The sequence below is a fragment of the Pangasianodon hypophthalmus genome, chromosome 10 (genome assembly GCF_027358585.1).
Source record: "Pangasianodon hypophthalmus isolate fPanHyp1 chromosome 10, fPanHyp1.pri, whole genome shotgun sequence".
Taxonomy (NCBI): Eukaryota; Metazoa; Chordata; class Actinopteri; order Siluriformes; family Pangasiidae; genus Pangasianodon; species Pangasianodon hypophthalmus.
Window position 1 is genome coordinate 12367199 of NC_069719.1, and position 281034 is coordinate 12648232.

Here is a 281034-nt window from a genome sequence, read left to right on the forward strand (position 1 = left end):
ACAACATCGAAAGGTTTGGAAGACCACAGAAGACAACTAAAGCGGATGATCGCAGAATGCTTTCCTTGGTGAAGAAAAACCCTTTCACAACATCAACAGAAGTCAAGAATGCTCTGGAGAAGCAAGATTGTCAAAATCTACAATCAAGAGACGCCTTCATGAATGTAAATACAGAGGGTTTACAACAAGGTGCAAACCACTGGTAACATTCAAGAACAGGAAAGCCAGTTTAGACTTTGCCAGAAAACATCTAAAAAAGCCTCCCATGTTCTGGAATAAGATTCTTTGGACTGATGAAACCAAGATTAACTTGTACCAGAATGATGGAAAGAGAAAAGTATGGCAAAAGAAGGGAACAGCTCATGATCCAAAGTATACCACATCATATGTCAGACATGGTGGAGGAAGTGTTATGGCATGGGCATGTATGGCTGCCAATGGAACGGGCTCACTGGTGTTTATTGATGATGTGACTGCTGACAGAAGTAGCAAGATGAATTCTGAGGTGTATAGGGCTAAACTTTCTGCTCACATTCAGCCAAATGCTACAAAACTGATAGGACGCCGCTTCACTGTGCAGGTGGATAATGACCCTAAACATACTGCGAAAGCAACTCAAGACTTTGTGAAGGCAAACAAATGGAATATTCTTCAATGGCCAAGTCAGTCACCTGATCTCAACCCAATAGAGCACTTCTCACTTACCGAAGACAAGACTGAAGGCAGAAAGACCCACAAACAAGCAGCAACTGAAGGTGGCTGCAGTGAAGGCGTGGCAAAACATCTCCAGGGAGGAAACTCAGAATTTCAGTTTTGAGAACATGAGCTCCAGACTTCAGGCAGTCATTGACTGCAAAGGCTTTTCATCCAGGTATTAAAATTATGGTTATATTTACAATAATGTCTCTTTGTCCAAATATCTTTGAGCCCCTGAAAATGGAGGTACTTTGTTGAAAATATCTGTAATACCTAAATGGTAAATGCCATATTTTTGTGGAACCTCTTAAAATAAAGCTGAAAGTCTACACTTTCAATCAAATCACATCTTGATTGTTTTATTTCAAATCCACTGTGGTGGTGTATAAAGGCAAAATCACAAAAAACTCTGTCATTGTCCAAATACTTCCAGACCTGACTGTATATGTGCACAGAAAATGCACATATATGCAACTCTCCAAGGAAGGTCATGAGTTTATAACATGCCATAGTGACTTGGGGATTGGCAAAATGCTAAAGGTATTTCATGTCAAAAAGGAATTGACAGCTGACAGTTCTCTCTGGAGACATGAACAATAGATAGATCAAACTTTTCACAGACTGTCATGTATCTACCACAGGGAATCAGCTTAGAACATAGTGCTTGGAGGGCTTGGAGACACCAGTTTTTTGAAGTTATTGATTAGTAGTTGACAGGGCATAACAAAACCCCACTGCTAAGTTGAAACGTTGCTTGCTCCCTCTCCCCATGCCACAGATGAAAAGGCAGCTGGTGATCTGCCTCACTCACACACACACACTCACACACACACACACACACACTCACACACACAAACCGTGGGCCTACACATGGTCCACACAGCAGGTGGAGTACGACCTGAGAACTCGCCTCCTCCAGCAATGTCACCTCTCTTCAAGGCCAGGCTTTTCAGCTGGGATAGTGCCCATGTCTCATGTGCCCCATCGTTTAAGTTCCTGCGAGCTTGGCAGGGCAGGGAAGCAGCTATGCACATTTAGCACATTATCCAAATCTCTGGCATGCCATTCAAGGCCTACTGTGGTCTTCCCTGAATGTTTGATGACAGTTGTGAAGGCATTTGTTTTAAAAATCGCATGCATGTGCTTTGTGCATCTGTTGTGAGATGAGAAAATGCATGAAATATTGTATATTTTATACATATTCTATAAATATAAGTATACAAATAGCTAATGTAAGGTCAGTCATCGGAACCACCATGAATATTTAACCTAATCAATATGAAACCCTAAAGCAGATTAATGCAAAACAAAACAGTCACTGAATGTAGAAAGTGTCAAAAAGTCTTCTGTCTCAGAGAACAAGTGAAGTGAAGAATTTGTCAGTTTGTGAGTCTATGTCAATAAAATCTATGTTAATAAAATTCAATTTTATTTGTATAATGCTTTTAACAATGGACATTGTCACAAAGCAGCTTTACAGAAATCTGGATATAATTATTTTTTTTTTATCCCTAATGAGCAAGTCAGTGGTGACGGTGGCAAGGTGTGTTAAAAGGAACTTGAGTATGAGCATCATTAGAGTTTTAAGTTTCTTGTATCAAACTGAAGTTATCAACTCTACAGTGATGGAGACAGCACACTTTCTTTGAGCAGACAATCTCACAGTTATATGATTAACAGCTGATACTGCTAAGCAAGCCCATGGATTTTTGCAACAACTTCAGGATGTTAGGCAACAAACTGCATATCGCCCCATTGTGTTCTACATTTCTGTCTTCTTTATCTTAGCCTGCATACCCACCATCAAAGCTTACCCACCCTCGCTTTGTAGGCTGTTCACAGCAGGGTGAGGTCTACAGAATATTCCTACAAAAAATAATGCTTGCTACAATACCAAATACACAATCATCTTTAAGAAGTGATTGCTGCGTTTTGATATTGTCTGTTCATTATTAGGTCACCACGTGAGTCACCAATTCAGAGAGAACTTGTAAGTGTTTCATTTCATCTTATCTTCTAGAAGCCTTGTGGATGATTTGCATAGTGGGCTTTGCCCACATGAATTCAACAAACAGATGTTTCCTGATGAAATGAGAAGTTTAAGCAGAGAAGAAGAGAACGTGGTACATAACTTGGGGCAATGGTTTCACATGCTCTGGCTTAGCTGCTATTCTCATGACCTTAGTCAGGCAAATGTCTAGACGATCTATGTTTTCATAATTTTCTGCATTATGTTAAACTCTCGCAAATTAATATATACCACCAATATTTCAGCCTTTCCTCATTGCAGCAGCCCACCAAAAACATCTAAGTTAAGGCACAGTGTACTCAATGATGCATTCAAGAAACAACAGTTTAAGGTCATTAAGCCGTAGTTCCTGAGTGTGCTTCTTAAGAAACTATATAGTATTATTTGGTGTATGCTTTAAAAATGTGTTATTACATCCAGGATTCACATGAGCGATCACTGATGTTCAGTGGTTGACGGTGAGTAGTGGGAAACACCCTTTTTGACAGATAAGTGCTCTCCTTTATGCTTCAGTACCTGAGGGCACCACAAAAGTGCTTCTCTTCATCAGTAGCATTTGCCTCCGTAAAGAAATCAACCTCTTCAATGGGTCTGGTAAGCTACATTTTCAATATTAATGTAACTGTGGTTCCAATTTCCTGAAAAGTGTCTCTAAATATGCATGATAAGATGCATAATAAGATGTGTATTTGATTTAATCAAAAAGAATATAATGATTGGCAGGTTTGATTCTTGTAAAGGTATATACATATATACGAAAATTTACTTCTTATTTATCCTAATACATTTCTCAAATTTATTTATACAATCTCGCTATGAGATGATTTAACTGAAAGTTAAAGGTTCATGGTTCTTTATTTGTCACGTACATATTACATACATGTGATGTAGTGAAATGTTTTTCCTCAGTGCCTCATCCCACAGTGCCACAATGAACAGAACAACAATGAACTAGATACACACATACATAATAAAAACAGAATATAATAAAATCTAGTAGAGTATATGATAAAGAAAGTTTAGCAGCCTTTAGAGGAATGTAATGTAGAAACAAATAGAATATGTTTTTAAAAAAAAAACAGATATACAGAGCTGTAGTGTGCAAAAAAATAAAAATTTCTCATAGTGCACCTGCTTCTGTATAGAAATATACAGAGCTGTACAGTGTAAGAGTTTTTATGTAGTGTGCAAAAGATAAAAGAGAGTGCAAACTGTTTGTGTATGTCTATCTGTACTAAATAAAACTTAATTAAATAATACTTAATTCAATCCAGTAAGTCAGTTTAACTAATACTGAGGAAAGTGTTAAAGACATACATCGTGTGTACTGTAGGATGTAAAAGAGTGGTGGGTATAATTGCTGTGTGAAGTTGATCAGTTCATTGGTTTTCAGCATAATTCACATCCAAAGCCCTACCCTGGAGATATTCTTGAATTCCCTCGAAACAAGTATTTCTCCCAGTTTGGAATTTACTATGGAGAAAGAGATGGTGTCCCCTATGTGGCACATTTAACATGCAGGGGTAAGTTGTGATTAATATTTATACATATGTTGATAATTGGTTTATACAGTATTCTTAAAAAGAACTTTTCCATTTTAGACTCTGAGACAAAGTTCCTCCTCTTTGGTCGGGCTTTGAATGCCGCTGTAAAGCTGGAACCAGTTGATGTAGTTGGGAAAAAATACAAAGTGAATAATTACCTGGATGATAAGCACCCACCTCGAGACTTCTATTCCCACATCAAACCAGAGATTGAAGATGCCATGACTAAAACTTTCACCTATGATATCCTGTTCCACAACAGTGAACACCAGGCAACACTATTACGTTATGGAATCAAAAAGTCAGAGCAAGTGAGAAATCCATTTTTCACTAATTGTACAATGAATTAATCAGGCACATTGTTTTATACTGTAATAATTTTGACAGTGTTAGTGTTTGCTTCTATGTTAAAAAAAAACAAAAAAAACAAGCATGAATGCAAAATCTAAAAAATTAAACATGCAAAACAATACTCTTAAATATCTCATAGTTACTATGCAAGTACTAAACAGGAACAAATGAGTAGTATTAAGAATGTTGGGGAATTACTAAGTAAGTAATAATGGAACTCACCTGGAACTGATGAACTGATTAATTACATCAGCTCCTATAATCACATCAGCTCTTCAAATGCTGTCTTTCCTGTCTTTCTCCTTGGCCTACAAATGAGACTTTAGCTAAAACACAAGTGTCTTGTGAAATAGTTCATTCTTTTCTGCACGAGTATGTGCACAGCTCACATAAATATATCAGTGTACATCAAATTTGCCTTACTTCCATAGTCTTTGAGATATCTTTTCCAAATATTACCAAATGAGTAGTGACTAGTTAGCTAGTAGTTCTCCACGAGCTATATGATACTTGGTAATTATTGCTTAGTTCATAATGAACTACCAAACAATTACTTTATTATTACTTAGAGAGCAATTACCCAATTAATCAATAGGTTAATGTGGGTGTTAATATAGGACTACCTATGAGTTAGTGAACAGTATTGTAAAGGGTTACCCAAATCTCTACCAATTGCAGTTTAGCTGGTTAGATTTCTTACAGTAAAACTACAGCTTTTTATAAGGACATATTGCTATATACTTAGAAATAAAGGAGGCTTTTCTTGTCTAATTCTGTGTCATTTGGTTTCCAGATTGACAAAGCCTACACAATGATCGTTAAAACCTGGCGTGAACCATTTGAGAAGAAGAAATTTTGATTCAAGATCTCCAAATCTCCACTTGGGGGCAGAAAAGAGACATTCAAGATTGCTCAGTTGAAGTACAGCATGAAGTCAAAGTCCAAAAGTTAAAGTGATTCATTCTGTGTTGTGAGTTTGGAGAAATCGTCCATGTTGTAGTGCTGGAGAAGAGTGAAGACTCTGGCATTGTGAAAATGAATGTCAGCTTTCATAAAATGTCTAAAAGGGAAAAACAGTACTTTAGATTTCATATTTTTGTTTTTACTTGGAATAGTATTTCTATCCTAAGCCACCAGGTTAATTTCACTATATTGTTTTTCCATCTTCTCAATGTAACATTTCCCTTGCTCCAAACTCTCTTCACAGAAAGCTGTCATACACTGAGTTATTGGTTTGACATGGAAAATATTTTTAAAGAAATATTTCAGATACGTTTCATCATTAACAAGACCAAATTTTTTTCAGCCCTTCTCGTTTGACATACCAGTTATAACAGACATTACACAATTTGTACCCTCAATACTGGAAACCTCCACTTCTTCTATAATCTGAAATTTTCCATAATCTGAAAAGCCCTTGACATATTTTCTTTTTTATGTCTTTAAATGTTTTTATGTCTTTGCATAAGGTTCTTTACGCAATTATTTACATAAGCTATGTGTATATTAGAATACAGTTTGTACTCCACAGCGCCACTATAATATTCTTTTGGGATGTAATATGTCTAATGACTGTTTTTGCTTTGTTTTCTGCAATTCATATTGGGCAGACATTGTAAATATTTTAATATGAGCAAAAGTTGGAATTGGAATGTTATAATAATGCAACATTTGAAATATTCACATTATCAGCAGTAAGAGAGATTTGCAGTAAGAGTTAGGGAATTGGCAGTAAGAGAGATTTGCAAAATTGATTATGTCCTGATTAAACTGTTGTTCATGGCACATAACTGAATAACTGTCTTGTCGTAATGTGCATGTGTGGAAAAATAATGAAAACCCCATATAAGGAGAAGAAGAGAAGAACTATGCACTTCAGTTTGCTACTGATGTTAACATTACCATTCCATCTCACACATTAATGTCTTACACTTTATTCATCTAAATTCCAAAGTGATGCAAACTATTTAAGAAATGGTTAAAGAAGTCTAATAGTTGAGCATAAAATAGTTAGCTAACATCAAATCATTATTTCAAATATATACAATTTTTCCACAAGTAATAAATGTGTAGTTAAACTGTCAGCATGTGACTCGTTTTACAATACTACAATACATGTATTTCACTAGTATTTTCAAGATGACCAAGAAGGTATTCTGAAGAAAACGCTAGCCCAACACCTTACTGCTGTCATCAATATATTGATTGTTGTGTCCCTCATTTAAACCAGTTTGTGTTTTTCACATCAAGTTTTAGGTAAAGGACTTTTAGAGGTGGAATCAAGAGCTGTGTAATTTAGACCCTGAATTCCAAACAGCAGGAAACAGACACTAGGTTTAAAGCAGTGACATTCAGAGACTGAGTGATTATTGATCTCTCTGGTTTGTGATGTGGCCTCCCTTAGAGCTGCATAAGTCAAAGGAGCTTTGAGGTGATGTATGGCCTGATTATTTCATGTCATTAACATTTCATGTTTGCCTTTGTATTGCTTCCAGGCTACTTCCTGGTTTCTCCAGTTCCAGCCTGAGCTCCATCTTGTCCACGTCCACTAATTGTTGTTTGCACCTGTGTCTGATTTGTTAACACCTTTTCTTTACTTGTAATCTTGTTATGGCTTGTTAACTATGTATTTCATCCCAGCTCTACATTTTCTTGTAAAGTATTGTACCTTTTTCAGCCTCTAATCCAGCTCCTGTCATGGCCTCTGTTTCTACCTCTGTTGATGCCTTACAGTTTTTCTCTGTAGCTGTCTCGGCCTGACACCACAAACCAGAATGATCAATAATCTCTGAATTTCTACTCTAACTCCTGGCGCTACCTTTCCCTGCCTCAGGTCTTCCCAAATGATCCTGTGGTGTGGTATGTTTAAAATCCAATCTTAATCCCACCAGTTTACACCGATCAGCCATAACATTAAAACCACCTTCCTAATATTGTGTATGTCCCCCTTGTGTGGCCAAAACAGCTCTGACCTGTTGAGGGATGGACTCCACAAGACCTCCACAATGTGTGCTGTGGTATCTGCCACCAAGACGTTAGCAGCAGATCCATTAACTCCTCCATTAAGCTGGGTCCTCCATGGATCGGATCTGTTTGTCCAGCATGTCCCAGATGCTGGATCAGATTGAGGTCTGGGGAAATTGGAGGCCAAGTCAACACCTTGAACTCTTTGTCATGTTCCTCAAACCATTCCTGAACAATTTTTGCAGTGTGGCAGGGAGCATTATCCTGCTGAAAGAGGCCACTGCCATTAGGGAACACTGTTGCCATGAAGGGGTGTACTTTGACTGCCGCAATGTTTAGGTAGGTGGTACAAGTCAAAATAATATCCACATGAATGTCAGGACCGAAGGTTCCCCAATAGAACATTGCCCAGAGCATCACACTGCCTCCGCCGGCTACGGTAGCTCTTCTGTGGGAGTGGAGCAGATGGACTAGCCTTCACTCCATACGTGCATCAGTGAACAATGGTTGCCTATGACCCTGTCTCCGCTTCATCTGTTGTCCTTTCTTGGACCATTTTTGGTAGGTTCTAACCACTGCATACCAGGACACACCCCACAGGACCTGCCATTTTGGAGATGCTCTGACCCAGTCATCTAGCCATCACAATTTGGCCCTTGTCAAAGTCACTCAGATCCTTATGCCTGCCCATTTTTCCTGCTTCCAAACATATTAACTTTGAGAACTGACTGTTCACTTGCTGCCTGATATAACCCACCCCTTGACAGATGCCTTTATAACGAGATAGTCAATGTTATTCACCCCACCTGTCAGTGGTTTTAATGTTATGGGTGATTGGTGTATTCTCACATCCAAATGTAAAGCTCTGATCCTTCCACTTTTTCAGCCTCAGATCCTGCCCCAGTGTCAGGTTGCGCTGCTGTCCCAGGATCAGTCAGGAGACCTGTTTCTTCTGTCAAGGTCAATCATAGGGCCTGTTCCATTTCTGGTACCTCATCTCTGCCTTTCTTCCACCCCTAGTGTTAGTCACAGTATCTAGGCCAGTTTATCTCAGCAGCAATTATTGCTAACATTAGCAAAATGTATAAAGACAAAGACTTTTCTCTCCTCCTGTTGAAAGCCCTGGCCTAGGGTCCTCACATGGATGTGAAGAGCCCATAGGCTTCTGCACACTTCAATGCTTTGAGGCATTCTGCAGAATAGGGAGTGGGGATGTGTAAAAGATAAACATATACACCAGGAAAACATAAATTTGCTAAGTTTTCTGCCACACATCACAGCCTTTTATAGACTTTGTTGATATATTGTTTATTCTCCTCTGAAGTAAGGAGAGTAATTTTCATTCACATCATTCACTTCTAAGTACATTGTGCAACAAAGCCAGAAATCTGGTCCCAAATATGGTGATCACAACAGCAAAATCATGTGACTGAAACGCTAGAATACACAGAACCCCTTGAAGAACCATAAGAGTGTACAAAGCTCTGAGAGGTCTTACTACATATTATCTGAGTAAACTTAGTCTACTATCATCTGCCATATCTGTTTCTAGATCAAAATTCTTTATCAGTGCATAGAATGATGAAAATTATAGCAGAGGACTGAGCTTTTTTTTTCCTACAAAGACCCCCAGCTTTGAACTAACCTTCCTGTCTGTCTCTGAGAAGTCTATGCTGAAAACCAGCTTGTTTAATCTGGCCTTTTGTTAACAGTTTTTACCTAAATAAAGTGCAGATTAGGGATGTTAATGCTAACCCTGGCACTCTTGCATATTCAGTCAGGGTAACAGTTGTGGGAATGGTGCCCTCATGCCTGCACTACCTCCAGGTTTTCTTTTTTTAGTTATGCTGTCATAACTACACCTGCTGGAGACCCTACTTGCACTGTGAGTATTATACACCATGTTGTGTATGCTTCCATCATCTGTAACAATCTGTTAACCCTGTCATTTGAACTGTGTGTGTCTTAGTGTAATGCTGCGGTAGGATATTGATGCACTCCCCCTGTTGTGACTGCTCCTGCTTCTTTGTCTGCAGTTGTTTCCACATACAGTTCAACTGTCCAATGTATATATTTTAAAGTACTGTTAGAAGTTAGAAGGTGAACTATTAAAGTTCACCTTTCCTCTGTATGACCCAAGTACTGTTGTACTGTAATTCATAATTCAACACAAGCTAAATAGCTTAAAATCTTACTGCATGGTAAGGATTCTGAGTCTGGCCTCTCTTGAGGCTTGATCTTAATACCAGAATTGTTTCCTTGTTCACTGCCTCCTTTGGCTTGTTCATTAGGGATCTAGATCTAGACCCAGATTTCTGCAAAGCTTTTTTGTTACCATGTTTGTTGTTAAAAGAGCTGTATAAATAAATTAACTGAACTAAACTGAATTTGTCATTAGTCTTGCCAGGTCTCATTTGTCTATATATTTATTCCCATTTGTTCCACATGCTTTATTGCATGTTGCATGTGCTATGTTTCTTAGTTTCCTTGTCTGGTTCCTTGTTCCTTATTATTCTTGTTGTGTTGTTACTTGGTTTGACCTCTGCCCTTCAATATGGATTTGCCCAATCTAACCCTGTCTCTGAGCCTTGAACCGCTGCAGTGGATATTGATATTGATTTTTGGAAAGTCCCTAATAAAAGACTACACACTTACATACAACCACCTCTGTCTCCCATTGCTTCCCAGTTTTCTGAAGAAGTGGATACACACACAATAATTAGCAACTTTTAGAAATAAAAACTACAACTGGATTGCTTACAGAATTCTGATTGCCTGTTACTGACATATACAGTATAGAAATATTCGTTAAAAATAGACATAACTCATAAGCAAACCACTATATTTTGACATGCTACTTAACCTGCGTTTGTTAGCAATAAATAACATTAGCATACAATTCCCTAACAGTGCTGTTTAACTGAGGTTGCTGGCTTGAGATGGTTCAGCAGCTTATTCCATTTCAAAAGTTGCTCCAACTAAATAGGCACTTTATCATCATTTGCATAATATGCTTAACTATGCTAAATCTCATTGCCATGTTGCAATTTAGGAAAGTTAATTGGTTTAGACACAGTCACCGTGCCAGTATATTTATAAGCTATGTTCTCTAATGAGTCTTCAGTAATGCAGCTGTCCTACTGTATTAAGTGTGACACTTCACAAAGCAGTAATTTTAGACCTGTATAAAGACAAGTCTTCTCATCAACCCGCTTTATCATTTTATGCCTTGACCTGATCATCACTGAAGGCAACAGAGGAAACAATAAAACCCTCAGTCAATCAGAGACACAAACCAGGTGATCAGCCTAGCTCATCTACCTTGTTTGTGTAAAAGCTAGGACTAGATTGCAGATCTGTGTACCTTTTAAAAGTAAATCTTATGTAACATATATATTAAATTATTTCCAACAAAGAGAGAGGGAAAAATCATCTATATCAAATCAACAATAAGAATTTAATTGTATGTAATTCAGTGCTTTTTTATTTGTCTGTTGGTATATATATGGATATATATCTTTGTGTGTGTGTGTGTGTGTGTGTGTGTATATATATATATATATATATATATATATATATATATGAGAATTGTTTGCAGAGTCAACAGCACATTAAATTGCACAATGAATTCATTAAAGGAGCACTCAGTACGCATACATCGTCTCAACGGATTGTCTAATGAGATTTTTATTACATGAACACCAATGGAAAGATGTGTGAAAATGAAATTCTTATAGTAACCCATTCTAGATATGCACTTGTATTTCTTCATGTTTAAATAATAATGTGTTTTTTCACTGTCATTGCAAAAAAGTCATTATATTCAGTCATATAGTGCATACAGCTCAAAGGCATATAGCAATTGGTAGTCATGAAGGGAGATGTGAAATATTGAGTAGAGGCTACCAGAGATATCCAATAATGCAAAACAAATAAACAATTATTTTCTTGCCAGAGAACATAATTTAGTCCTTGGTGAAAAATCAGTTCCATGTTCAGTGTTTGGCAGGATTGTTGGAGTGTCTGCTCTCTGATCCTGACACTGACAACGCTAACTTTATTTATTTATTATAAAAATAGCAATAACTATTGAATTTCAGCTTCAATGAAAGCACTGGATTTAATTTTAATCAGATGTTTACTTAGCATGACCTACCAGCCGTGGCAATGTGGAAAAATGATACATATTAAGTCTCAACTAATGGTTTATAGACATACATATTATTTTGTCACCAAAATGTTGCTGTTTGATTTCTATAATTATCTATGACTAATAAAAGATAGTACAGGGATGTCAGATCACAATGGAGTTGTCACTCTGTCCCAAGAAGCTGACTCACACAATTCGTTTCATTTAACTTATATCCTTCTTCCAAAAAGGAGCAATTGTTTCTCTCAAAGCACATTTACACATAAAACATAAAGAGGGAACATATCAAGAGAATGCTGATGATATTGCTTTTTATCTATGGCTGAGTGAGTAACTAAGTATCATGCACCTCTCTGTGTGGAAGCAGTAGGACATGGATTTCTTGTGTACATGTCTCGGTACATGATATGGTAAATATCAGGAAATGAAAGCTGAAATTCTGCTCTATCGTCTCATATTCATCTTTTGATCTCAACCTCAGATGTCGTCAGTGTATAGCAAAAACAAAAGAATTGGCCTTGTCGTTCCAATACTTTTGGAGGGGACTGTACAGCTACAGTGCAAAATTGGGGAACAAATGGGAATACATACATGAACGATGACAATACTTTTCATATTATACAAACTTAGTGAGGTGAGTACCATTATTTTAATTCTTAAACCACATAACTGCATTTTCTGTCCATTTGCAGTTAAAGACCAACTCAACATTAGAAAATACATCAGTAACTTTACTGAAAGTAACCATGATTGTGCTAAAATTAAGTAAATCTTCAATCCCAAGCTATTTCCTTTAATATGTTAAACTGTGTCTATTTTTCAAGAGAGACTACTGCTTTCTTTGGCCCTTTTCTAATTCTCCTCACTTGATTAAAAGGGGCAGGCTCAGGTCACACTAATCAACGTCCCTTAACAAAGGGACCTGCACTCTGTTCTTAGGGGCTGGTTTCCATGACTGTCTAATCAAAGCTACGCCGAAGGAAATGACAGCTAGTGTCTCATTTCCAATCCTGATAACAGTGGAAGCTTTAAATGGGTTGATTACTGGCCATAAAGCTGGAACAGGACTAATACTTTCGAGTTTATCAGGAATGTGATATGTGCGTCTCCCCGGAGTAGTTCGGTGTACACAATGGTCAAGATGCTGTTTATTACAAATACAGTTGTTTATTGTTTTGTTATGTATAAAGCTTTTAATAAAGAATGTTTTGTAGAGCACTAATGCAAATTTTAGAAATATAATGTGATAACAAATATGCAAGGCAAAGTATAGTTAAAAAACATTTTAAAAAATTCCCAGTTGTAGGTGTCCAGCCTCTAAGCTTGCAGTCTTGACCAATGATTTTATAATAATCTTATAGCTTTGAAAAGAAAGGAATGGAGTTTTCCTGGTGTATCTCTTTCAGCCAAGAGATCAGAATTTTGTTGGTCTCAGCTGGTCTGATGACAAAAACAACGACAGGAATAATAATAATAATAATAATAATAACAACAACAACAACAACAACAATAATAATAATAATAATAATAATAATAATAATATCCATCACAGGTAAAATGACGTAAGCCAGATTTGCTAATTGTGATCATTCCAAGTGGGATAATCTTGTTTTTGAACACAGATTTGAGCTACGGACTTGTCTTGGTAACAAGTCTGACAACAGTTTCAAATATCAGACAAAAGTATCATGTTAAATTGTCAACAATCCAGGGCCTGGGTCATTCTCAGGAACCCTCTACCAGCTAGCACAAAACACCCTGTATTGACAAAAATGCAGCAAATTTGGTAGGATACCTCAAAATCATGTAACGTGTACTCTTATAAAATTTGGTGTCAATACACAAATGCTTTGCAAAAATATGCTCTCACATCCTGACTGGTGTCTGTTCATTCAGTTACAGATTACAATACCCTGTAAAGTGATTTGTAAATCAACATGTTTTGAATATTGTGCTAATTAACTCAGAAGTGGTGGAGCTTACAGGTTCTTAGGGTTTTTTTTTTTTTGGTTGGTTGGTTGGTTGGTTTGAGCCAAACAATCTGTAGAAGCAAGAATTTTGTCTCTATGCCTCACAGTGCAGAAGAACCAAAACAATAAAGACTGCACTCTGGTGCCCCATTGAGGCTGATTTGGCCCATCTTGCTTGCCTGGGTAACAGGTCATGGTACTACCTACATACCAAGTTTCAAGTCTTTTAAAAAAAAAAAAAAAAGGACCTTCTGTGATTGGACCCATAAGAATAATTAAAATATAAAAAATATATCAACTAACTAGAAACAATCCTTTAATCACCTACTGCTTAGTACCACCCAGATAATGACATGTTTTAATTACATTCAGCTGCCTAAATTAAGACAAAAAAACCTTTTTTTTTAACAATAATACAAATTCCAAAAATACACATGAAGCTACTTTAAAAATAGCTTTTAACATTTTTAGTTGTACTTGATCTCTTCTAAGCTTATGATGTAGCTAGTTACGCATTATGATTCTATGAACAATGCAATGACTTTTGACACAGTCACTGCAAAAAATACTGCTGTCACACAGCCAACGTTTCCTGGAACCTTCTTGCTTATTCAGTGCACGGCTTACGGTTGCACAGCTTGTGCTAAATCTGACATCGTCAGCATACAAAAAGAGATGGTCTTTAAGAACTGATTAAACCCTCTCAAGTCTAGGGTAAGCTCTGTGCTGTATAGGATTGCTTTTCTCTGGTTTATTGATTTGTCATCATGTGGAATGCTCTTGCACTTTATTGTTCTTGCAGAGCTGTTATCCTATAGATTTGCCCAGGTTTTCTTACTTTAGCTTGGAATTTGTAAATTAATATACTGAGTTGATTTTTCATGTATTTGGTGTTTTTAACATATTTATTATTCCTCTCTCTTTATCTTTTGTGTCCAGTTATCTGGTGATTGCCTCACGTACAAAAGAATTATACAAAAACTGCAGTCGCTTCTTCTGAAAAAGGAAGTAAGTGTGTAACACCCCTTGTTTTGAACTGTAGAGTCTACCTTCACATCTCTGTCCTCTGTTTTTGAGTCAGAACAAATTTGCTATTATCTGATATCAACAAGCTTGCAGGGCCCAACCCATACCCTTCTTCAGACTGGTTGGTCATTATCAGCCTGAAAGAATCTCCCTGATCTGGCTGCAGACACAGCATCCTTGCATTTTCTGATAAGAAATGTGGAGGATGACTGGTCATTGTAATATTATGGGGGTTCTGTTGAAGGACCTGAGCCTCTGACATGTACAGTCTCCACTTATGAATCATTGATTTTAGCTGAGTTGTGTCGTTACTTGTCACTGGACATAGGCACTTGCAGCAAGTGAGCTGCTTAAGCTGCAAGGCTTGGGTCAGATTTATCTCTGAATTAGGTTCTAAATTTGTCAGTCAGTGCAGAGGATGTCCTAATCAGACACCATGTTCTGAGAAATACTGTGAAGACAAAGGCTCAGTAGCACTGTCTTGAGAAATTACTTTCTTCACATATTGAATTATCCACAGCTACATTTTTAACCTTGGTAATTGTGGCCTCTGTCATCGACCCAGTGCTATTATTTATGAGCCAATCTAACTGTAGAGACAGCAGAAGGAATTTTAATTACACTTAGATCAGTCTTAAGTGAGTTCACAGAAACCCCCAGGGAAGAACTCTAACATTCTACGCTTGTCATAATCATACACGTTCCTTTAAAAATCAAAGATACAAACCCATTTTAGACAAATTTATGAATATTAATATTATTCCACTTTCATATAATTTTAGTTAAAATATGCAGACCTAAAATAACATTAAGCAATGCTATAACAAAGAGAAAACTGAAGCAAGTATAAGGTAAAAAGTTGCAATCACTGTGTGAAACTTAAATAAAATTCCAGTCAAAATAAGCTTGTGAAGAAGCACCAAAAAATACTGGAGCAGGATACATAACAACAATGAGAAACAATTTACCTCTCCATCTGGGTCCAGTGTCCACAGTTCTCAATATTAGCCCTTGATAATTTGGGAATCTTCAAATTCAACATAAAAATATTTAAGACACTGAATTAGCTCTGAATAATGATGCACTGTGTTCAACTATGTTTGTTGTGTTGTATATAAAAGGTTAAAGGTTATATTAAAAAAAAGGGTGGCAGGCTTACTGTTTTCTCCATGCCAGTGGAAAACATGGGCAGAAGCACCTTGTCCTTCCCTGCAGTCACCATCAAAGCTGGCATCAGGATCTATATGCCAGAAAACAACTTTGTGATGTACTGTATACTAAACATCATCACTAAGCAAAAATAGTAACAATTGTTTTTTATTCCAGAAAAATCATCAGAATGGTCAATGCACAGCAAAATCTCAAGCGAGGACAGCCTCTACATGAAGAGATATGTTTATCAGAAAGGTAGCCTGTGCAGCAGAGCACTTCATCCCAGCCCTCTCAGGAGCAGATTTTAGGGAATAGACAGCGCAGGCCATCTGCTATGTCCAGTGTACATGGCTGTACTTGATGCCATATGAGTTTGCAGAGGAGCAGAAGAGTGGGATGTTTTTGACAGTGTGGTGTTAGAGCCACAATTTTCTGGCATGAAGCTGAAACACAGCTACAGGAACTGGCACACACTTGCCTTGCCCCTTGGCCTCGAACACATCCAGCGCCAGTTCCTCTCTACGTTTCGATACAAATTCAGAGGCCCCCTAGGACACAAAGTACAAAAGTGGAAACTTGATTGATGAACTGTATGTATGCATAATCAGTGAAACTGGCAATTACAAGTTTATAAAAAAATGTAAGTTTATAAGAAAATTTCCCTTTTTAATGTAATAGTAAAACATATGAGTAAAATTCTGTTTTTAGTATAAAGGCAATGAGTAATATTCTGCAGGTTAAGTGATCAATAATAGGTGAAACCATTCTTATGGAATGTAATCCTGAACATAGTGTCTACACGCTGTCTCTGTGTACCTGAAGCCACCCTTCCTGTACTGCTGGATGTAGTACTGCAGCTCGGCCTCACTCAGAATAGCACTTCTGGGAACTTCTTCTGGCATTCCAACAAACAGACCACCTAAGAGGAAACAAAAGTTAAAAAAAAAACTTAATACTTAATTAGTAATTAATTAACCTACCCTAGGACATAATATTCCAAAATAACCAGTGCTGAGAATCCATTTTAAACATTTAATAATCACTTAGATATGTTTCCTGAAGCACTAAAATTATTCTCAAAACTCTAAATTGTACTCGCCCTGCAAATTCATGCCTATGGCTGAATCACATCGGTGCTGATATTCAGTATAACTGCACTCTTGCTTGTGCAATATTGCTTAAGTATCAGTCTGTAATAAACAAGTACTGCGTCATAATCATACCTGATATTTTGCACTGTACGTGAAGAGAGAAAGAGGAAGAAACCTTCTTGCACATTACAGACACCATTAACATTCCTCAGCTATGTTGGCTACACAACTATTGCCTCCAGTAACGACATCTGGTTATGGAGTTGGCAATTCTGGCATACAAAATTAGGTCAGGAAATGATTCAGGTGGTGGTAAGAATTCGATTGATATTGGTTAGTGGGTAGCAAACCATTCAAATGACTAAATATCCAAGGTCGGTAATAATTTTCTATTCCCATACATCCATAATAAATCTGTATTACTGATGCCTCAGAAGACCAGTTCAGGGGCCAGCAGGTGTGCAGCAGATGTGAAATTTCAATTTTAAGAAACTTGCTGGAAGTTTTTGCATTTTTGTACTCATACACAATATTGCCAAAACTATGTGGACATTAATATGGATTTGGTCCCCCTTTGCTGCAGTAACAACCTCCACTCTTCTGGGAAGGCTTTGCACTAGAGTTTGAAACATGGCTGTGGGGATTTCTGCCGATTCAGTCAGAAGAACATTACTGATGTTGGGCGAGGAGGTCTGGCATGCAGTCTGAGTTTCAATTCTGACCCAAAGTGCTCAGTGGGTTGAGGTCAGGGTTCTGTGTAGGACACTTGAGTTTGTCCACACAGACTTTGGCAAACCATGTCTTTATGGAGCTCACTTTGTGCACAGGATCACTGTCATGGTGGAACAGGTTTGGGTCCCTTATTTCCACTAATTGGAAATCTTAATGCTACAGCATACCAAAACATTCTAGGCAATTGTGTGCTTCCAACTTTGTGGCAACAGTTTGGGGAAGGTCCACATATGGGTGTGATGGTCAGGTGTCCACATACTTTTGGCTATATACTGTACATCATGCACCAGCTCATATACTCCAAAAGTACAAGAACACAAAAGAAGTCCAACTACACAGTGACAGACACAGCCAACAGCCAATTAGGGGAGTGGGACAGTAATAGTAAGAGCATTAACAAAACAGGAGTGAGACAGTAAAGTAATTCGGTATAATGTAAGAGAGAAAGGATTCAGGAGCAATGTAAGGTAACAGGTAAGGCATTTATTTTTCTCAAATTTTCTCTAATTTGCCAGGAAGCAAGTGAATGATACTGAGCCGATTTATCCTTGTTGTGGAGTTTATATCGTTACTCAGTTGAGAAGCTGTTGAGCTGGAGAACTCACGATAGCTAGTTAGCCCCTATATTCAGCATGAGCTTAGATGTGCCCAGAGTGTTGTGAGATTACAGCAGAGCAACCTTTTCCCGTGATCCACAAGTTATAGCTAACTAATGTTAGATGATTAGTTCATTCTGTAAGATATGTGCTGGTTATGTAAGTTATGTAAGATATGTGCCGGTTATATGAGGTCGCTGATTCATAGGCACTGCTGCCTTATCAGGCAGTCACAGTCATAGAGAACAGGCTAATGATAGCTAAACAACAAGCTCTTGTAGAGAGATTTTGCTCTTTCCTGGTACTCAGTAACACACTGATGTAAGGTATTTTATTTATTGAGGTATTTCATTCTCAAAACACTTCTGTACTACTGAGCATTTGAGAGATTTGTATACCTGGACAATGTCCCATACGGCATACTACCATATTAAATATGACATCACTACACCACTGGTGTTATTGCTATTTAGGCATACTACTTACTTTGAAGTTTGAGACACCGCCTTGGCTACTAAGTTAAAGTGTACTGACTTGCTACTCATGAAATTGTAAAATTCCAAATTCTACATCCTGTAGCTTTAAGTGTTTTGTTTTTTGCAACTTGAGCTTTAACATGTGCCTTTTCTATGAAAACAATGGGAAATACCACTATGTGGAGATTTGAATCAATATATTGAGAATGATGTTAATGTTTTGAGAAATGCATCTACAAAATTAAGAAGAAGTAAAAAAAGTGTAAGATTATTCATGTACAGAAAACAGATACAGTGTTTTCAACATTTTTTTTGTTGCTGTTACTGTTTTACCTCTTTTAATGACCCCAGTCAACTCCACTTGAGGAAGTGTATCCTGTAACACATATCACACATTACACAGTTAAAGGGGGAGAATATGCTGAGGGATCCATGAGCAGCAGTTTGTGATGATGCATTAGCTTCACATGTCTTGGAGGTAGAATGTGATACCCTTCACCCTCCCTGGTTGGTAACTGTCATGAGATAGCAGAGGGCTAGTAGGCTGGAATTGGAAAATAACCAAACTGGGAGAAAATTTGTGTTAGAATGGATTGCAACCCACCCTTAAATGTAATCCACTCAGCTATACTGCGCAAACATTGCACATCCATGCCTTAATTAAATGTAATTACTATACAGTGTAGTTCTCTCTTTTTTTCACTGTGCAATTACAGTCCTCACAGATCAATTGGGAGCTGATGGTATAGAATTTCACAGAAGGTTTTTGTTGTTTTTTGGTTTTTTTTTTTTTTGTTCAAATGCAAGATTTGCTTGGATAATAAGAGAAAAGCTTGTCAATTTCTTCACTAACTTGTATGGCTTTGCTTGGCAACCACCAACAGACAGGCTACCTTGTACCCATGTTCACTGCAGACTAATTATTCAACCACATCCCCTAATTGTATAGAGGACTGTGATTAGACAGTGATTCTATTATGGTTTTGGATGACCACACTGCTGACTGAAATGCACATCATTGTGTCATTTGGACAAATGCAGTGAAGTTTACACTTTGTACAAATTGAGCACAAATTCCTTATTAAAAATAAATACCTGAATAGTTTGACATCTCATTATGGTTTATGTTACATAGAAAATAATGTCACTGTAGACTGTGTAAAAAATTGTAATGTCACATGCTTTGGATTTCACATTTTACCTCTGTGATGATTGTATTTAAATGTGCTATAGATTCCTTACCATACCAAATTGTTTTTTTTGTCAATTCCTAACATTAAGCATTGAGAGACCTATCTACCTGTTACTACTGTGACTTCTCATAACACTATGTTTTTATTTAACATTTCGGTTTACTGATGAGCTTTAACCTTATGATATTACTTATGTTTGAAATGTTCGAAGAAAAATATGCGTAGCTTTTCAGCTTCACCTTTTGCTCTAATGAATATTTAATGAATATAATGAAGCGCACATAGAATATTAATTGAGAAATATGTGACTGATCAGGCAGATATCTGGATTTAATTGTTCCTAACAGATCTGATCTCTAAAGTCCCTATATTAGTATTTCTCAAATTATTCAGAGAGAGGATACAAAATAAATAAATAGATCCATTGTGGAATTTCTGAACTAGTAATAACATCAATCTACCGCATTGTGGAGTAAATGACATTTATGGATGCAGCGTGTGTGTGGAAGGATGAGTGGACACTACTGCAATTAATGCAGGGTATTCCTCTGAGGTCTCCCTTCTCTGTGAGCGCATGATTTTCTCTATTTGACAGGAGCAAGTGTGGGCATAAAAAGCAGCCATCAGAGCAGGGTCCATGCCCACGCCAAATACTCCTGGTCCACACAGCCATTAGGATGTGCTATGGCTGTCTTAGCTGGGCTGAGTGATGAGCTGGCTGGCCAGGAATGACTCATTAGTCCACGAGCAGAGGCTCAGGTGAAGGGCCTTTAACCAGCCCTCATTACGATCCCGAGTCACTCAGCCACAGCAGCATAACTCATTGATCTCCATTGGTGTGGCTTTCTGATAGTCACAATAAACCTTGGAAATCTATGGAAAACCTGAAACACCTTTTACTCTTCTTCATACTACTCATCACTTTCAGATGCTATTCTGAGATACAAGTAAGATGAAGACTCTGTTGCATTTCTGTATATTGTTGAATAAGTAAGAGTGATTGGATAGCAAAATCCTCATTTGAGCTCAGAATTTGAGTGATCATTCTTCCCAGGAGCCTAATGACTTAAGAGCTGACCTTTGCAAAGTATTTGTCCTCTGATACATAGTAATGTCTGGGTGAGAAGTGCGTGCAGCTGGCTGATAACAGAAGGTGACTTGGCAATCAAATGTCAACACAGACTGTCATAATATGCAGACAAAGGTCAAAGCTTCAGCAGGTTATTTGAAAATACAGCACAGCGCACGAGTCACCTGTTGTTTCTCTAAAGCAACGATACAGTATTTAGACCCAGCTCTCAGCCACTGCACGGTTTTAACTCCCACAGATGTTAGGAGCATATATGCTAATGTGTTAAATAAACTATATTCACATACTGGCATCCATTTTAGGTGAAAAGTACATTGTTTGTGCTCACCCAATAGATCTGGGCACACACTATCAGTATGCCAAGCCGAAGCTTGCCACGTCATGCCCTTATAGATTTTTAGCACTGGATCGTACACTCTTGGATGTGAACTGACAACTGCAATTAATTTTTTATCCTCATCTTCCTCAACTTCAACCTTGAAGAATGAAGCTTTTTTTACCTTGACTTTAAAATCTCACCTTCTCTTTGAAATCAATGCCTACAGACTTTTTTTGATGAATACCAAAAAGTCCTTGTGAATGTGACCTTAGATCAGGGAAAACATTATAAAGCATGGAAATGGGTAGGACTGTGATCAATGAATATCAGTTAATAGCTCAAAAAAAGGCATGGAGAAGCACGATACCAGAAACCTTCCTTTTTCTACAATATAATTATATAAATGTACTGATGTTAGGTACTAAGCCTGTTCAAAATAAGGTTGGGGATTTCAACCAGGACCTTGATATTCAGCAAATGCAGAAAGCTCTCTGGTGCAAGCTTTGATTTTTTTTATCAGAAGTGTATTTACATGAGTATATTAACACAATTAAAAATCTCTAAAACTACATAATATCCTATAAGAAACACATCAAAAATATAACATATGTTAACCCTGTATGATGCAGAGAAACTAGTATATGTTTTCAGTTTTCATACCGTCTAGGCTAGACTAATGTATGCTATTCATTAGCAGCATCAGTAAGCTTCAGCCACTTCAGAATGCAGCAGACTCCCAGGAAATATATTGTCTCATATACATTTCCTGCTTAGTTCCTCATTGACTACTGATGAAAAACTTGATTAGGACATTTAGTGCTCTAAATCAAGCAGCCCTACTGCCAGTGGAAGAAACTCTAGAATCGTGTTCCAGAGAACATTATCATTGCTTCTTGTATTCATCTAGCTTATTCATAATTGCTGTTTTTTCCATTGTCTCTACATAAATTATATAGATTTTTATATTTTTCTATAACGGCACAGGTAGTTTCGGCTGTGACATGAATGAAAGGTTAGTATTAATGTGCTTGTTCTAATACATTATTGTTTCTATAGTAACAGCTCATACACAGGGACTTGTACGGTGGAAGCGCCACATAATCTAAGACCAATAATAAACGGATTTTAAAAAGGGTTGTTGTTTAACAAAGTATTTCTTATAATCGTTGATGTTGTGAAGTTACTTTGTTAGGAGACGTTTATTTAACATTTATGGAAGGAGGCTTTCCATTTTCTGCATTTTCACGGTAAAATAACAAGCTGTGCATGTGTGTTTGTGTGTGTGAGTGTGTGTGAGAGAGAGAGTGAGAGAGAGAGCAGATCAACCGAGACTGGTGACAAAACGGCTGTTTATCACAGCTGTAACATAGGTGAAGTGGAACTAACAGGAACTTGTCTCTCAGACATTCCACAATATTAAATCTAACATTAATAACTGAAACATTTTTAAGTATGACAGCACAGTCTGTCAGTGGTTATTCCTTATATAATTATTCTAAATGGTGTCCCAAAAGTCTCCATACATAAAGCTAATTAACATTTTTTAGCAAAACATCTTCCCAAATTTTTAATACTTTGCTTTTATTATATATATTTTTTTCAGATAGCTTTTAAGAATGCTTTTGACAAAAGAAGAATGTATTGAAATCATTCATGGCTGGATCAGCAAGCTGTCAAGCAGAGTTCATCATGAGTGTGTTTACAAAGAAATGGAAATCATGTAGAAGATGTTTTGAAAAGTTACATTTAGTATTAATCTCCCCTATTTATGGAGACTTTTGGGACATGCTGTATTAATGACTGACTTATGAGATTTAATCAACTAATTAATTAATTAATCATTAAAGCATTATTTTAATGTTTTCTTCTAAAAGTACCTTCTATTGATTCAAAACATAAAACTGTTATATAAAAATGATGATTAAAATAACAACAACACCACCACCAATAACAACACCAACAACAACAACAACAATAATAATAATAATAATAAACCTTGAAAACCTTAAACTTTCTGTGGTAATTTATCATTGGCAGTGTTTTTCAGCAGCAAATTTTGATGCTCCGTCACTTACTTTCTCATAACTAGCAGTGAACAGCAGTTTGAAAGTTCTCTCCAGGTTCTTCTCCAGCTCAGCCTCTGCTACACCCTAGATAAACAGGCACATGTCAGTCTCTCATTAACAACTAAGCGTTATTCAGTCAACAGAACGCTTGCAAAAATATTCAAAACCAGAAGTAATTTTAAATGTTGCTTTATCATAAATGATTCTTTGACATTTCGTAATCAACAAAATGTGTTGTACATGAAAACAAGCATGCAAGCAAGGTAACAGTCCTACTTTATCATACAAAAAAATAATAGTCAAATTAGTTTCCAAGATCAGTTATGCTTTACTTGTGTATTACTTATTACTGGTGGCACACTCAAGTTTTCAGGCCCACAGACTATTAAGTTAATGTATGAGAGGAAAGGCTTCAATACAGTGTACTTTGCATTGAATAAAAACATGTTATGACTTAAACCCCACCTTTAAATCCCAAAATGCTTATCTGTCCCATATAATCACACAATTTGGTGTAGTTGTCATAACACCAATGGACTGCTAATGCTCTTCATAATATGGACCAAAAATTTCACTCTGACAAGAAAATTGTACTTCTTAGAAGAACAGTCTGCCCAAACACAAACCAATACTCAGGATGCCTAATGATAACTCAATTAATAATTCAATTCATGCCTAATGACTAGATTCAAGTTTGTCAGAGCTGGAAATTGTTGGGCATAAGCTATGTATAATAACCTACAGAAATCTCTGAACAGGAATTTACAATGCCACATCCAACCAGAATGAAAAGATTAAAACCTCCTTTCTTCTGAAGGGCCTGAAAACATGTGTTACTGATATTTTCTAGTTTCAGTTTTGTGATAAATTTTAACCAACAAATACCTAACAAGTAAAAATAAGTTTGCTGTAGTTTTGCTTCAACTCAGCAGTGTTTGCATGAATGTATTGCATATTTCAGAATATTTTATACAATTTATATACAATACAATTTGATTAAGACAAATTTCTGGACCCTGAATAATTTAGCAAGAGAGAATATATCACTCACAGGCTCCTGGAAGTAGATTTGATATTCAAAGACTGGTATAGACTGAAGTGTCTGCATTGGGTTTTTGTTTGGATCCACAGGGAAAAGAGGAGTGTTGAGAGAAGCCACAGCCCTTGAGTGAGAAAGAACTATTGTTAGATATTTTTCCACAAACAGTTAAGCTATGGAGTGATATCAGAGTCAGCAGAACCTAAATTTGTAATGCTTGAAAGAAAAACACATGTAATGTGATATGAATCTTAAGATATTTGTAAAGGGGTAGTACTAGATACCTTGTGATACCTCTGTGATAAGAAAGTAATCTGTTGTAGGGTTCTACATAGAACCTTAAAGACCTTCCCCCAGTGGGACAACTGAAGAACATTCTTTTTTAAATCCTGTATCTCCAAATAAAAAGCTTATTTATACTGGTGAGCTCATGACCTTCCCAGAACTTGCTGAATATATAACATGTTATCTACACTGGGACAAGTCATGGTGTAAGAGTTGTGTACTTGGCGGTACATACCTCAGTCTCTCTGGGTAATACAGAGCCATGTTCCATGCAAACACACCACCCCAGTCATGACCCACCAGAGTAACCTGAGTAAGGCCCTGAGTTTGAGAACAAAGATGGCATTTAAACCTCCTTAGACAACCATTTCCTGCTGCAAGATGCTCTGCTTGTTTTTCGCTAATCAGCCCAGCATTAACCTTGAATTTTTTTCAACCTCTTTCATAATCACGCACATTATCATTAAGAAATAATCTGTAGTTTTGAAAAATGTGTTCAAATTAATTCCAATCATTTTAAAATAGAGAAACCTATTCCAATTCAGTGCCCTGTTCATCTTACAGGGTTCATCTCTGCCACAGTGTCGCTCCCCTGTTGTTTATCCGTCATAGGTAGTGCAGGAGTATCCATGTCCAGTAGTCAGTCATTGTCCAAGTTAAAAAACAATCCCTCCAACCGCCAGCTTAATTAACTTTATTTCGGACAATATTTATTTGATTAAACTGGCAACTGCAGTGCATAATGAGAGGATAATTAGCATCTTCAGACTAGACAGTCTTGCGACACCCCCAGGCACCTTAATCACATCACCTCAATATTGACTTCACCACTGAATCTCATCTATTCAGTCTGAAATATATTTCTGAATTCTATTTCAAAAATCTATTTCTATTTCCAACAAGACCTGTATAATGTTACTGTGGTACAAATCAAGCAAAAAAAAAAGTCTCTGGCATTGGATAGTGTGGTTCTATTCTTTATGTGGCTAACCTCTTATTAAGCTACAAAAAGCTTTAAAAAACTACCTGTGAGCTTTTTCATAAAAACAGGATGTGTGGATGAGATGATAATAGCACAAATCATGCAAGAAAATAACTGCATGCAAACCAGGCAAATCACATCTAGATTCAGTATTAGTGTGCAAATAAAAGACAATAGCAAAAGGCCATGTCAGGTGGAAGTGGAAAAAATTGGTTCATTTTGCATTGTGCTAATGGAAGGATCAGAATATGGTGGAAACCATAGGTGTCAATAGAACAGGCTAGAAGAGGCAGTGTAATGTATTGGGAAATTTCCTGGCACACATTACGGTTCTCTCAAGAATATCTGAAAAGCACATATCTAAGCCTTGTTTCTTACCAGGTTCCTCCCTTTATGGCTATGGTTTTATCTCAACAAGACGGACATGACAAAAAAAACCTTCTCAGATAGCACAGTGGCTACAAATGTTGCACTGAGCCAAGCCATTACGCTATTCTACATAGAGATAACTTAACTGAAACCAAAGTCTTCTGTCAGATCAGACTGAAAAAGAGTTTCTAACACACCAGCTGATTTGGCATATGAGAGGTAGTTATGCAGGAAAGGATATTGCTAAAGCAATGTGATAAGAGCCATAACATGCTGGTAGATACTTCATGTTTTAGGGTTATTTTTTCACAAATATATAGAAAGCTTTACATGATATGCTCTGTAAAGAAATTAACAGGGCAAGAAAATACTGAGAGTTAGCATCTCATAAACTATCCATATATTCACCCAGCAAAAAAGCACTGTGTGCTTCGGAGTGTTAAAAGAAATATTTAAATTACTTAAATCATCATGCCTTGGAAAAAGTATATTTAAATTGATTTTGAAAGGACTGCAGCTGGGTTTGACAGGTCTAATTTGCATCTTCTACTCTGCCTAGGGATCTGCTCTAAGTATATTTCACAAATTTAAATTTGTAGAACAGAATTTCTGCTGGCTCGCGCAACATGAAGTGTCACGTGGGTCTAGTTCAGTTTGTAGGCACCAGGGAGGAGGCTAGTAAGGCGGAAAAAATTCTATACCTACCAACTTATCCAGAAAGGTCACCAGCTCCTATAAACAGCCAGAGAGATAAACATTGTCCAATTATTTTTCCGACATCTCTGTGTGTATTCAGTAGGGGCTGTGTGCTTTTGCTTACCTGTAAAATATTTTCTTGAGAATACTCCTCAATATCTATATCAATATAGAGAGTTGGGAGCAAGATCAGAGTTGTGTGGCTTAACTCTTCATATTTCAATGTTAAGAAATCCACAAAGAAACCAATCTAAATCCAGAAACTACCCAATAGACAATTTCCAGGTGAACATTTCTCAGGATCCCATAAGGGAGTACACAGCATATAAGCGATAAAAAGGGCACAGTTCTCATTTTCATTCTCAGCATGATGCCTAAATCATACAACAAGAATAGAGTACGAATACATTAAGGTAGGTGTTGCACTTACTCAGACATCCACACTCGATGTTTAAATTGAATGTGTGTCACAGGAGAAAATCATAAATAAAGAGCAGCCACAATATTTGAAAGACATGTATTATTACATATCTCATTTTCTAAAAACATTCAAGAAATCTTCAATAAATGAAAAGAGCATCATATAATGTAGTATCAGTGAAGCAAATAACATTAAAGTGTACTCATTTTAACACGTGTCATGTAACAACTTATGTGCTTGTCACACACTAAGAACTGTAAGTATAAGAATTAAACTACTGCAACATTACAACTCATAGATGTTGGTATGTTGCTAAATCGATTTTATCATTAACAATGAAGAATATGCTTCACATCAGTCATCTAATTTCATATTTATAATGGTTACTTAGAGGCAGTGATATTTGCACCATGATGATTTGGCTTTACTCTTTTGCAAGATTTACAATGGTTTGAAAAACTTTTTTTAAAAAAACATGTGCTTTTCAAACTTGATAAGATATGTTTTAAAAACTTTCAAAAGAAAAGGAACATCATATCACCTTGTAAGCATTAGGCCAGAAATAAAATATTACTACATATGCACTTGCTCACATCAAAGGTCTCACCGAATAGGAATTCAGTGAGAACCAGAAAAAAAATGAAAGCGGGTGGCATTTATGAGGTTTTCATTCTCACCATGAACTTTTATAGCTTCATAGAAAACCCTGATATTTTTATTCTAATCTCACTCATAAGCATGCTCTGAGACCCTAAGCCAATGTGTTCATATATTACAGTATAATTAAATACTGAAATATGTTAAGATATATTAAGAATTATCCACTAGGGAAGAGAGGTAGAGATGGTAGAGAAGAGACATTAAAAATCAGACCGACAGACTGTGAGATAATATCCAAACAGCGAAGTGTATTATAATACGCACTGACCTGCTGGAGCAGTCGAGTCACCAAAACCTTTTATGTCTATAGCAATAGCCCTGAATCCAGCATTAGCCAAGGCAGGAATCTGAAAAAAGTATAATGTCATTAATGGCTCTGGAATGTGCTGGAATTAAGCTTTCAGTCTCACATGCTCAGCATTAACAGGATACTTCTCTCAGCTTTCAGAGTAACGTCCATTCTCTGAATTGGTTCGCTTTAGATCATTGGTTCTCAACTTGAATTTTCATTTTCTCTTTTCATTTTTTTTTTTTAAATTTCTTACTTGGTATCTCCAGGAAAACCAGCTTTCTGGGAATCCATGGCAGAGCAGGACTGGAGGCCCATCCCCCATCTCCACAAAATGAATCTTCACCCCTGGCTAAAGGAGACAGGGACACTATGACTTACTCACCTGCTAAGCAACAGTGTCACCCCTGCTCCGGTAACCTTTATCTGCATTCAGTGTACAGCTCTTACCACAATGACATAGCAAATAAAGCTTGTAAATAGATAGGTGCATGCAGACGCATATTCATGACTAGGTTGAACATCTACCAGCTGCCTTTACCTTAACAGTGACATATCCATGGCTGATCTCTTCAGGATTACAGCAGAGAGGCTGTTGCTCATTGGTAACCTGTGGATTCCACAAAAATTATTGTATAGACATCTGGTTAAACTATCAATGCTCTGACCCTTATATTTCTAAATGAATATAAATATATATTTAACACTATGCATTAAGGACTGCACTTTTAAAAAGTCTTTTAAAAACCTGTTCTTCAACTTGATAAGCATAATAAATATGAATGATGGAGATGGCACTTTATTACTTCATATTGATTAGCATACCCATTGGGCTTAGAACAATATACATAAATACCTTTATGGCATTATGAATTATAGATTTAAAAAGCCTATTTGGTAATAAAACCTAATGTTTTTATGACACTCATTTAGTGTTCCAATGATTTTCTTTTTAATAATTTACAAATGTCATTTATGGGACTTGCAAGTCACTATGACAGTGGGGTTATTTATTTATTTATTTATTTATCTATCTATCTATCTATCTATCTATCTATCTATCTATCTATCTATCTTATGTCGCCCTTTGGTATACTAATGGTTGGCCAAGATCTGAATCTTGCAGAGAGTCAATAATTTTGATGAAGATGTGTTGGATTCTATTAAAAATGTCACGTGTTTCTGGCAACAGATTGACAAAAAGAAAATACACTCCATGATTCTGGTATCATGTCTGTAAATACATGTGGCTGCTGCGTTTTTATTTTATTTATTTACTTTGATGTATCTGATGTGAACTTTGTCATTTATGAACAATTTTGAGAATAAAACCTGCTACACAACAGATGTTATTACATTTCTGAATATGCTCCACTGAAATAACTGCAACTCTGTTACAACAACTATTACAAAGCCTCACTTCATGTCCTATAAGGTTATTCATATTTATTTTAGTGAAAAATTACTAATAAGGGCTCCATGACTCATTCAGATCATTCTGCCTTTTACTCTATACTATTTTTTCCTAATCCCAGTCCTGGAATAACCCTTCATTACATCATTTTATTACGTAAGAGCAGAAAACCACATTCACAGAACAAAACAATTACAATCTGACAAAGAATCAAATCTGATATGGCACTTACCGGATGAAACCATGTTTGAAACCAACAAAACATAATTTTCATTTAAGATCTAATACAGCATTGAAATGATGGTATAGGGAAATACCATCTATATAGGATAAATGTTCATTACCTTTATCCCTGTAAATTTCTCTATTTCCATCAGTGCTTCACTGATGTCAGTAATTTTAACAGCTGTCATGCCCAAGCTTTCAGCTGCCTGAACACTCTCCTCATTAACGTCCAACCAGATAGCCTGAAACAAGAATACAGAATAAAATCATCAAATTCTTATTACAAATGCAGTGGCGGCTGGTGATGATATTAAATGGGGGGAGGGTTAAATCTAATATTTATCTATGGATATATTCTTAAGGAAGATAGGGAGCTGCATTAGTGATTATAATTTTTCGTAGAGGTTCAAGCCCATAATGCTCTACTGAGTTCATGCGGTGCTTCTTCTGAATAGCAAACAGCTATTAGCATGCAACATTTAACCAACTAGTTGAACACAAAGACATGCAAGTAAAATGTAGTAGCAAGCTGGACAGATATGTCTCATTTGTGTTACATTAGACACATTATAATTGTACAGTACAATATAAGCCCTCATGAGATTTTTCATTAGATCTGAGTTTCACGAAATTACCACAGCTCAAAAATCATACTTGCGTCAGGGAGAGAGCATTACTTTGAACACTCCACCAGTCAAGATAAGCCTAACTCTACAATCATATTCAAAAACAGGGCCCCAGTTGGCTATACATGCCTGGTGGGGTTTAACATTCAATACTTCCAAGGCAGTGTGGAATATCTCAGGTTCAGGAAGCCTTGATCCAGTGTGGCAAGAGCGTACTACCACATCGAAACAGCTTTCCAGCACTGAGAGAATCTTAGCAACACTGTCCCTCTGAGGAGAGTCATCAACCCAGATGTTGGCCACGACACCAGTTTTTATGCCTTGAGGAAAAAAACAGAGACAAAATATCTAGTGTAAATCCATACAGGACATTGTATAATTCTCAGACTTTATGAAAAACTTTGATATGCACCAGTTACCTACACAAAATTACATACCATTTCTCTGGAGTGTGGCAGCAGTATCAAGCACACTCCTGTTAATTTCCACCTTCCTTATGTCATCATAGAGTTTCTGGGCTGAGGACTGACTGCCTGCCTCTTTTTCACACTCAGTTTCCAGCTCTGCAAACATCTTTAAGTAACAGAGACATAAAGGTACAAAGATCATAACGGTGTAACTAATGCAGTGGTCAACCATCCTCCTGGAGATCTACGTTCAAACCATAATCTGCTGCATCAAATCCAACTACTGGATTTCAAAAGAAGGCCTTGATCAACCAGATTCAGTTGTGCATGTGTTAATGTCCATTAAACTAACAAACAATGCACAGAGAAGGCATTTAGAACATTTCCAAATTCTAACCTCAGTCTTATAAGTTTCTATCTGGCATTTTGGTTGAAAATTAGTTAACCAAATAAACTTTATAAATGTCATCATTTATGGATATTTTATACTTTTTATTTTGCCAAGCTTTTGGTGGAATCTCCAAACTCACAGATATATATAATTATAGGATTTTGTAAATGTAATTGTTTGTAAATACATAATTAGTCAAGATGTGGTGTCATAACTAAAGATGTCTTCTAAGTAATAATCTATTATTTTCTATTCTGATAAAACTCTGTTCTATTCCACTCTATTCTATTCTATTCCATTCGATTCCACTCCTATTCTATTCTATTCCGTTCTATTCTATTCCGTTCTATTCTACTCCACTCTATTCTATTCTATTCCATTCGATTCCACTCCTATTCTATTCTATTCTATTCTATTCCATTCTATTCCACTCCTATTCTATTCTATTCTATTCCATTCGATTCCACTCCTATTCCATTCTATTCCACTCCTATTCTATTCTATTCTACTCCACTCTATTCTATTCTATTCCGTTCTATTCTATTCCGTTCTATTCTACTCCACTCTATTCTATTCTATTCCATTCTATTCCACTCCTATTCTATTCTATTCCATTCCATTCTATTCCACTCCTATTCTATTCTATTCTATTCCATTCGATTCCACTCCTATTCCATTCTATTCCACTCCTATTCTATTCTATTCTACTCCACTCTATTCTATTCTATTCCATTCGATTCCACTCCACTCCTATTCTATTCTATTCCACTCCTATTCTATTCTATTCTATTCCACTCCTATTCTATTCTACTCCGTTCTATTCTACTCCACTCTATTCTATTCTATTCTATTCTGTTCTATTCTATTCTATTCTATTCTATGGGTTCAGGAAATCTTGCTTCGTCGTGTAACATGTTTTGATATGCAAATGCTGGTGACTATTCAGTGAATATGTATCTTTGCCTATTACGTAATCTGGCGACTTCTGGCGGCTTTTTAAGCATGCTTTGAGCTATTGTCCCCTGAAATCAGTAGGCTACACTCGTCCCAACTCTCCTTGAACTGAATATGATAATGAGCTGAACTTTGTATTGTGCACAGGGATAGAGAAAGTCATGTTTTTACCTGAGAAAGGGTGATTATCCCCCGTTCAGCACGAACCAGAGCATTCTCACTGCCTCCTTTGTCACTCCTGTTCGATATAAAATCCCTAAAGTAAATTCAGGCTGCTGAAAACTAAAGACTTTATTAATAATCTGAAAGGAGATGTAAAACACACCTACCTCGGAATGTTTGAACATGTCTCGGTTTTTTGAAAAGGCTGGAGTGGGTGAGGAGTTATAACACCACCCCACAAACTGAACAGCACAGCTTTCCTCATTGGAAAAAGAAAACTTCTCGACAATGACCGTACAACAGCACCAGGATATTTCTGAGCACTTGTGCAGAAGTATTAGCGACTCTACTCAGTACATGGGAGAGCAGTCCCACTGTCACACACTAACTGCCAACCAGGTCAGAGATGAGGAACTGTACTAGCCAATGAGAAGTTAGATCAACCAAGAGGCGTGGCTAACATGTAAAACAATACCAGACTCCTGTCAGGCTGTGTCAAAAGTTCAAAAGAAGAAAAACTGTAGCTGTAAAATATTAGGAAAACAATATAAAAATACAAATGTATAACCTTATTTTAAAAACATGTTCTTATGAAATATTATCCAGCTAACTTGTTCTTAGTGGCATTTTGCAGACACCCTTATCCAGAGTGACAGAACATCTCGTTCTACATTTACACAACTGAGCCCTTGAGGGTCAGTGGCCTTACTCAAGGGCCCGAAAGCAGCAGCTTGGTGGTGCTGGGATTTGAAGTCATGACTTTCCAATAAGCAGGCCATAAAGCCTTAACCACTTGAGCCACCACTGATGATGGCAGATGGCAGCGCTAATAGCCTAGCCTGACCAGACTGAGGCCTACCTTGTTAACTGATTAGCTATTTACAGCCTAGTTAATTAATCAAAGTGTGTGCCATTTGGTTATTAATAAATAATATTGGAAACAGAATGCACAGAAAAACTGTTTTTGAATGGAAAAAAATTCCTTGGTGTGCTGCTAAAGCCAACAGAAAACACCCAGCTGAATACATGGTTTGTTCACAAATAGAACATAACTCATGCAGTGTCTAGACTTTGGGTGTAACATTTGTCTTAAACATTTTATTGGTCTTAATTTCAGTCATTCGGTGTGTGCGTGTGTGTGTGTGTGTGTGTGCACATGTGTGTCAGGGCCCACGGTGACACTGAAGTGAATAACGGTCACTGGACACTGAATAAATTTCAGTCACACATTTTCGGGAACCCTGAAAAACCCAGCCCAATTGTGTCAAGGAGAAGCACCAATGTGTCAACACTCTGAGCAACAAGAAGTCTCACATCTCCTCACAATTTTGGGATGGTGTTATATATAATGTTGTCAGGAGAGAAAAATTTAACTTGATAAATTTCATATTAGTACTTTTAAGGCTTATGCTTTGCACAGTCAGACTTTCTGTCTCCAACCCTACACTCTGTATCTTCAGTCGTATGGGAGCTATGCTTGGCAGCTACAACAGATGAATAAATTGACAACGTTACACATTCACACTAGCCGTATTTCCTCAACCACTAGTGAAAAGAAGGTTTAAAAAAACAAGTAAGTGGATGTTTCTCACTGTGGTGTGAAACAGTAGATAAGAAGCTTCAGTCTTGCACTATGAACAATGTGTTTTGCAGTCAGCTAGAAGTATTTCTTTCTGGCTCTACCCCAAAGATGTTTGTGACTTCAAATGTCACGCTGTGGTTGAATTCGTTTTTTCTGCCAAACGCACCTTCCTTCGAATGTTTAAACATGTTTCGAATTGGAGAAACGGCTGGAGTTCTTGACGAGTTACACCACCAGCCATTTCGTTATTAATATATGATACTGACACTGAATAAACTTCAGTCACACATTTTTGGGAGCCCTGAAAAACCCAGCCCAGTTGTATTAAGGAAAAGCACCAATGTGTCAACACCTCCCCACAATTTTGGGATGATGTTATACAGTATATAATATTGTCTGGAGGGAAAAATTTAACTTAATAAATTTCATATTAGTACTTTTAAGGCTTATGCTTTGCACAGTCAAACTTTTTGCCTCCAACCTTACACTCTGTATCTTCAGTTGTATGGGATCTATGCTTGGCAGCTACAACAGATGAATAAATTGACAGCTTCACACATTCACACTAGGCTTATTTCCTCAACCACTAATGAAAAGAAGGTTAAAAATATGAAGCTTAATTTCAGCAAAGCAACATCATCAAAATGAAAACTGCGTGGCTTGTGCTACAACATTTGAAGGAAAAGTCACAGGCGGTAGTCTTACATCAACTGCCTAGAGGGCACAAGCAAGGTGAGCAAACAAACTCTGGAAGTGGTGAGAGGCACATTGTCTGTCTTAAGAGATGCCTATCTTGGGCTGATGCAATCAGATAGTGCACATGCTGTCTTGCAGTTGCAGTGTTTACAGTTTAGCAAATTAAGGAGGTACTCAGCTAATGGAAACGTTCCTCACTAGATATGATATTCCAATCTTGCACCATGAACAATGTTTTTTTTTTTTTTGCAGTCAGCTAGAAGCATCACTTTCTGGCTCTTCCCTAAAGATGTTTGTGACAGCATTGACTGCAGGGTTCTGGTTGACAGTTTGTCTGTGGGTGCATAAACTAAATTATAGCTTCCTCAAAGGCTGTGCAAAGTCAAAGTAAAGTGCTTTCACATTTCTGTATCTACAGTATGAAAAAGTCAAAACATTTCTAATGCAAGGGGCTAGACATATGTTTACATGTCTGATGTATTTATGCAACATTCACATAATACTCTGTGTTATGAAATGGCCACACCTGCCAGGCAAGGTTCTAAACAGGACTACTGAACACATACAGTATATTTACATTAATAAAAACAGGTCTTTGTTACAGCCGTAGAGAGGAGAAGGATTAGACAGAGAGGGAGGAAGTGTAGACTATAGAGTTAAAGGTAAAAACTGATAAAGCTAAATCAACAGACCAACAAACAATTGATAGAAAGAGGATCTGGTAGGTTTAAAATACAGATAGTGTTCAAATACTAAAAATGAAAATGGGATTATGGCACATTCAGTAACTTAGGCACAGCAGGCATCAATATATTATCTCAGCAGGCGGATGGTACTGAGATGCCAACTTTAAGCCCAGCAGGCAGCTGAATGAGCGGGGCCTTGGGGGAATTACAGAGGCAACTATTTCTGTGCTTTCTTGTCTATAAAGATGCATCTTCAAAAATATTTCTTTTTTCTTTTGTATGAACATTGAAAGGATACAATGCAACAGGTAATAATTACATACATATCACTTTTTTGCATGTATCACTTTTTGATACATGTTTGGCATGTTTGGCATGTTTGTTTCCCTGGACCTTTTCATGCTGTTTACACTGAGGTATGCTGTGTAGGAGGAAGGTGCAGGAGAAGCATTGTTTGGACTTCGTAAACACTGGTGCAGGTGGAAACCTGCTGGAGGAGAGTCATTTACTTCTTAAAGGTGTGATTAGATAATATCCAATTAGATTAACCACCCTCTAACCCTTTACAGACTGAGTGTGCAATGACAGAACGTACAACATGTGTATTTCTGTCTTGTTTCTCGGCCAGTCTCACTGCAGAATCAGTGTATGCCTATAATTTTTTACCTAGAATAGGTAAATATAACCGCGCCAGCAGATTTCCAGTGTCACCGGTTGTGCTGCTCTATTCCTGTTAGTGCAGATGCATTCAGATGTGACCACGAAAACAGCAACTGGGTGAAACCAGGAAAAACTGCCTGACTTGAGGGGAAAATAGCAATAGACTACCACTAAGGCACTTGTGTCCTGCTATTAGTACCTTGGTCCATAATTTTATTCTCGATTTTATTATTATTATTATTATTCTAACAATAAATCACAAAGTGTAGTCCACAAAAATCTCACTTAACTGTGCCCTAGACCTCTTTTAAGATTTAAACTCTTTTCACTGCTAGGACACTCTTCAGTTCTATTTATACACAGCAGGGAATCCCATAGAAAGCATAACTCCTCCCCTTAATTAGAATATGGAAACGCATTCGTAGCCCATTGGCTGAATTTTCCCTCTCAGAGAGAGCTGCGAGCCAAACTGGGGAGTAGTGTTGCCAGGTGCATGTTTTTCCCTTATAATTGCGCTCAAATTTGATCTGCCAGTACAAGTTCCTTTTCATTCATTCTCTTATATTAATATATGCATGCTTTTTTTTTTTTTGAGAAAAATATAACAATACAACCCCATTTTAGGACCCTGGTGAAGTTAAGGGAAACCATGTGTTCTAATGCTGCTTGTCAAGTGTGATGCTTTTGTCATGAATATCTGGCAACCCTAGCGGCGCTTGCACTTAAACTGAAGAGCGCAACTAAGGACATCATGTAAATGACATCTGGACATCATTTAAACCTTTCCACCGAACATATTGTCATTTGTCGGAGATAAGGACATGGGGCGAGATCTTTTACTATTCTTGGCGCCGTTGCTCTGCTGTGTCTGTGAGGCTGGTAATGCGAGTTAGATATTATATACATATATATATATATATATATATATATATATATATATATATATATATATATATATATACACACACATATATATATATATATATATATATATATATATATATATATACACACACACACACACACACACACACACATATATATATATATATATATATATGTGTGTGTGTGTGTGTGTGTGTGTTACATATATACATATGTGTGTGTACTTAAATGCTTATTTATGTGCACATTGTTTAGATTCAAGTTTTAAAAATCACTGATCTATCATTTGCAGATGACTGGACCCATGCTCATGCCGAGGACAAGCTGTTCAAAAAACTCTTCAGTACCTACAATAAGTGGTCCAGACCTGTGCGGAATATTACTGATGTAGTAATTGTCAAGTTTGGTCTCTCAATTGCTCAGCTGATTGATGTGGTATGTCTTTTCTTTCTTTCCCCCACACTGTTACACCAGGACATTTTGCTGTTACAGAATAAATTCAGTTCAACCTGTGTTTACACTTTAAGTGCATGTTCAATAGATTGCTGGTCTCAAAAAGATTAATGTTTATATAAAGAGTTTAATACCGATTATTAAGCCTCTTTCTTTGCCTTTTTCAAATGTAATTACTCAGATACTGTTGTTTCCTTGCAGGATGAGAAAAATCAGATGATGACGACAAATGTATGGCTGAAACAGGTGGTGCACCTCATATTTTACTGTGCAATATAAAAGGTTTTTGTTTGTTTGTTTGTTTGTTTTTAGACAAACTACAAATGTAAAATACAGAAACTGTGGTGGCAAGAATCCTCATAATGAAATCGAAGTAATTCTTTTCAAATTTGATTGCTATGAGAACTAATTAATGAGATGTTTTATATACATACATTAATATCACACCTTTTATATATGTATTACGTCAGTTAGAAAGGTAATTGTCTCTTTAACTGCAGGAATGGAATGACTATAAACTGCGTTGGAAACCCTCAGATTATGACAATGTAACATCCATCAGGGTGCCATCAGAGCTGATTTGGGTACCAGACATTGTCCTGTATAATAAGTGAGTCTTATTTGCTCTCCAAATGTGCTGCAAAATGAAACATACAGTGTAGGAAGCATGTCAGAGTAAAATGATTTTTCCCAAAAAATTTCTGTAAATATTTTAATATAATATGTTTCACATATATCTAACATAGTTAAAATGACAAGTGATGATGATAAAATGAGTCCTATCTTAGTTCTAGTTAGTATGGGTCTTGAAATATAGCTTTATGTCAGCACTCATATGTCTTTTCTCCTCTGGAACATTAGTGTGTGAAATTAAACAGACAAGGCGTGGAATAACACTTTTGTAGTTATTAAAGCAACTAATGAAACATTAAATGACATGCCTATTTGTGGAACCACAGGCTTTATCTGTGAAGCAGATCTGCTGTCTTATTAAAAATAGAAGAATTAATGTCCCGTTACATCAGATACCAGAAGCAACTTCTGCTGCCACCACAGCACATATTGCTTAGCGTACTATCTAATTAGAACCACACAGATGAAAGAGGCACAAATAAATAAAAGAGACATGAAATATTTAATTCATTTTGTGTTAAGGAGTTTTTAATATTAATTGTGACATGTGAATTAAATTTTATTTTTGCATATTTATCATTTTTGTTAGAATTTTCTAAATGCATAAATTTGCAAACCTACTGCCTAATTGCTATTGATGCTGATTTTTCTCTCATAGTGCAGATGGTGAGTTTGCTGTGACTCACATGACCAAAGCCCACCTGTTTTACACAGGGGAAGTGCGTTGGGTGCCTCCAGCCATCTACAAGAGCTCATGCAGCATCGATGTCACGTTCTTCCCCTTTGATCAGCAAAACTGCAAAATGAAGTTTGGCTCTTGGACATATGACAAAGCTAAAATTGACCTGGAGCGCATAGAGAAAACAGTGGATCTGAAGGATTATTGGGAGAGTGGGGAGTGGGCCATTGTGAATGCTGTGGGTACATACAACACCAAAAAATATGACTGCTGTCATGAAATCTACCCAGATATCACCTATTTCTTCATCATTCGTCGCCTTCCTCTTTTCTACACCATCAACCTCATCATCCCCTGCCTGCTCATCTCCTGCCTGACTGTGCTGGTCTTCTACCTGCCCTCAGACTGCGGGGAGAAAATCACACTGTGTATATCTGTCCTCCTTTCCCTGACTGTCTTCCTCCTGCTCATCACTGAGATCATTCCGTCCACCTCTCTGGTCATCCCACTCATTGGAGAGTATCTACTCTTCACCATGATTTTTGTAACTCTCTCCATAGTCATCACCGTATTTGTACTGAACGTCCACCACCGCTCCCCTAGTACTCACAAGATGCCACGCTGGGTGAGGTCTGTGTTCTTGGACTTCATCCCTCGTTTTCTCTTTATGAAGCGTCCAGAGCCTGGGCAGACTCGCCACCAGCAACAAGAGAAGAGACATGCTATGAGTCAGTGCTCCAATCTCAGCACCTCTAAAAGCTGGCTGCAGCAGGAGACAGATGTGGATGTAGGTGTACACTGGAATAAGGAAGGCAATGCAGCCACCTGTTCATTCTGTCCTGCTACATCTTTAAACTTGTCTGACTCTGAGACCTCACTGAAAAAGTGTGACATGCAACAGCAAGGACAAAGGATAACCCTCATTCAAAGACCTGTCAACCTGAGCCATCTGGAGTCTGAGCCGAGACTGCAGTGCTCCCCAGGTCTACTTCAGGCCTTGGAGGGAGTGCAATACATTGCTGATTACCTGCGTGCCGAGGACACAGACTTCTCTGTGAGTAAATGTTGAATGTTCACCCCTGTCATGTTTTTGGATGAGCCCTTTGGGATTCCTTTGGGTTGGAGTGAAACTTCTTCCGAAAATGAAAACTTTTGGTTTCCCTGCACAACTCAGGTAATCTATTGATGTGGGGTGGCACAGTGTTGCATTGTTAGTAGACATGGGGTGGCACACTGTTGCATTGTTAGTAGACATGGGGTGGCACACTGTTGCAGCAGGTATTGTTGCTGCCTCACAGCTCCAGGTCCAGGGTTCAATCCTGAGTTCCTGGTTACTATCTATGTGGAGTTTTGCATGTTCTTCTGGTGTGGGGTTCCTCTAGGTCCTCCTGTTTCCTCCCACCTCCCAAAAACATGCTGGTAGGTGAATTGATGACTCTAAATTGCCCCTAAAAGTGTAAGTGTGTGTGTGTGTGTGTGTGAGAGAGAGAGAGAGAGAGAGAGAGAGAGAAAATATGTGTGCATGGTGCCCTCACATCCCATTCAGGAATGTCCCTACCTTGTGCCTGGAATAGGCTCTGTATCTACCACGACCGTGACCAGGATAAAACAATTACTAAACATGAATGAATGAATGAATGAATGTTAGATGTGTTAGAGTAGGAAAACACACAAAATATGTTGTACATGGGGAAACTGCAAAAAAGGAATAATGAGAACAGATTTACAGATTTCTGTTTTACACCAAAGTGACAAAAACAAAATTAAATGTAAACTAAAAATGTGCATATGACCATATACAGAACCTTTTCTGTCTGTTCAGACTATCCTTTTTTCATTCATGATATTTAATCTAATATATTTAATTGATGGTTCATAAAATTCAGCCATTTTTTCTATAAATAAATTTTAAATTATTTAATTTATCTGTATCTAGAGCAATGACATCCTTCATAAGAATTTACATCCCCTTCCATACTCAATGCCTCTCTGAAAGCCTCTTCTTATCATTCATGGCCTTTCACATCTTACCAAGTGGGATTCAGCTTTGTGTCTTGTGTCCTGTCACAGGTCAAGGAGGACTGGAAATATGTAGCAATGGTGATTGACCGCATCTTTCTCTGGATGTTCATCATTGTGTGCCTGCTGGGGACAGTTGGCCTCTTCTTGCCTCCCTGGCTCTCGGGGATGATCTAGCTGCTTGCCATGGGCTTACTGATAATGACATCAGGTCTCTGAGCAATGTTCAACCTGTACAACCGGGCCAAGACCTGCCCTAGAGACAACTGCATTTTTCAAAGGAGAGAACAAGTCATTTTTTCGTGCTTTTGACTTTGGATTCGGTTGTTGCCTCCACTGCTTTAAAAAAGAATTTTAACAACCCGACTTTGCAGACCTTTTCAGCACTGAGGATATTTGGGTGCAATGTCAGTGATGTAATGAGTGTGGGTCAGAGCGTATCAGTTCATTCAGGTATTACCTGAGGTCACATTCAATTGTTGTAATAATTCAGATCCTCTCAGCCGTGACTTCACCCATCGCTCCTGTGCAAGCAGCACTCCTCACCTCTCATTGAATGAACTGACATTTCCTCATATAATACAGTTTCCAAGCCCTGTCACTTCCACACGCATAGAAAGAACAACCTTCAACGTAATATGCAAAATTAACCTTTATGAAAGAGGCGAGGGATATGTGACCCTGAATGTCTGTGGTGTCTTTTTACTCTCAACAGCAAACACCTGACAGGTCAAAAGGCATTCTTCATTCATGGACACAGATCTTTAAAGAGCCAGTGAAAAATCTGTGTCATGTTTGATATCTGAGTTGAGTAATTAAATTGCAGTCATGGACCACATGGAAAAATTAAATGTTTTTAGTAATGGAACAATTCTATCCTTGAGGGTAAATCATATTATGGCTGCCACAGTAATTATTAAAGAACACGCTTTGTTTTACTTTACATAACTCATAAGTCTGAATGTGTACCTGTCTTTCTTCCCCTACTCAATCAGACTGTAATGGCATTTAAACATTCTGTGAATAAATCTACTGTTAACAATAATAAATATTATGGTGTCCAAAACTGAGAGATTTCTTTTGAGCTGTTTGAATTGTTTGAATGACTAATGCTCCCCCTGCTGGTGTGTTAGTGACTCTTTGTTGCAGTGACCTTTTCTGTAAAAGTTTAAAGTTCAGTGATTTCGGACTGTTTTTTTTTTACAGTTTTGTTACACAAGGAAATATTAATTGATTACTGATTTGCAAAGGTGGCAAAACATTTCAGAAATATTTCTTGTATTTTCAGAATTTTATTACTTTTATTAACTATTAACAAGACTGCAGAACAGAAATGCTAATTTTTATTTCCAAAAATCTGATGTCCTGACAACTGAGGTTGTTCCATTTCATGTAAAAACTCCAGATAATGCATCTGTTGTTTTATTTCAAAATACCATAATCTCTGATTTGAAAAAGTACTTCTCAAATGAAAATAACTATAAGCAATTTGTATAAGCAATACAAATAAAAAGATCATATTTAAAATATTCTTTAAAGAAAGGCCAGCTTTCATTCTAGTCTGTAACCATAAATAAACAAATAAGGTAATGCCGTACCACTATATCATAAAAGGCTATATTGATGAGGCTAAAATCTCTTGTTTCTCCTTCCCATTTACTTTCAAGCAAGGTAACTTAAACAAGGTTAGTGGGAAGTTTACAGCTACATCTCTTTGGCAAATGTAAATCTACTCCCAGGCTAGAGCACATCAGCAAGGTTTAGGTTTGGCAATATTGGCTCGTACACGGGCCTGGTCCACAGCATCCAAAAGGTTCTTAGAGTCCATAGCCAATGTGTGAGCTGCTGTTAGCATTTGCTTCTTACACTCCTCCTTTAAAGAGGTGATGGCATTCTGCTGAGCCAACCGCATCTTACTGATCAGCTCTGCCAGGTCCTTATTCAGCAGCTTCTGAGTGCCTTCAATCTAACACACCAAAAGTGAGACATCAAAGTGTATATTTCAGTGATATTCATTCAGGGTAATGTAAGCATAACCTGACAATCTGGCCTTTTTTCATGCAAACCTGATTCAAAATTAATGCTTCAGTTCTCTGTTTTATGTTACCTCAGTCCTGACTGACTCATGCAGGCTTGGCAGGACCTCATCCACACTCTGGATTAGGTTGCGCAAAGTCAGTCCCACACCCTGACAAAAAATGACGTGGTTACTTAATAAAATCCAGACAGGCATTTAAACCATACTTTGGTGCAATATTCTTAACTACCAGTGACAATATACCATGGCATTGTCAATGCTTGAGTTCATGCTAAAGAAAAATTGACCTACCTTCACAACACCAACATACTCAGTAGCTGGTAGTGTGTTGACATCATTCTTGAGTTTCATCACCATTTTGACCATTTCCATTACGTTTTGGTAGACCTTATCCTCAGAGCGATCCAGTTCTGCTGTGGGAGCTGGCTGTTAGCGACAGGAAACCTCAGCATTAACACAAGTGACAACATGAGTGGAAACAGTTTGGAAAGTCCAATGACAGTACCTATATCAACAAACTACACAACAGGCCTAGCAGTAAGGTTTATAACTCAACATAAACAGTAAACACTTTAGAATTATTGCCAAGAAGCAGATTTCTGGCTTCAGACTGATCAAGTGGTTGTTCTATGAGGTCTATGTAAAAGCCTGCTTGTTTGATTGTTGCCAGCTGCTCGTTTGGAAAGGTACAAAGCATGGCTTCAAAGAGCTCAGCAGACGATACTGCCATCCACCTTGCTAGCCGGATTAACAGTGCAATTACCTGCACGCTCCGCCTGGGAGGCTTTTCCGGGGGACTTTGAGACTGAGCTGTGAGAGAGAGAGGGGTTGTGCTGTGATTCCCGGTAAAAAAGCAATTCAACAGTTTTTGGAAAGTTTTTTGAACAACTGAAAAGTAACTAGTGGATAAATGATTAATGAAATAGGAAATTACTATATGCTGCTAGAACGCATAGGCAAACTTATATTACACCAACATTTAAATGGAACCATGCCTCCTATAACACATATAGCCAAATGGCAAAAACCTTAACGTACACTTACCATAGCCTGTCGCTGTTTCTGGTGGCTGAAACACAATATGTATTCATACATTAAAAAGTAGACAAAAAAAACAGAAAATGGACATTATAAGAAACTACAATCAGATCATTAAAAACCTGCTATTTATAAGAGGAGGAATTTGAAAAGATTTTAAATAAATGAGCAATGGTTTAACAAAGTTATTAATACATTACCGTTTTTATTTGTGCATCATCATGGACTGCTGGATCCTAAAAGGAAAGTACACTGGAATTAAATTACTGAAATTGGAACATGACACATCTAGCAGTTTGTAAAAATAGTACCAGCCTACTTCTGAAGCTGCTGTTATAGCCAGCAATAACAAAATATGATGCATGAATATCTTCATTACTTCCTATAGCATATTGACCAATCAGTATGAGGAGTCATGATGTCATATTTGGGTGCTTCCTATTTCTGGTTATTTTCCCGCTAATTAATGTAATACTTTTCAATATCGCTCGTGATCATTTTTGAAGGATTATGCATGAAAACATTGCAGTCATTTAGTTTTGCTTTTTTCACTCACCAGCAGTTTCTCCTTTTTCTCAAGCCATTGGCTATCTGCCAGCATCTCCAGTTTCTGTCTCCGAAGAGTGTCCTCCATATGCTGCTTGTCCAGCTCCCACAGCCGTTGTGCATCCTCTACACTGGATGGCTCAAATCCAAAGCCCCTTTCCTTGTAAATGTAGGGATACAGACATGTAATGTAGGATCATTAAAGCAGAGAATGTGAGTCGTTCCACCTGAGGCATGTATTAAAGGTGGCACCACTCTGGGCGTTTGGTGGTGCTGGCAACCACCGGAAGAACAAAAGCATAAAAGAGCCGGCTTAAAAGCGATATTTCGCTCTGACAAAACATCATTTCAGCTTTCCTATAATAAGTGTCAGTATCTCATTTTAGACACAGAAGTTTGTGTGTGTGGTCCATGCACTCAGGTTGAGGCTTTCCAAACATGACTCTTACCCCCACGCTGCAGCGCCGCGGGGACATAGGCAGGGTCATTGTGCTGCTGCAGATGTGTGTTGATCGGAAGCCTGGTGGGCGAGCGAGCGCAGGTAAACTAGCACACAGATAGTCAGGGAGCTGGAAAGTTGGCCGCAAAAGAATGAACATACATGTGCAAACAAACAAACAAAACCACATCACCCGCACATCAAGAGAGCCACACTCACACATACGCACACACACAAATGCACGAACAGATGGACAGAGAGCTACATACACTGAAAGACTGAAGCACAAATGCAATGGCATGAAGTTGTCTAACAGGAAATGCTGAAAGAGTAACTTGCCTAATAACAAGATAACTGCCAAACATTGCATATTTTTAGACAGCTATAGGACACATTTTTAATTCTGTACTAAAGTATTATCCAACAGTGACAAATAGAATGCAAGAAAATTGCATACCTGAGTGTGTAGTCTCGGGTTAATAGTGTTAAAGTCTGTGGTTCGCTGTCTTGATGGCTATCACAGACAAGGGAGCAGAAAGACAAAGCATTCACCACATCGTTCCCTCTGAAGCAAAGTAATTGACAGTGTGGACTGAGACAATGCGAGTGTCCAAAATGTTAACAATTCTGCATTCTCTGGGTCATTTTAAGAGTTCAGTTAAGTGCACACAGTGAGGATTTAATAGTGAAATTGCGCACATCCGTATTCAGACTTCAGATGAAACTACAGACCTAAGCTCTATTCTGAAGACAATTACATGCATGTGGCAGTGACATGTGATTTTGACCTTGGATTTAAGCACATTCTTCTCACATGATGCAAACTTAAGTGAGGGGCAGTATTATGCCCAGCACCACTGTCTGACAGTTTAATGTAACCACAATATATCATACTGAAATTTATGTTTCAGAGTTTAAATATGCATAAAAAAAACTATGCATTGTGATTTGAGGTGAAGATTAAATATATAATTATGACATGAATAGTATCATCCCTTTAAAGTTTACAAAACATTTTTTTTTGCACAGAAGACACTGGAGGAGACAGCATCTTAGTCAGTACCTCTAGGAGCAAATCTTTTTATGAATAATGTTCTAAACAATAAAACAAATAAACAAAGGTGAGCTGTAAGTGTAGCAAATGAGTGCTCAGTCAGCTTATCCTTGAACCAGTGGGCACATTTTACAGTAACGTGCAGTAAATTAATAAAAACCTTATTTTACTAAAATGACAAATCAATATAGTGAATTAAAAGTGTGCTGAAATTTATTATATCCTGCAAACACATTACGATGTCATGACCTCGATTTAGTATCTCATGGCTTCATTAATTTGTGTACACAAGTAACTGTTGATGTTGGTTTTTGAATAATGAGGGTGGAAGCCATATTGTTAAATTTGCAGTGATTAATGTGATCATTACTACAAGGACTATTCATGCAGCAATATATTTGCAATATCCTAGGCTCCTATTAGCTGCTCATTTCAATGCCTGTCATTTTCTCATTCATAATTCATCAAATAATTATGAATTATAAGTGTTTACATATGCTGCCTTCTGAGGTGTCTACATCTGTCTGATTTCTGAAGAAAGCATATATGTATCCATCGCTGTCCTACATATCCCATAAACCTTATTCTTACAGGTACCATCATAGATATCGAAGCACTACTTATAAGACAACTGACATATGAGACTGCATAGACAGCAAGGTATCAAGGCAGCTATCTTCTGTTTTGAACACCAAATATAACTAAAAAAGACACAACAATAGAGAAAGGTACCTTAGGTGGAGCCTCAGCACTGGCCATCCTTGTGAGACGTGTTCTGTTCCTTCGCTCTTCCACAGCCTGCTCCTGCTCCATCTTGTAGACATCACTACCAAACACAAGGAAAAATGTAGGCTTATCATGCAAGTTTTCTCGTACAAGTGTACAACCATCATGTCAGCAAGTGATACCTGAGTTTACAGACGAGCTCAGTGAAAGAGGGTCTCTCTTTGGGGTCATAGGTCCAGCAGCATGTCATGAGCGAGTAAAGGGCAGGAGGGCACAGTTCAGGCTTGGGCAGCCGCATGCCCTGTTCCAGCTGTATGATGACGTCCTTGTTCTCCAGCCAGAAGAAAGGCTGCTGACCCCGACTCATGATCTCCCACACACACACGGCTGAAAGCCAAAGTAGCATACTGATTAGTGCTATTAAAGTTGGGTTAAGCGCTACATGCTGTCATATAAAACAGTGCATATTCATATATTATTTCTATTTCCATACTTTATAGTAAAGGTTGCAAATGGTCATCATGAAACCAGGTTGAGTAATGAGTCAGCTTCAACATGCTTACTTTTGGGGTTTCTCTATAAATAAACCCATCAGTCAGCAATAAAAAAAACAGATTTGACTGACGTGGGCTGAGTTTGAGTTTGTTCAGTGATATGTTTTAGCAATAACAGAACTTGCTTACCAAACATCCAGACATCACTAGCCGAGGTAAATCGCCTAAAATTAATAGACTCAGGAGCCATCCATTTGATAGGTAATCGACTCACAGAGGCTTCACACAGAGAACAAGTATTTAGGGTTTAGTTTTTCACAGTGAAAATAAGTAAATTACAATGCTCCGCAAATCTTCTCTCAATTTCAGATGTCTAAAACAGTTAACAATGTATAAAGGAAATGTACTTGATCGCAGAAATGCCAGTTATATTTCACTTACCTTTGTAGTACTCTTCTTCTTCTTCTATGTACCTGGATAAACCAAAATCACCCAGCTTCACGCAATCTGGTTTAGCAACCAGAATGTTTCTTACAGCAATATCTCTAAAACCACAAAAACAGAAGAAAGTTGTGTAAATACCCTCTGCCATATAATAAGTTTTTGTTTAAGCTACATGATTATGTTAAAAAAAACAGTAAAATGTATATTTTATATATATATTACATATTATATATAAAATATATTTACAGTATATATTTTATATACTGTTTTTTTTACATAGAAACATACATAAAAATTCTGCTTTTTTATGACATTTGCATGTCCAAGTGTCTTGAACACCAGACTTAACACGTGCACACACTCACAAGAGGAAAGGCAGACAAGGCCAAACAAAAACTTTTTACTGTATACTGTATACTTCTTACTATACACTGAAATAGCACATTCAAAAGCCACAATACACAAGAGTCTAAATATTGCCTGTGTTCACGGTCTGAAAACCTTTAAACGGAAAGTACCTATCCTCCCTCTAACACATATACATAAAACAACACCATGAGCTTAACAGGAAATCCTGTGACAGAAGCATGATTACCACAGGCGCATCATGCCCATTAAAACTACCATATAACTATAACTACAACTATTTTTGAGAGGTAATTTGTTATAGCATAAATACACAATAAAAGTTTACGTTCTTGAAATACACAGCAAAAGCAATACAGAACTTAGCAAACCATCCCTCTACAAATCTATGACTACGCTTGCCTTACAAGGTTGAAATGGCCCAAATTTGAATTTTTTGCCTACATTTGACACAGATCTATTTTTCCTGCACTTTGTGTGTCAAAAAATGTATTTATTCAAATTAGAGTAGTACTTCTGTCGTATATGGTCTCCCTTAAAGGAGAATCAGTAGATGAACGAGACTCTGTGAGTTCATGAATAAATGGGACAAAATGTACGTGGGCGTTGTGTTTTGTGGGTTTTATTGACTATTGTCTTTGATAAAGTGATAAAATGAACTAGTTTGTGGGTGGCTAGCGAAAACACTGCATCTAACCAATGTGACTCAGCTGCACATGTATAGTTGGAGTCAGATATCTTTGCGCCATTAAATACACTAAATTGCATCAGAAATTCAAAGTGTCTTAGAAAAGTGTCTTGACACCTCTCCCTTTAAACAGTGTTATGAGTTATGAGTCCATACCTGTGTACCATATTCACACCTTCCAAGTAAGCCAAAGCTTTGCAGACCTGTAGGCTATACAGGATGAGGGTTACATTGGCCAGTTTGTGCTGGTTCTCGATCAGGTAATTTCCTAGCTAAAGGAAATGCATTGTGAAAAGGTAGAGTTAGGAGCAAATACCTAAATGAGTCATGAGCATGAGTCCAAATGAGTCATAAGCAAGGCTTTATTTCTCAACATATGCCACATAGTAGTTTCAAGGAAAGATTAGAAATAAATCTTTTTTTTTCTTTATTAACTGTCTCTCTCACCTCCCCATACTGGTAAAGCTCCATTACAATCCACACTGGGTCCTCCTCAATGATCCCAATCAGTCTCACAATATGGGGATGGTCAAGTTTCTTCATGATCACTGTCATAAAGCATTAGGTATTATTGACTGGTACATCAAGTATAATGTATTTATTATGTAACTTTCTTTATAATGCCAAAATCAAAAAGGCTTTACCAGCTTCGCTCATAAACTTTTCTTTGACATCCATTGTACAGTCCTTGCATGTCTTCACTGCGACACTCACCCTCTCTCCTGTCTGTATTACAATGCCATATTTATTCATTACGTTACATCCATACGTCATAATGCTCGTACTGCATTCAAAACTGTTACAATTAACGCTCATTTAATGTCAAAGGTCAATGTATCCTACAGAGTCAACCCCTTAAACTCCCTGGGGCTGTCAGCAGATCCAGACTTTACACTACTCACTTACATATCTACATGCCTTAGAAAAAAAAAACACAAGTGAAATGTAATTTTTTTTTTTTTTTTTTATATCAACACATAAATTGCTGGTTAAAAAGTTGAATTAGCACAATAGAATAAATTGCATTATTGCTTAATATAATTTAAATTTGGAGCGGAAGTAACACACAAATGAATCCCTCATTCCATCCTCTCACACTACACATAAAACTTTCTCTGTTTAGTTTTTATATTTAGATACAGTGGTCTCACTAGGCATCACAGCTACAGTGTGTTTCTCTACTCCATGGTATGATGGTTTTGGCTACTTGCTGCAAATCCCTGCTTTGAGGCACTATGAGCTGATTTGTGTCTATAAGTAGACATTTTAGGCATTTTTGGTATGTAATTTTGTGCAGTTTTCAGTGAAAAAAAAAAAATTGACCGACAAACATACCACAAGCGAACCCATGAAAAAAAATTAACAAGCCAGTTTACCCATGATCAGTGTACATGGTTTGAATGGAAAGTACAAGACCTATGCTCTGACTGAACCTTATACAGCAACTTCATGAGTTTAACAGGAAATAATGTGAGAGAAGTGTTTTACACCAGCGGTATCATGCTCATCACAATCTAGAGGAACATGCTGTCCTACAAATTTGTGTCCTTTATTTTTAATAAACTGTGCTTTAAAGTTTATTAGTAATGGCATAAAATAATAAACACAATAATAGTTTAAGTTGTTACATATGTTTTTGTTTTTAGAGCTGTGTATATGAAAAAAAAATTATTCTTATAAATCAGCACCACTTTCATATGCGGTTCTCCTGTAGATAAAAAAGCTAACAGACTATAAGTTCAGGCAGAAATAGGAGAAACTGTGCATGGGGAATGCACACTGTGGTTTTTGGGTTTTAGCAACTAGTGTTGGTAGAGTTTAAAAATGAACTTGTTTTGATGGATAGCAAAAAACTTGTCTATAAACAACCTAACCAGCATAGCTCAGCTACACGGGTGAAGTTGGGGACAGACCACTGAAGTCATCATCACTCCATTAAATGCATTATTTCTGCATCAAAAATCCAGAGTGCTCAATCCCCGCTCAAAATCGCTGCACTATACTCTATACTCAAACATTTTAGGTATTTTGGGCTGCAGTTTCAACTGAAAAAATTAACAGACAAACACATAAGAAGCATACAGCATGTTTGCAACCTCCAATGTGAAAGAATACACTATATTCAAGTCTTGAAAACCAGAATCATACCATATACCCCTCAAGAAACTAATTTGTTTAATTTCTCTACACTTGTACACCTGAAATGGAAAGCACAGTCACACTTTGATCAGTCTTAAATCTTTATTATTTGAGTGTATGAAAAGGTAAACTTGTTGTGATTAAATGTTTATTGATCCTTTATATAAAAGTGAAATGTAGTCTGTCAATTCAAGTACATGAACTACTCACCTTGCTTTTGTAAACCCCTTCATGAACCTCCCCAAAGAAACCTTCACCCAGGATCCGGCCAAGAACAATGCTGTCTCTAGAAATGCTATGCCTGTCCACTAAAGAACAAGGAGGATTACAGTTCCTCAGGTTGTTGAAAGAAGAATTCATTGGGTCTAATCTCAGCAAAGCCATAGTAAATATTAACAGGATATGTAGGATTTTCCAATATAGCACATACCTGTTTCGTGTTTTTGATCTGGTATCTCTGCGTATATGTCTAGGTCTGTAAAATTTATAAACCAGTGCTCATCATTCTTTTGTAAATAGCCAAATACTTTATTGAAAATGTTGCCAGAATGAAAGAAAGTATTGACGTACTCGTGCTTGTTGTGCAGGAAGAGGTACGTTCTTTACTTAGACTGAAAATAAACAATAAATCATTTAAAACCTTGCACGCTGAACAGCATAAATAATGTGTATATAAAAAGTTTCCAGTGAGTAGCAGCATTACTCACCTTTGAGGAATAAGAGGTAGAGAAATTCTAGCTTCTTTTTCTGGGAAATAATATTGTAACACCTTTTACATAATAACACTAACAAAATCCAATGTTTTAGCAAATTCAAGATGAGGATGGTAGTCTGTTCAGATACCACTGCTGTGACATCAAACATAAAATAGCAGCTCTCTCACTCACCTTTTTTTGATTTCACGATCAAAGATATGTCTTTTCCACTTCCTAAACGACAATAACCATCTATCAGGTCAGCCATGTTCTCAGCAATTGCTAACGAGGCCGTGTTGATGGACAAAGGCTGTAAATTTAACATAATTAATCTGGCATTATTAAAAAGCTTTAAGTTAAAATTGCTAAAAGAGCATTTTTCTTGATCAAGTCTGGTTCTTGTCTACAGTAAAACCTAAAAGAAAACCTTAAATACTGTTTCATCTTGAGACTACTTGAAACATTCTACTTCCTAAAAAGAAAAAAAAGGAATAAAGGAGTGAATAAGAAAAGTTTGGCTTTTGGGTAAAACTGACCATTTTTACATTGCCCCTAGTCTTAAAAGACAGATTTCAGAGGAATCTTCAATCAAATGCATTGATTTTTTCCTTCCAGTGGGTCACTATGCATGCACACGAATTCAGGAAAATTCTATAAACCAAGAATATCATGCCATGTTTAAAAACTACACCACTCCCTACCGTAGCTATTGTCAAAGTGAAAATGGGGAGCTTGTTTCATTTAAAAATGTGTCACATTATGAAAAAAAGCCTTATGACTTCCTGTTTTAAATCATTTAATATAGCTAGTTTTCTTGCTACTGCTGGAATATGCAAAATCTACAAAAATGAACACTACACATTGTAATTCTGTATATCTGTATATATTCTGTATTAAATGACAACTCTCCAACTCTTACCATATAAAATCTAAATTACAGAATAAAATCTTTCTTTAGAATTACAAATAATAAAAACATAAAGTGTGTATAAATTGATTATAAAAATATAAAGTTTAATCTTGAAATAACTATGCTTAATTTTAAAACATATCCAGGCATTTACTTCAGGAATACACAGTGCCATGATACTCAGTGACAGTGAATCTTACCTGTTTAACTCCCTGAATTTCTATATATAACAGAGCCTTTCCATCAGTCTGAAGTGAACATTTGATCTTTTGAATTTGTGTGAAATCAGCTAAACAGATGGGCTATGGAAAGGCAGTGAATAATAAAATTAATGTGTAACTCAGTGGAAAGAATACAATGTATGCTTACAACATCTTTGCATTGTAAAGGAACACAAAGTGCTTCGTGTAAGGTCAGAAATGTAAATAATTGTAACATAAATGCTTTGCAGTAGACCAACAGAAATATTTGTTTATGGTGGTGGTGGTGACCAGTATAATACATACCGCCGAATTCTTGTCTGTACGTTGACAAATGCCTTTAGAGCCAATTACAAGGTCTACAGCTAAACTCCATCCTTGCTGCACACATCGAACAAAGGCAATTAAACATCAATTACACTGCATCTGTTGTGCACACTGATATGTAGGATATGATTACCTAAAAGTAAGAAATGGCAACCCTGTAGTGATCTCATAAACTAATAGTAGTATGACCCATTAGACTGATCTAAAATTGGATAAGTGTTCAATAAAATATTGTATAAATTAAAAGCAATGCTTACAGGACATGGTGTATGAGGAAAATGGTTTGACATTGATGAACGAAGCCTATGGGTCAATCTTTACAATCATAGCTGCTATTTAAAAAAAAAGATGTGTGCAGAGATAAACAAGCAGTAATTAAGAGGTCTCACCACTAGCTCACAAGGGAAAACCTCCTCATCAAAGCTAGAAAACACTGAGAAAGTTTCAAAAAACTTCATAATGCATTGCTCCTCCTTTAGAGAAGAATATTGCAGGAATGTTTGCTGGATCAATTTCCTGAGTTGCTTTGGCTGTCACCCGAAAGAAAATATGAATCAGTGACTGATCAGTCCCAAACTGAGAACAATTAACCTACATGAATGAAATACCATAAAATTACACTTTACCTTCATACTGTTGATCAATTCCTGTGGAAAGAACAAGTCAAGGCCCACTTCTTTCCTGAGAAGAAGAAACGTGATGAATGCAATTTATTCCATTGCATTTTTTCATTGTTTCGTTTTGTTTTACGAGCAGTCATACAGAAAGTGACTGAAACATGAGGTGTCAAGTGTTTTCAGATCTAACTTACTCTAGCAGATCAAAATTAGATTTTTTTTCCAATCCATTGGCATTCATATCTTTGTAAAATCTCCTGTTGGGTGACATAGCATGGAAATGACATTTTTAAAAATTGTGACCTTTGAAAATGTAGAAACTGAAGTAATACAGCAGTAGTCAAAATTACAAGCATGCAGAGTGCACAATGTTTTGCAGAATGATGGTACCTGATCTCCAAGCACCCCAATTGTAAGGCCATGCCATCACTGACTTTACTGGCACAGTGCTGCATGTAGTCACTGCGGACCTGTGGGGTAGAAAAAAAAAAAGATTAATTTGTGTATTGGTGCAAAGTTTTGTTCAACACTGCACACACAGGTTTGTAATATCCCACACTAACCTGCTGGTAAAAATACAGCATGGTGGTTTTATCTTCTTTCAGCTTCTCCAAGAAATTAGAGGGGATATACCGGATTCTCAAGTCGTATCTGATCATTTATAAGAGACACAATAAGCTAAGAAGAAATCTTATGCATTGCAACAGAACTTGTGAAGGAGTTTGAAGCACATACCTCCACTCTGCCTCCACATGCTGCTGCTCATACTTCTTCTCCACCTCTTGCACTGTCAAGTTTGGATGGAGCCAGTGCACTTCATCTGATTTGAGGTGTTTAAGCCGCAAGCCATAGCAGCCAGGGAACTTGATGTTTGGACCAAGCCGTCCACTTTCTAAGATAGACTGAATAATGGCCTGCAGAGTAACAATGCCATGACAATCCATAATTATCATATAACATACTAGACAGAATTTTACTCTGAATACTTTATGAACCCTATCATATTTGGAATTCAACAATGTCCAAAAACGTAGGTTAAATCATTACCAAAGTCACTCTTACCATGCAATAATACAACATTATGTCAGTAAAAAAAAGATATCTTCAAAGAGATTCAAGAGATTTCCAAACATTCATTTTCCAAAAAATTAAATCTTACAGATAGAAAAAAAACACATTTGTATGTCATTAAAAACAGTGCCATAATAGATCACTTTTCAGATAAAGACATCATTAAGGTTGTGTCATATTTTACCTGAAGACACAGAAGCAAGTAAGATCCAAATTATGCAAAATGCTGTGACAAGTTCTCCATAACGTTTGAAACAACCAACCAGCTAATTTCTTTATAAAACGGCACAACAGTGAACCTGAGAGAACTTCTGTAGTTTTAAAGGCAAAGGCATACCACATATTGGTTGGGTTTCTTTTTTTATAGTGTACTATTATATATATTCTATTGTGATTAAAGGCCTACAAGCATCTAAGGCTTCTGCACATACTGTACGTCTATGACATTTCCTGTAAATGTCTTTACGATTCTCAACATTTTTATCTACCAAAATCACAATTTATATGGTCACATCCATACATGTTATACATTTCTATATATGTGTAATATGGACATAAATGCCCATGGCATGTAAGAAGATGTGAACTGTCTAATTGGCGCAGACAATGAGACTTTGCAAGTCGATATGAGTTTAAATGTCATATCCATAACACCAGAACTGGCCATTACAGTACTGATGATGATCATTATTAATAATAATACTGATTTGTTCCCCATCATTAGTGAATTACAAGATTTATACTGTAAAATTTATACAGAATAAGATTTAATTTGTATAATCAAACACAAAATAAAAACTCACACTCACCTTAATTTCCCAGGAACTGTCACATTTTACAAGCTTAAAGTTCTTTCCCAGATTGAAGCTGTTGCTATTGAAGCACACTTTGAGGATCTTCACCGTGGCTGCATTTTCACTGAGCACTTCAGCGTGACCTTTACACTTCTGCTGTGGTTCACCAGGCGCTGGTTTCCAGGACAGTGTTTTGCAGTCTCCAGACATCTCCACATAGGCTGTCATAATAGAGGCCTCTTCATCTCAACACCAGATCTGCAGCAAAGAGGTAACAAGAGGTTTTACAGCTTTGAAGAGATCAAGGGAGTGGTATTTCTCATCTCAAATGGTAGCAAGCCTAAAGACACAAGTGTTGCATAACAGATGGAAGTCTTGCATTACAAAATTCAGGCTCACTGACACAAATCCTGATATTCCAACACGTTAGCACATGACATAAACCCTATCTCATCATGACTCCCACAGAGAACATTTATAGTGACAGAAAATAAGGATTCAGGCACTTTTGTTTTTGTTATTTAAGATACTTCCAGTGAATATATTAAATTTACACACATAATGCTTTTTGAGTTTGTGCTCACAAATATGAATAAAAAAGTATGTATTCATAAGCATAAACAAATATATGTTTTTAAAAATGAAATTGATAGGGAAAAAAGTATTGCTGCATTGTGGTTCAGTTTTAGTATATCTGTCTTGGGGAACCATCTTCAATTTCCCACAGTTACGATTAGTCCCTCCGATCGACTCACAACTTGCAAAATCCTTTATAAATTCTCAGTGGGATTCGAGTCAACTGGCTAGGCCATGCAAAGCCTTCTTGGGTTATTTTGGCTGTATGTTTGGGGTCATTATCTTGTTGAAACATCCATATTCTCCCCAGATTCAGTTTCTTGGCTGATTAAATTCTTCTCTAATATGTCCTGGTACATGGCTCCATTTTTGCTTCCTTTGATGATGTGTAATGACCAGTACCATTTACAAAGAAGCAGCCTCATGATGCTCCCACCCATGTAAATTTTTTTGATGTGAATCTCTCTTCTTTTTAAGCAGAAGAGTTTTGCATGGGATTTAGGAACCAAGATGATTGCGGTGCAGAGTTATGTTTCCCTGAGAACTTTAGGAAGCACCTTCGCCATGATTGCTACTTGTCGCATGAAGAACATCTTTTATAATGACACCAGGTGCAATTTGCAGGATTTATATCTAGAAATTGATTTATGTTTATGTAACCCTTACATAATCTTTTTTAATCTCTGAATCTTTTTATATTTGTTTATGCTTATGACATTATATGTGTGAATTTGTGTGAAAGTGGATATACGCACTGGCGCCTTAATACTTATTTCCCCTCAATGTATATTTCTTGTCAAAAGCATATGACAATGACAACAGGAAGTGAAACAATTTTTTCACAAGGGAGCACATTTTCAGTATGAAAAGTTGTTAGGTGTCTGCTGTAGAGGATTTAATGTTACGTTTAAAATTTGTTATTTTTTTCTACAACTAGAGAAAACAAACCAAGCAAAAATAACCGTTTTGAAAAACGGCAACTATGGTATCTCACTGAAATTCAGAAATGCAGAGCTGGTTTCCTGTTCACTTCACTTAGATCTGGCGCACAGCCTGTTGGAAAAAAAAAAATAGCAAAATGTAGCAAAATCTACAAAAAATAAATGAATAACAAAAAAGCAGCTCATAGCAAATCTCTGATTAAAGACTCTCTGAACTTTAATCTCTGATTAAATTTAAAAAGAAGTTATAGGTGCAAGCAGCTGAAAACACCCTGCTGTGTGCAGAACTCCTGTGTGTTATCTTGTTACTGATTGTAGCAACAGTACAAACAGTAATGTTATGCCATTAAGCGTTTCTAGTATAGGAATTCACTGCAAGCCAGGCTTGCCAGAACCCTACGATGGATGGACTGACATACTGGACTGTGGACTCATGCACAGATGTGTGAGGTCAAAATTTATCTGTTAAGATTTCACTGTTAAGTTATGGTATTTTCCTTTTGTATGGAAACTGATCAGAGGTTGCAACCTTTTAGAGTCAGATCCATCCTGCCAGCTGCTTTAATTAGGTCCAATTCCAGCATACTGAGATTTAAGACTGATGTGGTTTACAAGGCATACAAAGTGAGCACCTAATTGGTGCCACTTCCTGTAAGTTCCCTTGTTAATGTGGCCTTTGACATTTGACACATGCAGCGTTGTTGCTGCGCACACAGTACACATGTTTCTATTTCCATTTACGCCACATGATTTTTAGCTAAGAACACTACAAAATATAATATTCATGGTTTATTTTGCAGTGTATGCACATCATATATAAAGCACATGATCTATGTACTATGATGTAGGGCTACAGCAAAACTGTAACTTCTGTAGTTGTGACACATCACAATAATGTGTGTGTATACTTATATATAAGTATATATATATATATATATATATAAGCCTGGAGCTTATCCCAGGGAAGTCGGGGCACAAGGTGGGGGAACCCTGGATGGGGTGCCAACCCTATGCAGGGCACAATCGCACACACATTCACACATTATGGACAATTCTGGACATGCTAATCAGCCTATAACGCATGTCTTTGGACTCCAGAGTGCCCGGAGGAAACCCCCAAAGCATGAGGGGAACATGCAAACTAAGGGCAGAGCTGGTAATCGAATTTAAAGACTTGAAACAGTTGTTCATTTACATACCAGTCACTTATTTATTCAAGGGTGTTTGTGTATCTATTTATAGGATTAAATAGGAGAAGTACACAGTCTCAGACACAATGTTACTTATAATAGTAGCCTACATACCTATAAGGGAAATTATGTGGGTCCCCCAAAGGTATTTAAAACTTAATTTGGCCCCTGAACCAAAAACTGTCCATCTCTGCTTTAGATTTAGATTGACTGTATTGTATAATTATATTAGATTTATGACAAACCTAGCTTATTGCGGATGGAAATCTTTATTTTTATGCATTTCTATTCATTACATTTACACTTATTTCAAACTCAAACCTGACCAAACTGTCAAAGAGCAGTTCATTTCGAGTTGAAAGGCATAGCCTCAATACACAATAGCCCAAACACAATTTGAAGTATTTTAATTACAAATGGAAAAGGCGTGCAGGTTCAACACCTAATTAAATTAGACACAAGCTACTTTGTAAGGTGATCTAAATCAAAACAAAATATTTTGCTTTATATGGTATGTGTGTGTTTGTTTGTTTGTTTGTTTTATTTAAAGTGATGAGTGGCAAAAATAAACAATATGGTCTGTAAGACTGAAACAGGCTACTTAATTACAGAAGTTGAGTATTTTTATTTTTGTAAGAGCTTTGGAGAGCTTTGACAGTATGGTCAGATTTGTAGATTAAAAACACCTGGTGAGCAGAAGTAGGAAGCAAAAACTGCTTTATTAGTTTCAGAAGTAGTTTTGGGGTTTATGTTATAGGCTATGATCTATACAGGCACCTAATGACACGTAGGTCACGTGCTTCAGTTTGCTCACCGAGCTTCAAAAGCATCATTTTGTTTTCTAATACAAATGTTTAGTTACTTTTTCTTTTTACTTTTTTTTTTTTAAACCGGTGTGAAAACCAAACGAGTACAGAGTACAGTTACATGACGAGTACATGAGGTCCTGTCTCTTAACTTCCTGTGTATTTACAAGTAGTAAGACAGGTTGTGCCTTATCTAAACAATTAACGGTAAAGCTAATTTACAAAAGAAAACAAAACAAACCGTACAACGAATGACTGACTGACCTGTTCAGAGCTGTTTTGAAGACATTTCTTCTTCGTGTTCTTTTTTTTTTTGTAAACTTGTCTATGTAAAGCTCCTCAAAGAGCAGGTTGGTGCCAACTTCTACTATTACCCAGGAAAGACTGTTAGCAGACTACTATTCCCCAGGCGCATGCTAGCGTACTAAACAGTATGAAAGAACAGTACGCCACCATACTATTCTAACTCCATACTAGTTAGTGCGAGAGTATGCGGCTGTGAACGTAGACAGAAGCCACACCCGCGGTTTCTTTATAAACTTCCTTATTTCAGTGCAGTTTCTGCCTGTTCAGCTGCTCTTTACTTCACTCTGAGGTCGTAGTTAGAGATGCCGTCTATACTTGCCTTATGGTATGTATTATTCATTGTGATTAACAGTTTAACCAGGCTACCAAGTCTATGAGCCACCTTTAATCCCTTTTATACTAAATTACTGGGCTTTCACCTAGGTTCCTCTGGCAGTGAAATAAAGTGTTTGTGTTTGGAATAAATGGGTAATGTCAGAGAGATGTTAATGTCGCAAAGTACAGGCAGGTAACTTCCTAACAATAAACCAACTCAGCTGAAAATAGCTGACAGAACCAATAGCCTGATTAACAAGATTTAGACTTATCACTGGCATATACTTATATTGTTAATTAAAAGTGTAATGATCCTCTTTGGTGCATGGATATAGATTGGCAGTTCTAACTTTGCTTTTATAAAAAAAAAAAAAAAGAGGATGGCTCTTTGTACAAAAAGGCTACAGTGCCACCATGTGGACTGATGATGTGGTGCAAACGATACTGATGAATTTCATACCAGTTTGTGAAAATTATGAACAATATTTGAAGGATCAAACCCACTCCCCAAGCAAAAAGTTGAAAGGTAACATTTTGAGAAAAGTCTATGCTACACAGGAAATTATGTTACACATTTTTATACATTTGAGCAAAACCTGATAGTAGTTTATGAAAATGATTTACATGGAACTTTTACGGAGGCTACTCAAGGTCATTGTGCATCTTTTATATATATTGAAAGAGCCTGAAAGCATCTGTCATTTCTTCTTTAGATGAATTGACAGGTGAGTCTTTCACTAACTTGGTATTTCCAAGTACCACTATACGAAAGTCTCCAGTGAAAGCAAGTTTTTAGTCTGAAGTTTAAGAAACATAAAAAACGCTAACAAAAATATGTATCATTTTAAATTATGCACTCTTTAACATGACCATCTCAGGCACAGCCTTTTAATTTCATTCAGTGTGGCTTAAATTAACTTTACACATAATATACAATCATTGAGCATAGTACAATTATATGCTGTGTCCATCTGAATAGATTTTTATTAATACAGTCAGGTGCAGTTAGCATGCGGGTTGCTTCAGCAGTACCTACTCACTAAATTACTACTCACTAAATAACCACATGAGGGAATCTATTAAAATAGATACAAATTAGCCAGGAAGGTACTATGTGAGGCATGAGTAAGAAGTTAATTATTAACATATGAATAACATGTTCAGTCACAAAAAATGCAGAATAAAGGACTGTTAATCTTACTCTTACTACTACTGTTGTGGCACAAAAAGTTACAGGAGCTAAATGTGCTTTGCTTAATGATGATTGGTCATATATAATATATGTTTTTCTCAATAATGCTCAATTATGTGACTGAACTGCAGAATGTGATGTAATTAATATTGTCTGTTTGTGTTTGTGTCTTACACGTCTGTTATTCCCCACATTTCAACCGAAGGAATCTTAATAAGGATAGTTTTATTATGTAGATTTTTTTGGTACAGTTTAATAAAAGCACATTAACACAAGTTTGTCCACAACTCTCATAATTCTGGTCTACAGGCGGGTTTTGCAATGAACTGCATAACACTTAGGTTGAGAAAATAGTTTGTGGTTATGCTCAGGAAGCCTCAGAGCATAGAAAGAAAAAGACTGCATTTCCTGAACTTCCTTAAACCCCCCTCTAAGCTGTCAGAAATAGGACTTACTATAGGAGATACATAGAATTCCTTACTCAGCAGTACATACGTTGACTTCCTCTGTTTGGCCAACATCTCGACAGCAATTTTTTGTGGTCGCTTTTCTAAGGTGATGTGTTTGTAGACAACGCTGGATGTGTTTGTCTCTGCCTTTGCTGACTTGACTTACAAAGTGGACCAAACTTATTGAAAGCGCAGAGCAAAGGTAAGACTTGTCAGTGATCGTTTTGCTTTGGTGCAGTTTAGACAGTCATTTACAAATGATGATTATTTAACACGTTTCTGATCAGCCATTGCTATTGCAATGTAAATATTAATATAATGGAGCAATATGCATATAGTAGGCATGTTTATTTTTTGGTTATAGTGGTTAGTCACTGTAATTTATGTAAATGAAGCCATTTAATTCGGAAGAGTTACATCTTTAAACTATTGTACTATGAGCTGAGATGTCTGTGGCTAGTATATACTGGTATTAATTAAATCAGCTTGACCAGAATATATATATATATATATATATACATACACACACATACATATATATTATATATTTTGCATATATATATATATATATATATATATATATATATATATATATATATATATATATATATATATATATATATATATGCATGCTAAGCAGCAGATTTGTATGCACATGCTTTTGTGTGTGTGTGTTATTATATTCAACATACAGAAGAGTGTCAGATTAATGGAAAAACAGCATAAGTGTCTCAGTAAGGTGCTGGGTCTTGCATCTTAGCATCAGTTTTAACGTTTGTTTAGGCAAAAGATGGTCACGCCAAATGTTGATTTGACATATTTTTTCTACATATTTTTTCAAATCTGGGGCTATTTATAGTCATGAATGTCACATATATAAAAGTTCCATTTCATTAGACAGATGACAAATTTAAGGACAAATTGATGACTATGTTATGTTGTAGAAGGCATTGTGCTGGAACGATTTGAGTCGGCTTGTCTTGTCGGCTTGTAGTGGGAAGGGTCACTGCAAATCTATACAAATTTCTTAACTCTCACCTTTATCCCATAATGAAATGTTTCTATCCTGATGGGAATGGTCTCTTCCAAGAAGACAGTGTCCCCATTCATAGGGTATGAGGGCTCACTGAATGGTTTGATGAGTATGGAAATCATGTAAATCAAACACTATGGCCTTCACAGTCACGAGATCCCTATGGGAGACCAATGTGTAAAGCTATTCTGGAAGCTTGCAGTGGGTCAAAACCTTACGTTTACACATTATGCTGTTTTAATTCTGTATATACTGTATATTTAGTATAGCAGTCAAAAACAGATATTTTTAATAAAAGGCATTTATGAATTGTAGTAACTGAATAGTAATTAATACAAATCATAGGTAAGCAAGAGTAGCAAATTGTTGCATCCATTGTATTAAGTATAAAGTAAATAAGTAGCCAGTTAATGCATATAAACAACTCACTGTTGATAGCTTACTACATTATAACAGTTATCAATATCAAATACTTATACCATCAGTGCATGTATATTTGATTGCATGGAAAATAGCAACTTCATACTGGCCGATTTTGACCGAACGAGAGCAAATAAGCTACTAGTGACTGGCAAGTTAGTCATGTGATTTGATACTTTTGGATTAAGGAAGTGAATGTGCCAGTATAGAATTAGAGAAGGGTGCAGAAACAGACTTTATAAAAAATATTATATGATAAATAAGCTCTTGCTAAGACAACTATCCATTTTTTTGTGCTTCATAATCAGCATTTATACTTTAAATTGGTTTAAATGACTAACTTTTCTGTCATGCATTCCTTTTAATCTTATGATATATGCCTTATATGTATCATATATGCAATCAAGGTCAAATGGAAAGGTCTTATAGTTGTTCCACTAAGTGGCTGAAGTCTTTGACGTTCACTATTCACTGAGTCACACAGCAGAGTGAAGGATGGAAACTCTCAAAACCGCAAAGCCACTCAAGCCATTTGACACTGACATGTTTGATCTGATTCGCAGATCAGCTCAGTAACACGGCTATTTACATTACTTTAATGTAATGTACTTTAAAATACATTTTGAAATACATATTTTCTCCTTTATCTGAAGTATGTCATATTACTTTGAGTACAAAGACCGCTAATGTGACAATACAGTATCCTGGGAAATTGTTGTAGTCCTGGTTATGGTAGTTAATAATAAAGTGCATACAAAAGTTTGGAAGCAACACTAAATAAGTTAGACCAATTGTGGACAACTAACCGATACTTTAAAATCCGCTTTAGCGGTATCAATAATTTTGCCACGTCTTTGTAAATACTATTATTTTAAAAACTCAGTTTGTGTAAGAAAATTTATGTTTTGAATGGAAAGTATGGATCATTGTGTGTAGTGTGTATAAAATACAATCATAATTTAATACAATCATGTTTGTCAATAATTCTAGAGTTGATTTTAGTTGAAATGGCAGGTAGTCTAGGAGATATCGGTTTATGCAGCCACAAATGTAGCCAGGCTTTCTAAAGTTTACTGGTGGTCTCTCTATCAATGCCACAATGTAACATACACACACGCCTTCTTGCTCTGCTTACAGGTATGGATGCATAAATATTTTTTAATCTACAGTACTGTGCAAAAGTCTTAGGCACATTCAAAGAAATGCTCTAAAGCAGAGATTCCTTTGAAAATAAAGAATTTAAATGTGTCTACGTAAAAAGTAAACTATAAAGAGCAGTAAATAATAATAAAATATACAAAGTCAATATTCGGTGTGACAACGCTTTGCTTTATAAAAATGTACCAGAAGTCTCAGGTACACTTTGTGCAGTTTTCTAAGGAAATTGGCTAGAAAGTTTTACTGAGCATCTTGGAGAATGGAAAACAGTTCTAATGGAGACTTTGCCTGTCACACACTTCTGTTTTTGCAGGCAAAATCCAACAGCCTTCATTATGTTTTTTGCCTGAAAAGTGATGCATTATGTAATATGTTGCTTTCTTCACTGATTAACAAACATCTAAACATTTTTGGACATCTAAAATGTTTTTGTACTGACTGAATTATGCAGAAGTCATAAAATAAACATCTAAAATAAAATTTGTATTTAAAAAAAATTAAGGTGCCTAAGACATTTGCATAGTACTGTACATATCGTAAGTAGATAAAAATCAAACTGTCATTTAACTGTTCAAACCAGTGCGTATGACAGGAAGTGATAGAATAGTACATATCTAAATTACATACATATTCTTGAGTGTGGGTGAGAGAGGAAGTCTCGGACTGAGTCACGGTGTGACTTAACTGAAGGTGCTAAAAAGACCAACATACAGAACACACACCATTCGTTTTTACATGTGGACAAATCAGATTTATCTGTGTTATAAGAATATCATTCTATGTTTTTGGAAAGACTGAAAAGTAAGATTACAATATTTCAGGTTTTTTAGTTGAGCATTTATGAAAGTATATTTTTATCCTGTTTTCATTTATTAAAATATTACCATTTTCTCAGGTAGCAGAGTAACTGACTGTCATTGCCATTGGGTCATACAACCACCCTGAGAGTTTACCTCTCATGTGCCTAGCTTTGCTTGATTAGCTTGCTAGCTCTCATCTAATGTGTTTTGGCCCACTTAGTTCGTAGCATCATCAAGAAGTTCCTGATCTAGGGATGAAAAAACAAGCAATAATCAGTCGGTGACACCAAATTTATGTTGTGGTTTGCCATATACACACGTGATCTGGAAATATTTGGAAAATATTTTCACAGCGTTAGGATGGTTACATGAGGACAGATGGATTTGCTGTATTATAAAACATTTTTGGTAAAAGTATTTGGGCAGAGATGGTGTTTGAATTAGTAACTCAGATTTGAGTTGCATGAATGTTTCTTGACTCAACTTGACCTAGAGTGAATACTCTGGAAATTTCATCCTGGAGAAACCAAATAGGTTTTTAGCCTAGACTTAAAGATTGAGACTGTGTCTGAGTCCCTAACACTAATCAGAAGGCTGTTCCATAACTGTTGGGCTTTGTAAGAAAAAGCTTTGCCTCCTGCCGTAGACTTCATTATTCTACGTACAAACAAAGGACCTGCACTTTTTGATCAAAGCAGGTGTGGCGGATCATAAGACACCAAAAGATTGCTCTGGTACTGTGGTGCGAGACCTTTCAGTGCTTTATCGGTCATTAGTAATATTTTATAATCAGTGTGATATTTTACTGGGAGGCACTACACCATTTATAGTTACATTTAATGATGTGATCTGTGAGGCAAGTTAGTTTCCTGTTAGCTCTTATGTAATGGAAGCTATAAACAGCTATTACCTCACCAGCTTCTCAGTTGTCCTCTCTTTTGAGGTGAGCTTTGCTACTTCAGGAAACCAAAACGTGCAAAGTTCTCTGTTCTGAAGGTTCTCCTGTGGCAGAAAACCTATTGACCATTACAAAGCATTGACACCCAAGATTCCTTCCATAAATGTTAAACAAACATGTCCTTACAGAACACTTCACCATGCCAACATTTGTCAAATTACAAGGTATCAAGTTGTTGTCACAAATAAAGTGTAACTTTTTTTTATTAATGTGAATACATCTGAGAGTGGACAGAGATGGTAGAATCATTTTTCTATGTTAGTTACATATAATATTTAAAGTTTAATGTTATTTTATGAGGTAGGGCTGTACCTTGTACAATGTATGTTTCAGTTGTCCTAAAGATAATATAGCAGTGTTTTACTTATGTACAATAAAATGCTTACTGCTAAGGAATTGAGTCTTAACAAAAGTTCATGTCAAAAGACTTGAGATTTGACTCAGACTTTGGACCTCAAGGAAGTGAGACTTAATTGGTCTCATGAGCATCTCTGTGTATAGAGTTCATGAGTTCTGTTTGTGTAAATTGTGAAGTTTCACTAATATTTATGCCTAGAGGATTGTTCTGCTAATTGCATGATATTCCTTACTGACATGAACCTCTTCATCATCCCAGAAATGTTTTTTTTTTTCCATAGGGAATGACCCACTCAGCTGAAGACTTTCTACATTCAGCATTAACCAACACATACCTGGAAAATGATAATGGAAATATTTGTTTTTCATCTTGTATAAATACAATTAAAATCAGTGCAATTAAATAGGTTGGCTAAATTATCTCTGTAAGGCCAGAATAAGAAGAAAATTAAGAGTAAAATCATTGACTGATTTCTATTTCCAATATGACAGAAAACCTATATGAGATTAATGACCTAACTAATTGCAGTAACAGTTTAACTGTTACAAGATCTGGTTATGGTATACATAATACAACCTCATTACAACCATCACCAGTGTCTCCACATGTTAACCAAAAGTATATGCCATCCCCTACCACTCCACAAAATGAGCTTTCTCCACTACTTGACATATCACATGAAGAAGGATCTTGGGAACGTAATCAACTTGAGAAGTCTGCATCTTCAATCTTAAATGAGACTATGAATTCCCACGTTGTCTACCCCTTCAATGTGGCTGAGGCTTTACACGGACTGGATTCCTTTTCCAAGGCCTTTCCTGTAAAAAACCCAAATACTGTTTTTGGAAACAGTGTAGGTGAAAAGAGTTCAGAAGACAATCAAGTGTCAGAGATTTTGCTGTCACCCCAGAGAGGAACACCTTCTGCTGGGTCAGATAGAGAGCCCTTTAGTCCTGTAACCATGCAGAGTAGGTCACAGCAGTGCCATAATCAGCTAATGCATCATTCCATGGACAGCCAAAATATGGCTCATAATCCCTACCAAAGCCACCAGCAATATTATGGATATCAACATCACAAACCACAGCTGAGAGAGAACAATTCAGTGCCAATATACAAGGTACCCTTCTATAAGTCTCAGAGCCAGTATCTTCTCCAGCAGCAAGGAAATCAAATCCATCAGCAGCAGCTTACATCTTATTCATTAGCCCAGCAAAAGCAGCAAATACCACTAGATGTTCAGGAAGGCCATGATTCTGTTGGATCACCAACTGATAGCTACACTGAGGACTATAAAGCATCTGAGCAAACAGATTTCCAGGCTAATTTACACACCTCCCATTTCCAGGGGTCACAGAATTTTCTCTCACTTTCCCACCAGAATGATCTCTACCAGCAGGCTAATGAGCTATCACATTCATTCCCTTTTAAGCAAAATCCTTCTTTTGAAGATCACTTGGGTTCAGTTGACATTATCCCAGGATTTTCCAATACAAAGGAGGAGGTTTATATGGATTTAAACTACCACCACAAACAGGAGGATTTCTATAGTTCCCATTACCAAAATATGGGGTCAGGGGTCAATCAAACTGCTCAGTCACCAGCTCTGAGAGGAGGAGCACTTCATCATCTTAACTCTTACAGCCCACCATGTGGACAGGTACTACATGGAAAAAAATAGTTATATAGTTCTGTTCTGTCTAAATTGTAGCACGTCTTTACCAGTGTCTCCCTGTCTTTCCTTAAGATGCGCTCTGATATCCAAGAGGACCAACTTTTACCCTACTACGGGTTGGACATACACATTATTAGAAATTTATCATGAAATAATTTCACAATGGATTTTCAGTTTTTATGTCTTGATTTTAGCTTATTTTGGTTGTATTTATGCTAGGATGGAAGCACTGAGGGCTGAAGGAGCAAAAGCAAAGCTGAAATGCATTTTATGCCACCGGGAGTTTAAGAGCCTGCCAGCTCTTAATGGCCACATGCGTTCCCATGGAGGATTCAGGACATATCCCTCAACACTCAAAACGGTAAGAACATTTATACTGGATTACTATTAAAATTAAGACATATCTCTTAAAGCAGTTCTAGAGAGTCTGGCAGATGACAAACCACAGACCTTTTCTCACAGTCCATCAGCAACATCCATAGATGCCAAAGATCACAAGAATTACTTGACTGAGTCTTTTTTTTTCGTTAATATTGGTATGTCAATTAAAACAGGTTGAGCGCATATTGTGCAGTTTAACACATCAGAAATGTGCAATTGACTCCTCCAGACCTCCCACAGTATCACTGAAATGTAATGGTTGCAATTCCTCATTGTTCCATGGTCATCATAGCTACACTATTGGCCCTAGGTCTATGACAGCATTCAAAACTATAGTATTATGTGAAGCATTCTGAGCACTGTTGTGTCTATATGTTCCCAGGATAAACCAAATATCTTCATAAATTGTTCAATGTACAATGTTTTTAAGAGAATATAATTTATATAATTTCAAGTTAATATCATTAAGTCAGACTCAATAATGTTTAGTTCTTATTGTACATTTCTTCCCCTTAGGTTTCCTTACAGACTGATGAACAAATTCAGCTATCTAAAGAAGTAATTCAAAATGAACCCATGGTGTTCCCTGTGTCTGTTCCTGTAAAGGATTACTCAGTTCCCTCCAGGCTTCCAAATAATTTTCATAACCACCTGAGGCATAATAATTTGGATGACTTAGATGAGAGTAATCCACAGCGACCAAAAGTTTTCCCTTCACGTGTAAGTTTCATTGCACCCAATTTCCCTATAAAATTCATTCATCACTCTTTCAAATAATGGGCCTCATTTATCAGTCGTTGAATAAAGTTGTGTGTAAATGTTTGCATAAGCCAAACTGAACTAAAAAATTTAAGCCGGATTTACAAAAGTTTAATAAATGCAGATTTTCTTCATATTCGTGCGTGTATGTTGATAAAAGGCGATCACCTGTAAATTACTGGGCACTTGCAGGTCACAAATGATTTGCGTTTGGTGACGCCTGTAAAACTCACAGAGCAGAACATGCAAAATGGCCACAAAACAGCCAAAATAAAATTCTGTGAATCAAAAGTTGAAGTACTTTTGTCTCACGTCTACGAGAATAAGCAGCGTATTTAGCTGATGCACACCAAAAGGCCAAAATATGGAGATGAATTGGATAGTGTCCATCCAGCACAATATAAGTGAGGTAAAAAGAAAATGGTTTGACACAAAAACTGAGTCAAAAAAGTATTGCTGTTTATCGACAGAGTTTCTCTGCTACTGGGGAAGGCCAAAACATGCCAAAGCTTTTTTAAATTGACCAGATGCCATGGTAAACAGAACCGCTTTATAAGCCAGCTTTCATCCTTTGGAAAAAAAATTAATAAATCATACTTGTCTCTAAATATCCATTGCCTCCTAAGGGCATCATTGCTAACTCTTTGAGTAATATCAGTTCTGCCATTTGCACTGCCTCAGCTTACGGTATACCATCTGCACAGACGATCAGTCGAGGTTTACATTAATTATTCTTCTTATGTGTAAATTTAAACATATGCAGGAGTAGGATACGAAAGTTTTTTTCAAAATTTATGGGATTTTCATGAATACCAATTTTTTGGTGTAAATGCTCCTATGAACAATTTGTGCATAAATCTGTTCATTTCCGGTTTGATAAATGAGGCCTAATCTCAGTATATGGGTGACCAGAGTGATCTGAAAAAAATCTCCAGTACCCGCTTAAAGGTACAGAAAATATTGTTAATTAAAGAAATTCTATGAATGCAAACATTCTAGGCAAAGAGTTCAGTAGGAGCTGGAGAATGTGCAGCAAAGCAAGAGAAAAAGCGGTATCGCCACTGCCTGGTGCCACTTGTAATTTCCCCATGTGGCACTGGTCTCGAGTCCAGAGGGCCGGTGCTTTTCCAGAGCCAGCTGCGTTCACCAAGCAGCTGCGGAGATGACGTTCCATACACTCCTCCACCAATGCTCAGCCCTGTACGTCCAGGCTCTGGCCTTTTCAGTAGTGTTAATGTGGGGCACACATGCACTGGAGCACAGACTGTTCCACGAGTTCGCCTGTGCAAGGACAGTAAGTGTCCACTTCGATATTTAGGGCATATACATTGAGACACACACATACACACAAACACAAAATGATAATATGCGTCTTTAATTTTTTTAATGTGTCACAGGTGACAAACATGACGGCAGTGTGACATTAGGTTCAGGGGATAAATCAAGTAGCATTAAACCGTAAGTAAAAACAACAATGAGGAAATAATAATAATAATAATAATAATAATAATAATAAATCTATTATTGCAAGATGGCACTACAAGTTAAAACTAAATTTATTTATTTTTGTCTACTTTGCAGTCGGATCAATATTGGTTGCGATTTTCAAGCAGACATTCCAGATATTCAGAGTCGCTCTAAAGTGGCAGAGGACATCCATAAGGCTAATCTTCTGTGGACACCCTGTTATTTGGATACTCCTGAGAAGCAGCAGAGAGGTAACCTCAGTTAAGATACTGTCAGTGTAAAGAATTTTCCACTGAGCAGTTAATTAATGTAGGAATACTGCTTATACAAAATAAACTTTAAAATGTTCTGATGGCCATTTTGCACTTCTGCCTGATCCAAGTGGATGATCTTCTGAAGATGGCATGTTCCAGTGTGCTTCCAGGAGGAGGAACAAACACAGAATATACTCTTCATTGTCTTTTTGAGTGTAGTGGTGATATTATGGTGAGAATGTCTAATTAACTTGCAAATATAAACAATATTTTCACAACTACCTTTATTAAATGTTGCTATTTTGCATGTGGTTTTTAAATCATTTTTCAGACAACCCTGGAGAAACTACTCTCACTGACAGCATTGAAACATGCATCCAGCCTTCACACAAATTACCATTATGCTGGTATTTGACTGCCTTTGTGTCTTCTGAAATATGTGGACCTGTATTGTAGTTAATTTGTAGTAGTCTAGTCAGTTAGCGTTTCTCTTTATAATGTTCTATATACATTATGAAGTATATAATGTTAATAAACAGTCACAAGTCAGAGCTAATTTCCTAAGGTCCATAGTAACATTGTACATATTTGGCTTGGTAATGGTTAATCATGGTCATTCCCTCACTCTGTCATCTAGGATCAGATAAATGGACTCTGCAGGAAAAGAGACAACTGAACAAGGCCTTATTAATTCACCACAAAGATTTTCATCTAATTCAGAAAATGGTAAATACTCTGTGATAAAAACAATACAGTCTACAAAATATTTAACCATGCATTGGCTTTCATTGTATAGACTGTGTTATAATTAGTGTAGTGATGAAAAAGATGTGCTTTAATGCTAGGTGAAGACAAAGTCAGTAGCTCAGTGTGTCGAGTATTACTACACATGGAAGGAGAAGCTTCGACTGGGCAGGAGATTTAGCACAGGTCCAGTAACTCCAGGCCAAGCGAAAGAGGTAAGATAGCAGTATCTTCTCTAGTCTTTTACAGTCCCCATGTTTCTAAGTATGTGCTTTATTCTTGGCACCTTTCTCAGTACATGGTCTTGGATGTACTAAGACAGATGTACAGATTGGATGGGATGGGATTACATGAAAATGAAACTCTCAATTCCGCAGTATTTTTATAAAAAGCAAGTATCCTGTAGAAGTATTGCTGAAAATAATGGGACAAGAATGGAATGAACAGAGTAACTAGGACAATTGTTTCATGCACTGAAGCTGTAAATGTGCCCCAATAACTTTCCTTTTGTGTTGTAAGAACTTGTGAACCTATTGAGTTATCACTTGTACTTTTATTCAGCCCCTAATTGGGGTCTTAATAATTACTACAATGTGCCATTTGCTCTTTTAGAATAGGGGTCACTTGAAGGAAGGCAACACCAGACAACCTACACATGAAACAAAGAACAAACGTGGAGCGCTGGAATTTTCTGAACTGTCTGGCAATGTCAGTGGTGCATTTGTTTGTGAAGTACCCAGATCTGGGCCTGTGAGTTAATCTGAACCGTAAACAAGATTCTAATGATAAGGTCTCATGAAGACCTGCTCTGCCTCTACAGTGAAGCTTCCGGGGCTTTGCTTTATTTCCTGTTAGAAACTGAAACATATCTGTTGATTTTGTCGCATTGGTTTTTAATTGCTCTTCTACATTATAAATTAGATCTGTATTAGTTGTATTAGTATGTAATGTATTTTTTTTTCTTTTTCAAATCAGATGTTTAATGGGAATGAATGGAACCAAAGTAATATAGGTGGACTGTGTAATTCTCCAGCTGAACATAACAGACTCAAATCAGCTCAGCACTTTGCTCCTGGCTCTATAAAAAGCTCACCTTCAAACAGTTCAACAAGTGGAGACACTGACTCAAATATCAGCTTCCCCTGTACTGAATGTGGAAAGTAAGATACAATTGAGACAAGAGAAATTGTCATAGTACATTTTTTTCACAGTTAGTTACATGGTCTGTACTATTTATATCCATCAGGCCGACACAGTCTTTAAACTAGTCATTTTTTTTAAATAAGTCTTTAAACTAGTCACTAATCATTTTTAATCTTGTTTTCACAGAGTGTTTCTTAAGGTGAAAAGCCGCAATGCTCACATGAAGACTCATCGCCAAACAGACGATCCACAGTTTTGGCAGCTTCATAGCCTTCCTGAACAGGAAAACAAGACAGTGACACCTGCCAGCCCTACTGTTAGACTACTTCATCTACCCCTAACTCATCATTCTGTAGCTTGCATCAGTAATGGAAACATAAAACCATTGTGCATTAACAGTGCAGAACCACTGCAACAACCAGACTGCCTCTTGCAGAATCAGAATCTTAAAGGGTAATATGGTGACCTCTGCTGAACTGGACCAAACTAAGCAGAACTAATGTTTAGTGAGTCAAGTGTCAAACTCCTGGCCAATATACCATGGTTCAGATACTTTGTAAAAACTGTACCTTATGAAACAAATGTTTATGAGGCTTAAAGAAAGTGAGATGCCATTTGTTGGCATAAACAATCAATTATTTTAGTCCTCAGAATATCTTTCTTAACCTAAAGAGATGCACTGTAGATAAAACTGGCCAAATGTCATTATACTAAGGCTAGAGATGTTGTGTCAAGTCTTGCTGTGTATAAAATGTGTTTTGTGACCAAAAGCACTGTACAAATAAAACAGCTAAGTTTTAAATGCTTTATGAAACAGTTTCCTGTTTCTTAGGTGCATCCACTTTGTACCGAAATATCCGGCCATCAGGTTCACCTAACTGCTGTGCTGAGAATGGTTCACCACCCAAATAATATGTGATCCAAGGTGGTCCTGTGGTAGTCGCTTTCCACTAACAGACAGGTAGAGGGGGATGGACAAAATGTGCTTAGCAACAGATGGGCTACATTCATTATTTATTTACCTACCTTATAAAGTGGCCAATGCAGGTAGATACATTCATTTCTCTTTATTAACCGCTTTATCCTGGTCACGGCTGTGGTGATCTAGAGCCACACAAGAAACACTGGGCTTGAAGCAGGAATATACACTGAATTTAGCATAGCCAGCCTACCAGCATATTTTTGGGAGGTGGTATGAAACTGTAAAACCTGGAAGAACAAATGAAACTCCACCCAGATTGCATGACCCTATACTACTTAATAGATTAGAATGCATTGGCAGTTGCAGTGTGAGGAGAGATTTGTGCAGAAAACTGAAGCATCAGCCAAGACATCCAAAAGTTGTCCAATTAAAATAATATATAGTTTGCCACTGAGACAGTACCAGTACAGTAGACAGTGCTCAAAGATTGTTAGTTTTAAATTTTAAAACTTTTGAATTTTAGATTAGATCTGATTAACTTATCTAATATAGATTACAGCTGATTAATGTATTAGTATGAAATGTAATGTTATTTTCTAACTCAGATGTTTAAAGGGGATTAATGCATTCATGGTAATATAGGCGGATATAGGTGGGCTGACACAATATTGTTAATCTATCATTCTTTGCTTTCTTTCACAAGTGGTTTAAGATGAAAATTTGCAATGCCCAAATGATGACTCACCAACCAGAAGACAACCATCTGTGTTGGCAGCTTCATTGCCTTCCTTAACAGGAAAACCAGACTGTGATGCATGAAAGCCCTACTGTTAGACCACTTAAACAACCCCAAACTCTTCATTCTTGCAACAATAAGAGAGATGTAAACCCATAACATATTAATAATCTGCTGAAAAATTATTGTTACCTAATGGTCTTTTACTGTTATTGTTGTGATTAGTATGATGGTGTTTTGCATTTTCTATATAGGTTGATATTACAAAACAATAACAGGTGGCCAGAGACAGATTTTCAAATGGGCCTCACATGTGCCTTGTAGGATCTAGTGGTCTGGTGGTGACGTTGTGGTGATAAACTGTGGTTTACTGATCAGTCACTAGGTGTAATTGACCTCTGTGATTTTTACTTCTATTGTGATCCTGCTTCAGGGAAACAAAAACCGCTGATACATAGCATTCCATTCATGGTTATCTAGATAGATAAATATGTGGCAATTATTCATAACTGAATATACCCTGTACTGGTAACAATACTGGTGGGAAAATTTGATGTAAAAAATAGGCCAGTTCCCATTAGCAATAAAAACAATATTTCTAGTTTCTGCTGGGATGCAGAAACACTTAAGCAGACTCTTGAAAAAAAGCAGAATATTAAAGGGTAGTATGGTGACCTCTGTGGAACTGACTAAAGGTGTATATATATACATATATAACTTTAATGTTAAAATGTAGGGTTTAGATAAATAATACTTAGCTTAAATAATAGATTACACAAATTACATATTAGGCCATGAGAGTGTTTCTAAATAATACAATGTGATTTAGTGGTGTATGAGTGTACAATTTGATGTATACTCCAGTAGTGATAGATAATGGAGGTAGTCCAGGCATGCTAATCATAACATACTAAAACTAATACAGAAACTTTAGTCCAAAGTAGGTGACGAAGTAAAAGAAGAAAAAAAAATGAAAAGAAACATGCTGTCAGAAGTGGGATTCGAACCCACGCCTCCAGGGGAGACTGCGACCTGAACGCAGCGCCTTAGACCGCTCGGCCATCCTGACATGTTTCAGCAGTTCCTAATGATTACTTAAATGGGTCGACAGTATAACTGTACATTAATATACACATATTAGAAATAATTAAAAATATATGTATAATGTAAACGTCGTCGTATATGAACTTAGCCAGGATATAAATCACCAGACTTTTATCGTCTGATTTTTTATGTTTAACCGTGCTAGCTAATGACTGGTGACAATTATCAGCGAGTATTTTTAGTTACACGATAGCTAGCTGGTTAACTTAGCTACTTAGCAAGCGTTACGATTATACCGTAGGGCTAGTCACTCGTATGCATGTATACAGTTCTTTGGGGTGTGCTTAACATTAAAGATGTAGTTAAATACAAACATTCTTGAAAGCGAAATTCATCTTCAGAAACTGACTGAGGTAAGTTAAGCTATCTAGCTAATTCCACGTAACTAGCTTAGCTGCTACGCACAATAACAGGATTTATTGAAAGTCCTAATGTCTGAATTATTGTGACTGAAAAGGATAGTCAAAGCAAAGAGAAGCTAGATTGCTAACTTCGTAGCTAGCAGCGGCAGTGTATTTTATAATTAACAATGTCAAGTGCAAGGTTAACAGATTAAATGGTTAAGGTCAATAATATTAAAATGTTTTTGGAGAATGTGGGTTTATCGTGCGACACAAGTAACAAGCTGGTGCCTTTAGTTACAATTATATTAGTCTAATAGCAATAATAATTAATCACAGTGTTTAATTACAAAGCACCCCTTTTATTTATTTATTTATTTATTTCTCAACCCAGTTGAAGTAGGTCTGGACTGAATGTTGGGGTGTCTGAATATTTCTGGATATTTCCAGATATTATATGATTAAATCATACCCTTGTTTGAATGTAGAAATTGCTCTGCAATAAGGAATAAGGTTTTAAATATTACTTTACAGAAGTCAGCAGGGAGAAGAGAGGAACTGATTAGAAAGTTTGCATTTTCAAAAGATGGGAAGGGGCCCACACTTACAGGATACAGAAATTTGTGGTATGGCACTGTTTCTGTCTATATATGATTGACAGCGGTGTATCAATAATGTATATATATATATATATATATCCAAGCCATAGACTTTTAAGTAATGAGTGCAGTTGGTATCACTCAGATGACAATGCATACTGTATTTAAAAGTGATTTAGGCCACAAAACACAGCATGTAATGTATGCATATTTTGGTTCTTCAGATACACACAATTTGTGATTGAAAACATGAAACATTTGATATGTATTAGTCAGATCCTGTTGACGTCAGTTTCCTCTCTATTAAAAATAATGAACATCAAAGTTACTTGGTTAAGAACTCCACCTTGTGGATTTCTGGCTGCTCATTCTGAATGAGCAAGTTGGTGAGTTAGTCAGGTGAGGTCAATGGCTATGATTACATGCACATCAAATTTCATTTATATTCGGGTTGCAACCATATTCCAAATATAATTTTTACAGTATTGTATATAGGCATCAGGATATTCCTGTATACATGGTTGTTGTAAGTATGCTTGAGTTGCCATTCCTAAATACCTAGCCTACAGCTAAGCATCTGTAAGCATGCACATATCTCTCCTTTCAGTGGATTTTCTGAATAAGGTGTTTACATGCAACAAATTTCTGATTAAAACAGGCATATTCTAGGGTGGGAATCAGATTGGGCAATCGGGCAATCGGATTGCAGCATTTACATGACTCAATACTAGTTAGACTTTTGATGTGCATGTAAACATAGCCACTGTGGTGGGGGTGCATGCTGACTTTGCCAAAGTACATAATTCAAAATGAATTACTATCTATCTTAGATGTAATGTGTTGGTTAAGTTCAAGTTACAAAATATGATGGTGATTTTATTACCATATTAATCTGGGTTTACAGGTCAGTGGAGGGCTGCTGAGAACAATGGCAGCTGCTCCACCTCCCAACTTTTCTTGGGTTGAACCACGTAAATTAGCTGGACTGGGGATGCCAAGGATGACAGCCCATTATCAATTTTTACTAAATAACGGAATCAAACACTTAATCACTTTGTCTGAAAGAAAGCCCCCTTACCACGACACTTGTCCAGAGTTGACTTTGCACCACATTAGAATACACGACTTCTGTGCTCCAACTTTTGATCAAATCAAGCGTTTCTTGTCCATAGTGGAAGAGGCCAATTCAAAAGGAGAGGTAAAAAAATCTAAATCTAATCTATAATTAAAACATTGTTTCTAGTGTAGTACTGATATTCATGTTTTCTAACTTGGATCTTGTTTATGTTAGGGGGTCGGAGTGCACTGTTTGCATGGCTTCGGAAGAACCGGAACTATGCTGGCCTGTTACTTGGTAAAGAGCAGAAAAATCAGTGGGATTGATGCCATTAATGAAATTAGGAAGATACGCCGTGGATCTATTGAAACCCGAGAACAGGAGCAAATAGTAGTGCAGTTCTATCAGCAAAATAAATGTTAATATTCATAAAAATGTGTAAAAATATAAAATATAACTACTTGAAGGAATTGTGGTGTTCATACTGTCGTCTTTTATCTTTACAGTGGCTGAGTCAATAAACTATATAAAAATGCTATGTAAAATAGTTTAGTTTTGTGTACGTTTCAGAAAGAGCTTAGCATTTCAAAAGGACTTGCTGAAACTAAGAGATATCCCAAAGTGACAAAGTGACCATTCATTGACACCTGCAGTATGCACAATCCTATACCTTCACATTTGTAATGTTAATAATCAGTGTTACAGCATTATTAAAATGCAAATTCAAAATGTATGGTGTGTGACACATTGGTTGAAAAGACACAAATTAACTGCTTGATCCCATTGACAGTAGGATTATAATTTCAAATCTACAGATTTTACACCTATCTGACAAGTTCTGTTACTTACTGTATATAATTATTCCTTATAAAATGTAATTATAAAGCATTATAAACGTTACAGACCTAGAATACAGAAAACAAATGTGGACAACAGAAAGTACTACCATTCTCCAACATTGTGTGCTATTTTCAAAGCCAAGGGGAAAAGTTTGTGCTCCGTGAAAATGTGAGCCTGAGATTCTCTGGAGCTCCTGTATAAATGGTGAAAAAATAACTGAATAAACGTTGATTTATGTTACACTGTAAACACATAGCTTGTTATAAAATTGTGACAATTTCTGACTTAGCCATATGTCAGTACTACACAGTATTGTTCCAAACTTCATCTCTGCTTCTCATGTGTCGTGCAAATACATTACATTGCACTGCTTGTTTTTTTTTTCCACTTGGTTGTGCCATTGTTCAAAACAGATTGGTGTGTCCACTAGAGGGCTTTCTCTGCAGCTGTCCTTCAAAAACCCTTAAAGGCCCAGGTGCTCAAACACATGTTCCTCTGTAAATATGGCACAGATTTCCTTAGAAGTACCTGTTTAATACATATACTGTACACATATCTTGATAGTTTTAACTCTCAAGTTTGAGGTCAGGCAAGCATATTTTACAAAATATTAATATATCTAAATACAAAATATAAATATAAAAGGTATATTTTCATAAATATGAGCCATTATCTTTACAGTGAAATCAAGTTGACATTGGCAACTCACAGCAGCAGTGTGATTGTCAGTGGTGATAAAATGTGATCATCTGCTACAGAGGGTGTGCCATATTTATACACCAAGTTGGAGTTGAGCAATACAACTTTGAATGAGTCATTTTTGGTCTTGCGTTGAACAAAAAGAGGGCATATTTCTCAGACTTACAAAGTTTGAAGGTGGAATTGCCTGTTAGAAGTGATCAGGATTATAAAGTTCCAAATTAATTTGGAGTATATTTGCTGTGACCAAAAACTACTTTATATTTATACTTTATACTTTATTCAACATAACAATCCTTTGCCTCAATAAAGATTTTTCAAGACTTTGCTCATTTATTCAAGTTTTGATCATTTATTCCTGTCAAAACCTCATGCATCACATTCCTACCATTGGCTTACCCCTGTGCTGTAAACATGCTTGTAGATAGATGACTTGGTATAGTGTCAGACCTTGGAACTACATTATGAAACTTCTGCAGTGAACATTCAGAGGCAGTAAACTGTAGCTGATCTTTCCAGCAGAGGATTATTTGCAGTAGACTAATATACAGTAGCTACAACTTATTTAGCGTGTACCGAGAAATGAAAAGTCAAAACACTTTTAGTTGTAGTCACTTGGACAACTTGTTTATTTGTTCAATTATGACAGCTTCTTTAGTATGTAATAAAAGATGAAGTTTTTTTTTTTTTTTAGTAATTTTTAGTCAAGAAGTTTAGTCAACGGTCTCCATTTCTTTGTCTCTAATCTCTTGATTTGTATCAGACAATGTTTCTGTGGATGGGGTAATCTCTTCTTCAAGGTGAAACTCCAGATCAGTGGTGCTCTCTGCAGTTTCTTGGGACACTTGTAAGCTTTCAGAGTGTTCTGAAACCTCATTAGTATCTGCAGGGAGAACTGCCTGCTCATGGATATGAGATATTGTAAACGTTGCTGGTACCTCTTCAGGTCTGGACTTTTCCACCTTCAGATTTGCTATCTCTTTAGTAAGAGGTGTTGCAGCAGCAGTGGGCTCACTAAATGCATCTTCATGGCTCTCTGCTTCCTGATGGATGCCTTTAATTTCTTCTGCTACCTCCACTTTGGTTGCTGTGTCTTCTGCAGCTCCGGATGGTTGGCTTTCCTGTAGCTTCTGATAGAGGCTCCTTCTCTCTTCCTGCAGTGCTCTGCAGAGATTCTCTAGTTTTTGTGTCTTTAAAGTGAAAAGCTCAAACTCTTTCTCCTTCACTGCTTTCTACAATGGAGAACATAAGAGAAAGTTGTTTTCAAAACTGGGCTCAATAATAGTAAACTTCTGTTATATTAGTTAATAGAGTTTCTTACATCTGCAACCATTTCAATAAGAGCTCTGTTACAGCCATCAAAGCGTGATTTCCATGAACTGGCCTCCTTCTCTAGCTTCCTCATCTTTTTTGCCATCTGAAAAAATAGATCTTAAACACTTAATAACCTCAAATATTAAACTTGCAGTGTTCAATTATTTGTGTTACATGGTAAAAGTATACTGAGTAAAGCTGAATAAGATATGTTAGTTGTTTTTATAATCAGCTTTACTCTCCCTTAATTACTAGATTTGATAAGAGGTACCTACTTTATCTATGTCTTGTTTGAAGCTGGCATAAACCCCACTGCTCTTTGACACAGCTCCTTTGAATTCATCAAACTTCTCAGAATACACAGCAAGCTATAAAAGGAAGGTGCATTGTATTAACTTAAAAAAATACAATGATATAAGATACAACTGGAAAAGTATAACATTTGATGCTGTTTACTTGGGCCTTCATGTCAGTTTCTTGCTCCTTCATAAGTGTCACTTGTAGTTTTGCTTCAGCAGTTTGCTTCAGTAACTGTCCAAAAAGAAAAACAAAAAATGGGCTGTATTAGATTAGTGCATGTGAAATGTGATCATGCATGTAAACTATCTGAAATCATGAATCTCACATGCGCTCTCTCCAGCTTGTGCCTCTCTTCAGCATCTTTCAGCAGTGCATTTGCCTGAGCAAGTTTGGTCTCCAGCAACTTCTGCTGTAGGTCTCTATGCTTGAACACTTTCTCAAGATTCTGCAACAGTCACAGACAAAAATAGAGCCAATTTGAGTCCATACAGTAGGCCTTATGTAAATTACATCATTTACATATTTAAAAAAAATGCTTTTACACTGCTCTGTGTAAAAATATAGTCTTTCCTAGATTTTAATTGGACTTAAAGTAACAAAACATTCTCTTTCCCCCCAGACATGTCCTCTTACAGCCTGGGTATAATACAGTTTCCCTGGATATTGTGGTACACATTACTCAGACTGTGGAAATAAACTCAGGCTAAAGGTCTTTCCACCCATACTGATGTATAATTTGAACTTATCAAAGCCTGAGCCCCACATTAATATAACAAACATTGTTATAAAACAAAGCTTCATTTTAACCATCCAAATCAGATTATGTGCTGTTAACAAATATTTTATGGCTGATTATTTCAGATTATTGTGGGACTAAAGTGCATCAGCACCACCAATGGTCATAAAATACACAGAATGGTATGAAGAAAAGAAACTGAGGCTGAATTCTTTCTAGCCCAGACTGTAGATTCATGACAGTCATGTCAGTTGATTAGACAGAGTGAAATGACCCCTAATTTGATTTCCATTTGGGGTGATATTTTTCAGCTGGCTTTGCTGACACCCCGGTAACATGTCATCAGAAGTGACTGCGAGGGCACACGTTAAATCCTGTCGTCAGTGTAATGAATGCAAAGGTGGATTAATTACACTATCATCCTTTTTTTCCCAAAATGCCTTTGGGATTTGTCCAACCAAAGTACAGATTACACAAAAGGGCTGCTGACACAACTATAAGTGTTTCTTGGTTTGAATAAATGCATTACCTTTTTTGTTTACAATATGTAGTATAAGGTGGAAACACAACATGAACCCATGAGAGCATTACGTACTTACATGTCTGTATCACAAATTATCAAAAAAATCATAAAACCTGAATGCAGCTGCCTTTAAGATTCTAGCCCTCCCATCTAATATCACGACCAGGCTTCACTGTTTGCTTCCCATTGTGAAGAATGTCCATCCTGTTAAATGTGAGTCAGTGAGCTACAGGACTAGGTTCCTATAAGGTTCCTTGTATCTAACACTGATACTTTTAGTCCAACAGTAACTATCACCCTGCTGTAAAGGGCTCATACCGCCTCTCGCTGGTCATATTTAGCAATGAGGCCTTTGAGTTTCTCAGCCAGGTCGCCGTTCTCCTGGCACAGTTTGTTGTTGCGGTCGCTGTGCTCCTCGATCTGGGCCTGGATGTCTGTAAGTGTGTTCTGAAAGTGTGTAGTGATCTCCTTCCTCTTCAGGTCATCCTCACGGCATCGCTGAAGGGTCTCCTCCTGACAAAGGGGCTCAGGTAAATATGCATCACTTCTTCTGCACACTCACATCATAAATACTCAATTGTACCAAAGTCTATATGATGTTTTTAGACAGTCACACCTTGAGTGTCTTGTTATGTCTCTGCAGCTCTCTGCAAAGCCCCTCAAGTTTACTCCGGGCCAACACTGCTCTACTGTGCTCACTCTGCAGCTGATCTTTCTCCTTCATCACCTGCAGCAATTTCTTCTGTAGCATCTTCAATTGCTTCTGATCTGAGCGGTACTCTTCCAGCTGTGAACAGCACACACAGGGTTTATTTATGACTAAAATCACAGGAACACAAAACAGCATGGGTTATAGGTGTCTGTGCTCACCAGCTCTGCATGCTTCTTTATAAGAGCTTCCAGTTTCTGCTCAGGATTACCAAGCTTGTTCAGGCTTTGCATAAGAAGCATAGCCTCCTTCCCTGTGGTGACATAGATGTTACATTTAATTTTATATCACAGCACTGTTGAATTCTGTAATCAGAAGAAGTTTTCTATAACAGCATGGCTATGACACTAGTTCCACCTGCAAGGTTTATATGAATTAGCTTTTTCTAATATGTTATAATTCTATAGTAACAACTTACACAGGTACTTGTATGGTTTATGCATCACATAAACTGATTTTAAGTTTTCTGTGAGGAGACTTTTATTAAGCATTTGAAAGGGTCTCTAATTTCAGCACTTTGTAACAGAAGTAAAGTCAGAAGCAACACTGTGAAGTTTTCCGATACAGTAAAGTCTACAGGACGGAGGGTTTTGTGGTTTCTCACTACCATGACAAGCTGCATTGTTTGTCTTAACATCAAAAGAGAGAGAAAAAATGGAGACTGTTAAGGAAACAACTGTTTATAGGTGTGATAACGGTAAATAGCTTGGTTCTTGTATGTTCCACAACATTAAACATAACTATAACCATAACTAAAAAAGTATGACATGTTCTTTGGGGTGATCACATTGGGCCATATCACACCACCCCATTGTTGATTATTTTCCTATAACATGATTCCCCATCATGTTTTATTCTTTACTTATACTACAATAGCACAGCCATGAAAATATGAACCTTTCAAGAAATTTGGGGCTCTCATGTAATGTTCAGCAAGGAAAAGTGCCTCACCAAGGCCTTTCAGCATTTTCTTTTCTAGCCTGGGGTCCTTGGCCTTTCCAGACTCTTTTATGTCTGTGACTGCCTCTTCCTCCTGCTCTTCATTCTCAACTGGCTTCTCGGACTCCTGATAAAAGCTGATGATGTCCTCTAATTGCTTATTCAGGTCCTCAGTGAGGTCAGGGGTAACATCCACAATGGGGATGCTGTTAAGGGTTTGTACCTCTGCAGGCTGGCTACAGCTCTCCATTCTTAGAGTCACTGAAAAGGCAAGAAAAGGTCACTTAAACTTTAGCATTCTTGTCATGAAGCAGAGGGGTCAGTCAGTCATGCAAAAGAGCAATGAAGGAAAAGCAAAATCAAAAAGGGAAGAAACAAGAGTCAAACCTGTAACAGCAAACAAAGAAAACAATGTTTCAAAATGCACACAGGAAATGGCAAAACCTGAGCAAAATAGGTAACAGGTACTGTCAGTAATCAGACGAGTGGAAACTAATGTCTGGACTGGATCCAGATGGAGTTGAGGTGGCTTCTGGAAGGGATTCGAAGGGGTTCAAACGTGACAGTTGTGTTATATGGATCATTGTTACATCAATTTGTATTTGGTTAAAAGAAACCGCAGCTAATAAAAGATAACATCCTGTGTGTCTGTTGCAGATCTTCTTCATACCGTTGGGGTCATAAGTTTACATATGCCTTGCAGAATCTGCAAAATGTAAATAATAAAAAAAAAAAAAGAACTTTTGAACAGGATGATTGGTGTAAATTGTTATTATTTTGTTTAAAGAGCTTATTTTTTTCATTTAGTACTGCCCTTCAGAAGCTACATAATGTTTCCCTGAAGACAAAATAATGACAATTTACACCAATTATCCTGTTAAAAATTTTAGATTAACTGCTCAGTTATTATTGTTTCTCGTGGACTAAAACATCTGCGGTGTGAAATAGCTTATTCAGGGCAGTACTGAATAAAAAAAAATGCAATTTTTATGATCCCTCTTATTTTTTTAAAAATTATTAACATTTTGCAGAAGGTGTATGTAAACTTATGACCCCAACTGTATTTTGAGATTGTGCCAATTTTTAAAAAATTGGTTTGGTGAGATTCGGTGAGATTTTCCTTTGAATGCTTCTTCTCATCACTGACACCAAAGCCAAGATTTTGAGATATACTTTAAATGTAAGTTTCCATAAATTATGAGGTATATAAGGCCCAGTAACAGAAGTTAGTATGATGGACACTTTCTAGTTTTACTAATAATTGGCTCTTCTGCATGTGAGAAATATTGTTTGAAAAGTCCCAGCACCCTCAAAACCCCAAGAATAGCTTTATAGAGATAGGGACGTTTAAGGACCTGCTGTTTTTTGTAAGAGGGGGAGGTGGTGGTGTTGACAACTTCTTTTGTAGCACTCAAAATTGACCTGCTAGCAGCAGCACTTTCTTTTAAGCTTAAGTTTAAAAGACATTTAGGTTACAGTTCTAAACTTTGAGGTTGTTTACCCCTGGAGTTACACTGCTTATTTTCACTGCTCATTTGGTTAAATTTAGCCCCTGTCCAGGCTGATCACCCCCTGATCACCCCCTGGCGTCACAAGCATAGCACATGGCACATGGCACCTGTTCTAGGCCAGCAGTCTATTTTAGGATCTTCTTAATATGGTCAACTTATTTATTATTCTTAAGCATATTTCTTTCTGCATCAATGATCATATCCTTGATATGTTTTGCTTTTATTATATTATTTTATATACTGTTTAGACCTAAACCTGGGTTGTAATTTTATTTAAGTGAATATTACATTTTGATTTTAAGACTAAGACTATTGGCACACATTACATTTTAAATTACACACTGACTACTTGTAGTTTTACAGGAACCATATCTCATCAAAGCACATCCTTAGTCAAACATGGCATGCACTTCTAACCCATGACATGCATTTCACATTCTTCATGTGTAACAGCTTGCTAAAACAATCTATACTATAATGACAGATGACAAAAAAGATGACTGGAAAAATGAATGCATTTATGAAATATATATAGCAAGTGGTGTTATTTGGTGTCTTGAGTTCAAAAGAGAATTCCAACAGTACTTACCAGCAGCAGCAGTGAAGTAGACAGGAGATGAGTGAAGGAAGGCTCTGAGCGCCTGCTCCTGCAAAGACAGCAGCTGTGATGGGCAGACCTCAAAATAATCTGGTAGGACGCTATTCAAACCCACTCTGGTACACACAGTTAGGGCACTCAAACAATAAGGGTCTTGTTTCATTTAAATTCATTGTACTGCATAAAATTGTTTGTTAATAAGTACTATGAAACGGGCACATAATCTACTTGCATATTGACCTAATATTTTCTGAACAAACTGATTAATTATGAAATTACAGTACTGTATTGATGGGCCTATTAGTTATGATTTAAAAAAGTTACAAAATCAACATGATTGTATCATGATTATAATTTCCATACAAGGCAAGTCATATGAAAAGTAATGAATGTATATGGTTAGTGTGAGGGGTTGCATTGTTGTTGTTTTTTTTATCTGTATGAAATCCAATAAAATCTCTCACTCATTGTGGGCAGGACCAAAGTTTTATTTAATTCTGACCACAATGCTGGCACTTATGGGTTAGGTAGCTTTTTTCTTTACATGTTTCAGATATTATTACAGTTAATGTGGCTTTTAAAAATATCCCCCAAAACATCATCCATAATCAGATCACACAACAAGATTCTTTTCCTCAGCTATTATTAATAGTCATTCAGAAACCCCAACAATATAATTAAGCAAATTAAGTTCATCATTATAAAACTAAGCAAATGAAGTTCATCATTATAAATTTGCTAACGGTTTAAAATAAGGTGTGTTTAGAAAGTTCTTTGTCTGTCATCACTACCTTTTACTTTTAATACAATAATGATGACAATTTTAACACAAAACTGTGAAATATTTGCATTTCCATATGTTAAATAGCTGCATTTGATCACCCTGATGTGTGAAACATTATAGGGCTGCCATTGTTGCCATTTTCACTGACACAGCATTAACCTCCTTGTGAAAAGAGCTTTTAATAAAGTGTCATTTGCCCCTCTCTCAGGTTGGGATGCTTTCACAGTATGAGCCTCTGCTCTGAACAGACAATACCACCACCTGGATATCTGGATATCAGATCACGGATGATCATGCCTCATGGAACCCTGAATTTTTACTGAGCAACATTGGTGCATTGGGTTAAAAGAGCACACTGGGACACTTATTTGCTCAAAAAAATTCTCAGATGGATTATGGGAATCTATAGCTGAATGGAAAGGACAAGTAACACTCCACCAGGGCTGGTATGTTCACTCCGAAACATGGACTTTAGCCATAAGAAGCTATGATATTAACAGCTTTGCTTAATCTAGCTTTATCTTTTAACAAAAGAATAATAAATAATGAAATTATTAATGTTTTATTTCAAGATAAAATCTCTGAAATTGTATTTCAATGATTTGGGGTTATAAATGTGTTAAATCTACTTTTAACATTGCTGTTTTCTAAGGAATTATTGAATCACTTAACATTTGAGCAGTTAACTGATTATGACTTTAATTTTACCTTAATGCTTCTAATACATTGTCTTTTTATTGTCTGTTATCCTCATCACACAGGGGCGTTTTTTTCTGCTGACAGAGTTAAATGGGGATTATGTGTAGACCACATGTCCAGTCTTTTTGTGTATGCCTAAAGATGAAAGGGAAATATGCACTGGCAGGGGTTTTTCCTCAATCGAAAGGTCACCCAGAGCAGCAGAGTGTTAGTTAGATCTCTACAAAAGCCGCAGGTCGGCCATGAGGGCTAAGCTCCACAGAATACCTCAACTTACAGAACATAGACAAAATCATGTCATTAAACTACATAAAGAACTTCTATGAGGGATTTGTAAGTAATCATAACCTTAGTTTATGTTTGTTTTTCTTTATTCCACATTGTTTTTTTCTTTATATATTTTATATTATTTATGACAGTTTAGGAAGGTAGTCTGTACAATATTTGTATGGTTCTTTCATCTTAATGGATGTATGATTATCAGTAGACCCTTTTAGCTGGTGTTCCTAATGGATGTCTTGGAAAACTATACACACACACACACACACACACACACACACACATACATTGGAGAAATCATTTTAGCCATTACACCCATGTATTATGTTGTTTGTGTGTTCGTGTTTTTGTATTAGCTCCGGCCACCCACTGTGATTGGTCAATTCCACACCCTGTTCTTTGGATCCGTGCGTATGTTTTTCCTGGGGGTTCTGGGATTTGCAGTCTACGGCAATGAGGCTCTTCACTTTAGCTGTCTCCCTGACCGGAGGGACCTAAATGTCTTCTGTTACAACCAGTTTCGACCAGTAACACCTCAGGTACACTTCAACATTACATGTTTTAAGCGTTTAACACGTGTGTATGTTTACATTTTTTTCCCCGTACCTCTCACAGGTATTCTGGGCCTTACAGCTTGTAACAGTCCTTGTACCAGGGGCTGTGTTCCATCTTTATGCAGCATGTAAAAATGTGGACCAGGAGGACATCCTTGAGCAACCTATCAACACAGTCTTTTATATAATCTCTGTGCTTTTGAGGATGATCCTGGAGGTGGCAGCATTTTGGTTGCAGAGCCATCTCTTTGGATTTCTAGTTCAACCCGTGTTCATGTGTGATGCCAGCTCACTGGAAAAGGCCTTTAACTTCACCAAGTGTATGGTTCCAGAGTACTTTGAAAAGACGATCTTCCTCAGTGCAATGTACGTATTCACCATCATCACTGTGCTTTTGTGTATTGCTGAGATTTTTGAAATTCTTCGCAGAAGGGTGTGTTATTTGGGCACACAATGACAGCTTTATAATTTCTTGTAAGTGTTCATGCAAAACGTCTTTGAAAAATTTGTTTTTCATATTTTAATGATTTTTAAACATCCATCCAACAGCTGTTTTATAATGTGCCTTTTAAAATATTAGGCAGTTAATCTCAGGTAGAATGGAATATGACTGAAATGTACTTAACAAGGGTCTACAATTGAAGTTACACAATACTAATACATTTTAAACTATGTTCTCATGTAGGTTTTTCTCCACATTCTCTTGTACTGACAGAATCACATAGAAGTATATCCTTGTCCTTTCTGACCTACATATAAATGTATGGAAGTATACAAGTGATTTTTATAGTTTGATAAATATTATACAATAAAGCATTTTAGCCAGCAAAGAACACAAAACAGTATGTTTACTGAAATGAGTGTAATTATCACACTTTAAGTGACTGGGAAAATTGTATAGTAGTGTATATTAACAAAGTAAAAATACACTGTTATTTTATTTATGTATGTTTTTTGGAGTATTTCTAGTGTTTTTTTGGTATAAATATTTCTGTCAAATTAGGTTTTACTTCACAACTATAACAATACTTTTACTGTGACACATTTCCGCAAACACCTTACTTACTGTAAATTTAACCATTTCATGCCAGCTCATTCTAATTTAGGAACAATCTTTTTAGGACCTTCAGCATTTTTTTACTCACTTGCCCAAAATAACACATGTTTATCTTGTTAGCTATGTTTTCGCAAATAGTTGACAAAATAATTATAAAGTTAGCTATGTTGCATGATCTGTCCACAACTGTCCCAACAGCTCAGTGACACCACTATGCCAGCAGAGGGCGCATACCCTGAGTTCTAATCACTCACTTCCTGTTCCACGATCACTTCCTGTTCCATGAACTATGAAAGATATACACACACTTTTGTCAGATTACACACCTGGAAAAGGTCTTGAATAGCTATTTGTGTTAGCAGCCTCAGTGACTTGCCACAATCTGTGCTCTCTGTAGGATCTGTGTGCCTGTTGCATTTGTCGCTGTGGGCATCACTTCCATAACAGACAGGAGGAAGTTTGCCACCAGTGTGTCATGTGTTTTGCAAACCAGAGTGTCAGAGCTCTAATATTCTGCCTATACATATTCTGGCTATCTATGTAGCTATATGTAGACAGGCAAGGCAGGCAATTGATTGGGACCCTGAGTTTTGAGGGGGCCCCCTGAAGGCCAGCACAACAAGTCCATGAAAATGGGAAATCTCAAAGTGCAGTACTCCCACAAAACCTCTGATAGGTAATGTACAACACTATACCAGTTACCTCCCTGAAAGCGGCCCCATCTCTTACTAGCATGTGGGACTTGTGCAAGTTTATTTTGAATTGTCATACTTTTATAAAATGAAAAGAAGCCAGAAAAGACAAAACAAGAAGAAGAGCGAAATAGGAAGCAGAACTGTGGTAAGTGGTTGAGATAATCTAATGAAATAATTAAGGATCACAGCTGTAGGTTAAGCCATAAGCTAGGCCATAAGCTAGGCCAACATTATTTTAGCTAGCAAGCGGCTAGCTAGAAGCTGGTGCTTGGTTTGGAGCACATAATGATAATTATTTAACTAGCGTTCTTGGTAGAATACATCATTATGCTCAAATAGTCTTGGTAACTTAGTCTTTTAAAGTATATACAGAGTATTAAAGCCAACACTTTACCAAAAGTGTTCTGTTACAGCCTATGTAATATAACAATGGTTTATCTAATTGGGAAGCTTGATCTGGCAGTACACCCAGCATGCACAATATAGTGCTAGCACTTTCAGACAGTTATCCGAACAGATAGTTAGTTGGCTTATCATACTGGTTCTTTAGAAAGGTATCTGTGTAACATAATGGCAATAAAGAGAGAAAAACTGACAGGAAGGCCCCTCTTTTTTCCTTGCTTGGGGCCCCAAAGTCCTTAGAATTGCCCCTGCACAAACCTATGCACAAGGCTACATTAGATCACAGCTTTATTGAATTCCTAATTGCACATAAATGCTCATTAATGAAATCATTACATTACAGAATAGCCCAGTCACTCACTTGGGTGGATGTACTATGACGTGGCTTAGACATTTGTTCAACCATATTGAGTCGAGGATCCAGCTTTAATTTTAAGGCAGCCTCAACACCAGGCTACAACTTATTCACTGTTTCTGCTGTGTTGTGTTCCTGCATTACACTATTATCTTCAAACTGCTCTGATGGCAGACTAGTAGCACTCACTCTTGTAGCACTCACTCTGCCCAATTCTGTTCCTGCCACAGCAATGCAGTGAAGGAGCTCACCTTTTACTTCACCAGGGTTTTTCAATCCACCAGGGTTTGGCAGAACAAACAGCACATCTTGCCCTGAAATACTAGAGGTTGGGAAAGTTATCAAAGTTCAACAATTCACAACAAGTTACGCGTTTATGGAATTGTTAGGGTTACAAGATTAGTTACTCTGTGTCTGCAGTCTGCTCATTGCCACACGCTGACTCAGACAATAGGCCACATATCTATTGTAATGACACAGTAAGCTGTGTCAAAACAATAGAATTACCATCACCCAAGGTCAACACATCTTCACACTCTCCTTTTACATTGCTGATTTAACAATAACAGTATTAGGCTTATTAGCATGAAACAAGAGTTTAGAGTGCTATGTATGCAAATGTACAGAGTGCTTTCCTCTTTGGTCTCAGCAAGGAAGTGAGCAAACAGGAATACTCCAAAGATCTGAAGGAAAACACCCTGGTGGTCTGCAGCAAAAGTAAGTACGACTGATTGTATGCATTTGTAATGCAAACTCCAGAAACAAATTAAGACTCAGTCACATATTATTGCTGCAGACATTTAGTCAAACCTTTTGTTTAATGTTAATAAATGTGTTATTGTACTTTCTCTCTTGGAAAAAGTTTCTTTTTACAAAATGATTATTGCTTCCAGATTGTTGGTCTGCACTGTAGGATTTACTTTTTCTGGACAGTGTCCTAATTGTCATAAGGTGTTTCTAGCTGTTTTAGTGAGGGGAGGAATTTGGCACTTTTTTTTGCAACAGCAAAATGGTGTTCTAAAATAAATTATAGGCTTATTTTTTATTATTTAAAGAGAGAGCGTATAGGAGAAATGAATTCCAAATATGTTACTAAAGAAAGTTGATCAGTTTTCTTTATTAAACATTTATTTGTAAGTAATTTGAGGTAAGAACATTGCTGACAAATCCTTATCATATAACTTTAATATACTTATGGACATCTTGTAATCAGAAAAGAAAAAAAAACACAGTATCATAGAGAAATCAGCTGCCTTCATGGGCAATAAATAAATATTTCTGAATACCTGTGAATGATGTTCATGTAAGATATATCAGAATTTGGTGATATATCAAATGCAATAAATACAACTGAACTAAATGAAACAAAATACACTATTAGTTATAATGTAAACATGACATAAAAAGTCTTTCATATAACTAACCTTATCATGAGCTCATTGTTTTAACACTCACTGAATATAAATTTCATCTATAGCCTATATTAAGTGAACACTAAAATGGAACATTAGATCGATCTTGTCCCAAAATATCATACTAATTTATATTTCCTCTCTATGTCTAATACAATACTTTCATGTTGAGACATTTAAAAACAATTGCACCTTAAAACTGTATACAATCAAACACAGTTCAATTCAAATCTGATGTCAAGAAAAAAACTTGTACAGACATCAATTCTTGTTCGTTTGTTCTCACACAGGACACACTAGAAAAAAATAATTACAGTACATGATTGTGTGTGTGTGTGTGTGTGTATACCTTGGCGTGAGTGCATGTGTGCTTGTGTGTATGTAGGTGCTTGTGTGTTCATGAGAATATGTGTAGTGTTGGGCAGATTACTTAGAAAATGTACTCAGGCACTGATTATAAATATGGATTTATGAAAAATACAACATAATCTGACCTTTTTTTATTATTATGTTCAGTTATTAGGCAGGTGTAGTTCAAGATTAATTAAGATATGCTTTAAGAAATATGAAAATGTTGTGCCTAAATTGCTCCATGTTAGAAAAATGTTTTGGCTAGCTACATTATACTTAATGATTTCAATGGCTTAGAATGTGAAAAAATGTAAACATACAATACTTATTTTTTGTAATCAAATATGATTATTATCAGACAGAACGTGACTACGTAATGTTTACAAAATTAGTCTGTAAATAAATAGATTTTAATGCATTCTGGGTTGATTGCCTTATTACTTTTTCATGACCTGAATGCATAATCCTGTTTATATGTAGTCCATCATTTTTGTAACCTGAATACATAATCTAGTTGATATGTAATCCTTTACTACCCAACACCATGTGTATATTTATGTGCATATAATTGACTAAACAGTGGCTGGAATGTTGTGCCATTTGATAAAATCAGTCATACAATGATTCCAAATAGCCCAAATATCAACTGCACAGCATCAGTCAATTACTTCAGTAGAAAGTGCTTTACATAGTCATCTAACTGCATAACATTTACAAATGACTTTAGGTTATCATAGCAATAATACATTGTCATATCATAAACTACATGAACAACATGTCACTGTGTTGCATAAGTGCTGAAAAGTCCAAAGATTAAACAAATGCACCAGCAAACATAAATAACAACTATATACCAAGCAATATTGTAGCACTACTGAAGTTAGTATTCAAACTGTATAATGTGAATTGAGTGCAATTTCAAAAGCATCAACAGTACTTTAGATCAGTTTAACACTATATTCACTGCTTTAACAATACATCCAATACTTCTGTCTCACTGAGGCATAGGCAAACAATTCTAAAAAGGCACAAGCTGATCAGACGGGGATGATTAAGTTATAGTCATGATTTATATATATATATATATATATATATATATATATATATATATATATATATATATATTAATGCACTAGATTTGGAAAGGGATGGTACTTTTTAGTTGCTGAAAAAATAGAAATAATTTCCAATGATTCTGAAATTTGAATAAATCTCCTGAAATACCTCTTCAATATTTATGGACTGCATATTAATATTTATATGGCCATATATGTATAGACAAAATAAGTGGTGGTTATAGGAAATGTGACTCTGATATGGCAGTTAGATTAAAATATGTGCTGTGCATCTTTATATGAAATTATGTGCATATACGCCTTATCATTTCTTTTGGCCACATATTGCACCTTACCAAAACAACAATCATCATATGAGCTTGATTTAGCTTGACTTAACAAAATGTTTTGCAACAAGCTATTTGAATCAGCTTTTTGGAGGATTACCAATAACATCCTCTGACGTGATCCTGAGGGATGCAATAGCCTCTGCACAGATGTGGACACTTTCCTCCTGCTTGTTGTCCTTGCTGGCAAGACCAGTGCAAGATGTTGGCTGCTCTTTCCTCTGGGATGATATGTTACTTACTCCAGGTCCTGGAACAGAAGCTGAGGCTTGCCTGGAATTAGCCCTTTCTGATATGTCCCCCTGTGGTAGTGACTGAGAGTGTGCCTCTACAGGAACACCAGATGGGCAGATGGAGGGCATTCTTAAACCTCCAATGGGAACCATTGGGATGGGTGTCTGTACCTGCTGTTGAGAGTGCAAAGGCAAGTGGCTGAAAATGCCTCGGCTGGGGAGGGTGGATGCGTCGGCACCACAGCGTACACCATCAGTGACATTTTGAAGAATGGCCTCTCGCTTATCCTGAATTAAACATTAGCACAATTTATTGATTTTGTGAGTGATCAAATGATCATATTGTTATGAATATGTTATTAAACGGTTATTGATATTACATGTTGAAGTAGTATGTCTACTAGAAATTTAAAGCTATTAACAATCAGAAGTTTTACATTTAAGTGACATACCATTTCTGTGTACATTGCATTGTATTGTCTTAGGGCAGAGGCTTCACATTTCATCTCCCTGCTTGAATCCACATAGGATCTGTGCTGATAGGTCCCCCTGCGTGGTGATGCAGCCCTAAGCATGCCTCTGTGTTGCCCACGTGGGGAGGATGCGCGATACCTTGATACATCTGTCATTGGCGAAATGGGTCTTACAGGTGAGAGCTGGCGAATGGGTGAGAGATCCCCTCTAATGTTCACATCTCGCCTTGGAAAAATGGGTCTCAAGGGGGAGGGAGCCCTTCCTGGAGTCAGATGACTTTGTGGACACAGATCCCCCCGTAGACAGATGTTTCTTTGATGAGGTGAGTCCCAACAAGGAGAGAGCAGTTGAGGTGTGCATGGATCAAATGAGGTGCTTGTTTGCTCAAGAGTTAGATCATCCTCATTACTGACTGATGATGCTTCAAGCCTTTCTTTAGGATCCAAGTTCTTAGTGAAACAGATGGAGGGAAATGGTTTGTTAATTGTGTAAGGCTGAGGACTTGTGCTTCTGGAGTGGGTTCTTGGTGTAGAGTCCCCATCATATTCATCATCCTCATCATCATCTGGTTCATCTCCATCTTCCTCGCCACCATCTGAGTCATCCGCATCAGAGAACTGATGTTTAATGGATGCATCCATTACTGGTCTAATCTCTGATGATTTCTGTACATCATCTTCATGTTCTGAAAATAAACAGAGAATCAAATTAATTCATTAGTTCTAAATAAGTCATTTAAATGATCATTTTCAGAAATCAGCTGTAATAACTAATTGTTTATGCTTATCCACTTTTAAAAAGTAAAACACCAGTAAAATGAGGGATATTCTGTTAGCCATAATGGACTTACCAGCAACATCTGTATTGTCCATATTCATGGGTGAAACACCAAGCTCAAGGCATTTTTTCAAGTGGGCTTTTGACTTCATATGCTTAGTCAAGTTCCCTTTATTTGAAAAAAGACATTGTTTGACCTCATCTGATGAAAATATGTTTAAGAGTAGCAAATATTGTGTGATAGAAAATATGGTAAAAAACCAACCTTTTGTTTTGAAGGCAAAGTTACAGCACTTGCATATGTAGGGCCTCACATCTGTGTGAGTGCGTATATGTTTCTTTAGCATACTAGGTTTTTTACATCGAATACCACACTCTTCACAAATATACTTCCCACGGCCACGTCCCCTGACATACACATAGTCCTCATTTGATTTGTACCTGAAAATCAGTACATATGTTAGCAAAGATTTGCATCAATAAAACAATTCTGATATTTGTACAGAAAGATACTACTCACCCTCCTTCAAAAATCTTTACCCGAGCAGGCTCTGTTTGCCTTAAAGGGGCCTCAGTTTCCTTGCTATTATCACGTGAAGGTCTACATTTTTGCTTAATATCTTTCATTTGTGCATCATATGTTATGTCTCCTACCCTAGCCTCAATGGTCCCCTGTAAAAAAAATAAGAATTAAGTAATATAATGTGGTTGAATTTATACACAAACCCCAGATAAACAACATAGGAAACAGTAAAAAAAAAAACCAACCTGTTCCTGTTTGTGACTTGACAAAGTTGAAGTAACAAGTATTCCTGGTTGATGCATTGCTGCGATTGTATATGTGGCATTTTGTTTGCACTGTTTAGATTGGAGAAGGGCAAGAGCCTTTCCAGTACTGAGACTTGGTGGATTTGGATTATGGCATCTCATAAACCAAGAGGCATACACAGAGAAATGAGGTGCTGTTTGGGTGCTGTTTGGTTTGGAACAATTGAGATAACACCAACTCACACGTGTTGTAGTGTGAAGACCTGGAAACTGAGATAGTATCCAAGTATTGGCAATATCTCTAGGTAAGGTTGTTGTAGCAATCTGCACAGGTATAGGCAAATTATTTACTAAAATTGCTTCTGGAGAAACACTGCTGGGCAATGGTAAGCCTGCTTTATTGTAGAAGTCTATATTAGAATCCTCCATTTCTATCTCTTCAACAGTCACAGATGGATTTTGTACATGTGTTGACTTACTCTCTTTCTTCTGTTTCTCTATTCCAAGATCAGGATGACCTAATTCTACAGCACTAAGTTCTTCTACAATCTGTCCATACATATTCTCATCTTTGACTCGTTTTTGCTGAGTTGCTTCAATGAAGAGCTCAATACTACTGGCAGGAGAAAGCATTCGCTTACTAGCTCCACCGCTTGGAGCCTCTGTAGTTGAAATGGTTCTAGAGGTCAAGGACAGCGGTATGCCTGTATTAAGTTTTGCAGGAGATGACTGTGGGTTGTGCAGAAGTCCTCTTGGATGTCCTGGTGTTTGACATACATCAAAACCTACTCTCTGTTGTGATGTAACACTTAAACATTGACTTTGAGAGATAACATTATTAGGTCTTATGTTTGTCGCATATTGAGAATCCAGAATATGAGATATACTAGTGTATGTGATGTTTCCATAGCATGGTACTTGCATCTGAATTCTCACTGGAACTAACAAACCACGCATGCTCTGATTGGCTAAAGCAGGCTGAGCTTGTGAAAGGACTGCTATTGTTGACAAGACATTGGTCACACTGTGCGAATGGTCTTTCGGTAGATCTGCCAGAGCGATTCTAGGATCTTCTGCTGTTTTTGAATCTTCAGGTTCTTTCTTTATTTTCTGCTTTAGCCCATGACATTGATGCATCTGTAAAGTCTGGGGAAGAAGAGGCTGTTTATGAGGGATTTGCTCTGGCATCCTAGACAAGTCCAACAAAAACTGTTTGTCTGGTGAAGACATTTTCCTGCCCATGTCAACTGCATCTGAGCTTCCCTGTGTAGCATTCATCTCCATAGATTTATCATGTGTCTCTGGATCACCACTCAAAGAAGCCTGTCTAACCAAACAGCCTCTTCTCCGTTCTTTAAATCCACATTCACTGGCACAGATGTCACTTTGGATAGGGCTGGTTGAAAAAGAAAGGTTGCTATAGTCAAAGGACTTACTTCTAAATTCTGGTAATTCAGTGGGTAAGTTGCAGGGTGCCTGTTCTGATGCAGAGCGCCTCATCTCTCTCTGTTGGCTTAGTGAGCTTCCTGGAACAGACAAGAACTCCAAGCACTTACTAAACTCATCCGATTTAGCGGGAGATGCGACATTCATACTATCCTCTCTGTCAAGTGATTGAGAAAAGCTTGAGCTGTGAGATAAATTGCTATCTTGACTTGGGCTTCTGGAGAGACTAGTACAAGCAGATTCAAAGCTTGATTCACCAGAGGAACATTCCATCTCAGCTAAACGCAAGCGTTTCTTTTTTGGTGGTAGCTTTTCAACTGGGAAGTTTGACAAAGTTTCACTCCTCTGAGGCCACTGGAATTCTTCTCTGTTTTTTTCATTTGGTCTAACCTGCACATCTCGTACTTTTTCTGGTTTGTCAGGCTCCTCAGTAACTCTAATCTCTGGAACTTGAATGCCAGACTGAAACGCTAGTTGTTTAGATAAATGAGACCAATGGTAGATCAAACTACCTCCACTGTATTGACTCTCTATTTTTCCAGAATGCATGAGTGGGTCAGTTTTGTACTTCTCCTTAATCTGCTCCTTTTCAATTAATTGGTAAAGGGTACTTTTATTGAACTGTTGTGACTCAAAATCAGTGGACTTCTCTGCAGAACCTGGCCTACTTAATGATTTTGTGTGTTGAATTACAGAGATAACATTGCTGCCAGCCCATCTCTCTGTGTCAGTATATGAAGCATCCGGAATATCTTGCTTTGTACAAAGGTCCCCTGTGAGGTCAGGCAAGCATGAAGGCTTATTTTGGGTTGGAAAATCTTCCTCTTCCATAATGTTCTTTCCTTTTCTACGTTTCCTTGTAGCATTTTCCATCATGTGGTTTTGAAACATGAGGCATGACTCCGATTCTGGACAATTCTCTATTCCAATTTTAGAATCATCAGCACTGTCAACTTTTGGCTCTGATTTCAGGCCACAAACCAAAGTGTGGTTATCCAGTTCTGCATGTCCTTCATGTGCAGAATGCTCAAAGGCAGCCTGTCTCATAAGCTTTCTCATGCCCATGGAGCTACGAAACGAGATTTCCTCATTTGTCATCCTCTCATCAAAAGAATTACTGCTTCTTAGCGCCTGTGGTGCACTTACATTGGAATCAGATGGTGTTGGAAGAGAGTTGCTCCGTAAAAGTAAACCACATTCTGGTGGTGTTTCTAATAGTTCAGTCCTGCACTGAAACATTTCTGGGATTTCCTGATATTCTTCTTCTTGAAAAGATTCTGATTCGATTTTTATTGATCTGGCCAAGTCTTTTTTGTGTCTGGGCAAATGGCATGTGGCTTCCTCAGGTGCCATTCCTTTGGTCAATTTAATCATAAAACTGGATGGAGTCTCATTTATGTCTGTCATGCAAGTCTGTACAGTGATTGATTGCCTTGGCTTGGTGCTTGGTCTATAACACTTCCCAAACATAATTTCTTGGTATGACTTTGCATTTGCGCTGGGTTGATTGAACTGCTGTTCTGCACTCTCCGAGCGTGAAAAGTAGCCAGAGTCAGTGCTGCCTTTGCTGTATGAGCTAGGGAGAGAGAGGGAATCTTGACTTCTTTTCTCTGAAAGCCTAAGGGCTAGTCTTTGCTTTATGGTAGAAGACTCAAGTTCTTGGTCCACCTGAGTGACAATAACAGGTGTCATCTTTTCTCTAAACTGCCATAAAGATACTTTTCCTGACATACTCTCATTTGATGAACTGTGTGTAAAGGTTATCCCAGGGATCGTTTGTGTATGTCTACCACACTTTTCCTGTACAATATCCCCCCTGTCCTTCATTTGGATAGACCTGCCTCTGTGCATCGGCTGCCTCTGTGCAAGAGCCGCCTCTTCTCTCACCTCCTCATCAGTGTCAGTACTCTGCTCAGCATCTGAGTGCATTTCTCCTTCTCCTACTGTCACTTCTTCGTCCATACTACTAAGCTTCCTATCTTGCTCTGAAAATGGAAACAATCCTGCTTTGACAGCATGTGTGTGAGACTTTCTGTGTTTGTACAAATTACTTTTAGTTTTAAATGAGAAACCACAAGGAACACATGGATATGGTCGCTCACCAGTGTGAGAACGTATGTGTTTTTTCAGCACACTCGGTTTAGCGCATGCTCTCCCACAGTAATGACACACATACTTTCCTGTCTTCTTCACTTTCAGCTCTTTTTTGTGCACACCCACTGACAGGAGGTTAACATTTGATTGGAAACGTTTGCCAGGGGGAGGGAACCGCTGTGTCTTCCTCCATGTGTAGATTGGATTCTCTTCACTGGCTTCTAAGGGGGGACTAGTTCCTGACCCCACTGTTTGTGTCTCAGTGCTGGGACATGACCTCAAATCATCTCTGTGGGGTCTTTCTGTTAGTGGTATTTTGTCCTTGGTGCCAGGAAAATGATCTCTTTGGGCCATTTCAGAATCAGAGTGTTTCTCTTCTTTCAAAGTGCCTCCCTGTGGGGAACATCCTACTGCAATAGCGGGTTCAGGAGTCTCCATGATGCAAATATATTTTTTAAAATATCAATACTTATGTCTGCTACATCTTTGCTACTTCATTTTGCAGGATCCAATAGTATAAAAAAATCCTAATTAATTTGGTGTAATATCTTTTTTAAGTGCCATAAGTTCCAAAAAGTACAGATGTAGTCTTCAGGCTGGTTGCTTGATTCTCAAAAAATGGTGGGTAATTTTCTTTCCACTGTTTTCATTTCTGGTTTTATTCCTTCTTCAGTGTACTTTTAGGCCTAAGTACCAGTTCCAGGTTATCTAAAGGAAAATAATAAGGATACACAAATATAATAAGACATGAAAATTGAACAGAATAAATGTCAGCTAGACTTTTCAACACTGCAGAAAGTAATTTACATCTCTATCATAATAAAACATCTTATAATAATAATAATAATAATAATAATAATAATAAAAAATTCTTGAATATTAATAAATAATTCTCTAAACTGAGTCTGTTTGATGCTATGGTGATTAAGCACAATCTAACAGCCGCATCACTTTACATGTTTGCCTATGGCTATTTATAGTGTAAATGGCCACTTTTATAGCAAGCGTGTAATGTATATGCTACATACCTTTGGAAAGGAGCAGCCTAACATTCTGACTGGAAAATAAATTTCAGCATAAACACACTCCACATTTCCTAAGTATAGGTGGTTACAGTAACTTTGTTACTTTTATTACGCAAATATGGCTGATTCTAGACAGCTAACGTGACTGCAAAGGGGTAAAACTGACAGCTAGTAGGGCTGTTGGAGGAGAGTTAAATAAGCTTTCACTTAATTAGTGTAACAGTAAACAAACACTGCTATTAATGTAGAATTTGTGCAAAAAATAAAGCACTAATAACAGCATCAAGAAAGACAACCAGGAGCAGTTCATCTCCTCACATGTAACAATGCAACTTTAATGAGGTTATATAAGATTATCTGGTGCAGACCTCTTAGCTTGTGTTAATTAGGACATCAGAAGACTTCACACTATTATATCAGAAAGGAAACCTGAACCACATACTTTAGTTTACTTTGAAACATTGCCACTGTCACAATTCACTTTGTACAAAGAGGTGGAGGTGGTATAGAGGGGTCTCTAGAGGTGATAGGATTCTCCAGCATTCCTCTCAAGGTCACTCTGATCTCATTCTTGGGTCTCCCTCTGCGCGGGGGGATGAATTAATGAGTGGACAAATGAGTGAAAGACATGAAAAAAAAAACAAATGTAACTGTGTGCTCTCATTCACGGTGATCATTTCTGAACCACAGAATGGTTGACGATATCTTCTAAATGTGGAATCATAGACTACAGGAAGGAATAAAAACAATTAAATGTATATAGGATCATGTTTTCCATCATTATTGTCATCATAGACTGTTCTGGGAGCTTATGAATGAAAAGTGTAAAGGTTTGACCAACTGTTACCACTTCCGATTTTGACAACACTCCTACACATCTGCACGAACACCACCAGCTACAACATGAAGAGTGAAAAACATTCAATAGCAAGTCACTGAAAAATATAGCCAGAGTCAGGGGAATGTCATTACGTCATGTATCAGCACCCCACTGTATCAGCAGTCACAAGAGCCAAAGCCTGGCAACTTATAAAATCAAGCAGTCTTATAAATGACATCCACAGTGGCACTTCAGGAAAGACTGGAGGACTGCATGATGGATGAATTACATGGTGAATAAGAGCAGAGCAGTCAAGGACAGACTCAAACTGGCAAGTCACCCTCTAGCAAGCACAGCTACAACAACATCAAACATATCGATTGCCATTTACAAACCTGGTGTTCAAATACAGCCTTGTCCAATATCTCCAGTCATTTCCAGCTCCCTTTAGAATTCCCATCTTCCATATTCCAGTATGTCACCCTCAAGGAAAGCAGTTTTAAAGCCAAATAAGCCAAAGATAAGCCCCATCAATGATCCACATCGTGTGTATTGAGGGTACACTATCAGACCTACTGATGTAAGCGAGTCGCCACAGAAAATACCTCACTGAGACGTGTATCCAGGAACAAAAATAGCAAAGGGGCCCTGTTAGGGGTTATGCAACAGCCCACAGTGAAGACCACTTTTGAAGGCATGGAAAGCAGTGCACAGACATCATTCATTCAGTGTGCACTGCATAGATAAGTATGTACACCATGAGTTGAGTTGTGCCTCTAAACAAAATGCTTACAAAATTATATAAAATAAAAAGTATTCAATGCAACAATATAAAAGACTTATTCAAGGGGTCTGCCATATGCTGACAAGACTCTCAACACATGATAATGCTTGACTGAAAATCACAAGTTACCTTATGACAAATTTCAATCATATATTAATTGTTACCTTTGCCAAAGATAAATCCATTATGTATCATATAAACCTTTAATCAAATGTCTTTGTCATTTAAATGCATAATATAAAACAATTTACATAATTAAAAACATTTGCCCTGCTATGAGTACCAAGTTTGGATTTCAAAAACCAACTGAGTGCTGCTATGAATGGGAGAGTTTAAATAGCATGAGATAATGCATATGTTATATGGCTTTGAATCAAATCTAGTACAGATATTAAAGAGTTTATATTATTATCAGTTTATAAAGTATTTATAAAGTGAAATTCTAACACTACAGAGTATAAAAATAATGATTGAAGCATGTAATTGACAAACCAGTTACTGAACCAAAAGAAACAATGAGCTCAAGGCAGGTATTGGAGAACATGTGGCAAACACCATATAGGAGACTTGTATCTACAGTATTGAGTATGTTGAGTTATTGCTCTAAATGGTTGATCCTCAATGAACAGTGAAGGTCAAGCCTCTCATCTCTCTCTATAAATATAATGGTCTGTCCCACTGGGTCGCCTGGCTTTTCCACTATCCCGGGCACAACTCATGGCTACTGACTATTTAGATGTGATCTGACACCCAACTTCTTTCCCTCTCAGCCATACTCTTTCTTTCTTTCACACACACACACACACATACACTGTATACTGGAGTAGGCTGGTAAACAACAAAGCCTCTTTTTCATGTGTATGCTGCTGCTGAAGATGGTAAACTGCTTTTCAATAGAAAACATTGCTATGATGAACAGTACATACCAGGGAAATTGTAAATAGACACAGTTTGAAAAACAAGTATCATATCCCTGTTAGACAACTGTATGCAGAAATTGTATGCAGAAACAGCATGGTGGTGTGGTGCAGTGGATAGTGTTGCTGGCTCACAGCTCCATGGTCCCTGGTTTGATCCTGAATTTGGGTTACTGTATGTTTAGAATTTTGCTTGTTCTCTCTGCATACTCTGCATGGGTTTCCTCCAGGTTCTCCGGTTTCCTTCGACTGTCCAAAACCATGCTGGTAAGTTTGGCTACACTAATTTGCCCCTAGTGGTGAATGAGCATGCAATGGACTGGCGTCCAATCCAGGGGGTATTGCCACCTCCTGGGATAGACTGCATCCACTGTAACCCTGACCAGAATAAATTGGTTACTGAACATGAATGAACAAATGTTTTATAAATACATTGCCAATCAAAGGTTTTTGAACACCTGGAGTGTCCTGTGTTTTATTGCAGAATATTACAACTAAACAAGAAAATAAAAGCAATATTTTATCTATAGGCTTTAAGGTTTACCCCGAGCATGCCTGCCAGTAACCCTTAAACCTATAGATAAAATATTGCTTTAAATAGATAGATAGATAGATAGATAGATAGATAGATAGATATTGTGTATATAGTGTACATTACTTTATGAGCCCTCGAGCCCTGTGGATGAGGACAGTGTCATCCTGGAAGAGACCACTCGAATCAGGATAGAAAGGTTTCATCATGGGATAAAGGTGATCAGTCAGAATAACTGTATTGATTTGCAGAGTCCCTTCCCTCAAAGTGGATAAGTGGACACAAACTATGCCAGCAAAAGTCCCCCCACTTCATAACAAAGCCACCATTTTTCCTTTAATTCATTAATCCATCTGTTTATACTGAATATTCATATACAGAGTACAATACAAATGGCTACATTACACAAAAAATAGCACCTGTTTCTAAGGGAGGGATGGTCAAAATAGGTAATGGAACAAACTGTCAAGCATATTCACTCTCACTGTGGTAAAAGGCCATTTACACTGTGTATTCAACTTTCTAATAAAGACCTGATTAAAGAGAGTTTAGACTATTGTCTCTTTACTGTTATACATTATATTCTATTTGATAGAGGTACAGTATAATTACACCTAAATATTCCAAGTAAATTGCCTCCTTATTCCCTTTTTTTAATGTAAATGCCATTTACCATATGGGGTGAAGACATGAGGAATGTTCCCATGGCAACAAAATACCTATTTTTGCTGTATTTAGTATGCGCTTATCTTATTCAGTGAGTAGCTACACACAGACCACTGAAATACTGAATGGAGCACACTCAGCCAGTGCTTTAGCTGTCAGAGGCATTATAAATGCTCTCCATTTCTATTTAGTAGGACACACTGAGAAATGTCTTCTCAATGTATGTAAGTAGGATGTGTCTGGATTGGATAATGGTATTCTTTAGTCTCTGTATGTATTCGACACCATAAAAAGATCTGGGAAATGAATGAGAATGAATGAAACGAATTTGCAAATGCCTTCAGGAGGTGGACTCCATCTGGAGCCATCATTAACTCATCGTCATGGAAACACACACACTGTTTCCTTATGATAGAACTGAAGTTCTGCATTTCACAAGCTAAACTGTATAATGAGACAAAATACTTCACTAAAGATTTTGCTGAAGACTGCATTATGAGTGAGTTCAAAGAGGAGTTCTAAAAAAAGTGTGTCTGAATATATACATCATCAAAGTTACAAAAGTAAATTTTAGGTAAAATGTGGCAGAAACACTACTCTTGACACTAGATAATAGTCACCACAGAAATGTGGTGAAAATTCAGCTCACAAGACATAACTGACACACCACTTAGCATCCTCATACTTGAATGTTTTTTTAATAAGGATATTATTCAGTGATGTGAGACTGAGGGCTCATACTGGTAATCAAAAAACAGCAACATAATACAAGACAACTCCTCCTAATGTATCTAGATCAGGTTGTTTCTAGACAAGACACACATATATACCTACCAAAGTGAATTCATGCTTATCTTCTTTCTCACCTTGACTGATCCATGGAGTTCAGCTACTTCCTCCAAAGCTAAACACTTTATTTTCCATCCTCAGAGTGCCACTACCAAGGTTCCTGTTTTTCACTTAGTGCTCTTCACTAGGCTTTGCTACTAATCCCTTAGTCTCATGCAAGAGGAGTGGGAAGGAAATGGAAAATGATCATGTTTCTTGGCATAAACACCTGGTGTGTTGATTGGCTGAGGGAGGCTGGTGGAGATGTCTATCACCGTGACAACGCAGGGTCTGGTTGGCAGCAGCCAGAAGAGAATATACAGGGACAGAAATAGATTTCAGCTTGCTCTGGAGCTGTACAATCCCACCACAGAGAAAGGGAGGGAAGGCCAGAGGAATGCAAGAAGAAGGATGAATACAGCTTTGAGAAAAGATGAGCACAGCTATGAGAAAGCAAGGACATTAGCTTAGAATATTACAGCTACATCCATGCTGCAGTCACTGCATAGAAAGTGGCTTTGTAACGATGGGTGAGCTGACATAGGTAAAGAATTGCTTTTTAGAAATTAAATGCTTAATAGCTAAACATTGCCATTCTTTGCATTGGTACTAAGGGTGCTAGGAATATTCCTGCATTTCCACTATGATTTCTATTCCTGTCTAAAAGATGAATACAGCTGTGGTTTAATAGCCAACATCAAACTCTCCATTTTCAGACAGCATCCCTGAAGCTGGCAGACCTGATAGTGGCCTAATTGGCCCTGAAAATCATTTATCATCAATTAACGTGCTTTGATGGAACTGTACGAGGGCAGCAGTGTTACTAAACTAAGCAGTTATAATGTATGTTTTTGCCCATAATTCTGTCCAAATTAATCTGTCATTTTAAAAATTACCATGGGTGGACACAGTCTCCCAAAAGGACTGTGTGATTCAGTATAATTTAAAAGTGCAATTAAATAGAATGAAAGTGACTCAGACCAATAAGTACTGGTTTATCACATTTCGGGGGTTATTTTAGTTCACATTCATGGCAGGAGTGAAATTAGTTAAGCATTGCAACATATTCAACAAGTGTTTATGGTAAACAATTTTAGCCTCCGCAGGCATTTTTTTCTTCATAGTGTCTTCACTATGTCTTCATTCATCTATGTATGCCAATATTGTGATAAAAATACTCAGTGAAAACTCTTGCTGACCCAATCTCTATCACATTTAACATCATAAAAGATAGGCATTCAGCCTGAAAAAGTCTTCCCTTCTCCCACTCATTCCATGTGCAGTTCAGATGCCACTGCTCTGCAGTGCAAAAGAAAACCTGAGAGAGAATGGGGCGATAAGGATTCAAATGCGCAAAATTTCTGCTCACAGCATCAGTGTAGAAATATAATGTAGGGAGGAACTACACCTGTTCATTTAAACACTTTAACAACACTGTAAGTTGAAAGGGCCTGTGATCTGCATAAACAGTACAGCGCTATTCCTGGCACGGCTGCCCTGAATAACTCAGATAGGGAGTTTCTGGGGGGAGGGAAGTAAGCACGTGTGTCTCAGTGTGGCATGTGATGTTCTCGGATTCCCAACACTTTCATAAGTGGACTATGGCAGGTATTTCAAATTGCCACACACAGGTCTATTCGAATGGGCTTGTTTATATCAGAGCAAAAAAATGCTGCTTGTGAGTGATAGAATGGACGTATGAAAGTATTTTAATCTCTCAGTATTAAAATGCTTACAGTCACAACAGACAGATTTAAAAAAGCAAGCTTTTCTATGCAACACTAAGATCGATTTTATTTGTGTCATTCATTGCTTTAAAATTAATTCACTCAGACATTTTGCTTTATGTTGTTGTTGTTGGTCTATCGGCTGCTCCCTTTAGGGGTCGCCACAGCGGATCTTTGGTCCACATGTTTGATTTGGCACAGGATTTTACGCTGGATGCCCTTCTTGATGCAACCCTCCCTTTTTATCCAGGCTTGGGACTGGCACCGAGAGTATACTCCCACTGGCTGGGTTGGTTCCCTGCCCAGGGTGAGAGTGCGGGATGCTTAGCCGCTAGACCACCAGGGACCAGGCATTTTGCTTTATAAAATCTCAAATGCTTTTTTTTTTTTTTTGGCATATTTCCCACTCCTGATTAATTTAAAATACATTCTTACTTTACCATATCCCAAAAAAGAAATACAAGGCTTTACACATACTTCGAATTTTGACTGGTTATAGAATGATTCAGTAGTTATTCACAGACATTCACAGTATTCCTCTATAGAAAAAAAACCTCGAAGATATTAAAACCCATAAAAAACATTGTGACAGCAGAATTAAAAGTCAAAAGTCAAATGTTAGAATGGTATAGTTTCTTTGCCATGCCCATACTATCATGTGAGTATTGTGCATAATCCTCTGAGGAATACTACTGAGGATGATTAATGTTCCTAATCTACACCAGTAAGACGAATAGTCCAGGCCCAGGAGCAGGGCATCTGACCAGGAGACAGAGCAGGAAGGTAGACCTGTAGACCTTTGGGCTTCGATGGGACCCACTTCAGTGGTTTGTAGCCCAGTAACACCGCCTGGTTTAGCACAGAAGTAGACCACAAGAAGCAGGGTAAGACAAAAAAATATTCTGTTTAAATGAACAACGATGAACAATGATGGAGAAATTCCTTAAGCACCCACCCCATGAGTGAGTGTTTATGTGTCTCTCTAGCTGTATTTTCTCATGTTATTACATGTTTTGAAATGATTCACAGCGCTGCTTGCTCATGGTTATGTGCTTTACATGGTGCCCTCTTGCAATGAAATTTTCCATCAACTTCTAACATTATTCTTTGACCTACTGGTTTTGTAATTTGTATTTGCCATGTTCTTTCTACTTCTCTCTCTCACTTATTTCTAGTTAGCTGATCCCGATTTCCATCAGTCACTTGTGTCGCTGTTGGCAACTTTAACAGCCCTATGCTTAAATTGTATTGAATCTTACTTGTAAAGTGCTTTAGATAAAAGCATGTGCCACATTAGTAAGTGTAATGTTATGTTAAACTGAATGTCAATGGATGAAATGAGCAATAAAGCTATAAACAGTTACCTGTGTTTGAGCTAGTGACACTATAGGGTCACTGAGAATAACATATCCTTCGCTTGGCCATGAAAGCAAAAATGCATAGACTGCCTTCTCTTGTGACTTCCATGTGTACCTATAGAACAATAAACAAATGCTTAAACTGAGACATTGAAAAGGGAGATATCTCAGTGCTGCTATTAATCAAAACCAGATGCAACTAAGATGACATGATAGTATTTGAATTTATGACAGAGCTAAGATTTATTCATTTGTACATAAACAAAGCATATGCTACATTATGGATTGGATCATAAATGCCATAATTTTCCAGTTAAAGCTGTATAATAATTCTAAGTGCAATCAGTAGAATTATTAACATAATACTGTTGAGCGCAGTGAGCTGCTCGCATATTTTTGTGATTATTACATGACCTATTTCCTCTACTGATTATATAAACTGTTCCTAAATTCAAGACGCACCAAACTCCAGGTGTAACGCTGTCATTCTGTACTCTCCAAGCAGTCGTATTGTAGATTCCTTCACCATTAACTTTCAGCCACTGGCCCATCTGCCTTAATCTCTCCTCAAATATGGGAATAATGCGGCCATCGTGTGTTGGACCCACATTCATTAACAAATTCCCCCCACACGACACAGTCTCCACAAAGGTCTGAAAAGCAAACAGTGAAACGTGTAACAAATGTCAAAGATGGGCAAGAACTTGAGTCAACCTAAACACCACGTTTAATCATAATCAACATAACGTAAACCACAAACACAAAACACGCGTGCATCTCTCTCTCTCCCCCTCTGCGTCTCCAGCCGCATCTTTATCCCTCTCTCACACTGATTAGCCAACGCAGTGCCAGGTATGAGTCCTCACAGCCTGGCCCCTCCCTCCTGCTCGTCACAACATGTATTACACAGATTGATCTGATTCATTTGTCTTTGGTGAATCATTCCTCCGTCCATGCCTCACGAAACATTCAAGATCTTGTCAATACTTTTAGATTTTTTAACCCAGTTTAACACTTTCCAGAGTTTCCATGATCAGATTAGTTCTCTTACTAATTTTAATTTCAGAACTGTAAAACTGTAGCACCAAATTTTACTAATTTTAATTTCAGAACTGTTAAAACTGTAGCACCAAAATGGAAATGTGAAATCACATGCATTAGTAGCAACGTCTAAAGTCAACGGATTGAGAACTTTCTTGAGTAATTTTACGTCAACATGTCTAGATATTAGTGTCTTTAAATTCCATACTTTTCCTGGTTGCGTAGTTTAAATTAGCACTGAATCCTGGTTATGTAATTTATAGACAGCTGTTTTTTTTTTATTTACTTTCCATTTTGTTACCATCGAAATCCATCTTAGTTAATCTAAATTCAAATCTAAGCAAACTTTATCATATGTGCAAGAAAACTGAAAATAAAAAGTTCTGATGGAGCCATGCCCTAAAACAACTGTACCAAAGGATTTCCCTGTGTGTTACACACATTTCATGGTGTCACTCGTGCTGCACATACCTTAATCAGCTCCTCAATGGTGAGGTAATCACTGAATTTGGCGTCTCGTCTATAGCCCCATGAGCGCTGGTCAATTGACATGCAGTTCTCCCATTTGTGCTTCAACAGATGTCCTGGGTTGTAGCGGTCAGCGCAAGTGTAATATCCACCGTGTGTACAAATACTACCCTTTCCCCATCGATCATTAGTCACAACAGTGTCCCGCACAGGGCTGTAAATACATCATTAGTCACATATGGGTATGCACTGACATCTAAGAAACCCTGTCCACAAAGCATGCAGTATTTAGAAATACTCTAGAGCAATGGTTCCCAAAGTGGGGTCCAGGGAAGCCCAAGGATGCATGAACCATAGTCATGGGGTCCGCAAATTTAGTTACACTGGTGGAAATCACACCCCACCATTATCAGTTATTTATAAATTATATATATTATCGACTTCTTATAGTTATTAGCCTGTTTTACTAGTCACTTGAATTAAAATCTCAAAAAAATTAAAAACAAGTAGGCCTGTAAATCATGTCCTCTTGAATCTAATGACAATTTTAATAAAATGTGTTCTGTGAGTGGAAAGTTCAGAAATTCAAAAGCTATATGGCTTTAATAAATAGCCAAAATATTACTGTACACATTTAAATAATTTTCCCTAATATCTGAATAGTTGAATTATGCTCATAAAATACATTAGCTCTTTTTTTTGCAGTTATAAGGTTCCCAGCTGCAAAAAGTTTCAGAAGCCCTGCTATAGAGTAATTTTACAAGTGAAAATTCTTTACCTCTCATTGTATAGCCATGCAAGGAACCCTGTGCTATTCCAATACTGGTCTGGGGCATCTCCGTCTCCATCAGACCACAGTAATTCTGGTTTGTACTTGTTTATGATCTCATAAAGCTCAGGCAGGGACTTCTCTTGAGGAAATGATGAGGTAGTAAAATTGTTGGCTGCATCTGCTCTGAAAAGAGGGTGAAACCACTCAAAGAGAGAGTGGTAGAGTCCTAGGCGCAGGTCACTGTACTTCCGTAAAGCACTGGATATTTCGTCCACCAGGTCCCGCTTTGGCCCAACATCCACCGCATTCCAGTTCCATGAGTACTTTGAACCCCACAAGGTGTAACCTGAGAAATGAAAAAAGTTTGTTCTACTTCACCCAGATCAGCCAGACACCCAGATCATCTGTTTCCCACTAACTGCGTATGCTAAAACTGACCAAGTTTTGTGAAATCACATGTTTTAACCCTTGAAACCTCAGTTCATCTCCAATCACTATAGAATTTAAATGTGCAGTTCACTTAAAAAGTAAGGCTACATAAAGCATTTATGTACATAGACAATTCTTTATAGGAAAAGATTATATGCAAACTGACACAGCCATGCTTGCTGCTGTGCTGTTTCTCTAGAGCATTCTGCATACTGTCATATATTTCATTGTTTTAGGTTTTGATGACAACAGAAAAAGCTCTATATTGTGTATTAAGCCTCTGTGGGGTTTTTTAACGTGTGTAATGGTTGCTGTGCACAGTTGTACACAGTTAAAGAAATATATTCCTTCATTTACTCACTTTCTACCAGGACATTCACACCAACCTTCATGATGTTTAGTTGTGAGGACAATATACTTTGCTCCTGATGATGCAAAGATGTCTACCCAGTCCTTGGCATTGAAGAACTCAGCGGTGAGATGCGGTGCGAAGTCTTGATACTTGAATCCAGGGGGGTAGTTTTTGGCCATAAAGTACAAATAGGATGGGATTTTCTGGCCTTGCCAATACCACCTGTGGACAAAATGTTATTTCCAGAGTCTAGCAAAAAGAAAATGGAGTAACTTAACAAAGGAAATCTTGACTCTTGATGTAAGTCACATATCACAATATTTAGTTTAAGATAAGCTGGAATGGACAAAATACACTACAAAAGTCGACATATAGAAATTTATTTCACAGTCTAATTCTAACAATTACCATCTTCCTGATGATGTACTGGTGGACCCCTGTGGTCCTCAAGCACACCACTACAGTGGGATTTTAAATACACTAACAATCAGGCTGTGTGGAAAACTCACCAGAACCATTCGCTGCCATAGCTGGGGACTGAAAACACACCCCAGTGTATAAAGATCCCAAACTTTGCTTGATCAAACCATTCAGGCACGGGTCTCGAATCAATCGACTCCCATGTAGGTTTATACTGACAATAACAACCTCCCATTAACAGGAATAAAAAACCCCAGCTCCATCTGGCCATGTTGAAGTACCTGTCTGCTCTGCTTTTAGCTCAGGACTGGACAAACCTGCATCAAACCTATCACATGATATCGTCCTACAGGAGTTCATGTGATCTCAGTGAGACTCTTTGTTTCTCTGACTGTTGATTAACCACAGTGAATCTTTCTTCCTGCTTTCACTACTGAATAAGCAGAAACATGTTGTACTTCCTTGTTTACTCCAAATCGTCATGTGATCATCAAATGTGTGTAGCGTAAAGATTTTGCAATATCAATAAATACACGTAACAATAATAAAATATCTTCAGAGGAAAAGTATCTCCTGAAGACACATGAGAAAACAGGGGACAGACTTTCTGAAGATCTTGAGATTTATGTACGTAGTTTTCTCGCTCATGTTGTGAAGCTCGGCATAAGCCTGCGCAGAACTGCGCACAGTTGAGTCGCTCTAACACACCCGGCTACGTAATGTTGCACGTATTTACCTTGCAGAGAGACTGTAGAAACTCTACACGTGTATGAGCTAAATGTTTGTTTTGGTGTCTTAAAATTCTTCATTTAATCGATTTGATCTGCGAAGGATTCATGCAAGGCTATATCGACTGTCACTGTCACATCTCTTCGAGAGATTTTGATGGTGTAAGATGCAGATCTGTGTTATTATTTTTATAGTGCAATGAGAATAACATGAGTGAGTTCTAAACTGACTTTCTCCTTTCTCTTCAATAGGACATTGATTGTGTTATTGAGCAATCAAAAAAGGTAACTTTATTTAGGGCTTGACCTTTGCATGGCATCATCAGAAGCTTGTTTTGCAGCTTTTTGCCTTGTTGTTATTCTAGGCTGGAGTGCTGGCTCTTGTTGCAGTAGCAGAGCATGCTGGGGAGTTTGAGAAGATCATACAGCTTTCACAGAGGTGAACTACATTTCCTTACCACACTGACACATCTGCAGCGTATGATCTGTGATGCAGTGAATAAAAGATGAGGTGTTTTTATTTGTTTGTTTGTTTGTTTGTTTGTTTGTTTGTTCACAGGTTTCCTGGATTTATCTTGCCTTGCCTTGGAGTTCACCCTGTTCAAGAAGATCCAGCACAACCCAGGGGGGCATTACCACAGGTCAGAGCTGTGACATGCATTATTGGTGTAATTTCACCTTAAAGCCTTGAGTTATTAATACTAATTTAAATAGTTGTATTTCACAGGATTTAGATTCTGCTGTGCCTTTAATTGAAAAATATAAAGAGCACATTGTGGCCATTGGTGAGGTAAGACATCTAGCCTATGCAGTACAGTGCATCTATTGTATATGAAGAGATTATCATATTGTGCCTCATAATTAGGATTAATATACAGACATTCTCTTTGCTTTTTGCAGGTTGGCCTTGATTTCACACCCCGGATAGTCAGTACTGATGCAGGGAAAGAGCTACAGAGACAAGTACTCATTCGTCAAGTAGAGATTGCAAAGCAACTAAATCTACCTCTGTAAGTCTGAGATAGGCCAATCTCAGGTGATTATATCACAGAATTACATAAAACTGTAAAATAATAACATGCTAGAGTGGCTTTACTGTATGTTCCTTTACTTGAGACAGCAATGTTAAAAAGCTTATTTTTCCATTAGAAATGTCCACTCAAGATCTGCTGGAAGACCAACCATCCACCTTTTAAAGGAGCTAGGTATTGTATTATGTAGCTACTCTGGTCGAGTTTTTTTTTTTTTTTTTTTTTGTTAACCTCCTGTTTTTTATGACATTGAATGATCCGTCATGTTTAAAATTAGGTGTAGAGAATGCTCTTCTTCATGCATTTGATGGAAAACCTTCAGTTGCAATGGAGGGTGTACGTGCAGGCTACTTCTTTTCTATACCACCATCGATTGTAAGAAGTGAACAGGTAATATTCTTGCTGCAGAGGTTTACTAAATGATTCAATACAATACTAAATTCATTTAAATTTTCATGCATGTGTTTCAGAATATCAGTGATGTAATACCATGCCATCTGTGAAGTCTTTTTTTTTTCCCTCTTCTGCTAAGAAGCAGAAACTTGTGAAACAGTTGCCGCTAGAAAATATGTGTCTGGAAACTGATTCACCAGCCCTTGGACCTGAAAAGCAGGTAGTCATTTTTTTTGTTTAACATTACTGGCTCTGTAATTTCCTCGTATCTGTTTTATTTTAAACTGCCTAGATTTATATCTTTGCCTTTGTTTGCATTGTCAGCATATTTCCTGACTAATCCTATGTTAAACTTAGGTGAGAAATGAACCAAAGAATATCACCATTAGTGCAGACTATATTGCCAAAACCAAAGGCATTCCTGTGGAAAAGGTCATGGAAGTCACCACTCTCAATGCTCTTCGTCTTTTCCCCAAGCTGAAGTCATTTATCAGTCATTTATGATTGTGATGAAAAGGCCTCTACGAATGATCAAGATTTATATAATACGCTGCACTGTATATAATTGGGCAATGACACAATGTTTTATTGTTTTGGCTCTTAGCTTCAGTGCATTAAATTTTAAATGAAACTTTGACAAAGAAGTTGTAGACTGTAGATTTAATTACAGGGTTTATGTGTCTCACAGCCTCGTAAAGGTTATATAATGCCATTTAACCTTAGTGAGTGTTTCAAGTTAAATAAAATGTGCTGGCATAGAGAAGCAAAACAAAAAAAATGCATACAGACTGCAATGGGTCTGTGTTAAATAAATAATGATTAATTTGTGCACAGGCAATGGGAGTATAAAGATTGATATAAGTTGTGTTGCACCAGGTTTAAACAAAAATAAAGACCTAGTGTGAGTGCAAATATAATTTATTAGAGATTAAAAGAGAGCAAACGTACACCAGGATGTGACCATGCTACATGTTTTAGATGCATACAGACTTACAGTTCCTTTCATTTGAACAATGATGCCTTTTTATTGTTTTTGCATATGTACTCCTGCACAATCACTATGAGGATAAAGAGCAGGATATAAACTTTACAACGCTGCAAATCCTACGTGATTCACCTGATTTGGACACATAAACCCTAGAGATAAGCAACATACATTTTATGAGGTTAATTAAAACCTAATGGTAAAACTTTTTGTTGTTGTTGTTGTTATTTTGTCCTCCCAAAAGAAAATATAAAATTCTGTTTGTGCCTCATCTGTCTATAAACAGTATTTGCAAAATTATGCAAAAAAAAAAAAAAAAAAAGATTTCTAAACATAATTGTATCACAAAGTTAGTACTACTTGTAATATTTCATATAGGAGTGAACATTAACTAGAGGGATTTTTGATGATTCTGAAGGTTAAAAGTATTCAGTTTATGGTGCTAATCACATCTAACATGCCGTGAGTGTTAAACCAAATGTTTATATATTTGTCGATGTCACCCTTGTGTTCTGTTTGTTATAAAATGCTTTTTCCCCAACATGAATATGTGCTTGGAACATTTCCTTTGGGGAACATGAAAAAAGGACAGATTTACTTTTTGGTGCATCTGCTATTACATTCAGATTGATATTACACAGGTTATTATTCTCTTTTGAGAATGAAGCAGATTACAAAATGTGATATATCAATTGACACCAACTGCCTTTTACAAAAATAAAACAAATAGGTGCATTAACTCAAAGTTACATTATTTCCATGTCTTATTTGCACTCATACACACTTGCTGACAGGAGCATCCCTGAGCACAAGGAGTGGTTTTGTGTGTCTTTACTGTCCCCATCCATCCATTTTCCATACTGCTTATCCTACACAGGGTTGTGGAGGAGCCTGGAGCCTATCTCAGGGAATTCAGGGCATAGGCTACCCTGGATGGGGTGCCAACCCATCACAAGGCACAAACACACAAACATAATTTGGAAATGTCAGTCAGCCTACAATGCATGTCTTTGGACTTGGGGAGGAAATCCCTGAAGCACGGGGAGAACATGCCAGCTTTGCACACAGGCAGGATTCAAACCCCCAACCCTGGAGGTGTGACGCAAACGTGCTAACCACTAAGCCACTGTTCCACAAAAAACATAAATGTATTCAAGATTGGTCATTTCATATATTATTATCTGTCTCAGCTAGTAATAAGTCAATCAGTATGACACATGAACAGTACATCCAACAGTCATCCAGGGGTTTTATTGTGCTTCTGCTTCTTCTTCTCCTCCATGTTCTTCAACACCAAATGAAATCCTGAAAGTAAGGCTGTGTGTTGCAGTATTTACCACTAGGTGGCAGTCATATTACTTCACATATATAAATGTTACTGAGTGGATGGTGCAAGGTCAATGTGCCTCCACGCCTGCTGTTATTCACACGTCTGTAGCTAAACACGACTAATGTCTTCTTGAATGGCAGTGTTTACTACTACTTTGTTTAGTTGTACTTGCTTGTCAATCAAAACCTCTGACTATGGCACTGAGGCTGCTGAGGGCTAGTCTCACGCGCTTGTGACTCCTGTATGCAGCTCAAGTTTTTCAACTGCGGAAGAGAAACGTGCCGGATTTGATGGTAAGTATTGAAGTGTCTGGATGTTGTTAATCGTCAATGCACTAAACTAATTATCCCAACAATGCCTCTGACAGAAGCTGGTGTAAATGTGTATCAGCCTTGACGCAGTGTAGCAGCTGTTGAGTGGATTTTGCACTCTGACTTTGCATTGTTTTGTGGTGTGTAGAGTTGAGGAAAGTGCAGGTTGGAAAGTTGAGATCATGGCAGCAGATATTTTGCTAATGAGAAGACTGACCACACTGAGACAAGTGACATATCAGAGTCACATTCTGAATGTGCAGAGGAGAGAACGCCACAATCCTCAGAAAGAACAGGTAAGTGTTAGTTTACCTCACTTACCACAAGGTCCTGTTTTAAAAGAAAAAGTGGTTACTTTGGCATTTAATCACTTAAACTAATACCTGCTGAATGTTAGAGCTCTTAAACACATCTCTAAATGCATGAAAGATTGAAGAAAGTCTTGCTGTTTGATTTGTCAGAATCAATTTTCCAGTTCATGGAGTGGCAAAGTTGCAATGAGCTCTTTAGGCATGAAATGATCAGTGTTGAAGTGTGTGTGTGCGTGTGTATATATATATATATATATATATATATATATATATATATATATATATATATATAAAACGTATTTAAAAAACAAAAAAGCCAATACAAATGGGTTTTGGATTGGATTTGAGTGAAATGAGAGAAGTGAGTTATCTGCCTGGAGCCAAACAAACCGTTTCTAGATAAGCCATACTGATAATCAGTTAAAGAACATATTGCAATATACAACACGCACAATATTTTCACTACCCATGCATTTCTTGTAAGTAACCTGACAAGCTAATGAGTAATTGTAAAGTTAAAACTTACTGTTTTTAATACAATAATCACAATAATACTGTAAACCATAATGAAATGTTAGGCAAGGCCATCAGCATGTTTGCTCACAAAAGACTTTTCCCAACAAATTAATTTTTTTTATTCTTATATCACACGTCTTTCATTATAGTAAAGAAATGGTGTAAGTTATGCGTTGTGTTTCTTTTGCAGGAGTATAGCTGCACTGAGAGAACTGTTTCAACAGGTGTTTTAAAATCAGTCTATAGTTTTCCTCACATTGGCACAGGACTGAATAGTGCTGAGTATGTCAGGGCTCTTAATGCTCTGAATGCTCTGAAGGCCAGTGCAGAGGGCAACAGAGCGATCAACAATTATAGCCATAAATGTTTGGGGAAACCCAGATGCAAGTTATTTCGAGGGCTCACACAACCACAACTGCCAAGCTACAGCCAGACCTGTTCATTCCATCAAGATCATTGGCGCTGGAGTGATGCGAAAAAAGAAGGACCTGACACATCCAAGAAACACAAGCAGATGGTACAGTAGAAATTAGTACATTTGTCCCAAACCCCTAATGAAAGCATAAGATTTAAACTAGATGGAGAGTACATAGGTCTCACTATTAATTTAGATAAGAGTAGGTATAATGTATAATTCCATGGAAAATGATTGGCTTTTGACATCATCCGCCTTTTTGGAGTGACTGAGGTCAAGGTACATTTTATGAGCAGAATTTCAAAGCCATGACCATGGACCAAGCTTAGTTAAAATTCTATTCCAGTTAGCAAAAACAAACATCAAATGTAAACCCTTAATGTGATCTTTTGGTCATAACTTGGGATCATTAGGATATTCCTTCACAGTTTCAGTCTTGTTAATGAATTTATTAATCAATTCATACCAGTTCATTAAAATATTTAGACAATCACAGTTTTCAAGAATAAACATCAGCCGGTAAATATTTACCTCTCACTTTTTAATACTACTACGAAACTGAACCTGATTTGGTTTAGTTATGAAGTAATATAGTTAAAAATTCCTTTGAACACAAAATGACTGGTTTCTTTCAGAAAAAGCAAAAATCCATCAATACCATTGACTTCACTTTTTGTAGCCATTCTGATGTACACTATAGACTTGTACCTTCAGCTGTGATGAAGATATAATTGATAGAAGTACATCTTGCTTTCTCTGCTAAAATTTACATAAACAATGAGGAATGTATTTTCTTGGTTTTGTCTTAGCTCAGTGAGAGCTCTCGTGAGCGCAAAGTACCAGTTACAAGGCTGGGACGTTTGGCAAATTTTGGGGGTAGGACAGTTTTCATTTGTGTAGAGTAATTATGCAACACTGTGTGGTGGACACCACAAGAAAAATATATAACTTAGAATCTGTGACCTTTAGGCTTGGCAGTTGGACTGGGATTGGGAGCTATTGCAGAAGTGGCAAAGAAGAGCCTGAGATCAGATGAGAAAAAAGGTATGCTTCTATAAACATTGGCCTTATGAGTTTTCATTTGACTGTGCCTGGTCATTTAGACTGAGGGCTTTTTTAAAAATCAAGTACTGGCATATCATGTTGAGAGCTTTTACTATTTAATTTTATTTTACAGCTCTTTAAGTGAACCATGCAGGTTAATTTCTATATTAGTGTCACTATGGCCCATGGGGCCAGCAGCGAGCCAGTAATATACAGTGGGGGAAATAAGCATTAAACACGTCAACATTTTAAAACATATTTCCAATGCCGCTATTCATAAAAAATGTGGATCAGACATTGGTATTAACTTGTAATATCGAAATATCGGAATATAGTATATAGAAATCCTATCCTATTTGTAATATTCCAACCCATAAAAAGGTTATGTGCAATAAATTGGAGTGACACAGAAAAAAATTATTGAACTCAGTAAGAAAAAGCACTAAACCAGCTGATGCCACTAATTAGTATCAGTTAAGGTAGTGTATATTGGTAAGTTAGTACTTCCACTCTTTGAAAAAGGGGTACCTACCTCTGAATGCAAGTAAACAAATCATCTGTCACCAAGCTGTCACACATGAAACATCTGATGGGTAGAGGCACAGAGCTCTCCCAAGCGTCGCAACAGGATTGCTGAGCAGCATAGCAATGGCACTGGTAATCGAAGGATTACTCAACTCCTAAATGTTCTTATAAATATCACTGGAGCCAGTATCTGCAAGTGAAGGAACATCAGTCAACCATCAACCAGCCATGTACAGGAGGTCCTCACAAAATGTCTGACCAGGCAGTCAGAAAATTAGTCAGAAGAGCCCAAGAGCCAAGGACCACTCAAAGAGCTCCAGAAAGACCTGGAAGCAGCAAGTACAGTCGTCACAGAGAAATCAATAGGCAATGCATATGACCCGAAAATACCATACATGGAGCCGTGTACCAGGAAATTCATGAGAAGAATCTGTTGCTTTCCACTAGTACAATGAGGATGAGATGCGGATGGACTTTGCAGCAGGACAATGATCTAAACATACTGTAAAGAAGACTCTTAATTGGTTCCGTAGGAAGAAAATAAAAGGGTTAGAATCACCAGACTTGAACCCAGTAGAAAAATCGTGGAATGAACTGAAAATCAAGTCACCAGTGGACCCTTGGAAAATATTTAAAAACTGTGTAGAAGAAATGGATCAAAATCCCAACTAAACACTGAGAGATTAGTTTCTTCGTTCAGGAAGCATGTTGAAGCTGTCGTTGCAAACAAAGCTTCTGCACCAAGTATTCAATTTCAGTTTAGTGCTCAATAATCTTTTTCCTGTGTCATTCCACTTTATTGCACGTAACTTTTTTATGAGTGGGAATATTATAATTTCTTTAGTTGTGTAGTTTTGAGTTAATACCAATGTCAGGTTTACATTTCATGTCAATAGCTGCATTAGAAATATGTTTAATAAAAACATTGTTGATGTGTTGAAATATTTCCCCCAGTGTAAGTGTCTAGCAAAAGACTCCTTCATATTGAACTGATTTACCCTTTTCTGCAGGGAATAAAAAAGCTGTCCTTGATTCAAACCCATTTATCTCTGAGGCTAATGCCGAGCGAGTTGTTCGGACTCTGTGTAAAGTCAGAGGAGCTGCTCTTAAACTTGGGCAAATGCTTAGCATCCAAGGTGAGAGATTACTACCCACCCTCCTTTCATTTGATTTCTTTTATGCATATTAATATCCACAGTGCATTCTTTTATGTGAACTGTATTAAGAACACATGTACACCTACTCATTCATGCAATTATCTAATCGGCCAATCATGTGGCAGCAGTGCAGTGTATAAAATCACACAGGTACGGGCCAGCAGCTTCGGGTAATGTTCACATCAACCATTTTGACTTTGACTTTGTGATTTTGACTGTGGCATGATTGTTGGTACCAGACAGGCTGGTTTAAGTATTTCTATAACTGCTGATCTCCAGGGATTTTCATGCACAACTGTCTATTCAGTTTACTCAGAATGGTGTAATAAATCAAAAACATCCAATGAGAGGCAGTTCTGTGGACGGAAACACCTTGTTGATGAGAGAGGTCAACGGAGCTGTTTGAGCTGACAGAAAGGCTACAGTAACTCAGATAACCACTCTGTACAATTGTGATGAGCAGAAAAGCATCTCAGAATGCACAACCCATAGAACTTTGAGGTGGATGGGCTACAACAGCAGAAGACCACATCAGGTTCCACTTCTGTCAGCCAATAATGGAAAGCTGAGGCTGCAGTGGGCACAGACTCAGCAAAACTTGTAAGTTGAAGATTAGAAAAATGTGGCCTGATCTGAATCTTGATTTCTGCTGAGGCACACAGATGGTAGGGTCAGAATTTGGTGGACCCAACCTGCCTTATGTCAACAGTACAGGCTGGTAGAGGTGGTGTAATGGTGTTGGGAATGTTTTCTTGGCACACTTTGGGCCTGTTAATACCAATCAATCATCACTTGAATGCCACAGCCTATTTGAGTATTGTTGCTGACCATGTGCATCAATTCATGGCCACAATTTACCTATCTTCTAATGGCTACTTCCAGCATGATAATGCGCCATATAGCAAAGCAAAAGTCCTCTCAAACTGGTTTCATGAATATGACAATGAGTTCAGTGTTCTTCACTGGCCTTCCGAGTCACCGGATCTGAATCCAGTTAGAACACCTTTGCGATGTGGTGGAACAGGAGCGTGCAATCATGTCAACATGGACCAGAATCTCAAAGGATTGTTTCCAACATCTTGCAGAATCCATGCCACGGAGGCTGTTTTGAGAGCAAAGGGAGGCCCTACCCAGTATTAGTAGTGTTCCTAATAAAGTGCTTTTTGAGTGTATTTATGGATTACACCAAGATCCTGCTCCCTACATCTTGAACGAATAGCTTATTTACTCTTAATCTACTGCTAACATTCCAGTACTGTTCAGTATGTCCCCAAGTCTGTGTTCAGTTCTGTTTGCTTTTTGTGTGTAGTGTTTGTTTTCCTTAACCACATCCCTGACCTGCTCTTGACATTGTCTATAGTGTATACTGCCCCTACTCAGTGCACACGATTGTGTTTATTTCTGTTAAGAATGTGGCAGTGTGCCTTGACACAAATGTCATCCTGCAATATCACTGCAACCTTTCTGAAGGTATTAGGGAAGCTATGTAGGAGTGTGTCTGTGTTTGCTGAGCACCTTTTCTTTTCCACCTGAGTAGTTTTCCACCTCATTTGGATCCATGTCTGGTTTCATGCCTGTGTTTGTACTGCTGCTGCTATGTAGTCTTCTTCTGCGCATGCCCACAGTTATAGGTGTCATCTATGCTGATAGCTGTAGCAGCTATGGCTGTTAATGCTTTCCTTGGCCACAAGCCACTTGGCTGAATTTAAATGACACTGAGTAAATTTGATTGTAACACTTTTTTTATGGAACTGATAAATTGATTCCTATAGCTGTATTATTTTAAGTTTAGGTTCTATGGCTGTTAGTGAAGCAGCATACTATCACTTGCCTTTCAATTTTATGCTAACTAAAGATGAAGGTCATCACTTTGTTGTTGTGAAATCACAAACTGTACCTATTAAAAGAACAATATACTGTAGACCATGCAACGTGAGTACTGCTGACACCAAAAGCAGCTGGCTTAAATTTGCAATAGCCTAAAATAAATGTCCCCAACAGCTTACCAGCAACGATAATCAGTTGAGTCATTTCTGTATCAGGCAGCTTCTTAGTTTGCAATGTACTTTGCTTTCAGTTTACAGGCAGTCGCCATCATCTGAGCCATGAGTTTATGTTTATTTTCCTAGATGATGCTTTCATCAATCCTCAGCTGGCAAAGATCTTTGACCGTGTTCGACAGAGTGCCGACTTCATGCCCACCAAGCAAATGATGGTATAGTTTCAAATGTGAGAGTTTAAAAACTGCCTTTCCATGTTTTAAAAAAAAAAAAAAAGGTAATAGCACATATGTTAGTGCAAAATGGCAGCACATTATGTCTCGCACAGGCACTTTGTAGTAAATTCTGTTGTGACTTCTGTCTATGGCAGAAAGCAGTGAGCAATGACTTGGGCCCAAACTGGCGTGATCAGTTGGAGTTCTTTGAAGAGAAGCCTTTTGCTGCTGCCTCGATTGGTCAGGTGCACCTGGCTAGGACGAAGGATGGCAGAGAGGTGGCTATGAAGATCCAGGTAAGAGAAATACATGTCAGCTGTGAAACAATAAAAATAATAATGATAACAGCTAATTATGATGAAAAATTGTGATCTTTTTTTGTATCATATATATTTACTAGTACCCTGGAGTAGCCAAAAGCATCAGCAGCGATGTCAATAACCTAATGGCTGTCCTCAGTATGAGTAATGCATTACCTGAAGGTATGAGTTTTGTGGAAATTTAAAGATGAGGGCCCTTGTTTCATTCATAGTGTAAATGCTTCCAAAATGTTGCCCTCAACTTGGTCTGTTCATACGATATTGCTGTGCAGGTCTGTTTCCAGAGCACTTGATAGAAGTTATGAGCAGGGAACTTGTTCTAGAGTGTGATTACGTGAGGGAAGCCAAATGTGCCAAAAAATTCCAGTGAGTATATATGAAACAGCAATAATTATACTGAAAATATTTTTGTTACTCATCATTATCACATGTAACTAAATCAAATGTCATTTTCACACCACTGAATGGTCTACATATTTCTCCGAGCATCATCATAGGCATGTAGTTTTCCTTTCTAAAGGGAAAAAATGCACAGAGGAATATTCTGAGGTCTGAGTCTCCTCTGAATATAACCTCTTTATTAAATTGTACCGTTATTGTTTTTCACCTGTTTCCTAGGGAAAACATGCAGCTTTTTCTTTTCTTTTCTTTTGCGGTTCAGGGCAGCTTTCTGAGAGAGAAACAGTATTTTTTTATTGGGGTCAAAATGCAAAAAATAAAAATAAAAAATCCTCAGCTGGCAATGTTCTTTGACATTTACATTTATGGCATTTGGCAGATGCCCTTATCCAGAGCGACCTACATTTATCACATTTGTTTATACAAAACAAAAATCAATTTGATAGTAAATTAGAGGCTACATTTTGTAATAGATTTTCTTGTTTAGTCTTATGCCAGAAAGCTGACAGAAATTACTATTTGCTCAAACCAGCGGGATGTGTTAAAACTTTAAGATAAAATTTTCCTGACCTGAAGTTTAGAAATGTATAAAACTATACCATGGCAGGACTTGTATAATAATTAATACTTCAGCTGATTTAATCTATCTATTTATGTTTTCCAGAGAGTTATTGAAGGATCACCCTTTCTTCTATGTGCCAAATGTAGTGGATGAACTAAGCAGCCAGCATGTCCTCACTACAGAGCTGGTGTCTGGTTTCCCTCTGGATAAAGCTGATGACCTGCCACAGGAACTCAAGAATGAGGTAAGTCCTCTACTCGGTCAAAGTGAATTTGTGAATGTCGCTCCACTCCACAGAAAACATGGAGAAAATTATTCCTGTCGCCTGTATAGTTCAGAGACTCTTATATTGATGAATTCAGGGAGTCACAAATAAAGTTAGCCCTGGTTTGTAAATTCATAAGTAAATTAATTTCATCAGGAATTTAGGATATGCTCTCATTAAAAAGCAATATCTAATGAATTTATGAACCTGATCATTATAAATTTGGTTAATAAGGAAAACTGGACAATGTGTCCTGTTTAAGAGTCTTATTGTCACTTGTATGTGGGAAATTGTGCTGCAGTGCTCACCTGAATCATCCTACAAAACACACTGTGAGCCTGTAATCTCCCATAAGATAAAATGAGATTAGTCCTTTATATTTTTTCTTCTTTTATGTTCTGTACCAGATCTGTGAGCAGATTTTGATTCTTTGCTTGAGAGAGGTTTTTGAGTTCAGATATATGCAGACTGACCCGAACTGGTCTAATTTCTTCTTTGACCCTCAAAAGCACAAGGTATGTATCTTTTATTAGTATCTTATTATTTCATTATTGTCAATACATCTTTAGTGTTTACTACGGCTAACAATGACTTTTGGTTTTGAGGTTGCACTGTTGGATTTTGGAGCCACAAGGGGTTTTGATGCAAGTTTTACAGATGTGTATATTGAGGTAATTTGTCATTCTATTAATTGGAGAAGAAGCACGTGAATTCGTCTGTTATTGGATTTTATTACATCCATACTAGACATTTTTTTCTTCCTGTTAGATCATCAAGGCTGCAGCAGACAGAAACAGAGAAGGGGTTTTACAACAATCAATTGCTATGAAATTTCTGACAGGATATGAGTCAAAGGTAAAACTCCTCAGCTGATATAGCATTGTTTGCATATTATATTCTGTTCCTTAATTTGAAGCATGGTTTATCTTTCTACAAATGTTTTGCAGGCAATGATGAATGCCCATGTGGATGCAGTGATGATCCTCGGGGAGGCGTTTGCCTCAGAAGAGCCCTTTGACTTTGGCACTCAGAGTACGACAGAGCGGATCCACAGCCTCATCCCTGTCATGCTAAAGCAGCGACTCACCCCTCCTCCAGAAGAGACCTACTCTCTGCACCGCAAGATGGGAGGTTCATTTCTTATCTGTTCCCGCCTCAAAGCCAAGCTGAGCTGTAAGAACATGTTTCAGGAGGCCTATGCCAAATATTGGCGAGAGCGACAACTACAAACTGCCCAGTAAGCAGTTTTGTAAGAAATGCATAGGGTGTGTGGAAAGCCAGACTAAAACTAGGATCTTAAAAAAAAAAAAAAAATTATGGCACTTCTAAATGCACAACTGTGCCCTTTTACTTTATCTGCAGAACAGAACAGATTTGAAGGATATTGTCTGACAAATTGACAAATTTAGAACATTTATACCTTTATGTAAAGATATGATGTATGATGTGAATATTGTAGGCTTTTCTGTAATGAAATGTTTCAAATGAGACACTATGGGAAATATTATACATGAGAACATTATGATGTAATGTGCATCTTGAGTAACTGTCTGAATGTCTTCTGAATGGCATGAAGTAAAAGGTAATGAATTTGCAGAACCTTGTTACTAAAGTTCATTTTGTGTGATGCCAAGACCTATGAGACCAATTTCAAAGGAGCCAGTACTGCTTTTGTTAGTTACCACCACATATGAAAGGCAATCTTAAATATATTAAATATATATATTAAATATATTAAATAAATATATATTATTTGGCCACTCCTAAAAGCATTCATACCCCAACACTTTTGAATTCTTGAAATCTGACACAGCACTGCTGAATTCACAAAACTGCAGGTTTATGGTATATTCTTCTAACACATTATTGTTACTATAGTAACAGGGACATGGGTTGTGAGCACTCCTTATAAACATATTGAAAAATGTGTGTAATTGTTGATATGGGTAAATGTTTAGCATTTTAGGAAGAAGTCTCCAGTGCCAGCATTTTGTAACAGAGTTAAGGTTAAGTTTTCCAACACGAAAAAAGGCTTCATGGTAAGTGGTTAAAATGACAAGCTGCATTTTTTAAATCTTATTAACTTCAAGTGACAAAAAGACAAGGAAAAAAGAGAGGCTGGTGAGGGAATAACTGTAATCTAACTACAATATAAACAAGTAAAGTATGATGCATCACATACGTCAAATATTTTTAGCATTGGATAATTGCTGTGGTATAAAGTGAATATAACACTTTTAAACACTGTTATTGGAAGATAGTCAGCTTTGGGATGATAACAACCCTCCACTTTGTGTCATGTATAAAGCTTTTACATGTTACAGTTGTTGTGGAACATAGTTCTATTTTGTCTGTTAGACACATTGTGCAGAAATAGAGAAAGTGAGTGATCACTGGTGAAAATAAGACCGCTGCCTTATTTTCACGAGTGATCACTCACTTTCTCTATTTCAGAGCTCAGCAGCTAAAACAACATTGAATAGGAGCGTCAGTGTACTGATATACACCGATCAGCTATAACATTAAAACCACCTGCCTAATATTGTGTAGGTCCCCCTTGTGCCACCAAAACAGCTCTGACCCTTCAAGGCATGGAGTCCACAAGGCCTCTGAAGGTGTGGTGTGGTATCTGGCACCAAGATATTAGCAGCAGATCCTTTAAGTCCTGTAAGTTGTGAGGTGTGGCCTCCATGGATTGGACTTGTTTGTCCAGCACATCCCACAGATGATTGATCAGATTGAGATCTGGGGAATTTGGAGGTCAAGTAAACACCTTGAACTATTTGTTATGTTCCTCAAACCATTCCTGAACAATTTTTGTAGTGTTGCAGGGCACATTATCTTGCTGAAAGAGGCCACTGCCATTAGGGAATACTGTTGCCATGAAGGGGAGTACTTGGTCTGCAATAATGTTTAGGTAGGTGGTACGTATCAAAGTAACATCCACATGAATGCCTTGACTCAAGGTTTCCCAGCAGAAGATTGCCCAGAGCATCACACTGCCTCTGCCATCTTGCCTTCTTCCAATAGTGCATCCTGGTGCCCTATCTTCCCCACATAAGCAACGCACACACACGTTCGTCCACATGATTTAAAAGAAAACACGATTCATCAGACCAGGCCACCTTCTTCCATTGCTCCATGGTCCAGTTCTGATGCGCACATGCCCACTGTAGGCGCTTTTGGCAGTGCACAGGGGTCAGCATGGGCACTCTGACGCGTCTGCGGCTACGCAGCCCCATACACAGCAAGCTGCAATGCACTGTGTTCTGACATTTTTCTTTCATAGCCATCATTAACTTTTTTCAGCAATTTGTGCTACAGTAGCTCTTCTGTGAAATTGGACCAGACAGGCTAGTACCTACTTTTTGTAGGTACTAACCACTGCATACCAGGAACACCCCACCAGGCCTGCCATTTTGGAGATCCTCTGACCCAGTCGTCTAGCCATCACAATTTGGCCCTTGTCAAAGTCGCTCAGATCCTTACGCTTGCCCGTTTTTCCTATTTCCAACACATCAAATTCAAGAACTGACTTCACTTGCTGCTAATACATCCCACCCCTTGACACATGCCACTGTAACGGGATAATCAGTGTTATTCACTTCACCTGTCATTGGTTTTAATGGAATGGCTGATCGGTGTATACCATATGCAATCTAAAGAGAACAGTTGCCCTCAAAATCCATGACCGTTATAAAAAATGTCAGACAGTGGCCCAATAGAAACATAAAAGCAGTGTTTGACATTTATGAAAATGTTGAGAAAGCTGTGCCTTCCAGGACATTCTCCTGCAATTACTCAGTCCATTGTGTCCTGGCACTCGTTGCAGTAAGCCATTTCATCAGAATATTCCTCTATCTGAATGGTGATGTTGTGGAAGCTGAATTCAGTCTGGAGCAGCTTTGTCATATCCTTAAGTGCAGTATGTGGATCAGTTTGTTCATCTAGGGTACAACATTTAATATTTATGTTAAATTAAATATTTAACATATAAACATACTGTAAAATATATTGTGAACTACTGTATATAGTAGTTTTGCTTGATATTTACTACAAGTTATAGAATATGTTATACAAAAGGAAGTATTCTTCCAGTTGTCTGTTATTTCACTTGCTAAATGCCACAATGTTACACTAATATTTTTCTTTTCTGAAGTAACTAAATATGGACTTACCTATGAGAGCATGGACAGACATCTGATGCTGACTCATGGTCAGCGCCCATATGTGAAGACTGTGTGTGTCTTTGACTCCTCTGACTGATAGCAGGGTGTCTTTCACAGAGTCATAGTCTATACCGGGTGGTATTCCTTAAAGCAAAGGCATAATGTACTGTAGTTGCCTTATGAAACATTTGATGATTGACAGCTTTGAATGCTTGATTATCTACTTACCCTCCATGAGCACTCTGAAAATGTCTTTCAGAATTGTGGATGTTGTTGCAAGAACAAGTATGGAAAACAAAAATTTAAAAATAGGATCTGCTATTTTCCATTCAGGATCTGCTATTTTCCGCATGAAGAAAAGAATATTTTATTCCCCTGATTGTTCTTTTAATAATAATAATAATAATAATAATAATAATAATAAAGATCCTCTGTGCTTCACTAACCCAAACGTAGATGATCAGGGCAGCTAGCAGAACACCCAGACTCTGCAGCAAGTCTCCTAGCACATGGATGAAAGCTGCCCTCACACTGGTGTTACTGTGATCATGGCTGTGACCATGAGACACTGGGGACTGGTGTAGAATAAATGCCATTCTAAAAATAATCCCACATGATGAAATACAATCTTAACATAACTTAAATAATCAATAAACCAAAAAAGAGTTTTATAGTTCACTACGTTATTAACTGATGCCATCAAAACACTTATAAAATATTTACCAGCACAGCACAGCCAGAGGTGATGAGCATAACATTGCTATGTATTTCATAGTCATTACTAATGATCCTTTGGATGGCAATGAACACCAGTACAACAGTCACAACCCAAATGGAGAGCACTGAGAAAAGGCCACCCAAAATCTCTATGGAAAATGCAACAGGTGTGTAAAGAATTATATTCAGCTGTACCTTTAAATGGCAACCAATAGCATGCATGTGTGCACGAATCTAAGCAGATAATGTTAGCAGGTAAAATTTATTTCTCTGAAATTAGTCAAAAAGAAAAGCTTGATAGAAGATCAGGAAGAATTAAAGATTCAAAAAATATTTTAAAAAGATCAAAAAAGATTTAACAAATGTATTAATATCTCTGTAAACAATAATAAAGCAGTGAACTTTAGTTAATGCAACTGTCCAACCTGACCAGTGCCAGCCATAAGTCAGGCTTTTGGAATGAGGTTTTTTGGAGATCCACAGCGAAAAGAGGCTTAGCAGAATGCTGCCAAAGTCAGTGAGAAGATGGGCTGCATCAGTCATTACGGCAAGACTATGAGCAACATAGCCACCTATGAGAGAAGAAATTCAAATGCTAGGTAGATATAGACAGCAAGACTAAGAATATTTTTAAATGAGGAATAGGAGTAATCTAGACTGGTATTGCACCCCAAAGATTTTGTCTGTAGAATCAACATGTAGAGATTTGTCTTATCTGATACATTTTCAGTTCTGAGATAATTGAATTATTATATTACATGTAGTCGTGACATCCCACATAGTCATTCATTAAGCTCATACAATAGTCAGAAAAGCTATTTCTAAAAAAAATATCCAAAATATTGTTACCAATGGGTTCTCCAATCACGAAGACCAAACAGATAATGCATGTGATCAGCAGCTTCCTCTGGGCTACTAATTTCTCATGGTTTTGACTGCATGCTGCTCTGCTGCTATGACTGTGAAAAGGTATCCACTGTTCATCCTCAAGATTCAGTGCTTAGGTAGTCATCCTTCAATTCATCAGAGAAACTGAAAAAAAACCCCACACATTTAGTATAGGAAAACTTTTTGACATTTCAAAACTGTACCTTACTTGGTCTGACAGTTATGCGTTAATTTAATTTCAAAATAAATTCTGTACATTCCTAGTGTGATTTTAGCAAAAGGTAGAGCTCCTAAATAATTGTGCTTTTTTCTAAGATTCTTGTCTGAAATTGTCTGGTAGTATTATCAAAAAATGTCAACCTTTCAAATACTTAAACTTGTAAAACCTTGAAAAATGAAGGCACAATCTCTTCTTTCAAACTGAAAATGACCTATACTTGAGCAACTTACCCAAGCAGAAGGGAATACTGAGTATTTTCCTGTCTTGTGAGTTGAGCCTTTACCAAATTTACCATGGAATCCATTTCTCTAAACCAAACCAAAAAAATATTAACAAATAATGCAATAAGCACAGACTCATCACAACACAAAACAGAATTCCCAATGAGCACATCAAACATTACATTTGAAAAAGTGCAGCAAGAAAAAGAAAGTAGCCATATGCTGTTTCACATGCTGTCCCTACATCATTGTGCAATGTTTAAAAAGTCTTGGGACATATCAATTCTAAAAGATAAGTAGGGCCAAAAAAAAGTCCCATTGAACCCCACTACCAAGGTTATGTTTTATACTCGCTGATAAACTGAGCTAAAGCAAAATGCACAGTTATGTGATCTTTGGAGCTATACAAAAAACAATATGTGGGACAGTCAAATACCAAAATATTAATTAAAACTGAATTCAAGGGATATACAATATGTTTTATTCAACAATTTCCAATCCATTGTACTTTGTAGAACATTGTACAATGGATTACACATTTATACATTGTACACTGTAAAACAGATACAACAGCAGCAATCAAAAATATAATTTATTCCATTTATATAATTTCATACACCTCCAATTTACAAATACAAACATTTTTTATATTACACAAACATCTGAAGTATTGTACTGTATTGATTATAGTAATATAAAAAAAAATCTGATGACTCATTAGTTATGCCATCATTCAAATTTCTCAAAAATTCAACGTAAAATAGCTTAGTGAGATCCCAGAAACGTGAAAGCATCGATCTAGCAGATACCTGAGTAACCTATGACTTGCACTTAATACAATACTCACAAAACTTTATTAAATACCAATCCAGGCATGATTTCAGATTCTTAATTCTTTTTTTGGGGGGGTGGGGGTGAGTAATGTTTTCCACTCAGAGACTGCATGCACAGCATTTATTCTAAGGCAGATAAAAATATGTACTCATATGTACATGTAGATATCAAAAACTAATATTTGCTTGGATTTTTTAATCACAGTACATTCGCAAGCAGAGTTCTGCAACTTCAAATGTTCACAACAAAGTCCAATCACTGCTGCATTTAAAGTGTTTGTAAAGTCCCATGTTAAATATTGAAAATATTTAAATACTGTCAAGATTTTTTTAATGAGAAAAGACAAGTTAAATATGAAAGTTTCAGGGCCACCGGCATTTCAACTAAAATATAGTTGCCATTTAAATTTGTTAATTAAGACAAACAAAGACAAACAAAACATACTGGTACTGGGTGCTACTAAAGATGTTATGTAATTATACTATGTTTTTTCCATCTCTTGTACAATATGAATACCGGTATATTTCTTTGGGCTAGAGAAACCCAGTCAAAGGCAAATTAGTTATTGTCAGTTTAAAAGATTTCACTGAATATAAATAACTAAATATAAGAAAGGACCTGACGCCACATTAAAAGTACAGACGGCAAAAATGCAGTAAATGTAAACGATACATTCTGAATGAAGTTGAACCACTTTCACTCCACAGAAAGCACACACTATATACAGCCCCTGACTATCAGCCAAAATTTCCTCAAGTGCTGTGCTGAATTTTAGCTTTCTCCTTACTGACAATGGGCCAGGTACAGAGACACTGCAGACTTCTTTTGACAATCTTTAAATGCCTAAGACTGATGTTCTGTAGAAAGCTGGCTGTATGTTTACGGCTGTGTCTCCACCTACAGGAAGAAAAGAAATAGAGCACTGTAATAGAGCTCATCTCATTCAGAGCAAATGAAGTATTAACAAATATGCCATATGTGCCCCCTTCAGACATTTTCAGCCAGATACTACATCCTGCATTCATTTACCAGCAGACCATCATTAATCAAAAAGTTCCTTCTTTTATCAAAGTAACCTCTTGAGCAGGTTCCTCAGGGGTGATTGTTGTGGATGCATCCATTAATGCTATTAAAGTACTCAGAACATGAATGAGGTGTTGCAGTGGAAATGAGAGGTAGCAGTGAGGTTGCCATTCATCCTTCTACTGTAAATAGAACTATAGTGTAGATGTTCTAACCTTAATGGTTTATGGTGTCTGCACTAGAAATAGGCATGCCTATGATCACCGGACCCTGTGCTGTAAAACAGAAGCAAAATAATATGATGCATTATTTATATTTACTTGTATGTTTTTAAGCCTATGGCAGTATTCAAACATGATTCATATATCAGCAGACAGTGTAGTAGAGCAAATACTCACGTGAACCTTCAGGCGCTGCAGAGGGAATTGGTTGTCCGATGATAACAGTTTGATTCCCTGCAAAGGACATAAGAGATGCAGTTGTAGGAAAATTCTCGACAGTGCCTGACACTGACTTCTAGCTACACTCTCAGGTGCTCACTCAACAGACTTAAAGAAAAAATCCCCCTGAACAACATGCAAACTACAGATTTAATGTGTTATCTTCAATGACGCAAAATATTTATTTTATGACTCACTGTTCTTTGGTTTAAACGTCTTTAAACGAGTTCATGTATTTTCACTTTGGTTAATGGTTACCTACACTACCCACAATGCCGCTCGGCTACCTGCCGATAGTGGTGCCAGTGGGAACTCATCTCTATCTAAAGCGACCAGTGCAGCAATGCTTTCATCTTTGTAGTCTGTCCAGCTCTCTCACCCGTTCATCTGTATACTGTGCCTCAAACACAAAGGGTTCCAAAGCTTCAATTTCTGTGCTAATACTGTTGTCCTCCATCATCACCATTATGTCATCTCGTAGATCGCTAACTAGCCGAGCCAAGTCTCTGGCACAACTGCTTCATAAAGCTGTGTTGCATTCTGAAACTTTTGTTGTCTCCACTACTTCCACATTAGATTCATCATTAACATAACATTTAACTAATCACTAAAAATGGTAATAGATACAATATATGGTAAGAAACATACTTCCAGTTCATGAATCCACTTCAAATTTACACATATAATGTCTTCAAACTTTATACTTATGAATATGAACAAAGAAATTTAGCATTCAAAAGCAGAAACAAAGATATGTTCAAAAACTAATCTGATAGGGAAAAAAGTATTTAGCCACTATATTTAAAAATATACATGTAAAAGTTATATACAAATAAATCAAGTTCTAGATATGAATGCTGAAAATGCTGCAAAGACCCTAAACATCCCCATCACTACAACGTGGCAGTAATTCAGCTCGAGAAAGAAGCGTTGCGCATATGATCCCAAGAACACCATACCCACAGTAAGGCACAGAGCACTGCAAACAGCACTGGGGCACTACATGTCATTGAGGGAATCATGAGTGAAGCAATGTACCAGGACGGATTAGAGAAGAATTTAATCTCATCTCACCAAGAAACTGAATCTGGGGAGAAGATGTAGTTTTAACAAGACAATGATCCCAAACATACAGCCAAAATAACTCAAAATTGGTTTCTTAAAAAAGAAGGTGAAAGTGCTTACATGGCTTACTTTTATGAAGGATTTTGAAATTGTGAGTCCATGAGAAGGACCCTTGTAGCCGTGGGGAAATGAAGACAATTTGCCAAGAGGAACAGGCCAATACTGAACCACACCTATCTATTACTTTTTTTAAAAACGTATGATTGTTTATGCGCAGAAATAAATATTTTTTTGTCCATATTTATAAGTACAAAGTCAAAACACATTGTGTGTGTATATCCTAAGTAGATATATGCACTAGAAGTTCATTAAATAACAAGAAATGTGCTTCAAGGTGCATTTTCCCTTTAAGTACAGACCATAAAATAGAGCAATTAATTCAAAGAGAACTAATGTCACCTCTTAGGTTATTACTTCACCTTTGTTTTGCTCTTCAGACATTTGGGCTTCAAGCTGCTCAGGATCCACATAGAAATATTCCTCCTCTTCCTCTTTTACTCCACACTTCCCACAGCAGAAGCAGCAGCAGCAGAAGCAACAGCAGCAAGTGAAGAACATGGTACAGAAAAAAAGTGTCTGAAAAGACAGGGGACAAAAAAAAAACAGAGATTAAAGTTGGTAACATGGTCATATAATATAAAAAACTAAACAAGGCTTTGGATTTCTACTGTCAGTGAAGAGTGACTTAAACGCTCAGCTGCCTACCTTGAACCAACACTTTGACATGAGGAAGTAATATTTAACACTATCCTCTCCGAACTGGTCAGCAACGTAAAGGCCCATGGAGCCATATTCATCATAGATCTGACGTTTGTTCTCATCATTAAGAATGGAGTTAGCATTGTTGATCTCTTTAAACCTTTCAGCAGCCTCTGGGTTGTCTGGGTTCTTGTCTGGGTGATACCGGAGTGCAAGTTTTCTGAAATCACATTAATTGTTGCATTTATTTTGATGTACATCTCGTTCAAAGGTCCGTCTACATGAATACATGCTGACATATTAGATATGCACCAATACTGCTCAACTGCAGCAACATTAGGCTATGAACATACAAAAAGACTCCTGTTTGATACAGGAATCAACTTTTTTTTCATGGTATGAGTACATATGAGTAAAAAAAATGCATATGAAGTGTTACAGTAAGCACACCATTCAATAGTTAAAACACATGAGCAAATCATCAGAGGTGTTTACTGTAATATGTGCAGCACTTCAGTATTAAAGCAAAACACAGAAGTAATTAAGTCAGACATGCAATCTGAAACGAGCAGTCCATTTTTATACTCAGTATTTGCAAATCTAAGTTTAAAAAAAAAAAAAAAAAAGTTAATGCTATCATACACGATTATTATAAATAGTCATGCAGTGGGAGGTTACCTATAAGCTTTTTTAATGTCCTCAGAGGAAGCTCCTTTTTGCAAGCCCAGTGTCTTGTATAAGCTGTCTCCTGATGTGGACAGCTTGCGCTGAGGTCTGTTTGGATCTGTCATCCTTCAATTCTGAAAATCCTATTAACACAAAACAACAACTGTATAACCTACATTTATACAGGTCTGTATGCCCTCATATAGTCATACTGAAGCACTTTTCTCAACTGCAGAGAAACTAACGGAACTGAATGAGGTGATGCAGACTATGAGTGATTAAGGAGAAGGATATGAAGTTAACACAACACAGGGAGGTGCTGTTCAGAAGTATAGCAGCAGTAGTAGTAGTAGAAAAAGAAAAAACAGTTAGTAGTGTTAGTGTATGATTTTTAAAGTTTTTAAAGCGCAAAACTTCGCTAAAATTTGACGTTAATACTCCTAGGCTAAACTGCAGGAACACCCAGACCAGTGTTAACCTGCGTGCCAAAAAAAATGGCTGAACTTTCAGTGGAACCGGCTAAAGCAGGTCAAGTGAGAAATCTCTCAGAAGCCTAACGCGAACTCATTTCATTCACCTACCTCTCCACAGTCAAATAACCGAGATTCGGAAGAGCTTTGACGGCCTGTGTGTCCAAATATCTTATGATGTACTGAATGTCATTTTTTATCAAGATAATACTCAACATTAAACCGAGTAAAATCGCGAGTTTTAAACTCTGTACCAGGAAGTGTGCTGTTCCGGAATCCACAGTCAAACCCGCGTGCGCAAAGGCGGTTAAACCAGAGTGAGCAGACTGTGCGGTGATAAGGTATGACAAGCTTATGTGGGTCACGTGCTAATAAAGCAGCTACAAGCTCGAATACTAGTCATTCAAAGCTACATTCGCACTTCCAGCATTAGTGCACATCAGTGTAAACAAAAGGAGAACAGAAGACACAAAATGTCAGAGGTGTGAAGTCATACAAGTCCTAATCTCTGACTGATAAACAAGTCAGAATGCATTTCTTACCACATTTAATGTCATTTCAAAAGGTAACAATTCTAATAATTGCAATATATTATGAATACATGTTTACTACTTTTTCAAATTACCTATTCAATCCCAGGCAATATAAAGGGTGTCCCAAAAGTCTCCATGCATAGGGGAAATTAACACTTTTTAGCAAAATGTAACTTTATTTATGTTATATATATATGCTTGCCATTTCTTTGTAAACACACACACACACACACACACACACACACAGTCGTTTCTCCAAGCTTTGGCTCCCAGTTTGGCAACAGTGTTGTGTGTGATGTGCTTGCCATGTTTCCTGTTGAAGTCCACCACAACCTTGCTAGAGCTTCCTGATCCAGCCATGAGAAGGATTTCAATACCTTCTTCTTTTGTCAAAGGCTATCTGGAAATATGAAAATTCTGGAAGGCATTTTGCTATTAAAAAAAATTCCCTTATGTATGGAGACTTAGTCTGATTTATCAACTATAGTCTGATTTATCAGTGTTAAAGGTGATATATCTTATATTTCAGATATTATTTCAGAATTTCATTTTCATTATATCTTTTTTTTTATTTCCAAAGGTGTATAAAGCACATCCCAAGTGATTATTTTACTATGAAAATAATGCCTATATATTTTAATGAATTGTAGCAAAGTGCTTGTTTTTGTCTTTCCAACTCACAGCCCATTTTCCCTAACTCCCCACTAGTTATAATTATTCATTATAAGGCACTCAGTGTCAGTGCAGGTGTCTCATGTTGGCATGCTGACAGCCTCTTCAACAAAGGGAGAAGCATTTTGCATCTCACTTCATACAAACAGCTTTGTTTGAAGTCAGTTGTTTCTAACTACAGGGTGCCCCAAAAGTCTCCATACATAGGGGAAACACTTTTTAGCAAAATGTATTCCAAAATTTTTCATACTTAGTTTATATATATATATATATATTTTTTTTTTTCAGATAGCCTTTAAGAATGCCTTTGACAAAAGAAGAATGTATTGAACTCATTCGCATTGCTGGAAGCTCTCATAAGGTTGTGACAGACTTTAACAGGAAATATGGCAAGCACATTACACACTGTTGCCAAACTTATTAACAAATTCAAAAAATCTGGAAGTGTTGCAGACCAACTGAGAACTGGAGGTCCACGAACATCCACTGATGAAGGCGCAACCGACATGGTGCTGGCATACATACATACATAGTCCTCTATGTATGGAGACCTTTGGGACACCCTGTAGTTATTGTTTAAGCCTAAACAGAAATATTTTCTTTCATTTTTTTAATATCATGAAACTGCAGGACCCATTGTGGTTGACAGTCTGACCTGTTTTTTGTCCTGCTCTGAGAGAAACGTACTGTTTTGTGAGTATAAGGGTCTGGGAGAGTTGGAAGACCAGGGGGAAAAAAAACCAACAACAATATTTACCCACTACTTTTAAAGAGTGTTGCAATGGCTCATTTGTCCAAGCTCTTTTCTCTTGATAACTTTTGTTAACTAACTAGCATGTTCACTAGAGGTCTCTCAAATTGCATAATAGTGTACTAGAGATGCCAGCTGTTATTTCACACTAGGGATGACCTAATTCATTATTCGGCAAGAACAGATACTGTGGTCTAAACAGATACAAGATACGAATAGGTACATATACAAACAAGTACAGATATGAAATTAAATTAATAAACTATCTATTAATTTGTTTAGAAAGCTTGCCAATAAGGTTCACATCTGGTTGAGACTAGAGGTGTGCAATGGGAATAGGATCCTGCAGGATGCAACAAAAAAAAGTTGTACAAATGGGAGCTATTTACTTTCATGCGGGCACAAGCAAGCAGCCAGATGTAAAGCTTGTGTAACAAAAAAAGACTATTAACTTTAACATGCAGCATTACCTGATACAGCACTTACAACATAAATAGAACCAATTAAATTTGTTAGACAATATCACAGACCAATACAAACTAAAATAATAACTTTTAATCAAGTATGATTAAAAAACTGTCCTTCGCACATCTCAAGATGAGATCAATTATGAAGTTGAGTGATGTAGCTGAGGTTGAGGAACTATCACAGCCAGAAGTCACAGACCATGCTGACAGTTCTGGCATTTCTACCACTGTTTTTTCCCCCAGTGTTTTCTAGTGTTCCCTGTGGTAGAGTGTTCCCGAGAGCCACTGCAACCCTGACCTATATAAAGAGATTACTGAAACTGAGTGAGTGTGACTTAAAGTTTAGAGAATGCACAATTGCAGTTCAAACGCAAATACAGATAAAGACATTTGGAGCACTAAATAGATACAGATATTTTCCTACTTCATACCGTGGAGTGACTTAAGCAGTTTGGGACACAATGCATACTGTCCTTGGTTGTGTGTACGCTGACTGACCGCTGCATACACACCACTGTGAGTTATACAAATGAATTTCCTAGATAAAGTTTGTGATTTTGAATGGCTTGTAAATTTTCTTTTTTAAGTTTTTGACACTACTTAACTGGAATAACCACAAATTGAAAATTTTGTCAGTGTTGAGGCAGCTGCTTATGGCTTAAAAACCTCAAAATTTCAACAGTGATTTCAACAGTATAGCCTCTTTAAAATCAAAGTTTTTTATTTTTTCAAACATGAGTCTGAAATTTGTGAAACAAATTTGTGACTGGAGTCCAAGTCACATGGCTTGAGTCCACACCTCTGTAGAATGTCAAGTATCAGCTGACTGAGATGTGAACAGTCCTGTATGAATTTGATCTTTGATCTTTATTGCATCTGTCATAAAAATACTTCTGAATGTTCTATAGATGCATGCATTTTAAAATATAAGACATGACCTAGAGATAATCAGTATGAAGAAACTGATTAAGTCTATGAAATTTTGATTATGATTTTTCCAGTATTTTTGTTGGCCTCCATGTGTCTGTGTGCCTCAGCAATGTCTTCCATGTTGAACACTGTGTCGCTTATAGGCCTCAGTGACATGGGCAGGTCTTTTGACTGAAAGTGTGGAAAAGCCTGCTCAGTGAAGCTCCTAACAAGTTCAGCTTTATACTATAAAAAGGAGAGAACACAGTAGTCATTGCAAGAGACAACACACATGTAATTTATTTGTTAGATTCATTGTATAAATTTTTTTATCCTGAGCCTTACCTGTAGACTCCGTGACCTGAGGAGACTACTGAGAATTTGGCCACGCTTAAATAAAAGTTTGCCAAGCAAGTCTCCATCCACTGCTTTCCCCCCCATAACACCATAGAGCACCCATCTTCCATCCATAGCCAAACAACTCACATTTTTCTCCCAATAAGATCCACCTATGCAGTCAAGGATGACATCAACCCCCCTGCCTGCGAGAACATTGAGAGCTTACTGTTGGGAGTGAGAACGGGCTGCAAATCGAGCACTGCAACATTTCTACTCTTTACATGATGATTACAAGCACACTGGACAAGTGTTTCATATGCTGCAGAGTACACTTTACACGACTCACCTTGAGTGAACTGCAGAATCTTATCAGAGAAATCCCCTTCTTTGTAATTGAACCCAGCAGCTGCACCCAGTTTTTCTGCAATCTTTAACTTATCAGGGCTTCCAGCAGTCACCAATGGAACGGCACAGAACAGACGAGTAAGCTGAATGGCAGCAGTGCCGACTCCGCTCGCTCCAGCATGAATTAACACTGACTCTCCCTCCTTAACTTGGGCTAAGACAAAATAAAGCACCACACTGAAAATAAAGTAGTAGTCCAAACAGCAATTTTTGTGGGTTGAAGAAATTTCAAAATGACTTTCTAAACATCAAAGATACTTGCTTAAGGAGAGAGAAGCAGAGAAGAAGAGAAGCACACCAATTAAGACTTTAAAAACTATGTATCCTTTCATGCTTTCAGTTTGCATTCAAGCACCTATTAAGTGCAGAAGTTGGTAGGCAGTCAGCCAGGCCTCTGGGATTGCTGCAGCTTCGTAGAGAGTGAGATGCGAAGGGACTGGCATGAGAAGTTCCTCAGGCACAGCTACATACTGTGCATATCCTCCTCCAGAAAGCAAAGCCATGACCTTATCGCCTAGATTAAAATTCCTCTTGAGTCCAGGGCCAAAACCAGTGACCACCCCAGCAGCCTCCAGCCCAAGGATCTCGCTTGCTCCTGGAGGAACTGGGTAAAGACCTCTCCGCTGTTACAGGAAACAACCCTTTTTAGGTACTAGCACTTGTTTAACAGTGTTTTATTTTAAATGTTATGTATATGAATGGCCTTACCTGTAACACATCAGCCCTGTTTAAAGCTGTTGCATAGACTTTAATTAGGACTTCCCCATCTTTAGGTTCAGGTTTGGGGACTCGTCCTAAATACAGCTTCTCTGGCCCACCTGGTTCTTTGAAACATATCGCCTGCATTGTCTGCCAAAAAGAGTCAACAAAAATGTTTAACTGTACAAGGTCACATTTACATTTTATAAGTAATTGTTTTATACCTACTTATTTTTATAACATGCAGAAAGACTTAACGTATATAGACTTACAGTGTCTTCATCTGCATGCTGAAGCATGACTTCTGGTATTGGTAACAGCACTGAATAAGGAAACAATATTTCAATCCGAACATAAAATCTCTGAAACATGTATTTTAATGTCACACAAAATGTGGTTATAGATATTCTGGAGACTGGAAACGACAAGAAGCCACTCATTATGCGCAATATGTCAACCCACTCATTATGCGCACATATGTGCGCATAATTGATGCTTTCAGATGCAACCGCTGCAGGTCAAAAGTCCAAAAAAATACGAAAACGTAAACGGACTTAGATCCAAAAACCGGGCTTTTATTAAGTGCACATTGTTACTATATGTTTTTTTTTTTTTTTTTAAAGATTTTTTATTAAGTGCACCTTGCCAGTGTCTGTTTGGTTACAACAGTTACCGAGGCTGTATGTTGTATAGCTACTGGATATTAGCATATAGCTTACTGCGCATCTATAAAAGAAATAATTACTACTGGATTGCTTATAAAACTTACAAATATCACGTATGCACGCCTTTGCCGAGTTTCACAGGCTAAATCCACGCTGCAGTGACTACAGTGTCCCCGCCTCCTTATGACTGAGACCCAAATGCCTACCAAAGTGCACTACATAGGGTATACAATAATGACTTCTCTGTCCTATATAGCAGAGATGCCCAGTGTAGGCCCAAATTTACATTATTTATAGGCCTGCTTTATTTTGGAGTTATTGAGGTTTGGACTGGTAATAATAAGTTGAGACCACCACTGTAACTTTTTTTTTTTTTTTTTTTGACTTTGACCCCTCGATGTCCCTGAACCCCACTTCGAGAGTCACTGCTGCTAGACAGTGTTCTGTATGCTTAGAGGCCTGGGAAACTCTTTCACATAGTAAAGTTAAATTATTGGGGGGAAAAAAGTTGCCTAGTGTTTTTCCTTTAACCATCCAGTTTTGGAGCCTGAGCCCACTGTGTTCTCAGATTCCTGATGTAGTTTTCTGCTGTTGCAGCCTATTTGTCTCAAGGTTCACAGTGTTGTGATTGTCTGATGATGATCAAATAATTGTAGGAATGAGCAGGTGTACAGGTGTTCCTGTTAAACTGGCAGGTGAGTGTAGTTCTGGAAAGAGCAGACTTTCCTGAAGTGAAATATGGATATTTTTTTTTTTGCTTATATCTCAGCCAGAAATAACTTGAGATCATTTTAAAAATCTGTCCAACAGTAAGAAGGGGAGAAATTGCATTGAGATTCCATTCTAACTCAACTGAAATACACCCTGTCTACATTTACATTTCTAACTTAATCTGATGATGGAAAAACAACATTTTAAGATCTAAAATCCACACCAGACCCCCACTGCGACGCTCCCTCCTCTGGCTTCCTGTAGCTGCCTTCATCAGATTTAAAACACTGATGCTTGTCTGTAAAGTCGGACCAGCACCTGCTTACGTCAAAGCACTTCTCATACTCTGCACTGCACCTCTAGCACTGCTCGCCTGGTCCCACCATCTTTCAGGGTACAAGGAAGGCATGCATCAAGACTCTTCTCTGTTCTGTCACCAAGGTGGTGGAATGAACTTCCCCTAGATGTCCGAACAGCTGAGTCACTGGCAGCCTTCCAACAACGTCTAAAGATCTACCTCTTCCTGAAGTACTTAAATTAGCACAAAAAATGTGTTGTCTGTGTGCTTCTCTTACTATATTACCTCCCCAACAGTTTCTAGAATGAAGGTATTCTTAGTCTGTGACCTAGTGAACCAGCATCAGGATGTATTTGTTGATAATGGATTTTAAAACTTTGTCCGCTGTCACCTGTACAGAGAGTGTAAGCACTCTTCTCTGTATTGATGATGAAGTGGCGAAGCAGAGCAATTACAGACATTTTGACAGCCTGTATCTGATAACAAACTGAATTGATTAAGATTATGTCTGTTCCATTATGGCATGTAACTATCAAAAAATTATCAAATTGAGAGAAATGCACACTCAGCTAGAAAGGCTTTAGACATTTTTAGGTAGACTGTTTTTTACACTGAAAATTATAAACTAGCTCAGCATGATTTTTGCAAGCAGACATCAAGCCAAGGTTATAAAGTAACCTAAATAAAACATTTTTACATCATTTTGATAAAATATGTTTTCTTAAAGCAGAGATGTGAGAGTACACTATTGGCAGAAAAACTGAATATTGATCAAAACCTTTTGGCTGATTAACAGAATTCAGCCACAGCGGGTCAGCCATTTGGCGGGTATTTGCGGACCATCACACATTATACACCTTAATGGAAATCATTTGGAGTTCAGCTTGTCTCTGTTATGCAGCAGGACCATACACTGTCTATGAGCAATACTTCTTTCCTGAAGTTCAAAAAGCTCTATTTTGTTCCCTGAGCCATCCCTGAATATGTTTCATTACCTTTATTATTTTATCTCAAAATATTGCATTGCAATTTTTTATGATAACCTTTTCTGCCATTAAACAGTAGTCTAACTCCATTTTATGCAACAGGCATCTCAGATGAACACCTCAGTGAAACTGGTTAGACCAAATAACAGTGTTTACTAAAGCAAGTCTCATAGCAGCAGTCACGTTCAGTCTGTCTCTGTGTATCATCAGCCTCACAAAACAAGAATTATCTGGACAACTTTTATTTAAAAAAAAAATTAAGGTACGTTAATTACATTGATTATTTAAAATTTTTATTTATTTACAAAAGAGACCTAGGCAGTCCAAACTCTGTAAGCTATAAAGTACAACATGCAATCATTTCAAGACTCTTTTCTCTATTGTGCTTCAGGATAACATATCAACAGGTATGACTGCAAAGGCAAACTTTAGAAAATCTAAGCATTTGCTGTATATCGACACAAGGCTAAAGAATCACAAAGAAGACACTGATCTTCAGCGGAAACTGGAACAAATTCACAGAAAATACAAATTAGATCTCAAATTGCTTTATCAAGACAGAGAATTTCTACTGATGGAACACAAAAAGTTACTGCATTTAAGAGTCTGTGAACCTTACGCAACTCTTAACAACACAATGAGTGCCATATCAGAGACAAGAACAACAAAAAGCGATCTTCACTATGTTTGGTATCCAAAATCAGCCCCAGCTGGCAGAAGGATGTTTTCAAGTGAAGCACTTTCAAATCAAAGTGAACAGCAGCTAGGAACAAGGCTCTCGAAATCAGCCTCGTCTGCCCTGCCACAGACTTCTGCGGCCTTTACAAGTAACACTTCTGAATCTAAACAGTTATCCATCATGTATCTAAAAGATTTGGCCTTAATCGACAGCATTTCACAAAAAGAGCTGGCAATCCAAGAAGAACAGAGGAGGCAAAAAAAGGAAAGTCTGAAACAAATGTACAGAGAAAAACTGCAACAGAAAATGCAGATTTTCTTCAGGACATTAGAAACAATTTAATCTCACATACATAAAGACTAATATAGTATATGTAGGAATTGAATGTGTTTTTTTTTTTTTGTTTTCGTTTTTTTTGCTGCCCTTTGATTGTAGATTATCTTTAGTTTAATGTGGTTATGTGAATACCTTTTATTCAAAACATGTTAGAAATCCAAATGATAGTTCTAGAAGTTCTTTCAGAATGTGGATACACACCTTTCTTTCGCTAGTCTACTGCACATTCCTCTTATCCCCAGACTTCAGCTGTAACATGACGCTACAAGTTAGGCAAGCTTTATTTGGCACGCCCTGTATTTAAAGACTGATGTCAAAGTGAATCAAAGCACTGTGTAAATGTGTATGTTTTTAGAAACTGTTACTGCTTTGTTCATGAAATGCTTCCCAATTTTCTCATGGTCAGAAGAGCACTGTGAACTGGAGTCTCCATGAGCAACACTTGGTTTTCCTTCCACTGAGGAGATTCTATAAGTGATTTATCTGTAAATAAAGAAAGAAGAGAAAAACAAAACAAAACAAACAAACAAAAAAAAAAAAAAAAAGAGTATAATGAAGGTGACTGAGTACACTCTTGTTATCATTCAAATACTAGGACACTGTACTCTATTTAGTGTAGAATTATAGTGCGTTTAAAAATTAAACTTTATGCCAGATATCACTTGCTTCACAATCAAGCATTACTGCTTATAAGAAATGATACAGACAGTCTTACTTTCACTATCAATGACAACGTGAGTAGGGAGACATCGGGTGAGGTCACCATACTCCAGTGTGCACAGAACAGCCTCATCACTCTCCGCTGGGGCTTTGCACATGAGGGCAAGAAAGTTGCACAATTGATTTTTCTCAATAATTTCTACTGTCCCAAGGAGTTCCTATAGCCAGAGAGATTCAAAATGGACAGATACAGAATTAAAGATTAAGGTCTAACATTAACGAGAGTTTATACACAGTATTTAACATGCAGTGTACTTCAGTAATAAACTTGCACAGCTGAAGAATTACATGTACTACTGTTTACTTTTCTTAACAGTAATTTTATATTTAGAAACTTTTCTTTTCATTAATTTTGGAATCCTTTCAGCTTTACACATTTTCTACACATGTCTAAGACTTGTGCACAGTCAAACTTTGTGTAAGTTAATTATGTAATCAAACTAATTTTTGTATTCACATCAAATGCATGATTTTCAGTATACACACAAACATAAAGACATTATTTGCTGCACCTCGATGAGAGAAATCTGCTGTTTGCGGCCAGCTAAAGCATTGAGGTGTAGGTTTAGTGTTTGGAGGAAGCCTTTAAAATCAGTCTGCAGATTCTCCTTGGCGAGTTTCTCCAGTGGGATACATGGAGGGATGTTATGACGACTGATCTGCACCATGCGGGTAAGGTCCACCTCCATGTTGTATGTTTCCAAGCAAACGCCCTCGAAGGCAGTGTGAAATGACACACACACACTTTTGCCTTGTTTGCTCTCTACCAAGTCGTATCCAGCTTCAAGAATCACACACACAAACAAAGTGAGTAAAACCACAGGAAACATGGACCACAAGAATAAAGTACAGAATTTAAAAATAAACTCAGTGTCCACTATATTAGGTATACCTGGCTTATACCTAACATTTATTTACCCTTTTATGTTGCAAACCTCTCACATAAGTGTGCTTCCTAGGTAAACAATTACTAACTGCAGCCAATCTGTTGTTATGCACAATTTGTCAGACCCCCTCCGCCCCGTCTAGCAGTTGAAAAGGACCGCTATAACACCACTGTGGCCCAGATATTATTATGGTGATAGAGCATTCTTAGTACAACAATGAAACTGACAGAAACTGCTAGTGTGTGTGGTACTGGTATAAGTGTACCAGATTTAGCAGTATTATTAGAGTTTTTATGTTGCGTGTATTCGGCACAGCCACCTTGTTAGTCAAGCTCTGCTGTTGTTGGTGGAAAATTTCAGTCTGGATGGACTATTTTCATCCCAGCAGTCACAGTAACATCCCATTAAAAGTGCAGGGCTCGATAACAATACTCTTAATAGTACTAGTACCAGAACCACACACTCCCATGCAAGTCACTGCTGCAGTGAGAACTGTTCACCACCCAGATAATATCTAGGCATGTGGTGGTCTCTTTCCACTGACAGACGGGGCAGAGGGGCCAAAAAAATTGTTCATAGCAACAGATGGCTACAGTCAGTAACTGTATACCTATAAGATGACCTGCAAGATAGATAAACTTGATAAGTCCCAATGATTGTAGTGTTAATCCAGGTGTACCTAATAAACTGATCACTAAGTGCATTAAGCATATGTTTTTTACCAATGAGTCTATGGGCAGTTTGAAGGTCCTTAAGCTGCATGCGCTGGGATGTCAGCAGATATTGTTCAATTTTGACAAAGTCTTCAGTTTCCTCATCATCCAATGGCAGCCCCTGGTCCAGTTTATCTTTCAGATTCTAAAATGACAGTTGTAGTGCACGGTTAAGACACACGTAACAATGCAAACACATTACATACGTTTTCGTAACTTGTAAAAATTATCACAACTATTGTAGCAGCGAAAGGTTCAGAATAAAACACAGGTCCTGCTATAGCTAGTAATGACTTTCCCCTGTTGAACTGGCCTGTCCCATATACTACATACTCATGTGATCACAATTATTTGAGCTCTTCAATATTATTTGACAAGGTTTCTCACACATCTTTACCAAAAATATTCATAACTTTTAATGAAATTTTCATGATTGACTAACTGTTTTTTTGTGAACATTTTTAATGACAACTTCCATTTGCCACAGTACTACATAAGCAATTTGCACGATTTACAGCAGACATATACGATTCATTATTCCTTGGGCTCCTGTTCAGTATATTCATCCTCTAAACTAACTGCTGTATGTTATGTGTTTTTTTTTTTTTTTTTTATTTAACTGAAATTAGATACTTTAAATATGTGTGATGATAATATTGGAGCTAATTAAAGGTTTCCTGGCTTTTCCATGCAAATGAAAGATTTGCCATTTTCCAGAATGCTTCCAGGACCTGCATTCAATTTCATTTTCATTTTCTCAAATTCCAAGACTTCCAGAACCACGATTTGAGCTTTTTGTGAATAACTTCTGAGATTTTTCATACACTGTAAATACATGCAGTCTATTTAATTTAATCAATGGGTAAGTATTATGAGTATATTTCTCAGCCAAAGGCTTTCCATTTATTAACTATTTGGAACTAGAATTTTGTTGATAACACAACATAATATTTGTGTTTTAACTTAGCCGCTATTGCTGAAAACTGTTGTAGATAACATGGAAATCATTACTGTTCCCCATGACCAATCACCCATCACTACTGTTCCCCATGACCAATCACTGGTCACCATTGTTCCCCATGACCAATCACCCATCACTACTGTTCCCCATGACCAATCACTGGTCACCATTGTTCCCCATAACCAATCACCAATCACCGATCAGTACTCTTCACCATGACCAGTCACCGATCACCATTGTTCCCCATAACCAATCACCAATCACCATTGTTCCCCATGACCAATCACCGATCAGTACTCTTCACCATGACCAATCACCGATCACCATTGTTCCCCATAACCAATCACCAATCACCATTGTTCCCCATGACCAATCACCGATCATGACTGTTCCCCATGACCAATCACCGATCATGACTGTTCCCCATGACCAATCACCAATCATGACTGTTCCCCATAACCAATCACCAATCACCATTGTTCCCCATGACCAATCACCGATCAGTACTCTTCACCATGACCAATCACCAATCACCATTGTTCCCCATGACCAATCACCAATCACCACTGTTCCCCATGACCAATCACCAATCACCACTGTTCCCCATGACCAATCACCAATCACCACTGTTCCCCATGACCAATCACCAATCACCACTGTTCCCCATGACCAATGGCCAATCACCACTGTTCCCCATGACCAATGACCAATCACCACTGTTCCCCATCACCAATCACTGGTCACCATTGTTCCCCATGACCAATCACCAATTAGTACTCTTCACCATGACCAATCACCGATCATGACTGTTCCCCATGACCAATCACCAATCACGACTGTTCCCCATGACCAATCACCACTATTCCCCATGACCAATCACCACTGTTCCCCATGACCAATCACCAATCACTACTGTTCCCCATGACCAATCACTGATCACCATTGTTCCCCATGACCAATCACTGATCACCACTGTTCCCCATGACCAATCACTGATCACCACTGTTCCCCATGACCAATCACTGATCACCATTGTTCCCCATGACCAATCACTGATCACCATTGTTCCCCATGACCAATCACTGATCACCATTGTTTGTTCCACCTGCACACTTCTGTTTTATACTCTCTTCTATATTTACAAGTAATAAAAGTGAGTTCTTCCATCCGTAACCACTTTCCTTTGTATCTATTTCTCAACTACTTATTGCCACTGATTCTTTTTTTAATCTCATTCTTTTATTCTGTAAATAGCTGGCTTGACTCTATTTCATAAAGTGCCATGACCAAAGACGACTTCTTTCTAGAATTAATTAAGCTATAGCCTATTATTTTAGTTTCTGTCATCAGAAAATCTTCCTTCTTCATGTAAAACATGTTGATATGCAAATTAAAAAAATACAACTTATGACGTCATTTGGCGACTTCTAGCGACCTTTCTGGGTTCTGCATTAGTTACTTTCCCCTGAAGAGCCGGCAGCACTAGCTAGTTGCACTTTCACGCTTTTAAGAGATTAAACCAACATTTAACAACACAAATAGATTAATTGAAACTGTTTGTAGAATAGTTCCTCACTCACCTTTATGGAGGATGTTTCCGCCCGGATTCGGTCTCTTTTTGCGCGAAGTGTTGCTGCTGTGGTACGCAGTTCCTCCACACGCTCCTTCTGGTGCCTCTGCAGTCCTGCTGCTTCTGCCCTCTCTAACATCATCAGGTGATCAAACACACCTGAGAGAGCAAATGTGATGTTACTAACTCGATGTTATTAAAACAAAGTTTCAAAAATTTTCCACCCATTTTCCTGCACAACCCGCCTCCTGCGCTAGGATTGGCTGTAAGTATAGGGTCGTCTTCAAAAACAGCCCGCTGATTGGACAGTTCACTGCCAATCCAATTCAGTATTAGTGGGAAAAGAGCACATTAGTGTAGCGAGCTAGCGGAGGTTCCGTTAGGTGCTAAGTTTTTCTAATCTTTAGCTAATCTTTTTACTTCTGCTATAAGTCATCTTAGGATGGTGGTGTAAAAACTGCTGTAGATGTACCTTTTTGTCTTAGGTTATCCATTTGCTAAAGTATTTTTTTTTCGCAGACAGGTCTTCAAATCTGGCGCCTTCCTCAATTCCAACCTGGACGTGAAGTCACGCGGAAGTAGACGTCAGAGGTAAACATACCCGAGAGCATCAGCACGGCGCACGGTTTGCGCAAACTAGAGGAGTTTAGAAGTAACGCGCTTCCCGATTCATAGTAGCCCACTGACCTCACAATCCGTCACTGAGCGTGGATTAGCGTGCTGTCAGAAATACCCATTCGCTACCCATTCGCTAAAGATAAGATGGGGACCGGAAGTGTGGGTCTTCAGTGATGGTGACACGCTCAGATTATACGAATGTAGTTAGAGTTGCATTCTGACATCTGAACAGGCAGAAAAAACCACGTGTTTAGTTACCAGTGATCGTAATGGCGTAAACCAGCTCATGATGGCGTACAGGTAAAGCACTTTAGCTGTTCGCTTCAAATGCTTTGTCTTCGCTTGTGTTTTGTAAGTTGTGATTTGTATTAAGGAAGGTCATATGGATCAGGAACGTGTTGGTTAATGGTATAAACAGAGTTTGAGTGAGATTATATTGCACTGTTGGCTGTGGCTAATAAACTGCTGGTTTTTAAATGTTAACTTTCTAATCATTTACCTTTATTTCCATGAGATTAAGGATTAAGATTAAGGATTAAGGATTTCCATGAGATTAAGAATATTTCAAGGTTAGTCTGTGCTTTATGCAGCGGTAGCTTGAATTTCTTATCACTTTTCCTGATATATATGGCTTCTAGTTCATGTTACTGAAATCTCTTTATAATAATGAATACTATATAGGTAACTTTTCTTAAAGGTACAGGTGCACCTCTCTTCCTCATGGATGGCTGCAGCAACACTGTCCTTTTCTCAGCCCCTAACTAAAACCTTCACCTTATCAGCATGGACGGCGCTGGACACAAGTACTTCACTCCCATTGACTTTGTGTTGTTTGCCCTGCTCCTGGTGGCCTCCATGGCCATAGGGCTGTATTATGCCCTCTCTGGAGGACGGCAAAAGACCACACAGGAGTTCTTGTTGGCTGACCGGAGCATGAGGTGCCTGCCCCTTTCCCTCTCTCTCGTGGCCTCATTCCAATCCGCTGTTGCTATAGTAGGGACTCCAGCGGAGATCTACACCAATGGCACGCAGTACTGGTTCATTGGCTGCGCTTATATCCTGGGGCTCCTAATCCCGGCCCACATCTTCATTCCAGTGTTCTACAGACTCCATCTCACTAGTGCTTATCAGGTAGCTTTAGCCTTACATTATTTAATAATGTCTGTTTGTCAGTACTGTTTGTTTGTCTGATGTATGTTAATGATACAGCATCATTTCCGCAAGTGTGGAAATGCCTCAAAGTGTATGGAATTTCTCTGGACAATGAAACAAACTAAACACAAGCATCTTATTCATTTTATAACATGAATTTTTTAAATTGTTGGGTATTCCAGTATCTGGAGCTGCGTTTCTCTAAAGCAGTCCGATTATGTGGGACGGTGACCTTTATTTTTCAGATGGTAAGTTCTACTTCAGAAAAAACATGTTACAATAAGCACTTTCGACACACACAATGTATTCCAGAAATGTTTAATTAAAATCTCATTTTTGTGTTATGTCAATCATTGTTTGTCCTTCTTGTACATGCAGGTTATTTATATGGGTGTCTGTGTATATACTCCAGCTCTCGCACTGAATGCAGGTGAAGCTTTTTGAATTTAGAATAAAAAAGGAAAATCATTACACAAAAAAATGAATTATCATTGCATTACATTGTGCTGGTCAAAATTATTAGAGCTGTCTAACCTTACTATCATTTACTGTATATTCATGTATGTGTGGTGATCTGGAAAACCCTTCATGTGATGAAATTTTTACTTTTACTATATATATATATATATATATATATATATATATATATATATATATATATATATATATATATATATATATATATATATATATATATTAGTCCTGAAATCTACAGGCTTTCCTGAACTGAAATGTTTCTCTTTTGCATGGCCAAAAGGTTGTGGACACCTGACCACCACAACACACATGTGGGTCTTCCCCAAACTGTTGCTGCAAAGTTGGAAGCACACAACTGTCTAAAAAGTCTCTGTATGCTGTAGCATTACAATTCCCATCACTGGAATTAATGGGCCTAGCCCAAACCTGTTCTAGCATTACAGTGCCCCTGTGCACAAAGCAAGGTCCATGTAGACATAGTTTGCCAAGGATGGTGTGGAAGAACTGTGGACTGCGCAGATCCCTGACCTCAACCCCACGGAACACCTTTGGGATTAATTGGAACACTGATGACTTGCCAGGCAGTTGAATGGGCAAACCCCACAGCCACGCTCCAGAATCTAGTGGAAAGGTCTCCCAGAGGAGAGGAGGTTATTATAACAGCAAAGAAGGGACTGAATCTGGAAAGGGATGTTCAAAAAGCACATATGGGTGTGATGGTCAGGTGTCCACATACTTTAGGCCATATAGTTAATCTCACCCACAGGTTATAGCAATTTAAAGCCTGATTACCCATAAAAAGTGAACAGGGAGAAAATTAAGTTTCCCTTCCAACTGCGGAGCAGAGGCATCACAGATATTTTGACATAACAAACTGAATTGATTTGGCTGATGTCTGTTTTGCAATGGCACGTAACCATCCAACAACTTGATGAAAGCCTAATATTTACTGTGTGAGCAAATCGTGCTCAGCTAGTAAGGTTTTTGATCTCTTTAGGCAGACTGACTTCTTTAATTGCAGAGTTTCTTAAATTGGCTTCTTACCAGACATGATGTTGGCAGGAAGATGATGTAGGGAAGATTGAAAAGGGGAGAAAAAACATTTCCACATAATTTTGGTGAAATATTTATGGTTTATTAAAGATGAGGTGTCGGAGTGTTTGCAATGTATAACAATACAATGACATCTTAGTCAAAATTATATAGTATTTCCTATTATAAGATTAAAATTAATTACATATATAATTATGAAATATGATTATTAAACTATTTCTAGACATTTCTGAAATAGTCTTGGCAGATAGGCCTAATTTTTTATTTTATTTTATGCATTTATTTCTAGAAAGATGCAATATTGTCTGGCAGTAGAATAATAACATTTACAGCTTGAAATGTATAAACAAACTGAATAATCTTATATTTGATTTAGAATAATCTTATAATAAGAACTATTAGATAAATTTGACATTCTAAAGATTATTTTACTTGCTACGATATAATTTTTTTGCAGTGTAGACAGAAAAACCCTATTTTGGTCGAAACCTGAATTTTTTGACTGTTTGAATCTTTTTTTGCTGGAATTCAGCCACAGCAACATCTGGCAGGTTTTTCCCAGAGAGCCACACATATTTATACTGAATCATTTTATTACTGATCCAGCATTCTTCACTGATCTTGTTTTGTGTCTTCTCATTCATTTAGTTACTGGTTTTCACTTGTGGGGAACAGTATTAGCAACTGGACTAGTGTGCACAATATACACAGCACTGGTAAATACTGTTTTTTTTTGTTTGTTTGTTTGTTTTTTCCCTGCTCTTATAAAAGCATGCTGATTTCCTCATGGAGTCTCTCTTGACTAATATTTGGTGTTGCACATAGGGTGGACTGAAAGCGGTCATCTGGACAGACGTGGTTCAGACGGTGGTGATGTTTGCAGGTCAGCTGGCTGTCGTCATAGTGGGTGTGCAGCAGGCTGGTGGTATTTCTGAGGTTTGGAGGAAAGTCACAGAGGGAGGCTTGATCTCTGGCATTGAGTGAGAATTTTTTCTTGAATGCAAACAAGAAATGTTATTGAGTCTTTTGGGGCTTGGGTCAGAATTTGTAGGATTGTTCTATTTAAACAAAAACAGTTTAACATCCCTTTAGATTTGCGGTTGGTCCTTTAACCGTATTTCTCTGCTTCCTTTAAGCCTAAATCCTGACCCGACTGTAAGACACACCTTCTGGACGTTGGCGTTTGGTGGTGTGTTTCTGATGCTTTCTCTATATGGTGTGAACCAGGCACAAGTGCAGAGGTACCTTAGCTCTCGCACAGAGAAAGAGGCTATAATGTAAGTATATGTAATGTAATGTAACTTTAAATTTTGCTATAACACTACAGCTTGAAAGGTGGCATGTTGAAGCTGGATGTTCGCCCTCTGTAGCTCATACTGATTGCCTATATGTTGTCTTGTAGGTCATGCTACATGGTGTTTCCCTGTCTTCAGGTTGCTTTGGGTCTAAGCTGTCTGACGGGACTTGTTATGTTTGCATGTTACGGTGGTTACAGCCCGTTAGACAAACAGTATATCAGATCTAAAGATCAGGTCAGCATTACTAAAATATCCTTTTATCCATTTACAATTGGTCCAGCTGTTTACATCTTTTATTTTTTAAACATTTATGCGATGTTACACACTAGATGGTCCTATACTTTGTCATGGACATGCTGCAGGACATTCCTGGACTGCCTGGACTGTTTGTTGCATGCTTATTCAGTGCATCCTTAAGGTATGGACAAGCTACTGCATTTGGAAGGCACAATAACAACAAATCCTGCTTCAGGACCAGATTACAGTGTAATCTGTAATCTGATTGCTTTAGGGGTTTTAGTACCATTACCTGCTGAAAATAAGCAATGCAAGCTTAAAATTTGTGCCTAAAATTGTAATAATTCTGGCATCAACTGCAGCTCAAAGTGCACCTTCACATTTCATATAAAGGAGAAACACTGAAATTTGAAAAATGTATATGGTTCATAACCAATAGGTAATAGAAATAACCCCAATGGAATGCACCTTTTGAGGAATTGTTCAGTCACCATCACACCATTAAGGTGGGTGTGTGTTTTATTCAGCACAATTTACAGCACTTGGCAGATCAGATTAAAATCTGACGTGAAAAATAGGAAACCAAAAAAGACCTTAAAAGAGCTGAAATGTTTGTTTATGATAGTCCCATTTTAAGATTGATTCCTGTGTGGAACTGGGACATTTAGTGTGCTTCCTAACTATGGAAATAGTTTTGAGCGAGGATAAACAATAGGAGGAGCCACACTGCCTCAGCATCCAAGACACGTTAATAACAAAATGACAAGTTAGACTGTTCTGTTCTGATATCTTTTGAGGTAACCTATTTGGTTTAGTTGTTGTCTAAGAGCACATAACTAGATCTTGTTTTTGCCTGGTTCTGTAACTGAAATTGAAGTATACACCCACCAGCCACTTTAATAGGAACACCTGTACACCTGCTCATTTGTCCACTTATCAGCCCATCAAGTGACAACAGTGCAGTGCATACAATCATGCAGATACAGGTCAGCACCTTTAGTTCATGTTCACATCTGACACCTTTTTCATCATTCTAATGTTTGATATGAACATTTACTGAAGCTCTTGACCTGTATCTGCTGTACTTCATCTACTGCATTTCACTGGCTCTGTACTCGTACGCTGCACAATGACAATAAAGTTGAATCTAATTTAATCTAATCTAACATGATTTTACACATTACACTGCCACATGATTGGCTGATTGGATAATTGCATGAATTACAGAAGTACAGGTATTCCTATTAACGTATGTCATAAAACATAAGTGTAAAAGGTACGATTAAGAATAGAGTGATATATTTGCATTGATTTGTGGATGTCATTCCCTTCTCTGAAGCACAATATCCTCAGCTTTCAATTCCCTGGCCACAGTAACAATGGAGGATTTCATTAAGCCTCATTATCCCTCTATATCAGAGTCTAGAGCCACCCTACTGTCCAAGATACTCGGTGAGTCTTTATGCACGGATGTCTTGTCTACTTAATGTTTGTATTGTTCTTGAGTGGATTTTTCATTACACCAAAAAAAAAAAAAAAATCTAATTTTGAAATTATTAAAAAAAACTTACTAAGTCATAAATCTAAACCTTACTTTCAGTTTGTGGTCATTTTGATTTTATTTCTAATCTAGCCTTTTCATATGGCCTTTTATGCCTTGCTATGGCCTATGCTGTCCATCTGATGAACAGTTCTGTTTTGCAGGTAAGCACAATTGAATTTCAGTCCCAATTAGATCTATCTCCAAAGCAATTAAACTATCAGCAGAAATAACAAAAGCAAACCAAACAATATATTGATACGTGTTCAATGTTACAGCTCTCACTCTGAATAAAATGTGCCTCAAATTTCTCATTTCAAGGCAGCTCTCAGTATCTTTGGGATGGTAGGAGGTCCCTTGCTGGGACTCTTCTCTCTTGGGATATTCTTCCCTTGGGCCAATAGCACTGTGAGTATTGTCAACAGAATATTTGTGAGTAGAATAGAACAGTGAGTAGTGTCACAGTGTTTGGTTTTATTTGCTGTAGGGTGCTGTAACTGGGCTGGTTGCTGGTCTCATCATGGCCTTCTGGGTTGGCATTGGTGGATTTGTGGCTCAAGCGTCAAGTGCTTCCATTTGTTGTCCACACAATGGCACTTATCCGGTATCAACAGAAAACATGACCTTGACTACAATGACTACCATATTAACTCCAGTCACTGATAAACTGAGGTAACATGCTGACATTTTCCTTCTTTAAACACTTTATCAGTGGCTTATCAATATAAGTGCTTTAATTGAATCTTCAAAAGTCATGGGTCCCTGGAGGAATAGTGGTTAGGCCACAGCACTCTCACTGCTGTGGCCCGGGTTCAACTCCCGGCCGGGGAACCAACCCCAGCCACTGGGATAAATGCAATATATTTGCATTGGCATCCCGCATAAAAACTGTGCCAAATCAAATACATGGACCAATGATCCGCAGTGGCAACCCCTAACGGGAGCAGCCGAAAGAGGAACAACAACAATCGAATATTCAAAAGTCACTGGTAATTTTTCACAAGCAGTTGGTCAGTGTTTGTGTGTGTGTGTGTGTGTGTGTGTGTGTTTTTTTTTGTTTTTTTTTGTGTGTGTGTAGGTACCTACTGATAGTGTGTCCATGTTTTATGAAAATTGGAAAGAAATCATATCCAAATATTGTCATCTCAACACTTACTGTTAAATCTTGTGGTGGAAATTCACACTAAAAGAGAGACAGAGACTCTCGTCTTCATCAAATGATTTCATTATTGCAATACTCTTACCAACCCCAATACCTCAGATCATCTCCACCAGCATGTAGGGGGAAAAAAAACAGATTCAACAGGTCAAAAAAAGGCAATTTAGTCCAACTCACTACACCTGCACTATTGTTTATTCATCCTTAAACATCCTTAACTTTATCCTAATCATATCTAATCTCAAGCATAAAACAAAATTTCTTCCATAATCTGCTTCAGAAATCTCTGTGCATAACTACCTACACACTTTAGGTAGAAGTATGATTAAAAATGCTTTATCGTGGTTCTTTGGTCTTTGGTCAATAAGCAAAAACACCTTTTCTAGACCGGCCTGCTTGGTAGTCTTTGAACACATGGAGTTTGAGCTATGTGGATCTCAGAAAGGGTGTATGAGAGTTAATGCAACTGTAATGTCTTTAAAGCCAAAAGAGGTCACTGTAATCACTGTAATCAAAAGAGGTTACTGTTCATTAAATGTGTTTAGGTTGATCAATTTAAATCACAGTATGAAAGCAGCTATAAGTGGATTTATTTTGAAAATGTAATTTTTTTTATAAATCAGATATATGTACAAAGTGCACAATATGTTTGATGCATTTTGATTGTGTTTTAATAATTTACAACATTAGAAAAACTGTTACGCTGTTTTTTTTTGTTTGTTTTGTCAGTGGTATCGGACCATACCTATGGTTACGATTGTTATAGAACAAGGCATTCAGCTTTTTCTATTAAATGTTTGGTTCAGATTTTTTTCAAAGTTGAAGAACAATAAACAAAAAAAACCTAACAGACCTATTAACTCAAGGCTATTACTTCTTAGATCAAATGTCATTGAACAGTATGCACTTTGCCCAACCTAACTGGTGGCTGTAAGCTATTCTTAATTGTTAGCTGATGTAAGAAGATGTAATTCTGATTGATACTTCGGAAGAATTGATGTAACCTCTACAAAGTATAAAAGAAAAAAGAAATTCAGAAATCTTCAGGAAAAAAAACTTGTGTGCTTGTGTCTTATGCAGTTTATGTAAATTTACCACACAAACTGTAGATTAAAGTAAGAAGTTAGTTATGAAAATGAGTTGACATGGACTAATTTCACACTACGTGGGATTATTTTATTCTCCATTTTGTTATTCTCCATTGTGAAGTTTATTTAATAGTTTGTGTATTGTTATGTACAATACACTCTCTTTGTCTCTTTGTCTCTTTGTCTTTTAGTAAACCTGTTGGGCTGCATGGCTTCTATTCCCTGTCATACATGTGGTACAGTGCTCTCAACTCCACTGTTGTGGTTGTTATTGGACTTCTTGTCAGTCTCATCACAGGTATGAGAATCATTTGTGGACCTAAACCCTGTTTAATGACAAACAATACTGGATCAGATATATATATATATATATATATATATATATATATATATATATATATATATATATATATATATATACTGTATTAGAAATCTTTTATTCTCTGGTTTACTCCCACAGTAAGTGAACTGGCTATTCTAAATTGCTCCTTGGTTTATAATGTGTGAATGTGTGTGTGTGTATGGTGCCCTGTGATGGTCTGGCGACCCGTCTGGGAATATATTCCCACCATGTGCTCGTTGCTCCCAGGATTGGCTCCTGAGGCACCGGAAGCCGGACCAGGATAAAGCACTTACTGAAGATGGATGAATGTAGAATCGTTTTATGTTCCTTACAAAAGCATAAAAATAACATTTCTGCTGTCTTTGTTCAATTAGGTCCAATGAAGAAAAGAGACTTAACAGCTGGCACGGTTTATCCTCTGCTGGATAACATACGTTTTTTCCTGCTAAAGCCCAAGCTTTGCTGTGGATCACCTCCAGAGCAGGGGGTAATATATTGAATCTTCAACTGTAATTTAACCATCTCACACATTAGCTTGCATTGTTTTCTACTGTGATTGCTGATCGCAGCCTATTTTTATATTTCCAGCAAATTGCTACACATTGTGAACAAATGAATGGTGTTGCCAAGCCAGAGAACAATACCGGAACAGAGGAAGAAAGAGAGACCTTTCTGCCACAAGGCCAAAGCTCTTATTTAGAGAAGGAAACCTCAGTGTAACACACTATCAGAAACACCATGTCTGTTGTAATTAGGAGTGCACTGGACTTTTGATAATGAAGTTACAATTAAATTACAGTGGAGTACGAGTGTTATATGATAATATACTTTATTTGTTTACAAAATCTGTTGATCATTTGAGCTGAGCCTAGGAGGAATCTCATTTTTTCCTCTCCTTTTTTGGGCTACAAGTAGTTCATCTAAAAAGCTGCTTACAAACAGGAACAGTTATGTGAATGTTAGTTGGTTGCACAAGCCAGATGGGAAGAAAATCAATTAAATATATTTTTTCTAATTGACTTGTTCAGAAAATTGGAGTTGATTGTTGTTGATTTGATGCATCCTTCGAAGCTGTTGTCAACAAAGCAAGGCAACAAGTCATAAGCTCAGACATATTTGACATACTGTAAAAACAAGGCTGCACATTTATTTTAATGCATAAGGTATATTAGTAAATATCTCATGTGATTACTAAAACAAGGTTGTTCATGTCACTGCTATTGTACGTCCCCAATTTTTAAAAAAAAAATGTTTTCCTCTAAGAAAACAGTGATTTCCAATATGGAGTTATGTCTATGAATACACTATATGTCCAAAAGAATGGACACCTGATCATCAGACCCATATGTGGACCTTCCCCAAACTGTTCAATACTGTTCACTACTCAAAATGTTGTATTGTAGTATTAAGATTAAGTTCCTTCATTGGAACTAAAAGACCCAAATCTGTTCCAGCATGACAGTGCCCCTGCGAACAAAGCGAGGTCCATAAAGACGTGGGTTGCCAAGGTTGGTGTGGAAGAATGAGTGTCCTGCACAGAGCCCTGGCTCAACCCCACTGAACACCTTTGGGATGAATTGGAATTCCGACTGCACCCCAGACCTCCTCACCCGAAATCAGTGCCTGACCTCACTGATGCTCTAGTGGCTGAATGAGAAAATCTCCACAGCCATGCTCCAGAATCTAGTGAAAAGCTTTCCCAGAAGAATGGTGGATATTATAACAGTAAACGGGGACTAAATCTGGAATGGGACGTTCAAAAAGCACATATGGGTTTGCTGTTCAGGTGTCCACATATCTTTAGCCGTATAGTTTAGAATTTGTTAGAATGAGTATATGAGATACATTGCCATTGCCACCCACAGCCTAACTGAAAGAGGACTGTTATAAATATGTTTGTTTTTCATGGGTATATTCAAAATGGATATGTTTATAAGTGTCCTTAAATTAATCAAAATTGTTCAAGAACTCAAATTAGCAAATTGAGCAGAAATAAATGAGCTAAATCTATTACAATCTGTATGAATTCCTGACTCCAGTTTAGTATAGCATAGCCACATCAAACTTTGTGCAAAAAAAAAAAAAAAGAATACTTGTGGCATCTAGTGGTCTCTACTAATGGCCTCTATAGGCTTCAGTACCATTTGCAATAGCCAATCATTGACTCAATGATATGGTTTTGATTTTCAATATATCTGTCCCTTCTAGGGAATACGGGAGTGCACAGTTATCTAAAACAACTCAATCTGGCTTAAACAACATGCTACATCTAAATATGCATATTTACAAATTTAAAGCATTACATTAACAGTTTATTTCAGATTTACAGTATAACTGATACATCATTACATCCCTAACTGTAAGTTTACTTGCAAACTGTAATACAACAATCAATACTCTTTTATTATTAAGATGTCAGATATGTGCTTTGCTTACAGTGAACTCCAAAATGACTGGAAGTGCAACAGTGAAAGTAAAGACTGATGACAACATACAAAAGAACAGAATGTTATCTGTTGCTACTTAATGTCAGATGTGGTTATTGTATCAGAACAGCCCTAGTTATGACTGGTGTTCCCTAATAACTCTGTAAAAGTAAAATAGAGTAATTAAAATCCGTAGCTCTGTATGTACATCTGCTCTTACTATACATTTTGTACATTGCTTAACTGAATGTAATATAAGATAACCCTTTTCCGCACTATGCAGCAGTCATACTTGGCCTTACTCTTTCACATTAATACACCTCATGTATTCTAGTAGTATTTACATCTAAAAACATTGTACTGTAGGCATAAAATACCACTTCTTGTTTAGATCTTTAAACAGCAGAGTTAATAGGAAAATTTTTTTCTGGTAAAGTGTAAGATGGCAATTTTGTTAATTGTCTATGATACTTTTTGGTCTTACGCATGCTGTCTAGTATCTAGTGTATATCTGGTAAGAGAACATCAGCATCAATGGAAATGTCCTAAAACAATGAGGAAAAAATCCTATGCAAATATGTTCACTATCATGTACACCCTGAAAATCTTATCTTTCTTAAATAAAACAGCATGCAAACACACCATCAGACTAATTTGTATGTTTAAATAGACAGGAATTCATGGATTTTATGCGAGCAATGTCTAAAATGTATTTACATTCACACAGGAATACACTATGAATTATATGACAAATTTATTATACATCTATTCTTGACACAAACAGAAACCTCTCAGTATGACATCAGATAAAATGCATGAAGAAAATAATAAAACTAAACACATCACTGATAAAATAGGAAAATAGGAAACACCACTAACAGAACTAAAACTTGAGCTTTTTGTAGATAGTTTTAAAGAGAAGAATTGCCACTTTATCAACACACATGTGCAAACAGCACAGTGGTGTAGCAGGTAACGTTACAGCTCACAGCTCCAGGGTCCCGGGTTTGATCCTGAGATTAGGTTACTGTCCATGTGGAATTTTGCATGCTCTCCTGAAGCCAGCTGGTGTTTCGATTATGCTAATTTGCCACTAGTTGTGAATGAGTGTGTGAATGTCTGTGTCAAAATTACTGTCCCATCCAGGGTGTATACCAGCCTCACCCATTGTACCTGGGATAGGTTCCAGATCCATTGCAACTTACTTAGGCTAAAGCGGTTACTGACGATGAATAGATGAATACACATATACATGTGTGCAGTACAACAAAATGCTTCACTCATGGATATCTCAGCTTGAAATTTGTCCTGTAGCAGTTGCAGGCATTGCTCCAGGGCTGAATGATGATCTCCAGCTATCATAAAATTTAAATTCTCAACTACGGAGCATTAAGTACTGAGCTACCTCTGCTACTTTCATGACTGCTATATGTGTCTCTGAAGCTTCAGCTCAGCAAATCCATACAATCTCTACTGCAGGCAGAAATGCAGCAGGCCAAATAGGCCTGTGTCATAAGGCCATCTGAAACATCATGAAACATATTTTACAAAATGTAAACAAGGAGCTATGAAATTTTTTTAAAGGTTTTCACGGAAGGTGAGAATGCCTGGACTGATTCTAGCAATCATCAAGGCATTTTAACCCTTTAGACCACTGTAAAGAACATTTCCGAGTTTCTCAGGTCATGGTACACATCAAATGAAGTGCAATAACTAGTAGTGAATTAACTCTGTTCCATTCGCTTATTTGGCTGATTGTTTTATCCAAAGTGATGTGCAAGTGAGGCAAGATACAATTCAACTACATAACTTAAGCGCTTAGGAGTTAAGAGTTTTGCTTAAGAACCATGTTTTTCTGTTCACTTTGTAATTTGAACTCACAAGGCTCAGACCACTAGCAAAAAAAAAAAAAAAAAAAAAAAAAAAAGCTTCCACTGCCAACATTTAGTCTTCATATGAGTTTATTTGTACCATGCAGCTTTTTTACTTGGATTCAAATGCTAACTCAACAGTGATTCTGATATTAAACTCCTATTGTTAAACACACTTTTCCATGCTAGTTTGATTCTAGTGTATCTCATTTCTCAGTCCTGAAGAACCTATTTGCTGCACACTGCTGCATTCTCCCTTTTCAGTTTAGTCAAACACATTTTCAACTTTGATTTATTCGGCTATACTAAAACGTTAGAGTGTAGAAATTCTGTTTAGTTTAGCATAAGTGGTGAAGTAATATAATATAATATATCATTTAGGTACAGTAATTTTCTTGCATGTATTAAGCATTTTACGAGTTGAAGGGCTTCTAAACTTTTTTCTCTCTCTTTTCTTCCTATTCCACAAACTAATATTGCGCTTGGTCAGGACTGAATGTTTGTTTCATCCAAGTTCTGGGATAGGTATTCATGAAAATATTACACATAAAAATGGAATGAAGGCCAGCTGCTGGTGCAGGAAAAAATGAGAGTTCCTGGATGCCGAAGTTTATTTGCATTGCAAACAAAGTTCTAGGATGATTCAGGAAATTTTTTGAAAGTCAAATTCATTTTCTCTCGGACTGAGGAATTATAAACATTAACACAAAGGTTCGATTATAAACAGACAGGATCTGATTATTATGTGATGTGTAATGCAAATAAGTTTCTGGCATGCCTGTGGACCACACTACTGACTGCCCAACTGCTTACTCATCACAGCATGTTTGTGGGATGTATTTGGCTTCCTACAGCCTCACACAGCCCACTTCGCTGATATGCAAAAAATCAAAAGAGGAATTGTATCAGCATAAAACGTCTAATACACCATCCAATGTATTAGACACACTGTAGAGCAAGGAGCATCTCACCTCACAAAGATGTAACTGTCTTTTGGTTGTGCAGAGTACTGCTGAAGAACGTGGTTCTGTTTGAAATTTTTGTGCCTAAATCAACTGTTATTTGACTGCATGTTTATGTCTGTATTTTCTTGGGGAATGCAAAGTAGCACAGAGTAAATCTTTAGCAGAAGAAAAATACTGTTCTGGAAAGGTAAGAAAATATTTTAAGGTTTTGTGATTTTTATTCTAGAACCATCAGGTAGTCACCAGTTTGCTACAGAGGTTTTTTTTTTTTAAAAAAAAAAAAAAAAAAAAAAAAAAAAAAAGAGAGAGAGAGATAGTAAATATAATTGTAATGAATTGGTAGTAGTAGTATTTAGTAGTATTAATAAGAATAATATAGGTAGATTGTTTTTCTTACCTTACAACTGTCCATTATGTATTTTGTCTTTTTTTTTTTTTACTGAATGTTAGAATGGACTAGCAAGAAATCTCACTCCCTCACCTAAATTACATAATTTCTTAGCAGTATTATAACTGAAATGCAAATCTGATAGTTTTGCTATCACACCTATTCTGTGATTTCATAAAAAAAAAAACAAAAAAAAAAACAATAGTACCTTCATAGTTGAATGTATGCTGCCACTGTTAAATTCATAGCCAGAGATCTAGATGTAAGACGCAGTAATATTTTGAAGCTATATTTGAACTGGTTATAAATAATTGCTCATGAATGATAAAAAGATAAAAATCAACCTTTCTCTCTTGGCTAAAAATAGGGTAATTTGCTGAGCTCTACATGTATCCACTTTAAAGGAAACTACAAACAAACAACTTAACTAAAAAACAACTACAAAACAAATATTAGTACATACACAAAGCATGAATTTAAGATAAAATGTTTGGGCACCTCATAAGCTGTTAAACAAATTCCATCAGCTCAAAGAGCACTATGGCACACTGGAGTATAAGGGATCTAGATAACTGCAGATGCTGATTGTATTCCTCTCTAAGCCAATAAAGTACCTACTAGTATCTCCTAATTAATATTGGATGAATGTAATTGTATGTGGCAATTTGAACATTTCTAAGGGGATTTTGAATGCCCAAAGGACATTGTTTGAATTTGAACATTAAGAGTAACACCTGTAACTGTACACTACACAGTACACATATAATGGTGTTAAAGGAGCTTGTCTAAGATGGATAATTATTTGTTGAGCAACTCTATGATTGTATTTTATGTTATGATCCATTTTTGTTCAGCATATTTTGTTTCGCTTGAATGACTGTGCTCCTCTCTTCTCTATCCCTGAAATACAGCCACAAAATGAAATCCTGTAGAGGGATCACCCTCATCTTCCTGGGGCTGTTTATCCAGGTTGGTCTAACTTTGTAGAATTATGTGTAAGGAGCTGGTCTGCTGTACATTTCTGAGGATTATGGTTCTCATACAGAGCGAAGGATAACATCTCTCTGGTTCTATAATTTGAGCCATTTTTTGCAGTCATGTAATTATTAAATAAGATATACTGTATAAATAAGAACAAGCAGAAATGAGAATGATAAATGAAACTGAGGAATGAATGAAACTCAGGAAACATGACTTTTGTTCATAACCAACTTAGTTCATTTATATTACTCATATATTAATTTTTTCTGTATCCACAATTTTGGGAAGTACCTACAGTAGTTGCTTGAGGAGTGACATAGCTGTGTAGATGAGTGTTCCTATCTTCATACATACATACATTTTTGAGAGATTTTTCTACATATTGTCCATATATAGTTTTTTCAATTTACATGTTTTCTCATCTGCAACTACAGTTTTGCTAATGTGACATTTTTAACTTTTAGGCTTCATCTACAGGTAAATTATATTTCCTCACCATTTACATTAATCTTAAAGGACTAAAACCTGAACCTAAAATACCTTTGAGTACACATTTCTTTGTCTGTATTGTTTTTTTCAGAAAATACAACACAATCTTACTACTTTGAGCTTCAAATAGAGTCAAGTGCATTCGACAGTTTCACTTGGCTGCTTGGAAATATTACAGCGCTAACTGTTGAAAATGCCTTAATAACAAATATCACCATAACAACAGGTATTTATATACATCTGTAAAAATCATCTGATTATATTTGATATAGTATATATTAATTTAATAGTTTTATATATATATATATATATATATATATATATATATATATATATATATATATATATATATACAGAGTACTGTGCAAAAGTCTTAAGCACCCTATTTTGTTTTAGTACAAACTTTGTTATAGATTTTTATTTTATGACTTCTACATTATTGATTCAGTACAAAAAAAAAATTTAGAATTCCGAAACATTAGTTTTCCAGCACAAAATTAAATGTTTCGGACAAATGTTTGTATGTCAGTAAAGAAAGCAGCATATTACATAAGAGACACTTTTCAGACAAAAAACATAATGAAGGCTGCTGGGTTTTGCTGCATAAGTAAGAAGCAAGTGTGACAGTCAAAGTCTCCAGAAGATCTGTGGCTGCTTCTGCAAGATGCTCAGTAACACTTACAGCTAATTTACTTATAAAACTGCACACATTGTACCTGAGACTACTATATTTTCTTTTAAAATCATTTATTACTGTTTACTGCTCTTTATAGTATTTTTTAAATGTAGAAACATTTAGTTTCATTATTTTTGAAGGCATCTTTGCTCTACAGCATTTCTTTGCATGTGCCTAAGACTTTTGCACAGTACTGTGTGTGTGTGTACATATAAATATATATATATATATATATATATATATATATATATATATATATATATATATATATATATGAACATTCATGCAGTTATCTAATCAGCCAATCATGTGGCAGCAGTGCAATCATGCAGGTACAGGTCAATGCTTACATCAAACATCAGAATGGGAAAAAAGTGTTTACACATCCTGTGAGCAGAGGGTCTGCAGTCTGAAGCACCTTGTCGATGAGAGAGATCAGACGAGAAGGACCATACTGGTTTGACCTCACAGGAAGTCTACGGTAACTCAAATAAGCATTCTTTCCATCCGGGGTGAGCAGAAAAGCATCTCAGAACACACATCACATCAAATCTTGACGTGGATAGGCTACAACAGCAGAAGACCACTCAAGGTTCGATGTTTTATGCATGTTGAGATGTTTTTCTGCTCACCACAGTTGTAAAGAGTGATCATTTGTTTTACTATGTGCTTCATGGCAGCTCGAACCAATCTGGCCATTTTCCTCTGACCTCTCTTATCAGCAAAGCATTTCCACCCACCCACAGAACTGTGGCTCACTCAATTTTTTTCTCACAATTCTGTGTAAACTCTAGTTTATTTGATTGTTGTGTGCGAAATTCCCAGAAGATTGGCAGTTTATGAAATAATGAATATGAGACAATAGAATTTCAGCTTTCATTTCCTGATATTTACAACTAGATGCATTATACAACTTAGAACATGGCTCATATGTTCTAAGCTCATATGTTTTGGATCATGAGCAGATCATTTCTTTCTCCACACTTTGGCCTTTCCATAACTTTGGTAGAGGTTAATCTTGGTTCCAGAAGTTTTTTGGCTCACCTCTGTATTTCTTTGTGAATTCCAATCTGGCCTTCTGAGTCTTACTGCTGATGAGTGGTTTTCATCTTGTGGTATGGCCTCTATATTTCTACTCTCAAAGTTTTCTTTGAAAAGTTGGTTGTGATACCCTCACCCCTGCCCTGTGGAGGTTATTGGTGATGTCACTGACTGTTGTTTTGGGGGTTTTCTTCACAGTTTTCAAAATCTTTCTGTCATCAACTGCTGTTGTTTTCCTTGGCCAATCTGTTCGATGTCTGATGGTTTCTTTCTTTTTCAGGACATTCCAACTTGTTGTATTGGCTATGCCCAATGTTTATGCAATGTCTCTGATCGATTTGCCCTCTTTTTTCAGGTTCAAAATACCTTACATTTCTCCCATAGACAGCTCTCTGCTCTTCATTTTGTTTTATCCTTTTTAACAACAAATGCAACAAACTGGTCTCAAACCAAACACAGACATTCAGAGCTATTAATTGTTTAAACAGTCAATCTAACAGGGCACACCTGAGCAATAAGTCACATCTGTCAGTAGTCACATGTTCCAATATTTTTGATCACTAGAAAAACGGGTGGGTTCTAACAAAAGGTGCCATGTTCTAAGTTGTTTAAGCTGAAATTCTGATCCATCATCTCATATTCATCTTTTGATCTCAAACTCAAATGTCTTTGGTGTATAGCAAAAAAAAAAAAAAAAAAAAAAAAAAAAGGCCTTGCTGTTCCAATACTTTTGGAGGGAAGGGCTTGGGTTTTTTGTAAATAATGCATGCTGTCAACTTTTTCATTGTCTTGTTATTTTTCTACCTTTTTGATTTTAGTCTGTCAGTCCAACGTCTGTACCTGCGCACAAAACTACAGTTGGAGTAACAGTGTGTGTGTAATGCATCCTGAGTGCTGCCAAAATAAGACATGTGCAACTGTCCTTCCTGGTGCTATGTGCCTCTATAAAGACAGAGGTAATATACTCAGTCTAAGGTTGTGCACAGTTTTCTTAGTACTATACTATACTCTATATGTCCCAGACTAAATTTATACAAAAAGGTAGTTGTATTTAGCTAAATATAACAACTAAGTCTGTATTTCTTTGTCTTTCTCCAGTGCTTGTTAATGGATCATTTACCATTCAGAAAGATTTTTATGAATTCTCTGATGAACTACGAACATACCTGACTACAAGCGTATGTGTTGCACTACAGGAAATCAACACCAAACACAAAATTAAGTAAAACTGCTACAAATATTTCAATGAGACCGACACACCATTAGTGACTGTTAGCATGTACTTATATATTATATAACCTGAAACTCATCTTGCAGAATGTTTATTCTCTGTCTTATACCTCTGACCTGTATACCATTAATTGATATAAGTCTTTCTAGTGTGTGTGGAGTCCTTTTATACTGCTGGTGTAAGCATAACTCAGTGGTATAACGCAGGAGTTTGTATTTATTTATTTGTTTGTTTGTTTGTTTACTATAGTCTAAGCTTGTATTTTATCTCTTTTAGCTGACTTCGGTTTACAGCACTATGAACTGGTTTGACTCACTGAGTGCAAGCTACAGGTAATGATAATGGACAACAGTAGAAATCTTTTGCACAATAGAAATGTTATTGAATTTGCTAAATGTTTATCCAGCCAAAGAATGTAAAATGACTATACATGAAGCCACTGTAAAAAATTTTTTTATTTTTTTTAAAAAGGGAAGGTAGTATCATCGGAGACTTTGCAATGCTAATAAATGGTCCATTTATACCGGAACAACTTGTGAATAAGACTGAGCAGTTGTCAAATATGATAAATGCCACTTTCACCATTGTAACCACAGGTAACTTTTAATTCTAATGCTTTGCTTTTAAAGTGCTTCAGGCTTAACCTATCCACAACATTTTATGATTAGTATGTGTGTATTAGGTGCAGCAGCATTGTTGGGAAACTTTATCTCACTGCATATTACTGGTCACTTTAATAGACACACCAAATTTATTGGTGCAACCTGCAGTTAAAGTTAAAGACTCTGACTCATCCTATCTCCCATGCACAGTTTGTGTTAACTGTCTTCTAGTTATTCATCAATTTCACACCACAGAACACTGTCAGTTGTATACTTTTGCTTCTTGGGCTGTTTTTCAACCTTGAAGGGTGTTCAAAAAATAGTAGACAACATTGCTGTGCCTACAATCATACTAGTGCCACACTCACATTGCCAGTGCTAAACACAGCTACATTTTGTATAGCAATGTTTTGTAAAATTATGTGTTATACAAAAGTGAAACAGCTAAATTAAAAAAAAAATGTTGCCTAATACACAGTTTTAAGAAAAATATTGCATTTTGATGAAAAAAAAAAAATCCTTTTGATGTAAAACTAAATGCACTACTTATATCAGTAAAAATGTTATTATATGTACAGAATGCCAATAGCCATTTGTTCAATATCTAGCTAGAGCCATAGATCATTTTTAGCCCTAATGTGTAAAAACGTATGTTATTTTATGCACAATTTATATTACTTTTTTCTGCCATGAGTGTCAAGCTAAATACTCTTTGCTCTAAAATTGGTAACTTGAAATAACAAACTGATTTTTTGGTGAAAGAAATCAAAATTTTTCCTGAACAATAATTGCCAATAATTAGCACCTTCCTTTTGCTAAAATAATAGCATCCACTGCAAAAATATCTAAGTAGTAAGATCACATGGGGGGTCACTTAGCAAGGGATTCGAGATCTTTCTTCTATGAAGAATATCTCCAGAGCCCTCAGCAACATTACCCTTGCTTGTTGAAAAAAGACAACTGTTTCTTAAAAGTAACTTTTAGCACAGTAACTGTGGAGCTCTTTTGATAAAAATGAACTGCACTACAGTACGCAAGACACAAGAGGCTGTATAAAAATTGTGTCTTCGGAAAAGCACACATTTAATCATTTCCGTAGGGGTTATGCATGATTCCAGTTATTTAGCACACCAGGAAGGTTTTATTAAATTGTGTCATAACACATGTATTTGAACAACCTCACTTATATATATATATTTCTTTTACAGGTTTTATACAAATTAGCGCTCCACATCGTATTGGTTATCACAAATTTGCTAACGTCACATGCACCACACCAGTGGAACTAGAGAGTGTAAAGTGGTACTTACAAAAAGGTGCACAAAAACAAACTGTCACTTATGGCACTGAAGCTAATGTGTCTCAGGATTCACGAAGAAGCATGGTTTTTGTTAATCAAACTTCTGAAGTCTGGAAAGGTAGATTGTTTTCTAATGAATGAAATTATTTCCCTGGTTTGTTTGTGTTATGTTTTTTGTTTAATTAGCTTGCAAAATTCTCTCTTTCATTTGAACACAGGGAATTTTATATGTGACTACACATCTATAAAGTCTAGTAACATAATACACAGAGCAAGTGTATATATGGACGTTGCCCTTTTGCCCCAAATCTTTATCACCAGTAACCCACAATTTCCAGATTGTAAAACTTCCACACTGGTTACTGTTGAGATTATGTGTATCATAGACAACAGCACAGAAACTTACAGTGTTACCTGGTGGCCAGAAGATTTTCCAAAGCAAAAAACAAGTAAGCTCCACAGATGTTTTCTTTCACACTGTGCCCATACAGATGGGTTCACCCATACACATAAAACAGTTTTCTGCTAAAATATTAAAATTCCAAGTCTACAGTTTGATCAACTGTATATACATAAAACAATATTTACAATAACAATATATTGTTCTAATTATAAACTGCACTTACATTTGTTTCAAGCTTCTGTAGGCAATACTACAAGCTACAGAAGCAAAATCTCTATCGACTGTACAAAAAAACAGGACGAATATAATGTTGGATGTATATTTACAAATAGAGAAAATGACACAAGAAATGCCACTCTAAAGATACCAGTCATTTATGGTAAGTTTTCAATCAAACATAAACTTAATAATAACTTCAACAGAGCAATTACAGCATTGGTTAACCTTGCATGATGTGTTAAAAGGTTGTCATTTTCAATATAGACCATTAGCCCTTGTACAGTTTATTTGTCAAAGTAGTTGTTCTTTGGTTGCAAGATGTGTGGCAAAAAAAACTTTTATATTTTTTTGAACCAGATAACTCAGTTGTATGCGCACCGAAGGATGACTGGCCACAAGCAAAGGCTAATTTCAGTGCCAAACTGCAATGTAATCCTAATGAAATTGGTTTTAAATCAAGAGAGTGCTCAGGATCCACAAATAAAGGGGAGTGGGGGCCAATAAACTCTCAATGTGTAAACACAGACATTTGGACCCTGCTGACTGAAGCTCAGGTATGAGGGTTTTTTTTGTTTGTTTTGGTTTTTTTTTATTTTTTTTTTATAGTATTTTACCTAGAATATCCAGTTTTAGTCTGGCATTACCCAAGATCAGATCCATGCCTTTTTTGTGTGATGTTGTGATGATCTACATCCTAGAGTAAGAGAAGCTCTGGAGTTTGATAATGTTGGTATGCCCATAGGTACAAATGGAGGAATGTCAGACTGAATGTATAAACCACATTAAATTGTAGATTTGTACCACCCCAACATGATTTTCTTCTGTCACCCAGTTCCTTAATTCTGTAAACATTTATGCTTCTGTCTTTAACAATTCATAACAGAATCTTCAGAGAGGATGTGGGCTTGTTCGAGAAAATGCAAACAGTCTGTTTAGCAATTTAAAGACGAAAAGTGAGAATCAGATCATTAATACATTTCCAAATATTAATGCATCAGTGAATATATTAGACACCCTGCATAATGCTTCTGAAATACAAAATTCTACATTCAATAAGTCTATGCTCACTGTAAGTATTGGCACTTATTTTCATACTAAGTTAGCAATGTTGTTTAAAAAAAAAAAAAGTATGTCAACAGTTACACTAAGCTTGTCACAAAATGTAATCTTTTGTCAATTTCAGGATTTCATGAAAACTTCAAGCAATCTTTTGAATGACAGTTTATTAATTAATTGGAAGGATAATGACAAGAAGCCAAGTAACCAGACTCACAGCTTGGCTGTTAAATATTTAAGCGCCATTGAAGGATTTGTAAATCGAATCGAGACAACCATGGATGAACCACACACAGAAGAAAATGTACAATTACTGATATGTAACATATCTGTGGAAAAATGTTCTACGGCATTCAACATCACTTTTCCGGACGAGAAAGAAAAGATAAAGACAGTTTATCAAACTAGGATAAATAATCTACCTGGCCTGCTACCAAAATTTAAGGACAATGATCCAAGTGAATTTTTATTATCAGTCACTGCTGAAAGCGTACACAGAATCTTAATCGAGTTCCCAACCAAGAGACTACCAAACCACCAAATACTCTGTTTGCATTTTAACTTTACAACCTCTGAGTGGTCTACGGAAGGTTGTTCTTGGGGCGGTGTACATAAACCAAATCTCTGTGAGTGTAATCACTTGTCTGTATTTACATCTCTAATGTCTAAAAAAGCTGTGGAACTAATGTATATGACGGAGATAACTAAAACAGGTTTAGTGTTCTCAATTTGTTCACTTGTTCTATGTTTAGCAATTGAGTTTGTAGTATGGAACACTGTGGTAAAGTCCAATATCTCCCACTTTAGACACACTGTCTTGGTAAATATTACACTCTGTTTGTTGGTAGCACACTGTAGCTTTCTAGCAGCTTCCTCTCCAGGTTCATCTGCCAACCAGTGGTGTTTGGCTTTAACAGTTATGAAACATTTTTGCTTCTTGGCTGTGTTTTTCTGGATGTTGTGCATGAGTATGGGACTTCTACACCAAATGATATTTGTTTTTGTTCAGTTAAGAAAAAAAGTCTATTTGGGATTATGTTTTTCTCTTGGTTATATCTGTCCTTTATTGATTGTAATATGTGCAATCATCACTTATGACAATGGCGCCGCTGACTCATACTATGTAAATGAGACGTGTTGGTTAAAGTATGAGAGTGTGCTACGTGGGTCAATCCATACCTTTGTTATTCCTGTTGGTGTAATTGTGCTTGTGAATATGTTCACTATGGTTGTGGTCATTAGCAGGATCTTAAAACCCACTTTGTCTGAGGGAAAAACTCATGATGAAAAGGAAATTGTAAGAAGTGTTATCAGAACTGTTGTCCTCCTAACCCCTACGCTTGGAATAACATGGATCTTTGGCTTCTTTGTACTAACGCTTGACCTCACAATGGCACCTTTGGCCCAGATTGTAAATTATGGTTTTACCTTTTTCAATTCTTTTCAGGTAAGTATTAACCATCCCATCCTTCATTATTTACTATTCTAACAATATTTTTGTGTTGTCTATCCTTAAACAACTACTAAAAAAAACCTCTCAATTTGCATGCAGGGCTTCTTCATTCTACTAACAGGATGTTTTGGTGAGAAAAAGGCAAGTTGCTGCTTAAAACTTTCTGAAGATGTTAGGAAGTGAGTTTTTATTTAAAGAGGTCCTCACATCTTCTTTAAACACGTGCTCAATGGCAGCCTCATGAAAAGAACTGTACTTCAACATTTTTTTTTAACCTTAATCTCCATCCCTTTTCTCCAAAGGTTCGAGAAGCACTGCTCATGCGCATAAGACCACGGGTAAATCAGACTGAAGACCTTTATGTATAAATGTAGTGCAAAGGATTGTAGTACATACCCTTATGTGCATTTATGATGAAACATTAGATATATATTGCGAGTTCTGCAGATATTCATTCATTATCAAAAGTAACAAAATGTGTTTGGATGTAGTGGGTTTTCAATATTAAATGAACAGATAATCTGTAAAACAGAGGTACATTTTTCTCATCCATTAAACAATGGGTTGCAAACATTTGCACTTTATTGTGCAGTTATCGTTAGATAAGTTATTAGAAGCAGTTTGTTTAACTGAACAAATTATTATCATTGCAGCATTCAGCACATTATACAAGTAAAAGCTCAATGACGATGACAGCTGCAGTTAAAAAACAATAACCGATTTGCTCTACGAAGGTAAGCAAATTTTATTTTCTCCACCTGACAATGTACTATGTACCCTTACGAAGTGACCAATGATAATCTACCTGGTGAATTGGTTTATTTGTTTCAACCTATGTATTTTTTTAGGCTTATATACAAATACAATATCATACAACCAACGAACTTGGAATGACCAGACCTGCTTTTCTATATGAGGACAGAAACTCATAACCTTTTGTTTTGTTTTGCATAGCCTTTTGTTTGTCTTGTTTATTTTTGTAATAAGCTAAACCTAGATACTGTATCTAATTGTGTTAATTATGTGAATGTTTAGAGTTTTTTTTAAATACAGATTTGTTTAATCATCATATTATGCTTGGTTTGTTATTGAACACCTTGAAATCATTTTTGTATTAGATTTCAGCTGTTTGAATTGAGATTATGCTTGTAAACACTTCCTTTCTATTAGAAGTAATGCATTAGTAATTGATTACTGTTTAAAAGAAACTTATCAAGTGCCATGCTGGCATGTTATTATTTTCTTGCAATACTGAAGCTTGAATGGTCATAGCATTTTGTAAATAGTTGCTTTCTTCCTTACATAATGTCATAGTTAATAGTTAAAAGAAGAAATATATAGTGTCCTATAGAAGTATATAGTGCCCTTCAGAATTACACGTAGAGTTTGTAAAATAATTTGATTTAAATATCTTCTTTGCTTCACATTAAGAAACAACATATACCTTCTTAATGGAACACTTCCATCTGTAACATTCAGGCACAAAAAAAAACATAGAAGATAATTTTACCAAGATAAAAGTGAGGCTTCAAGTGGCTTGTATATGCAGCGCAAGAACCATAATTGTGTTATATAATTAATTTTTGTCATCTTTTTTGGTGTAGGCAAAAACTGCCAGTATACAAATCATCCATATTTAATACTTCCAATTTACTCCATGATATCATGTGATTTTTTACTTTTTTTTTTTTTTTATTGCCTTGCCTCATGGTTTTCGGTTCTTTTTTGATATAAATAAAACATAACATCTGATGGCTCTTTTCTTTCTTTTCTCTTTTTCTTTCAGTCACCACCATTCTTGTCTGGATTAGGTCTTTAAGCAGCTGAGTTTATCCTCTGTAACAAACTGTCACCCACATCTTACATGTATACACTGCAGGATTTAGAAATTCTGAAAGAAACCCTGCTTATGAGAAATTGTATGCAATATGTGGCTTTCAGTTTGTCTATCAGCTGTGTGCGTGTCATTGCTTTCACTTAAATACAGGCTGTGATGATTGGTTCAGGCTCTGTAAATTCTACCTAGCAAACAAAATGCATCAGTTTGGACCAGTAGTTTTCAAGAACTTTTTTTAAAATGTCCCATGTCTCATCAGTATGTCAGTATTCCATACACATGCTAAGAAGGAAGCAACAGTATATTCCATACAGTGCATCTCTTGGAGAAAGCAGAATTGAGTGGGTATATTTTGTAGAGGGAATTAGAAAATAGATTCATACCATTGGCCACAAATTCAAAGATGGTCACTAGATGGCAATGTAACCTTAAGACTATGCACATCTTTAAAGGGCCTGCTGTTGGACAGGAAGCCATTTTCTGGCCATTACAAGTAATGCTGAAGATGGTGATTTACACATAATCACATAGTATTTAGCAGCTCAGCTTAAGTCATTTAGCAAAGAAAGAAAGGGACGGTTACTATCAACAGAAACAAACAAGCTACTATCAACAGATAGATAGATAGATAGATAGATAGATAGATAGATGATTTTCCTATGGACTTCCAGGTCCTATGGACCTCCACTGAGGTATCTAATTAATTTAGCAAAATATGTCATTGATACACCCTTCATATGAGAGGAACTAGTATTTTTTTTTAATCTCCTTTTAATGATTTACCACTTGATTTACCATTCTGTAAGTCTCTACTTTGCTGTCTTTGCTCAACTGACAGTACCATTAATACAAGTGCAGCCAGGCTAGAAATCTAACTTTGATGTCTTTGAATATAGCTTTGAATCTATCTCCTGCATGTGCCAGATCATATTATTATTATTATTATTATTATTATTATTGTAACAACAATAATGCATTAAATGTGTTAAATAAAAGTAGCAAAAAGCGTGGGTGTGCAGGCTCCTCAACGCTGTCCTCAAATACACTGTCTCAAACAGATCAGTGTCTGATTTCCCAAAACTCTCTCTAACTCAGTTACGAAACTCCCACTATGCCTTTAGAATCCATTAGTATAATTTTATTTGTACACTGCTATTCAGTGGCCTCTAAATTATAAGTATATTGAGTTATTCAGTAGGTAGTGCAATTCTCCCCCACTCTCCTAGGCCATTGGAGAGTGTGTCAGATTTTTATAGCTACTGTGTTCTGCGTGCCCCCTTGTTTTGATACAAAATACTATCCTAGGACACAGTAACTATAAAAATCTGACACTTATTTGTGGAATTCCTTATGATAGATTTAAAGGAAAAATCCAACCTGAATATCTTGCATATTAATCTTTATAATTAACATGCGATCTTTAATGGCATCTGAGATTTATTTCATAATGAAATTTTGAGTGTTTTTTTTTTGTGCTTGTTTAAAATTCTTTTATTTACATGTTGGGCTTTGGTTACAGGTTTCCTACATTACCCACAATGCCATTCGGTTACACGCAGATAGTGGCGCCATTCTCTGCAGTATGCGCAATTGCGTTGTATAGCTGCATTGCCTTCTGGTACTTTGAGTCCTATGTTTGTTGTCTCCATTACTTCTACGTTGGATTTCTTATTAATATGATGTTGAACACTGGGAATTGGTGTGGAAGAAAACAGCTCTTGCTAACAGCAAAACCTGATCGTTACCACTTATGTTTCAGATCGAATGTTTTTTTTTTTTCTTTTAAATGCCATTGTAATGTGTGACGTTAACCTGTGACGTTAACCTGTGACGTTAATGTGGCGCACCACAGCAAACCTTACACAGAAATAATAAAAATACACCATCAAAAAAATAAAATAAAGAAAGAAATAAAGAGCACCACAATCACTAAACACATCATGAATATTTCAATATAAATAGATTCATTGTGTTTTTAGGATGGATTTTTCCTTTAAATAGGACAGGACATTACAGGCTGTCAGTCTAGACTAAACTCAGCTTATTTATAATATTAAGCTTATACATAATATTATAATATTAGCGTATTTTTTACTTTTCAAGATAAGGTACCATGTTGTGTGACTGGATTACAGTGATTAGTGATACAGAGATACTTTGTAGTTATGGAACCAGCAAAGAAACGAGGATGTTCTGAATGTTGAGAACAATTTAAACTCATGTCAACAAATAAAATAATCAACAGGTAGGATATTTATAGGAAATTTGTATTAATCACGTGTAAGAGATTAGTTTTGCCTATATACCACAAAACATAGGGGGTTGTTTTTTCTTCAGTAATTAATACAGACATTGCTTAATGTTACCAGGTGGGTTATTGTTAAAAAATAAATGAACTTGTCAAGGCATTGGAATGAACAGATGTGTTACCTGGATCCCAAATCCTCGCTGCAGTAGCCACTAGGAGCTGCACTTCATCATTTTGACCACCAGATGTCACTAGCGCTCACTGTGTTAAAAAGTTCGAGGAGTTAACCTTTTTTTTCCGATACATTTGTGAGGAAGGCTTCATACCTTCAGAAAGTGTCGTTTTTCATCACTAATGCACACATGTAAACAGGAGAACGTGAAAGAGTACGTTTTGACGAACGGATAGCAGCCTACTCAACACACTAAGGAAATGAGCTGGTGACGTAATGCTTACTGTATTAGCCACGCCCACCGCCCTCAACCGTTTCTAAACCGGAAGCGGTAAAGTAGCGTGAAGAAACGTTCGCTTCCAGACGCGGGGAAGTGGAGTAAGTCGATTAAAAAAAAAAAACTGCAGAAATGAATACGATTTAACAGTAAATATTATACGTATCTTCGCTATCCAGCATGAAGGGTTTCACACTCGTCGGAAATGAAGTCAGTGTGTTTCGCTTGCAGCCATGACAGTTCTAACGCTATTTGGCGCCCATAGTTTTTGTACAAGTTTTGTTTGTTTACTCTCTGTGTGTTTCAAATGAAAATATATATGTATATAGAATAATAACCTGTGTTTAGCTGGAAGAGAATACAATATTTAACGAGGTGGGGTCCAGGTTATTTTGGGGAAAGTTCAGCTCATGTCTCGACATGTTACTTTGTTATCGCTGAGAGTTTAGCTAGCCCTAATACAAAGCACATACTACATAAAGAGTTTTTCTTTTACTCACAGATGACTTTCTTTTTTAATTTTTCAGCCAATTTATAGGATGAATAAAAGAAAGAGTAATGTTCAGCATACTGAAAAGCCTGCAAAAACCCGCAGGACAGAGGGCACGACACATGGCCAAGAGGATGAGGAGATAGACGATGAACCAAGCTTTTATCAGGAGCACCATTTCTCTACCTCGGTGTGTCAGCTGAGCCAGTCACTCCACACACTGATAGAGCTGTGCTTTTCACTGGACTGACTTTTATCTTGTTTGTTTGTTTGTTTGTTTGTTTCAGAGCGCTGGGGATATTGGTGTTATTGAGAGCATCACTTTGAAGAATTTCATGAGTCATCACCTGCTTGGCCCTTTTCAGTTTGGACCAAATGTTAATTTTATTGTTGGAAATAATGGAAGTAAGGATGATCAGAATTATTGTTTATACTATTATGTTACACCAACATCAAGTTGAATTGAAGGTTAAATAGCATGCTCTCACTCATTTTCAGCTTGCAAAGAAGCAAGATTATTCATTATACTTTAAAGAACATAAGCGAAAATGTTTTACAGAGTGTTCCCAGTATAAACAGTTCTGAAGCTGATCAAATTCCTAGGTAGATACACTATATGGCCAAAAGTATGTAGACAACTGACCATCATATCTATGTGTGGGTCTTCCCCAAACAATTGCCATAACGTTGGATGCACACAATTGTCTAGAATGTCTTTGTATGTTGTAGTTTTGGATTTCCCTTCAGTGGAATGAACAGCATGGCAGTGCCCCTTTGCACAAAACGAGGTCCATAAAGACATGGCTTGCAAAGGTTGGAGTAGAAGAATTTGGTTGACCTGCACACAGCCCTGACCTCAACCCCACTGAACACCTCTGGGATGACTGCAAACTGTGTGGCAGGTCTTCTTGTCTAACATCAGTGCCCAACCTCACTTACGCTCTTCTGGCTGAATGGGCAAATCCCCACAGCCACAGGACGTTCAGCAAGCACATCTGGTTGTGATGGTCAGGTGTCCACACATTTCTGGGGTTATATAGTGTATGTTCAAGAGTGGTGGAAAAACACCACTCATAAACATGTTTACCGTTTAAGCTGATAATGGTATTTGCCATTATTTATTGTCACTGTTAGGTGGGAAGAGTGCTATCCTTACTGCTCTCATTGTTGGCCTGGGTGGTAAAGCAACTACAACCAACAGAGGAGCCTCTTTGAAGAGTTTTGTAAAATATGGAGAAAGGTGGGTCTTTTTTTTTTTTTTTTTTTTTTTTTTTTAATATATATAAAATACATAGTTCTTTCAGTGGTGAATAAGACCTGTCTTATGTTATGCTGTTCTATCATTCCATACCCAGCTCTGCAGAAGTTACAGTAAAATTGAGAAACAGAGGAAGCGATGCTTATAAAGGTGATGTATATGGGGATTGCATCTCCGTTGAGCAAAGGATCACCAGCGATGGTTGCAGGACATGCAAAATCAAGAACAAATCCGGTAAGAAAAAACAAGTTGGTTCTTTTGCTAACCAATATGCTCTTTTGTTTAAAAATAAAAATGAAGTTCAGTATTTCTTTGTTTTCAGGGTGTATTGTTTCTACTAAGAAGGAAGAGTTAACAGCAATATTGGACCATTTCAATATACAGGTAGTTTTTGATTTCTGCAAAGAACTTTTTTTTTTATCTCTTTTTTAAAATTATTTATTCTTCTTGTGCCATATTAATGTGTCATTTTATTTATTACAGGTTGACAATCCAGTCTCGATCTTAAATCAGGAAATGAGTAAACAATTTCTCCATTCAAAAAGCGAAGCAGATAAGTACAAGGTAATAATTTAGCGAAAGATCTCATTATAAAGAATTAAAGCAAAGTTAAGAGAATGATTTGATCTTTTATGTCACATTTACAATTTAAAGCGCTATGTTTAAACTTAAACACAGTTTACTGAAGTTAGCTGTTGTACTTTGCAGTCAGGCTTATTAAATCACCAACTTGAGTCTTTTGTTAACAGAGTTATTGTCTCTCTTGTTTTTAAAGTTTTTCATGAAGGCCACTCTGCTAGAGCAGATGAAGCGAGACTACATTCACATCAAGCAGACCAAAGCTCTGACACGGGACCAGGTGGAAAGGCAGGAGGAGGTAAACAAGTGTTTCCTAAGACAATTCATACTATAGTATTGTAAATTGGTTAATACCTGTTGTTTTGTGCATTTTAGTGTCTGCGAGATCTCAGGCAGTTGTTTTTACAAAAGAAAGAAAAGTATGAAAGTCTATCAACTCTTGAGAAAATGAGGCAGACTCTGGAAGATTTAAAGAAAAAGATGGCGTGGGCTCTGGTACGTTTTCTCTCCTGGTTGCTTGGTACATGTTGAACAATATAACATTAAATATTAGACATTAAACATTTTTATTCGACCAGGTGGTAGAAAAAGAGAGAGAAGTGCAGCAGCTGAAGGAACAAATTGATAAAGAACAGAAAGATGAACGTAATGAACATAAGCTGCAGCTTTGTCGGGTATGTGATGAACAGCTGTCACTGCTGCATTCTTGAAATGAACACTGTATTTTTAAGGGATTTATTTAAATAGAAAGAACATAACTCATGTTTGAATTGAGAGCATTTCGTTATTTGTGCCATCTGCAAAGCTCATATATGCTGCATATGTGGCTTTTCCTACACTCTGAAAGGTCTGTGCTTCCTCTTCTAGAACAGAGTTACTGTTATTGAAAAGAAATTGCAGGATATCCAACAGAAGCTTGGAAAAGTGAAAGAGGAGGATGAATGTTTAGCAGAGGAAAGTCGAAAACTGAAAGAAGAGTCAAAGCTCAAGAGTAAAGATCAGAAGAACCAGGAAGTAAGACACTCTCCTAATTTAAAAAAAAAAAAAAAAAAATTTCTTGAAACATTCATATTTTTTAGTTGACACAGTCAACCATGACCCATATGCATGGCTAGTATTTGATTTTTATGGTCCTGTTTTTTTAGGTGGTGTACTTTCGTGCTGAGAACAAATTAAAACAATTAGAAAAAGAGCAGTGCCTTCTCCGGGAGAGAATTAATAGAATAAATAATAGGTGAGTTACTTTCAGTAAGGACAATACTGACTGATAAAATATATTAACATATAGTGCTTTCCAGTATTATTGGCACTCTGTTTCAGGATGTTATGAACTAACGCATTAGCATGTCATATGGTCAGTGGTGGTTCTGTAGGGTTGCTTACTATGATACTAATATGTTGGTATTTTACTCTTGATACTAATATCTAACATGCTAATACAATATGCTAAATGCCCACCTTGTCACTCCTCTTTGCCAGCTATGAATTAATGAGCATTTTCCAATGTTTTTGGCAGTAATGGGAGAAGGAATCATGAGGCAGAGCAGACACAGCAGATGAAGAAAATATCTGCTCTGAAGAAGCAGCTGGAAAAACTTGAGACAGAGTCTACAACCCTTAATCAAGAAATCAAGGAGAAACAGCAGGCCCTTTTCAAAGGAAGGGAAGAATATGATAAGCTAAGGTAAAACTGGCCCCATATCACAATTTACTTTTAGGTAAAAACTTTTAATAAACCCAGCTGTTTGATAGATGTCGACTGGTATGAAGAATAATTTAGATAATTAGCTATATTGATGCCTTTATTGTTTGCATTTAAGATGACGTTTAAAAGGGTAGAATGTAATGACAAGTACAGTATAGCCTGTACAAGAAAAAAAAATAAAAATCTCACTTTGCTTTCTTCTGATTTTAGCATGGAAGAAAAAAACATCCAGGTCTCTCTGGAGTCCAAACTGAAGAGAAAGAACCAACTCACAGCCAGCAGATCCAACAGACTGAGACGATTTGGTGATCGTATGCCAGAACTATTGGAGTCAATAGACAAAGCACATGCTCAAGGACGCTTCATTAAGAAACCTGTGGGACCAATAGGTGACAAGCTTACTTATAATAGGGCACAGGATTGTGTATAGCTGAGGGTTTTTCTCTTTCATGGTTTATCTTTCTTCACAATCTGATAAAATTCATGATTATTGTATTTCTGAAGTACAGTACCGGAAAAGTTGAAGTGCTGTTGCTTAAATTCGTATTTTAAATGAAACATTAGCTGTTGCAAATTTTTGATTTTATTTTATTTGTTTTAATTTTGTCGATGACATTGGAAGTCCTGTAAATTTCACTGAATTGGTTGAATCAAAAATCTAAGCTGTCAAGAGTCTGGACTGATGTCATGGGATGGTCTTAACTTTCTTTAACATTGATTTGATGGACCTTTTGTTTCATAGATTAAACATTTGTACATTACAATTGTTTTTTTGTTTTTTTTCATGTATTGAAACAAGCATACTCAAACTTTCACTGAAACGGAAAAGCCCAAAATAATTTTCTTGCAATTTTTTTCTTCTCCAGGTGCATGCATCAGACTTAAGGATCCGAGTTTAGCTGTGGCTGTGGAAAGTTGCTTACGGGGTTTCATGAAAACATTTTGTTGTGACAATTACAAGGATGAAAGGGTCCTACAGGAGCTGATGTCTCCGCATTTTCCTAAAGGCAGCAGACCGCAGATTGTGGTGTGTGCTTTCGCAGACCATGTTTACGATGTTCAAAACCGGTAAGTATTTCACTCCATCACATTTAAGTTTTGGTTACCATCAAGGATGAAGAAGAAAGAGTCCCTCAAACGTGTGGATTTTTTTAAAAGGTTAAACCAAAGGGACAATAGTAGACATTTTCCTCTGAATGTGATGAGATCTTTAGCATGTGAATCTGGCAGATACAACCAATTTCTAATATACCTATTGGTGTATAGGGACAACTGATCCTGTATTGTCTCATACAATTACATATGTCGAAATAAGGTGTCAAACTGACACCCTTCTCGGATTTCTTCTTGTATAAATCCAGGATTAGATTTCAGCGTGCAGTGCAGAATAAACATTTTTGACCACAAATATAGCATGCACCATTAGTGAGTGGTAGTTACAGGTCCTCGGCTGTCAACTGATGAGGACAAATAAGTCATTCTCACATGCTGTCTGAAAGTGCAATTGCTAATTGGTATCTTTCTGCTTCTCATTTTTTTATGTTGTTAGAGGAGTACACCATCCAGAGTTTCCATCGGTTTTGGACACTCTCATCATTGACAATCCTGTGATCACTAATTGTTTGATAGACATGCGGAGCGTTGAATGTATTCTTGTAATCAAAGTAAGTAGATTAATACTTTCAGTTTCACAATCAATGAACTTTACATTTGAGTTAATGTTATAAATGTTCCATAACTTTTAAGATTTAAAAATGGTATTTGTTAAATCTGAGATTGTTTATAAACTGTTAAATGTAGGAGAATGCTGTTGCCAGGAGAGTCATGCAAATGCAGAGGCCCCCTAGAAATTGTCGTGAGGCCTTCACTGCTGATGGTGATCAGGTTTATACCAATCGCTATTACACCCCTGAACAAGAAGTCATGGTTAAATACCTCGGTGGGGATCCAGAGGCAGAAATTCGGCAAGTAACATTCTTCTACTTATAAGGTGATACTTTGGTCTTTTGGGTGGAAATAAATAAGTAGTTATTTTTAGCTTCCAAGGTCTGCCTTTTATTTTCAGTTACTTGTGCTAAACTACTTGCAAGCACATGTTAATTAGTTTGATTAATATATATTTTATGCATTTATAGATATTTTTCCAGTGCATACTCAAACAAAGATAATACATGAAGTTAGTTGCTTACTCTCATTCTTAGTTCTAATTTTGAAATTCTATAAAAAATATGCAATTCATGTTTATATTTCAGAGTTTTGATTTTTGGTATATCACAGTTAGGATATTATCCATGTATAGGTACAACTGAATACATTGTTTGCATTTTCTTTTCCAAATGTGCAGTCTGGTGCAGTCAGAGGTGGAAAATCATCAGGCACAGCTCAGCAGGTTTCAACTTCACTTAAACTCAGTGAGGCAAGACATTCAGTCCATGGAGGAGAAGCTGCGCAGTGCCAAAATAGCATGCAAAAGAAATCAGGTACAATGATCAAGTTCCTTAAGCGCCACTCTACGTCTGTACATTTAAGCAATAAAGTTGTCTAGCTTTATTTTCAGAGGAAATATTGGTTTTCAGGATAACTCTGAGTAGATTGATATGCAGAAAGATCTGGAAACCTGTTGCCAAGTAGTGAATAAGATATTGCTGACAAATATTCAACCTTTCAATAAACAGCTTTGTTCAGGTTTTACCATGCTACGATTCATCAGTTCTCTAACCCATCTAATTCGCCATTTCCCTAGTGTTGCTTCTTGAACAGCTGTTATGTGGGGATTTCAGTGCATCAGTTTTATTTTTACATGCATTCTGTGTTGTGTTCATGCACAGGAAAGTATTAATAGAGTGAAAGCATCAATAATTGAGCTTGAGAATGCTGAGGAGTCACAGACTGAGGATGTCAGTTCACTGGTATGTATTCTGTATGTGACAATGTTGACTTGCCTAAACACCGGTTAACAACTCATTAACGAATTTTTTCTAATGTCTAAAGGAAGAAGAGAGTCAAGAAAATGAGCAGAAAATTGAGCTAGAGAGAAAAAATGTAAAAGAAGCGAAAGGTGAACTGGAAAAGCATAATAAAGCAATCATAGACCTTGATCGGAAATACAAAGATGTGAAAAACAAAAGAGAGCAACTCTCAGATGAAACAGAGCAACTGAAGGTTGGTGGGAATAACTGAATTATGGCAAAACTTGCAAGTCATCTCATGAAAATCAACTTTAAGTTGCTTGTGCTGTGAACAGGAGGAGCAAGGGAAAGGTGAGGCTGAACGCAATAAACTCGAACAGACCCTCGAGATCTTGGAAGGGAAGCTCAAGACACATCAGGATCATATAAAATCCATGAGAGAGAACCTCACTTGCAGAGAAAATGAAAAAGAGGTATCGAATAAAAGATAATATATTGTATCATTTTATTTAATGATATGTTTTTAGAAACATTAAAGAACTTTTCAGTTTGTCTGTCTGGAGGAAATCTTAAAGGCTCTGTGTAGAACCCTGTAATAGAGTTTTCCTTTCAGCATGTGTTCCAAATAGAACACTCCTTTAGAAAGATGAAAATCATTAACTATTTTAAATATCAATGATTAAGACTAGGAATGTGTCACACCTATGTCTTGTCATTGGTAGTCTCCCTAGTGTGTTATGAATACTTTCACCTGTTTTCAGTTTGCCCCTTGATTAATCTTTGTATTTAAGCCCTCGTGTTTCTTCTAGGCGAAGTATACGCTCTGTGTTTTGTGCCCGTCGTTACCTTGTTTTGCCTCGTGTTTTGGATCTGTTTGTAAGCTTTATAAATAAAGGTGTTGTGTACCTGTATCTTTGTCCATATCTGCCGCCTGATGGAGTGTAGGTGGCATTCTTAGGTGGTGGTGTCTAAATATATTCCCTAGTGGTGGTGATCAGTGTCCATGTGCTAATTGTAAGTAATTGAGGATAACTGTGCTGGTTATTGACAGTGCACATTATTAATAGCACTCCAGTACTAACTTCTGCTTTTCTATGGTTTGCTGTCATGCAAAAACTGAATAATTTGTAGCAATTTCCCATATAATTCAGATTTAGATTTGTTGAGGGTAAGTGTGTTTTATCGACACTGTTTTTTTTTTTTTTTTTTTTTTTTTTTTTTTTTAATAGAGTAAATTATGGAAAAATGTTTGACTATATGCTATTGAGATTTTACATAGTTATTTGGGTGGAAAAACTGTCAGGTTTGCCTGCCTGGGATGTACCAGTGACAAAGGATAGTTGTTGCAGTAAGATATTAACACTTCCTCTGTGTGGATAACACAGACTGCATTACCACTGTGAAAAACTTGTTCCCGGACAAGCAGCCAAAAGACAAGCGTTCTTCAATATATCACTTTTTCTCTCCTTTTCATTAGGACATTGAAACAAAAGCCAAAGAAATCTGCCCTGTACCACAACGGCCGGATCGGAGTGCCAAGAGCATCGACACAGAGATCACACGTCTGCGTCAGAAGATCACCTCACAAGAGAGCACCCATGGCAATCAGGAGCAAGTGATCAGGTATACACATTTCTAACATTTTACTTGAACATTTTATCATTTGATGGATTTTTTTTAAAATTAATTAATAGAAATAACCGTGATCCGGCTTTTATTACTCACCAGGGAGTATGCCGAGGCTCATAGTAATTATAAAAACAAATCCAGTCAGCTGAGAGATCTGAAGAAATTTATTGATCGTCTGGACAACATCATGACTGACAGGCAGGCTCGATACAAAACACTGAGAAGGTAGTGTGAGCTTTACTGTGCGATTGGGAACACTTACATGAAGTGTTAAATATTACCATAAAATACCAATGTGGTAAAGTATGTTTATAGTTCTAATTAAATAATATAGGCATTTCAGTTCCTAAAAAGGGTTTGTCGTGAAATGCATTAATTTGTCTAGGTGTCAACCACTGAATATATATAAAATGTACAAAATGTGTTGATGTGCTGTTTTGACAGATCCCTCTCGGTGAGATGCAAGTTATACTTCAACAATTTCCTCATCAAACTGCACTGCTGCGGATCCATGATGTTTGATCACAACAATGAAACTCTTTCCATTTCAGTATGTTCTGCTTTGTTTTTAATATGTAACCATTCAATTCCGAACTGGAACTTCGTTCTTTCTACATTCTTCCAAGATGATGATTGCCAGAATTAGTAAGCATGATAATTCCAACTGGGTTAATTCAGTTCTTTAAATACCTAAACAGATAAATATCAAGACTCAAAACCATGATTAGCATGTCACTGACTGGCTAAAACCCTGAAGAGGCCAATATAGAGGCAAATGTGTTATGTTTGTGTCGGCTCTGTCAGCTCTGTCTCTCTTTGGCTCACACAGCCTCAATGAAAGGACAAAAACACATAAATAGGCTAGCTGTAATAACACACAGGTGAGAATCATCACACGTTACCCGCTGGTTCAACCTGCCTCCACTCCGTCCTCAGCTGACGCTCAGCCATCCCCCCCTGCTGCTATAACCACATTAAAGAAAAGCATCAAAACTATATGTGCAATATGGAGTCCTCATAGAATAATGCCAAGAGAGGCAACGACAGTGTGTCTGCACAGCACACTCACATGCCAAAGTGCACTTTTATCACCTAGTTCAGCTGAGGGTTTGCTAATTAGGAGACCCTCGCAGTGCTGTGGCTCTCTAGGACAGGAATCAAATAACTCTGTACAACATATGAATTGTCAAGCCTGATCTCAGTGTAAGGATGTTTAAATGTCATTACCACAGACAAATTCAGATAGTAAATGTATATACTTCAGCTGGAATACAAATATGTATTAATTGTCTTAAAAATTATTTATCCTAGGAGAAGTAAGAAGTTTATGTAAGACTGTTTAACGTTGCTGCAGAAATCAGAAGCACGCTGAGGCAAATTGCTACTATATCATGCTATGTATGACCAGATGTTTTCTTTTCATTTGACTTGTGTCTTCTAAAGGTGAAACCACCAGGTCGGGAGAATGACAACGTGAATGACATGCGCTCTCTGTCTGGAGGTGAGCGCTCCTTCTCCACAGTTTGCTTCATTCTGTCCCTGTGGGAGATCACAGAATCCCCCTTTAGATGCTTGGATGAGTTTGATGTGTACATGGTAAGTCATATTTTATTGTTTATTGTACTTTAAAGTGACCTGTGTGCATGATGCTTGGTTTAATGGCATTGATTGATTGTGTTTATATATCTGTTTTATGGGTCCAAGCACAAAGTACAAATGTGTTTCCCTTTTCTTCTTACTATTTTCTCCAACTAAAATGAATTATGCAGACCAAACAGGAGATCATACAGAAATTTTGGTGGTCAGGTAATCTCACCTACTACTCTGGCAAACAAAATTAGCTGATCGACTGAATGGCGGCTCTGGTTTTCATTTTGGTTCATAGCTGCTGAACTGTGAGGCCTATAAGCAAATTTTTCCCCTCTGCTTCCTTGGATAAATTCATGACGACTTTTGGATAATTTGGCACCACAAAAGTAAATACGTTACATGAACCATATTTTGCTAACTAATCCTAAGTGTTTTGTCTAATCCTCACAAAATTGGTGCAAGGTGCTTATCCTGAGATGTAACACATTATTGCTTTCATGGATTCTCTTGACACTATAAAGGTGAACACAGTCCCTAGTGATTCTGATTCTAAGGACTCCCATTTCATTTAATCTGAGTTGGCCACCATAGGCAATCATTTATACGTGTAAATTTGATCAGATAAAATGTAATTTTCTTAATTAGAAAAGGGGAAAGTATTGGTGTCAAAAGATAAAACTTCCCAAGGCTGAATGACTACCACTATACAGTATAATCATACATTCATATATTTGTGTGAGAACCTGGAGTAAAAGCATTCAGTATCTTTCTCTAAATTCTACAGATAGTCAAGTATAACTACAGTAAAATAACTACAGTAACTCAAGAAAGCTTTGATCGTGACTAAACTTGTATTTAGTGCGTCATGGTAAAAGTGTGTCCTACCTTTGGAGGTGCCATGGCAGCACTTGAACATTTGGGGATAGTTGAAAACTAGTGCTTGGAATTGCTGCTCATAGCTTTGTTTTTTCTAAATATTTGCTTCCTGTTGCTTTATGATCATTATTTCTATGCAGGACATGCATAACCGACGAATCTCCCTGGACCTGCTTCTTGAGCTCTCTGAGCGCCAGCATCTGCGACAGTTCATTTTTATCACACCTCTGACCACCAGGTAGAGAACTACAGGCACCTCAGTGTTGTCAAGTAATACTAAAATTCATAAAATTAAAATATCCTATTTTTGTACAGCCACCTGCCGCAGAGTTCTCATATTAAAATCCATCAACTGCAAGATCCAGAGAGAGAAACGGAGGCGGAGGAGGGACTGCACTAAGCTTTGTTGAGAATGAAGGGTATACTTGTATATTTCTTTTTTATATTTTAGATGTTTATGCATTTAGTTTATTTATTAGTTTTAATATGCTTCAGCTGTTTTACAGAAAAGCTATGTTAAAAGCTATTTTAATAAAAGCTGTTTTACAAAAATGCTAAATGTCAGAAAGCATAATTTAACCAATTTCATGTTCACATCTTGTGTGTTTCCATGCTCCCTGATGTTAAAAAAAAAAAAAGAGAGAGAAAAGTTAGTCACAGGCCACTTTGGTCAAGAGTAGTGTCCCCTTTTTGCAACTGTAATGTGTTTTTATAAATGCACAACTTAAGCAAACACTGTATGTTGTGAAAACAGCCCATAGACAGTTTATTGATTGGAATCACAATGTTGTCAGCGCAACCATTACATAGTGTGTTTAAGACATGCCACAAATAAAACACAAACAACATACTGCACAATCAAATTTAAATTTGATCATTCATTTTCATGTTAGATACAGCTATTTACATGGAAAAGATATACACCTGTAATTTTGGGATTTACAAACATTATCATTATTTTCTACAAGGAGCTCGGGAGATAAAACTGCGTAGCATCCTGAGCCTTATAGGACATGCATTGGCTTGATGCTTTCTTTTTTTTTTTTTTTTTTTTTTTTGGAAAGCAAGAAAACAGCAACACCACATCTTCCAGTTGTGCAAACAAAAATTGGAAAGATCTACAATATCAGTGGGATAATACATTCCCAATTTTAGGGTTCTGAAAGTTGATGTGGTAGGGGAACCCTTTTTGGTGTGAGATAAGACCATTCAATATTTGTTATGGCATGCACCATAAGGAGTGTTTCGATCCAGGTTCTTTATACCCTTGTTTACAGAAAAAGCACATTCTTCTAAGCACGATACGTTGTAGTTGTCATTTATTTAGGGTATATGAGTAACAATATGTTGGTTTCAGGTGATTAAATTAAGTTGTGGCTCAAATCATTTGTAAAACTCTAAATAAACTAAAACTTTCCTTTAAGATGCATTATATTACTGTATAAACAGTGTTAATTTAAATGTCAACAGTGTAGAAATATTTTACCAAAAAAAAGTTCAATAAAAACACCATTTAGAGTGAATTTCTGTACCAAGCACATTTGTTGTTGATTGCTTCTTTATTATGGGGAGGACAAGCATTAATACAGTCCTCCATAGAAAGAACTTACACGGGACAACTGACTTCTCAAAATGAATCACTCGCATTCATTCACGCACACGTTGATATGATTAATGTGTAAATAAAAAGCGATGTATATAATGTGGTTGGGCAGTTGTCATTTATATTCCAGTTTTACTTATCTGTTTTAGACGCCGAGTTGTTGGTTTAATGGATACATCTAAATAGTATCTAGTACACTGCCAACTTGGTGTGTATGGTAAAAACAATATATACTGAGTTGCCAGTTTATTAGGCACTAGAAAGGTGTAGCTGATAAAATGTCAACTCGGTGTATATCAGTTTACAGCTACTAGAGTCTTCACACATAAAAGCTAAATTGGTCCAAGACAAGATGCACAATATATCGTTGCCCTTACAGATAGCTTATACAAATACACACTGTAGGTTTTTTGGGAGAAACATGCATCCAAGAGAAGATATCTAATGGGCTGATGAATCACACATGTAAATCTCGCACATCATTAGTATTGTTAATGTTATCATTTATAAGGCCTCCTTATATTATTTGTCAAGGTTGCCAAAAGAAGAGATAAAGATTAACTTTACACTTAGTACATGCATGCAAATAACTTACATTTATAATCTGGTACAAGCACATTTGGGAGGCTAATTTAACCCCTCTACCCTCCTTGATTTTTAAGATCATACCATTTTGATAGAACTTGAAACATTTAGTGTGACATTTTGTTTTTACTGCCTGAACCACCGTAGGAAATACAGTAGCTATTGTGGTAAATATGATCTGTAAGCATTGTAGCTAGAAATGTGATGCCTACTGTGGAGCACTTCACTGACTAACGATGGAAGAATGAAAATGGCTCATTTATTTTGCACACTGCACATTGTTGCAAATTTGAAATTAAAGTAAGATTTATAACTCGTAGCATTTGACATTCTCATGCATACTAGATTTTCAACCACAAGAAGCAGGTTCATCTGAATAGTCCAAATATACTTCATTGTAATCTTGTGGAAATTGGCTGAACACGAATAAAACATTACAACATATTCAGTCCAGAGCATGCTGGCTCGCATACCCTCACTTTTGCATGTCACACTGCAAAAGCAGTACAATAGACGGGTCACTCTTCGCTGCTTCCTTAAACTCATCGAGAGTGATTTGGTCATCGTTGTTCTTATCCATCTTGCTAAAGATTCTATCCACCCTCTGCTCTGGTGTCAGGCCGTCCTCATTCATCTTCATCATGATCACAGTGCCAACCATTTTGTAAATAGCCTTTAAAGAAAGGGAACACACATTATATCCTTAATCCCTTTATGGCTATCCAAACTGTAACCTTTCACTTTGCTCTCCCCTTAATTTATTGCTGTAAATCTGGTAAGTAATCCTTATTCTCCAAAATGCTTGTATAATGCTTGTATGAAACAATAGGCGCCCCTCTTTGACTTAAGCCATGCCTGAACCAGAGCCAGCGCCAGCTTTAATTTCAGTTTATTTTGGCACCTTTTAGACTTCAACTTTATGAACAGTCTTCTCTGTTTAATTTAAATCAAGTGAGATTCCCACTCTTTACCCCTGACGACATCCATTTCTAACTAATTTATAATATCTGTATAGTTTTGCTGGTGACCAGAAGGAATGCAGAGTAAAGAATTTTCTTGTAGAGTGTAACTGCTTGTTCTTCTGTGCATATCAGAATAAATTACTGAATCTTACGAACCATCCAGTGAGCTCCAATGCATCGTGATGTATCTGCTGCTAATAGCATTTGTGCCATTAGTAAACAGGTACTATGAGATAGATTCAAGATAGACTTTTTTTTTTTTTTTTTTTTTTTACATTTTCTGTATGAAAATACCCTGATACTGAACCATATTGACGGTTGCTGAACAACCATGTTTATAGCTCTAGTCTGAACACAAAAAGCTGGATTAGGAAAGACTGATCACACACAAGCAATATTTCATCTAAAGTTTGTATTTCATATAAAGTACTCAAGATCAAGGTTGGGCATAACATCCTTTTACAGCTATGTATTTGAAATTAGATTCTGCCTTCAAAGCATCTTCTAAATGAATAAACATAATTGAAGCCTCATACAGTATATATCCCTGGCTTAGAAGGCCAGTTGTATTTGTTTAACATTCTCATCCTTTTGTGACACTTCTTTGTCTTTTTTTTTTAAATTAACTCTCTTTTTCGTATTTTTTTTAACAAAATCCTGTTTCTGTTGCATTTACATGTCTTTGATCTGTATGTCTGCCAACAACAGGCTCTCAAAACAAAGTAATATCATGTTACTGCAATTGAAAACACGCCTGTCTGATAAGAATCAGTTCTGAAACTGTTCAAAAACATACTTTGCCCTAAAGTGGTTCAAAGCATCATGACTTCTAACTTGTATATCCATGATGTTGATGAAAATCCTAGATAAAGAAGAAACAAGGGAGTGTCATATGCCCCCAAGTCACATGTTCAATCGATTCTAGCTTAGGTCGGAAGATTTTCTTCCAGAGCTATAATGGAGTATGGAAATCAAAATTTCATCAAAGTGGTTTAAAAACTTCCGTAAGTCTTCTGGATAAGGGCGTCTTCTGTCACTATGGATAAGGTTGTCTGCTAAATGCTGTAAATGTAAATGAACAGTGGGAGAATGTCTGCATACCTCTATAATTTCCAGCATCTCCACTCGAGTGATTTTGCCATCTCCATCTAGATCATACATGTTGAAGGCCCAGTTTAGCTTCTGCTCAAAGCTTCCTCGTGATGTGATGGACAGGGCACAAATGAACTCTCTGAAGTCAATCGTACCATCCCCATTCTTATCAAAGGTTCTGAAGGCATGCTGTGCAAACTTTGATGCATCACCATAAGGGAAGAACTGCAAGAAACAAGCTCAATTATATCCATTTTAACATTCACTAAGGTGCATTTCCTAAGGTAATGATTTGCTCCACTACGTATTCAATATGTATCAGTATCACAGCATAACAGCTTTGTTTCAATCTAGTGCTAACATTTTGCCATTCTCTGGTAGAGGAAAATATCAGTAACAAAGCAGTACAATATAGAATATAGAAAAGTAGACTACTGCTGTGTTAAATACAGGGAACATTCCAGATACACCCACAGTGAGGTATGCACATAGACAAATCATCTTGATGAGCATCAAATGCAATAATTAGGTGGTTTACTGGACATCTAATTTATGGCTTTTGGGTTTGAATGTGGAAAACAGCAGGTTCATTGAATAACAGTTGATTTACTCGGGTATTACTGAACATCACAGAGAGAAAGTCGATTGCACAGTCCAACCAGGACAATTATTTTAACATTGGAAACGTAAATCCAGTTTCTGTAAAAGTAAACTTGAAATGCTTCAAAAATAGCAATGCAGGAGTAATCCTTTCAGAAGCAGTTCTCATGTCTAACTCACATTAAAAAAAAAAAGACAGTATGATAAACTGTTCTATTTGCACATCCAGGTGAGTGTAATAAAGTGTATAATTCAGGTGAATTATAAAGGGTCCCTGGAGGACTAGTGGTTAGGCCTTGGCACTCTCACTGCAGCAGCTCCTGGCCAGGGAGCCAACCCAGCCACTGCGACTGCACACGGCAGTGCACTCCCAGTGCTGGCCGCTCCCCGATCAAACTGGGGAGGATTGCGTCAGGAAGGGCATCCAGTGTAAAAAGTGTGCCAAATCAAATATATACAGACCAATGATCTGCTGTGGCGACCCCTAACGGGAGCAGCCGAAAGAACAACAACATAATTCAGGTGAAAAATTGTTCTAGTTTTTACAGCTGAACCTCGGTTGGTTTCTCGCTGAGTGAAGCGTGCAACTATTTAATTATGTCGGCTTACATTATGGCAATTGATAGACAAGCCTATTATGTAAGATATTTGGCAATTTAATGAAACACCATTCAAATTTACTCACCTTAACATATAATTGCTGGAATTCATCCAGATTTAGTTTACCGCTGGGACAATCTTTCAGGAAGCCTTTGTACCACTGCTTGAGCTCGTGTTCATTAAATTCTGTGTTCTTCACCAGGTCCTCCATCACCTCAGGGGTTAGCTTACTGTTCTGTTTCCCCATGATCTTTGTAGAAAAGAGTAATATGTTTAGACACATTCATAATTGATCATGAATTATAATAAATAGTCTTGTGGGAATGATATCCTACAGTCACTAATGGAAAGCTCTTAAAACAGGTCGAAGCAAGATGAGTGGGTTTTTTTGGGACCAAACAACAGTGCGCTTTATAAAAAGGGCTGTGAAGGACTCTTTAACTCATACCCAAACTGGATGCTTACAAGAGCCCTTTAAGAGTTTCAAAAGGGGGAAAATATAGTACTAAATAATTTATTCATCATTTATGAATTAATTTAAGAACTCTGTTATAAGATGTGGTGATGACAAATTAGTGGTACACAAACAAAATGCAGTTAAGTCTCTGATTGGCTTTCTGTAGTGTTATAGTAATCTTGAATGGGCCTACTGACCAGATGCACATTACATAATTAATCAGTAACAGATGAGATTATGCTCAATTTATGTTTCAGACATTACATTATTAACACATTACATTACGCACGCACATTAGAAATTTACAGATTGTCTATCACATACTCACATACTGTCACATGGGTAAATGGTGGCTCAGTGGTTCTCAGTTACTGATTGGAAGGTTGTGAGTTCAAACCCTCAGCACCACCAAGCTGCCATGGTCAGGTCCTTGAGCAAGACCCTTAACATTAACTGCTCAAATGCAAACTGTCTCAACTGTAAGTCACTTTATATAAAAGCTTCAGACAATTGAATGACAAACTGTGAGCATTTGCACTGGCCCACTTTTGCACATCCTGCACTAATGCACAGTTAATGTCTCGATTTTTATCTTCCTAAATTTTTAGATTTTTATATTTACGCTCATAGTTTTCATAGATTTATAGTTTCTTTATATGTATGCTTCTCATTTCATAACCTTCTCTTTTCTTTTTTACTTTCTTATCTTACGTTACAATGTTTACCTTATTAATATTATTTTTATTTCTTGTATTTTACTGTTATTACTAAGCAAGACAAATTCATTGTTCGTATAAACCCAAGTACTTGGCAATAAAGGCGATTCTGATTCTGACATACTACAGTCTTAAAGTAAGTAGAAAATTTTTTTGAAATCTAGAACCATTAACCATACAAAGAAACATGGAAGAACCATCAGATTATATCGCCACAATGATTATAATGTGTCTAGTAGCTTCATTCATTTATTTTTGTATATATGTGTATGTATATATATATATATATATATATATATATATATATATATATATATATATATACACATATATATATATAAAAACACATATATAGTGGGGTCCAAAAGTCAGAGACCAATAGTGAAAATGAAAAGGCTTCCATTTTGCATTCTTTTCCAATTTAATACAACAATGTTCATTACAAATTACATTACTGACAACTAGAGTGAAAAGTAGAATCTTTGAAATATTTACATGAATTTCTGAGTTTCTTAGTATTTGGTATGTCCCCATTTTGCTTTAATGATAGTGAGCACTCGGGAGGCCATGCACTCCACAAGTTTGGGTAAAACCTTATGATCCCTGTTAGATCAGATCAGAGATTAGGCATAAGGGAAATCTGACCTTTTGTACAAAGCAGTTAACATGGTCAGTATCACAAATTTGCATACATGTAAATAGGGACCTAGAAATAGTGCAGAACCTTGAATATTTAATATTCAAGATATTGAAAGTTTGGAGAGAGAGAGCTTCATTCCCAGCAAACATATATCAAAAAATATATACCTAAACATCCAAGATAATGGGCTTTATTATTTTTATTAGAAACAATTCAAACTATTGTGCTACACTCCACTCTGTAATTATTTTTAATACACATAGATAGGCACAGTGTACTCAGTAGCACCAAACATATATTAAAATATATCTATCTAAACGCACACATGGGCCTGTCTACAGCCCCCTCACCATTTCATTTGGCTCGTTTGCTGTTTGCTGCTTAACCTGCGCGCAATATTATGTAACAAGTGGAGCGCTGTAGCATTGCGCACGCAGAGCAATAGCAGGAAAAGCTTTAGTGATTAAAAATGCCTAATTAACGCTAAACAGAAATGGTTGTATTAATCAGGCTGCACCAGTAACTAAACCTCCAGGCTGTTATGTAAGACTGCTGAGAGCTCCTTCAAGCTCCAGTCGCTTGGTGAATGACCTTGAGAATGGAAACCATTAGGAGACACAGCAATATATTCAATCCAACACCACACACACACACTCACACACACACATACACACACACTCGGTTAATTAAAGCCATGCAAAGAAAAGAGTGAGCATTAAAGAGTGATTTTAAAACAAGCACACACTTTGCGTTCATGCGTCTGACGTTAAAGCGTAACAGATTATTGCCTATAATTCCTCCAAACCCCTGAGTACAGATTACGCAGATGTCATGTAGGAGAACACCTCGATCCAATGCAGGCATGTCCAAATGAACATCATATATCACATCTTCCATTTTGAAATGGTGAAAGTGCTCAGAGCTGTGACAGATCCCGCAGGAAAAATACGCAGTCACGTTTATCTGTGGATGCCACTGCGCTGGAGGAGCAGCACGAATTATTAGGATGCTGTCAGGTTTTTTTTTTTTTTTTTTTTTTTTTTTTTTGTTGGAGACTGCCTTTCTGAGGCACCGCTTGGGTTTAACACAGAAACACGACGTACATGTACAAGGCACATGCAGAGCAACCAGTACCCACCGAGGCTATTTGGACCGTGTGTGTGATGTGTGCTCTTCTTCAGCCTTAACTGATTTTCAAAAGCAGCATCACAGCAGATCACATCCTAAACACGTATGCGGTGTGCGGAAAACAGGCCACGCAGCGCAATCACAACCTACATGTGAAAATTCTCACTCATTCACACACCCATCCACTCATTCATTCATTTACTGCGTCTTAGGAAGGGATGGATATGCAGGCTAAACCTTGGTTATATGATCATCTCATCACACACTCCACACAAATCAGCTGCAGTCAGATCCATTTTCGTGCACATCTCGTACACAGACAAGCGCGTCTTACCTTCCAGTAAACTGGGACTGGGTTTAGTGGAAGTGAGCAGGCTACTGGTGCTAAAAGATTCGCCCCGGACCTTTAAGATTTCGCCTGAGCACCTAGGCAGACTCCTTAGATTCGGTTTCTTTTAGTAAACCTTTCCCCAATGCGTGTGGATGTAATTTCGAAGCGACAGATCCGTCTTCTCCGAACACACACCACACACACACCACACACACACACACAAACGCACACACTGCGCTGGGCTACGCGACGCCACGCACGCGCCACGCACCGAGCATCACGAAATGAGCGGATACTGCGCTGCGCCAGCGAGCCTCGGCGTGTTCTCCGAGTTTGCGCAAACTGAACGTTCCCTTCTCTCAGGACTCCATGCAAACATCACATTAACCGTTATGTGGCCATGCAGGCAGTGCTGAGGTATGAGGTGTGAGGTGTGCTTTGCGCAGGAGGCAGATGGTGGGTCATGGGACAGACAGCACTTGCATGGGATCCTAATCTCTGACATCAAAACAGTGCTACTGACTGTCTAATATATGATTAATTAATAAACTGTTGCAACAGTAGAATGTACATACACTTATAGGCCTATTAATGGCTACAGTAGTGACGTCAACTACAATAGTGCTTGTGCATGTTATGCATAAGCAGTAATATATGAGAATGCTTTAATTTTCTTAAATGATTTTTAAATTAAATGATTAATTTGAAATAGGATAGCCGATGATGCACTGATGATTCGTGAATGTTTATTTTCTGATGTAGAAAATAAACGTTCACATATATAGATACAATATACACTATAATATACATATAATATACACCCAGTATATTCATATGTACATACACTCACCATCTACTTGAATAGGAACACCTGTACACCTGCTCATTTATGCAGTCATCTAATCAGCCAATCATGTGGCAGCAGCACAATTCATAAAATCATGCAGATACAGGTCAAGAGCTTCAGTTATGGTTCACATCAAACAAAAGAATGGGGGGAAATGTGATCTCTGTGACTTTAACTGTGGAATGTGTAGTTGTACAGGTGTTCCTATTAAAGTGGATGGTGAGTTTATACATCTATTTGAATAGGAACACCTGTACCTCTGCTTCTTCATACAATTATTCAATCAGCCAATCATGTGGCATCAGCACAATATATAAAATCATGCATATACATATCTAGAGCTACAGTCAATGTTCACATAGCGAAAAATGTCATTTCAGTGACTTTGACCATGGGCTGGGTTGAGTATTTCAGAAACTCCTGATCTCCTGGTATTTTCATACACACCAGTCTCTAGAGTTCTAGCTCTAGCAGTTCACTTGGAGGAAGCATCTCGTTGATTGCTGAGGTCATGGGAGGATGACCAGAACGGCTCTAGCTGCCAGGAAGGCTATTGTAACTCAAATAACTACTCTTTACAACCATAGTGAGCAGAAGAACATCTCAGAATGCACAACATCGAACAGTTGAAGATTGGAGAAACATTACTTGGTCTTTATCCAATCTTCAACTGTCCGGTTTTGGTGAGTCTGAATCCACTGTAGCCTCAGATTCCTGTTCTTGGCTGACAGGATTGGAACACGATGTGGTCTTCTGCTCTTGTAGCCCATCAACCTCAAGGTTCGACATATTGTGCATAATATAACAAATAGAGTAATTAGTAACCGAAATGAGCTTCAGCAATATAGTAAAAATTAAGCATATTGCACAAGGTTTCCAGAGAAACAGGAAGTGCTTCTGAGGCTGTAGGAGGTGAATCTAGGTGATGTTCAAAATGGTTGCCAAGTGAATTTAGCTAATTTGCTGTCACAGCTGAAGGTGGAAGAATCCAGTCCAAAATGTCCTGTTTCCTGTGTTCTGGGTGCATTATTTACTATGATCAGTTTTTACTAGATCTACAATTACTCTATGCTGATGTAATAGTGAATCTGAAAAAAAAGTAGTGCACTTTTTTTTTATTATGTTACTCAAACACACTACTTTTTAATTGCTAACATGACATGCACTTACAATATCTGTTACTTTGCAAGTGAGTGGACTCTAAATCTATATATCTGGAACTGTACTGGAGTGATGAGCACCATTCTTCCAAAATATATTTCCTTAGTTGGTGTTTTAATGATGATGGAGATCACTGTCTGACACATCGGTCCTAAATCTCACAAACGTGTTCAACTGGGTTAAAATCTGGTGACTGTGAAGGCCATAACATATGATTTACATCATCTTCATACTCATCAAACCATTCAGTGAGTCCGTGTGGATGGGGACATTTCATCCTGATATAGACCAGTCCCATCAGGATAGAAATGTTTCATTACAGCATAAAGGTGATCAGTCAGAATAACTTTGCGCTGATTTGCAGAGAAGCTTCACCCTAAGAGGAAAAGTGGGTCCAAATCATGCCAGCAACGGAAATATTCATCAGATTTTGATTAAACCTTTAGTCTAGGTCACAGATGCTGCAGCTTCAAGTCTTGCATGATCATGTCATCATATTAACCATGCCACCTGAGGTAAAACTAAAAGGTAGTTTACTAAATTAAATTAAAATAATTAAGAAACTTATAATCAAATAGAAAACATTATCCTGAATATTCCTGATTAATTGTAATCCTTTGCAGTCTACATATTTAAAAAAAAAAAAAAAAAAACTGAAATAAAATACTCACTGTCCTAAAAAAAACACTCACTGTCCTAAATTCTAAATAAGATTTGTAAAAAATCCTTACAATATGATGACTACATATTCAGTAATTATAGTCAGTATTTTTCCTCATGTATGTAACATTATTTATGAGAAGTTGCTTTCCTAACCATTACACAGAGAAAGCTCTAGAGCAGTGACCTGCTCACTTAGAGCACTGGGAAATGTGTTGCTGGATAACTCATGGCATGAGAAATACCCACAGGAGGATACGGATTGAGAGGATGAATTAATAAGGCAGAATCACAGAGTAGCCATAATGGGGATGGCTAAACCGCATGACCCACTGGTGACTGGTGACTTAAATGGTTACAGAGAGGCAGATAGATCCACACCCTGTTCAAAAGAATAAAAAGTACTGACTGCACACAAATGCTCATTATTTTCTTAGCTGGAATTGGCAGTGGATTTTGATACCAAATTACAGGCCATTATGTGTGGACACAAAAAGCATTTTTAATACATTGATTAAACCATGTGCTTGATCACTGAATGGTTTTAATACAGTGCAGCATTTTGACCAACAATTTGACTATTCTTAATTTCATTAGCTGTCTTACCCCAAGTTAATCTGAGTATTTCATTAATTTATTGATCTTTCATTACTGACATTAAAGGAATTTGTCTTAATGAATCAAATTAATTCATCTGAACAAATTTAAATATAAGTTAGGGAGGTCAGTTTAGAAGTTGCATCATTACTGTTATTTATGCATATTGCATTGACATATACTGTATAATATACTATATACATAAACATAGATGAATGTGTGACTATAAATATATAGTCTTTTCATAAGAGAAAACCAGATGCATATTTTGATACCAAATATACAGTATGATGTGGCATATACTGTATGATTTCTCTTATGAAGACTCAGCATTCAAGTGTATTAATTTCAGGCTCTCTGTGTTTCCACCTTAGGTGCAAATCATGAACTGCCTACTGTGTGAACAAAAGAGATTATATATCATTACATTATTATATACATTATATACATCTAGATAGATAGATAGATAGAGATAGATAGATAGATAGATAGATACTGTATATCTATATGTATATAGACAGAGTCAGATTACTATTTTTTTATTTTTTGCTAGTTTTAGCAAGAATACTCACTGAACACTCTTTGAAGAAAAGACAAAAGACAATGTTCAAAATTCTTTTTTTTTTCTTCCATTTTTTTAACAGAGACAGCATGCTTTCAAAAAAAAATAATACAGGTTTCAGGTCCTTTTATAAACATCTGTTATTTTATTTAGGCAATAATCAAACGAGTATAGTTACAAAGTGGACACGTAGGATATTTAACACAGGAAGAGAAGAAGACACGATTGTATGAATTAGCTGTAAATTTCCAAAATGCAAAATTACTAAACAAAGGCTCTTATTACATCACATTTCTTTTTCATTAAGCCCTAGAGTCCTTGTTCTTTACCCTTACCTCCTAGATAATGTTTTATTATTAAGCTGTCCAAGTCCGTATTTGGCTATAGGAGCTTCTCCATGTGCATTTCCTCCTGCTTTTCTCTATAGTGTCTGTAGGATACTTGAATTACCCTGCTGCATAGCACACAGACTGCAGACATCTCATTAGATTAATGTATTCAGCAGCTGGGTGGGGGGCAGCTCCTTTGCCATGGCTACACACACACAGATGAATTACCATCTTGCTCAGTGATTTCAGCATGATTCTGCATTACACAAACACCGCCCCAGACTCCTGAGAAAGTCCAGTTATCTGGTAAATGTCCATGAAGAGGACAGATGAACAAAGATATCTGGAGTGTCATAAGAGTTAAGGCCTACAGTTGTTTAATGCAGATGCAGAAAGGTGCAATGGCTAGTGGTGTTTAAAAAAAAAAAAAAAAAAACATGCATCCTCTTACCCCTCATTGATTGATCCTAGGCAGAGAGGTCTTAAGGGATGTCCTTGGCTTCTCTGTAATGCTGAATTTCCAAACAACACGTATACCACAACACTGCAAATGGGTAATAACTGAGTGTTGTGTGTATGTGGGGGGGTTCATGCTTGACAGTGCCTTTAGGCATCACTGTTGTCATGGCAACAGACCCACTGTTTGTCTGGCATCTTGAACTTATTGTGTTTTGCCATTGAAATAAAGTCTATTATTGCGTATCAGCATTTGCTCTGTGTGTGTGTGTGTGTGTGTGTGCGTGTGGAAGAGAGAGAGAGAGCGAGAGAGAGAAAGAGACCACGCCCAAGATGGTACATGTCACATGTTTGTTCACTCTGAATAAAGTTTTCCTATCTTGAATGCCAAAATGGCAGCCGGCAAAGCGTCCTTGGTGGCTGTTAGTGTTCGGTTTATTTTACAGAAAAAGCTTCTGTCAGGGGCTTTAGCATGTCCATGTTTCGCTAACGCTACCAAAAGAGGTGAGTTATTGTAACTTGGTCGTTGTACATTTCATGACAGCCATAAGAAAGATTCCGTAGCCACTTAGTTAGCTTACTAGCTAGCTAGCCGTTTGTAATTTGTTTAAGGGTATGTAGAATCAACCGCATATCTTTCTGTGTTTTCGTAGCTACGTTATGGATTCTCATCGCCCTTGACTTTTTGCTTCTATCTCTACTCTGACACCTCTCTGTAATCCAGTAAATGTTTAGTTAATTAACTTAGCCGTGTATGGGAAGTAGGGAAAGCACTAACCCGGCTCACTGTCTATATAACATTAGTGCACTCCATAGGGCATACCGTAATGACTCCTCCACACTATACAGCCTAGTGCAGTATAGGATCAATAGAGATTTGGACTAAAAGATGTGCTGCAAGAGTACTCCAGGAGCAGGATTTAGGAAAACCTGCCCTACTGTTATTATAGACTAGTTTGTAGGCTGTACAAACACACATTTTGTCTTTAAATGTTTTTATTGAGGAATTCAGCAGTCATTGATACATAGCTCCCATGATTCCAGATTATTAAGAGATGCAAAGAGACAGGAGGAAAAGGGGGAAAGTGCCATAAAGACAAAACACACAAAACAGATCTCCATGCCACACTTCCCTTCCTAGGGACTTAAGTTATGTCACATTAATGGGGTGGTCAACGCAGCACAAAAAGTCCCCCCCAGGTATAAAGGTTTTATCATTTCTTCAAGCCACAGTTTAACAGATAGGATCTCAGTCTTTTTCCAAAACCTTAATATAAGTTTCTTTGGCACAATAAACCCATAGGACAGCAACTGTTGTTGACATTTTTGATGTGGGGTGAATTTATCTGAGATTCCAAATATCAACAGAAGTGGATCGGGTTCCACAAACACATTTTAATGGAACCAAGACTTGATTGGTTTAATTTTAAGAATGATTCTATTGACTAGCTAGATCTAATTTAATTAAATGGTTAGAGATATTGTACCTGTGCCATTCTACTGTGAAAGCTTAACTATAAGTGTGCTAGTTTAGAACACAAATCGTTCTCATAAACATAATTGAGTTCTGACATATTATAATATTGCAAATTATTTCAGGTTTTATTCAAGTTGGATTGGAGCCAACTTGTGTCCTTAGTCTGACTAGTAGCAAAAATTCAAAATAAAACCCCAATTTCTCTGGACTGTCCCAACTGCTAAAATTGTTTTGTTTTCAATCATCCATTCCAAACCTACTGCTGTGTGTAAACTGCCTCTCTTCTCAACCACAGGATTTGCATCAAGTGTACTGTCTCACTCCATTGAAGACCCCATTGCAACAAACACTCCAAGCAGCGGTTTCAGTGGGCCTCTCGAACACTACAACAATCTCATTCGGCGTGGAGTACTACAAGAGGACCAACAGCAAAGAGCCGTTCTGCAGGAGCTAGATCTGATGCAGAAGAACCTCAAAGGATATAGCAATGAACCTGCATCTTTTATTTCAAGAGTAAGCAAATATCCTGATTTATTGCTTTTTTGTAAGCCTGTTGTGGCTGCTGTAAACCATAGTGAACTGTGCTGGCTATAAAACAAGGAATTGAGCAGTTGAAATGATAGAACGCTGGCAAGTAAAACTATAAACTACTTTTAGAACTAGTTACTGATTCAATCAGTTTTCAGGGCTGCTGAAATATTGTGTGAATGCTCAGGAGCCTCGATTGCTTCAGCTTTACATGAACTGGTGAAAACATGTCACATGTCTAGATTTTGTTAGTGGAGCGGACAGAGCCTGAAGTGACCTGTCTGGCTAATTTAAGCAACCCTATTTCAAATAATCCTGGATTTTATGAGCTTGCTCTGTGGAACCCTATAACTTTCTAATCCTTTGACATATTACAATGCGGTCGATCAGAAATATGTTTTTTTTTTTTTTTTGATTAGTTATTCTCCAGACAAAAGCCACCAAAAGGTTGCTACATCTACGGTGATGTAGGTAAGTTGTGAACTGCTGTAACTGCTCTCTTATTAGTACTGCAGTCTTCTTTTTACTGCGTAGTTTTTCTACTGTACTGTACTAAATCAGGATGATTTTGATTCAGGGATCATGTTCTTTAATAGTAAAAAAACACTGCATGTTTGTATTGCAGGTACTGGGAAAACCATGGTGATGGACATGTTTTACGATCATGTAGACATCACAAAGAAAAAGAGGGTCCACTTCCATGGGTTTATGTTAGATGTGCACAAAAGTAAGTGTACCACCATTAAAAAGCCAGTGTGCTCAAACTATACAGACTTTCTTTCAGCAACAGTGGAAGTGGTTCTATTTTTGGTGTTGCGTTAAGCCTTTTTGTTGAATTGTACTATTTCAGTTTTTCAATATTTTAGTTTTAATTTCCTAGGAATCCATCGTCTTAAACAGAGCTTGCCTAAGAGAAAGGCAGGGAAAATGGCAAAGGCCTATGATCCTATTGCACCAGTTGCAGAGGAAATCAGTGAGGAGGCCTCCCTGTTATGCTTTGATGAGTTTCAGGTAAACAAAAGTCTATCAGATTTATTGATCTCACCAGGCTATCTCACTCATACGTAATGGTAACTGTAAGCTTTGTGCAAATAACACATTATAGCTGATCTGTAATGCTATATTGCAAGCTTGATCGACTTTCTGTATCAAATAGGTCACAGACATTGCAGATGCCATGATTCTCAAGCAGCTGTTTGAAAACCTCTTTCTCCATGGTGTTGTAGTTGTAGCCACATCCAACAGACCTCCAGATGGTAAGAGGCAAAGCAAGGAACAAAGACTAAAAATATAAGCCTATACAAAGACTTCAGAATTTGGCCTCACATGCAGGTGTGTTAATCAGCTTTGTGGAAATAATTTAGCAATAGCCACTGCTCACACATATCAAGAAAACTGACAAGATTTTAAGTTGTATTGAGTACAAAGTCCTGTTTTACAGATTTGTACAAGAATGGATTACAGAGAGTGAACTTTGTGCCATTCATTGCTGTGCTTAAGGTAAGTGTGCACCCAGTAATTTTTTTTATTATTATTATTCTAGTAACAAATTTCGGTTGCATCATGGCTGCTAAGCTCATGGTTCTAATATACTTCCTAGTTGGCAGGTTAATTTAGTCAGCTTTGTATGACAAGAAGGAGCCAAAGCTGAGGCACTGTAATCAATGTAGTTTAACACTTCAGTCTGTTCCATTATCTGAATATCTGTATAACATTAGCTGTAGGTCTTTTTGAACATTTTAGGTAATGCAACTGTAGGTAATGTTATCTGTCTCATTTTTTTCAATAGGAATATTGCAAAATACTTCGTCTTGACTCTGGCATAGATTACCGCAAAAGAAATCGACCTGCAGCTGGAAAGCTCTACTACCTGTAAGAAACCCTAACCCTATTGAATTTAGGCCTAAAGCTATATAGAACTGATGAGTTGACATAAATTTCAGTTAAACAAATTTCAGATATTTGGGAATAATTCTTCAGTAGACCAAACCAATATATTTTTCACATGCAACACTATTTTTTTTTTTGTTTGTTTTGAATCCTGAACAACTTGTATTTTTGTTACTTAGCTCTAGTGAAGACGATGTCGATGCAACCTTGGATAAGCTCTTTGATGAAATGGCATTCAGGCAGAATGACAGTAAGTTTCTGATGTGGATTTGTAAATCAGTAGAAGTGATATTTAGGATGTGTAAATTAGGGGTGGGCAATATAACAACAATGCCATATCATGATACTTGAAGACATTTCTTCAATGCACAATATGTATCACAATTTATAGGTTTGCCAACAATCTCCCATTAAAACACTAACACCAGTTAAAAAAAAAAAAGTTACAATGGTGAATAACTTATGTAACACTGAAAAGAAGTGAAATAAATGTAATTAAATATAAAAATTGTACAATTCAAGATTCAGTACAAACTGTTGACATCAGCTGCTTCCAAATCAGAATTTGTAATTGTTACAAAACAGCATAGAAAATGCTATAAAAAGATATTGTGGTACTTCAGATCTCAGAAAAGTGTATTGTGGCACAATTTATCAAGACATAGATCTCATTATATCCAGGAGCAGCTTAAACCTGAGATTTTGGTGGGTGATGGTATAGGCTCCTATCTAATACATTTTCAGAGTAATCCTGTAATAGGCAGTTTAGTGTCGAGAAAGCTTGAATGAACAAAGTAATTGTGTACGCCACTTTTCAAAGAGAGAACAGAAAGATGTAGTCTAATCTAAAACCCATTGCCCCCAGCACAGATGAATAGCCTAACAAAAAGTCAAACTATAACAGTTCCCTGAGCTGAACTTATGACATCACTGCCACCTTGCTGTTTAATTAGCATCATTTGTAAAGAAATGTAGCTCACTGATCTTTCAGGTGTGCACATTTTTCAATCAGCTTAACTGAAATCAAACATTATAAACATATAAGCAGTTGGAGCAATTATAATGCTTTCCGGTTGCTGATACTTGTGCTACAGACAGATTAACAACATAGCTATTTACGTACCTAGCTAGACAAAAGTGTAGATAAAACTTACTAGTAAGTAACTTTCTAGTGAAAAGACTGAAAACTTTGGACTAAAAAGATTTTATTTTAATAACTTAATCCATTCAAATTGATTTAAAAAAAAAAAAAAAAAAAAAGAAAGAAATTCAACTGTGATAACGCTGTATAACTTTGATAGAGAGATGAACACAGAAGAGGTAATATCTTTAACTGTCCTATTTGCTGCTCCTCCCCTACTGATAAACAAACCATTCATAATGCTAATAGAGAAAATATGGGGCAGCTTGGTTTATGCATAAATGGGCATGTTAGTGCTTGTTGCAGCTCTCATTTTTGACCACTAGGTGCAAAAATACAAGAATGAGTCAAATAAGATTTTTTTTTTAAGGTAGCAATAGAAGGAACTAGCAGTACATTTTTACTTTTGCAATTTCTAACGTTTTTTTTTTTTTTCTTCTTAGTCTAATCCTCGCAATACTATGGAACATCAGCTTACACCGATCAGCCATAACATTAAAACCACCTGCCTAATATTGTGTAGGTCCCCCTTGTGCCACCAAAACAGCTCTGAACTATTGATTCATGGACTCCACAAGGCCTCTGAAGGTGTGGTGTGGTATCTGGCACCAAGACTTTAGCAGCAGATCCTTTAAGTCCTGTAAGTTGTGAGGTGTGGCCTCCATGGATTGGACTTGCTTGTCCAGCACATCCCACAGATGCTTGATCAGATTGAGATCTGGGGAATTTGGAGGCCAAGTCAACACCTTGAACTCTGTCATGTTCCTCAAAACCAGTTTTTGCAGTGTGGCAGGGTGCACTATACTGCTGAAAGAGGCCACTGCCATTAGGGAACACCATTGCAATGAAGAGGTGTACTTGGACTCAGACAATGTTTAGGCAGGTTTTACATGTCATAGTAACATCCAAATGAATGCCAGGACCCAAGGTTTCCCAGCAGAAGATTGCCCAGGGCATCACACTGCCTCAGCCAGCTTGCCTTCTTCCCATAGGTACGCGATGCACACTCACCCAGCCGTCCACATGATGTAAAAGAAAATGTGATTCTCAGACCAGGCCACCTTCTTCCATTGCTCCATAGTCCAGTTCTGATGCTCATGTGCCCATTGTAGGCGCTTTCACAGGGGCGGACATGGGCACTCAGACCAGTCTGAGGCTACGCCTCGTACGCAGCAAGCTGCGATGCACTGTGCGTGCTGACACCTTTCTATCATCAGCCAGCGTTAACTTTTTCAGCAATTTGTGCTACAGTAGTTCTTTGTGGGATCGGATCAGACAGGCTAGCCTTTGCTCTCTACGCGCATCAGTGAGCCTTGGGGGCCCATGACCCTGTCGCCAGTTCACCGGTTGTCCTTCCTTGGACCACTTTTGGTAGGTTCTAACCACTGCATACCGGAAACACCACACAAGAGATGCTCTGACCCAGTCATCTAGCCATCACAATTTGGCCCTTGTGAAAGTCGCTCAGATCGTTATTGCCCATTTTTCCTGCTTCCAACATATTAACTTTGAGAACTGACTGTTCACTTTCTGCCTAACATATCCCACTCCTTGACAGGTGTCATTGTAATGAGATAATCAATGTTATTCACTTCACCTGTCAGTGGTTTTAATGTTATGGCTGATCGGTGTATGTTTGTCAAGTAGCAATAAGGTTTAGCCCAGTTCTAGGTTAACTCTAATTCAAGTCTCTCTCAGTCAGTTTGATTCAGCAATCAGTGTTAATTAGTGGTTGATTTGAAATAATGTTTGAATTCAAAATTACAGTAAACTATGTATATATGTTTATTTACAACTTTGTTTTCTCCTCCAGTAACCCGTCCCAGATCTCTGAAGGTGCATGGCAGGACAGTGACTCTGAACAAAGCCTGTGGGACCATTGCAGACTGCACATTCGAGGAGCTGTGTGATAGGGTGACCTTGCTGTCTTTGTTAATAATCTGCTAACTGGCCATGAAAGAAAAGTACTAAACTAGTTTTATTTTTAGCCTTTAGGAGCCAGTGACTACTTGGAGATCTCGGCGGTGTTTGACACAGTGTTCATTCGCAATATTCCTTTACTCACTTTGAATAAGAAGACCCAGGCCAGGCGCTTTATCACTCTCATCGATGCATTCTATGACCACAAGGTAAACATCCACATCACCTGTCCTGGCCTTATTTCTGTAAATGAAATTCTTAGACAAACTTTATACAGTATAATTAAATGTTTTTACAGGTACGAGTGGTCTTACAAGCCGAGGTGCCTTTAGAGGATCTGTTTGTGAATGAAGGACACCATGATGATGAGAGGAACATTTTAATAGATGACCTGGGCTTAAAAAGGGTAAGACTTTTTTCAGCTTATAAACATCACAAAGAACTGAAATTATGGCTATATGCACAGCAATAAAGGATGGAAAATGTGAGCACAAGTGAGCAGTTTTCCTTAAAGAAGGCATGTCTTACCCTACTCATTCGTGGTGGTGTATAACTGGGATTTTCTACACTACAGGATGCTGCCAGTTCACTGTCAATCTTCACTGGTGAGGAAGAGGTGTTTGCCTTCCAACGTACAGTGTCACGCCTCACAGAGATGCAGACAGAGGAGTACTGGGTGGAAGGGGATCGGAGCTCTTCATAGCACGCGTCGATTCCAACTCCATATACAGTGGTTCTGTGTCACCTTTAAGAAGTCCATAGTTCTCTGTTTTGGGAGGGCTTTGGATCATCTCTATTAACAATATGTTATTCAATACTGTACAATATTTTACTCTGCTGCACTTTATTCTATATTTATTCTAGTCTTTTCTGCAGGATGACAAGACCTGTAAATTTAGTATGCCAGTGGAATGCATTCAGTTATTTGAATGCAGTTTTAACCTCTTTATTTATCAAATGTACAAAGGACATTGGGGAGAATTTGACTTGCCAAAGCAGCACAGCAACATTCAGGATAAAAGCAGCAACATACAGTATACATCTCATCTATACTTTAACCGAGCTGTAAATGACTTAATTAATTGTATGTTATTACTGTAATTTATCGTTGTAGGGGATGTACCAGAGTATAATTGCAAATTAATAATTAGTATTCTATGGCAATACGTCTTATATTTTCTTTTAGATCTTCTAGATGTGTTAAATATCATAACTCAAATATTTCTTTCTTGGCTACCTGGCTTCCAAATCAAACAGTCGTATTTGTGTATTTTAATTTTATTTGTTAATTATATTTAAAATGTCCAGTCTAATTCAAACCAACTTGTATGAAAACTACAACCAATACCACAATCACTTTTGTTCAAGTAAATATAAATTATGTCATAAGAAAGGATACAGGGCTTGCTCCAAAATCCTCAATTTTGAGTCAAAGACCATACTGAGAAATTTTTGACTTCCTGGCTTCTACTTTTAATTGAAATGCTTTACTTTTTACTTAAATAAAAAGCAAAGCATTACATTTACCTGTGAGCTGTTTTTTTTTTTTTTTAAACCTTGAAACAAGTGTAAATTTGACTAGCTTCTTCCACTTTTAATTAATAAAAAAGTGGTGCTTGCTTTTTTTTATTTTCTTTTTTTTTCCACTTTTTTCACAATTTTTTCCCTTCTTTTTTTTTTTTTTTTTTTTTTTTTAAAACACCAGTGTCAGTGTGAAAAAAATGACTGGATGAATGTAATACAGCAGTAAGTGTAGGAGCACAGAACTGGCCAGCTGCACATTGTAAGTAAGCAAGCTCATTGCGCACAAATATCATGTCCAGTATTGGTATTTTTTGCTTGGGAGGGTTACTTTGCATGTTGAGTGGAGACACTGTTTTGGAAAACAGTGGTCAGATTTTGGTTTGGGTTACTTCTGCCAGCCAAGAGTTTGAAAAGATGTTTGATATTATGTAAATGAATTTCGTTATGATTGCATATGAACTTGTACAGGAACAATATAATAGTTTGTTAGTTATGAAGTATGAAGTCAGTACAGCAGGTTTTTTTTTTGATTTGAGGCTTGATTATGGCAGCTTGTATATTTATTTATATATTTATTTCAGCTAAAAGCTTTCCAAATAAATTACAGAGCAGGTTAATTTGTCACTGGGGCAACTATCATTATGGAAATGCCTTAACCATGGTTTGCAGCTTGTTTTCAATTTTGACTGAAAGAAAAATAAACAATATATGCAATAGTTTTAGTTGTAGTTTTAGGTCTCTGCAGTTGCAGGTGGTGTGCATAAATGATTAGAGCTATTGTATTTTAGGTATATTTATGAGACCAGCCTGGAAAGATAAAGTGTACTGTGCATATGCAAAATGGAGAGTAGGGAAGAGGAAGGTCTCTGGAGGTGCAATAAAAATTTCAGCTTTTATCAAATAAACAGTGAGAGTTATTTAGCAAAAACCAAAAAACCCTTCTAAATAGTAACTCCCCCATTTAGATGTAATAAAAGCCCTTTTTACCTATATCAGTGTTTTACCACTGTAACATTAGTGCAGAAAATCTCAGGGTGTGTAGTTCCAATTTAATGCCGCCTTTCTTTCTTAAGGCCAAATCTTAACCTCAGTTTAACTTGTTGTTAAGTTAGTTAATAGCATGAGAATATCACAACTGATAGTCTTTCTCATACCCTTCAGAAATAGCTTCAGATATACTAAAAAGGTCTTACAGTAAAACCTAATGCCATTCTTTGTGTACAGTTGTAGGTAAACAAGACAGTAAAAATGGATGGTTTATTAAACTTTCATGAATACATGGATAATTATGCTGCCAACCGCCAAATCAGCTAATTGTTAATATTTCTTTCAACATATTTATCTCTGGCACCGTTGTTCCCCATCTCACTGAGAGTAAATTAACAGGCTGTAAAGTGTGTCATTGAAAAGGGTCAGCAGGTTAAGAGATATAATCACACCTGCAGATTTTCTCAGACACATATTCAGCATAACAAAAGAGTCTTAAAGCATAATTGGTAGTAAAAGCATTAAAAGATTCTCAGATAAAGCATGATCACACTGTGTAATATCTCTCCACATTGATAGTATAGACTGTGTATCACTAAAATCTGATATAATGCAAATTTGATTGACAGAAGTAGTTTCATTCTTTCTCATCTTTAATGCAGAACATACCAACTCTGGTTCAACACTGAACATGAATATTAATGTGATATAGTATAATGTGCTACAGTCTCAAATAAAATAATTTTATTGACCACTCTGAATTGCCTATTCTATATTAAGTGAGTCTACAACATGCACCATGATTGTTGGAAATTGTTAATTATATGTATTATAATTTAGTTATTATAATTATATATTGTATTACTTTTAGGATAACATTTTCTATTGACTTAGAAAAACAGTTAATAATTGGGGGGAGGGGCAGGGAGTATGAAATTCATAAATGAAATGCATTTGTTCATACACCAAGTGAAAAGCTTTATTTGGTCAGAAAGTTTAGGATATTATTAAGAAATTTATAGTAGTAGACATGTAGGTAGAACATGTGGATATTTTGATTTTAACAGTAACAGACCAGTGAAATTCATTGTGAATGCCCTGTGTGATATTTATATTGAAAAACCTGAGGAACAGAGAGAAAAGAGAGTGTGTTGTCTTTTACAAATTGCATATAGTGATTGTGAGAAATTAGAGAAATAGTTGTAGAACTAGTCATACTCATGTGTCAGACAGTCACAGTTGCATATTAGATATTGTATATCTGTCACTAATACACAAGTTGTCTTTGTTATCTGTAATTCAGTTAAATGCATCTGTAATTTAATTTGACTTGTGGAAATACAATTTAACTAGTGGAAATGCGAAAAACTAAATTACAGACGTTTTATAATTCCTATTCTAATATTATAGATTAGAATTATAGAGATTGTTACTAGACCAAATTTAATTAAGACTTGAATTATGAACGTTAGGGGCATTTTAGGCTAAAAAGTACCAGGTTTTAGAGAGAGAGAGAGAGAGAGAGAGAGAGAGAGAGAGAGAGAGAGAGAGAGAGAGAGGCGGACGTCTGAGCCAATCAGATGACAGTGACGTCAGTAGGGTTCGGTTGAGGGCGGGGTGTGAGAGGTTTCGGCTCTGCCACTAAAAGCAAGACCGTGAGGTTCTGGGCGGTGCAGCCAGGTGTCCAGACTAATGGTGCATTCAAGTGCCCCTGGGAAGTTCGTATTTACTAGTTGGGAAGTCGTAATTACGACGTCAGGTGCGTTCAAGTCATTTGGGTCGGAGCGAGATGGCGGTGTTCCGTCTCTTAATTAACTACGAAAAAACAGAGCAAGGTTTTTTAACTCTACTAGAAAATGAAGAACAAAGAATACGCATCAGGTGTGTTTTGCTTTTTTTAGGTTTTTAATCAATTTATGAAGTCACTGTAAACTTTATCGTTACATATTATATCGTAACTGTACAATGATATCGTATTTTGCGCAGGCAATTAGCCTGTTTTATTGTAAATTTAAAAAAAAAGCCTGACACTGCCAAATACCCAGTCAGTTTCAACTAATTTACTGTCCACTACAGACACTGCAGCCTCTGATTCCACCATGTTTTCTTACTGACACAACACCACCAACTCGGAAACTAGGAGCTCAAAGAACATCCCGAGTTTCCACACTCATAATTACGATTTTGCGGTGGCGTTCATGTGCGTTCAACTCGTAAATACGATCTTTCCGACATGACTTGAACGCTGCATTAAGCAAGGGTTTCTGCGCATGCGCACTTCACTTTTGTGCCCCATAAATTGACGTATATTTGAATGCTTGAGTGATTTTCTGATTATAACTTACACTATCAAAGTATACTATCGCTAGTTTGATGCTGGCGTGACAATATAGAGATTAAGGTGCGCAACAGCACAGCTAAATGTTGAGATAGAAAGACGGCATTATATGCAGGATATTAGATGTACGACTTGATGTAAGAAATCCCGCTGGAGTAGCAGAGACACGGCTCCTTTAAGAGGCGAATCTAATCGTGGCCCTCAGGGGGCGGGGCTTCGTCTTCCATGGTTCCTTCTTGTTGCTGCAGAGGGACTGTAAGTGTGTGTGCGTGTGTGTGTGTGTGTGTGTGTGTGTGTGTGTGTGTGTAGCGCATTAACGAGACTCTCAGTTGGATCGCCCAGGATGTGTGGCGCAAGCTCTCATTCTGCTCGGAACCGTGCTGATGGAAAGACATTTGAGGGAAACGATCCGTCAAGAACTCGTTGGTTGTTATTTCCTGCAGGTGGACGTTAGATGTGATTATGGCTTGATCAGTGGGTGAACCGTTGCACAGCAGTTCATTCGCCCCCGCTTGTAGCGCGATCGGAAGCGGCTTTCTTTTCATTCTGCCTGGATAGAGAAAAGGCTTAAAACATTGTCAAGATGGCAGCTGTACTTGGAGCTTATGTTACGAATATAATGGTTTGCTTGTGGTCTCTGCAGTGTTACTCCTGAACTGTGGCAGCTAGCGTAAATGAAAACCTTGTAATCCTTGTGTGCTTGTGTATCAGGCGCTTGCTGTGATCTCGCTGCTCCCCTGTGGGACTGCATTCAGCGCTTTTACCGTGGACTTGTGCAGAATGAAATGCAGATTGCACTAGCTCTCAGCAGGACACGTGGAGATTAGTTAGAGGGCTGAAGAGAAGCTTTATAGCCCCTGGTGCAAAACCAAACTACAGCTCATGCATCTAAATGCATCTGAGTGCATCTAAGTGCAACTTTGCATTCATGATCTGTCCGGAGTTTGAAAATGAGCGCATTAGTTTTGGTTTGCAGAAAGAGCCAGATGTAAAGTTACAGGCGTCCTGCACAGAAATACTCGCTTAGAGATCCGGCTGTTGATGGAATGCGGGACTCCGACCGCGGCGGAACTGTGTCCAAGACCATAAGCGCACAAAGTGTTGATCCGGGGAAACATGGCACAGGCTAGTGGCGAGGAGAAGACGCCTCCCACAGGAGACGTTGACATAGATCCGGACTTCGAGCCTCAGAAGAGGCCGAGGTCCTGCACATGGCCTCTGCCTCGACCGGAGTGCAGCACCGGGAAGCCCGAGCCCACCGAGGCGGACATTATTCCCGAGGAGGAGGACGACGACGACGAGAGCGGCCCTGATCGCCGTGTGGACAGCACCAACACACACACAGGACAGCAAACAAGCTACACACTAGCCAAACAGAGCCACAACTGTGATCCTCCTGGTCCAGCACTAAATCCAACTTGTAATGACAAGGACAGTGACGGTTCTGGTTCTCCCAGCACCTCCCAAGCCCTGGCTGCTGCAGCGACTGACTCGGGCATTACTACTCTCCCAGTCCAGCAGCCCAGAAAATCATCCGCACGCAGAAATGCATGGGGAAATTACTCCTATGCTGATTTAATCACCCAGGCCATCGAGAGCTCCCCAGAGAAAAGGCTGACTTTGGCCCAGATCTATGACTGGATGGTCAGGTCTGTGCCATACTTCAAGGACAAAGGTGACAGCAACAGCTCTGCAGGCTGGAAGGTAGGTGGGCTGCACATTAGAACTCAATAATAATAATAGTAATAATAATAATAATAATAATAATAATAATAATAATCAGACAGTAGGCATGGTGCCTAAGTCAAGAGAATAAACATTTAAAGGATAAAGGGCACCCAAATGAAAAATTACTAATGGGGTTGTGGGGTTTGGTGATTAAATGGGTGATGTCAGGGATACGCCAAAGGGTGTTCTCGCAATCCGAGATAAATAGAGCAAGGTTGCAAATGATAAACCCTCCTCAGCTTACATTACGTTTTGATCACACCAGTGAGACCAGTATCTCTGACCAGCATAAGAGGGAGTTAAGCTTATAAAGGAAAGCAGCAGAAATGTGTGAACAGCAGTGATAACGGTGCGAAGAACAGCGAGAACAGCATCATCAGGAAATATGGCCAGGTGTAATGGGGGAAAAGGGTAAAGCATGTATCAACAGCAGGACTACAGCCTTGACCTTAATTTATTTCTCTCCCTTAGTTGGTATAAGGCACTGCAAAACAATTATATGGTTATCAACAAAATGCTCAAGCCCCTGTCCATGATTTGTCTCTCCTTTGTGTTCATCATCAAAAGTTAATGCAGCTGCAAAAATGGTCATTAATATGGTCAGAATCAGTATAGTTTTTATTGGAGCTGAACAGACTGTTCAAGTCAAATATAATAACCTCCCCTGTTAAAATGCATGACTTCAAAAAATATTGGTTATGGATGTTGCATTTCCAGTTTAAGCTTTGATTGGTGTCTTTTTTCCTGTTGTTAACATGATTGAGCAACAATTTTGTATTGTAATTGGTACACTTGACTTCAGGGATTAGCCTTGTCTACAGAATAGAATGAAGCCCAGTGAATTTGCATGAAAAGCCTGGATTTCAATATTGACACAAACCCTTTGAAATCAGTAAACCTGCAGGAAAAAGGAACAAGAAGTTGTGTATGATGACAGATGAATACCTACGTAGCTTTTGGCTTTGGTAAACCAAGTAACAACAAACACTGTTTGGGTGCCAAAGACCCAAATGCAGACTGTACTGAGAAAATAAGAATGAGGATTTCCCTTACATTTTGTCTAATTCTGAACCAATTAAACACCGACAGACAAAAAAAAAACAAAAAAAAAATCTAATTTGCCACAAACGAGGTATATATGTCAAAAAGGTGAAAGAATAATGTAAATCACCATAAAATATTATTGCAACATCCCACATTTAAATATTTTGTAGGTTATATTATGTGTACTGTAAATGAACAAATGCACAAATATAGAAAGTGTATAATGTTCAAGTACAAAACCCTTTTTATGAAGAGTTCTCATATAAATATTAGAAAATTTAATGATCATGCTCATAAGACAATGTTAGGTGTGTTTTTAGAGCTGTTAAAATGGACCTCAATGTATAATAGCAACAATTATCATTCCAAATGTTTAATGAACTATTTGAGGATGATGAAGTCTAGCAAATTTTAGTCATTAGAACAGTAAAGATAAATAGTAGTTATGAAAGAATTACACATTCAGTGCAGAGGAGTGTGCACTGTGGGGTAACCTTAAGCATATCTCTTCTTTTTTTTGCATCTGCCTGCATTGGAGTTAGGGAGGGGAAAAAGAAAATGAGTGTTTAATTCGATACAGGATTTTGATTGGCTGCTTGGTCCCCACCTCCACTTCCTATTGGCTTGTGGCTTGAGCTGAAGAATCAATCAGCTGACTGGAAACTATGTAGGTCAGTGTGTAGCAGAATGTGAGGAGCTTGGTGTTTGACAGCTAGCTTTGTGTAGGCTGGCAGTGTTCCAGTGCTCTTCCGAACAGGGGCAAGAGCATGGCTTCAGAAGGATGGGTATAGGAAGCACAGAATATTGCAGCTCATTATTAGCGACGCTGTTTATAACTAATAGTCTTTTGTGATTGGAGTATTACAGTATGAGAAACGCTAATTTGCGCACATGCCCTTTTTTCAAGTAGTCCTTTAAATGACATTGGTTATTTATTGTTTATTAGAGATGAATGTGTGGAATATTATCATTTATCAGTAAACAGAAAACACTTAAATATGAAATGGCAAAGTAGGGCTATGAAATATTTTTTGAAAAAGCGAAGTATTTGTGACTGCTGCATGGCTTAAGAAAGCAAAAAGGCTTCAGCCCATTTTTGAGGTCAGTTCTTTTATAACTAATGGTCTTGTATGGTCTTGCAATATCTTGGAATTTGAATAGTCTTAAACATTTACATTTTAATAGTAAAAAAGAGCTGCAGCATGCTCCATTGATAAGGTTTCATGTGTTCCAGATTTGTCCATTAATAATACCTGAACTGATGAAATTGGTGAAGTTAGCATTACATAAGTGTCGAACTGACCAGGCCCATTAACTACAGAGCCTGAGTCCAACTAAATAGCATTATGGAGTTAACAGCTTCTAATATAGAACTCACAATAGCTAATGTAGGGTATTCATTCAAGAATAAGCCCTATGCATGTTTTTAAGCTATGACTCTTACTCACTATATGTCATTTTGTTTACATAGGTTGCCCTATATTGAAGATTATTTTAACATAGGGATATATATATATTTTTTTCAACAGAACTCTATACGACACAACCTATCACTCCACAGTCGTTTTGTCAGAGTGCAAAATGAAGGGACAGGCAAGAGTTCGTGGTGGATGGTCAACCCAGATGGTGGGAAAGGTGGCAAAGTACCCCGAAGACGTGCTGTTTCCATGGACAATAGCAACAAGCTAATTAAGAGTGCCCGTGGCCGTGCTGCTAAGAAGAAAGCTGCTCTTCAGGCTACTCAGGATGGAAGCTCGGAGAGCTCCTCCAGTCTGTCCAAATGGACTGGGAGTCCCACGTCCCGCAGCAGTGATGAGCTAGATGCCTGGACAGACTTCCGCTCCCGCACTAATTCCAATGCCAGCACCATAAGTGGCCGACTGTCTCCTATCCTGGCCAACTTGGAAGTGGACGAGGTTGCTGATGATGACTCTCCCCTCTCTCCCATGTTGTACTCTAGTCCCAGCAGCATGTCTCCTTCCACTGGCCTGACTGAGCTGCCCCGCCTTGCTGACCTTGCGGGTACTATGAATCTCAATGATGGCCTCTCAGACAACCTAATGGATGACTTGCTTGATAACATCAGTTTAACAGCTTCACAGTCTCCAGGCCAAGATGATAATAGTGCCAGTGAACAAGGAAGCCCCGTGTTTACCTTCAGCTGCTCTGGCAGCAGTCTTGGGGTTCCCAACTCCATGTTTAGCCCATTGTCCGTCACCAGCCTGCGCCAGTCCCCCATGCAAACAATTCAGGAGAACAAGCAGGCCACCTTTACTTGTGGTTCCCACTTCAGGAAGCAGAGTTTACAGGATATGCTCAGCTCTGAGCCTCATAACCACAGTGATGTCCTACTGACCCAGTCTGACCCATTGATGTCACAAGCCAGTGCCTCCATCTCCTCTCAGAGCTCCCGTCGCAGTGGACAAGCTGGTCCTGGGGGGCAAGTGGGACTCAAGAAGGTCTCACTGTCTGGATGGCGAGTGAATGGGGTCTTGGGGTCAACAAGTGAGTCAGACTACCAAAGCCTGATTAAACAGCATCTTCAACAGTCTCCGTCCAGGAGCACATCTATGCAGCTCAGCTCCTCTGATTCCTTGTTGTCAGGTCTCAATGGTATCATGCCCTGTGTACAGTCATCAACTCAGGATCGATTCTCCACTGATCTTGATCTTGAAGATTTCAGCGGTAACCTTGATTGTGACATGGACACCATCATGCGGAATGACCTGATGGACGCAGATGACTTGGAGTTCAGCTTTGATTCTCATCTCTTTTTCCATCAAAATGCGAATCTGAATTCAGGGAGTATGTCAAATACCAAACAAACCTCATCCCAAAGCTGGGTACCAAGCTGATCAGCTCAGCACATGGAATGTAGTGATGGGGCAGAACAAAGCTTTATCAACTGTCCCAACTTTTTAAACAAAGTCCTGCGTAAAGGACATGTATAATAATCTGACAACTACAGATTAGTCAGCTGAATTAAATTTACTAACACTTTTGATGATTTAATGGTTTTGTCAACAAAAGTGGTGAATTGTGATGAACATAGGCTTGTATATGATGAATTTCATGAAATTGATTTTGTGGTTTGACAACAAGGTTGAAGGTCTGAAAGGACTGAACTAAAGAAAACTAATGAAGCTGGAAAGGATTTTGATGGTTTTTTTAGTTAATAAAAATGAAGTCCCTTAATCCCTTAATCTACTCAAAAAACTAGGCCTAGACAAGTACTTCACTGTTCCATTTAGATTATGTGTAACCATAGTTTAGAAGGTGATGTTCATATTGCTGGTACTCACATCGATAGAAATACATGAATTCTGCCAATCTAGTAATCATTTAATAGACCATTTAGTTGGCCTGTTTACACCATAGACTAGAGAATGGTACTGTTTTTGTCTTCAGAATTGACATGGGAATGTCTTGTGCAGCCTTTGTATTAATCTTGTAAACCAGAAAAAGGGAAGAACATGAATTGTGTGATGTATCCATTACTCCTTTCACAGAACAGTGAAATAAGACCAGCTAATGAGCTATTAAATGTGATGTTTAAAAATCCTTTCTGTTCCTTCTCTGGTGCAAGGCATTAATGCTCTTTTAAACTGTCAAGGGGTGCATTTTATTGAGTACTTGATCCTACCAACTGTTCTGTCACCTCCATCCTGACTTCACCTGACAGACTGAACATCTTAAAGTAGTTTTCTGTGATGTGTACACTAAAATGTTTAGCATATTTATTCTAGAGGTAAGAAACTTTACAAATACTTACAGAATATTAGAACATGAATTGCCACTACATTTTTGTGTATAGTTGGAAAACCACCATTTATAAGCTTTTAGGGCTACAATGGCACACTTTTAGCCTTTGTACATATCTGCACACTCCGTGGTGCTCTGAAGAGCATTGTTTTTGCTCTTATGGCAATATGCAGCAAGGATCTTCACTTTGCATGCAAGAAGCAGACCCATTTTAGTATTATAGCTGCAATCAATGTAAGTTAGTTTGCTTACATGGACTGTATTTTACCTAGTTTGTTGAACATGCAAAGTAAATTAGCTGACCAACAGTGAGCCTACTATTTTGTATGTTTAGTAGTGGTGCCATTCATAGACCCTTATCACTTCGCAGACTTGCAAGTGTTGCTTTATCATGGTTGAATTCAATTTTGTACCCAGAACTTCAACATCTCAAGCACCAATGTGCAATCTTTTTATGAGTAATGTTGAGTTAGGGTGGTCTTCATTGTTTACATAAATCCATTGTGCTAATAAAACCAAGAGTATTGTACATTGATGTCCTGATAATGGGATATTTATTTAAAAAAAAATTTCACTTGGAAAATGTATCCTGATTTCATGGTATTGTTAAGGTATCAGTAGGAAATGCAGTTGAATGCAAATGAGTTGAGTGAACAGTTTTATGTTTCACATGCCCTATATACCGTGACTGGCTATATTGAACCTATTTACCAACAGCAGAGTTGAGTGTTTGCTAGAATAGCAATGTGCATTGGATAATTTAGGTAGTAGATTGGGATGGGATAGTGCATGTAAATAAAGCTTTGCACAGTACTATGATTGTCTTGGGTCCTTGTTGTTCTTTTGGTAATTAAAGACTTTAATTATTAAAGGAAAGCCTGTTTTCTTGTGGAAGTTCTACAGTTCTACACCACCTCCTGATGAACCTGATTCAACTTAATAATATGTAACAGAAAACACTGTGCAAAAAGAAGCCTGATGAGATACAGAATTAAAATATATGAACAATTTTCTTGTGTATGTCACCACAATTACACATGCTAATATTGTACAGAAGCTTATCGCAAACACACTTTTCATTTGTAAATACAGCTGAATATTTATTGTTTGATTTTTAATTCGCTTCACTGGCCAATACCAAGGGTGCTTAATAAAGGCTTTATGACCACAATGATCCCTATGATGGTATCTATTTTATCTCGCTGGCCAATACTGTCTGTAGTTAATATATGATCATAAGCTGGTATGCATAGTTACAAACGTCTCCTGAGATTGGCACAAGTAAACATAGTGAGCTGTTTTGTTTGGTTTGACATTTAGAGTTATTCTCAGATTACTTCTTACATTTGCCAGAATTTAAGGAAGTCAATATCAGTATTTGTACACGGTTAAAATGGATTTATAAGGTAGAATAATGGTCAAATTGAAAGAAGGTTGAACCAAAATTTACAATTGGGTGAATTGTGTAAACATACATTACATACTACTACTACTACTACTACTAGTACCACTAATAATAATAATAATAATAATAATAATATGATGACCTTGTTTAGTACACTTATCTCTACCCCAGTCACACCAGATTTAACAGACACTAATGTAGTGGCTTCAAGGTATTTAAGTTGTGTACTTCATGAAGGAAGCCATGGGATCACACAGGTCATCTGAGCTCTATCTGAGTTGCTTTTTCAGTTTGCTAACTTCAATTGCAGTTGTGATCATCTGAAATAGATTTTTTTTTCCAGGGCAGTTGAGATCTGGCTCTCTGGTTGTAAAGGAGACATACTCCTGCAAAGGGGATGATCACAACAATCCTTGTCTTCTTTTCTGCAATACAGTGTATCCTGTTGCCACCGCAACCCCCACCAGGAAAATCGGAAGGAAAATGAATGAATGAATGAATGTAGCGCAGTATTATTCATTACAGAAGCACACAGCACTCGCTCGTAAACACTGTTCTATTGTACTCTGCTGTTTAACGCATGTGTGGTTATTTGACAATCCTCTTGGGAGGAAAATAATGTCTCCACTCCTAGTGACAGGAGATACAATGCGTTCTATATGTCCTTGTGCGCTGATTGGTCAGCGCCTCAGTCATGAGTTCTCATTGGATAGAAGCGACCTTTGCTGTGAACCAATCAGCTGGTCTGTATCCAAGTGAATTTGGACTGTGGAGCTATTTAAGGCCACATTGGAGGGAAAATGTCTGATGTTTGATTTAAATCATCAGAAAGTTCTTGTACTATATAATCCGTCACAAGTCAACAAGATAGAAAGAATGGACATATCTATCTATCTGTTTATTGCATGTGTTGATTTATGATGTATGTCGTATATGTGAAATGACTATTAAAAAAAAACAACTAAAATGTAACAACAACAACAACAACAACAAAACTGTAGGCTACTTTACATTTGTAAATAATGGATATTCGTAAACATATAAAGAAACACCCAAACTACAGTAAGGCTATATACTCTAGTGACCTACATTTTATGCCACAATCTTGATTTATAATCTTGTGGACGTTAACTGGTTATATGTTATGATCAATTCACAGTCAATTAATTATAATTTGAAACATTTAATTAATGTAAATGTACTTATATTTGCACTGCAGACCAATAAACAGTGTTTGTACTGATTATAAGACGCAGGTCTACTGCTATTGAAGTCTTCCTAATTCATGTCTGCTTCAGTAAAGTGAATGACGTGGGACTGAGGGAGTAACAGAACAGATATGGACATGTTTCTATCGCCATCTGCTGGTCAAAAACAGTAAAGCAATTCCCAAGCGTCTCTTATTTTTTTCTGAGCCAGAGGAGAGAACTCATAAACAATTAAAAGCGTTTTTTAAATTAATTTATTTATTCTACTTACCCTATAATCATATTTCAGTGAGTATACTCATATTTTTGTTATCAATTTCAATGACTGTAACAATTTTTATGTAGGAATCCTGTCGTTTTTGGGGGATTCCATTCCATAGGAAGTCAGCAGATATTTATAAGGTAAAATACTGTATAAAATATAGGCCAAATGTAAATACAGGCTAAAAATGAGTAGTGTGAAGCAGCGAAAGAAAAAACAGGTGCATTTCTATACACACCAATGTGTTATCACTAATTTTAGGAGATGATGATGATGATTGATGATGATGATGAAGGGAAATGTCATCAGCTCCAGGGAGTATTGAGATTATTTTATATTAAAATATATCCTGTAGTCCAGAAAAGACAAAAAACAAACAACAAACAGGAATGGAAGAGGGGTAGGGAAAGCTATTTTTATGCAAATTATTATATGCTTTTGTTGTTTTCCCCCAGAAAACACAGTTAAAGCAATTCATGAACCTCTTTATGATAACAGCATCATTACCAGCTGCATTAAAACTATAAAATAATACAAAATAATGTAAATATACCCTGCATTTTAATGAATATCAGGAATATGGTTCTGATAAATAAATCTGATGATACATGAAATAAATTATATTTATATTTATATTATTGGATAAGTCTTTTGAATCTGCACTGTGCTTTTGTTTACAGTCTGCCTTGGGGTTTTACCCCACCATGAGTCTGCTCTGCCTCAGATAACCCTGATTTTTTTTTTCTTTTGGACTGTTTGACTTTGATTTTGCAACTATTTTCACTCTGCACTTGGATCCAACCCTGTCTCTGGACATTGGTACCACCATTCAGTTCACATGACCAGTTAGGTAGGCTGAGTATAACAACTAAATAAGAACTAGGAGTAACAACTTTGCAGTGGTTATAGCGAACACCACTGCTATTTCATAAAAGTAAAATAATAATAGAATTCCAGACACACTGGCTATATGTCATGTCCTAGGATTTCGAGAACCACCACCTTACATAAAAGTAACTCTTATGTTAGATTAAATGCACTTGAAGGGAATTTTACTTGGACATTCTAGACATTTCAGCCTCATCCAAGGCAACAAGCGTTGTCAGCAGATGGAAAGACTGAGATGCTCATGATGTTCAAAACACTGCAGGACAAGGAGCAGAAGAGACTCATTAGCATTTTTATTTCCCATTAGAACAGTATTTAACTTTAATATATCCTCAGTGATATTTTATTTCTACCAGTATAGGTTTCCACATTCTAGATGTATACAACATTTGCCATGAAAACATGTACGTGTTTGTGTTGCAGGCTTGTTGCCAAACTCTTCAGCACACCCATCAGCTCTCCATGACTTTTATCTAGAGAGCATGGCTTCCACAGGGAACCCCAAAAGTTCCCTCTTATGCTCACTGCTGATTGAGGAGGATCAGAAATGATCAGTAATAAAATGGAATTTCACTCACTGTGATGTGCAGCCAGCGAGCAGCTTCAACTTGTTCTGTTCTGTGAACTATTGGACATTCCGCAGCAGATTGACACTCCATGGGAGCCTGGCAGCCCAGAGCTAGTAGGACCACTTCAGCTGCTCAGAAACATGCTCATCCGGGAGTTCGAAATGGTAGTATGCTGTATGATCAGGTATGTGTTTGGTTATATTTGGTGCTACAAAACTCTGATTTAAGTTGGTACATTTGGTACACAGTGATGAGCAACAGCCTCAGATGAGAAGTCTGTCAGTTTCCTCTGCTTCAGCCAGTCTTGTCTAGAGGCAACTGAGCTGTTCAAGTACTTCAGACTCAGTTACAAAAATGCAAGACCTGGTTCCCCAGTGGTGCAATGGTCTAGACATTCACCCAGTTGTTGGATGACTGAAAGTTTGTATCCCAACAATTCCAGACAATTCAAATTCCAGACGGAGAGTCCAGTAGAGTATAATTATCCCTGCTCTATTGGTGGGAAGGACAGCCTTTTTCTTTCCCCTGTTGATTAGCATGGCACTAGCCAATCACCAAGAAATGTCAGTTAGTGCTCTCTTCCAAGCACATTCAGCTGCCTATAATGCTGCTTGAGAAGCAGTTTGAAAAGATGTGCTGGTTGGCTTTTCCTGTTTCTGAGCAAGCATGCATTAGCTTTCACCATTCCAGATTGATAGCTGTAATGCGACACCTGTAGATTTCTGCATACAGCTAATGTTACTGATGGAATCTCATAAAGTACTTCAGTTCCTGTTAAAGTCCTCCAATTTACATTACCAGTGTGTGGAGAATACGGGCTCATGTTACAGTGATTCTCTGATCAGGATGGAGGCTAACAGGGCAATGCTGGGTGTTTCTCTGCTTCATAAAGACAGAGAGATTCAGGTTCTCTACAGACTTGCAAATTACAATATCTTTTCTTTTCTTGTTTATTAATTGCTAACCACATCTTTTCAAAGTGCTGCTCATACTGCATAAGACAATCAGTGGAAAGCACTATGCACCCCCTTCCACATGCATGAACTCACAGACACCCACGATTGGCTAGTGTCACCCTGATTGATAGGTGATATAGGTAATTGATAGAGTATTCATTCCACAGCTCTTGGACTCCTGGCTATGGATGGCTGTGGTATCATGAGGATTCAAACTCTCAAGCTCTGGATGATCAGGCAAACACTTTGCTGTTGTGCCACTTGGGAGCCAGATGATTTTTTTTTAATGCTTCAGGGCTCCACCACCTTGTGTTCAGAATCTAGACACAAGATAAACATGACAAGTATAAAAGCTTGTTTAAGATCAACCCAATAAGGTTGTCAGTTTTGCTTAAATACATTGTTTCTATCTATTGAGCTGTGGAAAACATGAATAACATGGAAGATCATTGTGCAGCCAACAATCACATTCACTCTGTTGACAAGCAGAGGGATTTCTCACTGCTGTGGAAGCTGGTAGTCTTTAGAGAACACTGGGAAGGAACCAACTAGAGCTTGAATAAACAAATCCTGCTTTGTTCAAGTTTTCCCATCTCTACGGTTTTGTTTGGAAACATTTCAACCAATACTTCTTTTCTTCTCATAATCAGACATGTGTAATAGAAATGCATGTGTTTAATTTGATGTATGATGATTATTCATGTTGACTTGTAGTAGGATGGAGATTTATTACCTGAGTATGAGAGCTGTGGCTCAGCAGATGGGGAAGAAACAGGAGTATGAGGCTTTGCTGGCGGACAACCAGCACAACCAAGCTGTTCAACCCCCTCTAGGAGCCATGGATTTTGACGTCAAGAAATGGCAGCTAGACACATTTCTTGTTTACTATGTTGTGGTACTGTTACTAATTCACTTTCATATAATTCATATAATTTTTTCATCATCGTTTTCTGACCGTCAGTTTTTTTGTTTTGTTTCCATTTTTCTTTAAACTGATTGTGAGTAGGATGGTATTGCGTACATGTCCTGATCTGTTTGTTTATGCGGAGCAGCTGCTCAGGCTGTTGGAGAGCACAAAAAGGACAGATCTGATCAGTGGAGGATAAACAGGGAAACGAGTGTGGTGATGTCAGAGCAAGCCCAGCATGACATGGCCCTCCCCACAGGTACACCACACACTGTTGTACTGAGCAGACTCATCAGAAAGCAATGCCCACTGCGGGAGGCTGGGAACTGAGCCTGGCTTTCACAGAAAGGAGCAGTCTAAACTTTAAGGGTGTACATCCAGAAGCATGAAGTCAAGGGCTTAAATGTCCATATGCTACATGGATTGATTTCTCTGTATGTTCAGAATCTGGACACAAGATAAACATGACAATTATAAAAGATTGTTTATTATTAACTTGACAACTTCTTATTTGTGCTTAAATACATTGTTGGGGACGGGGGGCAACTTCATCTAGTGGTGTGGAAAAGAGAATGAAGGACACATACAAAACACACAAATATATATTAATGTTAATATAACACTAAATGGAAAAACTAAAAATGGACAATGAATAATAAGTCATTTTTAATGTCTAGGAGCTTAGAGGTAGCACATCATTAATATATGATGATGATGATGATGATGATGATGATGCAGGGGTTCCCGCAGATGATGTTCCCCATGGTCCACCTGCAGGAGTGTATGACTGACCCTGGCTGTGCTATGATGAGTAGTGAGTGCAGTAGCTTCCTGCTTTACTTCCAGTTCTACAAGCACCTACTACAACAGCAGGGCAAACTGCTCTATCAAGTATTCTCCTCATCTCAGCACTCATTCTGTGCTCTGTCTACAGAGATCCTCTAAATAATGTTTAGCTAATTGTCAAGAACATAAAGAAGTTTGAAACTACAGTTGCAATCAAACAATTGCTACAATAAGATATACAGTGGGCCAGCATACAGACCCCCAATAATTCAAAGAAAGACCAGTAATTGGATGTATTGGATGAATAATTGGAACCAACTCTCTAGTAACTTTCCTCTCCTTCAGGTACTCACAGTTTCATTTATTTTTATCAAGCTGCACCTTCTATATATGTATATGTTTCTATTTCTATATCTGCAGGATATTACGACACTGTCCTCTAGCAGAGATAGTAGCAGAAATACACTATATGGCCAAAAGTATGTGGACACCTGACCACATACGTCACTCTCCATCCCACGTCGTCTAAATCGCTTCTGTTTTGTGCCGTAGAAACAACATAACTTGTTCCCATCTTTAGACATTAGCTATGTTTCGACACGAGAACGATTGGAGAGCTACGCAGTACTGATCGCACAACTGTGCTCTCGCGATACTTTGGTGTATAGTTATGTTGTTTCTTTCTACGGCACAAAACAAAGCGGAGAGTGACGTCAGCGCTCCCGAAAACGTTCTTCTTGTGTCTCATGAAGGGAAGTTACACCGTTTGTTTTAAGGGCTCAAACCGGAACAAATCGAACACACAGCCAGTTTGGAGCGATTTGGACGACATGGAGTAGAGAATGACGTCACGGCACCTGAAGGAAGGTTAGTTGTTTGTTATATTTAAGAAAAAAATCCTTGGAACCGCGTTTCTTTTAAACAGCACAAACCTGCACAATTCGAGCACAAGCGAATGCCGTCTGTTTGGGGTGATTTAAACGACATGGCGTGGAGAGTGACGTCACTGCTCCCAAAATTCTTCTTGTTATATCTCGGGAAGGAAAGTAAATACAGGGTTTGTTTTAATGGCACAAACCGGCACAAATCGAGCACAAAAGAACGGCACCAATTTGATACGATTTGGACGACATGGGGTGGAGAGTGACGTCACACAGCCAAAAAAATAATGTTTAATATCTTGAACGCCAAATCAGCACAAACGAATGGCATAGTTTTGGTAAAAATGTATTTATATGGGGTGCCAACTTCACAGAGCCAGGTTTGGGTCCCTTAGTTTCAGTGAAGGAAAATCTTAATGCTACAGTATACAAAGGCATCCTGTAAAAAAAAAAAAAAAAAAAAGTTCCTGTACAACTGTGTGCTTCCAACTTTGTGGCAACAGTTTGGGGAAGAACCACGTGGGTTTGATGGTCATACTTTTGGCCATATAGTGTATATCATGTGTCATCGTGTGTCATCCTGCATTTATGCACGCACGCACACACACACACACACACGTATTTCTTTAAAAAGTAATAATTAATACATTTTCATGTTTAAATAAATAAATTATTAAAAATAATCTAATTAATAAATAAATGTGTGTGACAAAGAAAAATGACACTGTTAACATCTTTATTGACACTACATCTGAAGACTGAGACCAGTGACAAGAGACTTGTTTGAAAGAGCAACAAAATATTTATTTTGAAAAAAAAAAAAAAGAAGAACTACATCCAAAACTCTGAAAAGTCTAGAGACCTCTTAATGTTATTTAGGTAGGTAAGAGGTAGAATTCCACCTTTGAGTTGAACATGGCTGGTTTAACTCTTTTGGTGGTAATTCACAGAGCTTGCAGCGCCAGTATTTGGAGACAACAAACATGCTGTTACCCAGTTCCCATTCTAGCACCTTAGATCATAATAAAATCATGCTTTCATTCATGTTATAACATCTTTTTCACCAGTTTCAGCTGAATTTCTACATGTGAGCCAAAACTTCGTAGAATTTGTTTAAAACAGTTCAGTTTAGAGGGCAGAGATGCATGTAATGTATTTTTGATCAACGTACCACAGGCACTTATTTAATAAAGTGGCGAGACATTTGTCATGAGATGTGCTGAATTAGGCTTGATCCTTAGCCACCTTGTATAAACTGACCACATGGTGTAATGTTGTTATTAAATCATCAATAAAACGTCACTTTTTGGGCCAAATCGTACAATCTGACAACTGATGAATAGAATAATTTGTCCCATTGCACAAGCATGAAGCTTATTCTCTTTCGTCTTGTCCTTAGCTCTGTGGGGCAAGACCTGTGGTATAGAGGTATGAGACAGTACCTGCCTGGATCTGGAAGGTCTGTCCCTGGATCTGTGTGCTGGGGATCTGCTCGCTGGTCTGGCTGATGGAGATTGGCTGGCCGGCTTGGCTGCTGATATGGATAGCACCTGTGTGACTCTGGTTGTGCTGCTCTCTAGGAGGCTCCTGTGTAGCAGAAAGCTGAGGCATGGCCTGCTGGATCACCTGCAGCTGCTGAAGGGGCCGTGAGCTAATTTGCAGCTGTTGCGGAACTCCGTGCTGAACCTGAAAGTGCTCCATTGCCTCTTTAGTCAGTGTGATGACGTGCATTGGCTCAGCTTGCTCGCTGCTCACCTGGCCTTCGACCACACTGATGGTCTGGATTTGTGCACTGGGGTCTAGTTCATCCTGAGTGACCAGAGCCAGGTTCTGGATGTGTGCAGAGGGATGAGTGAGAAGGGTGAGGCTGGAATGGGTCTGGCCTGCTGCTGCCAGTTCCTCTGGCCCATTCTCAGCAGTGATGATGCTAATGCTGCCCGGCTTCTGGCCTGCCACTAGGTTAATATTGTCCACTTCACTGGTAACCACTAACTGGATCTCCTGCTCTGTGTGAGTGGGCAGCTGGTACTGCTGCAGCTCCAGGACATTGTGCATCTTCTCATTCCCATCCATGGCCTCCACTGTGGTTAGCTGTGCGCCCTCCACATCTGGCCGCTCTTTATTGTGCGTTTTAGTATGCGCTTTTAGATTGTCCAGACGGGTAAAAGAAAGACTACACACAGAGCACATGTAAGGCTTTTTTCCTGTGTGCGAGGCGACATGGCGTCTTCTGGCGCTAGGATCAGAGAAGGACTTGTTGCAGATGTTGCACACATAAGGCTTTTCTCCTCTAAACAAGAAAAGATTAAGGATAAGGAACACATCAGTATCATCACACACCAATGTTTATGCTGTAACTGATTCAGCAATTTCCAAAGAATAAAGAGGACTGTCTACCTGTGGATTCGGATGTGTGTCTGCAGGGTGCTCTTGGCAGTAAAACACTTTCCACAAATCTCACATGTAAAAGGTTTCTCACCTAAAACAAGTAAATAGTGGCTGAATATGAAATGTATCTCTGAAGCAACTGTCAGTTGTTGGCCAGACTCTGAGGTAGCCTTTTGTGCTTCATGTCCCTTTTTTTTTTTTTTTTTTTTTTAAAAATTTGGAATAGCAGATGAAACAGTGACTCATAAACTCTAAGTAAATTGTGCATCCAGTCAAAGGAAAAGTGAGCTAAAATTGACAGGAATGATTTCAAGACACTAGGACTGACGTTGTTATTAAGGTGAGAGGAGGGGTAACCAGTTATTAGATAGAAATGACACATGCCACTAGCTTTTCTTCTGGGAGCTTAAATGGGGTATTTCATTAAGTAAGTGTACATATGGTTATGTACAGTTTACAGTAAACAGCAGTGATATTAGCTGTTAAAACTTGACTAAGAGTGTAATACAGTATGTGTTTCATTACATATTTGAGCCCGGCTGTCCTGTTACCTGTGTGTGTTCTCAGATGCTTCTTTAGTTGTGCTGCATCCTTAAACCTGTGGTGACATTGTGCGCATTCAGGTAATGCTTTTCCACTATGAACCCGGTAATGACTATTTAACTGCCTCTTCTGGCTGTATGTTTTCCCACACTGGTCACAGTTAAAAGATTTCTTTTCTGAGAAAGAAAACAGAGATACATCAAAATATATAACAGAACCTGGAATGCAATGGCTATAACAATGTATGGTTTTGAAAATTCCCAGCAGCTTTCCATACCTGCATGCAAGTTCATATGTTCCTGCAGGGAGTGCTTTGTGGAGAGAGCTTTAGAGCAAATGTTGCACACAAATGGCTTCTCTCCAGTGTGCATGCGCTGATGAACTAAAAGGGTGTGTTTCTGTGTAAAGCAGTTTCCACAAACATGGCACCGGAAGGGTTTTTCTCCTATGTAAGGACCATAAAAAAGATATCATAGAGGGCCATTTAAGATACATATACATTAGTGAATGACACCAATGAAATCTATTTAAAGATTCACCTGTATGAGTTCGCTGATGTATTTTTAAAAACAGATGGTTTTTAAAAACTTTGCCGCAGTCATCACAGCGTGGTTCTGTGGCTGGGTATTTCCTCTTTCTGCCCCTCTTTCCCAGCACTCTTCCTTCACTAATTTCATCTCCTAGCCTGTAGCTTTTTAGTTTCACCGGCTGCCTTATTCGGCGCTTGCCATACCGGGGTCTGTCCTCGCTTGGGTCATAATCAGCGTCATCTGAGTCATTGGGAAGGGGATTAGAGTTGCATATAGGTTCTGTGGACTCTGGGGAGGCCAAAGACAAATCCACTGTAGTTTTAGCAGGTTCAGGATGAAGTCTGTTCTGTATTTCACTTGATTCCTGAGGCAGTAGTACTAAGCCTGGTACCGAAGGGTTAGTGTTTTTCCTTGGCCGTCCCCTTTTGCGTTTGGAAGGGGTTCCATTTGTGCATGTGTCACCATCACCTACATCCGAGTAGACATTTGTTGCTGAGGCTGTGCTGCTAATTTGAAAGTCTGCATGGGCCTTGACTAACTCACTTATTTCTAGCAAGCGGGCCACATCAAGCAACTGCTCGGTGCTGCTCTCCTCCACTGCCACATTGGCACTGTAGATGAACTCCAGCACAGACGCAAAGGTCTTTGCAGCCATGCCGTCCAGCCTATATACAGTCTGACAGGCCTGGTCTTCAGCAGTGAACATTAAGGAGAAATATTCACTGCTCGCAGCCAGCAGGGCCTTATGTGCCTTAAAATGCACATCTTCTACAATGAGGGTTATATCACAAAGCATTTGTCTTTTCCTCAGTGTGTCAAATTTATTAAGGATTGTGTCCTTATGTGATTTGGAATGAAAGGTCAGCAAGCTGGGAGCGTGGGTTCGTGTTCGCTCTGACATTCTGCTTTGTGTGGCAGCCTATAAAAATGACAGAAAGCCATCATCACCCAGAGACTTTTGTGTTATATAATATATTGTCATCGTATGGTTGTCATCAACCTTTAATATATGGTCAGTGGCGTAGGTTGCACAATGCTTATAGCACCTGACCCTTCATATGATTAAAGTTTTGTACCAAACATTATATTATATATTATATTATATTATATATATATATATATATACACATATATACACATACACACACACACACACATTATATATATATATATATATATATATATATATGTCAAAAATAAATATATATATATATAGTAAAAAAAACTAAAATCTGAGAAGATAAAAGTTTTTCAAAATGGTAAACACTGAATATACTGCATCTACAGATTAAAAAAAAAAAACAAAAAAACAAAACAATCAAGGATGGCAAGTTTTTCACTAACTAGGAAGTGAGAGCTGGCTCTGGCCCTTTCCCAAACACTTCCCTAAACCCATGCACTCAGATTACTTTGGGTTTAACATCATCAGTCACGAACATCCATCCATCCATCCATCCTCTGTACCGCTTATCCTACACAGGGTCACAGGAAGCCTGGAGCCTATCCCCAGGACTTGGGGCACAAGGCGGGGACACCCAACCCATCGCAGAACACAGTTGCACACACACTCACACACCCATCCACACACTACAGACAATTTAGAGATGCCAGTCAGCTTACTACGCATGTTTTCGGACTGGTGGAGGAAACCAGAGTACCCTGAGGAAACCAGTCACTAACAGCCACTAGTAAAATGAAGCAGCCTGATGTGTAAAAGAAAAGAGGTGGGCTATTTCCCACTCAGTGCAAGGATTTAAAAAAAATTAAATAAATAAAAACCCTTAATTGCCCTCCTCCCCTCTGAGAGTGCTTCACCAGGGGGACTACAGACCACATTCTGGCCATTTAAAATCACGTAGCAGCAAATGATCCATCAGGTAAGCTGACACGTTTGCTGAGCCTCGCTACCTTGTCGAACAAGTGATATGGTTTCATCGTGATTCACTGAGCTATTGCCTCTGGACTATTCACTGGACTATTCCCTCTCCACCGATTTCTAGGTGAGAAACTCAGTTACGTATTTTATATATCAGTGTCTCATTTCTCTGCTGCTTTGTAGCAGTGCACGCTAGCGGACTGACTATAAAATGAGCGCCATATTAACCGATAAGCGAAACTGTCTGTTCTGTCTTCATGCATCTCGAAATACACCGCGACAAGCAGCAGCGGAACACTGGATATAACATGCACTGACCTTTTGTGCATTTATTTTTACACACATTAAGAACCTGTCAAGGACATTGGCAGTAACCCTACATACAAAGCTTCCAGGACCTTACCTTAAACGGATCGCGTCAACAGCCGTAATATCGCGAGATTTCCAATTATGGCTCCAATAACTGAAACTGACGCCCTCTTGTGGCTATTTAACAGGAAACTGTGTTTTTCTGATAAAACAGCGTTAACTATAGTGAGTTGCTTTTAGCAGTTTTTATTAATGTTTTCCTGAAATTCATGTTAATGCATTGAGAAAAGGGGAAACAAAAACAACTCAAATATTTGAAAGTCAGTTCAGATAGTTTCATTTGAAAGTATGTAACGTCGTACAATAATCAGACCTAAATTTGTTTACAGTACGAAAGCCTTCACATATACACTCACTGAGCAGTTTATTAGGAACACCTGTACACCTACTGATCCATGCCATTATCTAATCAGCCAATGCAATGCATAAAATCATGCAGATATGGGCCAGCAGCTTCAGGTAGTGTTCACACCATCAGAATGGGGAAAAATGTGATTTCAGTGACTTTGACTGTGGCATGATTGTTGGTGCCAGACTGGCTGGTTTGAGTATTTCTGAATCTGCTGATCTGGGAGTTTCACACACCACAGTGTCTAGAGTTTACTCAGAATGGTGTAATAAAGAAAAAACATCCTGTTCCACGGACGGAAACACCTTGTTGATGAGAGAGGTCGACGGAGAATGGCCAGACTGGTTCGAGCTGACAGAAAGGCTATAGTAACACAGATAATCACTCTGTACAATTGTGGTGAGCAGAAAAACATCTCAGAATGCACAACACATAGCGCTCCTTGAGGCGGATGGGCTACAACAGCGGAAGACCACGTCGGGTTCCACTTCTGTCAGCCAAGAACAGAAAGCTGAGGCTGCAGTGGGCACAGGGTCACCAAAACGGGACAGTTGAAGACTGAAAAAGTTTATCTTTGTCTGATGAATCTTGATTTATGCTGAGGCACACAGATGGTAGGGTCAGAATTTGGAACCAACAGCATGAATCCATGGACCCAACCTGCCTTGTGTCAACAGTCCAGGCTGGTGGAGGTGGTGTAATCAATCAAGGCTTGAATGCCATGTGCATCCCTTCATGGCCACAATTTACCTATCTTCTAATGGCTACTTCCAGCATGATAATGCACCATATAGCGAAGCAAAAGTCCTCTCAAATTGGTTTCATGAACATGACAATGAGTTCAGTGTTCTTCAGTGGCCTTTCCAGTCACCGGATCTGAATCCAGTAGAACACCTTCGGGATGTGGTGGAACGGGAGATTCGCAGCATGAAAGTGCACCTGCAAAATTCCTGCATCACCCAGGAACTGCGTGATGCAATCATGTCAGCATGGACCAGAATCTCAAAGGAATGTTTCCAACATCTTGTGGAATCCATGCCAGGAAGAGTTGAGGCTGTTTTGAGAGCAAAGTGAGGCCCTACCCAGTATTAGTATAGTGTTCCTAATAACGTGCTCTGTGAGTGTAAGTGGCTGTTTATATTAGTTTATTAATCTTCATATTTTCATAACTTATTTATAAATAAAGTGAATAAATTCATATAATTAGAATTCTCTAATGGAGTGTGTGCTCATGTACAGGCCCACATACATTTCTGATGTATGCGCATTATCCATTCCATAATCTTCAGTCTTGTATTTTCCTTGCAGTACTTTTTTATAATAGAAATGGTTCTGTACACCATAGACTCACTGTATGTATTAACACTTTGTTTGTGGACATTTATTAGATTTAATTCTGATTATTTGCTATAAAACAAGATCCATCAAGATGGCTGCCGAGTATTTTTAAACTGGCCCACTTTGGTGTAAAAAAAAAAAAAAAAACAAAGACAACCCTGGCAATCTTGTTATTAACTCTCCTGTCCACTGCTCCTCCTCCACTGAAAATGTTCAGAGGGAAAATAACCTTTGAAGTGAGATATGAGCACATATGAATTATATAAAATGGTGCTTTGCAGTGTCACTAGCAATTAACAATATGTTCAGCTACCATATAAAGATCTGTGCCCTTTTTGCCGTGCTCCAAAATCTAGTGGAAAGCCTTCCCAAAAGAGTGAAAGTTATTAACAGCAAAAGGGGTCTAAATCTGGAATGGGAAGTTCAAAAATCACATATGGGTGCAATGATAAAGCAAGTGTAACAGACTCTGACTTCTGCATTTTTTGTAGGACTGACGCAACACAAGTTTCGTCAAAACGGTGTTTTACATATGAAAAAATAACCAAAACATGCTGCAAAGCCTTTTTTGTCTGACACCTCTTCCCATATTACATTAGCAAATAAGGCACAGATCATTAAATGCTAGATGAGCATATCGTTAGTAGCTAGTAACGTTGCAAAGTTGTATTTGTTGTCATCACTTTAGGCCACTATATAGCCATTTTACTGTAAATTAAATTGAACATAATAAAACAACTATGTTGTTAAACTATGTTGGTAAATGAACAACAGAGATGATTGTGGAGTACAGAATACATACATTATATAGCCAAAAGTTTGTGGACGCCTGACTATCACACCCATATCCCATTACAGATTTAGTCCCCCTTTGCGGTTATAATAACCTCCAAGTTTCTAGGAAAGCTCTCCACTAGATTTTGGAGCACGGCTGTGGGGATTTGTGCTCATTCAGCCACAAGAGCATTAGTGAGGTCAGACACTGATATCGGGTGAGAAGGCATGGGGCACAGTTGGCATTCCAGTTCATCCCAAAGGTGTTCAGTGGGGTCGAAGTCAGGACTTTGTGCAGGACACTCGAGTTCTTCCACTCAAACCTTGGCAAACCATGTCTTCATGGACCTCACTTTGTGCTAAAGGGCACTGTTATGATGGAAAAGGTTTAAGCTAGCCCACTTAGTTAGAAGGGAAACTGTAAAGCAACAGAATATAAAGTTTTATGGATTGGGAAATTAAAATCTTTGTCAGTATCATTTACCTTATTATGCATATAACAATTCAGTCATAGCAAAGGGCCTTTGGATTGCAAGAGATTTGTTTCATTTAATTATGATTCACAGATGACTTGACAATATGTGCCTACTTCTTCCAGTCTTACATTAGCATAAGGGAGCACCATCACTACAACTGCTAAATCTGGAAATTAGGCTCTGCTATGAAATTGGAGATGTACAGAAGTAAAGATCTACTTTTACATGTATTTCTGTATGTCTGTAATTTCATAGTGGAGACTAATTTCAGGATTTACATGTTATAGTGATGGCATTGTGGTCCCAAACAAGCACCCTTTGCAATATATCTGAAAACAGAAATGGTTCTATACATTGTAGAGAGGCCTAAACTGCCTGCATTTAAATAGACCAATGCCTGCATTTAAATAGACCAATGTCTGTATATTCTGTATATGAGTGGAAAACATGGTGTCATGTGTGGAGGTGTCTCTCTTTAATACTGACTGCAGCTTCAGTCACGCCCATCAAAAGTGCCTTGCCATTTTTTTTTTAGTTTGTTGCATAAGAGACAATCCTGTATCTGGGAAGTAAGCTAAAATACATTGCACAACCTTTTAGCTGTGCAGTGATATTGCTTAGGTGTGGGACGTGCATGGAGCAAACAGGTAGGGTTGCTTTTATTAAAATAACACAAGAGACGCATTACATTTTTCTGTCATATATTTTAACTGTTGAAACTTAACTGTACAATGTGCAACTTGACCTAAAATGGTAATAATTGTTTTTCAGTACTGCTCACATGGACAAGAAAGAGTGATCTTTGCTCTTTGATATAAATGTAACTATCCTCGATTATAAATTAACTTGTCTTGTATAGACACTTTTTAATGTATCAAAGTTTAACATGTTCTAGTTTATGAGTCTGAATGAGGCCACTAGAGAATGGGTTGGCTTGCCAGGGCTCATATATAACTTGGTTCCTTTGGCATTTTATCCATTGTTGCAGTAATACTCCAGAATGAAGAAGGTGAAAGTTGTTGTAATTGGAGCAGGTGTGGTTGGGATGTCTACAGCAGTGTGTATAGCTGAGGCTTTGCCCTTCTGCACCGTCACCATACTGGCTGAGAAATTCTCTCCAGACACCACCAGTGATATAGCTGCTGGGATCCTTCTGCCCAAGGAGATTCCAGGTAGGAAGGACTGTTACTAAAACACAACAAGCATGTTTAGTTCTAGGGAAATGTCTAAAACTCATGAAATGCTCATAAATGCTCGTAATAAAATGTTCAGTGATGCACAATGTTGATCTCTCACCCTGTGCATGCACCAGGTGTTCCTCTGGAACGTCAGCAGCGTTGGTTTAAAGGCACATTTGATCATCTGCTGGCAATTGCTGAATCACCGCTGGCCTCAGAAGCAGGAGTATTCCTGAGCTCAGGGTATTGTATGAACCTATACTCTGGACTGCATCATAAAAATACAGTGTAGGATAAAGAGGAGTTGCTCTGTCACAGATACAGTTTTCATGTACTATAGATTATGTTCTCTAATAATTCTAAATCTAATTTGTCCAGATACCAGGTATTCAAAGAGGTCCCTAGTATCACAAAACCATACTGGGCTGATACTGTGTTTGGATTTCGGACTATGACAGATCATGAATTAAAGAGATTCCCCAATCATAAGTTTGGTCAAGCTGTAACCACTATAAAGTGTGAAAGCCTCAGATATCTGCCCTGGCTGGAGAAAAGGTAAATATTTCTTCTTTCCCTACTATTAATTGAAAAAGAGTTGAGCGAAGGTCATAGTACAGAGCAGCAAAACATCCTTTAGAAATCCTCTTTAACATTACCTCCTGGGACCTTGTTGAGTCTTTTACTGTAGTATGTCTGTTTGTCTGCCATTTCTGTTATCTTCTTATCTATTGTCTGATAAGTGAGTTGTTAACAGTCTGTTTTCATTAAAAGGTTGACAAAAGCAGGCGGTCGGATGAAACGAGAGAAAGTGACTGACCTTCAGCAGCTTGCTCATAGCTATGATGTCATTGTCAACTGCTCAGGCCTCGGCTCCCGTTCTTTGGTGGGGGATGAGCAGATCTACCCAGTACGTGGCCAGATCATCAAAGTTCACGCTCCCTGGCTGAAGAATTTCATTCGTGATGGAAATGGAAATGCCTACATCTACCCTGGCATTGACTACGTCACTCTGGGGGGTACACGGCAGGTCAATGACTGGCGTTTGGAGGTGGATACGGATGACAGCAAGGGCATCATGGAGCGCTGCAGTGAGTTTGTACCATCCCTAAGGACCGCTCAGGTACTGGGAGAAAAGGTGGGTCTGAGGCCTGGCAGAAGCAACGTGCGTCTGGAGAGAGAATGGCTGCAGGTCCAGGATCGGCAGGTGCCACTGGTGCACAACTACGGCCATTACTCCTGGGGCATCTCTCTGAGCTGGGGCACTGCACTGGAGGCACTGGACTTGGTGAGGAAAAGTCTGCATGAGAAACCACCTCGTGCCAGACTTTGAATGGACAGAAGTCATATAGACATGCTAATTAAATAAGCTCCCTGAACAAAAAAATTACTCTGCAGCAGGGGTTCCAAACTTTTTTCATGGGGGCCAGATTAGACTACATTAAAATACCCAAGGTGTATATATATATATATATATATATATATATATATACATAATTTTTGTGGAATTACTGCAGCAGGATATCACCTAACAGCTGTAGGTTGTTATTCTCCTTCTTCTTCTTTCCAGCTCTTTTGAAATCACTCCCTCTCACTGTTAACTTTGCACTTTTTGTCTGTAGCCCTGACTAAATATCATTCAGTAAATTAAAGAGAAAAAGTTAAAATTCCAGTTAAAATCTGTCCCTGGGCCACACTTGGCCCTGGGGTCAGACTTCGGACACCCCTGCTATACAGTGTCAATATGTTGCAGACCTGGTTGGATATACAGTGGTGTGAAAAAGTGTTGGCCCCCTTCCTGATTTCCAATTTTTTTGCATGTTTGTCACACACTAATGTTTCAGATCATCAAACAAATTTAAATATTAGTCAAAGATAACATGAGTAAACACAAAACACAGTTTTTAAATGAAGGTTTTTATTATTAAGGGAAAACAAAATCCAAAACTACATGGCCCTGTGTGAAAAAGTGTTTGCCCCCCCAGTTAAAACATAACTTAATTGTGGTTTATCACACCTGAGTTCAATTTCTCTAGCCACACTCAGGCCTGATTACTGCCACACCTGTTTGCAATCAAGAAATCACTTAAATAGGACCTCCCTGACAAAGTGAAGTAGACCAAAAGATCCTCAAAAGCTAGACATCATGCTGAGATCCAAAGAAATTCAGAAACAAATGAGAAAGAAAGTAATTGAGATCTATCAGTCTGGAAAAGGTTATAAAGCCATTTCTAAAGCTTTGGGACTCCAGCGAACCACAGTGAGAGCCATTATCCACAAATGGCGAAAACATGGAACAGTGGAGAACCTTCCCAGGAGTGGCCAACCGACCAAAATTACCCCAAGAGCACAGCGACGACTCATCCAAGAGGTCACAAAAGACCCCACAACAACATCCAAAGAACTGCAGGCCTCACTTGCCTCAGTTAAGGTCAATGTTCATGACTCCACCATAAGAAAGAGACTGGGCAAAAATGGTCTGCATGGCAGAGTTCCAAGACGAAAACTGCTGCTGAGCCAAAAGAACATAAAGGCTCGTCTCAGTTTTGCCAGAAAACATCTGGATGATCCCCAAGACTTTTGGGAAAATACTCTGTGGACTGACGAGACAAAAGTTGAACTTTTTGGAAGGTGTGTGTCCCATTACATCTGGCGTAAAAGTAACACCGCATTTCAGAAAAAGAACATCATACCAACAGTAAAATATGGTGGTGGTAGTGTGATGGTCTGGGGCTGGTTTGCTGCTTCAGGACCTGGGAGACTTGCTGTGATAAATGGAACCATGAATTCTGCTGTCTAACCTCAAGCTGAAGTGAACTGGGGTTCTGCAGCAGGACAATGATCCAAAACACACCAGCAAGTCCACCTCTGAATGGCTGAAGAAAAACAAAATGAAGAATTTGGAGTGGCCTAGTCAAAGTCCTGACCTGAATCCTATTGAGATGCTGTGGCATGACCTTAAAAAGGCGGCTCGAAAACCCTCCAATATGGCTGAATTACAACAATTCTGCAAAGATGAGTGGACCAAAATTCCTCCACAGCGCTGTAACAGACTCATTGCAAGTTATCGCAAACGCTTGATTGCAGTAGTCGCTGCTAAGGGTGGCCCAACTAGTTATTAGGTTAAGGGGGCAAACACTTTTTCACACAGGGCCATGTAGTTTTGGATTTTGTTTTCCCTTAATAATAAAAACCTTCATTTAAAAACTGTGTTTTGTGTTTACTCATGTTATCTTTGACTAATATTTAAATTTGTTTGATGATCTGAAACATTAAAGTGTGACAAACATGCAAAAAGATTGGAAACCAACACTTTTTCACACCACTGTAAATTGGCATAAATCTGCTTTGTCATATTCTGAGGTTGTGTTTTGTACTTCATGTTGAAACAGAACACAACACTAACACACACTTATTCTAAGATAATAACTGTAGAGTGCATAGGACCAAATCTGTATGTGACGTCTGAACAGGATGGAACACACAGACACTTTGACTGGCCTGCACTTCACTAGACCTCAATCCTATTGAAAACTTGTGGGATTATTTGGAACAGCAGGTACAGGACACTGGTCTAATCTTTACCCAACAGAACTGATGCCTTAATTAAGGTGAGTGGAGGCATAAGTATTAGGCAAGAAATGACACATGACTGGGTGTGCAGTTCAGCTAGTTCGCAGGTGACTATTGTGGTGTTTATGCTGCTGTTTGTTGGTTTATCCTTTTTAATAATCCCACTTCTACTAAACACTTCTGAATTTTCAATAGGATTGAGGTCCAGTGATTTTGCAGGTCAAAGTGTCAGAGAGGCCATCATGCTCATTGAATGTCATACAGATTTGGCAGTTGTAGTAACCCTGCAGTTATTATTCTGGAACATAGAAATGTCAGCATTGCGTTGTTTTTACACAAACTGCAACCTCAGAGCCTAGCCAACAACTGAAAATCCGACTGTACAAGTTTTACAATTACCTTACATTCATTCAGGTGCACTGCCTATTAACATTATAAAATACTTGTGGATGCCATTCATTTTTAGCTGGGGAGCTTATTTATCATTATTCATTTACCAAATTCATCAAATTAACCTCATCCAATTTATGACTGTTTCACTTTTTTTTGCAATAGCTGCAGTAATGAGAACTCCCAGCAAACTATGAGCTAACACAATTATTAAAACTGTGTATTTTTTTTTAGTTTAGCTATAGCCTGTGGTTCCTTTTGCCTTTGATAAATGTAAGTGATTTATAAGTGCAACAAACAGGTAGAGTCAAAAACAGTAAACTAGAATTCTATTAATAGCATAAAAAACTTGCACTGTGCTAATCAGTTATATAGAGCACTGGAATTTCAATAATAATAATAATAATAATAAAGGATAAATGATGTAAAGAACACCACCACAAGATGGCTCATGTGCTCATCAAGTGTAAGTTATTTTAACAAGCACATTTTTTGATTAACTGAAACTTTTCCTCATCTGACTTTGTCATCACTAAAAGGATCTACATGGTTTAATTTCTATTTACCTTGAAGTGTAGTTTTTAAAAAAGAACTTTCATTTTTAGATGTGCTAAATGATACAAACAGTTCTATAGCTTCTTTTATTCATGGGATGCATTTAGACTGGATCCATGTTGTCAAAAAGAAATGTGCATAACTGCAGAGACAGAAACAAGAGAATGAAGCAGCCTTTAGAGAGGTTGCCAACGAGTAGTTACTTGTTAGAACTTGGAGGAGAATGAAAGCATGCTGGAAATAAGAGAATGGAAGAAGAGGGCAAGAAAGATGAGGAGAATGACAAACTTGTAGAACTTGGATAGAAGAAAGAATTTCACAGTTTGGTGATGAGAAACATAAGCTACAGACGACAGAAAAGGAAATTGCTTGGCTGATGTTGAAGTTAAGAAGAAAGGTTTCTGTGAAACTGAGAGGAACAAGAGAACAAGGCAAATAATGGCAGAAGACAAGCATAAGATGGAACTGAGTGCCAAGAGGAGAAGGATGATCTATCCAAAGAAGATATATCTCAAGTCAGTGATGTGCCAGAAGGAGAATGCATGGATATATAAAGTACAAGTATTAGGACAGATTAAAGGAGAGAGACAAAGGGAGGCATTCTTCTACATATTGCCATCTCCCACTCAGACAGGAACAGAGCTGCTGGCAAAGAAAGGGCTGGTGGTGTGTGAATTTATGGTGTACAGACATCAACATCCACTCCAGACTGTGAATTCCTAACATCGAGGCTCTTACTCTATCACTGCATCCATTTAATCTGTGTGTACATTCCAGCAAGCGCCAACATAAAGCAGCAGTAAAGAATGTCCAGCACATGCAGGGGAAAAGCCCAGACACTCCCTGTCTTATGAATAGGGGACTTTCATAGTCTCGTTTAAACAATATGTAAACATCGCAACCACATCTGATTAAACATTAGAGGTTTGCTTCAGTAACATCACACATGCATACAGTGCCACAGAACTTCTATTGCTGAGTCTCACAGAGTCTCACATTAGGGCCTTTCGCACCGCTTTAGTTCCAGAACTAAATTTACACTACTAAAGTACTGGGCGATTTTGCGCGAACTATTTCCCAGCACCATTTAAAGTGTTGCATTCGCACCGACAGTGGCACTAGGAAGTGACGTAAGCCGGTCGACAGCGACGTCATTTGTGCGCGGCGTTCAACAGCGGAAACAAAGAACAACAACGTAAACAACCGGAGGATGGAGGACGCTGTGATCGGAGCTGTGTTTTTGTTGTGTCTCGCGGGTTTCACAATAATGGACATGGAATGTCGACGTATACATAAAGCAAAATAAGTCGGCACTACAGTATGTTTACACGGCGTTTTAAATCATGGCGGGTGAGGGCGTTTTCGTACGTTTGGCCAATCAACGTCTACTTACGTCACGGATAGTGCCAGTTGTGCTGGTTAAACCCTGCTCCGGAGTAGGAGCTAATTTGGTTCTCGAAAAAGGCAGTCCGGTACTAAAATCGCACCCAGCTCCGGAAGTGCGAAAACGCCAAAAAGTGGGTAGTTCCACAATTAGTTCAGGTACTATGAAAAGGTTCCCGCGGTGCGAAAGGCCCTATACTCTAACTTCTCACAGTGCCAGCCCATGGTCAGAGGATGCCATTGCATGTAAAAAACAAGTACCTTTGATTCTGCCATGCATCGTAAAGAAAAAGCTCATTAATACGGAAAAGCTTTGGGTGATACTTAGTTCTGGGGAGTGTTTTAGGTGTTAACCCATAGTATTGGGTCTCACATTGACTACCTCACTTAATCTGTTTCCCCCTGTTTCCTTGAATCCGATTGGCTACTATCAGTGTTTCAGTGTTCTACAGTGTGTCCCAAAAGTCTCCATACATACAGGACTATGTGGCAGCACCAAGTCGGTTGTGCCTTCGTCAGTGGATGTTCATGGACGTCCACTTCTCGGTTGGTCCTCAACAAAGTCTTTTTGAATTTGTTAATAAGTTTGGCGGCAGTGTCGTATGTGATGGACTTCAACAGGAAACATGGCAAGCACATCACAATCTTGCGACAGCGTCCCGATCCAGCCATGAGAATGATTTCAATACGATCTTCTTTTGTCAAAGGCATTCTTAAAGGCTAACTGGAAAAAAAAAAAAAAACTAAGTATGAAAAATTTTGGAAGACGTTTTGCTAAAATGTGTTAATTTCCCCTATGTATGGAGACCTTTGGGACACGCTGTATTTTTGTAGCTAGCTGCTAAAGTTCAACCTGGACACTGAAAAACCGTTTTACAACACAAAAATAACCTAATCTAAGAATCCCTTTATTATAGTTAAATAAATCATAAGACTTCTTGATTGTTGATGTTTTTTTTATTATGTTCTTCCTAAGAAGTTATTTAAGTCCATTTGTATAATCTACACACGACCATTAAAGCCATTTCAAAGGATTAAAGTATGTAATGACAATACAGAGAGTATCCTTGAATACACCCTGTAACAATGAAAAAAATAATAAATATTTAGCTTGATAAACAACTTTTTTGAGAAAATATATAGAAATAAAAAGACAACAGACAACATGCTTTCACAGACATATGAAAAAAATCCAACATACCTAGCCTTGTCTTTTACACAAAGTAAGAGGAATATTTGAAAACTGTTCCCTAAATTTCAGTAGCAAAGAAGGGTATAACCCTCAATCTCAATTTAGAACAGAAAATGTATGGATTCTTCTTTCCATGGTCCTACATACAGGACTAAATACAAAGTGTTTAAAATTAAAGTAAAGAACCAATTATTTATTGGAAATTATTTAAGAAAAACTAAATTGTGCAGGGCTTCACTGGAATTGAGAACCACTGACCTAGTCATTTCATAATAAAGCCAAGAGCTCAGGTATCTTTAATCACAATCTTCATTTTTCAAGGTGAAACTAAACACATTTTAAAACAAATGCAAATTCACAAGTCATCATAGAGAGCTCCTATTTTATATTTACACTTGAAAGGCAGCAGTTGTACTTCACAATTAATCACATTCTAGTTTACAAGTAGCATGATTTAGAGATTTAAAAACTTTCCAAGATGCTGATCTGGTGCTGGCTAAACACAAGTACTGAATTAATTGTATTCTATATAACCATGAAAAAAAAAATTACAGATTCAGAGCAAGCATGTATCTGATTTCACAAAACTATTTTTCAAAACCTATTAAAACATTAGAATAAAGGCTGGGCAACATCACAATATCAGCGATATTGCAATATCAGCAATATTTTTTTTATATATTTTTAAAACTACTGTGATTAGAAGCAGCTGACTTAAGACTTTGTACCGAATATTTAAAAATTGTTAAATGTTAAAATTTAATTACAGAAATTGTACTTTTTTTCTCCTTTTTTCTGTGTTTAATAATTTATTTTTCTAGACAATAAATAAAAGTATCACCTAGCTCAGTATTTCACAGATTTTTCATTAAATGCAATGCTACTATTTTGCTGGAAGTTTGTTAGCAAAGCTAAATTGTGATACCTACATTTATCAAAGAAATGTTTTCAGGTATTGCAATATATTTTTTGTCATATTGCCTGCCTTTAATTAAAACTGCATTAAAGTGACATTAAACAAAAAGTCATTTTTGAAAAAGAAGTAAAATCTTAAATTGGCTCTAGTAACACTTGAAAAGTGTACAGATTTCCTTCATGACAGTCAGTAACATTCTTCATTCATTCAAACATTTTGGCATCAGCTGTGACTGCTGTGGTCTGGTGATCTGCTATACTATCAGACAGTTGATAGATCAAGCGTCCGTGCCAGAGAGTAACAGGTGACAACATGAAGCCCTGGGATCCAGCATTACTCAAAGGATTATAGCTTTATACAAATCTCTGATAATCCTCTCAGTGGGATCTGAGGAATAAAAGAAATGAAGATCAGAATGAAGAACATTCGAGTAACTTACTTTATGCAAGATGTGAAAAGTCACATCTATACTACACTCACTGCCATACGGTGCTGTTTGCGAAGCAGCTGGACTCTGGTCTGATCCATTACTGCAGCAATATCCCCTAAAGGCTTATCCAAATCTTCAGAGTATCTTTGAATGAGGGAGAACGGGACTCTGTAACGGCCATGCTGGAAAGAAAGGTAAGATATTTATACAGCTAAATTACATACAAACTGCTCAGATGCAGATTGATCACAATCCTTTCATTATATACACAATCATGTAAGTATATACAATAATTCATTGTATACCCATTATTGGCATTTATACCACAGTGCTGTGGAATGGTGGATTAATTTTCTATAGCAGTACAGCTCAGATATTAGTGCTGGCTGTAAGGTTTAAATTAATGCACTCATTCTAATACATTATCATTTCTATAGTAACAGCTAATTCACAGGGACTTGTAGAGCAGGCTTAGCATTTTTGGAAGGAGTCTCCAGTGTCAGCACTTTGTAACAGTTAGAGGTAAAGCTCTAACTTTCCAATTTGTGGTTTCTTGGTAAAAAGACAAGCTGTGTTTTTGTCTTATTAAATACAGAAAAAGAGAGGCTGATGAAGGACTGACTGTTTATATAAACAGCTGTTGTAATGTAAGTGATAACAGGACCCTAACTTTCTATAACAATACGGCCTGTCATGTTTTATTGCTTACATATAACAAGCAAAGATTTGAGTATTTGTTACTCAGTTTAATACATAATGTCTATGCAACAGCAGCGCTGCGCTCAGAAAAGGTCAGTTATGAAAGTGGCCACTGGAAACATAGCATGATTGTCAGTCAATTATCTTCTGTTACAGTTAGTGGTGGTAAGGAGGAACTGATTAAATTTTAATTGCCTGTCACAACTTGGGTATCTAATCAAGAGGCTGCTCAGTGTAACATCTGAATTGAGAAAATCAAAGATGTTTGTTCTGCTACCACGATGCGGGCAAAAAAAGACCTGATTCCCACAACACCCTTACTAAATGTTGATGCAAGTATAATAGATCATAATACATTATCAATTCCTGAATGTTATGAAATACCTTGTCAGAATAGGGCTCCTCTGTGAGGTCTATACCATCCAAGCTCAGCTTCTCTTCTACAAGTAAGTCCAGATTAGGTGATCGGGCATGCTGCACTTTCTTTCCAAGCCTGTGGATAAAAGGTTTGCTGGACTTGGGTATACCAGAGGCAGTGTCTGATTTGTGTGATACCAAGGTGCTTTGGAACACGTGTTTGTTGTCAGGGTTTGTTATCCCTTTGTCATTTACAAATGGCAGCGGAAGAGGTTTAGGAGGAACTGGAGGTTTTATGCGGTGTGAGTGTAAGGGAGGATCTGGTGGAGACGTTTCAGCACTATCTACAGGTACCTCCTCGCTCTCCACATCCGTGGAGGAGTCAACAGAAGGGAAAGTCAGATCATCTCCTGTGCCTAGCTCTTCAGAGTCATCCTCTTGGTTGGCACATGCCTGAGATGTTATAGCTTCATTCTGCTCAGCAGGGCTATAACTCTGCAGCAAAGCATCAGGTTCTGCTGATTGAGTGGGAGTCAAATCTTCTGGATTGTAGGGCTCCTTAATGTGGAGGAGCTGATAATCCAATGAAAGAGAGCGTTTCCACAAGCCTTGGGGAACAGGGATGCAAAGCAACTCATCATAGCTCTGACTGAGGGGTTTTAAGCTGAGCAAGGAGCGGCTGGTCCCTAAATGAACAGCTTGGATGGAAGTTATCTGGAAAGGTGGCAGGAGAGACTGTGGATCCTGCCTGCTGCTGGACTGGCCGAGAGGTGGAGTGGGATACTCAGGAGACGGGAGGTGACTGGACTCAAAGCCTGATGAAGACCTGCTTAAATGAGATGTCTTTTTGCCTTTCCCTAAAAAAAGAGCCATGCAACATGTGACTTACAATCCAGCATGAACAATATTTAAATCAGTATGCAAAAGAAATTACTAGATGGAACAAATAGTACTGAGTTCTCCATGCAAACACAGACACTTGACATGAGAGGTAGCATGCCTTCACACATACAGCAGATGGCACAGAAATGAAAAGCGAATGGAAACCGGCAGAAATAAAAGCAGATAGTCCAGACAAGTATGTTACAGCTGTTTATTCTGTAGCCTCTATTATAACTGGTCAGGAACAAACTGAGAACGCATATGTATATTTTTTCCCCAGTTAAGACATTTTCTTCTGTTCAGTTCTGTTTTTTTTTTGTTTTTTTTAAACAATTGTCCACATTTTCCTGGTCCAAGTAATTTCTGTAAATATATCAATTTTATCCTTTTTTTTTTTTACTTTGCATATAATAGAGGTTTTAGGCACATATGATACTGTGCAAATTATATTATTATATGTTTTAATAGAAAAATATACACAGACAAACAGAACAATTTCAAAAGTACAAGCATGGAAAATATGCTCCAAAGAGGTGACTGACATTTACAAGAGCATGTCAAAATCACTTTTGTTTTAGAGAACTAAATGAAAGCAAAACACTAAAATTATATATAATCATAATTCCAATTTCTAACAATGAATACTGCCTGCTAAGCAGTTAACTACAACTTTGTCACACTTTTGGTTCAACACAATTTTAGCCAAACACAAAACCCATTGTTGTTCATGGTCATAACAGAACAGACGGAACAGCAAGATAGATGCAAAGCCACCACTTCCTTGTACACAATGAACAAGATGAGACGGAATGTACTGGTCCTTTGAGTTTTTGATGGAGAATGTGATTGACATGTCTGTGGATAAACACTATGCAGAAGGCAAAGACTAGCAGAGGGCTGAGAGAAAGATAGAGTTTGGCCCTCGGAGCAAAGGAAAACAAAGTGAGCAAGAGAAAGTGCAGAGATGGTGGCGTGATGAATGGCCAGAGTGTGCTTATCACAAACACTGTTCAGACACATCAGTTTGTGTTGCTTGACTCTGGAGCATGCAGACACTGGCAGCCCACAGAGAAAATGAGTAGTGCGGCTGGAGAGAGTCACAGGCGAGGAAGGCTGTTATTACCATTCTCCAGATTCTCATTGCTCTCATAGCAACCAGAGTCACGTGGAGAATCTCTTGAGGGAGCTGATATCTCTGGCTGAACCTTCTCCTCTGGGTCTACTGAGGAGCCACCATTCTCGGGGTCACTGTTAACTAGGATCACATACACACAATAGAGAAAAATGAACATTTTGAAAGTTTTCCCAAACTACTTCCATCTCTCTTAACATATGTACAGTGTGTGTGTGTGTGTGTGTGTGTGTGTGTGTGTGTGTGTGTGCGCATCTCTAGGTGCTGGTCCACTCACTGTCATACTCCTGCAGCAGCTCCACTGCAGTCAGCAACACTGCTCTGTGCTGTGGGTCTCTGATGTTCAACTCGTCCAGGTCCTCCTCCTCCAGCAACTTAAACGTTTCCAGATCCTCATATCCATTAAACAGGAATGTAGGCATGTGCTCCTATACAAGCAGACAGTACAGGAAGTTTAAAAAAGACTGAACATTTACAGGAACTTGCCATTACTATGAACTTATATAATATTTTTTAAAACTGGAACACTTTTTGGTGCTTGTATCTGTCATTACTTTGAGGTCGATGCGCTCTAGAAGCTCTTCCACAGAGGTGGGTTTGGGAGGCCGACTCTTCCTTCTCTTCTTGATGCTGCACTTGGGCTTTTCGACTTCCTCACTCAGCACGTCTACGTAGATGAACTTAAAGGTGCCCACCTTGTTATTCAGAAGGCCCATCCATGTACCCATTGGAGGCTTACTGATTATGTCTATAACATCCCCTCTCTGGAACAAATCATGATCATACAGTGTGGGCTTAAAGCACATACACCATTATACAACATAACATCTTACAGCATTATCTACTACATGTTAGATTTATTATTTAATTAAATTATGTATATGCAGCAAACACCAAGTGAAAAAGGTAAAATCTACTCTACACAGATATAAATATTCAGTCCTGATGAAAAACTGACTGTATAAACTGATATACTTTAGTGTAGATGTCCAAAACATTTAATAACAGTTCAGCTGAGGTTTCAAGGTGAGAGACGTGTTTGAATTCAGTGCTTTTTAAACTACTTGTAACTGACCTGATCTAGTCATGTTACTTAAACAATCAAAAGCAAATACATGAGGAAAAGACAGCTGAAAACATGTGGTTATGCCTGTAAGTGTAAATACAAAATACACTACAAAGAGTTCATATCAAAGAATGAACATATAGTATATAGGACATATGTAGACAAAACATGAACAAAAACAATACCATATATAATAAAGCTAGATGTTTGATAGATGTTAGTGAGTCTGGTATTATAATATACTATAAAACAGGAAGGAAATCCATCTCCTCATTGACAGCTGGGAAAATGGTAGCATTAAGGGGCTCAGTGCAATATATCTCTTTCCTTCAGCACACCTTATGTTAGGCATAACTTTGATTCCCATAGCCATGCCTTACAAACCGTCCACAACTGGCCGACGCCTACAGGTCACGTGAACAGGGTCATAATCTTATCTGGGATTCCTTTGTGGACACATTTTCTCAGAAAGGGTTCCATTGTAATCAAGTTGCACAAATTGCAGTTAGCAATAAGGATTAAAAATCCAAACCACAGCACTACAAATTGGATTTATATGATGGTGAATCCAGCTTCTATCAAGATTTTAGCTTTTGTCATTTTTTTTCCCCATATTCAGATTTTCATCTTTTCAATACTGACTGTGTGCTGTGTATGTATGTCTTGTGATATTTTCTTTGAGATTGCTCTTTGTGGCAGATTGTCTCCACATATTTCACATGATTGCCTTGTGCATCTTAAACATTTGTTGTGTTGTCTGCTTTAAGTGGATAAATCATAGTTAAGGTCATGTAATCTATAAGTAGTTTAAAAAGACCTGAAGACAGACATGTCTCAGCTGAAATGCATTAGTGCTGTATGGCTGAACATTTTCTCTCAGTCCTCAGTCCATAGTGTTCATTCTATACCCAAAGTATTTTCCAAATACTGCTCTGAAGACCATCCAGCTATTGTGAGTCTTTTTTTTTTACTTAAAAAATAATACTTAATACTTTTTACAGTATTTATTTATTTATTTGGTTATTTATTTATTTAATTATTTTTTTATTTTTTTTTTTTTTTTTTTTTACTTAAGCATGATATCATTTAGTGATACTAATTTCAAATCTCTCACCTTGAGTTTGAGGGAATCTGTGTCATATGGGCTGGGGATGAAGTCGGTGTGTACAAGGGCTCGGCCACAAAACGGCCCTCTGTAAGGCAGCTCCTCCTCATCACCATCCTCCGACTTCACACTCTCTCTGTTACTTGCTGAGGAGTCTGTGGTGCTTACTGTCTGACCACCTGCAAATGCAAGTCCATTTAAATGCACATCAAATGGAGTTCTGAAATGTGATTACATTAGGGAGGATTTTGATCACTCATGCAGGAGCAGACTGATGCACACACTCACTCATTGAGCTCTGTCCACTTAGTGAGCTCCTCAGACTCTCGACAGAACAGCTGGACTTGAGCTTGGGTTTTTCCAGCGAGTCTGTGTCTGTGCAGGGGGACTGGAGTGACTCAGGCTCTCGGCTTGGACTCAACTGAGTGGAACAGACAGAGAGAGAGAAGAGCTTGATATAACTTTAGACTGTATTTTAATAGAACTGCCAGTAGGGGGCAGTCAAAACATACAAATGGATAGAGTATTGCATGACAAAGCACATACTGTAGGTGTAAATGCTCCAGAAAACAAAACCACAGTGACTGATATCTAAATGTCATGAATATTTAAGGAGAACGGTGTGTCTGGCACCAATCACATGAACACTGCACACAAGGTGTGAGAATGCCAGTCCATGGCAGGGCACTATCCACACACACATTCCCACACTCACTCACATCTACGGGCAACTTAGCATAGCCAATCTGCCTATGTACAGTAGTGCCTATGTGTTTGGACAGTGTGAGGAAACTAGGGAACCTGAAGAAATAACACATATACACAGGGAAAACCGTGAATTGGCAACGCTACCCACTGCGCCACCATGCCACCCATGTATTTTAATCAGTGTTATTGAAAATGTCAGCACTGAGGTAACTGTCTGATCATACAGTGTGACTAAGCATGAAACTGGGACACCATAACCACCCTAGTGTCCACACACCTCTGATAAAGCAACACCTCCTAAGAGTACAATGGGAGCTCCCCATGTTCATGGTTCAGAAAGACAGCAGGAATAAAAACCAACATGTATTGCTGCAATACCTGCTCAAACATGACAGAACTACTTTTCTTGGATATGCGTTTCCTCATGGTCTCCTTCACCGACTTCACCTTCTTCCCGAGAGAGATGCGGGACGGAGTTGGTGACCTCGCTGCATCTCTCCTGCTGATGGTCCCATTATCACTCTGCAGTGGAATCACAAAACACATTAGCAGACTGACCACAAACCTCAACCTCAGTCTCATGGAATGAGTGCAGATAATGTGTACACAATAATCCCTGCCATTTATCATACTGTATGTAACAAAGAAAGTACAATACCTCTAGTCTTATACTGTCTGATTTGGAATATAATATTTTGTTTAATACTTACAGGGGCGTTAGAGTTGTGTCTCATGTATACTGACTGGTTCATAAGGTCAAACCCTCCAAAGCTACACGCCCTCTGCGGAGAAAATTATATTGTTGAACATGACTGAATACAAAATATATCTGTTAGATTTTTCAAAAGCATGCATTTTTCCATAAAAGATAAAATGTTGCCTCTGCTGATAAAGTTAAAAAAAAAAACTCTTGCAAGGCCTCCATTACACAAAAAAGGGAAGCAGCTAGGTAGAGTGTGAAAGAATCGCTGTGACTTTTTAACAGCAGGAATAAGTGGAAGCAGACATAACAGTGTAATGCTCTCTGTTTCCATTCCACTCATCCAGTGGGGGTTTACCAGATCTATTTATGGAAGTATTTCTCATTGTCGTCACTCTGACTGGGGACAATATCAAGGAATATAACCAGAGGATCAGTGCTTCTTAACTCACCCCATGTAATTTAGAGGGACTCAGGGCCCGTCTCATTTCTCCATCAGTCACAGAACGGGTTATCCTGGGCTCCTCTTCACAGCAGCCCTCAGCCTCAGAAAAGGATGAGCGGCTGTCTGCGTCCATCACTGCAGTGTCCACGCTGGGCCCTGCGGGAGAGTAGCCTAGCCCCTGGCTACTGTTAAACGGCTTAAACTGCTTATGGCCACTGTAGGTGTCCAGGCTGCTGGAGGACGGAGAAGTAGTCAGGCTGTCTGAATCTCCGTCCACACACAGAGCTGAGGCCATTCCATCACCCTGAGACATGACCAGACGCTTCTGTACACCCGAGTAGAGAGAGGCCTTTTCCTCACATGTAGGAGAGAAGTCAGAGCTCAACGAGTCTGAAAGAGACACAACTAAATTACACAGGCATACATGAACCATACACAGAAACCAGAAAGATGGTGGTGTACATTTTAATTATTTCATTTGTTATTACAATCACTACACTTTAGATTCTTTCTGTCTGTCTGTCTGGCTGGCTGTCTTTCTTTCTTTCTTTCCCCTCCCCTGTCCTAATATGTATCATGTATGTTTTACATCTGCAGTTGCAGCTGTGTTATGTCTACTGTCATGTCTGTTACCCTCTACACCCCCCACTCACCCATATTAACCTTTAAATGTGTATTACGTTCACAAATGTAAATTTATTTACCATCTCCCCCACCTTAAGAAGCCATAGGTGATCAAATATTTATCAGTATCAATAAAGTCTCAATGGTCCTCCAAAGGGGACCAAAAAAAAAAAAGTCTGAAAGCAGACAAACCAAGTTTTGTTTTTGCCATGTATTTTATGACATTTTTTCTCTGAGGGTGCAGTGAAAGGTTCGATTCCTCACCTTTTGATGTGTGTTTTTTGCTCTCGTCTATTCTAATGAGCTTCTTCTTCACACGGCGGGTAGAATTGACCAGCTTGTGAAGCCTTCGAAAAGCCATCGACTCCTCCAGGTCATCATCTGACTGCTGTGACTGCAAGCCAGGACGGAGGAGTTAAAGACCATTAAACCAGTGCCTTCAACATGTTTTAAACTGCTTGAAGCATTTTTACTAACAAAGCAAAAAATATATCAAAGCACATAAATCGAAAATAGCAGTAGACTAAACGAAAGTGTGATTATGATAAAAGGTGGCATTTCAGGTTGTAGTACTTAAAGAAGGAGCCAGAATGCTATATAGTTATGTTTTTTTCCAGCTATTATACCACTGAAGAGTTTAATCAGTTTGGGGAAACACTAAACTGAGCAGGTACAAATGTTGGAATAATAATACTAAATAATAATAATTACTAAAAAAATTTAGTAATGGAAGAATAAAGGCAGCTCTGAGATAGTTAGATGAAAGATAAAGGACAAATGTGAGACATCAAGCCCATCTACTTTGTTTATTCAGTAGGAACAATGTATAACAATTTAGTTACAATTTACTTGGGAATTTTTAATAGGTATAAATCACTTTCCCAACTTGCACTCTATAGACTACAGAACTGTAGTTATTAACAGTGTAAATTCAAGGCAGAACCTGGGAGACATTACACTGGTTTTAACACAGAAGCTTCTGTGAATAATAATAAGTTCCCAGCAGTGTTTTAATAGCTGCTTGCTGCAGGCTCTCTTCTGAAACCTAATGAGACAGAGACAGACTGACTGCAACCATAATTTTAGCCAACCACTTTTCCAACCTCAGGTGCTTAACACATTTTCCCGCCACAGCTGATATAGCACCTATGACACACATCAACCACGGGTAGTTCTGTTTAAAACCAAGCTTTCCACACAGACAGAAACAAACTCTGTGCTTAGAATTAGACACTGTACAGCTGCTAATATGTTCTATGCATGAGCTCTTTGTGGGTAAAGAAGAGAACTGAAAATGAAAGACTGAATGTGACTTTCAGCCTGGTTAAATGCAGCTTCACCAAACATTCAGAAGTGCCGAGCTCTGAGAAAGAATTCAGGACAGTGTTACTGTTGCTCGTGCTACTGATACATTTTGTAATAGAACTATTGAAGGCTAAGGAATTTTTTTTGTTCTGATTTTGCATTAGTCTCATGGTCAGAGGTCTTATTCCACTCAGACCTTGAACACCACAAAACGCATACCAGCTGTTTCATAATATAACCATAACAACAATGTAGTCCCTTACTGCACACTTTTGCCTGATCCGTTTGCCAATATATAAACTTCAATGCTAGGATTACTCTTATATCCTAAAGCCTTAGTACACTCAAGTCATGTTCCTGAGTTCTGCATAGTAAAATAGGAGGGAATAAGTTGGAAAAAGACACATCGAGAAATCGCCCAGGGGAATAGGCCCTTTAACTGAGCTCTCTAATCATACCCTCCCTGTCTGAAAAAGCTGCTCCCTGCAGAACTCAGCCCAGTGTTGCATACAGCCAAAGTGACACAATGGGGGGTTAAAGTATTGAGGGCGATGAATAGAGCTTAATAGGGGGTTGGTACTCGGCCCCGTGGTGGACTGATGGATTTGTAATGGGGGCAGAACAGTGGTTCACATCCAGGCCGTTTTGGGGGGAGTGACAAGAACAAATGCCTGACAGAGTGGGTGACATTCCTGCTGGGAGAATGCCTGAGACGGGAGGATGTGGCGCAGCCAATAAACTCATTACAACAAACAAGGATGTGGCACGGCTAATCATACACAGCTGCTATTAACTCACTCATTAAAGTGACTCAGGAGTGAGAGGGTTTGATAAAGGAAGGCTGTCAGAGCTATGTGCAGGTGTAGCCCATTCTGAAGTTTTATCCAAGACTGAAAAGTAGAAGAACACTGCTACTTACATTAAAGTTTACAGAGAGCTCGTTCGTAGTGGGACTGGGGGCATCAGTCCACTCATTTGTGTCCGTGCTACATGAGTGACGATTTTGAGCCTCATACTCTTTCAGCTACAAACAGAAGAGTTTTTGGAAATGAATTGTGACCTTTAATGTTGTTTCTAGATAGAGTTAAAGCAGGTGAGCCATTTGCAGGTTGAATATTACCACTGAACATATTAATCTACTTTAATACCAAAAAACAAGAATGAAAGCCAGGTACTGTCAATAATTTAAAAAAAAAAAAAAAGACATTATCATACTAAGATTTCACACACCACCACACACCAGCAAAAGGACAGGGAGACAGGAGCAGTGACATACCCGAGCCAAGGCCTCCTCTACAGTTATCATCTTCTCCTTCACCATCATCATCAGCTGAATGCGTTCTTCATCGCTCATTGTGATCTCACTGGCTACAAAGCCAAGGTCATCAGCTGTAGACAAGATTCAAAAGAGGTCAGAGATTTATAAAAAGAACACAGAGATCTAATAGGTATCAGGTCTATGACGAAATGTTGACAGCACCTTTTGACGTCTGGCGTATAATGCCTTTCTGTGTCTTACGGAAATTCTGCCAGAAGGATCTGTTTTTCTTTCTGTCCCATTTTCCTACATTAGCAAAGGAAATATAAAAAAAAAAAATACTCCTGACCTATAGATCATAAACTGTCACACACATCTACATTTAAATGAGTAAAAACAGAACTAACAAATATTTTAAACATTGAAATATTTTGTCTATGACATTGCCAAAAGGACTTCAGAGATACATGAAAGTATTAAGGATATTTACATTACACACACACACGTGCGCACACACACAACGTACCTCCAGATCCATCTTCTGAGCCTGACTTGTGCATCAACAGCCTAGAAACAAAAAATTCAGTAAACCACAGCTCTCAGCAAAGCAGCCGGAACACTGTATCTTCATCTCACCTGTTTTCCCACATTATTTTCTTCATATTTTTTACAAGCTATCCAAACATATCCTACGAAACATCCAATGTCTTAATTTTTCCACATATCATCACATTGTCGTGTCCATAATACCTGCAGGCTGCTGCAGCAGTGATCAATCTCTTACAGTGGAGTTAAAGAGGCAAGCTGTTGGCTCTGGAGCCAAACACACACACTTCACCAAAGCTCACAGTAACAATGGAGGCTTTTCAAATGTTGTTGGGCTTTTAGTGAAACATTGTTGCTCACGTGGCCTGTGCATTCCTCTCTCTCAGCTGACACTTGTTGTTGATGTTAGTTGTCAGCAGTCTGTGTAGCAATGCTACAAGTAATTTATTTACTTGATTTATTTAAGCTTTAAACTTTACTTTTTATTACAGCTTTATTTCATGCATTATTGCATGATCCTAGTGTCATCTTGGTGCTCATCGCCCCCTCTTTCCTTCCAATCACTGAGTCATAGGGAGGAAGCAGGAAGTAGGACGTGAACTAGGTCACCAGGAAGTGCGCAAGGCATCACCTCTACACTTACGAGTGGATTTGTTTCATGGATGGGGAAGATGTTTGTCACACTGAATCTTTGGGAAGACATTAAATGGCACAACACATCAAAAATGCAGGGGAAAAAAGATTTTAAATCAGATACATCGGGAGTATTACCTTCTCTCGACCTCAGGAGTGGACACATTACTGCTCAGCCCCAGGGACTCCTTGGAAGAGGTGAAATTTACTTTCAGTTTCAAGTGAAAATGACAAGTTGGACATGAAATAAGAAATTAGTGTGGAATGCGAAGCACAAAGATTTGCTGGTGGCCTACCTGGATTTCTGAGCGCAGCTGAAGTGATGTGATCATTGACTCAGTATTTGCCTAAAAAGACCAAAAATATCCATAACCGAAAAAAGGAATCAAGTTATACGTAGTAGTGAACCAATGAAGCTTTGGAAGCTTAGTTCTCTTACTAATGTGCATTCTGGTGTTATATTTGTGATTTCAACATTACTTAGTCTCTAAGAAAATAGCACAGAAATAAAAAGATAGAAATGTTCTTACGATCTCTGCTTCCTGAGCCACTTTGCGCTTGCGAAGCTCCTCCATCCTTTCATACACGTCACTGTAAGAGGTACTGTAATACTCTGAGTACTCCTTAGCCAAATCCTCAATGTTTCCCAGAGAGCCATCCTGTAAAACAAAAGGAGTAGATGCCATAAACTTCAAGGGAAAGCTGTGGGAGTAAATGCTACCGGCATGGCTTTAACTAATCAAGCATTCATACGATCACAAATGACTAACTTTCAAACTAAAATGTGAATCATTAAAGTATCTTTAACTCCCTGTACATTGTATCCAGGTGTCCATTCTCTTGAGTCCTACTCGACCTCAACTTGACCGAGACCAGGAGAGCTAGTGGATGACGCAGCTGCAGCCAAGAGGGACCGCAACTAAATCAACTCAAGCAAAACTAAAGAAGGAGTCAGAGGTCTAGATAAACTGCAGAAGACAGCAGAGTTTGCAGGTCCTACTGATAAACGTGTAATTTCCAGCTATTGTTTTAGGCAAACTTTGCTTTGAGGCCACAAAAAAGATAAAATAGACGTGCATTATCATGCAAATTGCAAACTCATCCCGAAATGTCCCCTGATTATTTATGAGCATCCTGAAATTCCACGGAACTACATGTGATGATATCTGTTGTTCTGGAGCAACTCATCACTAAAGAATGCACACCACAGTTTGAGTTCACAGGCAATAATACCAACACTCACACACTAAAGGAACACATTTCAGCCCGGAAATCCATTCATCAAGTGCTCATATGTGCCTCTCCATTAAGTACGTGTGAGAAATCATTTGAATAAATGAACTGTGTGTGTCAGGAAGTGCAGCTGGGGTTGATAAGCCTCTTCAGGCAAAATGCAGGATGATGTGATTACAATATTTATTAAAATCAAGCAAATATTTACAAGCAAACTAAAACCACACCATACAAATCTAACTTTTTTTTCCTGGTACATAACAATCTAAATAGAGCCCTTGTTGATCATATTCAAAGCACAAGCAGGATGATAGGAAAAGAAAAGAATGCGAATGCACAACATATTTGTCAGGGTTCAATTTTCTAATCTACTCTAAACTACATCCACAATGTGGACTTTATAAAGCTCCAAGCCTGAATCCCAAGCTGCACTTAATTACTCATACAGTACACATACAGTGTTCTCCAGTATTATAATTCTCCAATATTACCCTTCATAACAATGAGCAAAAATGATTGTATAAAAGTAATATTACACATAATAATTAAAAGTTTCCACTCAAAAAAATAGAAGAAACTATATATTTTTCAAAACGATTAAATTACCTTTGTTCTAACAAATATCATTCTCATTAGAACATCTTTAAAAAATAAGATGTATAATAAGATGTATAATATATAATAAGAATATCTTAAATAAATGCAAGCATTTGACTTTCCGCACAAAAGAGACAGATGGTTCACTGATTGCTGATTGATATAAAATATATAAGCAGTTAAAAATAAGCACAATGAAGCTCAATTAGTGCAATAACAAAAAGTTTCACTTGCCAGAAGCACTGGGATCCAGAAGCACACTGTTCCCCCACATCGTGAGGAGGATAGAGATGAAGATTAAAAAAAAAGATCAGTTTTACAATTACACAATTTAGTTCATTATGGTGGTTTGGCAAGTTTTAAAATCATCTGTTAAAACGCCACTTTCATAACGACAACCTGTTGCACGATTGATCCCTTGAGAGCATCAGCAAATGCAGCACCCAAACCCAAACCTCACCAAACGTCAGTAGCACTGCATGCTGTGGTCAGACCTTTTTTTTTTTGGTAATGCACACCATTAGCATGTTTGCTGAGAAAAGAGGACTGCAAACAAGTAAAAACACCTGACACTCTCTTGTGTTACAGCTTCATTAAGATTCATTATATATAAAGGTCTATAAAATTCAACGAGGAATTGACATCCATTTGAATTAAATTTGAATTATATTAAATCGGTTTATTGTGGGTGTTTGAATGGAAAGTGGGATATAATATTCTCTCAGCAAATGTAAAAAAATGAACACATCAGTTCAACAGATGTTAATGTAAGTCCATGTTTATGTTTTTTATGCAACATTAGTGCATTTGTATTCCAGCAGACCGTCCTCTGTTGCCCATTTGCTACAGCCACAAAGTGCACAGAATATGAGCAGAATGAGCTGAGAGACTGGAGCTGCACCATGAATATGCATGAGCAAACTGCTAATGCTGTTTATCACATTCTTTACAGTTGCAACTTACTAAATAGCAATGAAAACCATTGGGTGTTTAATGGCTAAGCATTAATATGAAAGGAGAATCATTATCAGCTGAGTGTGAGGGTGAGAGACAGGGCAAGAGAGTTGTGTCCAAACTTGTTAGACGTTACAGGAAGAGAATCAGCACTGTTATTCTCTCCAGGCCAGGTATAGCAAAATGTTAATTGTAAAGGTGCTGATAATTGTTGGTTCAAGGAAAAAAAATGCACTACTTAAAAAAAAAGTGTTTAAATAAAACTATACCATTTGTCCCTCTATGTATTTTTTGGGGCAGCAACAATTTATGAAGGGTGCAAACAGCTCTGTGGGGCACTGTAGAACGTAGAACTTTTTTTTTTTTTTTTTTTTTTTTTTAAATACCAGACATAGTGCACATAAATAGGGAGGAGGAAGTAATCTTTAATTTAGTCATTAAAACTCCCCCCGCCAAAAAAAAAAAAAAAACAAACGAAGAATTTGGATTACAGACTATTTTAATGTCCACTCTACATTCCATCAGCGAAGGGCTTTGGAAGCAAATCTGGCATGCGAGCTCGTTTTAAAAAGTGCAAAGTGTTGCTATGGGAACATTTAGGGATTTTTATAGGAATTGCCACAGCTGGTCCATGTAATTCTTTCAGGTACTCAAAAGATGTCTTGATTTTATTCTTCAACCTCTACACTAAAACATCTGCAGGCAAATAAATGTAATTCAAGTCCATAATAGCCTTAATAATATAAGCACTGCTCTCGGAAGGAATTCTTTCTTCTTCACAGGTTACAAACACTGCACTGATCAGATTTACTGTCTTTACTGTTCGATTATATGGAAAGAGCAACAGCAAAGTTTATTGCTCCCTCATAAACCCTGAAATTGCTTATTGGGATGATTAATATTCCACAGACTAAGCAGAGCAGTACTGTCAGCCAGAGCTGGCTTAGTATTAGGAGCATGATGCACACATCAATGTCCCTTCAGAGTGTGCTATTCAGTACTGCATACACTCTTAAGATGCACAAAGAGAGACGTAGAATACAAACACAAATGAAAATATCATTACACGTCTACATAAAGAATGTGACTTAAATTCTCTAGCCTCGCATTACTAATGTAATGAAAAGCCAGAGCAGTTTTGGTACAAGCCTAAACAAAGATTATAGATACAGAATAGATTATATCAGGGCTTCTGATATACACTGCCTTGCACATTCTGGTTTTCCTGCACTAACACACAAAGGGCTCGATACCAGAGAAGTTGAGTGAAAAAAAAACAAAAGCTATTGTTGAGTTGAGAGCCTCTTATACAGTCTATACTGTAAGACCTAATTCTGCACTACATTCTCAATTCATCAAACACAAAGACATTTGGGTAGACAGATGGAAATGGTAAACAGATGGGAAAAAATGCCTGTGTAGGGTTTTTTTTTCCCTCTGTAGATCTTTAGATTTTTGATCCACCAAACACATTTTTTTCCAAAAGATAATAAGCAACCAACTTACACTAAACAAAACAACATAGTAAAACTAGTCTGCTAAAATAAGCTCCAAATTTCTTTTGGAGTAAAACTGCTGTAATTTAATACAAGCAAAATACTGAAAGAATCCGAAGGCATGAGCATTCTTACTGAAGTGCTCTGAGATGTTTCCTTCATTCCATTCCCTGGAAGCACGCACATTCTTCTACTGCAAGAGGCACAGGGGTCTCGTGGTGCCACACTCTGTGACTAGCTCAACTGTCCTCTAAGAGAGAACTATTCATTTGTTAAGTGACATGCCCTTGAGTCAAAGCTGCTTGAAATCTGGCTGCTTTTCATCAGTTAAGAAAGGCGGCGGTGGCCGAATGAAAAGCACTGTGCTGTGACGGCTGCTCTGAGCTTCAAAACACAGGCGTCCTCTGATAAACACTCCATTATGGCCTGATCACATGATCAATTCACTGTCTCCAGTGAGTTTCTTTCCTTGCATGTAAACAGTGATTTAAGGCAGAAGAGAGGCAGAAAAGACAATCACTCATATACAGGATATAATAAAAATTACATTTATGAGCTGCAGATGCAGCTATATGGGTTAAAATGCCACAGCAGAGACTAGTCCACATTACGTATTATAGACATCTGTGCATGCCTCACTGCTTACCATCATACATATGGTATTCATCAATTCACATGTAGGGTTTAAAAAAAAAAAAAAAAAAAAAAAAGCACTGTTGCAAAGCATTGTTGGAAATGCCCATAATGCAACAGAACAAAGCAATCTGGTATCGGGTGTCAATACATTGATGCCATGAAGAAAATAATCCTGACGTGTCAGATTTTGTAGATGAAGACTAATCCGTTAATGGCAGAGTGGCATGCGATCTGCTGTTTATGAGGTTGATGAAATGAGGAAAATCCTGTCACATTACCCTGGACAATGAAGAGCAAATTGAGCATGTCAGAGGCACGAGAGGATCAGAGTGTCTGGGGGCCGTGGTCACGCCTGAGCAAGCAGCTCATTTATCTCTCCCCCTCACTGTGGAACGGCAGGAGCTCGCCCCCTCATCTCACCCCGAGATCTTGTAGAATTCCCACTCAGCCTCCTCATCAACTGGTACAGATGATGAAGCAACTGACATTTCAGGCTCACAGGAGAGCAGCTACATCCAGACCTGAAGAGAAGGAGGTGGAGAAATCACGCCAGCCTCTGTATTGCTAATTCCATTGTATCTCTCACACCTCCATGAGCAGACAGAGGTCACGCCACATTCACAGTGATCAGGTCCTGTAAAAGCTCTGGAGAAGGGGGAAGGGTGGGATTGGGGACTATGGAGAGCATTGACTGGAATGACTCTTGGTGATTGTATTTAACACCAAAACCATCTCTTTTCTGTTAACTTTTATCTTAGCATCTCTAATAAAAACAGCACATCAAAACGGGAAGCACAAAATGATATTTGGTGAGCAGGCACGCTAAACGCCGCACCATGGTGTATGATTGAGAAGCAAACATAGCGGATAATACTGTGTGTAAAAATGGCATCACTTCAAAGTAGTCGAGATTTCCATTGAAGCATATTGTCCACACAGTATCTAGAGCATACTGGATTTCCTTTTGTTTATGGGGGAGCAGGAGGGAGAGACACGTCGGGAGACTATCAGCTTTCAATGCATACAGGCCTGTCTCACATTCACAAAATCCCTGCTGAGTGTGAATCAGAGTGAGGAAAGCCAGAGAACTCAACTCATCCAGCTTGGCCTCATTACTGAAGAGCACGCAGAACACAGCAGGGTGCAGCACTGGTTCACACCCACCTCTCTCTCCCGCTCTCTCATACACACACACACACACACACAGCTACTTCCACAGTGTGACTCCCACCTCTATCATACTCAGACACATCCCTGTGTGACTTATGCATCATCCTTCATCCTGCATCCTGAGAGCATCTGAGGCTTGCTCATTGACTGAAGAGACACTTTTTTGTCTCTGGCATTTGGGAGATGGATCAAGCAAGGATTCTCCTGTCACTTCTCATATGAATGAGCACACTTTGCTGAGTCTTTAAAACTATGCAAACTATCTCCGTTCTAGACTGAAAAATAAAATAAATATAGTTCTTCCTGCATGCAGGACCTCTTGAAACATATATACCAAACCGCTAATTAAGTACATGTGCCCAGACCAATTTTCTGTTGTTTTCCTAAAGCAACACCATATCTTTAGCCTGGCGGATATCCTCTCCTCATTAAAACCTACAGCCATGTACAGACATCTCAGCACATTTAGGGAAAGCCATGTTTCTGAAACACACATTTGGATTAACCATATAAAGATATATGGATGCTGTAGACACACTGATTGGACTGGAAAAGTTATGTTATTCATACACGACTTCAAGTCACCAAAATGCTAATCATTCACAGAGTGGAGTTTAAAAACTGTAAGAACTTTAGCAAGTCCTCTCACAGGACACAAGAATCAACATGATGTACTTGTTACCAAAACAAGGACAAGCTAGAACAGCAGAGATAAGAACAGAGCTGTTTGTGAAATGAAGTGAGAAAAACTACACAAAAAGAAAATGTGCTCTGCATCACAAACACTGAAAACGACAACATACTACAAAGCACATCCTCCAAACTGCATCGAGTAACTTCTTACTAGACTACATCAAGTCTGTTGGACAGTTTGCTGTTTAACCTAATGAACTTAACAGAACTTAACAGACCATAAAGACACTGAGTGAAGCACACTCACCACTGCTTGAGTCTATCAGGAGAGCTGCTCTGGCGTGATCCTCCTGTTTGAGTTCTGCTTGAAACTTTTCTTCAGCGCACTCTGAGAACAATGCATGTTCAAGAGGAGCAGAGTAGAGCAGAGGGGGAGTGTCTCTCAGACATTAATCATGCGGGCCGCTGGCCAGCAGCAGGGAGCCGATGACGCTAGATAGACTGCAGGGTGGAGTGCGCTCGCTCACACACACACACACACACACACTCTCTCTCTCTCTCTCTCTCTCTCCCCCGCCCTCCCCTCTCTTTCTCCTTCTCTCTCTCTAGCTGCATGACACAACTGAACTCAGACTAGCTGACTCAGAGCAAATGCCACAACCACATTTTAATAAACTTCCTCTGGCTTTCATTTCCAAATGTACATCTGTGAGAAGGATAACCAGGAGTGTGAGGGGGGAAGGAGATAAGATTACCCTGACAAAAGCTTAATAAACGATTTTTTTTAGATAACAGACTGTCATTTTCTATTGTTATGCTAAGTGATCCATCTGTTGCTCATGGTTAAAAAAGAGACTCAGGAGCTTCATGAGAAGTCACAAAAGTACAGAAACATGAACAATATGTTTGTAGGTATGACACACTACAGAATAAAACTAACACATCCTCAGTTTTATTTATTCTTGACAGTCAACTGATTAACAGTAAAACATGAAAATGTTTAAGTGAAAAAACACTGAACACATATTTCATTGCAAGGTTTAAGCCACAAAAACTGCCCACAGTGTAGACTAATACTATATATATATATATATATATATATATATATATATATTATATATATTATATATATAAAACCCTTTAGATTAAAATTCAAAATCTGTAACTAAAATATTTAGTAAATAACTATAACTAAAACATTTTTTTATTCCAGTATCTGCTATACCTTTCCTCTTTCCAGAAGAACGATTGATGTCTACCTTAAAATGCATAAAAATGACCATCATGTTCACTGTAACAGAGATTATGCTAACAAGCACTTCATATACATACCCTAATGAGTCATTATTATTTATGCACGGTGCATTGATTTTAATCGATTTGGAAGACAAAGTCTTTAATTATTCCTGATGTACTTCATTTTATTTAACTTAAACATATAAAACAGTAATTGTTCTTATTAAATCGACTTTATAGAAGTATTTAAGTACTTTAAAATATGCTTACCATGGTGTGCTTTGACCATGTGTCAAAAAAAGCTAACAGCTCTTGTACTGGTTCTCTTGATAACCAAAGGGTTCAGTTACTTGGCAGAAAAGTTTGGATTGGATAAAGTTTTTCTAAATGAAACTGATCCATAGAGGGTTAAATATAAATTAGCCATTTAAATGATCAACTTTTTTTAAAATCTACTAATATGTATAAAAACAATTTGATTAGAACTGTGTTGCTTGCTCATGAATGTAAAAAAAAAAAAAAAAAAAAAAAAAGCCTGTCACTAGATGGCAGCATTTTTATATATCTAGGCTGCTAATGTAAATGAGGTGTGCTTGGTTAATGTAATTGCTGGAAAAGCCCTAAATATTGAACCTGAACAGTATTTGTTACTGGATGTCAAGCTTGCCTCCATTGTTTATTGTTAAGCTGCATTCTGCCGTAGTCTGAGAGCTCAGATCAAATCTCCTCCGACTACACGTTTGTTTGCCCTATCACAGCTGTTTGTTTCCACCATCAATGCGCCATGCATAAATGGTCATTGTCATATATGCATATCCACCATGCTGCATGCAATCTGCATATATGATTTAGGCTGCTCTGGTCCGCCAATGACAATCCTCAGATCTCATGTTTGCTTCGTGCCCAGTTTGGCACTATAAGACAGGAAGATGTGCTTTTTGTCTTATCTTTCAATTCTTATTTTAAAGCATTACAAGAATATTAAATCTGTGGCTCTGCATGCAGACTGGAGCAGATGGGAGGAGGTAGATTGAGTTGATGTGTATATGCAGGACATACACCAGAAGGCATAGCAGTGCCAGAAAAATCATTTTTCCGCACCAGTACCCTGCACTGGCCCTTACCTCAGCACACTCGAATTCTATCTCTCTGCCCTAAACGGCCCTTATTCTGGCTGCACATTGGCTCCTGTAAATATTAGGCACTCTTCAAAAAATACAAGTATATATATAAAATGCGTTCTCTAGACTTAGACCTTTATTACACGTTAAAAAAAATCATACACTGGGGTTCTCATTAATTAATGAATGAATGAATCAATCCATTCTTTCTTTCTTTTTTTTTTAACCATTTAATGTCAAGCAGGAATTTAGTGAGTCATGTCTATGACAGTTTTCATATTTAACATCACTCTCAGAAACCTGTGTGTGCTTTCAATCATACCTCATAACAACCCGAAATCCATCATGACCAGCCAACAGTTCAGCATAATACCCCTCTGCACAACGTTAGCAAAGAACAGCCCATGTTTTGCTCTTTCTAAGGATGTCTAGTCTAAAAGCGAATAACCACATTTACAGTCTAATTTTATGACTTACCTAAGATGACGCTGATGATTGAAGTGTAATTGATTACACTTAATCAGTTACACTGAAGATCTGAACTGATGTTCAGATATAAATAAATGCAAGAAAGGAAGTCATTACTTCTAGTCACAAGCAGTAATTAAAGCGGTATAAGATGATATGGACGTGCTAGCTTGATGAAGGCATGTCTGGGATGAATTTTGGGGTGGTTGAACGGGTGGTTGAATTGACAAGAGGTTGTGAAATGTGTACGTTGCTCCGCACTTAGCAGCAATGTTTTCATGAAAGTTAATCAATATGAATTAACAAAGGTGTTAAATAATTATGTTTACTAATAGCTCTGTATCTATAACCTGAGAAACCATTATGAGTTGAAGGTATTATTTGGTTAATGAGTGCAGTAAATGATTGGTGCCACTGGGATTATACTAACAGAAAAAATAATTTAGGCCAGGCGTATCATATTTAAGTAGCCGGACAAAATCTTTTATTATTAGGCTACTCAGACACAATTCATTTTTCCTAGTATCAACAAAAACTAACCGTAATAAAATGATGAATATACCATGTTTTTGGGGCTTTTTACTTCAAACACACACAAGTTAAGAGTGTACATGTGTATTTTCTGCAACAATTCACACAAAAGCTACTTGATGGTCAACATGTCCCCCTAATGGAGAATCTTTGAGGGAGGGAAAGTAAGTGAGTGAGTATGAGAGTGAGTGAAGGAGAGAGAATGAGTGAGTGAGAGAGAATGAGTGAGTGAGTGAGTGAGTGAGGGAAATAGTAAGTGAGGGAGAGTGAGTGAGTGAGTGAGTGAGGGAAATAGTAAGTGAGGGAGAGAGAGTGAGTGAGAGAGAATGAGTGAGTGAGGGAAAGTGAGGGAGGGAGGGAGAGTGACTGAAGAGGTTGAATGTCCAGAAATGGCCAAACTAAAGCCCTGACCTGAGTCCTACTGAGATGTGGGACTAAAAGAGCTTCATTCAAGACATCCTGTGAACTGCACAAGCTTGCAATCGCCAAGTGAAGTTTTGCAGCGAAAAGGAAAAAAATCTCTTCAGGTAAAATAGAGGACTGTGAGGGGACCATGTGTGGTTGCTGCTAAATGACTGAAACCAGATCACTTACTTTTGCACACAAGAATATCTTGTGAGTCATTAAATATGTTCAGAAAATATGAGATACAGTATGTATGTATGTATGTATGTATGTATGTATGTATGTATGTATGAGAGGTTCTTATTTATGAACTTCACTCTTCTTTCATCATAGTAACCTCCTTTGCCCTGAAGTTACTCATTACTGACACTTTATAAATCATACTACTGGCCAGACAAAAGAAGAGGATGAAGTGTTTAGTGTTTAGCCTGTCACACAGCTGCTGTACATATTAGACAGGCATTTCTCCAGCTCATAAACTCTTTCCTCTATATCAATATTTTTCATCGGCATTTTTTTATCCATTCTACCAGTATTGAATAACACTTATAAATAATACTGACAAATATCATATGCAACAATCACTTTAATACCTCATCTGTGTTAAGTTATAAACTTTACGAGACACATTTTGTATTGGATACAACTAGAGCATAAATGAGGATTAGTGGTCAACTTGTGTAACACTGTCTTCCCATCTACACTGAGTAGTACATCTAGACAGATATTCTGACAGGTCCATGAAGAGCATGGAGGTTACACTGAGGAGCCTTTTTGTGGATAACCATCACTCACATTCACACGCAAATACATCCTTACAAACTGTCTCACATTACATCTTTACAATGCTCTTTTTTCACTTCAGGACAAAAGCCAAGAGTCATGCAAATATTGTGGCTAAAATTGGAAGCATTTGAGTATATAGGCACATTATAAATAAAGACTTGTTGGACTAATGCTGTAAAATAGCAAATATGCATGCATACAATGAAGTGAGGCTGCTTTTCTATGAAACAGGAACACACCTATCAGCAATGGGTTGGATTCTTCCTCACAAACAGCAGCATTCACTGCATTTTAAACAGTCCACCTCTTGCCATCACATCTGCTTGCTTATGTGCATAGGGGCACTCACACAAACTCCAAAATTGATTTTGCTCTTAAAAGAAGAGAGAGGGAAAAAAAAGCGAAGCATCTTCTCAGCCACTGCTTAACATTTAATTCTGAATTGCAAAAATCATCAAAAGTCATCTGCCTTAATATTCACTTAAACACACATGGCCGAGTGATCAGTAATCCCCTCATGGTGATCTGCCACACATTAGCTCCGCACAACTAATAGCTGAGAATATGCAGTGTGCACCGCTGCCCTGACATCAGTTTAACCCTCTCACACGATTAAGTCTCCTTAGGGAGGCGGTAAAGAGACATATCCATCATGGCAGCCTTAAATAAAACTGAAGCACAGCCCTCAAATCCCACTTAAAAGAGGATTGCAGCCTCTGACATCTTAGAGCTCCATCTACTGACACTGACCTGATTTTTTTCTTATCAGATTTATCAGAAACATAATTATATTTTTGAATCTCCATTAATATATGAATATGAAAACTTTAGATAGACCAACCTTGTGGAGATGGCCAAAGTTCAAAGAGCATGTGTCATAATAGGATTGGGGAGTGTCAGGACCAGAAATGGGGCCCAACTCGCTGAGTCATATTTAGACAGCTGTGTTAATAAGTCCATAATGATTACAAATCCACAGATGCTGAGACAGCCACTGACTGACTCAAGCATTTCAAACTCTTCTTCTGACAAATGCGTGAATGAAGACCAGTAAAAACATCTGAAACAACCCAGCCATACTTTCGTGTCAGAGTGTAGGAGCTCCCTGCAGGAACATGTGTCAGATTTGATATCGGCCCTAATTATGAGCTGTGACAGGGTGATTATATGTACATCACTGTAGGCTGCTTCAAATAAGAATTTGGCTGATTATCAGGCCTAATTAATGAATGTCCTAGTGTAAAACCAGTCATTTCTTTGTGTTAATCCCTACACAGTGAGTAATGAGCACTTCATCAGTGTCTCGCTTTGTCAAATAACAAAATGTGTGAAAATGAATAACACCCGACATAATTATAGTGATGGAGCCCATATTATCTAAAACAATTAAAAATCTGTCATCTTGCAGTGGGACTGTGTTTTGCAATGGTGATGTGAATGAGTGTGGAGCACAGAAGCTTTTGCATTTGTCACAGTAATTATACTTGCTGGATAACAAAAAATCATATTCATGCATCCTTATTATAATCATGCCAACTGTAGACAATTCAGTAGCAAAGGAATCAATGAATGGAATAACACGGAGCTCACATTCTCGCATGACTGGACACTCACATTTACATTTTCAGCAATGTACACCACTAAATCTCAGGTATCCCTCTTTAAAACTTTAAAACCTTGCTTGTGGCTGTGCCTCAGTCTGCAGCATCAAACTATTATTTGGCTGGATGAATGCTGGGTGTCTTTAGCCTCTCCTTTTCTCTCTCTGGGTTTAGGGCCTCATGGGCCCCACTTTTCTTCTTTCAATGGTTCTATAAGCCACATTACCTCCACGTTTTGTTGCTTGGATTGAATGGCTTCACTCTGGTGTCTTCTCTGGATTTATATTTTCCAGCAGGTTGCCTCTGATACCTTCATGCGGCATTAAAACGTTTCAAAACACACTTCACGTGTGCTATTTTTTTTGCAACCACAAGTGACTACATCCCCAAACATTCAGCACCTTCAGTTTAGTTCTTCTTGCAGATTGTTCTTGATTCAGGAGTTTTCATTCAAGCCTATCCTCCTTGGGTGATCAGGCTTCAGTTTGCTGGTCCAGGAACGAGAAGCACATGCTAAAGACTAGGATCAATAATAATAAAAATAATAATAATAATAATAATAATAATAATAATAATAAACATTATTTCAGTGCTTATCTAGGAAAAAGTAGCACAAAACTACCCTTTATATTTCTGCCTTCTGTGCATCAGATGGCATGGTTGGCTTATACATAAAATATAAAACACAATAGCAAAAGAAAAGTAAGTAAAAATCTAGAAATATCAACAAAGCATGAAAAATGACCACAGCAACGAACAAAGTATACACCCAAAAACCTAATCTCTGAAGACTGACTTGCAAGAATCAAGTTATTTTAATTCCATGACTACTTTTCATCGCTGCCTAGAAGCTTATCCCTGAAAATCTGTTAAGAAATGTTTCAATTACGTTCCACACTTACGTGCATTCCATACATAGCCATAACATTCCACAGTTGCGTGGATAGGGCGCATTATTAGGGCCCAAAGCACCTTTATGCACTGTAATGAGACAGGACTGCTCTGCTCTGATGGAATATGCTTCATGAATCATGAAACAGATTGATTTTTCCATCAATAAAAGGCCACCCATTTCTTCCCACGCGGCCAATTTACAGTCGGCTGTCCAAGTGTCGGGTTTAAACAGCCAGTAGTGTCAGCTCACCCCCACATCGATAAGAACTCATCCACCCACCACAGTGTTACATTAACCAGCCACAAACCTGCTGACATAGAGAAGTGTTACACCTACTCAATTATTCTTGCAGAACTGAAGGAACAAACAGCCGTCTTCCTGCATAGCACCTTACATGGAATACAGCAAGGAATACAGACAGGAAAATTTCAAATAAAATCCATCTTAATCAGCTCTGGATAAAATATATATTCTAGTACTGAATAATGCATGACTCCAAGTCAGAGTAATTTGAGCTGGAAAAAAAAATGTCAAAAATGAAATCTACCACCACTTAGTCTCACCAGCTGAGTGCTTACAGATTAGATGAAAGTATAAAGGTTCAGAAATGAAAGCAGTTACAGGTGACCAGACAGGTGAAGTGCTTTTACATTAGAAATATTTCTTGCATTTAATGGTTATTTCTTGCATTTAACAGTTCTGTGGGCCAAGTTGTGGCAATTTCAAAAGAACCCTGTGTGTGTGTAATATTTGATATATATATATATAAAACATATCAGTAAAGTTATACAGGTTAGCTACATGCATGTGACTAATTATAATAATGTTATATGGATTTTCACTAGGTATGTTCTTTAGCTTAGCTCTTTCAGTTGGCAGTACAAACTAACAACTCATTAACAGATTATCATTAATTATTCTGCATTATCATAAATACCATGTAAAGCACTCTGACATTTTGGGCTGTAAAAAGTGCTACATAAATAATGATGATGATGATGATATTATTATTATTATTATCATTATCATCATCATCATTATTATTATTATATCTCTATAACTAAGTGCAATAATAATTTGCACACAGCCAATGTAGCCAACCTCACGTCACAGTTCATTTTGTATGAGCTTCATAAGACTATCTTATGACATATCAAGACACAAGACACACACACACACACACACACACACACACACACACAGAGAGAGAGTACTTTAGGATTTGGGCAAGAGGATGGAAACCAATGCTGCTCATCAAAGCACAATCATGGATAACTATATTCATTTTTTTGGAACATAATTAAATACACTATCATTTAATATCTAATTTAAAAAAAACCAACAAATCTTAAAACATAAAACATAAAGTGGGGAAAAAACATAGCCACCCTGCATACAAACCTCATTCAAGGGAAAAACTGGATAAAATGACTTAAATTCATTTATTCGTTCATTTATCTTTAGTAACCGTGTTATCCTGATCAGGGTCGTGGTGGATGTAAAGCCTATCGTGGGAACGCTGGGCACACATTCCCTGGACACATATATAATCCACTTTTCACATTTTTGGGAGGTGGGAGGAATTCGGAGAACCCAGAGGAAGCTCACATGTCATGGGGAGAACATGATAAAACTCCACACAGACAGAAACCCTGAGCTCAGGAACGAACCAGAGACCGTGGAGCTGAGAAGCAGCATAGCTACCCACCGTGCCACTGAGCTGCCACGAAAATAAATATCTCCACGTTAAATTTAGGCTTTATGGAAATCTAAAATACAGAGTGGGCCAAGTCATCTACTTTATTTATGATAAAAGGCATCTGGACATGACAGCATGGACCACAGAAATCCACTGATGTAAGTATGAAAGAAAAAAAAAAACACAGAAACCCTCCTTTAACTGCAGTCTATCTTAATACTGCAAATCTGAATGACTGATTAAAGCAACTGTGTCTATCTGTGCATACTGAATTCACACTGTTAACATATAAATCACTGCCTTTGCCCTGAAACATCAAGCTTGTCACTGATGGGTACTCTGCTGGTTCTCTACCACAATCTGTCTTTTCATAATGAGACTCTTCATAACTCCCAACACTGAGAGCAAGAGGCGGTATGCCAGAGGTGAGGCAGATTGATAACGCAATTACCCTGCTGAAGGCCATTCATCTACTCTCCACCTTCATACTCCCTTTATTCCTCTGCTTCTCTTTCATATCAGCTCCTTCCATGTCTGTCTAGCACAATTACCTCTGGAAAAAAAATTCACTCACACTGACATTGGTCAGATTCATGTAGTATATTCCAAACAATATCATGAAGAGGTTTTGAGAGGCATTGTGAGTGAAATCCCCTACTGAGCAGGCATCGAGATATAGTCTCTAGCTCTATTAGATCTTCATGGATATAGAATAATGCCAGGCCAGAGACGAGAGAATTCTCACACTTACGGCCTGCCAGACAGGCGCCCTGTGGAGACGCTTAATAACATTCCTGTCAGCCAGCTTTCTTCCAGTTCTCATAAGGAAAATGCTCATTTGACAGTTCATCTCAATCCAAGGCATACCTCCAATGCTAACCCTATTTAAATTAATCCTGAATCAGAAATATTATAGGATTAAACCAGAATTTCTACAGTAAAATATTCAGACACTTATGGAGGAAATACAGTCTATACTCAGTAGAAATATGAGTTAGGAACACTTATAGACAGAAGCATTCAATAATACCAGGCATGACTGTGATGAGCATTAAGCCTAATTTATACTTCATGAGAATAATTAACTTCATATAATTAATTTCACAGATTAATTTTTAATTGACTTGGGTGCATTAAATCACAAGGCTACCCATTTATATTTTGTACTGCATACTGTCATGGCATATACTGTATATTCATTTATTCAGCATTTAAAAGATCCACTTGATGTGACCAATGAGCAGTCTTATTCTGATTCGAAGATTAATACATTTGATGGATTGTAAGCTTCTAATACACGGTTAGATTACAGAATACACTGGTAGATTGTACAATGATCAAAATGCAATAAAAAGTATTTTATTCCAAAATTCATTAAAGAGCTGAAATAATCATGATTTTACTGTTGAGTAAAATAATCATGAGGACCATTTTAGCCATTATTGTGCAGCCCTGGTATGTAGCACTAGAACAACAGTATTGTCAAGCCTTTGTTGAAAAGGAGAGTGGAAACCCAAAAATGAGCAATGTATCCAAAGCTTATCCTTTCATTTCAAATAATCAGAGCTGTAATAGCCTATATACTAGCAGTGTTAAACTTTGTCATTTTTTCAGCCAGTCAATCACTGCTGCATGACACACTGATGCTATCTGTAATCAGTTCAGCAGCTTTGTGACACCATCGGTGACCCTGCAAAAAGCACCAAACTGATGTCAAGTGACATTACTGAACAAACATTCTACTAGCCTTTAGGCTGATAATTATCCATCTGTGCTAATTTAACGTTTGTAATAAGATGGAGGTACTGATGCAAATTATATTAAAAACTAATAATAAAAAAGGGCAGAAAAGATGAGTTATGCTATCAAATGAGTTGACCTCAGCATCCTATAAAGCAGATGTTTCAAAGCACATCCAAATGCTGGCTGTTCCTGTCCTCTCTGAAGTCCCCTGTCCTGATCAAGGCCAAACTGTATTAGTGCCAGACTGGATTAGAGAGGACTGGCAGCCTGTAAATGAAAGCTCCTGAAACAGACGCTCCCTCAGGCAAAGGAGGTTGCAAGAAAAAGTGAAAACACGAGACAAGAATACGATGCGATGACAAGCATGAAGCAGCAGTATAAAAAGAAACCAACATTAAAAAGCAAACAAGAGTGTCATTACCTGCATCTTCTAAAAGTACTACATTTACTACATTCATAAAAAGAATGCAAGATACTGCATGAAAGAACAGAGATGTAGCATGCTTTTTCAGCTTGCATCCACATTGCTTTGTGCTTGTGGAAATTTGCTGTTTAAAAACAAACAAACAAACAAAAAAAACCACCAATCAGAACTAAGTGCAGAGCGCAGCACCGAATGACCAACACTCCGGCAGCCGTCGTCTGAAGATTTCAGGTGAGATAAGTTGCCAGTGGATAACAGTGGCTTACAGGCGAGAAAATAGAGCACACTGTACTTGCTCCAGAGTCCTGAGGGGAGAATGAAATCAAGCTCTAGTCCAGCGATCACAACAGTGGAAGGACGGCGAGACCACAGCTGTGCAATTATAACTTTTCCACTAGGATGCTCCCACTGATTAGCAATCAGATGAAAAACTGCTCGCAATCATCCTGCGCAGGAATGAAAACAAAATAAAGACAAAAACAAGGCAGAACTGATGGCTTTCTTCTGGCAATTCATCATCCTGTCACCAGCGTCAAGGCAAGCGCTCAGTGAGCAAGTCTTGAGGTTCCTCAAGCTATCCAAGTACAACCATTCTGACATATATGAGCCAGCAATATTTAGCTTGAACACCTGGATTTATTATTAAGAGCAGTGAACATGTCCAGTCAAAACCACTGATAACTCATAAAACCTTTTCATGAGGTCCTGCTGCTGGAATGACAAGATAGATTACAAAAACTAATAACATATTTGCTTGCATTAGTAAATGGAAACAAGGAAACATGGAACACCTGCCTAAAAATGATCCACATACACGAATGGCACATGTTCAGCTAAACACAGAATTAACAGTAGCATGATTAATTTTGCTTGAACATCCTCTCTACCCCGCTAACATAAAGACCTGCTGCAATAAAGGATTTAATGCCCACTGAATAATAAACGTGAGCCCATATTTATGGCAGAGTCTAGCACTCTTTTAACAGGCATGGGGGAGTCATTTGACCTTGATTGTTAATGCGAAGATACTGCCTTTAGCATTCCTGCATCACCACTCTGCCTGCTAAGTGCTCTCCAGGCTGTGCTGGAAGTGCTCAGGAGAGAGATGGAAAACTACATTGGTCCACTGATGGCACTACTGCTAAAACGGCGCTCTCGTTTCCCAATACCCATTACATCCAGTTGGATTTTTTTTGTGGGGAGAGATGAAATGCACTCTGGAAATGACAAGTCAGTAGCTGCAATGTGTAAATGAAATTCAAGACTCTTAAAAGTTCGGCTTGTTCAATACAAAGTTTAATTACCCAAAAACGATGCATGAGAGGTAGATCCTAATTTACTAGTTCGATCAACTGTAAAACCATTAAATCCTATTAAAAGCTCTGCAAAGCTCTCTATCCTGAAACCTTTCCTGTGTCTGAAACCTTAAAGTTTCTAGCCTTACCTCTCAATCAATCAATCAATGTTTATTTATAAAACACACTTTAAAAACAACAAGGATTGACCAAAGTGCTGCACAAAGAATAAAACTACGAAAAATACAAAAAGTAATAAATACAATAGTAAAAAATACAATAGTAAAACCGTGATCACACCAATGACTCTGACTGTTAAAAAGCGCTGACACTGGAGACTCCTTCCAAAAATGCTAAATAAAAATCTCCTCAGAAAAAACTTTGCCATTTTAATGATTACACACACTTTATAAATCAGTTATCGTCTGCCAGACAAGTCTCTGTGTGTTACTATAGAATATATATATAGTATGATATATTAGAATGAGTGTCCAACTGGTGTCCAACAAAATGATAACACAGCTTAGTGTGAACATGAGAAAGATGCTTTCAGTTGGTATACATGTTTTTTTCCTTCACTGATTACTTTTTGAGTCAATCTTTCTTAATGGATACATGTATGGATGCACTCTGCAGCAACAAGCTAAATGTCAATGAGTCAGACTCGTCAGCTCACCAATGCATCTCCTGCTGTCTCCCTCTGTATGTTTGTACAGGCCGTGATTCAGCCACATTACAGAGGAATACAAGATTTTTCTAAACCTTAACCCAGTTTACTGCAGTTCACAGTGGAGTTTAGACATGCCTTGAAGAGCAGCCTTAAATGCCTTATGATGAGAGCATAAATGAACAAAAAGTACAATTTACAGCAATTAAAACAAGTTCTACATGGATTCCACTTAATCACAGGCATGTTATGCTTTATATAAATCACACCAGTCCATCACTGATTATTTTTCGATAACAGCACACCCCATTGCATTGTATTCCTTACTTATACCACAGTGCTGTTGAATGTTTGATTATGATTCTGGCTGCAAGGTTTAAATTAATGCACTCACTCTAATACATTATTGTTTCTATAGTAACAAGTTAAACACGGGGACTTTTTAAATATGTGTAATGGTTGATATGAAGTTTTCTGTGAGATGTTTATTTAGCATTTTTAGAAGAAGTCTCCAGTGTCAGTGCTTTGTAAAGCTGTAACGTTAAGGTTTCTGCACAGGAAAGGGCTTCTCTGTAGCAGGACAATGCATTTTTTTTTTTGTATTATTAATGTCATGAATGAGAGTCTGGGGATAACAAGGAGTAACCTGTTTTATGGATGTTCCACGACATTAAACATATGTATAACACATTCACTATGTACTAGAAAGTGTTTTATTCTTCAGTAATTTGCCAACAGTTATATTTTTTCCTTTATTAATGAACAACGCATTATACTTTTTAACTGTTTATAGTTTTAATGTTGCAGAATGTCTGTGAGACAAATGAGTTCCTGTTATCACTACATTGTTGTTACAGCTATAAACAGTCATTCTCTCAGCATCCTCTCTTTTTTCCTCTCTTGAATTTAATAAAACAAAAAAATGCAGCTTGTTATGTTACTTAGAAACTGGAAAGAACAAAGTCCTCTGTCCTGAAGACTCCCGTGGTGGAAAACTTACTGACCGTTACAGAGCGCTGACACTGGAGACTCCTTCCACAAACGTTAGATAAACATCTCCTCACAGAAAACTTCACCATATCAATGGGTATACATTTTTCTTTGTTAAATAGCAAGCATGTTTATTACTTGTCTTAGATTATGTGGAGCTTCCACCATACAGGTTGCTGTGAATCAGCTGTAAGTATAGAAGCAATAACATTAGAATGAGAGTATTAATATAAACCTGTGATTTGAACTATGGCTGGCACTACTGTCAGAGCCATGCTGTTAGAGAAAACAAATCAACACCTACCGACCAGTGAGAATAGAGAATTCAACAGTGCTAAGATATAAAAATATGATAAAAGACTAAGGGCTTAAGGATGATATAGTTTTCTTTGAGCAGACTGGATTGCTCAATTCCTTTCATAATTTGTGCAGAGGAAGCTGCAGAGGTGAGAGAAAAGGTCCAAGTCCACTGCAGAAAAGAACATTAAAGTTTAATTGAACCATCGCCACAGTTAATGCAGACACAGATTGCTTTTTTTTTTTCACCCGATCAAATTATGCATGGTCAGGCCAAATGCAAAAAAAAAAAAAAAAACCCTGAAAATACAAGCCATAAAAATTCTTATAACCAGGTTTTCACTGAAAATGACATGCCAATAAAAGAAAAGTATCACTGCATCTGTGGACTGTGTGCAAAAATATGCAGAAGGCATTTCCACAAATTATAATATCTTGTGGGGGAAAAACAGAACAAAACACATTTTTAATTCCCGAATAAGCCACCAGGAGATCATGAAGATGAACTGTGACGCATCCTTCACAAATTCTGATCTTTTGAGGCACGCACTCACTTACTAATCAGTGGTTGAGGATCCACATATGGACTGAAATATCTTAATACAATGCACATCTATACAAGAACTACACTGCAGCACATTGTATACAATAATAATTCATTCCAATTATTAACAGTGTGGTAGGAACTTGGCCCATTTATTCATGAGTGAACCATGCTATACTGAGATTGAAATATGTAGAAACAAGAAGCCAGACAGAAAGAAGCACCTTTTTGTTACAGTCTTGGACCTTTTCAGATGCAGCCTGAAGCAGAAGCAAAAACATTCTGGGAAGATTCCAGGAACTAGAGTACTTGATTGAATCTGTCTGTATCTGAAAATAAAATGCATTTCCTGTGCAGAGATTGGTCTTTCTTTCACATCCATTTCATTTGGCTAGTGTTGGATTAAATTAAAGGCACTTTCAACTGTCTGATCTATAAATAGATCCATAGCATTATGGAGAAGCAATCACCATCAGTACATGAGTGAAAGCAAGAAAAGAATGAATGAACCAAAAAGAAAATTACAAACTATAGAAAGAATGTAAAATCTAAAACAGTGAAATAGTGGCACGGTGGTGCAGTGGGTAGCATTACTATCTCACAGCTTCAGTGGCTCTGATTTGATCCTGAGCTTGGGCTACTGTCTGTGTGGAGTTTTGCACGTTCTCCCTGTACCCGCCTGGGTGTCCTCCGGGTTCACCGGTTTCACAAACATGCAGGTAGGCTGACTGGCTACAATCAATTGCCCCTAGGTGTGAATGTGCCCAGGTTTCATGTGATAGGCTCTGGATCCAATGAAGACACTGATCAGGATAAAACAGTTACCAAAAAAAGACAAATAACTGTCTTTCAGATTTTACACGGCTGCACTGTTTTGAACAGAAACATTCCTAATCCTGATTCATAGGGATTATGATGAGCTGGAGGCATCATCTGCTTCTAATTTTTATGGGTTATCATAATAATTCTACATCTGCAGACTTTCACTAATGCCAATGGCGTCTCCAGGCTGTGGCATGTTTGTTTCCTTACCACAGAGACGTAACTGGCTACAAACAAGCAAAAGCTGCTGACAGCGAGTGGGACAGAATGAGGGCATGGCCATTATGTGTTCACGCTCAAATTAGACAGACTAACTGAGATGAAGGCATCAGAAAGCGGCAGCACACCAGAGGCCTCAGATGGAGAAGAGGAGTGTGACTGAACTTAAAACACACCAATTACCCCTCAGCTTGTTGTCCAAGTCCTCAATGCAGGGCTCACAGGGTTTACTTTTCAAAGACGAAAGCAGATGTGGTCCAACATTTCTCTCTTACTCTCCCAATGACAGTTTCTTACACAGAATATCTCTATTTATCAAGAATATTTTAACATCTTGTTTACGGAATTGTAATTAGAATGAGCCTACACTTTACATCCTAATTAAAGCAGAACGTGAGCACTCCTGCATGCAAATTTCCACTGCATCTATTCAAAAGAAATGGCCGCAGAGTCATTAAGTGTATTTTCTAATTTTGATCACGCAGAAGGGAAACAGCATCATGAATATATAACAAAATAAATATGGGCCAAAGAGAGTCCTGTGGCTGTGGCTGTACAACACACCCAGTTACATGACATGACACACAAGGGGAAAAATAGTGAATTTTTTGCACACATTTTCCCACATTCTCCTTGTCCCTTGGAGGTGCACTAAAAAATGGAAATACAAAATCCTGAATTAGTCCATCCTGGGTGTATTCCCACTTTGCATTGTTCCCAGGATAGGCTCTGGATCCACCGTGACCCTGATCAAAATAAAGGTTAGCACTGATTTTTTTTCCCCCTGAGAATAGAAAAAGGTTATTTTATTTGTATAGAACAAAGAGTAAAACTTGAAATTTTACTAAAATTTGACTTTAAAGATGTATACAGCTCACCAAATTCCTTTGTCAGCTAATTTAATCTTAAACATTACCAAAAGAGCAACGGAATAACGTTTGGCTCAATTTATACCAGTTTAACTCACTATATGCTTGGTGGGCTAGATAGATAGATAGATAGATAGATAGATAGATAGATAGATAGATAGATAGGATTCCACAGATGAGTCATTATGCCCCATGGCTTGCAACAGTATCTTGTTCCTAAGCTTGCGCATTTTTAAGAACTCAAATGCCGTGTATACGTGCTGTGCTGTGGGCTGCCCCCTGAGCAGGAGGTGTAGAGGGAACTCCTGGCCACTGGAATACTATCTGTCACAAGCGTGCATGCTGCTCTGAGAGAACACAGCCAGCTGGCAGCAGCACCACAGGGCTAACGTCTGGCTGCGTGTGTGCCCCTGTTGCTCCTGGGTGTGCCAAGGCCAACGAGCTTCCCCTCCCCCAGCTGCTTCCACGCTGTCACTGAGCTAATGAGTGCCCACAATGCATCAGATCATCACTGCAGGCAAAAAG

At 37.7% G+C, this 281034-nt stretch overlaps 25 protein-coding genes, 2 long non-coding RNA genes, 1 other non-coding gene and 1 pseudogene across 57 annotated transcripts in view; 15 read left to right on the forward strand and 14 right to left on the reverse strand.

Annotated features, from left to right (window-relative positions):
* Nucleotides 1–2086: 2086 nt before the first annotated feature.
* Nucleotides 2087–6418, forward strand: plaat1l (phospholipase A and acyltransferase 1-like). Its single transcript, XM_026933746.3, has 4 exons — nt 2087–3319; nt 4119–4248; nt 4327–4580; nt 5414–6418. Exons 1-4 carry the CDS (start codon nt 3230–3232, stop codon nt 5477–5479), a joined length of 540 nt encoding a protein of 179 aa, XP_026789547.2. The 5' UTR covers nt 2087–3229; the 3' UTR covers nt 5480–6418.
* A 6463-nt stretch (nt 6419–12881) lies between these two features.
* Nucleotides 12882–32746, reverse strand: ephx2 (epoxide hydrolase 2, cytoplasmic). The gene is made up of 19 exons (XM_026933887.3): nt 32533–32746; nt 32375–32441; nt 30889–31024; nt 30581–30771; nt 29945–30067; nt 28728–28796; nt 28443–28538; nt 28166–28244; nt 26941–26975; nt 26826–26852; nt 25005–25090; nt 24497–24608; nt 23455–23529; nt 19111–19153; nt 16699–16801; nt 16361–16430; nt 15890–15970; nt 15699–15757; nt 12882–13174 (listed from the first exon to the last, which is right to left on the reverse strand). The coding sequence occupies exons 1-19, from the start codon at nt 32628–32630 to the stop codon at nt 13090–13092; spliced, it is 1635 nt and encodes a 544-aa protein (XP_026789688.2). The 5' UTR covers nt 32631–32746; the 3' UTR covers nt 12882–13089.
* Nucleotides 14304–16704, forward strand: LOC117598308 (uncharacterized). The gene is made up of 3 exons (XR_004578981.2): nt 14304–14418; nt 14644–14712; nt 16057–16704. It is a non-coding gene; the product is annotated as an uncharacterized LOC117598308 (long non-coding RNA).
* A 3984-nt stretch (nt 32747–36730) lies between the features above and the next one.
* On the forward strand, nt 36731–42056 carry chrna2a (cholinergic receptor, nicotinic, alpha 2a (neuronal)). The gene is made up of 6 exons (XM_026933888.3): nt 36731–36868; nt 37167–37309; nt 37529–37573; nt 37828–37937; nt 38619–39693; nt 40710–42056. The coding sequence occupies exons 1-6, from the start codon at nt 36811–36813 to the stop codon at nt 40833–40835; spliced, it is 1557 nt and encodes a 518-aa protein (XP_026789689.1). The 5' UTR covers nt 36731–36810; the 3' UTR covers nt 40836–42056.
* An 8-nt stretch (nt 42057–42064) lies between these two features.
* ptk2ba (protein tyrosine kinase 2 beta, a) lies at nt 42065–59153 on the reverse strand. Of its 3 annotated transcripts, XM_026933941.3 has the most exons (32): nt 59022–59153; nt 56815–56873; nt 55260–55502; nt 54115–54293; nt 53943–54030; nt 53770–53849; nt 53574–53636; nt 53389–53443; nt 53152–53292; nt 52742–52816; nt 52436–52537; nt 51518–51635; nt 51338–51377; nt 51201–51241; nt 51061–51105; nt 50841–50938; nt 49136–49217; nt 48939–49039; nt 48648–48763; nt 47435–47538; nt 47183–47272; nt 46682–46886; nt 46506–46599; nt 45177–45233; nt 44730–44849; nt 44291–44440; nt 43935–43970; nt 43741–43765; nt 43460–43506; nt 42988–43122; nt 42766–42846; nt 42065–42624 (listed from the first exon to the last, which is right to left on the reverse strand). In XM_026933941.3, exons 3-32 carry the CDS (start codon nt 55470–55472, stop codon nt 42409–42411), a joined length of 2997 nt encoding a protein of 998 aa, XP_026789742.3. In that variant the 5' UTR covers nt 55473–55502; nt 56815–56873; nt 59022–59153; the 3' UTR covers nt 42065–42408. The 3 variants fall into 3 exon arrangements, with proteins under 3 accessions (XP_026789742.3, XP_026789744.3, XP_026789743.3); XM_026933943.3 differs by lacking the exon at nt 44730–44849 and having other exon boundaries at nt 59022–59152; XM_026933942.3 differs by lacking the exon at nt 56815–56873 and having other exon boundaries at nt 59022–59146.
* A 118-nt stretch (nt 59154–59271) lies between these two features.
* Nucleotides 59272–72975, forward strand: LOC113538987 (transcriptional-regulating factor 1). 3 transcript variants are annotated; one of them, XM_026934502.3, is made up of 16 exons: nt 59284–59388; nt 61126–61221; nt 66027–67406; nt 67494–67537; nt 67641–67782; nt 68319–68522; nt 69561–69855; nt 69959–70019; nt 70143–70279; nt 70411–70514; nt 70614–70689; nt 70920–71008; nt 71128–71241; nt 71639–71776; nt 72002–72186; nt 72356–72975. In XM_026934502.3, exons 3-16 carry the CDS (start codon nt 66231–66233, stop codon nt 72624–72626), a joined length of 3036 nt encoding a protein of 1011 aa, XP_026790303.2. In that variant the 5' UTR covers nt 59284–59388; nt 61126–61221; nt 66027–66230; the 3' UTR covers nt 72627–72975. The 3 variants fall into 3 exon arrangements, with proteins under 3 accessions (XP_026790304.2, XP_026790303.2, XP_026790305.2); XM_026934503.3 differs by lacking the exon at nt 61126–61221 and having other exon boundaries at nt 59272–59388; XM_026934504.3 differs by lacking the exon at nt 59284–59388 and having other exon boundaries at nt 60984–61221; nt 71639–71734.
* A 1838-nt stretch (nt 72976–74813) lies between these two features.
* On the reverse strand, nt 74814–74896 carry trnal-cag (transfer RNA leucine (anticodon CAG)). The gene has a single exon. It is a non-coding gene; the product is annotated as a tRNA-Leu (tRNA).
* dusp23b (dual specificity phosphatase 23b) lies at nt 74888–77661 on the forward strand. Of its 2 annotated transcripts, XM_026934448.3 has the most exons (4): nt 74888–75284; nt 75807–75898; nt 76776–77069; nt 77163–77661. In XM_026934448.3, the coding sequence occupies exons 3-4, from the start codon at nt 76800–76802 to the stop codon at nt 77349–77351; spliced, it is 459 nt and encodes a 152-aa protein (XP_026790249.1). In that variant the 5' UTR covers nt 74888–75284; nt 75807–75898; nt 76776–76799; the 3' UTR covers nt 77352–77661. The 2 variants fall into 2 exon arrangements, with proteins under 2 accessions (XP_026790249.1, XP_026790248.1); XM_026934447.3 differs by lacking the exon at nt 75807–75898 and having other exon boundaries at nt 74894–75284.
* A 1405-nt stretch (nt 77662–79066) lies between these two features.
* Nucleotides 79067–85275, reverse strand: txlnbb (taxilin beta b). The gene is made up of 10 exons (XM_026934443.3): nt 85089–85275; nt 83001–83249; nt 82211–82302; nt 81957–82127; nt 81659–81853; nt 80407–80526; nt 80238–80312; nt 80057–80149; nt 79789–79884; nt 79067–79699 (listed from the first exon to the last, which is right to left on the reverse strand). The coding sequence occupies exons 1-10, from the start codon at nt 85258–85260 to the stop codon at nt 79181–79183; spliced, it is 1782 nt and encodes a 593-aa protein (XP_026790244.3). The 5' UTR covers nt 85261–85275; the 3' UTR covers nt 79067–79180.
* LOC113538957 (gap junction epsilon-1 protein) lies at nt 85081–88266 on the forward strand. 2 transcript variants are annotated; one of them, XM_026934446.3, is made up of 4 exons: nt 85081–85190; nt 86090–86327; nt 87216–87398; nt 87475–88265. In XM_026934446.3, the coding sequence occupies exons 2-4, from the start codon at nt 86295–86297 to the stop codon at nt 87868–87870; spliced, it is 612 nt and encodes a 203-aa protein (XP_026790247.1). In that variant the 5' UTR covers nt 85081–85190; nt 86090–86294; the 3' UTR covers nt 87871–88265. The 2 variants fall into 2 exon arrangements, with proteins under 2 accessions (XP_026790247.1, XP_034164244.1); XM_034308353.2 differs by lacking the exons at nt 85081–85190; nt 86090–86327 and adding an exon at nt 86594–86913 and having other exon boundaries at nt 87475–88266.
* Nucleotides 88267–91019: 2753 nt separating this feature from the next.
* hivep2b (HIVEP zinc finger 2b) lies at nt 91020–104646 on the reverse strand. 6 transcript variants are annotated; one of them, XM_053237450.1, is made up of 8 exons: nt 104490–104624; nt 99908–100487; nt 95340–99587; nt 95092–95243; nt 94837–95012; nt 94645–94740; nt 93773–94479; nt 91020–93608 (listed from the first exon to the last, which is right to left on the reverse strand). In XM_053237450.1, exons 3-8 carry the CDS (start codon nt 99315–99317, stop codon nt 93168–93170), a joined length of 5550 nt encoding a protein of 1849 aa, XP_053093425.1. In that variant the 5' UTR covers nt 99318–99587; nt 99908–100487; nt 104490–104624; the 3' UTR covers nt 91020–93167. The 6 variants fall into 6 exon arrangements, with proteins under 6 accessions (XP_053093425.1, XP_053093422.1, XP_053093424.1 ...); XM_053237447.1 differs by lacking the exon at nt 104490–104624 and adding an exon at nt 101120–103005; XM_053237449.1 differs by lacking the exon at nt 99908–100487 and having other exon boundaries at nt 104490–104646.
* Nucleotides 104647–106142: 1496 nt separating this feature from the next.
* fuca2 (alpha-L-fucosidase 2) lies at nt 106143–111659 on the reverse strand. The gene is made up of 7 exons (XM_026934063.3): nt 111108–111659; nt 110633–110820; nt 109824–110163; nt 109049–109259; nt 107999–108189; nt 107543–107651; nt 106143–107027 (listed from the first exon to the last, which is right to left on the reverse strand). Exons 1-7 carry the CDS (start codon nt 111287–111289, stop codon nt 106890–106892), a joined length of 1359 nt encoding a protein of 452 aa, XP_026789864.2. The 5' UTR covers nt 111290–111659; the 3' UTR covers nt 106143–106889.
* A 52-nt stretch (nt 111660–111711) lies between these two features.
* On the forward strand, nt 111712–114365 carry LOC113538742 (putative deoxyribonuclease TATDN3). 2 transcript variants are annotated; one of them, XM_026934064.3, is made up of 10 exons: nt 111712–111908; nt 111999–112031; nt 112112–112185; nt 112306–112387; nt 112474–112536; nt 112647–112756; nt 112896–112951; nt 113055–113167; nt 113310–113390; nt 113528–114365. In XM_026934064.3, exons 1-10 carry the CDS (start codon nt 111855–111857, stop codon nt 113672–113674), a joined length of 813 nt encoding a protein of 270 aa, XP_026789865.2. In that variant the 5' UTR covers nt 111712–111854; the 3' UTR covers nt 113675–114365. The 2 variants fall into 2 exon arrangements, with proteins under 2 accessions (XP_026789865.2, XP_026789866.2); XM_026934065.3 differs by having other exon boundaries at nt 111713–111908; nt 113313–113390.
* Nucleotides 114366–115510: 1145 nt separating this feature from the next.
* coq8ab (coenzyme Q8A, genome duplicate b) lies at nt 115511–125124 on the forward strand. The gene is made up of 15 exons (XM_026933697.3): nt 115511–115778; nt 115945–116092; nt 116814–117140; nt 117848–117914; nt 118008–118082; nt 119618–119743; nt 121894–121979; nt 122135–122275; nt 122380–122461; nt 122572–122665; nt 123363–123504; nt 123933–124040; nt 124131–124196; nt 124294–124380; nt 124473–125124. The coding sequence occupies exons 2-15, from the start codon at nt 115979–115981 to the stop codon at nt 124764–124766; spliced, it is 1809 nt and encodes a 602-aa protein (XP_026789498.3). The 5' UTR covers nt 115511–115778; nt 115945–115978; the 3' UTR covers nt 124767–125124.
* Nucleotides 125125–125146: 22 nt separating this feature from the next.
* On the reverse strand, nt 125147–130061 carry LOC113538841 (proton-coupled zinc antiporter SLC30A2-like; annotated as a pseudogene).
* Nucleotides 130062–130198: 137 nt separating this feature from the next.
* dnajc5gb (DnaJ (Hsp40) homolog, subfamily C, member 5 gamma b) lies at nt 130199–135366 on the reverse strand. 2 transcript variants are annotated; one of them, XM_026933696.3, is made up of 7 exons: nt 135252–135366; nt 134540–134670; nt 133868–134081; nt 133582–133738; nt 131996–132052; nt 131813–131872; nt 130199–131471 (listed from the first exon to the last, which is right to left on the reverse strand). In XM_026933696.3, the coding sequence occupies exons 2-6, from the start codon at nt 134650–134652 to the stop codon at nt 131814–131816; spliced, it is 600 nt and encodes a 199-aa protein (XP_026789497.1). In that variant the 5' UTR covers nt 134653–134670; nt 135252–135366; the 3' UTR covers nt 130199–131471; nt 131813. The 2 variants fall into 2 exon arrangements, with proteins under 2 accessions (XP_026789497.1, XP_026789496.1); XM_026933695.3 differs by having other exon boundaries at nt 135109–135333.
* Nucleotides 135367–138268: 2902 nt separating this feature from the next.
* tp53i3 (tumor protein p53 inducible protein 3) lies at nt 138269–140802 on the reverse strand. The gene is made up of 7 exons (XM_053237454.1): nt 140542–140802; nt 140045–140094; nt 139782–139922; nt 139429–139696; nt 139015–139227; nt 138675–138871; nt 138269–138575 (listed from the first exon to the last, which is right to left on the reverse strand). Exons 2-7 carry the CDS (start codon nt 140069–140071, stop codon nt 138393–138395), a joined length of 1029 nt encoding a protein of 342 aa, XP_053093429.1. The 5' UTR covers nt 140072–140094; nt 140542–140802; the 3' UTR covers nt 138269–138392.
* Nucleotides 140803–142658: 1856 nt separating this feature from the next.
* cenpo (centromere protein O) lies at nt 142659–148925 on the reverse strand. Its single transcript, XM_026933694.3, has 6 exons — nt 148771–148925; nt 148309–148457; nt 145777–145912; nt 144680–144948; nt 144163–144325; nt 142659–143930 (listed from the first exon to the last, which is right to left on the reverse strand). Exons 1-6 carry the CDS (start codon nt 148790–148792, stop codon nt 143821–143823), a joined length of 849 nt encoding a protein of 282 aa, XP_026789495.1. The 5' UTR covers nt 148793–148925; the 3' UTR covers nt 142659–143820.
* On the forward strand, nt 148643–159273 carry slc5a6b (solute carrier family 5 member 6). 5 transcript variants are annotated; one of them, XM_026933685.3, is made up of 17 exons: nt 148643–148681; nt 148822–148889; nt 149614–150047; nt 150251–150316; nt 150447–150498; nt 152247–152314; nt 152424–152578; nt 152735–152875; nt 153001–153130; nt 153226–153314; nt 154473–154585; nt 154767–154837; nt 154995–155081; nt 155161–155345; nt 157112–157218; nt 157638–157750; nt 157852–159273. In XM_026933685.3, exons 3-17 carry the CDS (start codon nt 149700–149702, stop codon nt 157981–157983), a joined length of 1857 nt encoding a protein of 618 aa, XP_026789486.3. In that variant the 5' UTR covers nt 148643–148681; nt 148822–148889; nt 149614–149699; the 3' UTR covers nt 157984–159273. The 5 variants fall into 5 exon arrangements, with proteins under 5 accessions (XP_026789486.3, XP_026789487.3, XP_026789485.3 ...); XM_026933686.3 differs by having other exon boundaries at nt 148652–148681; nt 148818–148889; XM_026933684.3 differs by lacking the exons at nt 148643–148681; nt 148822–148889 and adding exons at nt 149051–149216; nt 149431–149485.
* Nucleotides 159274–160483: 1210 nt separating this feature from the next.
* adgrf3a (adhesion G protein-coupled receptor F3a) lies at nt 160484–176597 on the forward strand. Of its 2 annotated transcripts, XM_053237452.1 has the most exons (16): nt 160484–162712; nt 163825–164609; nt 166919–167056; nt 167199–167278; nt 167608–167663; nt 167803–167927; nt 169142–169351; nt 169452–169682; nt 169872–170015; nt 170213–170409; nt 170739–170924; nt 171039–172358; nt 172464–172505; nt 172667–172702; nt 173018–173098; nt 173213–176597. In XM_053237452.1, the coding sequence occupies exons 3-15, from the start codon at nt 166981–166983 to the stop codon at nt 173078–173080; spliced, it is 2766 nt and encodes a 921-aa protein (XP_053093427.1). In that variant the 5' UTR covers nt 160484–162712; nt 163825–164609; nt 166919–166980; the 3' UTR covers nt 173081–173098; nt 173213–176597. The 2 variants fall into 2 exon arrangements, with proteins under 2 accessions (XP_053093427.1, XP_053093426.1); XM_053237451.1 differs by lacking the exons at nt 160484–162712; nt 163825–164609 and having other exon boundaries at nt 166825–167056.
* A 274-nt stretch (nt 176598–176871) lies between these two features.
* smc6 (structural maintenance of chromosomes 6) lies at nt 176872–188991 on the forward strand. Of its 2 annotated transcripts, none has more exons than XM_034308040.2 (27): nt 176872–176999; nt 177426–177578; nt 177676–177793; nt 178523–178628; nt 178744–178880; nt 178969–179030; nt 179130–179210; nt 179422–179523; nt 179601–179720; nt 179804–179899; nt 180093–180239; nt 180371–180459; nt 180742–180909; nt 181141–181319; nt 181797–181998; nt 182480–182594; nt 182731–182894; nt 183275–183410; nt 183759–183839; nt 183922–184092; nt 184175–184312; nt 185317–185462; nt 185568–185693; nt 185913–186018; nt 186912–187064; nt 188075–188172; nt 188250–188991. In XM_034308040.2, the coding sequence occupies exons 2-27, from the start codon at nt 177438–177440 to the stop codon at nt 188332–188334; spliced, it is 3267 nt and encodes a 1088-aa protein (XP_034163931.2). In that variant the 5' UTR covers nt 176872–176999; nt 177426–177437; the 3' UTR covers nt 188335–188991. The 2 variants fall into 2 exon arrangements, with proteins under 2 accessions (XP_034163931.2, XP_026789701.3); XM_026933900.3 differs by having other exon boundaries at nt 176949–177108.
* Nucleotides 188675–196991, reverse strand: vsnl1b (visinin-like 1b). Of its 3 annotated transcripts, none has more exons than XM_026933902.3 (4): nt 196652–196991; nt 193462–193626; nt 192186–192401; nt 188675–190795 (listed from the first exon to the last, which is right to left on the reverse strand). In XM_026933902.3, exons 2-4 carry the CDS (start codon nt 193621–193623, stop codon nt 190598–190600), a joined length of 576 nt encoding a protein of 191 aa, XP_026789703.1. In that variant the 5' UTR covers nt 193624–193626; nt 196652–196991; the 3' UTR covers nt 188675–190597. The 3 variants fall into 3 exon arrangements, with proteins under 3 accessions (XP_026789703.1, XP_034163932.1, XP_034163933.1); XM_034308041.2 differs by lacking the exon at nt 196652–196991 and adding an exon at nt 196328–196594; XM_034308042.2 differs by lacking the exon at nt 196652–196991 and adding an exon at nt 195935–196132.
* A 4618-nt stretch (nt 196992–201609) lies between these two features.
* On the forward strand, nt 201610–209738 carry afg1la (AFG1 like ATPase a). The gene is made up of 13 exons (XM_026933765.3): nt 201610–201764; nt 203033–203250; nt 203685–203736; nt 203891–203992; nt 204146–204276; nt 204422–204521; nt 204707–204765; nt 205055–205137; nt 205335–205405; nt 208110–208210; nt 208285–208425; nt 208515–208622; nt 208791–209738. The coding sequence occupies exons 1-13, from the start codon at nt 201653–201655 to the stop codon at nt 208917–208919; spliced, it is 1407 nt and encodes a 468-aa protein (XP_026789566.2). The 5' UTR covers nt 201610–201652; the 3' UTR covers nt 208920–209738.
* A 2633-nt stretch (nt 209739–212371) lies between these two features.
* On the forward strand, nt 212372–220418 carry foxo3a (forkhead box O3A). The gene is made up of 2 exons (XM_026933677.3): nt 212372–214769; nt 217367–220418. Exons 1-2 carry the CDS (start codon nt 214182–214184, stop codon nt 218690–218692), a joined length of 1914 nt encoding a protein of 637 aa, XP_026789478.1. The 5' UTR covers nt 212372–214181; the 3' UTR covers nt 218693–220418.
* Nucleotides 220419–223852: 3434 nt separating this feature from the next.
* si:ch73-242m19.1 (uncharacterized) lies at nt 223853–227383 on the forward strand. Its single transcript, XM_053237443.1, has 3 exons — nt 223853–224115; nt 225602–225782; nt 225940–227383. Exons 1-3 carry the CDS (start codon nt 224072–224074, stop codon nt 225991–225993), a joined length of 279 nt encoding a protein of 92 aa, XP_053093418.1. The 5' UTR covers nt 223853–224071; the 3' UTR covers nt 225994–227383.
* On the forward strand, nt 227283–239418 carry ddo (D-aspartate oxidase). 5 transcript variants are annotated; one of them, XM_053237442.1, is made up of 6 exons: nt 227283–227447; nt 236876–236924; nt 237093–237276; nt 237417–237525; nt 237661–237837; nt 238054–239418. In XM_053237442.1, exons 3-6 carry the CDS (start codon nt 237105–237107, stop codon nt 238610–238612), a joined length of 1017 nt encoding a protein of 338 aa, XP_053093417.1. In that variant the 5' UTR covers nt 227283–227447; nt 236876–236924; nt 237093–237104; the 3' UTR covers nt 238613–239418. The 5 variants fall into 5 exon arrangements, with proteins under 5 accessions (XP_053093417.1, XP_026789479.3, XP_026789480.3 ...); XM_026933680.3 differs by lacking the exon at nt 227283–227447 and adding an exon at nt 233366–236751; XM_026933678.3 differs by lacking the exon at nt 236876–236924 and having other exon boundaries at nt 227285–227447.
* zbtb24 (zinc finger and BTB domain containing 24) lies at nt 228181–233286 on the reverse strand. 3 transcript variants are annotated; one of them, XM_034308106.2, is made up of 6 exons: nt 233117–233286; nt 230932–231841; nt 230670–230837; nt 230401–230568; nt 229859–229940; nt 228181–229751 (listed from the first exon to the last, which is right to left on the reverse strand). In XM_034308106.2, the coding sequence occupies exons 1-6, from the start codon at nt 233141–233143 to the stop codon at nt 228857–228859; spliced, it is 2250 nt and encodes a 749-aa protein (XP_034163997.1). In that variant the 5' UTR covers nt 233144–233286; the 3' UTR covers nt 228181–228856. The 3 variants fall into 3 exon arrangements, with proteins under 3 accessions (XP_034163997.1, XP_034163998.1, XP_034163999.1); XM_034308107.2 differs by having other exon boundaries at nt 233202–233252; XM_034308108.2 differs by lacking the exon at nt 233117–233286 and adding an exon at nt 232543–232662.
* On the reverse strand, nt 236789–237539 carry LOC128319128 (uncharacterized). Its single transcript, XR_008302515.1, has 2 exons — nt 237401–237539; nt 236789–237292 (listed from the first exon to the last, which is right to left on the reverse strand). It is a non-coding gene; the product is annotated as an uncharacterized LOC128319128 (long non-coding RNA).
* A 4726-nt stretch (nt 239419–244144) lies between the features above and the next one.
* sash1b (SAM and SH3 domain containing 1b) overlaps nt 244145–281034 on the reverse strand; it is a 63030-nt gene continuing 26140 nt past the window's right edge. Inside the window, exons 1-20 of one of the 3 annotated variants that reach the window (XM_026934005.3) lie at nt 264205–264341; nt 257709–257837; nt 257475–257525; nt 257317–257366; nt 256526–256566; nt 256222–256305; nt 256018–256130; nt 255661–255765; nt 253701–253830; nt 252820–253202; nt 252378–252449; nt 252046–252189; nt 251248–251380; nt 250969–251138; nt 249343–249552; nt 249066–249216; nt 248780–248911; nt 246802–247631; nt 245769–245900; nt 244145–245675 (exon numbers count right to left, since the gene is read on the reverse strand). In XM_026934005.3, coding sequence (XP_026789806.3) covers nt 245634–245675; nt 245769–245900; nt 246802–247631; nt 248780–248911; nt 249066–249216; nt 249343–249552; nt 250969–251138; nt 251248–251380; nt 252046–252189; nt 252378–252449; nt 252820–253202; nt 253701–253830; nt 255661–255765; nt 256018–256130; nt 256222–256305; nt 256526–256566; nt 257317–257366; nt 257475–257525; nt 257709–257753 — 3018 coding nt within the window. In that variant the 5' untranslated portion in view covers nt 257754–257837; nt 264205–264341 and the 3' untranslated portion in view covers nt 244145–245633. Of the gene's footprint in view, nt 245676–245768; nt 245901–246801; nt 247632–248779; nt 248912–249065; nt 249217–249342; nt 249553–250968; nt 251139–251247; nt 251381–252045; nt 252190–252377; nt 252450–252819; nt 253203–253700; nt 253831–255660; nt 255766–256017; nt 256131–256221; nt 256306–256525; nt 256567–256749; nt 257281–257316; nt 257367–257474; nt 257526–257708; nt 257838–264204; nt 264342–281034 lie in introns of those variants that run through there. The other 2 variants (XM_026934004.3, XM_053237441.1) reach the window with 2 other exon arrangements.

Bases quoted from the DNA above. Each gene is read 5' to 3' on its own strand.
- dnajc5gb (XM_026933696.3), bottom strand. From the start codon at position 134,652: ATGACAGATCCAAACAGACCTCAGCGCAAGCTGTCCACATCAGGAGAC. The intron at 134,082-134,539 runs GTAACCTCCCAC...ATGTGATTTCAG, and splicing joins GACATTAAAAAAGCTTATAG to AAAACTTGCACTCCGGTATC. The intron at 133,739-133,867 runs GTAGGCAGCTGA...CTGTCTTTTCAG, and splicing joins TGTCAAAGTGTTGGTTCAAG to ACACTTTTTTTCTGTACCAT.
- coq8ab (XM_026933697.3), top strand. From the start codon at position 115,979: ATGGCAGCAGATATTTTGCTAATGAGAAGACTGACCACACTGAGACAA. The intron at 122,666-123,362 runs GTGAGTATATAT...TATGTTTTCCAG, and splicing joins AAATGTGCCAAAAAATTCCA to AGAGTTATTGAAGGATCACC. The intron at 124,041-124,130 runs GTATGTATCTTT...TTTGGTTTTGAG, and splicing joins TTGACCCTCAAAAGCACAAG to GTTGCACTGTTGGATTTTGG.
- ephx2 (XM_026933887.3), bottom strand. From the start codon at position 32,630: ATGAGGAAAGCTGTGCTGTTCAGTTTGTGGGGTGGTGTTATAACTCCT. The intron at 28,245-28,442 runs GTAAGAAATTTA...TACTTTTTTCAG, and splicing joins GGTTTTCCTGGAGATACCAA to ATTCCTGCCTTGGCTAATGC. The intron at 16,802-19,110 runs GTAAAACAGTAA...GTTTCCTCTTAG, and splicing joins GACTGGGGTCATTAAAAGAG to GTGGTCTGTTTGTTGGAATG.
- adgrf3a (XM_053237451.1), top strand. From the start codon at position 166,867: ATGCTGTCAACTTTTTCATTGTCTTGTTATTTTTCTACCTTTTTGATT. The intron at 169,352-169,451 runs GTAGATTGTTTT...ATTTGAACACAG, and splicing joins AACTTCTGAAGTCTGGAAAG to GGAATTTTATATGTGACTAC. The intron at 172,703-173,017 runs GTAAATCAGACT...TTATCATTGCAG, and splicing joins TCATGCGCATAAGACCACGG to CATTCAGCACATTATACAAG.
- afg1la (XM_026933765.3), top strand. From the start codon at position 201,653: ATGGCAGCCGGCAAAGCGTCCTTGGTGGCTGTTAGTGTTCGGTTTATT. The intron at 203,993-204,145 runs GTAAGTGTACCA...TTAATTTCCTAG, and splicing joins TATGTTAGATGTGCACAAAA to GAATCCATCGTCTTAAACAG. The intron at 205,138-205,334 runs GTAAGAAACCCT...TTTGTTACTTAG, and splicing joins GCTGGAAAGCTCTACTACCT to CTCTAGTGAAGACGATGTCG.
- tp53i3 (XM_053237454.1), bottom strand. From the start codon at position 140,071: ATGCTTCAGCATGCAGATGAAGACACT. The intron at 139,697-139,781 runs GTAAGGCCATTC...TTCCTGTAACAG, and splicing joins ACAGGGCTGATGTGTTACAG to CGGAGAGGTCTTTACCCAGT. The intron at 139,228-139,428 runs GTGCTTGAATGC...ATTTTGTCTTAG, and splicing joins CCAACTTCTGCACTTAATAG to CCCAAGTTAAGGAGGGAGAG.
- hivep2b (XM_053237449.1), bottom strand. From the start codon at position 99,317: ATGGAGACTCCTGAACCCGCTATTGCAGTAGGATGTTCCCCACAGGGA. The intron at 94,741-94,836 runs GTTGGTTTTTTA...TTTCAAATAAAG, and splicing joins CTTTGCCTTCAAAACAAAAG to GGAACTTGACTAAGCATATG. The intron at 94,480-94,644 runs GTAAGTCCATTA...GTTTATTTTCAG, and splicing joins GGACAATACAGATGTTGCTG to AACATGAAGATGATGTACAG.
- plaat1l (XM_026933746.3), top strand. From the start codon at position 3,230: ATGCTTCAGTACCTGAGGGCACCACAAAAGTGCTTCTCTTCATCAGTA. The intron at 4,249-4,326 runs GTAAGTTGTGAT...TTTCCATTTTAG, and splicing joins GGCACATTTAACATGCAGGG to ACTCTGAGACAAAGTTCCTC. The intron at 4,581-5,413 runs GTGAGAAATCCA...TTTGGTTTCCAG, and splicing joins GAATCAAAAAGTCAGAGCAA to ATTGACAAAGCCTACACAAT.
- fuca2 (XM_026934063.3), bottom strand. From the start codon at position 111,289: ATGGCCAGATGGAGCTGGGGTTTTTTATTCCTGTTAATGGGAGGTTGT. The intron at 110,821-111,107 runs GTGAGTTTTCCA...TTTTGTCCACAG, and splicing joins TATGGCAGCGAATGGTTCTG to GTGGTATTGGCAAGGCCAGA. The intron at 107,028-107,542 runs GTAACTGTTTAT...GTGCTAAACCAG, and splicing joins TGTCACTAGCTCAAACACAG to GCGGTGTTACTGGGCTACAA.
- vsnl1b (XM_026933902.3), bottom strand. From the start codon at position 193,623: ATGGGGAAACAGAACAGTAAGCTAACCCCTGAGGTGATGGAGGACCTG. The intron at 192,402-193,461 runs GTGAGTAAATTT...TGTTTCTTGCAG, and splicing joins TCCAGCAATTATATGTTAAG to TTCTTCCCTTATGGTGATGC. The intron at 190,796-192,185 runs GTATGCAGACAT...CTTTCTTTAAAG, and splicing joins AGATGCTGGAAATTATAGAG to GCTATTTACAAAATGGTTGG.
- chrna2a (XM_026933888.3), top strand. From the start codon at position 36,811: ATGGGGCGAGATCTTTTACTATTCTTGGCGCCGTTGCTCTGCTGTGTC. The intron at 36,869-37,166 runs GTAATGCGAGTT...TATCATTTGCAG, and splicing joins CTGCTGTGTCTGTGAGGCTG to ATGACTGGACCCATGCTCAT. The intron at 37,574-37,827 runs GTGGTGCACCTC...CTTTAACTGCAG, and splicing joins CAAATGTATGGCTGAAACAG to GAATGGAATGACTATAAACT.
- zbtb24 (XM_034308106.2), bottom strand. From the start codon at position 233,143: ATGTGTGTAAAAATAAATGCACAAAAG. The intron at 231,842-233,116 runs GTCAGTGCATGT...TCATTTTTATAG, and splicing joins TAAAAATAAATGCACAAAAG to GCTGCCACACAAAGCAGAAT. The intron at 229,752-229,858 runs GTAGACAGTCCT...TTTCTTGTTTAG, and splicing joins ACACACATCCGAATCCACAG to AGGAGAAAAGCCTTATGTGT.
- slc5a6b (XM_026933685.3), top strand. From the start codon at position 149,700: ATGGACGGCGCTGGACACAAGTACTTCACTCCCATTGACTTTGTGTTG. The intron at 150,317-150,446 runs GTAAGTTCTACT...TTGTACATGCAG, and splicing joins TGACCTTTATTTTTCAGATG to GTTATTTATATGGGTGTCTG. The intron at 153,315-154,472 runs GTATGGACAAGC...CCTTCTCTGAAG, and splicing joins TTATTCAGTGCATCCTTAAG to CACAATATCCTCAGCTTTCA.
- dusp23b (XM_026934448.3), top strand. From the start codon at position 76,800: ATGGCAGCTGCTCCACCTCCCAACTTTTCTTGGGTTGAACCACGTAAA. The intron at 77,070-77,162 runs GTAAAAAAATCT...TGTTTATGTTAG, and splicing joins AGGCCAATTCAAAAGGAGAG to GGGGTCGGAGTGCACTGTTT.
- ddo (XM_053237442.1), top strand. From the start codon at position 237,105: ATGAAGAAGGTGAAAGTTGTTGTAATTGGAGCAGGTGTGGTTGGGATG. The intron at 237,526-237,660 runs GTATTGTATGAA...TAATTTGTCCAG, and splicing joins GGAGTATTCCTGAGCTCAGG to ATACCAGGTATTCAAAGAGG. The intron at 237,838-238,053 runs GTAAATATTTCT...TTTCATTAAAAG, and splicing joins CTGCCCTGGCTGGAGAAAAG to GTTGACAAAAGCAGGCGGTC.
- foxo3a (XM_026933677.3), top strand. From the start codon at position 214,182: ATGGCACAGGCTAGTGGCGAGGAGAAGACGCCTCCCACAGGAGACGTT. The intron at 214,770-217,366 runs GTAGGTGGGCTG...TTTTTTCAACAG, and splicing joins ACAGCTCTGCAGGCTGGAAG to AACTCTATACGACACAACCT.
- smc6 (XM_026933900.3), top strand. From the start codon at position 177,079: ATGAAGGGTTTCACACTCGTCGGAAATGAA. The intron at 177,794-178,522 runs GTAAGGATGATC...TGTCACTGTTAG, and splicing joins TATTGTTGGAAATAATGGAA to GTGGGAAGAGTGCTATCCTT. The intron at 183,840-183,921 runs GTATGTATTCTG...TAATGTCTAAAG, and splicing joins CTGAGGATGTCAGTTCACTG to GAAGAAGAGAGTCAAGAAAA.
- si:ch73-242m19.1 (XM_053237443.1), top strand. From the start codon at position 224,072: ATGCTCATCCGGGAGTTCGAAATGGTAGTATGCTGTATGATCAG. The intron at 224,116-225,601 runs GTATGTGTTTGG...GTTGACTTGTAG, and splicing joins GTAGTATGCTGTATGATCAG to TAGGATGGAGATTTATTACC. The intron at 225,783-225,939 runs GTACTGTTACTA...TATGCGGAGCAG, and splicing joins TTCTTGTTTACTATGTTGTG to CTGCTCAGGCTGTTGGAGAG.
- ptk2ba (XM_026933941.3), bottom strand. From the start codon at position 55,472: ATGACAGCCTATGTGGAGATGTCTGGAGACTGCAAAACACTGTCCTGG. The intron at 51,106-51,200 runs GTACGTCAATAC...TAAATTTTACAG, and splicing joins TTCCTGCACAACAAGCACGA to ACCTAGACATATACGCAGAG. The intron at 46,600-46,681 runs GTATCACTTGCT...TGTGTTTGGTAG, and splicing joins GAGCTCGTCTGTAAACTCAG to TGATGTCTACAAGATGGAGC.
- LOC113538987 (XM_026934503.3), top strand. From the start codon at position 66,231: ATGACAGAAAACCTATATGAGATTAATGACCTAACTAATTGCAGTAAC. The intron at 67,783-68,318 runs GTAAGAACATTT...TCTTCCCCTTAG, and splicing joins ATCCCTCAACACTCAAAACG to GTTTCCTTACAGACTGATGA. The intron at 70,020-70,142 runs GTAAGTAAAAAC...TCTACTTTGCAG, and splicing joins AAATCAAGTAGCATTAAACC to TCGGATCAATATTGGTTGCG.
- LOC113538957 (XM_034308353.2), top strand. From the start codon at position 86,875: ATGTCATTAAACTACATAAAGAACTTCTATGAGGGATTT. The intron at 86,914-87,215 runs GTAAGTAATCAT...TTTTTGTATTAG, and splicing joins AGAACTTCTATGAGGGATTT to CTCCGGCCACCCACTGTGAT. The intron at 87,399-87,474 runs GTACACTTCAAC...TACCTCTCACAG, and splicing joins TTCGACCAGTAACACCTCAG to GTATTCTGGGCCTTACAGCT.
- LOC113538742 (XM_026934064.3), top strand. From the start codon at position 111,855: ATGCAAGGCTATATCGACTGTCACTGTCACATCTCTTCGAGAGATTTT. The intron at 111,909-111,998 runs GTAAGATGCAGA...TCTCTTCAATAG, and splicing joins CTTCGAGAGATTTTGATGGT to GACATTGATTGTGTTATTGA. The intron at 112,032-112,111 runs GTAACTTTATTT...TTGTTATTCTAG, and splicing joins TTATTGAGCAATCAAAAAAG to GCTGGAGTGCTGGCTCTTGT.
- txlnbb (XM_026934443.3), bottom strand. From the start codon at position 85,260: ATGAAACAAGACCCTTATTGTTTGAGTGCCCTAACTGTGTGTACCAGA. The intron at 80,313-80,406 runs GTGAGATTCATG...CTTTTTGGACAG, and splicing joins ACAAGCTGGAGAGAGCGCAT to TTACTGAAGCAAACTGCTGA. The intron at 79,885-80,056 runs GTAGGTACCTCT...CTATTTTTTCAG, and splicing joins TCAAACAAGACATAGATAAA to ATGGCAAAAAAGATGAGGAA.
- cenpo (XM_026933694.3), bottom strand. From the start codon at position 148,792: ATGGATAACCTAAGACAAAAAG. The intron at 144,326-144,679 runs GTGCAGCAAATA...CTCTGGCTATAG, and splicing joins AGCAGATTTCTCTCATCGAG to GAACTCCTTGGGACAGTAGA. The intron at 143,931-144,162 runs GTAAGACTGTCT...CTTTATTTACAG, and splicing joins CGTTGTCATTGATAGTGAAA to ATAAATCACTTATAGAATCT.